Below are 288,358 nucleotides of genomic sequence, written 5' to 3' on the forward strand. Positions count from 1 at the left end.
TTTTTCTGCTTCTTTTTCCTATATCAGTGATCTGAACGTTGATTGATTGAATTATAATGACCTCTTGTTAGGGGGTGAACAATTATTGAAATGTAACACAATAGTTTTGAGAAGAATTGATCCAGAATTGGCTAACTACAAACTGATTTTTGAAATTTTTCTGTTTATTAATTAATTCTTTATAAATATATAAATGTAACGATCCTTTCTTTGTGTATATGTAATGAAATATTTTTTATATAATGATTCACAACACTCTCCAATTCTGCCGTCATTGAAAAATAAGTAAATTTGCAAATATTAATAAATGCAATTTCTTTAAATGTATTTTTTGCAAATATTCCTACATGTATTAAAAAGTTTTTTTCTTTTAATGTTTATATTTTTCCTATTTGCTGTCTATTGTTTCATTTTTCTATGAGATATGTTGCTTTAATACTCTGCAAATGAAAAAAATTTCTTTTAATGTTCCTTTAATTGGTTAGATGGGATTGCACTGATTATATGAATTGGTATTTCATCTTGTATTGTTCAGGTAAAGTCACATTTATTTAACGGTCTAACACTACTTAAGAATAGAGATGTTAAATTATTTCAAAAATGAAAAAACGCTAAAATAAAAATTAAAAAGAAGATGATCATTTTGTGACCTTTTGACATATACATATATATGACCTTAAAACTGTACTTTATAATAATAAAAACAAAAATTAAATAACTACTACTTGAAGCATAAAAAGGTTTTAATGATCCCAACATTCGCAAGTTTCTTGTGATTATTTTGAAAATAGGTTTTAAAAAAATTGCATTTATGGGTAACAAAGTAATTTTGGGGAAGGTGGGAAACCGGAAATAAAAAATTATTTTTTCTAGAGTGCTTTAAAAGAATCTGAAAAGTAAAGGAAAAATTGACTTTTCTCATTCCACCCCATTTTAATGAAAAAAGTTCAAACACAACGAATCAAATGATTACTTAGAACACCAAACAACTAGTAACTAGGCTCGTTTGAAAAGTCCGTGCAAAGTCCGAAAAATGGAACATCTGGGGCGTAACGAGGTTATGTTTAGTTAGTAGCATTTCTCGGAAGAACACAGACAAACTTTCAGCCAAATTAATCTCTATTTATTTTTATTAGCTATTCATTTGAATCGAAAAGTTGAGGGATTTTCAAAAAATAGACGAAAAATAATTTTGTGTGTTGATTAAGCAATACTTTATGAAAGGCAAAACGCCTCACGAGACTAAAAAAAAGCTTGGTAAACATTATGGGACTCTGCACCTTCGATTAGAACAGTTTATAAGTGGTTTTAAAATTTTACAAGTGGTTATATAGGCAAAAGTGACTTTCAGCGTTTTACACGATCTGTTGAGGTTACTACTCCAGAAATTATTGATGAAATCCATGATATGGTGATGGATGACCGAAAAGTGAAGGTGTATGAGATTGGTCGTGCTGTGGGGATTTCGAGTTGGAACCCTAATTCCATTAATTTTGCTACTACATATGCTGAGGTATGAACTGCTGCATTTTCGTGATGGAAAAGAACCTTTTTGTGGGCCAATTGTGGGCGTTTTTTAAGCAGCTCGGTTTTCAAACGGTCCAATAACGATGAATAATATGCACTTTTAATAGTTTTACCCCTTTCTAGATAGTCGATGAGGATTTCCTTGCGAATCCAAAAGATAATCCCCATAATTTTCCTGCCGATTTTTCGATTCAAACAAATTCCGGAAGGAATAGGTTGGTCAGGCTGAAAGTTGATTTGTGTTCTTCCAAAAGATGCTACTAACTAAACATAACCTCGAAAAGGGGCAGTAGTCTTATCTCTCGGACTTTATACGGAACTTTCAAACGACCCTCGTATGTCGTAGATTTAGTAGATTTTTGAGTTCCAATAAGTATTTTTATGAAAATTAATAATTGATAAGTATATATACTGTGGCACATATTAAAGTTCACAGTATATTGTAACTAAATAAATAATCAATCCGTAATTTCAAAAGATCAAAATGTAAGACGTCATGATGAGATGTATAACTTGTTTATACAAAATATAACTTGTACAGAAGATATTATATAATATGTAAAGTTAGGGTTGGAAATTATAATCATTTTTTAGGGTGCGACATTTTTTTTTTTTTTTATGAATAGCTGTAGATCTTGGGAAAAATTTTACAAAAAATTTAATCTTATAAGTTTTTTTTTAAAAAAAAGATTATTTTTTTGGTGAATGGTTGTGGATTTAGAATTTTTTTCAATTTTTTTTTCTTTTCTTCTTCTTCCAGATTGTGTTAAAATTGTTGGGTGCCATCAGGTCTATTTTCAAGGTCTTAAAGGGAATTTATGTATTAACTTTGTGAGCTTAACTTAATTATTAATGATAATTAGGAAATAATTATTAATTGCAATATATTTTTAATAATGGTAAGGAGTAGTGGATCAATGCCATCAAACGTGCGAATATGAATCCCAACAAATACTCAAGAATTTGACAAGTAATATAATCAACTAGTTTTTACTATGTAAGGTATGTGAAAATTAAGTTAATGGGTTGTTTTATAATGATTCACTGGGATCTATATTCTAAATATTCATACTTAAATTATTCGCTTTGAGCTCACTTTGAAGAATCAATATTTCTGTGTAAGTCTCAACGAGGAAGCCATGGCTAACTGGTATTATTTTGTTGACAACTTCCATCCTTCAGTTGCACAAGTAACTCCTTGATGAAGGATTTTCATTCATTTTAACTGGAAAATTTACTCAAGATGCCGTGGAACGTTTATTCAGCCTTATTAGGTACAAGTGCCCAACTCAAACATCATTAGTGGCTCCAAATAATCTTAGAATAATTGTTTTAAGTCCTTTCAAGAAAGAAAAGGGGTCTTCCAATTATCAATATGATGATGGCGAATATCTTATCAATTTCTCAGATCATTTGAAAGAAGGAAGAAATAAATTAGACGAAGCTGATTATGCATTTTTTCTTCAAGATCTAACTCCTCAGCTACTGATACTGTTTTGTCTGAACAACAAATTTTTGTTTTTTATTAAATTGCTGCTATATTTTAAAATAAATAAATACAATTTGTTTTTTCAGACTGTCTTAGATTTTTTTTTTTTTTTTTTTAACACAAGTGATATTGGCCCATATTCAAAATTCCTTGATCTAATAGATTATTGCGGCCAATCTTTATACCGCTGCATAAAGGAAGTCTTCAAAAATATATTAATTACAGCCGTGAATCCGGGCTAATAAAAATGCAAGTATTCATGAAATTGTATAATATATGTTTTGATTATTGGCTACATTTTTATATATAAATATATTTACTTTTTAAGAAATTAAATTTTTAATTGAATTCGTTAATAAAGATAATAAAACAAAATATAAACAACTATTTCATTATTTAATCATTAATCGTGAGGGAATAACAACTATACATCAGTCGGCGCAATAGCTGACTTGATTTGACCTTACTTCTTTCCCTTATATTTTTGTTGTTGTAGACTTTTTGTCTATTTGCTCTTTCCCATGAGCCCTTTAGGTACATCAAATTGAAATTTCTACCAAGCCCGATTACATGATGGCATAACCTTTCTATTAAACATGAGGATTAAACTTATGTTAATTTTCGCCTTCTTCTTTTTTTCTTCATAGCGAAAATACTTACAATTTACAGCCCAATGTATAGATATCATGTATGCAATCATACAAATTCAACAAAACCTCGGATATTGACCTTATTTTGTTCATTATAACATTTGTATCAAGACTTGTATGTACATAATGTGAATTAAATATTTTACCTTGCAACTTTGTTATATTGAAATTTGTAAAAGTTGTTCGAGTAGAAAGGTTTGACTGTATACATATTACATACATTGTGCATTACAAAAGCAGACATTAATTTTATTGGTTATTTTATTTTTTTGGTCCCTTATTCACAAAGTAAGTAAAAGGGACCACGCAGATATACAGGGTGTCCCATTGAAATTGTTATCTTGGTTTTTGTATAGATATTTTTATCTTGTTTTTTTTTTGATATTTTGAAGTCATTAATAACCAAGGGTGTGTCTACGGGGAATTTTTACTTTTTTACTAGAAAATGTAATATTTGAAATTTCATTTCATAGCCAAAAAAATTAATTTTCTGTGAATAATTGAATTTTTTTAAATTTTTTCAAAAAACTTAATGTTAAAAAAATGAATTTTTTCGATTTATTTTTCCAAAAAGTTTAATTATTTGTAAACAGCTGTAGGCTTTAGAAAAAATTTTTACCAAAAATTTAATTTTTTTTTTTGAACAACTGCGGATTTTTGAATTTTTTTCGACCAAATTTAATTTTTTTAAATATTTGCAAATTTTGAAGTTTTTTTCTAAAATAAATATTTCAAATATAATTTTGGAAATTTGAAAATTCAAATATATTTTTGAAATTTATCTCAAAAAATTTAATATTTAAAAACAATATATTTTTTATAATTTTTCTCCAAAAAGATAATTTATTTTTAAACAGTTGTAGACTTTTGAAAAAAATTCCAAAAAATTGAATTTTTTTCACCAATTTTTTTTTTTAAATAGTTGCGAAGTTTTGAAGTTTTTTTCCAAAAAATTAAACATTTGAAATATAAAATTTTATATTTAAAATATCTTTTTAAATGTTTTTCTTTAAAATTTAGTTTCTGTGAATAACTCTGAGTTTTTGAAAAAATTAATATTAATAAAACACAGGATATTAAAAACTATGTTATTTCATGGCTGAAACTGTTGATTAAAGTACAGTTTGCCTTATTCAACCACGGGATGAGGAAGCAAGAGGAACATTAGTAAATAATTAATAAACCATTGGTTCACTCAACAACTCTTTGTCAATTTTGCACAAGGAAATCAGTTTTATCAGCCTATAAAATAATATACATATCGCGCCAAAAAAAAGTTGGAATCTCTTGAAATGGATGATTTGGATGAGATAATCGCTGAAACGGTGGATGGGGCCTAAAATGAACACCAAAACCTACATAAGGATCTTTCTAGAGATCATCTTAACCTGTATCAATAAATTTTTATATAAATAGAGAGTATGTTTGGTAGTTGGACAGTGTTCCATTCCACATCTCCAGAAAAAGTAAAAAATTATCCATAGGCAATTTTATAAAATTATATGCAAAACTTTAACCTCGATTATAATTTGTGGTGGTATAATCGTGTAGAAGATTTTGCAAGTCCTCCATTATCCCAATAATGACGTCTACGAAGCCTCCATTGAGCATGAAGGGGGGTAATAAATTAGGAAGACATTCTTGCGTCTGTCTGATTTAACTCGAGGGGAGTCTCATACTTTAATATATTAGTTACTAAATAAAGTTATCAGATATTTGAATTAAATATCCTAATTAGGTATTTTTACTTTCTTTTTTTTTTATCAAGGGAAAAGGGAAATTTTCAAAGCGTCACCCTGTATATATATATTTTGTTCCCTTCTGATTCCATTCTTTTATTTTCTGTCATTTAGGAAATGAACCTCGTAAAAAGGTCAAAAACACCATTTTATCTTCTGGTTCTATGTTATATTAAGAATTTTCTATTTGATACATTTGTCAAATAACTATATTGTACCACATCACTCAATAACTTCCCGGTCTGACATATATATGACAACATTGTGTTGACACACGTATGTAATTTTCAACAATACTACCCTTAAAACAGAACGTATCAAAATTTCATTGAATTCTGACAATTAGGTTAAAGAAATGTTTCAAGACTATGTATGAAAAGGAGTTTCGTGTGTTGATTAAATGCTGTTTTTTTTTTTTTTTTTGGGTTGGGAAAAAATAAGTCAGAGCCATACAGTGACTTGATAAGCATTATTGGGACTATACACCAGATAAATGAACTATTGTAGATTGATATGCTAGATTTAAATGTGGAAGTACAAGCCTCAATTACGCTAAACGCTCTTGTCCCCCAAAATTGGTAGTTATTTGGAAAACATAAAAAAAATTACCAAGATAGTTTTAAAAGACCGTTAACTAAACTGTAGCTCACACCTTGAAAGTATAAGAAGTTAGTGCTCTTAAAATTTTACATCAAAATTTTGGCATCTCCAAGTTTATTTCAAAATGGGTGCTGCGTTTACTCATATCGGAACAGAAGTACCAAGGGATCGACGATTCAGAGCACTATTTGTAACTTTACTAATGAAGAAAATGACTTCTAGCGTCATTATGTGACAATGTATAAAACATAGATCCACAACACCACGTCTGAATCACGACTATAGTCAGCTGAGTGGACGGCAGTTGGGGAAATTTCCTTATAAAATTGAGGTTACTAAACTGGCAGAATGCATTGCAAATTTGAAACATACTGTTTGAAGGTTAGTACTAACCAAAAATCACGTCGGTATGTCAACAATGATGCGATATATGTGTAACATCAGACTTATTGAGTGATGAATAATGTTCCCACTACATTTTCTTTATACTTTATACAAAATATCTTCCCCTATGTATCTATGGAAGGAGTTTTCCACAATTGTATTAAAATATCCTCGATATTGATGGCAAGAAGAATTTTGCTGGTTGAGTAATTTCGAGTTTCTAACAAAAAACTCGAATAATTATGAGCTATACTCTTTACTCGCTTGAATATTCATTACTCGCCTGAATACTCGTTAATCCTTCTAACACTTTTTGCTCGCTAAAAAACTTTTCCCTCAAAAAAATCATATTTTTTATAGAATTATTGAACAATGGATACATTTTTTTAGATCCTTGATCGGAATCAAAGCCGCCTTTCGATACAGCATTTCTTTTCGAGGTCCAGACAACTTTTTTTTTTTCTGGACATAATTATAGGCTGATATTTCATATCATAGGATCGAAAAGAAAAACAGAGCATCCCAAGTTTTGACCAGTTCCAAGGTTTATATGGGTTACAAGGATTTGACGAGTTCTGAGCTTTTGAATAGTTCCGAGTTACACTCTGCTTTTTATCCCCACGAATCGAGTTTTTTTGTGTCTTTTTTTATTTACTTGATAAAACTCGAGTATCAATTCACGAGTTTTGCCAGTGGCACATCACTAATCCTCGGTATTAAACAAGGGTTATAATTTTTGAATATTTACATAGTTTCATTTAAAGACGCTCTTAAATTTTTTTTTTTTTTACAATTTACATAAAGTTAAAAAACATTTAACTTTTTTTTGTTTTCTACAAGAAAAAAATGAAATGAAGGAACTTTTCCCTTGTTTCAAGTTAGTTTTTCCATCACACATGTCTACATCTGTACTCTTACATACCACCTATATTTGTGGTAATGAAGGAATGAGGTTTCAACTCTTATTGAAAGTACTTTCTATGTTTTGTCTTTATAACTTCCTCATTACGACGACAAATGATTTGATTCATCAGATGGATTCTATTTTTACAGAGTAGTGAGTGATTGATTGGCTTGGATTAGATTGATCCTCTTAGTCCCCTCCTGAGTTCCACTTATCCCTTCTCTTCTACCATCTCCATTTTGATCAATAACATAGATTGAAGATTAATGACTCACATTTATCTAAGTAACTCCTTATCGAACGCAATAACTCTTAATCCTATCACATAAAGACTTGAAGTAGCAATACACCTTATGCATTTGTCTCGGATTTTGAAAATAAGTACATATATATTTCCTATGTAAACATATGAGGAGCTTTTGTAGATTCAAATTTACACTAAGCACAAAAATCACAAGCGCGCTTTTGAACCTACTTTTGCTTTTTTTTAAATAATTTCTACATTTTTCTTAAAATCATAATAAGTGGACCTTGACTGTATCACACAACCTCTCATATATAAAGAAACAAAAAAAGGCCCGAAATCTTTTAATTTTATTCGATACTGTGTTAAAATATTGCACACTAATATTTTATTAAAAACTTAGCAATTTGTAATCGTATATGATAGCCAAAATTTATTCATTTATATTTAATAAGATGACCAGTTTATATATATATATGTATATACATTACCAGGGATCAACAAGAAATTGTCTTCCTCTCCTTTAGGAAATGAAGTATAAGTATAGGATAAGTCTAAAGATGATAATATTGTAGAGAAAAACGCGTGCAAGGATAAGGGGGAAAAAATACATATGGTATCATTGTTTAATATATTGATGGGATTATCATCTGCCTGCTTTATTATGATTTTTGAGGGTATAACGAAAGTATTTATTAGCAAAATGTTTAATGAAGATATACTTCGTATAATTGACTTAGACGTTTTTTATCCGTTACAGTAGATTTGAAAACGTCACACTCCATGAAATTGTAATTCATTATGAAGCTTATTCTCAGAATAATAGCTAATGAAACGACAAAGTAGAGGATTTCGAAATATATTTGAAGTTCCAAGTTTAAAAAAGAAGGCTTTAATTAAATAGAATCTACATACTAAAAAATAAACCATCATTCATTTATGTTAAATATACAAAATTAAAGAATTGGAATCATATAACTAATAACAATAAATTATATATACAGAATATTGAAATAATAGATTGATCTAAATCATATTTTCTTGTTCTGACACCGGAATCCAGTTAAATATGTCATAACTTTAGGTTGCAAAACACAAGCAAGACGTGGAGATTAATAAAAAAAATCACCCCTTTCTTCATGTGGAAGTTCCTATATACAATTGTGCACAGGATAGATATATCCCTACCGATGAGATCTAATTAATTATTAATAATAAAGTAAATGTCTAAATCATAAAATTAGACAATAAATATACTAATAAAAAAATATTAGAAATAAATCCATCTTAAAGATTTAGAGCAAAAGCTAATTATGTAGTAATGTCCGGCGATATATTACTCCTTATTAAGAGCATCAAAAAAATATTTTCACCGTTATTTATGCTTATATAACAACATACTATTATCATGAAGGATATACACAATTGCTAATTATAATGCTACACCCAATGTAACTACACCCGTTGTTGCGACCATTTAAGCAGTTGTTTTTGCTTTTTATCAGTTTTCTGAACACCATTTCTTGGAGCCTATCAACCATAACTAAGCCTTAAGTGATAAAAAATGATAAAAACGTAGATGATTAGCAATGGATAAGGTTATATTACATGCAATAAGCATCTTTGTGAGATCAGAGTTAAAGTCTGACTTGATGTATTTCATCATTAACTTGATTTTTTAGATGAATATCCATGCTCTTGATATGAGATGAGAATAATGAGTCTTTTTTTTTAAATTTATTTTTAGATGAAAGGTTTCGAGATCAAATAAATGTAATCATGTATAATATATTCGAACAAATAATACATGTATGAGATCACGTGCCTAGTCTTAGTTGATATCCAATACTTAATTAGAATTCCATTGGGACTATATAACTGTTCTTCTTGTAATCGATGAGCAATAAGGGAGAAGAAAAATCATCAGGTTCCAATTAATACTCTCATTTGGATTGTTTTATACCTTAGCAATTTTGAATAGAGATAAATAAATGAATTTTATTACTTAAACTCTATTTCTTTTAAACTACATAAATGCATAAATATTTGATGAATTCAAATTGCATTCAGAAACAACCTTGTTTTTGATATCTCAAAAGCTTTTTTTTTTTTTTTGTAAATATTTATGTAAGTTATGAAATAAATGCATTTCGTTGGTCGTAAACAGGATGTAAACTTGTTGTCAAAGCCATACATACTTTTTTATATGAATAACTATTTTTGTTACCTAGTAGAAATGATACCAAAAAAGTACAGGATTTATAAAACCACACAACAGGAAAATAATAAAAAACTATATCTCCTGAGGGGCGTCCACCTATATTTTTTGGTTTCTTGAACTTTTTTCAAAAATTTAAATTTTTGCTCCAGAGAATAATTTGATCGAAAAGAATTCCTAAAAGATTTTTTATACGTTTTTTCATGAGACATTTTTCTACAAAATCAAAAAAATTTTTGCCTTCCTATTCATGATTTTTCATAAATTCCTATATTTGTGGAGCAAAAGCCCCTACACCCCCCTCCCACGGACGCCCCTCCTCGTAGACCTAATTGATGGACAAGAAGTATCATCAACTATCCGGAAAAGAGTCAAACTACTAAAACCGATCTGCAAAACAAAAAAAAAGCCAACAATTAGCCCACAAAAAAGTATTCTTCCATTACAACAATGGAATAGCTCACACCTCAGCAGTTATGGCCGCAAAATTAATGGAAATAGGGATCCAACTCGAAGTACCCACAGTACTAGCAATCTCACACACATCCATCCCCATATTATGTATTTTATCAATGCATTCTGAATTAGTACCTTAGCTGGGGCGTCCAGAACGTTCAGCGTCACTTGTGCCCATATGGCAATTAAGAAAATTTTGAAACAACTTTTAAACTGTTCTAATTGAAGGTGCAGAGTCGATATAATGCTTAATAAGCTTCCTTTTAATCTCCTGAGGCGTTTTTTCCTTTCATAAAGTAATGTTTTATCAAAAGACAAAATTATTTTTCCTCCATTTTTTGAAAATCACTTGACTTGTTCGATTCAAACAAATGCCAAACAGAAACAAATAGAGATTAATTTGGCTAAAAGTTCGTGTGTGTTTATTCAAGGTATTTTACTAACATAACATAACCTCCATCTCTCAGACATTCCACGTACTTTTCAAACGGCCCTCGTATGCATGATATGTTTCTACGTTGTATCTATTTTCTAATAAATAAGGAAATTCGATAAATATAACTTTCTTGTACTTGTATTTATGTATGTTGCTCTCTTGCTCTTTATTTATTTATTTCTTTCTTTCTCACTCTCTCTCTTTAATGGAAAGGCGTTGATGATTTATGGTTTTAAAACCCATTAATAATAAAAAATAATAGTTTTATTCAATAATTTATTTCCTCATAACATGTACTAAGAAGCCCCTTGCTTCTCTTGACGATATTATACAAATACTTTTTTCTATTTAATAACAAATATTGAGTTTTTTTACTTCTGTGTTGCCTCAGATGTGTCTGTTCAAATAAGATAAAGTAGAGACAGATGCATTTTCAAGAAAGACAAAACTATGTATGTACGTAGATATATATACCTTTTTAATTTGTTCATAAGGATATAATAATTGATGATGAATAGTTATAAATTGTAAGCATTTTCGGCACGGCAAAAAAAAAAGAAGGCAACTGAAAACTAACATAGTAATCGTGACTATTTGAATAATGTTTTGGAGAAAAGCATTTTATTTGTCATGACTTTACGTTCAATAATTTGCAAACAGTCCTGAGGAAAGAAAATAAACACAAATTTCATTCCGTATATACGAAGGTAATTGGAAAAGTGCAAAGTCTGGTGGTTGGCACAACTGGCGCGTATCGAGCTTATGTTTAGTTGTTTCATCCTTCGGAAGAACACTCTCAATTTTCAGCCAGATCGGTCTATTTCTTTCTGTTTGATATTCGTTTGAATCGAGGAATCGGAAGGAAAGATTTGGCAATAGTCTTTTTGATTTGCAAGGAATAATCCTCATCGACTATCTGGAAAACGGTATAACTATTAGAGGTGCATATAATTCATCGTTATTGGACCGTTTGAAATCCCGGCTGCAAGAAAAAGATCCACGATTGGCTCAGAAAAAGGTAATTTCCCATCACGAGAATCCATCAGCTCACACCTCAGCAGTTGTGGTTGCAAAATTAATGGAAATACCGAATTTGGAAACCACTTATTAACTATTATATTCCAAGATGTAGAGTCCCCATATTGTTTATCAAGCTTCTTTTTAGTCTCTTGAGGTGTTTTGCCTTTCATAAAGTAATTTCTAGTCAATACACGAAAATAAACAGTAATTAATATACTGATCTACTGAAAGATTTCCTTTGTTCTTCCAATAGATGCTAACTAAACTTAACCTCGATACGGCCCATTTGTCCCATCTCTCCGACCTTACACGGACTTTTCAAACGACCCTCGTAGCAAGGTTATATAGACTGGAATTACTCCGACCTTGATCTTCCATTCATCTCTGAGTTCAAAAGGAACTTAAATTAATAATTCCTCAATAAATCCTCTGTGTTACTTTTTGTCATTCATGTTAACTCTTTATACTTAGATGTTCTCTCCTGAAGAATCTTATTATATTTTATAACAGCTTTAGAAAATAAATTTTAAATCTTCTAGTAAAAAAGAAAAAATCCTATTCTTTTTTTTGTGTTTTCTCCTTCTGCGGACGCTCTTGCTGTTCAATATTTTTAAAGAAAAGTTTTCAATTAACCATCTTTTCAAAATATCTTGCTGAGAACGAGGAGGGGGAGGGGGCGTACACCCCTTCCCTACAAACCACCATTGATAAGTATCGCACTTTAAGAATTGAGGTGACATCATATTTATAGTAATTAATATGTTAATTTAATGGAATTTCAAAAAACGTCGAAGAAGCTCTTCCTAACAAAGATTCTTCAAAATTTGATGTTTTCTATATTTGATACAACTCTAGTTTTTAGTCTTGAAAGGAGGCACAAATGAATGTAATGTGAATTTGAGACGTCTATACAAAATATGCTCCTGTTATAAAATATTGTAGACACTATGGAAAGAAGAGAAAACACATCCCCACTTTCATATATTATACAAGATATTTATATAGAATCATTAAACCCACACGAAAAAAAGTCCTACTGTTTGTATCCCCCTAAAAGTCAATGATCCATGTGGTCTTAGAAGAAAAATAAAAAGGATACGGACTCTGAATTTCAAGTAGGAAAGAAAGACATCATTGGATTGTTCCTTTGAATATATAAATATATATAAGTACCCATACATAGAAGTAGGTATTTAGATAAGAAGAAAACAGACTTTGTTCAATTGTATTGTTCAAAGTATGATTATGAGTGATCAAAAAGCAAACAAGAATTATTATACTCAAAATTGAGTGTGGATTACAATTGTGTTCTTCAACAAATTATCCTCTATTTCTATCATCAAATTATTCTTATTAAACCTTTTAGTGTGCTGCAAATTGCACTTAAAATAATCAATTGATCATCACAATAAAAGAATGCAAAATTGACAGATTTTATTTGAAAGGGAATATCATATTTTGTGGGTAGCGTAACAAATTTGAATACAAAGCCTATAATTGATTCAGATATGTCTATGAAATATTGGTTTGTATGTATATATTCTTTTTATTATGAGGGACTGAGCCTTAGCTCTGGTTTTTGAAAATAAGTATTTTTCTGACAAACTAACTAACTTTGTTTTCATTAATAAAGATAATAGATATTGTACCTAGCTTAAAATTCCAAGACTATCTGGAACACAAATGACTTTATAGGAGAGATTTTTAACTTTCTTGTAGTACTAAGCCCCATCACCTTCATATCTACATAAAGTAAAATCCTCTTTATATAGGAATACACAGCGGAAATGCCTAATCTCAAAAACTTTATATGCGTGTCTTGACGACTGTCGAACCTACTGAACTGACTGATAGGATCCCAAGAGTTTTATCAAATCCTGCTAAGAAATAACAACAATGAAATCCTTAAGGTCGATTCACTAACGGGCGCAAAGAAGTTTGCATCTCTACTCTTTTGGTTGTGTACAGTTTTTCCCTGACTGACTTTTGTGTTTATTTAACGCAACCTTTCATTTTTTATGAATTAAAATTAAGGAGGGAAGAGAACAGGAATAATTAAGATATTTAAGGAAAAAAATGAATTCGTAAATCTCATTTTTTTTTAAAGGGAGCCTTACTTCTTCTTATTTGCGTTTTTTTGGTAATGTTCCGGTAAAATGTGAAGAGTCCATTCGAATCTATTTTAATAAAAATACTGTCATTATATGGTTATAGCAAACAGCTTTAGGCTGTGAGGAAACTAACAAATATTGTTCCAGGGAAAGTTAGAATCCAATGCTACTTTTTTTTGAGAAATTCTGGAATCTTTAGGATAAAGTTTCATAAAAATTGGAAGGTTGTGCTAAATATACACAAAATTAGCTCAGGGGAACACCGAACACAACAAAAAAAGGAGAGACGCAAACTTATTGGCGTCCATCACTAAACTGATTTTTAGACTTATATTTCCATTTAATGATATTTGAATGTCAGTCTATATTGTTCTTTACCTTTCCTCCCAATGGTCAATAGGATCGATAAAGTGACTATTTTAATCAAAATAATTATATAAACTCTAGGATAATTAGCAGTTTCATAATTATGACATAAGGTCCTTAATGTTTAAAAAGTCGTTCGATAAAATAATCTTTGCTAAAGGAAGTCGTCATGAACACAGCTCCCAATGATTGTAATAATAAACTTCAATAATTTCTAAATTAAGGATAGTGACAAACTGTTCTTATCAAGAAAGTTTTAATAAAACAATTTAATAAGGTAAACTGAGGTACTTTACTGTAAAATAAACTTGAAAATGATGCATTCTAAAGAGAACTTTAAAATTTGGGATGTTTTTCAAATACCCATAAAAAGGATGGAAATAATGGGTGAGGACTCAAAAATTAGAAAATTTTAAAAGCCGTTTTCACTTCTAAATTATTTTATTTTGTCCCATTTTATGGCAAATTTTTGAATCAAAAGTTAGTAATTCAACCATTTTCTACAGTTATTATTCAACATGTATCCCTCCATTTTGAATTAGGGCTTCAATACGGGGACAAACAGAAGCACAACTGGCTTTGATAAAATCCAAAGACAAGTTCTATCACTCCTCCGTGATTACAGTCTTCAGGGGATCGACATTAGGGTGATAAGTTGTTATGTATTGTCTTTTATATACTTTTAGCTCATGACGTAGGGATTTGTTTTAAATAGATGGTAATGTACCTATAGTTTTACGAGTTGATATATTTTAATAATTATGTCTATGTACATCCTTTTTAAGTGTAATCCCTAATAGAATATATATTTAGTGTATGATTGTACCCCCAATAAAAAGGTCTTCTTATTGGCTTTACTCCGGTCCGTTACTTCCGTCTGTTGGTAGTGTTCGTAGAACACTACAAGTGGCGACGAAGATGGTGAAACTACTACCGAGGCTCACGCTCGCGGAGCTGAGATGCTAATGTTCCAGGTTGGAACTTGGAAGTGAGGACGAGTTGAGGGGTAAAAAGAAATTGGAACTCGTGGCATTGGTGAGAGAGTACATCGAGGGTTGTGGCTGTGATCCCAAGTCCTTCGATTTCAACGATGGGGATCAAGCCTCTGGAGATGGTGCTTCAGGCACGACGGGACAGCTGGGGGTACGACAGCCCTCTCCATTCGTGATGGATAGTCCACGAAGGGGCCATAGATGGTCGTCATGGTGGGACGAATTCAAAATTTACGTGTCCTTGTTTGGGGAATTGTCCTCGGAACGTAAAAAGTATCTCCTGCTTCACTGTGCTGGGACAGAGATCCAACAATGGTTCAACACCATCCAGATTGTTGCTTTGCCTGAGGAGGACGTCTTCACCTCGACGGTAAGGGCAATTCGGGATGCTTTCTCCCCAACGGAAAGTCTGTTGTTTGAACACTTTCGGCTGTCTGAGATGAAACAGGGAGTCGGGGAGCCTGTGGAAGATAACGTGACTCGGTTGCGTGGCCAGCCAAAGTTTGGTCGGTTTGCGTGTGGGAGCTGCAAAGTTTCGTTCGAAGACGAAATTATTCTCGACGTGGTGTTTAAGAACACGTCGTCCCCACGGCTCCGCCAAACTGTCTTCGAGAGAGGCAGTACAAAATTGACAGACGTGTTGCCATTAGCCAGAGCATTGGAAACTCCATCAGCCAAGCCAAAGAAATGGGATCGAGTGAAACTGTAATGGCATCCGAGTATAAGGGGCCAAAAGGTATCCGTCACTCCAAAGGGACGTGGTCGATGCAAAAGGCTAATCTCCCTTATATCCCAAAGTGGCCAATCCCTGGATCCAGAGTTGATTCGACCGGTTCTGGACTTTCATGTTCCTGCATCTTGTACTGAAATTGAAATCTTTCTTGGACCTTGTACAATACTATGGTCATTTTATACTACATCTATCAGAGGAAGTTTTTCACGAACCCCTCCTGAAAAAGCTGTTGGTGTTGTCGAACTAATGAAGAAGGGAATGTTGTCTTCTCGTGGTCTGAAATTTGAAAAATTTGATTGGTGTCATTTGTCAAGACGGACCCATGTAAAGGATCCGTCATTTTCAAGAGTTTGATTATTACGAAATGTAGAGCATTCCCATCTTTTTCTAGCTCTCCGTGTTCTTCTAGAGAATCGTCCCTCTTGTCCGCGTTACAGGAGGATCAAGATCTGTGCAGCACTGTGGAGGCGGCTAGAACGGGTGTATAGGACAGTGCCACCCTCAGGGCCTACTCCCAAAGGAAGAATTGTTTGTCCCTCAAGAATGGTTTGTTGTTTTGGGGTGTCCGCCTCATCGTCCCTCTTCCCTTGAGAAGAAAGTTTATCCAAGAATTACATTTGACGCATCGAGGCGTTGTAAAGATGAAATCTGTGGCTCGAAGTGATTGGTGGCCCGGCTTCGATAATGATGTTGAGGATTTTGTATCAGCGTGTCGCACATGTCGGGAAAGTGCTCCGGCCCCAGCGTCACAATTGACTCCCTTCTCGCATGCGAATGTATGGGAGAGGGTCCACGTGGATTATGGAAAGATAAAGGGCAAAGATTTTTTAATACTAATGGATGCTGGGTCCAAGTGGATAGAAGCGGCGTACATGACAAATACATCGTCAGAGGCTACGCTTAGGCAACTTTTTGCGTGGTTTTCGCGTTTTGGATTCCCGAAGAAAATACATTCGGACAATGGCTCACAATTCACAAGTGATTTTTTCAAAGCAAATATGTCCGAATGGGGGTTGGGGTAGCCCATTCCTCCTCTCCCCCATATCATCCGCAGTCCAATGGGCAAGCTGAAAGAGGAGTAAGGATTATTAAAAATGGGATAAAGAAAAATATAGGAGCATCACTTGAGGAAATCTTATTTGCCTACAGGGCAACACCGTTAGAGTGTGGGAGCACGCCATCTGAGCTGTTCGGCGCACGCCGTATTTGTACGCAATTGGATGGATACCTTCCGTCTTCTCCTCCTCATTCTCCTTCTCTTTCTTCATCACGAACTGAAAAATTTAAAATCAAAACAGCCCACGTGGGTAGCTGGAGTGATACAAAGGAAGATTGGGGATGTGCTGTGGTCAATTCAGACCCCACAAGGAATGGTTAAAAGACACATTAATCAACTTTGTCCTCGAGTACAAGTTGAATGAGGGGTGGGGTTATGTATTGTCTTTTATATCTTTTTAGCTCATGATGTAGGAATTTGTTTTAAATAGATAGTAATGTACCTTTTGTTTTACGTCTTAATATATTTTAATAGTTATGTCTATGTACATCCTTTTTAACTTTAATCTCTTATAAAATATATATTTAGTGTATGATTGTACCCCCAATAAAAAGGTCTTCTTATTGGCTTTACTCCAGTCCGTTACTTCCGCCTGTTGGTGGTATTCGTAGAACACTACAGAAGTCTTGTTCGTCTTGCCCTCCAAGCCACAACAAACATCGGATTCTATGGGGTTCACGTCAGGTGAGGACGAAGGCCAGAAGGCAGCTATGTTCTCCCTACAGAAATGATGCACCTTCTTGAGCTTGTGTGTCGGGACACTGTCTTGGTTAAACACAGGGTACTCTCTGGAGAACGTCCTCTTTAACCATGACAAGACCTGAGGACCTTGTAATAGACTTTCCCTGTTGACTTTCTCTTTGGTCTTGAAGAAGTAGGGAGGCATCTTGCTGTCGTTGGAAGCCATGACGTGGAGGACCATGATCTAAGCTGGATGTTGGATCCTGAAAGTCGATTTCAGCGTTCAATGTGATGTTCTTCTTGTCGGAGATCGTCGATTAAGCAAAAATATCACTTGACGTCAAGTACAAAATTATCATATTTTTCCTGTTCAGAACAGCGTTCAATGTGATGTTCGATTTTAAGTATCGGAGATCGATTATTGTGATATTGGAGGCATATCGTACACAAATAAGTTTTTTAATCCATTTTCTAATTTTTTTGCTTGTTGCATATTAGGACATTTTGATCGCTAAATCAAAAATTTTAAACAAACATCAAATTGTAGCTTTTTGTAAGTTTTTTCGAATGACGTCAAGTACAAAATTATCATATTTTTGTAACTGAGGCTAGATGATCTCGAAGAGAATTCTAATTTTTGAGTCCTCAACCTGTAGACTGGATAGAACTGTTGTCAAACGATTTTAATGTATCATTTTTCCATTTTAAGGAACTTTTCCTTCACTTTAAATACCCCCAATATCATCTAATTAAAAATACTTTGACCTTCCCATTTACCATCGCCAGCATTCTCTGGAATGCTGGCGATGGACTTGATGCTCCAGGAATTGTTCACACAGTCCACAATAAATATTTTAAATACATACTAACTAATCTGTGCGTACACATGATTCCGTAGCTCAGACATTCTAAAATAACTTTGATGTTTATTGATATAGAATAATAATAAATTAAAGCAAATCATTAAAGCTCTTACGTCAAACAAACACATTTTCGAACGTACTATTGTAAATTAATGTAAGATTATAGAAGTTAATGTTGCTTCAAAAGGTTTTTGAGAATTGATAGATACTGAATGAAATACTTGTTTAAAAGATGTTTTATAATGAAACCCTAGTGAAAGTTTAAAGAGTTGGCCAATATAAAAAAGACGCGAAAATTTTGATTACTTTGTCACAATTTAAAATTAATAATATTGAGTTATGACACCGTTTTTTTAACTTGACTTTTCTTTTAAAAAATGAAGCACAAAAAAAAGGGTAGCCCAACCACTTATTAATGGCCATAAATGTATTTTTAGTATTATATCTTTAATATCATACCTAAAAGCATTGCTAGCTTTCATCATTTGGAAGAGCTGACCCCCAAAAATGATTAATACCGTAATATAATTACATATATAGGTTTATTATATACGAGGGTTGTTTGGAAAGTCGGTACTATGTACAAGAGTTGGCACTACTGGGGCGTATTGGGGTTATGTTTAGTTGATAGCATCTTTTGGAAGAACACACAACAACTTCAACTAGATCGGTCAATGTCTTTCTGTTTGGCATTCGTTTGAATCGAGGAATAGGCCAGAAAGATTATGGTGACTGTCTTTTTGATTTGCAAGGAATAATCCTCATCGACTATCTTAAAAACGGCAAAACTATTACAGGTGTATATTATTCATCGTTATTGCACGGTTTGAAAACCGAACTTCAAGGAAAAAGCACACAATAGGCCAACAAAAAAGTATTTTTCCATCACGACAATTGACTAACTCACACCTCAGCAGTTATGGTCGCAAAATTAATGGAAATAGGATTCCAACTCGAGATATTGACAGCACTAGCAATCTCACGCACCTTCACCCTTCTGTCATCCATCAGCGTATCACGGTTTTTATCAATGATTTCTGGAGTAGTAACCTCAACAGGGTGTCCAGAAAGTTCACCGTCACTTGTGCCCATATGGCCACTCCGGATATTTTGAAACCACCTATAAACTGTTATAATCGATGGAGTAGAGCCCCTAAAATTTTTACCAAGCTTCTTTTTTGTCTCTTGAGGCGTTATATCTTTCATAAAGTAATGTTTAATCAAGAAACGAAATTATTTTTCGTCCGTTTTTTTAAATAAAATCCATTTCCTCGATTCAAACGAATACAAAGCAGAAACAAATAGCTACATCTAGCTGAAAGTTGGTGTGTGTTCTTCCAAGAGATACTCCAAACTAAATATAAGTTCAATATGCACCATTTATCTGACTTTGCACCTATTTTTCAAACGACCCTCGTATATTTGATAAAAATCTTGGAGCGGGGGACTCAAAAAAGAGCTAGCAACGCGGCTTATACCACCTAACTTCCATCAGTCGATCTAATATGAATACAATATTCATTCTCAAATTAAGTTAGAAATTGATACTATAAAAAATATAGATTTTACAAGTTTTATTTTATTTTTTAAATCTATCAAAAAAAAAAATTGTTGGAAAACATAAGTTTTTAAAGTGCTGAAAAAATTTACCCTCTTCCTCATCCCTAAAAAAAGTTTTGATTGATGAGATTTCTCATAAAAAAACTAAAACATGTAATAAGTTTTATACATGTATTCTTTATTCATGAGTAATTTTTACAAAAAAAAAATTGTCAAATAAAATATAATATCTACAGGAATAAGTGATGGGACTACTCCTCTGGCGATTGCATTTCTTTAATACATTTAAAAACACTATTATTTTCTGTGAACATATGAATATGGGTTATGAGTAAATTATAGTAACATCTTGAAAGGAAAAAATTTGGTGTATAGCAAAAATAATTTCACTTCCATTATAAGATCTTCAGTTGTTTCCTAGCATGTAATGTATGCATAAGGTTTTAAATTGTAAGCATTTTTTAGCGTGTGAGTTATGTTGTTGTTGTTGTTGGCAACCTGAATAGTGCTTCGATGTTGAGAAAAGAGCCTCCAAGTATTAAGTCCGGGGCGTCCACAGGTGGTGGGTTGTAGCCCTCATCCAATTAAGGGACTTGTGCGTAATAACTAAATAATTGATTTTTTTTTCAAAAAATTGAATATAATCTTCTGAGATTTTCGAATTTTGGATTAACTGTGGATTTTTGAATTTTTTTCATTTAAAAAAAAAAAAATTTCAAATAAAAATTGTTTGGAAAACAATTTCAAAAATCCAAAGCTATTCACAAAAAATTATATTTTTTTAATTTCAAGTATAAAGTTTTTGAAGAAAAAATTAAAAAATCAAAGAGAGTAAAAATTAAAAAATTAAATTAAATTTTTTGAAAAAAAAATTCAAATATCAAATTTTTTTAGTAAAAGGTGAAACTTCAAGTATCAAACGTACCTACATATGCATTGTGCGTTATCTGGATGTATTTAAAAAAAATAACAATTATATTTTTGAACAGAAACAAACTATTTGACAATATTTTTTTCAAATCTCTGATTGTAGTTATAAAAAAACCCCCAAATTCTTTGGTTTTGTCAATGCCTCTAAAACACATTAAGAGGAGTAACAATCGTAGTACATAGAACACAGTATTAGCCACAAACTCTTTTCTGTGTTATATGCTATAAGCAACTGCTCTAAAACTCCCTAATATATGTACTCTATTCGTGATGCAATTTTTGATTTAATAGTTTTAGGGGTGTGAAGTGATGTATGAGATATGGGGGTTAATTGGAAGAGGATCTACATTTTCCAATTTTTAGAGTGTTGTTAATGTTGCAACAGTAATATAATTTATCCAGCCAAAAGTTTAATTGCATCCGAGAAAGGCCACAAAATTCTCAAAAATGATACTCTTTTTGGGTATTTTATAATCTTTTGCTCTAACAAGGCTACAAAAGCCCCATTTAGGATTACTCTAATCCATTAGGGAAATTAAATGGAAGCCTACAAAATATTATCCTTATTCGTACATAATTAACTTCAATCAATTAACAAAATCATTCTCTCTTACCATCTCAAATAAAATTGGCATAAATATATGGTGAGCTCCACATGGCATCCAGATTTTTTAATAAAAAAACTGTTATTACAGAGAGGGGCATTTAATATATGTGCCCCTACACATCATGGCGACGGGCTTGGTTATATTATAATTTATAAGCCTAAAGTATTGTCATGTAAGACTTCGAGCTCACTTCTGTGTTTAAAAATTACAAATACATATGGTTCTTAATTTCATTCATCTATGTTTTTAATTTTTATGAAGGACTACTAAAGAGTTTACCTACGCATTTGTCCTTGGTTTTTATTAATAGAAGAAGGTGAGCTTCTGAGGTTTTGTTGACTTTTACAATTTTCACACATCCATCTATTTAGTACAGAGTACGTGCAAAGTCCGAAATACACCAACTTTGTGGTAGAATGGTCTATTTTTTTCTGTTTTTCATTCATTTGAATCGAAAAATCGGCAGGAAAAATTATGGGGATTGTCTTTTGGATTTGCAAGGAATAATCCTCATCGACTAACTAGAAAAGGGTCAAACAATTGCCAGTGCATATTATTCATCGCTATTGGACCGTTTGAAAACCGAGCTGCAAGAAAAATGCAGACGATAGGCCCACAAAAATTAATTTTCCATCACGACAATGCACCAGCTCACACCTCAGAAGTTGTGGTCACAAAATTAATGGAAATATTATTCCAACTCGAGATGCCCACAGCACTAGCAATCTTACACACTTTCACTCTTTTGTCATCCATCACCATATAATGGATTTTATCAATGATTTATGGAGTAGGAACCTCAACAGAGTGTGTAGAACGCTCAACGTCAATTTTGCCCATATGAGCACTTCTAAAATTTTGAAACCACTTATAAACTGTTCTAATCGAAGGTACAGAGTCGCCATAATGTTTATCAAGGTTATTTTAGTCTCCTGATGCGTTTTTCCTTCCATTTTTTGAAAATCACTCTACTTCCTCTATTCAAACGAATGGCAAACAGAAAGAAATAGACCGATCTGGCTGAAAGTTGGTGTGTGTTCTTCCATGAGATGCTGCTAACTAAACATAACCTCTATACGTATCAGTATTGTCAACTTAAAACGCTCACTATATATCGAGTGGAATGAAACGGAAGGAATGTTTACAATTAATTATTCATGATCACTTCATTTAATGGAGTTGCACTTTATCGTAATGACCTTTTCTTTAATAACGGGAGTGGCGAAGTAACACGATAACTTCCACACATTCGCCAATGAGTCTCCAGCTAGTCTCTTCTATTTGATGAAGAATGTTTATGAAAATCAATAAATCCCAACAAAGTTAATACAGTCAATACAAATAAGTCATAGTGATTGACTATATATTTTGGTCTTGGATGGAATGAGTGAATTGATGATGACAAGGCTTAAGAGTTAACACAGAATAAGGCTTCCATTTCATTTCCCTCATGGATTAGAGTGAAATTATACAATATTCGTCTTTCCTCGCTGTAGTCCACTATCTAAAAGTGATCCTCTTGAGAAACTGAGACTTCGCTCATATTTTTCACCATGACGAGGAAGATCCTCAATGGATTTGAATGTCTTTAATAGAATGACACTCTTGTAAAATTGTAGAATCAAGAATGTAGATTGTTGAGACAGACCCGGAGGACATATACTTGGGACTTCAATTCTTTGAAATAAAGGATTATTGATAGAGTTGTTTGATGAGAGCATATTCCAGGAGACTAATGTCCTTCACTTTAATAGCAGAAATATGGATTCCTAATGTCTCGAAACACGGAGTAGATGAGGAGAATGGATGACTGAATATAATTAGTAATTAGACATCAACAGCTGACACACACACTATCGTAGATAAATTGAGTGAAGTCAAATTCTGTAGTAAGTCCCCTTTTTTATATGTCCAGAATAGACACTCCAAGACTTTACCAATACTTGAGGTTGGAAGAACGGTACGAATTTAAAAGTTCCGTTTCAAACAATGGAATAGTACTATTGGAAAGATAATGAATCGGAATGATAGGACATATGAAATTCGTATCGATAATGGAAACACATATTGGAGAAAGAGGAAGTTTATACGTTTGTTTTGAGAAGAAGAGAAAAATGGAAGCATTCAGGAAGAATCTGGAAATGTTTGTAGTTAAAATGGAATTGAGAATGCACCCAAAGTAACGGATCATGTTTCGTAAATAGGACATGATCGTTCAAGAAAAAGGGATTTTTGAATATTGATATTATATTTTATCGTGTATTTACATTACATGTATGCCATTCAGGATAATCATGTGAAGTAACAATATAGAGTATATAAAATATATTATTATATATAAAATCGAAGCATAGAGATAAGGAGACTTAATTATTGGTAGAATGAACATATTTCAAAGTCAAAAAGTCAATTTTTTAAATAGTCAAATACTCTTAGCTCAGTTAAAAAGCGAATAACGCCAACCAATCTATAGTACAAATTAAGATTACTATGTATGACCTTCTTTCCATGATCTCTTATTTCCACCATCATCTTATTCACATCATCAGGATTGGTTAAATCAACATTTTGTAGATCGAAGGATGATAATTCACTTTTTTCAATGATTGTATGAGGAAATGCTCCAGATGCAAACATAAATCCGATAAAGGAAGACTTTTTAAAATCCATCTTTATATCCTCGAATGAAAGAGGTACTTTAATATCTGGATCTAATTCAGTCACAAATGCGCATAGACACTCTCTGTAGTATTCGAGATAGTTGTCCAAATTCTTGGTTAAGTCTTCACATGTGACTGAACTAAGTAAAAAATAAACCAAATCCGATCCTATGAGTGACAATATTCAAAAAGTAAATTATTTTAGGTAAATACTGTGAAGGGAAAGTATTTAACTCACCAATATTTCCTGAATAAACCCCTTGCATATCCAAAAGAATGACATCATTAACTTTTTCATCATCATTGTACTTGAACAACATATTATTGAACCAAGCATCTCCGTGACATAAAGTTTTAAATTCTGATCTATGGACAAGCAAAAATAGAAATGAGAAACATAAAGAACCAAAAAATGTAGTTTTTTTAATCAACCTGGATTCGTACAAAGTCTTTTTTATTTTGACTGCAATAGAGACATCTTCTGGTGTATTTTCGAAAAAATCCTTTAATGATTTTTCAAAAGTTTCAACCAACAAATCATTTTCTGACCCATTTAGTAAATCCTCCAATAAATTATAATAGGAATTGACCAATGTTGCACCAAATTCATCAAATTGATCAGATTGTACAGGCTCAGCAAAAAAATTATTTTTTTTCCATTCAGAAAAACCCCCCAGGATATTTTTGGAAAAGAACAAAAGCTGATCCATGAAGCTCTGCTAGCCATTTACAAACATTATACACATGATCATCGTCCACTCCAATCTTTTTATCCACGGGATCTCTATAACCACTAGCTCCAAGATGTTCGAAAACTAAAACCTGCAGATCCGGGTTGTTTACAGAATATATCAGAGGTACGGTTCGTAATATCTCTACAATACATGAAATTAAATTAATCTCACAAACTGCTCACGACAGCGTAGATAATCAATTATATAAAAAATGAATATTTCAATATGAATTAACTCTCACAACTAAGAAAACGTTGTGCACATTTAAAAATACCAATAATTAAATCAATTAATGAGTGAACCTCACTTGGCTTGACATATTTATCCAAATCATTTAGATAGTTGTTGTAGAAGGCAAATTCTCGCTCAAACAAACTAAATTGTTTCATTCCCTTTTCACATTTTCCACGCTTCATTACTTTGAACATCCAATTAAACATTTTTTCCTCATTTGTTTTCACATTTTTTACTTGAATGTCAACTGCAACTAGATCTCCAACATAATTATCCCCTATATCAGATCCAACCCTAGCCTAAAAAAAGATTTTATATTTCATTTCCATCAAATAAAGCATAAGGAAAATATGCAAAAAACATCGTTTTCCAAATCATTGTAATCTATTGAAATGGGCCTTACACTATACGAAAGGAATTGGATGTCATTTCCATATTTTTCTTTGAGTATGTCGTGGATGAAAGATTTGTTGACTATGTCCTCTCGTAATTTTGACGGATGCTCAGCCATAATTATAGGCACTTCAACGATCAAACACCTTGACCTTAGTTGAGAACGACTTTTAGTTATAAAATGATTTGTCGTCACCTCAGTAGGAATTCTCAATTTAGTACTTAGCTTTCCTAAAATTTATATTATCACAGGTAATAAATTTATAAGCTAACATGTCCCACACAATCGCATCAGACCATAGACTAGAGATAAAAAAATGATCAGATCTGTCTATGAGTTCTATATATAAATATATGGAGTGACACCATATATAAATAAATGACGCAACCTCAACCCGGGGTTGACATTGTAAGGAAAAATAAAGTGGCAGATTCTTTGTCAACATAAACAATTTACTTTTAATTTTAAAGCCTCATTGTTTCTCCTATTTTTATAATCCACGTAGCATAATGTGTATCTCCACCAAATAATCAAAATTTTAATATTGAAAAGAAAACATTTCTCAACTAAAATAGCTACTTCAACGGATTGTTCCGACCTATACATGACGTATAATCTTAATAAAGTTCTTTATGTATTTTCTTTTGTACCTGTGCATGGTATTTACGATGGTTTAAGTGTACTTGCATTTAACCTAGCTACTTAAATAATAATTTTATTATAAAATAAAATGGATTTATAACAAAATATTAATTTATAGATGACTATTTCTAATTTATATTTTCCCTGGTTTATTATTAATATTTTTTAATCAACTCCACCCTTGTCAACAATATGAAAGAAAATCGTTTATACTAATTATTTTATTCAATTGAAGCAATGTATCTTAATTTTACTTAATTTTTAGATTGTTGAAAATATAGAATTAAATATATTCAAGTTTACAAATTGCAGTATGCCCGTTTCTTTTACTTTGTAATTATATAATAACATAGTATATACATTGATTAATCCCAATATATAAAAAAGCAATGAACTAAATACAATAAATTATATTTCTGACTTTGCAAACTTTTTTTTTGCTTCTCAAAACTGATTGTAACCAGAGGGTTTGTGGCACAAGTAGCCAGATAACAAACTCTTTATAATATTAACGTAGACATCAAATAAACTATAATGTTTAAGGTGGTAAACTGGAAAAGTTTTTAGTTTGTATACATTTATACTTTTAATAATTTGTGAAGATTGCATTGAAATTTCTTGGAAATGACCCACTTGTTTTTCACAAGTTGAATAAAGATTCTCAAAACAAGTCAATCTTAGAGCAAGATTACTCCACTTTTAAACATTATGGCCGGTAGTTTTATGATTTAAGTGTTGAAAAATCCAATTATTATGATCAGAAGATACTTAGCTTCTCTAATTATGACTTATAATATGTTAATAATGAATCATCCTAAAGGAGTTTCTTTTTTAATCTTTTGGTTAAAATTAACCATTTACTATTTACGCACATAACTGTATATATAGTCAATTAAATATAGAAATATTAGTAATTATTTAGTATATACTAAAGAGACTATAAGGGAAAGAGAGGCATGTATATCTATCAAGAATTTTTTTTTTTATCCTTAATTCAAATTTGTCTAAACGTCTGTATATGCGATCTTGTAATATCTTGCGGAGTTCATTGTTATGTCACGTTTTTTGACTAAGATTTATCAAATATAATTTCATCCAAGTCAACGTTTCGGACAGTGCTATGTATTTTTCTTTAGAATAAACCAAAAACATAAACTATTAATTAAAACCATAGTTGATAGTATTTGAATCATAATTATGCTCTAAAAAATTATAAAAGTTATTTTAAAACAAACATACTAACCCTAATCGAATGGTATTAATATTCTTTATTTTTTGATCGAGGTTACGTGAATTTTGAACAAAATTCATATGCGCATAGTTTTTGTTTACTTTCTATTTCAACCATCTTGTCTCCTCTTTCCTTTTTAGTCTCTTTAGTATGTACTATAAAGGCATAAATATAATTTAAATAATATCATAACAACTGTTATTAATAATTGTTTTATTATTCTATGGTAATTAATATGTAAATGTATGTACTATTCATCAAGTTCAAGATTATTTATAATTTCCGGAAGTTTTTGAAAGTTAAAAATCGCTCACCCTCAATTACAATACATGTAAATTGAAAATATATAAATGTGTTGGGTTATAATAATGAATATAGTGGAGTTCTTTTAATAGCTGGAGTGGAGCAAGGCCCAGTCACTCAACCTCAACACGTGCTGTAATATAATCAAAATCTCTTCCGCGAAAACAACATTTTGAACTGAAATAATAAAGTTTTAAAAAACTTGCTTAGTGTTTCATCCTGGGAGTGCCACTATTCGTCAATTACAAAAAAATTATCAAAAATAAAGTTTAGATCCGACATTTTTGGTAATATATGAACGAACAATAAATATAAATAAGGTAAATATAGATAGATATACTTATACATAATTTTAAAATAGATATGATCGAATGATGATAAATTTATTTATAATATTAATATTATAGTAGACAGTACATTCCACTTGTCATGAATGTGGAAAAGTAAATGAAAATGATACACGGAAAATACTGTCTATTATAATATTAATATTGTTAATAAATTCACCATAATTCAATCATCACTCTTTTTTAATTCTATATTAAAGAGTTACCTAAAATATTCATACAAAAAGTAGACTGTTAATTAATGTTTATTTTCTCATTACAATGAAAAGGTTTAGTGATTATTTTGTGATATTCTGTTTCTCCCGTCCTTTTTACATAAACAAACTACACCAGGCCTTTAGTCATTTCATCATCATCAACAAGCAACAAGCAAAAAGGTAGCGCATCTCAGATCTCCTAAATGCTGGAGTTGATGTGATGAACATTACGGATGTTAAGTGTTTTAGGAGCCTGGAATTTAACTTGGCCAAGATGAAAAAAAAGGAGAATACATCTCCAGGATGTAAGGAAGTGGAGAGCATAATTTAAAGAGGGATAAGAAGTTCTTGCTAGGTTTTGAGAATAATATAGAGGAGGATCCCACTAAGTCTATGAATCGCCTCACCAACGACTTCTCTGTGGTTCCTAGGACTATCAGGATGACTATAAAGCACAATTAGGGATTAGTTTCTTTCTCAAGGACCCCACCCCACCTTCTGACAAAGAATTCGAGAGCTGGAAGAAAATCCTTATATGGAGCAAGGAAAATGTGATAATTTTCTGGAACAAGAAGATTTTCACAGTTGATGAATTCCACAACTGCCGAAAAGACCGATGGCTTGAGGAAACAAAAGAAGAGGTCCAAGGGGCTTACCACACCAAATATTTAACCGAAACAATAGTCCTCGGCGTTGTGTCTCTGATGGAAAGAAGATGTATCTGTTATTTTTCAAGGCTGGGCAGAAATTAGACTAGGAGGCCTACTATAAGGTACTTAGGTAAACCATCTTTACCATGACTGAAGACAAACTCCACGGAGAGTAATTACGTGTGGAATCAGGACGGCTCCCCCTCTCACACGTTCTGCGCAGATAACATGGCTCGATTCTGGTTCAAAAAGATATGATCCCTTTCCTCGCCAGATTTGAACCACTGGACTTTTCTATATAGGGTACTTTGTAGATGGAAACCAACAGGACCTCACATCCAAATGTGGACTCACTGAAGACCTCCATAGTGGCTGCAAGGGTCATTTTCTTAGAGGAGTTTTTCATCAACTCATGCATGGCCTTCAGGCGACGTGTAAGGACTGTGATTGATAATGAAGGTGGCCATATTGACTGAAAAAAGTTTTTCAAAAACCTTGTTTACATGTTTTGTGAACATTATTTTTTTGACTACTATTGAAAATATAAAATTATTAAAGTATTTCTAAATTCATATCTTGAGTCCACGTTTTGATGCCCTACCTTGTACATCTCTTGCTAAGCAGATGATTCCTAACTTTAACGGATAGAATGTGATGATCTAAACTTCATTTTTGGCAAGTGTTTCGTAATTGACTTGAAAAATAATGTTAAAGATAATATATGTAGCACTCTCAGGTTGAAATAATAAGGTTGGTTCACTGAGGTGCTTACGCAGAATTTAACACGCATTTTTTCTTCTCCTACTTATTATTATGTTTGTAACTTTTTTATGTTCGAAAATAATTTATGAAATGAAGTGCACTAATAATAATAAAAAGGGAGAAATTTTGCGTGCTTAATGATTGCGTAAGAACTTTGGTGAATCCAACTTTATTCTAATAAAGCTTTTTTCATCAAATACTTTTTATTTTAGTTCAAATGTTGTCTTTGTGGAAGATATATTTATTGTAGCTTGTGACTGAACATGGATTCTCTGATGCTGATTAAATGACAAGGGAACAATATTGTAAAACTTAATTAGAACTTGCCATTTGATTTTTAACCATAAAAAATACACTTCACCCTAGATGAGGTTTGGTAATCCAGGCTTGTTATACTCCAGATATTAGTAAACCTCATTAAACAACCGCTCTGTTGCATATATATCAAGGCTTGCTTTATTAAATAAACAAAGGTGTAATGTATTTTCCTTTCAGTTGTTTTTATTCATTTCTATAAGTTGATGATGGGGCATTAGCAAACTAAAAAATATATATTATCACAGGGGAACAATCAGTGTGGGGGAATTTTGTACAAACAAATTGAAGACAATAATCGAATTTATTTATGAGCGCAAAATCCAAAATTGATCTCCGTTTTTCTCTCAGTCATCTACATTCTGAAATATCTGGGATTATAGTAATTCGGGACTATTATCGTTCAGGGCCTTTTTTTGTTGTGTATCACCATTGTTTAATTTACTTTTATGAATATGACTTAGGGATTAGTTTTTGCCAGAATCAATCGATGTACCTTTTAATGTAGCAACTTGTATATATATTTTATTATCGTAGTTTTATGTACATCCTTTAAATCCCAAAAAAAATATGATTGTAAAAGTATTATTGTACCAACAATCCAATTGTTTACTTTATTAGCTCTTCCTCAGGTCCGTTACTTCCATACTTAGGTAGTGTCCTTGGAACACTATTATCGTTTACTCTTAAAACAATCCCCAAATCAAAAGTAGAATTATTAAAACTTATGTCAAAGTGTTATTTATTACTTTTAATTGGGTACCCAGTAGAAGTATGGCCGACCGTACTATTTTCTCTTTCTATCTTGAAACCTTCCAATTCAATTATCACAACCTTTCAATAAATAAGAAATACCTTCGGTACGTCAAGCATAGGGAAGGGAAGAATATATTGATAAAGATTTTCGAGTTATTCGGTTAATTAGTACTTCGAAGGGTCACGAAAGAGGATGGAAGGTTTCATTGTGTGAAAGGGTATACTTAAATAAAGAAAAAAAACATTCCCAAATAAATTGAGAGTATTGAGTATACTAATAAATATATATGAACATTTTATTACTAACACATTTAACAAAAAATATAAGAATTACAAAAAATTCAACAATATTCAAAAATACTACAGGAACAAAACATAAACAAATGAATCATATGTAACAAAATAGAGCCATCACAGGAAATTAATAAATTACCATATATAACAAATGAATAAATAACATTAAAATTTACAGAAAACATACATATGTATAGCTGTCCAAATTTCCAATTCGTTTGGATTCGCGATCGTTTTAAAAGAAAATGTTTTGATCCAAAGCTATCGAACAATTTCCAATTTGCTATTCCAATTTGGGAATAATATTTCACATATATTTTTTCTTCTTCTTGGATGAAAGTAATAGGTATCATTGTGGTTAATAAGTGAACTTTAAAAAAATTAATGAAAAATATGAAAGAACCTCATTTTGGATTACATATTCCAAAAATGGTGTAATCCCATGTAAAAAGTTCTTCGAGCAATTGTGATTGATAAAATTATAACACAATTCAGTGATATTTCATTATACTATATATATTAAAACTTCATATAGGTAATAGACAAATAATTAAGTTTGAATAGGAGACATGATTATAGACTGGTAACTAAGCGTCCATATGATAAAATTTGATTTGTTCATATCTTTTTAATTTAATTATTTAGTTATTGCTTATTGGCTATTATTGTATAATTGTTAGGTATAGAAATTACAGTAAAACTCCTATGATTGTATAATCCTACCTGTAAACTTATTCCAGCAATTATGATCGATAAAATCATAACAAAATCACATGATAATTAATGTAATATAATATTAAGACTTGTTATTAGGTACTAAATAATTAAGTTTGTATAAGGACCATGATTAGAGACTGTAAACTAAGGGTAAAAAAAATTCAATTAGGCTTTGTACTTATTCATATCCGAGTTTACTGATGTCCAAGAAGAACAACACCAGAAAAAAAATTTACACTATGACTTCCGTGCAAAGTAATTCTACTGTCATGATTCATTGTAGATATAAGAAAATGTCGTAATGCCTTACATAATTAGATATGATCTCCTCCAGCCTCATCCCTCAGTCAACAGAGGGACTCCGAGAGAACTCACCTTCTCCTCTGAATACTCCTTAAGAACCAAATTCACAGGTTCTTCCACACAATGAGACCTTCCATCTTCTTTTGTATACCCTTTGAAATACTAATTAACCGAATAACTCGAAAATCTTCTTCAATATACTCTTCCCTTCACTTCGCGAGAGTTGTATTGACCTCAAATATTAGACAAGGTATTATTTGGCATAATTGAATCAGAAGGGATTGTCTCCAATTTCGGTAGAAACGAAGTATGTTGTTTTTATAGGTTTCTTTCAAGGCTTTGGGGATTTTTTAAGGGTAAAAAATGACTCTGAACAATAATGTTTTACTATAATTCCAGGATATGTTGATTTGAATTCTGCACCCTAGAAGGTTTGACTGATGTTTCAACATACTTGCTAAAATTTATTGATTGCTTGAGGGCTCTGGCGTTGGAATTATTTTTTGAGGTGTAAAAAAATATCTTTGATTGGTTTGATGTTTCTTCGATTTATTTCTGAGTTAACATCTCCCTCTTTTTCTTTGTAAATTGACTTGAAATGTTGACTTTGATTTAAATATAATTATAATATTTTCCAGAATGTTATTTTAAATAAGAAGGTTCTCCTCTTTACTTTTCAGTTGATATTAACGGTCTTAATTCAGTAAGGAACGCCAGATAAAAAATAATGCAAGTCTTTTCCCATCTTCCTGAACTCATAGAGTTCATTAATATACTTCCAACTGCTCACGTTTAGAGTTTGCTTTCTATTTTTTTCTTCAACTCAGTAAGCTAAATTATGTTGACAGCTTCTTCAAGACATTCTTCAAAAGCAAAAGAAGTGGCTAGTAAATACAGATACATCTCCAAGTTCCTTGCTGCATTGCTATCGAAAATAGTGAAGGATCATGTGGATCCCCTTGTTTACAACCCTTCTCAATAGAAAAAATACCACTCCCCCTCCAGATTAGCATCGATGTAAAGCTATTTTTTATTTATTTTGCTTTTTCTATAGAATCTTGCAATTACCTTGGAATTTCCTCAATCCATCGGTCCTTCATGAAATTTATGCGTATCAACTTATTTTCCCATTTGTAACTGATAATTAGAATATATTATGTATCAGTTTTCTTTTTAGCAAGTGTGAAAAAGTTATAAAGAAGCATTTCTTACTTATAAAGTAATAAAAAAAAAATTGACCAATTTAATTTGCTTAAGTACTTATCTATATTAATAAAGAAAGTTTTGTGTGAATAGATAGATTGATTGATTTTTGGATTCTGTAAAATCATTTTTTAGTGTATGTTAGGACTGATTAGATACGTGATCTAGAAAGTAACAATACAATCGAGTGTGCACGTCATATCACAAAGAAAAGGGGAGTATATTTGTAGAGTTGTATCAAAATGTTATATACAAATATAAATCTTGCAGTTGTTTAAGTCAACTCATAATAAAAAAATAATAAATGTTACGTTAGAAGAGATTTAGCAACGAGCGTGTATAGCTAAAACTCCACCAAGGAGCACTTTAGCCTGGAGAATAAAGTACTCTCTGACTCATCACGTCATATATAAAAAAATCAAGTGATAGTTATTATTATAATTTAGAACACTTCTGTTCACGTTAAGTCTGTGTTCAATTTGTTTCTTCTCAGTTTTCGAGCATTTTTTATCATAAATTATTTTATTACAAAATTAATAAAATGATAAGATTCAAATAACATGGTCGTTTTTTATATCTTGACGGATATATTTAATATATTTTTTTATAACTTAGAAAAGTAATACATAACTAAATACCCGTAAAAATAATAATACATAAGAATCGCAATTATTATAAAATAAGCAATAATCTATGTGGTTGTATATGGTCACAATTCTGAAGTTTTAGTAGAAGTATTTATGGACAAAACAATTCTAAAAAGAATCCAAAACGGAAAGAAAATATTCCAAAAGAAGAGGATTTTATATTCAAGAATACGTTTATAATAGTCTTGAGACTTGGTTAAGCAAGGATTTTTTCCCCGGTTCGGTCTTAAGTGATTTTTTAGACCGATTTGGACCAATTTTTCGTTCTAGAACGTCGACCAATTTTTTCGGTATCACTTTGTGGATCCATTTTTTCGGTCTCAATTTATGGATCCATTTTTTTCGATCTAAACGTATGAACGGATTTTTTGGTTCTCTCAAATATTTTAAGAGACCAAATTCCTTTTTTTTCTAGATCAACCTTCATTAATTTTTTCGAAAAATCTCAAAATACATGATATGTTAAAATTCATTTGAGCTATCTCTGTTTAAACTTCGTATGATGTCATTGTACTTGAAAATACATATGATGTTACGTTATTAATAATTTATCTATAAAATCGGTCTGAACTAATTTTTTTGAGACCAAACTAGACATAATTTTTCGTTTGTACGCTTTTCTAGACCGAACTTTTCTATGAGACCGGTCCAGACCAATCTATGATTTCCAAACCAAAACCCAACACTATTTTATACTTATGAAACTACTTATTCAACTGATGTCAGGAATAACCATTCAGAACTTTCATGTTCTTTTATTCTTGAGATGACATTTTTGTTGTTATTATTTTGTAAGAGAAAGTTTATTATATACCTTTATTATATAATTACCAATATTGAATTATCTTTATTTTTTATTGCAAAAATTAAATATACTTTGCTATTTTGACAAAATATTTTATATTTTATCTAAGTATCAAGAAGATTGCATAATAAAATGAAGGCAAAAAGAAAAAGCTAGGTTCGCGGATGGCAGTACTAAAAATATACACTCTATAAAAGTTTTTTTCCTTACATTTACACATTTTCCAGGGACAAGATATGAATTTTTTCGAAAGATCATAAGCTCACCTCAATTTTTATTTTAAAATAATTGGTCCAATATCATTTGAAAATCCAGATGATATACTTTTTAAACTGTTTTACATATTTTCTTAGACTTTTATAAATAAAAACGTAAAAATAACAAAAAAGTGATATTTTATATTGTCAATTTATTTATTGAAGACATTCTTTTTTAAGCATTCAAATCTTTGTCTATAATATTCTACGACTTGAAGTTGATACTCTCTACTCTAGATCTTTAGCTATTATGGTCGCGTAGTCAGATTTCATTTTTATTTCTCTCTTTGAATTGTCATTAATATTACTCTTGTGTCTTGACGAGGTTGAAGAGACACAAATTATTAAATATAGGAATCCAGGACGACCGGGAGAAATGAGGAGAGAAGAGACGTGGGGCCAACGATGTCATTTAATAGGAACACGTATTTATTCTTATTAATGCATAATCATTACTACTCTGACAAACATACACAATGCAGGGCTATTACTAGGAATAATAATGAGGATTGTACTTAATACATATATTAAATAATAACTATAACTAAAACATGAGAAGATAGGAAAGGAGTCAAGAATACATAACAATTATTTATTTGATTTTTTTGCTTACATGTACTCTTCATTTCTTGACCATGATAATATCTAATTTTGTTCTTTAAGTTATAACTTGAAAATTAGGTTTTCCTCTTCTAAAGCTGTCAGTTTTTTTAGTCGAATATACATTCGAAGCTATATTCTCCTTTTCCTCATCATCTAAAACATTGCTAAATTGAGGAAACGTAACCAACTCCTATATCAAATACCACATATGAGTATGAAGCTTCTTCACAACGACTTCAGCTCATTAATTGTGAATTTGTCTGAAAAATAACATATATTGGTAAAATTGCAAGTCCTCTACATTGGCTTAAAAAACATAACAAGGAATGTGTTCATCCTATTTAGCTTTATCATTGAATCTCTATCATAATTTATTTCCTCTCTGAATAAAACATATTTTGGGGGTATATATTTCTGGCCATCCATCTTGCTATATGAATTGCTTCTGGTTTCTTCCAGTGGAGGATTACCTCTGAGTGAAACTAGAGTGAGTTATTCTATTTTTTGGTAATCAGCTATTACAGATACATCTGCTTTCAAAATTTTATCAATTTACCCTTTTCCTTTCAACCATAATCCTTTAATAGTGATACGGATGTTCTTTATTCAAGTTACCCCATTTGTCCTTGAAGTGTTTGAGCCAGGGATTTTCTGGAGACTGAACTTTACTAAACAACTTTTCCCAAACTGCACCTATAACTACTTCTAGTATATGGTGTCAACATACTAGAAAAAATATTTTTTTTTTTTGTTAAATTTGTTTTTTATTACCTTAGAAGCACCTTTGTAAATTCCACTATTACTGGTGGTGGTGTCAAACACAACAGCAGTAATCCTATCTATGAACTTCTAAGTCTCTAATAAATATATGCATTGGCTTGGCAATGAGCTGTTAAACTTCTTATTACTGACACTCCCAACTGTTTTCCTTTCAAAATATCTATGTAGACCAGATACAAGAACTGCTAAAATTTCAGTGTTGTATCCATGAAAATCTCTCAAGATTTTCCTATCCCAGTGTAGTTCAGCATATGGACGAGGATCTTCAATGAATGTTGACATGTAGGTTTTATTGATATTTAGTCTGGAAATCATCCTGTTTCGACGAGTAGTAGATGGGCATACAATGAGATTATCTAAGTTAGCCCCGTCAGATTTAAAGCGGCACAAACACCGCCTGTTAATATGTTGACAGATAGTCCTAAGCGATCTGCAGTGTTGCATATTATTTTACATTCCATATTTTTGGAGAGGGAAAGTCAATATAATTCAATTTTGATTGCAAGTTTCAAAAGTATCACTCTTTTTGTGATTCTTATCCTTAGTCTCCACTTCTGGTAAATGAGTATTTGAGTCTTCATGGGATGCTGCAAATTGAAAATGGTCAATGGTTATGAGTTAATTAATTATACAAATAATTTTAATCCAACCTTGTTCTTAACTACGTTCATGTTGTTCACTCATTTCACTTTTATCAAAAGATATTTTCAGATAAATGTTGTCGTGCTCCGACACATGAGCATTTTGCATATTTTTCTGAAGCTGATCTTTTGTCTTCTTTAACAATAAATAACCTGTTAGTCTCGATCTTTTTAATAGCATCGGAAGCTCCAATGACAAATAAAGTGTCCCCTTCTCGTCCTTTGTTCCTTACAAGTTCTCTTTGCGTATCATAAAGATTTTCAAGTAGTTGAATTGCATGGTATGATTGCTTCTATGGTTAATTTGGCAGGATCTTTGACAGTAGATTTTCCAATATACTTAGGCTAACTTTGAAGATACAGAAAGTATTGTATTGCTTGTTTATTAGTGGGGGAAGTTGTGAATCACTTTTTGTAGAAGAATGGTATTCAATAGATACAGTGTTAATGACTATAACATAATAAATACTGTTCTTTCTCATTAATTAACAATGTTACTTTTGCAGTGTAAATCAAGAAGTACTTTTTCCCACTCATTTCATTAATAAAAAATATAAGTAGGTAAACTGGTTTGATAATAACTTAATCCAATAACAACTTCTCTAAATTTTAGGTGATAAGTTATAAAAGCCAAATAAAATATATCTTTCTGATTTTGAAATTGGTATCATAAAATTATCTTAAATTAACAAATTAAGTTGAGTTTATCTCTTTTGAAATATTTATATCTTTTCCCTGCAAAATGCGTATAAACAAGATAAAAAAAACATTTCCAAGATATTTAATACTTGAAATTTAATTTTCGAATTTTTTTCAAAAAAATTAATTTTAATTTTTGGGTTCAAGGATTTTTTTTTGAAAAAAAAAAATCTAGAAACGAAGACTTCCCCCAATAAATATATTTATAATTCTGCGGAGACCCCTAAATCAATTACATTAAATGGTTTCTCAAACAGATGTATCAAGTAAAGCTGATCAAAAGTGTAAATAATCTTTAACATTTGACTCTTGCCAGAAGGTGTCACAGAGTATACCGAATGTAAGTGGATCTCTAAACAAAATATCAAATATGTACATTTGAAGGACAATGAAAATTGCGTTGGGATTCGAGACACGTGCCCGTGTCCAGCGCTCAAACGTAAAAACAAGGTGTTCTTAAGATTAAAAAGTGTAAATAGCCACAATAAATAAGCTTCTCACACCCTTTTAATGGATATTGCATAACAAGGGCGTCAGAAAGGGGTGGGCTAGAGGGTCTGTAACCCCCTCGCAAAAAAAAATGTTTTTACTAGTTGTTGTTTTTTTGTCATTCGAGCAAATTAGCAGTAGAGCAAAAAATTTAATATTTGAAAATTTTTTTCTCTAAAAATTGTATATTTTTGTGAATAGCAATGATTTTTTTTTTTTAATTTCCAAAAATTATTTGATATTTTAAATTTTTCCGAAAAAATTTAATATTCTGTTAATTCCTATGAGTTTAGAATTTTTTTGTGAATAGCTATGAATTTCTAATTTTTTTTTCCAAAAAAATTAATATTTTATATTTAATTTTTGAATTTGTTTTCCAAAAAATCTAATTTTCTGTAAACGGCTGTGGATTTTTGATATTTTCTTCAAGAAAAATTATTTTCTTGTGAATAGTTAAGGATCTTTAGATTTAAAAAATTTCCAAGGACCAAGCCCTCCCTAGATATTCTGGATGAGAACTCTTGCTCCAGATGACGGAGTGTCAGAACAAAAATATTGTAGAATAATGAGACATCAATACTTTAAATATTCAGGCCCATGACTACATGGGTTAGATAGAGTATACCCTCCCCCTCCTATAAAAAAAAAAAAACTCTTCGCAAGTTTCTAAAATTTTTGTGTCAAATTTCTAGTCAATTTGTTATGAAACTTTTTTACTTTATTTTTGACAATAGTTATACGTATTTCCATCCTAAACATGATTCCAAATTTCGAAAAATATTGCATAATATATTGCCATCCAGCCTCAGTTTTAAAAGTCTGACAATTTTGTACTTGGCGTCATTCGAAAGAACTGATAAAAAGCTACAAATTTGATGTTTGTTTTCATTTTGTGCGATCAAAAATGTCTGAGAAATAAGCGAAATCGCAGAGGGTGTGCGATCACCTCCGTGCACAAGACAAGAAGATCTTCACAGTGGACGCTGTTTTGAAGATGAGAAATTATCGCGAATCAAGAGCTCAAGAACCTTCAGGACCAAACATCCAGCTCAGGTCATGGTCCTTGGGGTCATGGCGTCCCACGGCAGCAAGATGCCCCCTACTTCTTCAAAGCCAACAAGAAAGTCAACAGGGAAAGTCTATTAGACGGTCCTCAGGTACATATGTCTTGTCATGGCTAAAGTGCACGTTCTCCAGAGAGTACTATGTGTTTAACTAAGACACTGTCCCGACACACAAGTTCAAGAAGGTGCAACATTTCTGGAGGGAGAACATTGCTGCGTTCTGGCCTTCTTCCTCTCCCGACTTAAACCCCCTAGACTCCGCTGTTTGGTGAGTCTTGGAGGGCAAGACGAACAGACTTCTCACCTGAATATCGATCCCCTGAAGGATGTGATCACGGAGGAGTGGAACAACTTGTCCTCGGCTTCATCAAGGCCAGCTGTGCTTCTCTTCCTTCCCGTATTGAAGCCATCATTCAGAATGGAGGAGGATATATTGAATAGAATGTGTAGAAAATTGTTGAAGTATCAACTTTTGATTAAAAAATTTGCCATAGACATGGCACAAAATAAAAATATGGAGAAGTGCAAATGTCTTTGGAAATTTTCGTATTTTTGAGGCCTCAACCTGTAAATATTGCAATGATATTTTGTCCAAAAAACTATGGTTGCTGTCAATCTTAGAGATGGCCATGTAAAATTAGAAGACAATCACAATTCTTTGGTATGATATAAATTATTTTTCCTCAAAAGCAAATAATTATCTGCTCAAAATAAGTGTATAAAATTCAAAAATTACAATGATAAACAACATATGGAGTTGATTCAGTGACATTGATTCGTACATTTGAATATTCCTGTACTATTGCAGTAAATATTAACATCTTTAATCTTGTACTTCCATCTAAAACATGTTTCTCTAGACATCAAGTAAATGTTATTTCCTTTGCATATAAATTATATTTTTAGCCAGAGTAGAACAAACAAAATAGAGTTGGTAGTACTTTTCTAAAACATTGTCCAACGACATTTTAAATATCATTGACATTTTTGTGGTAAGCCAATAAACAATAGAGAATGGTTGTGATAGGTGGAAAATAAGGAATTATGTCATTGTTATGTATTGAGTGTCTTTGTACACATAAGCGAATATGAGAGTGGAATTTTCTAAGGGCATTCAAATTTGGCCCAAATATTACTGACATGCATTTCTTTTTAAAGACGTTTTTGACATTTTTTACTTTTTCTTTTCTTGAATTTGAAAAATAAAATCATGATTTTTTTTTCTTTGATAAGATTTTTTCATTTGACTTTCTTTACAAAAAAAATTGCATAATGACCTTTTTTTAAAAAGAAAAACATTCTTCTTACAAGAAATATAATCTAACATTGTCCAAATATATTATAAATAATTATAGTTTCCTTAGAACTGGGTGGCAGTTGTCAGAGGTATATAAAATATGTCTTAGAAAGCGGAGATTGTCAGTGATGCATAAAGTAGGGATAATTTGAAGACTATTTTGGTGGAGAACAGCTTAGCTGTCATGACATTTTGTTAGATTATCTGCACTGGCCTTAAGAGAAAGGAAATAAACACAAAGGGCACTCTGTATACAGAAAGGGCATTCGCGCTAAAATTACTTCGATGTCAATCCTCAATTCAACTTCGAGTCCAAAAAGGACTTACACTTATAACTCTCAAGGAAACCCTCATTGTTACGCTACGCCTTTCACGAGCGCTCGCATTATTAATTACTTTATACTGAGATATTCCCCTCTCAAGAAAAGAACCAAGTAACAAATATAACAGCTCTTTTGGAGTTAGCGGCCTGAAGAGTAATTTTCTTTTCCTAAGTTGCCATCATTATTATTTTATTTCTGAGGAGTGAACATATCTCTCTCCTACAAGCAAAATATTATTGAAGTAAACGAAACCAAATTAAACATTTGCGTATGCTTATAAAAGAGGAAGAGTAACCCTGAAGATTGGATGTTCCCATTGGACTTGGAGTAGAATTGAGGATCGACATCAGTATCATTCTAGCTCATGACCTTGTTATTTTCCTTCTTCCATCTGAATAGCTGTTTGTAGATGATCCAAAGAAACGTTATGACAACTACACTGCTCCCCTTCGAAGCATTCTTAATATTGTCAGGGTTACAATATTGATTTTCGTTTTTTTTAACATGCCCAAAATTCTACCGATTAGCATCGTTGGTTATGTATTGTTTGTTTTTCCTTCATTAGTATGCAGATAGATGGGAAGGAGATTCTAACTGTTCTTTGTTCCATTGATGTATCTAATGATAATCAACAGACTATGATTATTTTCTGATTTACTTCCTACATATTGTCATGGTATACCCTTGTATAAATACATACATAATCTCATGAATTCAAAATAAGGTAGGACAAGTGTACATAAATATTTTGTAAGCACTAATCAGTATAAGAAATCATATTATATACAGTACACCCATGTGCATTGTATTCAATAAGTGGGTAGAACAGAACAGTACTGCTCAATATTGACACAATGCTTATATTAGCCTGATCCAAAATGATTGAGACAGGTTCATTTTAAGGGAAAAGAGAAGAGTTAGCCTCAAAACGCTACCAGCATCGACTTTCTCATGAATTTGATGGTGGAAAACATTCCATAGTTATTCAGAGACTAAATAGCTAATGTCTAGGTACCACATTTGCAAATGTTTCTCCATTCGCCTCTGAACATAGAGACTCACAATTTTCGCTCGTACTTTTTGATAAGCTACAAACTGGGCAAAACAGTGTCTGAGTTCCACACTGACCTCACTATCGTTTACCTTGATGTCTGCTCTAGTCGTGCAACCATCTTTCGATGGATTGGTAAGATCCGGGATGGCACTTTTAAGCTTGAGAAAGGTGTCACATCAGGACGTCCCCGGAAGAAAATGATACCCTACAACATAGCCCAAGTCACTGACCTGGTAAAGAACAAATCCCAATTGAGCGTTCGAGAGGTTATGATTTTGATAGCCATGAAGACCTTACAGGCGGTGTTCAGCAGGTGATGAAGTTAGTGAACAAAGAGGAGCTCTCCCGGGAGTTGTGGGAGTTGGAGAACCATTGTCACGAAGTTATTCGAGCTGGAGAAGACTATGTCATATGATTGAATACTTTTTTTAAACTTTTGAATGTAATTTCTTGACTTACTGGGGCAATCTCAATCATTTCGGAACAACCTAATAATATGAAATAGACCACCCATATCTCCTATTACATTACATTGAATTCCAGGAACTTTGATCAAATATATTCAAAGGATGTAAAGCAGGTAGAGTCCATGGAAGCACAAAATTCCCAATCATAAAAGAAACGGGTTCCCTCATTAATTTACCGTATTGATGCATCAGTCTAATTATTCAGCATTGTAACATATTTACGATTTGCTACATGCAATAAAAGTTCAAGGCCTCAAAAAAATATTCAGCTAGATTAAATAAAAACACAAAAAACACACGAAATAAAAAAGACGAGACAATAATAAAAACCTTGGGTCTTGGGGGGGGGAAGGGGGGGACTGTCCGTGTTTGAGTTTGACAACATCACGACTGAAACGCTCGATATAAGAGCTATAATCAGAAAGTGTATTTTGTCATTAATGATCCAAACATCATTTACGGAGGACATAGCGCGTTATTCATTCACTATTACACATTTATAAGTTGCAGGTATGTAATACTAATTAATCATAGGTAGAGCAACACATCTCTTGGATTTCTATAAGATTGTGTTTGTATCTATCATACATATTTCATATGTAGTAATATTAATTATGTATTTTTGTACAAAGGTGTATAAAATAGTTCCTAGAAAACGGGACAACCTTTTCTATTTGGCAGTCTAAACAGGGTTTTTTTTTATTTTCAAAGACTGTTGTCATTATTATTTCATTCATTAAGAGAGGACTTCTTAGTATAAAGTAATAATTAGTTGTGTTTCATTAAAGACGGAGAGTAACAATGAGGGTTTTCTCGGGAGTTATAAGGTTATGTCCTTGTTGGGTACGGAGTGGGATATAGAACGGAAAATTGTCAGGATTACCAGCTTCCTTTTTCGTTTTATTTTTATTTTTACGTACCGGTAGGATATATTTTATAATTCACTGCTTATGCAAATAATATGTATACAGATAATGGCGTTCCTTTTTGCTTCCGCATTGTTTTCCATAACGTGTCACCCATATATAAACTTTTTTTTTTTTTTGCAATTTTGCCCTTCCTCTCTCAGTGGGAGTAGCTTATAAAAACTGAAACATATAAAGGTTTTATTTGACTCCTCGCAAACCAGTTTGAGTTTTTGTCAAGAGTAAAACGCACGTGCTTCATTGGATCTTGATAGTTTAATCTCATTCATTACTAATATAATTCATATAAAAACTAGGATGAGAAGCATTCAAAACATTCTCGTAGCCGGGATTTTTTTAATCCTTTTTATCAAGTATGAGAGAGTCTCAGGCCTTTCCTGCTTTTGTGGAGCGGCACCTTGTGAGGTAAAACTCATGAATAGGCATGATATCATTGTTTTCATTTTAAATGTATGTAGACTCCAAAATGTTGTGACAGTGGAAGCTACACAACTGATGCCTGTGGCTGTTGTCCCATTTGTGCAAAAGGAGTGGATGATACATGTGGAGGACCTTTTCGAACTGCTGGTAATTGCGATGTTGGTCTCTCATGTGTTAAAAAATGCTGTAAGTAAGAATTGTAAGGAAAACCCACAACTTATTCAATTTGACCCTATTTTATAGCCTGTAAAACAGAGGATGGTGATGAGTGCATTTTTCCATTTACATTCAATGAGACAACCTATAACAGATGCACTGCTGTAGAGTCTGTTAACAATAAAACATGGTGTGCACTTGAAGTTGATGGTAATGGAGTTGTAATTGATGGAAAATGGGGGGATTGCGATTTCAGCTGTCCTCAAGAAGGTTGAATTAATTTATATACATATAATACGTTTTATATGTTTCTATTTCATGTCTATTAGATTATGAATGTGACTCAACCTATTTCTTTAATTCTCTTGGGCGCTGCCTCAACAAAACAGAGGCGGATGGCCTTATGGGTCGCTCTAGTGGAGGAGTTCAGGTTGAAGATGGGATCAGTGATTCTGATACGGCACCATCATGCAAGGAAATTTCAAATGGTAATTTGGCTCTATAAAAGTTTCCCAAATAAAATTCATTATCAATTATATTTTTTTTTTTTTTTGGGGGGGGGGATTGTTTTTGGATTTTTTTATCAAAATTTTTGAGAAAATAATAATATCAAAAAGTAAATTTCAAATATTAAATTTTATGGAACAAAAATCAAAAATCGGCAGCTATTCACAAAAATTAAACTTTTTGTAAAAAAAATCAAAAATCCGTAGTTATTCTCAAAACCTAAATTTTTTTGAAAAAAAAAAAAAATTTGGATTACAAAAATCCACAGCTTTTTACAATTAAAAAAAAATTGCAAAAAAAAAATTCATAACTATTCTCAATAATTTTCAATTTTTCACTAAAAATTTAAAAATCCATAGCTATTCTCAATAAATTAAATTTTTGGAAAAAAAAAAATTTTAAATTAAATTTTCTAGTAAAAAGCAAATATTGCTTAATTTGAGGGAGGCTACAGCCCTTGCAGCCCACCCCCCGTGGACGCCCCTAATTATGAATATGTACAAGTAAATTAATTCTTCTTTTTAGTCAATCAATGTAGATGCTCCGAGGACCCTCTTAGTCCCTTAACTGGAAGTAAAACAGGAAAGCCATGTGAGCCCTTATCATCAAATTTTGGTTCTGAAGCCAACGGTTGGTGCTTTTTAACTAATATTCAGGATCCTGCTAATCCATCCAAGGACTGCTATGAGGATGTTGAATGGTCTGAGACTCATGGAAAATTTTGGTCTAATATGGCATGTGAATCACAAACCATTCAAGGAAGAGCTGGACTGAATCCTGAAGAAGGCGATGATGATTATGATCAACCAACTTTTGAGGATGGGTTCATTGATTCCAGTGAAGTTATTTATGATGCTTAGTCTTATTCTTAGGCTTTTGCTAATTTATTTATTTGTATTTATGAATTTATAACGAACTTAATAATATTATTATTTTTCTTAATTTACATTTAAATAACGAAGCAGTTACGTAAAAATATTTGCTTTTTAAAAACATTTTAGTTTCAAATTGAAGCTTCTGGCTAAGATTACATCGTAATGTTTATAAAATTTACAAAAAAAAAAATATGTAGAACTGAGAAAATCAATACTTTCAGATGTTAAAAACATACGGCATTTACAGTTAAGCTAAGATTATTAATGAAAATAAAAAAAAACAAGGCTCAAATTTATATTTAATATTGTCTTGAAATATTTTTCAAAGTTTTTAAAGGATTTCTCGAAGTTGAAGGAAGGTACTTAATTTATTATCCACCAAAAGTTTACAAATTATTCCTTATACACGGATGTAACCCATCATTATTTGTTATTAAGGCTTTAGAGTGTTGTAAAGCAAAATCTAAAGCCTTAGTTTTCGATGAGACTCATTTGTTCCATTTGAAAATCCCAACAAAAAGCATACCTTTGGCAACGTTAGTATTAGCATGTTCAAATCATTATAATATTTAGCTCTTCCAAGCACTTTAAAATATCGACAGCAGGAAAATCTACGAAGACATGTGCTTTAATGGACCTTTTGAGCACAGCCAGGAACCTGGGGGTCTTCTTTCTGTTACTCTTGGAACTGTGCTTGGACATACTGGACGTGTTTTTGTATCATTTGATGATGGTGTAGAGTAGAAGACTGTACTTTTTGGGTACATCAAGAGTCTGATGATGTCTAAAGCAGAGTGTCCTACGCAATGGTGTTCAATCACAGCGGACGTTTTTTGATACTTTATTCTCATGAAGTGGCATTTTGTTTTTTTGTTCTTCGAAAGTTATAAATATAAATGAAAAAACACAATACAGTATAATATATATAATGTCACTAAAATGCTAATGACAAAACAGGTAAATTTAAAAAAAAAATGTTATCTGAAGCGGAGGAAGTAAAAGTAAACTCCAATCGGCTTTGAAGTGCATACAAATAAAAATCCTAGTAACAACCCTGTCCCTACCAGAATTCCTTGAATATAGGTTTGGTTGCGGGACTAAATCACTCGAAGGTTTTCCACTCAACAACTCAGAATTTGATTAAACTTATTATAGATCGGGTATCATGCTTTCTTTACATTGAGTTGGTGTTTTTATTTTGCATGGCTTACATTTCTCACTCATAATGTCAATTCCTTTATTTATTCCACACCAAAATACGGATTTTCTGCCTCTTCTTTTTGTTTTAAAGATTCCTTGATGAGTAGAATTAATTTTTAAGTTTTTATTCTATTTTTTATATTAAGTAGAAGAGCTCTTAATTAATTTTAATTTCTTATTGTCCCGGGCAACGCCGGGCAAACGCATTCTAATAACTATTATATTCTAATTTTCTGCCTCTTCTTTTTTGTTTTAAAGACCTTGATGAGTAGAATTAATTTTTAAGTTTTTATTCTATTTTTATAATGCATTTTCATGTCACTTGAAAAGTGGTGTTAATAGTGCCCCATTGGGCCCAAACATCAAGTTTTATAAGAAATAACACACCTTTTTTCATTAACATTAAGGGCAATAGTGATCTACAGCCGTTGATTTAGATGTCAAAATCAGAATGATAAATAATATGGATAAATCATTCACTGTCTATCCAATATCTATTTTCTTTATGGCAGACCCTAATATGCATTAAAAATATCGTATTATATTCTACTGTATAATTATTATTTATTATTTTTTTTCATAGTATTGACAATAAATTAAATATTACTTATTTTCCCGAAAATAATAAATGTTTCTCTGAAGGTCCTAATTTTCTCGTCCCAAATCGATCCAAAACAAAACTCACTATAAAGAATTCCGATGGAAAAAATCCAACGCGCACAAAATTCTGCGAGATAATAGAATAGCCAACTGTACTTTGATATTTTGTCACTCTCATGGTATAAGTACTCAATTATTTTAAGCTCTTGTAGAGTATAAATAAAACAGGCTGAAAATGTGTCAAAGGGAATTAAAATGGGTGACTTCACGCGTTAAAGTTTCAACTAGTACCTATATATAGATTTAATGAAGGACCAAACAATTGATTCTCCCAGCCCACCTCCCCAGTTAAATAATTGATATATTCACTTCTGTAGAAGAAGCTAGCTACTTTTCTTGTATTCCAGTAGTTAAGCGTTTCCAATGGTATAAATTATTACTAAAAATTATACATTTATAACCTTACATTTTTATACTCGACATTAATTAATAATTATTTACTTCCTAACTAACTGTCTCTAAACATGAATCAATAATCATAAGGAACACATTAATATAAAAAAATGATCAAAAATATTTATCTTGATTGGGGGACGTATGACTAAATAGTTCTTACTTGTAACATACATAGAGGTTATAGTACATAGTGTTCACTCATGAAAATGAGGAAATTAAATTTTAGCCCAACTTTTCGTATCCTGGAAAAACAAATTAATTTCCCCTACCCCCAAAATTATTATTTCACCTTTGAATGAATATTTCTTTAATATATTTTCAAAGTAATCAGAAGAAACTATAATAATAATTAAATATAATATAATAGTCTTGTTCGGTATACTGGTACTATCACGTTACCGGGGTACTGATACATTTAAAACGGTAATATACTAAACTGATATTGAAATGGTTCTTTTAGTTCAACTACGGCAGATGTGGGCAAACTACGGGTTTGCATGCAGCCCTCAACTATTTTCTGTACGGTCTGGAAAAGCTAATAGGAAATAATGTTAAAAATTATTAAAACTAATTAAAATGTCACTTATATTGATATAAGTTTGAGTATGAATCAAGGAAACATTGGTATTTGTTTTAGTAATACACATACAACGTAAATTTGAGATTGTTTTGAAAAAGATTATAAAACCTAATAAAGAGGAAATCCCTGCCAAATGTAGTAAAAAAAATTGCAAAATCTACTCATGTTCCAGAATGGAAAACCCCTGATAGAGGAAAGGACACAGTTCATCCAGACCCTGGATCTTCTTTCTACTAAAACTCTTACTATTAATAACTTTATTATTAGAGGTCGTACATTTATTAAATTCAGTTGAGGGGGGTACCGATTTAAAGATTTTTTAGAATGGGAGGGGTATGGAATATAACGGAGTTCACTACGTTGATAACTGATCACTGTTTCACTGGTCAACAAAACCTTTTCAATATGAAGTATATCAGTGGTCTTCATAATAAGCAATATATTTTATTTACAAATGCATACAACTTACATCAATGTAACGCACTTTTATAAGTGGGAAGGCCTGGAGTATGAAATCTATGACAACCGACGGATGGATGATTTGCAGAGTTGCATATCAAAAATATTCTTATAGGGAATATGATGAAGTTGTGAAATAATCTATGGCGTCAACTGTGTATCATAATGTCTTCCAAAATTGAGAATAAATGCTTTGTGGAATTTCCGTTTTTAACGCCATCAAGTTAGGATTTGGGAACTCTTGAGATATCATGTGCAATTTCAGTTCTTATACAAAGTTATGTTAGTAGTAATGTAGTATGTTTAATGTATGTACGACTCCATCCATCTCCATCTTGAGATCATTCCTTCGACGACACAATCAAGAGAGGCGTTGAAAAAGCTCATCCATTGACGCATGAGGATTTTAAATTAATTGAAAAATAGAAAACAAACATTTATGTTGAGATAATCATATAAATTTATAGGCGCTGGGATTAAGTAAGCAAATATCGTGTTCTTAGTTTTAAAATAAGTACATGTCGTCATATTAAATGGAAAATAATCAAGGTAGGAACTCGACGTCACAAACTATCAAATATTTAATTTAAAAAAAGGGCTGATTTTCTGAGAGACGGCTTATTTTTCATGACTACATATGTGCATTAGACCTATTCAAAAATATACTTTTTTGAATTTTGATATGTTTCCGCATTTTTTCTCATATTTTAAGATGTGAGAAGCTCATAAATCCTTTTTTAGGGATCTAAGTATGTTCTAAAACCTGTTCTCATAGGCCTTAAAGTTTTTTTCAAAATGTCTATTTTGATGATTTTACGTTGTTTTCAGATAAAAAGTATGTATAAAACACCCCATTGAAGGTCAAAAAATACATTAAACTCAAATAAAACTATGTTTGAATAGTATTTTTTTTATATTTTATTATCTAAGTATCAAGATTGCCCAGTACAATGAAGGTAAAGAGAAACATTTAGGTGTTCAGACACCAGTACTAAAATTGTATACTCCAATCTATCAATGTTATTTTTTCTTGTAATTAGTCATTTTTTGCGGAAAGTATATTAATATTTTCTAAAGATTATGTACTTACCTCGATTTCTTATTTGAGAGTAATTTTTTTAAATTTGAACCTTTTACATTATATACATATTTCCTTAGACTTCTATAATTTAAAATTACAACAAAAAGTTATTGATTAAAGTTAGTAATAAACTAGTGAAGCAACTTGTATGTTTTTATTAATTAATCAAGACTAATGAAATTAGAGAAAGTAAGAAAAAGGATGACTGACTATGCCAACATAATAACTAAAACTCCCAAACAGAGAGAGTATCTCCTTTAACCCGTGGAACATAATAGGCAAAGATTTGTTTGTTTGAAAAAGAATGTCTTCAATAAATAAATGCATAATAAATATAATCACTTTTTGGTGATTTTTACGGGTTTTTTTCATAGAAGTCTTAGAAAATATATACAATGTATATCATTCTGATTTTCAAATTGGTATTACAAAAAGTATTCTTATATAAGAAATTGAGATAAGTTTATAATCTTTCGAGAATACTTACATCTTTTCCGCATAAAAATGGTAAGATATAATAAAAAATAACATTGATTGATAACAATAAATATAACCGTCTCAGACCGGTCTAGAATTTCCAGACCGAAACCCAACACTAATAAACACGTATACGTGTACACACATGACGGATGTGGTAACGCACCTTTAACAACATTTTACTTATATATTTTTAGTCGAAAAAATACCAATGTACCTATATTGGTACCGGGACCGGTACAAACGTAGTGACGGTATTTTGTCCTCAGTGAGGGAGGGGGGCGGGCAATTATTTCAAGATAGGCGAAACATAATAAATACATTTATACTGCATTAATAAACTTGTTTTTTTCATACATGAAAATTGGAGAAGATCGATAAAAGGGGCGTTTTCTTTCTTATTATACGGTCATAATATTACATTTATATAATATATGTATGAAAGGCCTATTCAAGGCATACAAAATAAGGATTTGGTAGCATAAAAAAGACTCTTAAATTCATATAATCCCACTTATAAATTTTCAACGTTCTTTTTTATATGCGATTTTCCTTTTGACTTTTTGAAAAAGTAAAGGAGAAAAAGAAAGGTCTTATAACTGGTATACTACTCTATTCCCTGCCAGAGAGGGGGAGAGAAGGGGGGGGGGGAGGGAGGGTCTGTTGTCAAAGAAATGCATGGTTGTGAATAATAATAATATTTTATAGTAAAAAAACCTCTTTTTCTATGCGTGGTTGTGTACATTGTAGTAATGGTTACTGTATAATTTTTCGTACATACGTTCCAAATAAATTGTATGTAGTTTAGTATGTGAAAAAATCTTTGAATAGAGGATGTTACTACTCCAATTATTGGTTTTGAAATATAAAATAGGAATAGTTTTACAGATACTATAATATTAAAATGACGAATGCATCCTTTGATTCTCCATTCAATGAAAGTAATTTATAATAAAATCTCACTCAATTACAGTGAATATCTCGAAGTGTTGATGCTGTGAAATAGTATTGGGAGTGTTGTAAAGGGTAAGGTTAGAATTATCTTTAAATCATAATTAGAAGTGTGAAAATTGTCAAATCCTCACGAGCGTAAATTAAAAAAAAAAAATATCTATATCTGCTAATATAGATCACAATATAGTGATAGATATAATGATCCTTGCTTATGAATACGTTTGAATTTTTTGAATAAGAAGGAATAATTCATAAGAGTACTAATATCTGACCACATGTAACTTTTTTTAAATGTATGCTAACAAAGATTTGTCAATTTTCACATCTCTAACTAAAGTAGTAAATATTGATCATTTAAATGTTCATTATAATGGATACTATTAATTATTATTATTTTTTATTTTTTTTTTGGGGGGCTTTTTTTGAATTTTTTTGAAATTAAATCTAAGAAATAAATATTTTTGAAAAAAAAAATCCAAAAATTAAAACTTTTTGGAAAAAAATCTAAAAATTCAATTTGAAATATTAAATTATTTGAAGAAAAAAATTATAGTCAAAAGCAAAAATTTCTGAATTTGGAGGGGTGCTACAGCCCCTCCATCCTACACCCTGTAGACGCCCCAGTTATTAAGAGTAGTTATTTTTTAAACTTTTTGACTAATGTCGCCCTTGTGTTTTCTTTGGGCTCAAAAGAAAAGAAAATTTCTTTCTTCTGTAATTAAGTCCTTGGCTATGAGGAAACCTTCTATTCTGCAAGATGTTGCTTCTGAGATACCACAGAGACAATACTTAATCATTGTTACTCGTGACGTAAGCATTTTTTTTTTTTTCTTCGTAGAATTTACAGATCATAGAGTAATTCATGGCACTCTCAGCATCCATAGCCGAAAAGACAAAAATTTCTTGTAGCCATAGATATTTGGACAAAAATGATAACATTGGTCATTCCTTGATTATTAGATTTTATACCTTTGTTTTTGGAGGATCGTTTGAAAAGTTTGCAAGACGTGTGTAGAGGTTATGTTGAGTTAGTAGTATCTCTTGGAAGAATACACACCAACTTTCATCCAGATCGGTAAATTTATTTTTGTTTTTTCATTGATAAAATCCATGATATGGTGATGAATGACAGTGCTTGGGCATCTCGAGTTGGAACTCTATTTCCATTAATTTTACGACCACAACTGCTGAGGTGTGAGATGGTGCATTGTCGAGATGGAAAATTATTTTTTTGTGGGCCAATCGTGTACGTTTTTTTGCAGCTCGGTTTTCAAGCGGTGGAAGAACGATGAATAATATGCACCTATAATAGTTTGAACCTTTTCCTTTCGAATCCAAAAGAAAGTCGCCATGATCTTTCTGACCCATCCCTCAATTCAAACGAATGCCAAACATAAAGAAATATACCGATCTGGCTAAAATAGGTGTTTATTCTTCCAATAGATGCTACTAACAAAACATACCCTTGATACATCTCGGACTTTGCGTTGACTTTTCAAACGACCTTCGTAAATTATGTTCCCTACTTCACATTTTCGATCCATTAGATACTCACTGTAATTTGTAGCCTTCAATGCAAGTGTTCCGAATTGGCATCGCTCTGGAGGACTTCCCATGATATCAGACTCTGCTTTTTCTCTCATCATACTCATCTACGTGTCCATCCCATTTCTTTGCATGTTCTTTTTATTCTGTTGGAAGACAGCGGAGACTGAAGATGAGAACAAACTTGGTCAATCTAATTGCCCCCTTATGACAGATCAAGAAACAGACTCTCTACAAGTACCAATGATTGATAACTTAGAAGAGCCAGAAGTTATGACGTCCGTTTAAAAACATTCAGACACTTTGAATGCAAGTTCCTGGGTGTTTTTTTTTTCCTTTGTACATTTTTATAAAAAACAATAATAATACACACATTTTGCTTGAAAAGTGACAATCATATACAATATACATATGTACATGAGGCGATCCCAGGGCTTAAAATAAATTATCCAATTTTGCTTTTATATAAAAATATATGTATATATTCAATACTCATGTTCATTTGTAAAAGTATGCTAATGCATTATCTTCTGAAGTTAAATATGTTAGTCCCAACTAAAGCTTTAAACAAAGTAGCAAAACGAGACCGTTATCCTGAGGAGATACAATGGTACAGTGTTTTAATATTTTTTCGCAAGATGTTACTTTTCAAATGACGTAGACTGGGATATATAAGAGGGATTATTGATTAATCACGCCTCACACTCTAAAATTACTGAGGGGAAAGAAGAAATTATGTAATTCACTAATTTTTCTTTTTAGAATATTCCACCAAAGACCAAAGGGAAGAGGAGTTTTCAATTACACATTTATGATTTATATTTTGCTATTATAATAATTAATAGCAAATGTATAATTTAAGATTATTTAATTATAAAATATATATTTTTACATTAATGGTATATGAAAAATAATGCAGAATAAGCATCCTCATCTTTGAACTCGAAGAAACAAATTTGTGGGGTAACAAAACTCCATATTATACAAATCTTCTTAGCTAAGTTATGTCCGTCTTCCGAACCTCGAATGAGCATCTTCTAAAAAGTAAAATATATTTGATATATAACACGTCGTTGCATTTATTGTATCACACAACCTTTCCTCCAAAAAGAAGGAGAAAAAAGGCCCGAAATCATCTGGTAGTTAGCCAAATATCATTAAAATCTACATTGTATTTTATTCGATACTGTAATATAATATTGCTTTGTAATATTTTATTAAAAGTGTAGTTATACATTTGTATTTGTGTATGACAGCCAAAATTTCTTCATATAAATAATAAAATGGCCAATATATATATCATATAAAGGACGAGGGATCAACAAGAAATTGTATTCCTGGCCTTTTGGAAACGGAGCATATGTATAGAATTATTACTCTGTTTATTTGTCAAAAAGAGTACATTATGAAATAGCCATGACGTATCAAGAGAGAAGAGGCAATCGATAGCTGACAACAAAAACATGTGGTATTTTTGTGATAGTCAAGTAACGCCGTGATAATAACTCCCAATTATATCTGCAAATAATAACTAAAACATTACCTCTAGCGAACAAAAAAATAAATTATGCACCAAGATATTTTTCCGCTTTTTTTTGCTACTTGGTTTAAAGCTTTAGACCAAATTATATATTTTACAAATTGAAGCCTCACATTTTGTCATCAATTGAAAGTATTTAATATATTTTTAAGTACCCAATTATATATTTATGCTAAACTGCGAAATTATCAAAATCCTACCTTGTTGGTAAATTAAGTATATTCCCTCCTTTCATCATTGCTCAATAATTAATTATGATAGATCCATGAGCAATTAATTACGCTCATTTCATATAAATTAATAATTTATAATTACAATATTATGCATAAAAGTCTTTAAAAATATATTATTCTTCTTATTATCACTATGTCATATTTATCCAACATTTTTTCCAAAAAGTAATGATACAAAAAGCCAGAAATTGTATCATGGTTTTATTCTAATTGCGTCACAAAATCCCCAAAACCAAAAATTTTACATTTCATTATAGATATTTAGGATGCCTTTGGATTGGACGCTAAGGCATGTGGCATCTTCTCCAATTTTTATTAGAAGAATAAATGCTCTATGAGACCTAAATACAGAATAATGGCAAATTATATTCGTGCAGGAAAAATACTTAAAGTTTTAGTTTAAAATTTAGTTCATCAAATCAATGTTCACAGTAAGCAAATGGACAACTAACAAAAAAGTGAGTATAGTTTCATTATGTAATGTCATGGTGTATCGCCCTGTAAGAGTCTTTATTCCACAAATATTACACGTGATTTTCATTAACAAAAATGTCACTTAATAGGTACGTTATAAAATGCCAATATACGGAGAGGAAAAATCTTGCAGGAAGTATGCGCAGAGCTCTAGAAGTGTTTTGGGGATCCCCGTAGAAATTACTTAAATCGGAAATCAATTTGATGTCAAATATATTTAATGTAGATAAATAATTCATCTTGCACCCTTTTTAATTTTTTTTCCCAATCCGTCGCTTTGTTTAATTGCACCATTCGCTGTAAAATCATTCATACCAAGATAATCTTTAAAATTATCAATAAAAGATACTGGAATAAACAAATATTAAAATGGACTTTGCAACATTTATTCATCTAAAATTTTGTACAAATTAAAAAAAAATTGTTAAAGCGACGTACATTTATTTTAAACCGACATTACCACATTCAATCTTTATTACTGCACAATATGAAAGAACACTTTGTCTTAATTTTTAACCTCTCCTTTTTGTCAATAACTATCATTAATTTCTGGAGAGGGTGAAAATATATTCATATACTCAAATTTCATATAATACAATTCAATCATAGGTATTTAAAAATATCATTTTTTATACAATACTTAGTACATAAACTTATGATTTCATAATATAATATTGAATAAGAAAACACTGGTCCGGATCTAATCTTGTAGATATAACACCAATCCGTTTGGTTTTGCTTAACGCGAAAGAGTTATTATTTTTTTTAATGAATAAGCTTTCTTCACTAAACTAAAACAGGAGATAATAGAAATTTCATTAACATATTGTAAAATGTTTGCATGGATTAATAATGAAACGATTTTTCCAAGAATCTACCTTGATTGAAGTGCTGTGTTTTTTTTTTTTTACTTCTTATTCATATTGTTAATGTCCGAATTGGCTACAACATTTGGGGCCAAAAATGACCCTAATAATTAATAGGTAATTTTTTTTTAAACCTAAGGAAGCTTGAACATTTTTATATTCATTAGTGAAAAAAAATTAAAAATTGAATGAGGTTATCAGTTTTTATGAGATAAGGTAGTTTGTAGGGACTAATGAATAGAGGATGTAATGAGCTGCAGATTTGCATGGTAGTTTAGAGCAAAAATTCAAAATTTGTTGTCGCAATTGATTTAACACATCGGTCAATAAGTCCCGGGTCTAGATAGGAAAATAACATTTTTTTGACAAAATTTATTTTTATTCATCAATATAATCTCCTTTTAGAACGATTTTATCATTCCAAAGTGTCTCTAGCTTTTCCATACCACGGGTGTAGAACGATTTATCGAGACCTTCAAAATATGCTTCAGTTTCAACAATCACATCCTCATCTGAGCCAAATATTTTTCCACGAAGAATCTTTTTGAGTTCTGTGAAGAGCCAGTCGTTGCTGGGGGCCAGATCTGGAGAATACATCTTGTGCAGTAGCAATTCGAAACCCAATTTCAGCTATATCTTGCAACTTTAATTTGTGATTGCCCATGATGATTTTCAGGGTTTTTTGAATGTTTTCCGGAATAAGCGCCTCATCTGGCCGACTAGGGCGTTCAGCATCATCGGTGCCTGTACGACTACGTTTGAAATCGGCAAACCATCGTTTGATGGTTGTTTTGGATAGGGCATAGTCTGGATAACATTTTTCAAGCCTAGCTTGGCCTGGAACGGTGTTTTTCCCATCAAAAAGCAATGATAAATCAACACACGAAATTGCTTTAAATCCGTCGTTTTTTAAGAGTCACAAAAGTAGCGTCACTTAAACCACTCTAACTCGATAAATCATAAACCCAACGTCATGAAATTTTGACAGTAACCTTTTGAATGTTTGTACTTCCGAAAAATATTTAGTTATTTTGTAAGTGGCGCCATCTTGTAGTTAGACTCGGGACTTATTGACCTATGTAGTATATAATTGAGGTATTTATAGGAAGATACACTCCATACACAGGGTAAGAACCCCTTTTCAAATTTATATTTTCACTTTTTCCAGACTAATAATTGAATTTATTGAAGGTGAAGGAAATTAATTATTACTATAAACAGGGAAACCTTCTACACATAAAATAGTATTAGTTCTTGGTTAAAATATTATAATTCAGTTTAGATTCAAATAGATTTATTTTATTATGCTTTTTTAAAACAATTTACAAAGCTAGGATATAATGCTTACTTCAGAGGGAAAAGTGAACACCACGATGACCTATAATAGAATGAACAAAAAATAAGGAAGATTACACGTAACAACTGTTATTCCTTTTCTAATTTCTAAACTTAGTTTTTTCATCACAAAAACGGCATACGTAAAAATGTTCTACGAGGTTGTTCCAAGAAATACCCGACCCACCAAAGAAAATATATTATAAAAAGTTTCAGGTTAATACACAAAAAGTTTCATAAATTATGTCGTTTTTTTTAGCCAAGTGTCAGAGCAACAAATAGAAACTTCTTCACGGCAATGTTTTTGCTAAATTGTGAGTAAACACGGCAACCATTTTGCAGACAGTTTTTTTGTGTCCAAAATTTCAGATAATAGGAACGTACTGGACTTTTTGAAATGCCTACAATCTCTGCTAACCTTACAGATTCAGTCGACAATCTACCTGTGTTACTTTGTGGATTTTTTTGAACGCCTACCGCCATCACTTAGTCAGGCCAGGTACTTCTGGGACTGCCATGGTAATCAAGACTTTATAATATAGGAATATGGAATTAGTTGGAAAAAATTTATAAATATTTAGCTACTCACAAAAAGTTAAATTTTTTCAAAAAAATTCAAAATTAAATTTCAAATATGAAATTTAAAAAAAATTATAAATCCATATTTATTCACAAAAAATTAACATTTGAAAAATTAATTTTCTAATATTAAATCAAAAAAAAAAATCCACAGCTTTTCACTAAAATTTAATTTTAAATATAAATTTTTTTGAAAAAAAATAAAAAAATCCATAGCTATTCGCAAAAAATTTAATTTTTGGGAAAAAAATTTCAAATATTAATTTTTTTTTCTAATTTTCATAATTTACCGGAATGAGGGAAAAAATACACTAAATACCAAAAATTTACTCATTAGGGAGGGTTACAGCCCCTCCAGCCAACCCTTGGTGAACACCCCTGGGTTTGAATGGAAATTTTTGACAAACTCTGAGTAAAAAAGTTTCGTCCCCACTTAAAACATCGATTTTGATCTGTTATACACAAAAACTAATGAAAAATAAAAAAATTATTTTAATATATGTCTTTTTTTTAGGAAAAGGATCTCAAATTATCATTATTTGCCTTGGTCCACGGTCCCAGACCGCAGTTTGGACAGATATTTCGATCCAGACCGGTCTTAAAAAACTTATTTAAAACTGAACCCGAAAAAAACGATCTTAGTTCGAGTTTCAACACTAAAAAGTTAAGCATTTTATTGATTAAAAATATTATTTGAACGTCATGTTTTCTCAATTATAAATATATAATTGTTATACACTTTGGTATAAATATTCCTATGAGTTTACTTTTCTGGAAGAATGATATATTTTTTTCAAGTTTCCAATTGTCTACGAACAATCTTCAAAGACTTGCAGCTAGAAAACCAATACCTAAATTATATCAATCTAGATATTTCAAAATATAGTCAAATCCACTAACTCTATACACATTTTCTTCCTTTTCATTATCTATATATACGAATGATTTATTCTACGTAGTTTTGAGGTATGTGTTTGTAAATGGAGAATATTTTTATTGCAGTGTATTGTAGCTAACAGATCAAAAGGATTTACGCTAAGGTTATCAACCCTCTAACACAATTTTTAAATAGATGAATATCCTCCTCCCTTCCACCCAGGAGTCCCCTTCCCTAAAAAAAGATGTGTTAAATGTATTACAACTGATAATAAATTCTAAAGAGATTCCTGTACGTCAATTTGGGGTTAATCAATAGACACACACAAAAATAAAGACCCCAACAATTATTGTGTTGTCAAAATGATAAATATTCTTTTATTATTTATTATTTGGGTATGTCTACATCGTCAAGTAATAGAAACTTCAAGGACATTGGACAACGACAAGAGCACAACGCAAACAGTCTCTTCTATAACAATAAAATTAATGAAAAAAATCCTTAATAAATCAGGTGTTGTTGACCTCTAAAAATTATAAAAACGAAAATAGAAGACAGGAGATACAATCAAGTTCCCTTATAGAGAGAAATACATATACATATAAAAAATAATTGAAAAATTAGGGTCTTAAATGTCTCACATAAACTCTATATAATACATATACATGGTCTAAGAGATCAATCTGGTCAAAGTTTGACTTCATCAATATGAATAACGAAGGCATTGCAGTCGAGTTAACGGCCATATATGAGTGGTTGAAGGCATTAGTAAACAATTTTGAACCGGTTTTGGAAGCGACACGAAGAGCAACTATTGCTGAATTAGCTCAAGCAGGAAAGGGAATATCCGATTACGATGTTCTTAAGTTCCTAAAGGAGTGCAACAATATCCCGAGAAGGCCCTAAAAGCCCCGAATTGATAAGAGGAGAACTATGATATTCCTAGACGGCCTCAAGAGGTCAATTGAGGTGAATCCAAAAAACCAGGGGCGTCCACAGAATTTTACTTTTTTTTAGAGGGGTTGGATTTTTTTTTTTTTTAATCCAAAAATTAAATTTTTTTTGGCAAAAAAATTTCAAAAATTAAATTATTACAAAAATTCATAGCTATTCTCAAAAAATTCAAAATCCACAGTTGTTCTCAAAAAATTAAGCTTTTTGGGAAAAAATTTTAATATTGAATTTTCTAGTAAAAAGGAAAATTCCTTATTTTGGGGGGAGCTACCTCCCCTTCAGCCCACTCCCTACGGATGCCCCTGGAACCACATGTAGAAGCTGGCCATATAGACTGTGGGTGGTGAACAGGGAGTTCAAGTGCCTGGAGAGCTGCACCTAGATCTTAATGCGGTTGAAGATTGGCTAAATTCCTTTGAAATTTTTCTTAGACGAAAAACTATTCACTGTCGGTGCCCACAGCATCAGAAGGAAAGACGGGTATATCCCCAAGAGTAATACCGAGGTCATTTTTGAGTAAAAGAGTAAGCACCACGCGTCCATCATGTTCCTCAGTGACGTCGTTTGTATATGGATGCTCCGATTTATTGGCAACTAATCAGTATTTGGCAAATACTGCTAATTAAGATATATTTTTTTATTTCTTAGCTATTAATTTAGGTACCCAGTCCATAAAGTCAAAAATATTTGTTTTTTAAATAACCATTAAATCCTTCTTAACTAAGGTTTTTCTTAATGTATGTAGTAACCATGTCATTGAAGGTTACTTGTTTGAACTGTTGAGATTTTTTGCTTTATTCAATAGTAATTTTTTCAATATGTGAAAAAACTTTTCTGTAAGACTCCATTCATATTGCCCACAATATAGCAATATTTACACCTTTACCATATGTAACAAGTACTTTCTGTTGTTCAATAATTAATCTGAAGATATAGTATTGCAATTTTAAATTGCAAGGATAAGGAGTGCTGCCAATGAGAAGGGGCGCCTGCAGAGGTTGGGTTGAAGGTGGTTGTACCTCTTTCCTCACAAATTAAGGAATTTTGGCTTGTTACTAGAAAAATGTATTATTTAAAAAAAAACTTTTAAAATTTTAATTTCTTTTCTTTAATTTAACGGATTTTGTAAATTTAAAAAAAAATAATATTTCTTTTTAGATATTAATTCAATATAAACAAATAATATTTAAAAATTATTTTTTTTCCGAAAAATTTCATTTTAAGTGAATTTTCTATTTTTTTTTTTTCAAAAAAAGAAAAAAATTTCTTTTTTTAGCTTAGGATTTTTGATTTTTTTCTTGAAAAAATTTAATATTTGGAATGTCATTTTTGATTTCTTTTTCCAAAAAAAGTAATTTTATGTACACAGCACAAGATTTTAGAAAAATTTTCGAAAAAAAATAATATATTCATTTTTTTGAAAAAACCAAATAAATGAAATTCAAAATTTTTTTTTTTTTTTTTTTTTTTCCAAAAACCAAGTTCCCCAATCCCCCCCAAGAAAAAAAAAAATATATATATTCCTGCGAAAGCCTCTGATGAAATTTTAGTATATTATTTGTATGACTGTCATTTACTCGTCTTGTTTCCACTGTATTTATTATTTATTAGAAAATCAATAAATAATTGCCCAAATTGTTTATTCTTAATTATATATATGCTATCATATTAATAATTAAATAGACTAATTTTACAATTATTTCTTATGGGGAAACTGTCCTTTCAAAGAGTACAACTTCAATATTCTACAGTGAAAGTAAAAAATATGTAGAGTCATAAAGTATATGTACTATGTGTCCATTAAAAATGAATATTATTTCGTGAATACCTACTCATTTAGATATAATACATTATTTATATATACCTATGTTTCACTCATGAGTCGAATATAATTTGTACACACAAGTCAAAAGGTTTTACATATTCAATGCCATGTTTCATGCAATTAACATACAATTAAAATGCCTAATGATGCATAAATATACGATTAATAATAGTTATAGATAGAAGAGATATTTAAATTTGGCATGAGCTTTGTTTACTTATATTAGTTTATTTACAAAACAGTCGAGAGTGGCGCCGTCTAGCGGTAAAATAATGCAACTTCCTGAATTAATTATTCAATATAAAATACAGGTGTCGGTATGTTACTCACATAGAGGTCACTGTTGTGAAAATTCTTGTACGCAAGTCCTATTTTTTTAAACAATTAGATTATACAACAATCTACAGACCCCACGTTCAAGATGATATATATATTTATTTATTTTTGCTCATATCTTATTAATATAAAACTTGAAATACATACAGAATTCGGCTATTCTAATGTCATGTTGGCTAATTTGAAATATACTCAATTGAGCGACCCCCGAAATTATTGAGCGAGAGTGGAAGTTCGCTCATTGTTTTAAACAAGGAGAGGGAGCGCGCTCATTATTATAGAAGAACGATAAAATTGCTCGAATTTTCGCACATTTATATAAGTTTGTATTACTTTTTTTCGATTTCTACCTAATATCAAAAAAATTAAAAAGAGATACCGAAGTCTTCATTTTTTGTAAACGAATTCTCTAAACTGAAATACTATTTTCTTATATTTGTAAATATTAAATTGACATAATTTAATCTCAAAATCTCACAGAAGCATAAGTTCAAAACTTGAGAAATATTTTTTAAAACTCAAGCTAATTATCAGCCTTAACTGGGTGATAGTGAACGAAACTTTGTCAATACATGTCCCTAAGACAGTAGCTCCCAAACTTTTGATGCCAAAGGCACACCAAAAGACAAATAAAAATTTATTGATACACCTATTATTTGGATTATTACAAGCTATTGCAAATAATGTATGGTTGTCACACACTTGAACTTGCAATATGTTGAATTTAACTGCAATTAAAAGGAGTTGGAAAATTTCTAGTACTACTATACGAGTGAAAAAATGAGCGCCCTTATTGCTTTAAAAAAACTAGCAGGAGTGCGCTCACAAAAAATACGGGGATTTGAGTCATTAATTATGGTTTGAGAAGTACTTTGTTATTCAGATGAGTACATATTTCTAGGGGGGGATTATTCTTTTTTTCATTTATGAAGTATGGATTTAGTCCTGAATTGAAGTAGGAGATATTGATGAATACGGATTAATCATGTGTACATATTCCTATGGGGGGAGGAAGAGATCTAGGAAATATATACATATATATAGAAAGCATAATTTGACGAAAAATCTATTGATTTCATTGTCTGCAAAACATTTCTGTTTTTTGTTTTTCTCTCTCTCTTTTATTAGATGGACTTTGAACTTTGAAGGTTACAACCCAGGATAATCAGATTGTTGTAAGTATTTCATCCTCTTGTCTTATTGATACTATATGCATGGGAAGCGGCAACACCAACTGAATGACCATACCTCGAATGAATAGTGTCTTCTTTTTTTGGAGAAGGTGGGAGGGGCAGTCTATTTTCCCTGTCCCTATTACCTATAAATTGAAGCCATGGAGCGAAAAAAAAGTAAAATTTCAAGAATTATCTTATACTTCAATTATTCCTCAACGTTTCATTTTCATTTAAAGCATTGAATAGGAAACTCCAGTATGGTCATTAAATGTATCCTTTATTATTTAGTTGCCACAATACTTGTGATTCAAATAGCTCCCTCTTTCGGAGATAAAGGAGAATGCTATTGCACTTGTTCAGATAATTCAAAATGTATAAGGATTTCAAAGTTTCTTAGAGTTCTACCCATTTGTGGATGCCTTCACGGAACGTGTCCCCCTGAGAGAGTGTATAGAGGTACGTATTTTACTTTCAACAAATTTAGTATTCCTATTCCTTGTAATTGTTCAGGGGAGTCAATCCTGTGGCAGCAGTCATTACATTCCCCTCTTTTTTACGCCCATTCTTTGTTCCAACGTCTCCAACCTCTTCAATATCACAATTTATGAAGAAAATACGATTCGAATTATTTAGTGGAGATGTCAATGATCGATAATGGATTCGAACCAAGAAGAGCTAATAAGTCAATAGATTGTGGAAACAATTATAATTATTATATAAATTTTCTGTGAAAAAGTATTTATGTTAGTTAATTAATTGTATTAATAAATTGTTATTTCTTTAGAGACACTGATTCTTTTTAGATCGGGGGTAAGGGGACGGGAATTTTAGGACTTTATAGTGAAAAATTTAATCACATTGTATATATTAAAAAAAATACAGATAAAATGATGCTACCAAAACCAGTGATTATAAAAATGTATTCCTAACAATATTCATAACACAGATGGGATTTTTATACTGGAGAGGGGGGGAAATACATGAGTATAAGGTTGCATCCGTGATTCATAATGGGACCAATTTTAAATTAGGTTTTGGAATTGGGACTTTTTCTGAAAGTTTCCGAATCAAAAATAGATAAATTCAGGTCTAAATTGTTATACGTTCCATCATTCTTGTGGGATACATAAGTACTCATAGAAAAAGGGAAATTATCTGTCAATAGTGATAGATATATTTTGGCAAACACCTGGGCAAAATAGAGTACCGCCAATAAATAAAGATCTGAATATATTTTGGCATACACCTGGGCAAAATAGCGTACCCGCCAAATAAATAAAGATCTGAATATATTTTCTTAAATTTTGCCCACCGATGAGTAATGATCCGCAGGATACCCGTTTTTGCTGGTAATGTACGGGTATTGTTTCCTAGTACAAGCATCGTTAGCCTTTTTTTGAAAGGGTTAAGTCCCTTCCAAGTTATAAAATAGCAACGCCTCTAGTTAGGGATATTGTCCAGACTTTTCCAAAGGGGCATCAATCTATACCAAGTAATGAATAAATGAATCAACAGAGGCGTCGTAAGCTGAGTTGTTTTCCAAAAAAAAAAAAAATTTTGTGAATAGCTATGGATTTTTGAAATTTGTTTCCAAGAAATGTAATATTGGAAATGTAATATTTTGTGAATAGTTGTGGATTTTTGAAATTTTTTCAACAAATCTAATATTTGAAATTTTTTTACAAAAAATTAATTTTATATGAATAGCTATGGATTTTTGAATTTTTTTTTCCAAACAATTTTAATTTTTTTTTTTTTTTCAAAAAAGTCCAAAACCAGGACGAAAATCCCCCACAAAAATAATATATATATAATCTGTGGACGCCCTTGATGAAAGGAGAGACCCCTTGCTTTAAGTTGATTTGTTTTCGAAATTCAATTTGTAAAGCAGACCATGGTTCAACAATGACTTTGATGAAATGTATATTTCACATTCTAAAGCAGCTTTAATTGCACCAAACCGACAATTAGGATGTGTATAGGTATATGTATAGATGGATAAACGTTCAATAACCTCAAGTGGCCCCGTAGGGAAATGTGACAAGAGAGCGTTAACTCTTTTTCTTATTTTATGAGTTTTTTGTATCTCAATTTAAGAAATTTTTGATTTTTTCAAGGCCAATGTATATAGATTAATACTTAAATTACTTGATCTTATATGACCTTGACTGCAATGCTGTTTGAGTCAATTACTTTTGTTCTAAGGACAATGATGTGTTAATACAATTAGCTACCTTTACGCTAAAAGAAATTAGAGATCTATGATTTGAGTAGTGATAGGATGATAAATTGGGAATCGGGTGATTTTTATGGGATCGGCAAAGGGAAAAGTAATGTTCAATTTGCGATTACGATTCTTATTTATTATTGGTATTTATAAGATTATTGCTTGTCTAAGTTATGCAGAAACACCCCCAAATTAACGAATTTTCACTTTTTACTAGAAAAATTTCATATTTACAATTTAATTTAATTAACCAATTTTTTTTCAAAAAATTTTATTTTCTGTGAATAACTATGTATTTTTGAAATTTTTCTCCTAAAAATTTAATATTTCAATTTTATTGCAATGGGTTTTACATTAGATATTTCATTTTTGAAATTTTTATTTTTAGAGAGAAGTGGGGAATTTTCTAATTTTTTTCCAAAAAGATATAATTTTTGTATCCCTGTTAAAACTGATATTCTTCATACAAAATGACTGTAGATCATGTATTGTCAAATTAAAAAAAAAATCAAGATAACTTGTTATTTAATATTGTTTGCTAATATTATTTATGACAAATATCTAAACATATTTGTTTGTCTAATCCTCGAAGGGAGTACCTTGAAGTGTGAGTAATATTATTGCAAAAAAAATTCCCTACATTTTTTTAAATTCAATCCAATCTTCTAAGAAATGGATCAAGAGTATTGGTAAGGAGTTGAGAATAAATAACAAGAGCTTCTTAAAAGATGGCTGAATACTTTCCACCCTCAGATTGGCCTGGGAGTAGTTGTGGGGTTCCAACCCCCTTCTCCTCCTCCTATATTACTCCTAATTCTCACTTAAACTTGCAAACAAACGTCTTACTGAGCCCAAAAGTTCGAGCAATTGGTATGTTGTCGCTCACACTTGAAGATACTCCCTTGAGGGATGGAACAATCAAATATGTTTAGCTATTTGTCATAAATAATATTAAGGAGAAAATATAATGTGTTATTATTCATCATGAAGTTTGAACAAAATACAGGTAATTTCCCTGACTGGCAATTTTCCTAAATGACAATTTTCTCCAGGCCAATCTTCTACGGTCAATTTTTTCCGGAACAGTTTTCAGCGCACGGAAAATCACCATTAAAACTTTCAATCTCTACAGGATTGACCTATAAATCCTCTTTAAAAAAATTGAGCTTTTAGCGTATAGCTACGATTCAGTGCCATATTTTAGCTTGAAAGATCTAAATAGATGAAAATCAAAGTAAATAAAAAATTAATGCAAACTTTCATCATTTGAAAAATTAATTATTTATTAATTTATCTTGATTATAATTAATAAAAAATGTATAGAACCATTAAAAATCGAGTAAAATAAAGTACTTTGCTTAGAAGCGAATATCTTTATTATTTTCTCTTGAAGTGATTTATATACTACATAGCTGAAGTTATAGAATACACCTTACATTTTACTTTTTAAAAATGCGTCTAAAGAAGGTTGTTTTTGATTGATTTTTTGTCCATTTTGTTTTCATATTTATTAACGAATTTTTATAAAATAAGCTGGTTAGGTTGCATTAAATATCGATTACGATAATATTCCGTGAAAAACCAAATAAAACTCTTTATGCGTTTTCAACAATAATATATACTAATATGATTAAAAATTTAGATGTAAGGGGATTTAAACAAGTTTATAGATGATTCATATTGAAAATCATCGATTAATTTATAGAAATATTACCGATTTAATTTTCCCGTCTGGAATAATATAGTAATATACTGTCACGCAACCTAAATAGCTTATTTTATAAAAATTCCTTAATACAAATTTAAATAAAAATAGACCAAAAATAAATCAGAATCGACCTTCTTTGGATGCATTTTTTTCGACGGTTTCTGAAATCTTTTTTTATAAAATTCAAAAATTAGATTTAAAATATTCAATATTTCGGAAAAAAATCAAAAATTATATTTAAAATGTTCAATTTTCGGAAAAAAAATTTCAAAATTCATAGCTATTCTCAAAAAATTTCAAAAATCCACAAATGTTCAGAAAAAAAATTCAAAACTCTACTACTGTTCACTAAAAAAATTCAAAAATCCCCTACTGTTCACAAAAAATTGAATTTTTTCAAAGAAAATTCAAATTATTCAATTTTTGGAGAAAAATTTCAAAACCAATCGCTACTAACAGAAAATTTCATTTAAAAAAAAAAAATAAATAAAAAAATTATAATAAATTATCTCGTTAAAATCAAAAAAATAATAATTGGGGGCTAAAGCCCCTGCAGACGCCCCTGGGGCTTAACTTTTATTAGGTTTTACAGATTAAAGATGTTATGAACTAACAATTTCTGCAGGTCAGCATAACAGATAATAATATTGATCAAGGCTGTTTTTTAGCTCATAGACTGTAGGAGAACAATATTTAGTCATTCTCAAGTTTTATTGGTTAAACTGCAACATTTTGCGTTTTAAATACTTGTTTAACATTATATATGATACTCTGAATGCATAATCTAAAAAAGTAGTAGAATAAAAGGAATCATATTGTATAAAATATAGAAAATAAGTTACATATTTATAGATTAATAAATTATTATCAAACGCAATCAGATGCAGTTAAGATTTTTTGTAGATAGGCTATCGGAAGAATGATTTATTTTTATTTTTTGAAGCTGTTTCTTTCATTCTTGAGGAAAGAAAATCCAGGTATAGTGCATATGAGGATTTATAATTGGAAGTCCTCCGGGCCGACCGTTAAATTTTTTCTTTGTAGGTTAAAATCCTTTAAAATTGCTGGAACTTTTTTGATAACATTATTTTGTTAGGAAAGAATAAAATACCTAAGAAGTTTGATACTTTTCCTGTTAATTAAATTTTTTGGGTCTGGTCTACAAAATAGTGCAAATATTAATTACTTAAGTGAAATTTTCTCATTGCTATTCCATTTTCCCTGGCTGACATTCACTCATACACTTGAAACGACAGCCCAGTAAGTCATTAATAAACTCAACCGAGTAATCCTTGCTGATGTCCTTGGTAGATATGGAGGGGGATAATAAAGTACCATCCCACTTCAATAGGATATAGGAAGGATATGATAAGTTAAGAATTCACACAGAAAATAGTGAAGAATATGATACTTACAAGATATTACAAGGATATTTCAGTCTCCAGAGTAATTAAACAGATCAGAAAAGTAACATAAAGTTTAATGAGATCCTTTCATGAGCATACAAAGTATTTATTTTCTTTCATTTAAAACATTTATTGCTACACATCATATAAAAAGATACAATCGGAACATGTAAAACCAACTTTAACTTGTGGCGCCCTCACAATAGTTTCAAGGTTAGGTCTCCTACTCCAGTTCGTCCTAAACGTATCCTAGGGATGGTGCATTGTTGCACCAGCCCCTGACAACAGAATTCATTAGCAAACTGGAGAGGCTGGAGACAGAATATCCTTGAAAAGTTCGAAAATTGTCTAAAAGCTTTGTTCGCTCAATTATAAATTTAGGCCAATCTTAAACCACACTCACGACACAGTGGGCTAACTTCATGGTGCATAAAGTGATCGTGTTGGCCTAAGAGACAATGCCCACTTGTAAAATGAGCCAAATGAGTTCAGTTTTCCTTTCAAAAAAACCAAGAGATGCTTCCTTCTCCCATGTCTAACTAGTGGGAGTATCGCACGGGTTTGACGGTAATAGTCAAGCTTACTGCATTACTGTGACCTCTTACTCAGCAGAGGAAGAGAAGGACCTCGTATCTCGGACAAGGGAAATCTTTGTCTACATCGATCGCAAAACTCCAATTACTGCTTTAGAGTTTGACGAGATGCAGAATCCAGTAGGGACCCTTTTCTTAAGATTGTATTTAATCCTAGAACCAGCCTCTTTAATAGCCAACATCTCGGCTTGGAAAACAAATTTTGATGAGTGTGGGTATAAAAAGAATTATCTGTTCTAACAGTATTATGCACTTTTGCATTTGAATTTTATTACATAATATGCTTCACATGAAGATGTTTGCTTAAAGTACTTTTTTTACGTAATAGATAATATTAAATTTTAAGTTTTATATTTTATGATATATGTTTCTCATAAACATATTATTATATAAATACTTTTTTTTATACCAAATATCTTTTAAAAAAATTTATTAAGGGAATGAAATATTAGTGAAAGCATTGTGATTTTTTTTACATATATTATCCCACGTTTTGATAAATAATTACGAATGAACCGATTGTTATAATGAAAATAACATTTTTTATTAATATTGTGAAATTAATCAGAAATAATCTTTTGTAATAATTTAATAATTTTTTAATCGTCCCATCATTAATAACAATACTTGCTTGAGTATAAAAAATAAAGAGAAAAAATGAAATAAATTTAAAACTAATCTGAATAACATTAGTTTACGGTACAAATAAGATATCATTTGTTATTATTATAGTCAAAACATAAAATATTCTGTTTTAACAAACTTTAGGTACAAAAAAATGAACTAATTATTAACGAATCATTTTAAGAAATTGTATTTTTACAACAGCAAGAGTTGTTTTTATTCTTGATATGACAGAAGCATACTTAAAATCTCTGGCGATTAAAATTATTTCAAACAGATTTGTATAAATTCTATAAATTTTGGGTAGAGAAAATCCAAGTTCACTTACAAAAGGCTACTAATATCGAGGATAACTCCCCAGGAAATCCTCATGAACACAATCACAGATAGTTACTGAATACTTTGATGTTCTCTGTTCAAGAATGAAAGTAAAAGAATAACCACTTGATTTTTTTTAATGATGTGATGATACTAAAGTTTCTGGAGACTAAAATATTCTATACATGTAGCAGGTATGTTACAAAGTCAAAATTTGAATTTCAAAATGGGCTCTCACGTAGTATATGAAGTGTGTCTTCCCATAAATACCTCAATTATTAAAATCCATTGGCTATTCACTGAGAAATGTGGAGATTCGTGGTCAAAAAAAAATAAATAGAAAAATGTTCCAGCTTCCTTTAAGTTAAAAAAAATTTATGTATTAATTCGAAGGGTTATTTTTGGCCCAAAACGTCAAAATCATTTTGGAGGTCATTTTAAGTTATTAATTGTATATTACGATTTTTCTTGAATTTTTCCAATGCCAATATAGTTTAAACCCTCTAGAACATTATTAAGGTAATTTTTTTGTAATGCCTTTAAAAAAAAGTCATCAAATTTATGATTTAAAAGATGTATATATATATACATCACAAAACTTCTTATCGATCGGCTGTTCGAGACACTTAATTAATTAGTGGGGGAGAAAAAAGATTAGAGCACACCCTCTTTTGTAACATACCAACATATAGACTTCCTTTTCCCTTGTTCTTTTAATATGACGCGTACGCTTGATTGCATTGTTATTTCTTAGAACATGTATCTACGCAGAACTAAGATACACTCAAAAATATATATACCGTGATCAAACAAATACGAGGTGGGGTGTTAAAAAAAAATACATATTTAGTCATCAAATTTTATGTTGTCCCCCTCAAAGTAATTCTCCTCCGATACAATTCACTTGTGCCAACGCTTTTTTCAATCCTCGAAGCACTTCTCATAAGCACTTTTCGGTATAGCCTTGAGCTCTTCTGACGATGCATTCTTTATCTCCAGAATCGTTGCAAATATCCATCCTTTCATAGGTCTTTTCAGTTTTGGAAACAAGAAAAAGTAATATGGGGCCAAATTGGGTAAATATGGTGGCTGAGGCATGATTGGTGTGTTAATTGGCCAAAAAAAATCGCACGAGCAGGGGCATTATCGTGATACTAAAGCCATGAATTATTTTTCTATAATTCTGGAAGTTTTCTTCGTATTGCTTCTCACAAGGCATAACTTCACGATAATACTCATTATTGATCGTACGGGCATATTGTAAGAACTCCAGATGCTCTATGCTACGGTAGTAAAAGAAAATAGCATCCAGAGCGAGGTTTGTCATTGGGAGCATCCTGACCATCTTGGAAGAGTTTGTACCACATGTAAATTTTTTTTTTTTTTTTTAGTCAGAACAGTTTCACCATATGTCATTGTCAACATTTCAAGTCTTTCGGCCCACTTTATTTCATTGTTACATAACTTGAAGCAAATTCTTTCATCCCTGTTTTTTAATAGCAACAAATCGCCGAACATGCAAAAAACTTCTGAAAATTATATCTCTCACAAACATACTCAACACATTATTCGGCCGAAACAGTAAATGTATGTTTGTGGCGAGTGTACTAACATAAAAAATCAAAGAATCGAGCGTACCAAATATACGTTGCCTGCAAAATTTGAAAAGTCACCTTAATTTTTGAGCACACCTCGAACAATCGGATAGGCTTTGCTTTATTTATATGGATTATCCATAAATTAATTCAGTTATTGTACAACTTTCTGTTATTCATTTCATTGTTTTTTTTAACTAGTTATACGCCCTGGTACTTTGGTCAAATTTTATGATAAAACTATCTATCCTAATTTGTTTTTACCTACATTCCTGACGTCCGATACAGATTTTTTTTTTTTGTCCCAAGTGGCAAAGCGTCATTTGGGCATCTATAAATTCAGTTTCTATACAATTTTATGGTATTTTCTTGGCAATTCTATAAAATATTGTCCTTGCGGGGAAAGAAAATTTGTAACTTATAATGTATTGGCTATCAACAGAACGAATTTTATCTTATGATAATAATAATTTTGGATTGGTAAACCCTTTATATTACACTATTTTGATAAGAATCCCTATTAACAAAGCTAACTCAATAAATTTAATAATTACTTATCAAGGCATAGATAACGCAATTTTCAAGCAAGACACGTCAAAGTTAAGGCTATAGTCAATCGTTACATGTACAAGTTTTTGTATCAAATAATTTTACAAAATAAAGTGGATAAAAAATTATATTTACAGACACCCTAATGCTTGGAACACACATAAAGTAGTGCATGTCCCGCGTAGTGTTCCAAAGGGGGTACATGCCAAAAATCAGCTCAATCTATACAGTTCATACGTTTAAGACAGACAAATAGATTGAATTCTACAATTATTTATTATAATAATATATTTTCAACCCTATTTCTAGATTTTTTTTCAATTTCACAAAATGGTATTAAACATGCAGTTAAAGTAAAAAAACACCACAAATACGAATAAGTGTAATTAAAATTACCCAAAATCCTAATAAATATACATAAAAATACTAAAAGCAAATCTGAAACACTAGTTTTGTTTTGTATTTAATTTTGTTTTGATAAGATAACATTTTGTCAAAGTGTGTAATAAATAATTATATTACTAATCTTTCTTCTTTTTTTGTGGAAAGATTATGTCTCATGTAATCTATACGTTTTTGATAGTCTATTGATTAGATTAATAATGATTTATCATTTTTAATAAGAAACCAATAATTAATTAATGAGAATTACATTGCATTACGAAATTGTAAATAAATTCTCATTTAGTAATTGAATGATATGACAATAAATTTATTGATTTTCCCATTCAGTAATCATTATTATTCAACATCTATTGAATTGCATATCAACAACATTAAGAGCACTTAAGAGGGGTTAAATTTACAGTGTATAAGGTTGTGTGAGTCAATATTATGTCAAAGTTCCGTCGTTATCTATATTTTTTTAAAGTAAACGTTTAACAAGTTAATTATATATTATTTAGAATGAAGTGATTATTTAGGCGTATGGTATTAATTACTCATTTCCTTCTAAACGTCACAATAATTGTCATCCGGATAAGCTTTGTACTATACAGCCCACTTGAGAGGATTATTACATTATACTATTACATTAATTATTTGATAAATATGTATTATAAAAATTTTGCTTCCTCCCAATATTTTATTCCTAGCTTTATTTCTCTATTTTCTATTCAGTTTTTATATCCAACTGGTTTAGTTATTTTTTGTTCACATTGAGCTATTTCAGGACTTTACTTCCGAGAAGTTATTGCATTCTTGCTTTTTTACACAAATTATACTTTATGTATATCTTTAAAAATATTTATTGAGTTGAATAGGAGCGCTGTGTATGCACCAGAAAGCAAAAAAAAAATCTTTGAATCAGGGTTGTCAGCAGGGGATAAGCTGTAGCCCCCCCACCTTCACCTTAATGAAGGAATTTTTGCTTTTTACTAGATTTTTTTTTACAAAAATTTAATTTTTTGTAAAGAGCTGTGGATTTTTGATTCTTTTTTCCAAAAATTTAACTTTCTGCGAATACATATAGGTTTTTGAAATTTTTTTCCCAAAAAATTAAATTTTCTGTGAATAGTTATGGATTTTTGCGATTTTTTTCCAAAAAATTTAATATTTGAAATTTCATTTTTGAATTTTTTTACCAAAAAATAAAATATCCCAGGGTAAAAGCTAATACCAAAAGGGGAAACGACGAACACATCATCAATTTCTGTCTAAATTTAATTTCTTACAAGAATATTTTTTTGTTTGCTGGGGCGCTAAGGGTATCAATAATTACATAAGTAACGATGCAACCTCCAGAAATTCAACAGGTTATGGTATCTCAAAATGGGCATCTTCCGCGGAAAAAAGTATTTCGAATGTAACTAAATTTGGAAAAAATTATAGAACGAAAATGTTTCAGAAATGAATGAATGAACGAAAAATGACCTAATACTAATGTATATTCATGGAAGAGATATTGATTGTAGCACGTGAATTCACATATGTAGATTTTCTGATGCTGATGAATTACAAAGTGGTCCATTAAAATCTGAACAATGAATTTAAAACTTCAACAATTAATAATATTCTCATTAATAATATAATTTCAACAAAATTAACAGTACAAATCAGGGGTCGGCAACCTATGGCACGCGTGCCATAGGTTGCACGCGGAAGCATATTCACTGGCACGCGCAAATTAGAACATATTCCCGAAGTTTGTGTGTTTTTTACCAATATTGTTGATAGTGGCACACTCATTGATTATAAATCTTGAAGTTGGCACTCCATGTCTCAAAGTTTTCCGAACCCTGCCATAAATAGATGTGTGTCTAGGTTCTCTTAATCATTAATGCAGCCGCCCTTAGCGACAATGATGGCTTCCAGGCTGCGGCGGAAGGCCTGGCGCCCATTGTGACATCTGCCATGGCGTCAACCCAAAAGGTGTAGTCAAGGGGGTTGGGATCAGGGCTGTAGGAGCCCAAAAGTGTCCAAAAAGAGTTCTTTTATTTTTGGTGTCAAAAGTGAATACCCTCATAACGCTTTTTCCATCTACTTTTTTATAGCTTTCTAAACAGTCTGGTGTGAAACCCCGAGACCTCTTGCATGGGCCCTAATGGACTTTAGGGGATTTGCCTGGGCTATTTTCTTTAACTCCTACGGGTCCAGTTGGGCCTTTTTAACTGATCAATTCTTCCTCTCCAACGTTTCGGACTTACTTATAGGGTAGATTGGTATCAACGCCCTCATATATCATCTTCCTCACATATGCGTATGCCTCCTTGTTATCTGATTTATATTTCATATGTTAGAAGAAAAAGCTCATCAAATGTTGATTCAATTTTTTACCATTTTTCTAGAAATACTGCATATTATAAGGAACCCCACAACTATCATATCTCCCTATGTATATCCTACCTTTTTTGTCCAGGAGCTCAAGGTTTATAAAAATACAAGGTTATACCATAACGTGTTTACGACTGATGTTTGACTTTCAACACGCTTTTTCATATTGAAGTCATAGTGTATGAGTTGTGGCGTGTTTTGTCAAAATCTGTCTTTCTCGCCCAGCAGTCGAATTGCAATTGTAGCAATAGTGACGTCATAGACTAGGATTGGTTGCATATTTTCTTTCAGAATCCCTCTGTCTTACCCATCAGTCGCTACGATACATGAAATAAAAAATTCTAGCAAGCCCGATTACATAATGATCTAGCCTTGTATTTCTATTAAACTTGAATTAGCTCAGATTTAGTATCAGAATAAAATTTGAGTGCATCAATGGTGGACTCATGATAAACGGAGTCAGCGAGTTTGACATAGGTCATAGGTCGTGGAAAGATTTAACATCACGATAGGAAAGCTTGTGAGCCAGCTTTACAATAAGAGTTTATTCTTTGTGATGTATTTGCCTTATATGAGTGAAGTTGGAGCACAGAGATTGCGATCTTGGGAGGTATATTTTGGGACAAACAAGGTCATCCTTACTCTGGGAACATTAATATATATTTTTAAAGTTGTCCACTACATCGATCACGAGGAAAACACTTTTCGTGTTGTCTTGTGGATGAACAATTGTCAGTTCTAGAGCTTCTGTCAACAGAGATATTCCCATTTGGGCAAAATTTTAGGATCCTTCAGTGGAAATTGATGAACACTCACATCAGTGTCCTTTTCAATGTTGTTGTAGCCTTACTTGCAGCCAGGGACACAGCGCTTGAAGCACATAATTATTAGTTATAGTTCAATCCAAGTCTCATGAGCACGACTATCAAGATCACGTTTTCAAATTATACTAAGCCATCCTTTGGTGAAAAAGAGCCCCGATCTATTCTTACATTCATTTCCAAATAACTGTAGTTAGCATAGGAATGTTACAAAAGAGGGAGTGCTCTAATCTTTTTTCTCTCTCGCGTATTAAGTTGTTCGAACAACTGATCTGTACATCTTTTAAATTATAAATTTGATTACTTTTTCTTAAAGACATAAAAAAAATTACCATAATAATGTTCTAGAACAGTGGTTCTTAACCTTATTGACGGTAGTGAATCCCGCAAGCTTCATCAGTGCTTTCACCGATCCCCTTCGTGATTGGAAAAATAAACTATGATTTATTTAGAACATAGGTGTATATGTTATTAGTGCACCAAATGAACCATGCATCAGATGCAACGAAAAGCCACTGTGATCAAAGAACAAAACCAACAAAACATGTATTTCACACAAATATATAACTCAATGAATACTTTCTTAAAATCCATATGTATTTTGCTGTTCCCTTTCAGACACAATTTCAGAAATGGGTGGCATCACCTTGGCAAGTACCACTCTCATAAAGGTTTCTCAATAGAATTTGTTTCTTTTCTTCGTTTTTATCTCGACAATCCTCAAAAAGGACTTCTCCCAAAGTCAGCAGTTTTTCCCAGCATGACATTCGCCATCTTCCACGCATCTGGTTTTGCAAGTGTTTCACCAATGGTGTGTGCCTTGCCCTGCTTTTAATGATGTAAGCTACTTTGTACGATGCTCTGAGGATTGATTTGTCGATGGGTACAAAGCCGAGAACAGGTAGAGTAGCCATTTCATCAAATTGAGCTCTCTTCACCTTGAATTTAGCAAGTGTTGTGTTCTTGTATTTCCCATCTCGGTGCAACTGAAGGAAGTGTTCCTTCAGTTTGCCGGTGCTAGACAAGAATTGATCAAATTCGTAGTGCAAATTATGCACTGAGGAAACTGATTTCCATCACGTTTCTTTATACACGTCAATCTATATTGTAAGTATTCGTCAGACCACTCTCTTTTTTTGCTCGACATTGTTAGTAAGAAAGTATTGAAAGATTAAAAGAAAATTACAAATGACGTACAATCACTACAGTCACAAGTTCACTAATGAGCAAGTTCTCTGCAGCACAGATATCAAAGCTTAGTAATGTGGCTTGATCACATGTAGGCAATGATCGACAAGCGGAGCGTAACGTCAAAAATAACCCCGAATGGCCTGTATTTATTTTGTGTAACACATTTTTACTGAGTAACTAAATATTTGTAATCTAACACGGAGAAGAGATTTTTTTAAATTTCACAGCAGATAATTTTTTTAAACGAAAGGAAGCTTGAACATTTGTCTATTTATTAGTAAAGAAAATATAAAAATTGATGGAGTCTCACTTTTTATGAGAATTTGAAATTTGTATGCCTTTATAAATTATGAGAGGAGTATCATGTTTGTGTTATGCTCATTCTTTTCCGGTGACTGAACCTCGTACAATTCACACCTAGAAAAGTGTAGGTTTCGTGATTAAAAATACGACAGTCCTAAATGTAGAAGGACATCATTTGAGTGAGATAATAATAACAAACTCCGAGCGTCATATTTAATACGCCAGTCTTAAGAAACCTGTTCTTAGTACGTGAAATTCAAGGAGAAGACGGATTAAATTTTCCACAACGAATCTCTGGATTTCTCAGTGAATAGCCAATGGTTTAATAATTGAGGTATTTATGGGAAGCGTCACTCCTTAAACAACGTAAGAGCCCCTTTTCAAATTCATATTTAGACTTTTTTCAGACTTTGTAACATACCTAGTAAGTGTTGTATTAGTCCTTATTTAGGCCCGTGGTCCAGTCCAGTCCCACTTGTTGGTCCTTCAAAGCAGGTAAAATCGATCCTTCGTGACGTCAATGAGAGTGCTTTTCATTTTTTCAATCATTTCATAATATAATTAATTGAATAAATTATATAACTAAATAACAATTTAATATGTTCGTATTACATGGTATTATAATGAAAATATATATTTTTTGCAAGATATATGCATAATCTTAATACATATTTCATATATCTTATTTGGCTTAATAAACCGTCGAAATTTTATGAAAAATTCTAGGTTAAAGACTGTACTAGACCGAATAAATAAGGACCGACTCAACACTAACTCTAGTATTCTATGACTGAGCTAGATACAAGGTGGTCACCTAGGCTAGATTCATTCTAAATAGTAGTGATGGGAATCCCGGCTCTTTCGGCTTTCCAAATGGCTCTTCAGATTTTTTTTTGTTAGGCGTCCGCAGGATCATATTTTGTTGGGTGGGCTTGCTTTTTAGAATTAAAAAAAAAAGAATGTTCTGCTGCATAATTTTCCCGAATGACCTTTTTTTAGATTGAGAAAAGAAATCCTTTCAAAAAAAAAACATTCCTCCTCCTATATAAAGCAAATAATAATTCAGTCATTTGTGGTGATCGCGAACGACACACCACTAATAAATAATGTATAAAAATACGTACATAATATATAGTAATATAGAGCTTGTCACCTATGTTGATTTATTCATTTTGAAAACTCTACCTACGTCATTTAATGATTTTTACTAAAAATGACTTCTAGCTATAGATTATATTTTTCCATGGAAAATTCCATTACTATAGATCAACAGGTTAAATAAATTAACCTTATTTTTAATTAGAAAATTTGATATGAATTTAGTTAAAAAGATACTAAGGAGGAAGTAAGATTTAAAATTATGACAAATTTGATTTTGCTAGTTATATCTCATTGAAATCTTATATAATCTAAGTAAGTGTCTTGGTTTTTTTCATGAGAGATAACCATTTGGAATACGGATAATCTTCAATATATATATTTTCTACGAGAATCATGGTGGCAGTCAACATGACCAATAACAGTAGTTTAAGTGCCGTAATTCGAGAAATGATTACTATTACATGAGATTCAAGTATTAAAATTCCTGGAGGTACCATTTTTGTCACGTAATGATACTAAATCTATTAAGAATACTCCTAATCTGTATAAAAGACAATTCATGACCTGTCTTCAGAGAACTTGTAGTCAGTGTAATTAGGGACCGAATAGTTATTTACCAGATATGCAACTTACCAGCTAGGTATATCAAAGAAGTTGTTATGATGCAGTCATACTCATTAGCAATAAAACACTCGCAATTAATACATTATTATCTATATTTATGAGACCTTATATTCAGTTTATATATATTTTGACCCACAATCTAGGTCCAACAACTCTCAAAACTCACAGGTTAGAAGGCAACGATCAACTATCAATGACAAGGGACACACGCAGATCTACCTACGTATTTTTATGAAAATATCAAGAAAAAACAAATAAAAATAAAGAAAGACAAGAATATTTACATATATAATTAATTTAAAGTAATAATATATCTTTATATATCATGATACAAACAGAATGAATTTTACATTGTAGTAAGCACAGTATACAGCATTTAATAAACTAATTTAGTGATATGGTCAGGTTTATCACCAGATTCATATTTATCCCACATTAGTCTAAACGCTTTTTCCAGATTAGAAGTGTATATCTTAACATTAAAGATCGAACTCTCCATACGAGCTTTCCAAACCTTCGCTCTCATACCACGTAAACTGTGAACAAATATACAAAAATAAGAAATCAATTGAACCAGATAAGAAAATACTTACAATTCTTTATCTGTTCCAAGTTTAGTTGCAATGCTTTCATATTCCATTCTGTCCTTGGCAATTAATTCAGGACATCCTAGAGCCATCAATTGTGAGGAAGCCACTCTAGAGGCTAGGGTCTCCCCTGGGAGAGTCACCATGGGAGTACCAGCCCAAAGAACATCCATGCCGGTTGTATGTCCATTACAAAGAGGAGTATCTAGGCAAACATCTGCAAGTTGACCTCGTCTAACGTGCTCTTCTTTAGCAGCAACGTTGGAGAAAATAATAGCTCCTTGTCGTAAGCCCATTTGTTGAGCAGCTACCTGGAGGTTGGTTTCACCAACTTGAGGGAACCTTAGAAGCCATAAAACAGAATTTGGAACCGCATTTAGAATAGCAACCCACATCTTCAGAGTGGGAGGATCAATCTTGTAAAGTTGATTAAAATTACAATAGATGATAGCATCTTCAGGCAGACCATATTGTTGACGGGTAGTAATTAGAATATTTTCGGGGACTTCCTCTCCAGTTCCTGTCTTTGCAGAAACGAGATTGGTTGTTACGCCATTTTGAATAGTAAGACCATTAACAGATGTTTGCACTTGACCGTTTTGAATCATACTATCAATAGCCATGGCAGTTGGAAGCTCAGCAACCGCAACTTTGATTTCAACTGGAATGTCTTTATTTTCACCCGCAATTCCAGACATTTTTGTCTGTTTGATGTTTGTTTTTTCAATCAAATCAGTCTTATTTAGTGTATTAATAATTGCAACTGTATCTGGTACATCGTCTTCGATTTTACCCTTTCCTGCCATTATAATTCTTTCTGTTAAATGAGGGAACATTTGCATGTGGTCCCCAATAAAAAAAGTGTCGGGCATATACACTAACTTCTCAGAATACTGGGAACTTAATTCCATGGGAGAAGTTTGTTTGTCTGTTAGTAAGTAATCCATAAAAGGTGCACCACTTGTGCCAGGATAGCCAAGCCACATAACTTGAATAGGAGCTGGCCTAAGAGCAAATATTTCATTTCGTGCACCCTTTGTATATCCATTCATGTTGATCAAAACATGAACTCCATCATTATAGATGCGATCAGCTGCCTTGCCGTTGCAAGGTACTTGAGACAAATCAATGAAATGATCAGCTCCTTCGCTAATTCTTTGTCTGAATTTGGTGTTGTCATCAGCAGCCAAGCTAAAATACAAAAAAATAATTCTCATTATTTAAGCCAAAGTTACTTAAAATTAAAAAAAATTAAGTTAAATTTCAGGTCTTCTTAGAGGTTGATAAGCAGCATTGATAATATGCATCATTAAGTTTCATCATTAAGAATTAAATACTAAATTATTAGAACAATTCTTACCTATAGCAAAATATCTCAACGTTTTCTCTACAATGAAGACCAGGAATTGATTGCATAAGATGACTGGTCGGGTGATTTCCAAAATCTGAGGAAACATAGCCTATCTTCAACCTTTTAGGTGTTTCCATACTGAATTTATATGGTTGCTTGTGGAGAACGGCAATTTTTTCTAAACAGAGTTGAGCATGTCTACTTGCAATAGCTTTTCTATAAGAATGATTCAATGGATATAACATTGAGTGATGAGGATGAACAGATGGGAGACGATTCTTTTCTAATTGTTCAGCAACGATTGCGACAAGATTTTTTTGGCGGGCGGCATAATCTGTCCAGTCACATACAATCTAAAAGGTGAAAATGAATAAGTATCTACGAAAAATAAGATTCCTTCAATATAAATTAAAGAAAAAGTTCAGGTCTTCTTAGAGGTTAATCTATAGCTTCACAGAGGTAAGCAGAGTATATTTTCATCATATTATAATCAAACCAAGTAAAGCAAATTAAGTTACCTGTAGACAGTGAGCTAAGTTGCAATACGCATCAGGGAAGTTGGGCTTAAGTTTGAGAGCAGTTCTGTATGACTGAATCGCTTCTGGAATATTTCCAGAATCCTAAAGAGAAAAACTTTATTGAGCACTGTTTTATTTTAAATGGCTAATATAATCATGCTTACTTTATGAACTGATGCTAAATTAGAATGAGCGTCAGCAAAGGCAGGATTAATCTGAATGGCTCGGGTGTAACATTGCAATGCCCCTTGAACATCATGCATTTCTTTTAATGTATTTCCCATATTGGAATACGCATCTGCAAAAGCAGGTTGAATTCTTATAGCCTCCTTATAATGCATTAGAGCTTCGTTCAATTTCCCTTGTTGTTGTAAAATAGATGCCAAATTAGAATGAGCCGCAGCAAATTCAGGAAACACCTCAAGTGCTTTTAAGTATAATCTAGTAGCTTCCTCAATATAACCTTGTTCTCTCTTAATATTTGCCAAATTGTTGAGAGAATCAGCATGAGTAGGACTAAGACGTAAGGCAGTGTTGTAACACTCTTCAGCCTCAAATACTTGACCCTTCTCTTTAAGGGCGTTTGCCAAGTTGCAATAGGCATCTGGAAAATTAGGTTGAAGTTCGATTGCTCGTCGGTATGTGTCAATTGCAAGGTCGATGAGGCTAAAATAACACCAACGAATAATGAAAATACTACAATTTCATCTGATTCACTTACCCTTGCTCATAATATACGCATGCAAGGTTACCATGGACAACCGCATGATTGGGACTGAGGTTCAAAGCCCTTAAATAAGCTGCAACAGCCCTATAAAATCAAAAAAGAAAGAAAATGAATTATATGATTGAAGAATAAGAGGCTAAATAGTAAATATATAAATAATCATAGTTCCTAACTAACAATAAACTAATGCATTTTCGTTATACTATTCGAAGAAATATATAAAACAAGTGTTTCCATAAGTTATGACATCTAACTCAACATGAGTAAATATTTAAGGTACGTACCTATCAAAGATTCGAGCTTCTTTTAGAACATTCCCTAGATTAATATATGCATCCAAGAAATTAGGGTCCAACGCCACAGCCTTTTCAAAATGATGAATAGCCAGCCAAATTTCACCTTGAGCGTTGAAAACGCAGCCCAAATTACTCCATGCGACAGCAAAGTCTGGCCTTGTTTCTATGGACTTCAAATAGCACGCCTATAATTTGTTTGGGAAGAGATGGCAGAAAAATATATTAGTGGATATGTTCAGAAAAAGAACTAAGTGCAATCAATAAATAGTATTGCTTAAACGGCAGCATCTCAAACCATATAATACAACTACGTCCAGTGAACACACCAAAACAAGAGGCGGAATTTATCAATGGAACAAAGCATAGAATCATGGACAATAACTTTATAAAAAAAATGACTGCCGATGACATTGTATGCTTAAAGGAGTAATAACTCAAAAAACGTATTTAAATTACGATTAGGAAGACGTAGTTATATTAGAATGGAGGGTTAACGCGAGCGCAAATTACTGGTTGGCAAAAAGGCAGATCGCAGGGAACATAATGCTATATAATCCGTCAGCTTATAGTCGCAGGTTGAGGGAATTTGGGAAATTATCCATTAATTTCCTTACAAAATACCTGAAGGAACCCCTATCAATGACACTCTAGTCTTCATTCTTTTTTATTTGAGTTTCGACTGTGGAGTATTCTCGGGCACCCCAGGTAAGATGAAGCTAAAAATTGAGCTTCGAGAAATGAAACTCATTACCTGAACTTCATGTTACATCGCCGTTGAGAATCTGTTACGTAGAAATTGGAATTTTCCGAAGTGTCTGTTGTAGAGGTTAACATCTATATTATTAAAATCAAAGGGAAGAAAAATAAATAAAGTAATTAGTTATTTTTTTAAACAATTTAAGTGAAATTAAAGTCAAGTAAGTACGGTATAGGGGAAAAAAGATTGGTTTTCAAGTTATTAAAATAATATTTTTAGTTCATGGCCTTAGTCCAGATAAGATATTTTGTTTTAATTGAAATTGCGATCCCGGATCAATTTAAAAATTCTAAATTTCTGAAGAATAATTGCTTTTATTTAGTCTGATGAAAAAAAAAAATTGTTTTGTGAAATAACCTGATAAAGGAATAAAAATTGCATTGTATTAAGACAATGTAAGTATCAATTTAAACGAGAGAAGATCAAAGCAGCGGAGAAAGTTTTAAACAGGACAAAAACTCTACAATATTCAACAGGAGTACCCCCAGGCAGGTACTACAAAAAATCGCCGGAAGCCAAACAATCGAATAATTGCTAGGTTTAAAGTAAACAAGACGTCTTCATCCACACTAAAAAAAGACTGAAGAATCCGAACAATCCCTAATGAAATGCGCTTAAGTCAGACTTAACTATGAGGAAAAAAAACAAAAAAAAACTTCGCATGCGAACGTGGATGTTCCAAATGAGGTCAAACTCAATGTTCAGACGAATTTTTTTATCCATCAGAACTTAAGAGACCAAACCTGATTCATCCTGGGGGGATAACCTCGAGAGTATAACTGATTTGCCTACATGTAAAAAAAAATCTCGAATAATAAGTTATCCAATATCACTATCACGATGAAATGCAAAAGAAAAGAGCGAGTAAGAGCTCGCCATTTTCTTTTTTCGATCGTGGCTCAAATTTGAGCTACCAAAAATTCAAACTGATCGCGCGCGCGTAACATCTCCTTAACTACTTCGACCTCTCAGAAGAAACCTTAACTTAGATTAAACGTAATTTAACAAATATGTTGGAAAGACCCCCAGCGTATCGAAATAATAATTAAATATAATATTATCATATTACACTCTACATATTGCCTATTTAAAAAAGAGCAGCTAAGACATCAACATGAAATAAGCTTTAATCCCGCTCGTTTAATAAAATATCTTGCTAGTATAAAAGAGAAACTCAACGTGATACAATTTCCACTGGTGATCTTTTGATATTAAAAGGGAACATGGATGATAAGGTTTCTTCTGGTCGTCAAATTAATGCTTACAATGAGAACCCTTCGTCTTCTAATCATAATTAAAGTTTTTTTTACTGATTTTCTTGAATCCCAAAAATGTCCCCTTACTAAAGTCATGTTAACTGAAGTGTACAACATAATTAACTCAAAAATCAAAAAACTAAGGGAGCAAAAGAATATTGTTATCTTTTGAGTGCAAGAAGAATAAAGGTAAATCTTTTTTTAGAATTTCTTTGCATCCGTCGAAACCCCCTTTTATGGACACAAAGTGTCAAAAAAAGCCTTACATACCTTAGCCTCGTCCAAGCGCCCAAGAGCTTTTAACAAGTTCCCTAAATCGCTTCTAACACAATAAAGGTCCTGGAGAAGAAGAAGAGAGAGAGATGAGTATTAGTTTGGAGAGAGAGAGAGGAGAGTGCTTACAGGATTATACTGAAGAGCAGAGACGTATGCCTGGACGGCACCCTCCATATCTGAAGCAGCAACAAGTGCAGCGGCGAGATTAATGTAACCGTCAATGAAGTCTGGTTTGAGTCGGACGGCGTGTCGATAATTTTCAAGGGCTTCTTGGAGCTGTGAGCGTTCTTTGTAAACGTTTCCCAGATTGGAGTAGGCTTCTGCAAGGAGTGGATTTTGTTTGATGGCTAAGGAGCTGAAATGGGCGGATTTGTCATAGGCCCGACATTGGAAATGTATGGAGGAGAGGAGGAGTAGAACTCCTGTGTTGGTGGGGTCTTGGCGCCAGAGCTGCATGCAATGTTTCTCTGCGTTCTCATAGTCTCCACCCTGATACTCTGAATGTGCCAATTCCGCTAGACCTACAACCATTTCTTAATATGAGGCTTAGAATAAAAGACTCCCTGGTAAATATATTATCACTTACTTGAGACGGAAATGCCCATAGCATTACTTCCGTTGCTTGCGTTCACTCCGTTTTGAGGCATCCTTTTTTACAATCACTTTCTTTTCTTTATTCTCTTATACGAATAATAGGACGTGAGTCCCACTAATTTCTTCTTTCACGGACCTTCCAAGGTTCGCCTCAACACACGATTCGATAATAACTGAGCAGCAAATCTTATCAAACAACTATTTAAAAAAAAAAGAAACAGAAACAAGGAAAGAAACAGAAAGAAAGAAAGAAAAGAGAAAGAAAGAAGCAGAAAGAAGAAAAAAAAAAGTATAAAAGAGGGGAAAAAAAGAAAAAGAAAAGTTGGCAAATGAAGGGGTGATCCTCCTGAAATCCCATTGGCTACTTTTATAAAGTTTGCCTGGCGTCCCCTATAGTCAGATGAGAGTTAGTACGTAGGGATAGTGATAGACCTAGCCTTTAGTTCTTCTTTTTTTTCCTCTCTTTCCTTTTTTCTCAACACACAAGTTTGATTCGAACCTCGACCTAACGCCAACATTCTTACCAATGGGGCGGTACTTTCTTTCTTTTTAATTGGCGTGGATGAGCCCTTTTATTCTCACATCGGGCGTAGCGTAGAAAGCCTGGGAGGATCCACGTACACACGTGCAAAGTAAACCTGGGGCTGATATAGGGGCACTTTATTTACTGCGAAATGAGAAGAAAGAATAGCGTGTCACGTTAAAATGGCAATGTGCCTCCTTGGCGATGGGCCAGTTCTAACTTCTTCCCCTCCCCCTTGTCTTACCATGCTCACATATCCTGGACGCTTCTTTTTTCTTGTGTACATATACTCAAGCTGTAGATATGGCTTGTTAGGCAGGGTTCCTGGATTATGTAAAACATGACAAAGATTCTATTTTATCTGTGCTGTGCTGGATATTGGGGGTGGGGGGGAATCAAGCTCCTTTGAGATGCTTACTCTCCAGTATGTCTAGCGACGGTAGTTCTTAGGAGGAACATTAATATTAATAATCGCCAACATATAAAGTGCATAATATTTGTACATTAGAGAAGGACTCCCTACGGATATCCAAATAGGATCACTCATCAGAGATATTCATTAGTGTAATCGACTGTTCTATCGCTCTTGTTCTTCCATTTTAATTGATATATATCCCACACCTCTAAAGTAATTGAAAATCCTCAAAGATAACTACTCAGTTTTGAAATAAATAAATTTTGACTCCTCCAAATTCCATCTCACTATACTAAAGTATGTATGATTTCGTATTGTTCAGATATATGGCTACAAATAATATACTCATTAATATAATAAAAATCTACATATATTCCATTCTAAACAGGTAACTATATCATAAAAATAGAATTACGTTCCAGATTGAGATAAGAGCAATAGAATTATATCTAGCTAGTCATTTGAAACATTTACAAAAACTTAATTGATAACATAAAATCGTTCCTTTCCCTAAGTGAGGCTTTAGCTGACGCAGATGTTTACAAAGCAGTTGTATAGTGCGTATTATTGAGGCAATAATAGCTACATTTGATTATTTTGTGGGCGCGAAAAAGAAGAGAAGCATTCTGAAGCGGATTACTAAGCTTGAATCATGATTCATGAATATGATATGATATGATATATTATTTGAAAATTTTATAAAATGAGAACTGAATGCTGAGCAGTTCAAACGTTTTTACTTGATCATGAGCTGATGTGAAGTATAAATTGTGCAGCATTCATGTATATTTCTAGTAAATATTCTAGTTTGTCTAGGCGAACTTGTTCAGATTTCTTTGTTATTTACAATATGTACGCGTCTTTACACGATTCTCAATCCATTAGATTTCAAATATCGAATGAATTTACATCCTAGATCTTGTTTATAATTTATAGGAGAACAGAACAAAAGTTATTGTCTTGTAGCTTTGACGTTTGTACTGAGACATCATATATAAATGGACACTCCCTTACATAATCACGTATCAACACTACATTATTAGAATAGATTTGAATGTCGTACTCGAAATATTGTACTTATATTTCAGTGCACTATTCAATATATGACCACTTTTGTCATGTACAGAATGCTAGAAACAAATCATTATAATAAATTTACTCGAAAATGAAAACGAAATCTTGAAATCTTTATTATTAATTACTTTATAAGACTAGAGCGCATCTACGCTTCAAATAAATAAGGCACAATTTATTTTCTCATCAAAAGTCATCAATGAGGAAATTTAAGAGTTATTTAATCATTTTAAATATGATTTAGTTCAATTTTATAGGGTTTTTGTTTCTTCTTTAAATTACATTACTTCAATTAGTTAAAGGATTTTTTTTAGCGAGGTTGTGAGACGATCAAATATTACTAGCCAACATCTACTTCTTTGTACGTATGTATTAACAGTTTTTATTCTTGCTACTTCAAATCTTCCCTCTATTATAAAAATAGGAAAGCATTGATTGTTCGTTGAGCTGAGAGGAGGGGGCATCGTCAACCATGTCGAACGAGGAAGTGTCATCTTTCTCTAATTCGATGGTAGGTAATGGTTAGAGGACAAAACAAGTCCTATTAGCAATTATGGGTATTATTTTCCACCCTAGTGTAATCTTTAGTTCTTTCATTGATTATAATTAAATACTACTACTATGATATTATCTATTTCTATTAGTGAAAAGTTTTTAACAAGATAACATGGGAATTGATAATGATTTGGCTCAAACTTTTGGTGCTAATTTGTTTACAAGGATGGAGTCTGTCCGACATTACAAAAAATCTTCGTCATTTCGAAATTTTGAGTGCTTCAGATCTTTCTCATAGCATCGTAAAAAGAGGCCTTGCAGATTCGAACCATCAATACAATAAGATCAAAGAAGTAGGATTCAAGGCATTGGGTAATGGTTTAACAAAATTAATCGTTAATATATTTAATTGTATTAGTTAAAGTGTTTTAAATATTATGAATCCTTAATATTTTCCTTTTAATTTCATGCAGGTCGAGAATTCCGACTCCTTTTATCCCCTAAAACTGGCCTGTTACATAAGAGTTTTAAAGCTGTCGAGGAAAATGAAGATGGAAGTTTCTCCAATGTCTACATTGACCCAGAATCATTTTACCAGGGGCGTGTTTTCGGTGAACTTTCCTCCAATGCAGTTGTTCATTTTTCGGAGGAGGGAATACTTACTGCTAAAATCCAGACTTCTGAAGACACTTATCACGTAGAGCCTGCATGGAGATTTTTGTCAGATTCAGAATATGATCTAGGAAGTAAAATGATTGCCTATAAAGAGTCAGATGCTTTATTGAGTTGGAATGTTCCCCATCCTCTCACTCAAAAACTGCCAGAAAAAGTATGTGATTTTATAAAGGAAGGGAATGATTCCCAAATAATCCATAGTGATGATGATGAAGAAGATTTTGTTCTTCTGTCGAGATCTAAGAGGCATAATGAATACATGAGCTTGCGTCAAACTAGATGCCCCTTGCTTCTAGTTGCTGATTACAGATTTTATAAAGAAATGGGAGGCTCAAGTTCGAAAACAACTGTAAATTATTTGATAAGGTATGCAATAGTCTTTATAGAGACAAGAAACACGTAGTATAGTAGGGTTTTAATGTTTTAAATAAATCATTTCAGCCTTATCGATCGTGTTCATAAAATCTATGAAGACACCATTTGGAAGGATACAAGTGGAAGCTCTGGATTTTCAGGAATGGGATTTATAATAAAAAAGATACTAGTACATCGGAAGCCTACGCTTGTTCAAGATGGGCAAGTGCATTACAATATGGAGAAGTCATCATGGGATGTTCGAAACCTCTTGGAAGTATTTAGTAGAGATGACTCTCACAAACATTTTTGCCTTGCTCATCTCTTTACGGATATTAAATTTGAGGGTGGGATCTTAGGCTTAGCTTATGTGGGATCTCCTAGGCGGAATTCTGTTGGTGGCATATGTACACCTGAATATTTCAAAAATAGTCATACATTGTACCTGAATTCTGGACTTAGTTCAAGTCGCAATCATTATGGTCAAAGAGTTATTACTCGGGAAGCTGATCTAGTGACTGCTCACGAATTTGGTCATAACTGGGGATCAGAACATGACCCTGATTCATCAGAATGTTCTCCTTCAGCCAGTCAGGGAGGATCATATCTGATGTACACCTATTCTGTTTCTGGCTATGATATAAATAATAAGAAGTTCTCACCCTGTAGCCTACGATTCATTAGAAAGGTATGTATACATATATTGAGTGTCCTCGAATTTTAATTACATACCATCCTTTGTTAGGTTTTATTAGCTAAGTCAAGTCGATGTTTTTCTGAGCCTGAAGAATCATTTTGTGGTAATCTTCGTGTTGAAGGAGATGAAGAGTGTGATGCAGGTCTACTAGGATCAGAAGATACAGATGCTTGTTGTGATGAAAACTGTAAACTTCGTCCTATGGCTAAATGTTCGGATAAAAACTCCCCTTGTTGTGAAAGTAATACCAATGATTTTATCACAATTGAAATAAAAGTATATTACACTTTTTTTAATTAGGTTGCAATTTTGTTTTGAGGGGAGCCAAATGTAGAGCTGCTAATTTGGGAACATGTGAACAAGAGTCTCATTGTACTGGAGATAAAGCATCATGTCCAACTAGTCGTGCAATGAGAGACGGAACCCAATGTTTAGAAAAAGGAGAATGCCGAAAAGGTGAATGTGTACCCTATTGTGAAATTCAAGGCAAGCAATCATGTATGTGTGACACCGAAAAAAAATGCTTGCAAAAGGTAAAATATATAATTGTTTTGTAATATTTACTCTTAAGAGCATCAAGTAGTAAAGAATCAATTCTATTGAGCCTTATTGGTGTATTAATTTTTTGGTAGATAGTAAATCTAGATTATTTTTAGATGCTGCAGGGAAAGAACAAATAGTTCATGCTATCCGGCCCTGGATCAACGTGGAATGGAGGATCAGTTGCCTGATGGAACACCTTGTTATCAAGGCTTTTGCAATAAAGTAATAGTTTTCTATGCATCTACTTTTTTTTTTCTTATAATGAATGTCTTTGTTCTTAGGGGATTTGTGAAAGAACCATGCAAGATGTTGTTGAAAGAATATGGGACTTCATAGAAGATTTTAATATTAATTCTGTGTTAAAGTTTCTGAAAGATAACGTTGTGGGAGTAGTAGTTTTTATTTCATTATTGTTTTGGATTCCATGTTCGTGCTTGATTTCCTATGTTGATCGTAAACGAGCCGAGAAGGATGAAGAGGAATGGAAATGGATGACACATAATCAACTGATTCATCCGAGGGATAATCGACGAATTGTTGAAATATCTGTTCCTCGGAGTCATACTCCATGTAATGGAAGGAGAGATTTAAATCGAGATCATTACCACCCATCCAGAAATCGTCTTTCAGCCTTATGATATTTCAAGTTTAGTTTGACATTGGTTAATTTTGTAAGTATCAGTTAGTCCTAATATACCAATTATAAAAAAGGTAAGAGTACCTTTTTTCCCCCACAATCACTCCCTTCATGCTGTTAAATATTCACCAACTGCCATATCAATGCTCAAAATCAACATGGGTTGTGATGATGCTGTACAAGATTATTTATATTTAGGATTTATTATTGTATCACTTTTTATATGTACTCGATGAATTAAATTACACTCACAAAATTTTAATATTATTTTTGTATTTATTCAGTGCGATTAATCTGTTCTATAATTTATGTTCTCTGAATGTACTTTAACACCCACTTTTAACTCAAAAACTATGAGGTAAAACAAAAAGTGAATTACACCTTAGGTATGAAATATGTACAAAAAACTGGGTATATCAATAGTAAGGGTAACATTATGTTTGTTATTGTATTGGTAATTAACATTGATTATCTACATAGGTATTACATATATTAGGGTATGCCATAATAATCAAATATTATTCTGTCTTGGTTGTAACATGGTTTGTATGAAAGACTTAGTATAATCATAAAATTAATACCAAGAATGTCTTATATGATACATAAATATTGTTTGTAAAATATCAAAGGTCGAGAGTAATTGACTGAAAAATACTAGTGATCTAGTTTTTAAGTATGAAAAATCAAGAAAAATATTAAAAAGTCCTAACTATAAAGATCGTATACATATTCAATAGGAAAAGGTCTAAAAAATTAAAACTAGAAGACACTTGTTCCATAGATTGACTTGCGACAGTTTTATTATGATTTGTGGGTTTTGGTTGACTGGATCGAATTGTGTACATAATTATATACTTGTTTTAATTGAATTGTTCATACCAGGCTAAAAGTATCTATCTTTGCCTAACTTTTGGATTCAAGCTACACCGGAATGAAATATATGTAATTTCTTCAAAATATTACTAATGACACTATTTGGTATAATAATTTTTCTATTCGTAATTAGTAGTTTGTTTTGTAATGAAATATTCTTTTAAATTGACTTGAATTGAAGTTTTTCGAGTTGAGGATGAAACTTGATCAAATAAACTTGTAAATTTTCTTTTCAGTTAGATCTTGCTTGGAGGCTGCAGTAATATTCTTTTTTACTGAAATCTGCTTAATTTTGATTTTATAAGGTATAGTGCATTCTAAAAATCTTATTAATCGTGGTATCTACTCGGATGAATCTACCTTCCAAACAAGCTTATCATCGGTTTCGACATAGAAATTAGCACCTTTTAAATAATGTGAACATTTTTCCATGCTCCTAGCAATAGTTAAATATTCAAGTTTCATTACTAAATATCGTTCTTCGGCGTGAGTTGATTTTCGAGAACCACATTGAATTAAATATCACATTCGCTACTTTTATCCTGTTGAATGAGAGCAAATCCAATAGCATTAATTTTACTTGAGTCAGTAACCAACTTCGTAATTTTGCTAATGTTGAAATAATGTTGATGGTGAGCTCATAATCCTTTTTGACTAATCGAAAGCTTTTTTTTGTTGTCATTCCTTTTCAACATTCTCTTCAATAGTTCTCTTAATGGTGCTGTAACTTTTGTGTAGTCTGGATGAAATTGGGATAATTGATCGGTTAGGCCAATAAATGATCATAATTCAGTAAGAGTTTTTGGTTCTGGGAGCTTCACAATTCCATCAATTTTTCGGGATTTGGTTCGATGCCTTCACCAAAAATGAGTATACCTGCAAATTTCACTTGTTCCATATCGAATTTTGTCTTTCATACAGTAATATTATTTTTCTCACAATGTTTGAGTACTTTTTCCACCTTTTTTAATACTTCATCTTCATTTTCGCTAGATATAAAAAGTTGATCCACAATCTTCCTTACTTTTTTTGATTCTACAGTAAACAGCATCTGTCCTTGGTACAAAATTCATAGTTTGAACTACAAAGACCTATCGGAGCTCGACAATTCGACGAATTTTCTTAGGGGTGTGTTGAATATTGTTAAAGTTACTTCGTCCAAAGGGATCTGAAAATAACCCATTTTACAATCTAATGTACAGAACACTACTTTAATTAGGAACAGATTGAGCAATATCTATAACCTGAAAAAGAGTGAATTAGACGCCTGACATATAGGTTTTAACGTCTAAAATGAGTTACGAGTCTCATTTATCTAACATTCGGTTTTGGAACCCTAATTGAAGGGAAAACCATTCCGAAACACCTAGTCCTGGGTCAATAATACCTAGGTTTTGTATTTTAGTTAATACTTCTTCTGATCGATCTTCTTCATGAAGAGGGAAATGTTTTGCAGTAGTGATCTTCAACGCTGTATAATCTTCAGCATTCGGATCGAGTACAATTTTCATCGGAGGACCAGTCATGGGCTTTAATTTCTTAAAATTAAAAACTCCGTTATATTTTTTGATTCAATGGTTGAGTTTAGATTTTGATTCAATTTTGATGGTTTTTACATGATAACATCGGGAAATCTTTCGAAATTATTCCAAGCCGTTCTCAAGTTTTCCGACTGAGGGTCAATTCATCTCTTCTCTCTGGACTTATAAGGATTTTAACTTTAATGTTGTTGGACAAATTTCATTAAATTTTCACTTGTGTTGCGAATTTTGGGATAAGATTCATTCAATCGAATACTATATTTATTAACAATATTCTTAGAAATAATGGTGATTGGTGATCCAATATCCGGTAAAGTTTTATATTGAATTTTTTTTGTTGTGACTATGATTCACAATTACATTGGTTTTTGGAGTACCTTCGTCGTATGCACTCAACAAATTCACAATAAAAGTTTAACCAATTATTTTTTCCATTCCAGTTGTACGACGCACTTTCATAATATGCCCTTTTTGTTGCAAATCGAACAATGTACATTGAAACTTTAATAACAATTCTCAATCCTGTGGTCCAAGACTCCACAACAAGTACAAACTTTTGACATAGACGTGCTACTTGTATTGTTTCGGCTGTCAATCTCTTTTTAAATAACCAAATCTATTAATAATTCTCTTATTTTCAAATTTTCTTCCTCTTCGAACATCATTATTAGAGTCTTGAACACCATGGGATTTCAATTCCCTTTTATTAATTCCTCTTGCTTCATATAAATTTAGTAATTTTCTTCAAAGTGTATTTTGTGAAATCTCCACCCGCCTTGAGATATTCTTGTCTCAATTCGTCGTTATTCGTGGGAACAATACGTCCAGAAATATATAACTGTTGAATATACATATTTTTTACGTCACTTTCATCTTCTAAAATATTTAATCTTCTTTCAAAATCATACATATCGTCGTGATCTTTGAGTTGCCCTGGAGTCTTTTAATCATCTTGAAAATAATGGATAAATTTCCAGAAATTCTTTCAATATTAACTGCTCACAACATTGTTATCTTCCCCAAATTTAGGCTTACATGACAAAATTTTCGTGGCAATAGCTTTTTCCAAATCAATAGACCAACAACTACAGTAGTAGCCTTGTTGATCTAGGATCAGAATAACTTTCATGTTACTGGTGGAATAGACTATTCAACCAGTAACATGCAACATATTCCGAATAGTAAGACTTAAATCTACTTAACCAATTCTTCATTCGCTCTACAGTGTCACATTTTGAGAGAACCGGTTGGTCTGCAAATCTTGGACCTATCAACGCCTGGAGTAGACAGAGAAGCAGACTGAGAAGAATTGGAATGAATAGCTTCCATAGCTTTAATCAGAACCACTCTTCCCTAACCAACAACTTTATAATACCTTTGAAATTGTTCCTCCAGATCCGATTTAATAATTTCAGCGTTGTTTTCTCTTTCATTGCCATCCATCCAGACATTAGCACCATCTTCAACACATTTATATACATATATAATCGCAGTGTTCAATATCATCCTGTAATTCTTGGATGCTGAATGAATTATTACTTGTAATAGCTCTTGTGTTAACACATTTCATTCCCGAATAGCTTTTTTTGGTTTTGGTTGCCATCTTTAATTAATTATAAATGACTAATAACAACAGTGAACCTGAACTATGTACCATTAAGATATACGAGTACATTACAATAATTACTTCTTTCCATTAATATATTATCTACTTTTCCATGGAACTTTTCCAAATATACGCAACCTCTCAACATCCACGTCCAATATGCATTTTCTCAATTTTATCGATCTTTTCAGGCTTGTGAACGGAACGCAAAATTGAACGGCGTTCCATGAAAGTGTGTTTAATGAACGGAAATATTTTTTTAATACTCAACGTTAAATGCTAAAAATCCGATTTTACCGATCCGTTCCAATAGTACTTACAAAAAATTCAAGAAAACAAAGTTTATATATTTTTAAAAATATGATTTAAAGGACTGATAAAGGAAGACGAACGCTTGGGAGACCTATTTAGTAGCAGTGACACAGGAGGGGAGACTCTAAAAATAATAAATTGTGTTTTGTGAGGACTGCAGTATAGTCCTGCTGGAACACATAGTTTCCCTCTAGGTAATTGTACGCCACCCAGGGCAAAACCACCTCCTTGAGGACGTCCTGGTACTCCTTGGCCCCGATGTTCAGGCCTTTCGAGAACCAATACAGGGGCATCTTCTTCCCGTGTGATTCCACAATTCCCAGCATCATTACAGAGGCTCGGAACTTAGTCAGATCGACCAACAGAACGTTATCGACAACGTAGGCGAGGTTTTAGTTGTTCCTGGAGTTTCTCGACTAGTATACGGTCCAATTTTTCTTTTCTTGTTGCTGTATTGTGTGTGAATCAAATCGGCTTTCTTTGAACCTCCATCTCGACAATGAATGAACAGATTTTAATCAGTTGTAGCTCATTGGAACGCTAATACGCACTGGATAATTGTGTAAAAATCATGAAACCTAGTTCTCAAATGAGGTCTCCCTCCTGACACTATCAAAGTAGAAGACGCGATTGACTATAGCCGTGTATATGATACTTCCTTATGATTAAAACATGGAACGGGACAGAAATAATGGCTGAACGATGAAAGCTGAACAAAGATTTTTTTTTTGAACAGAACGCTGTAAGGAAAGCCGAAATAGTGGAAATCTTACAAGACTGGATTTTTTAAATTAGTTGTTGTCTAGATATTACAGGCTTGATCAACTTTGACTGATTTCCTTACAATTTTCTTCAACACCACGTTGTTAAAAGCCAGATATTTAGAAGTGTTTGGGATAAATAATTACAATATCACTCACTTATTTAATGAATCATGTCTTGAAATTGTTTGCAGAATCTTAAATGACGACTGCGCCACGGTTGATGCTTATACCTACAAATCTGAAGGCACTAAATAATCTTTAAAGATTATATATCATGTTTCTTCAATAGTACCTATGTATAGGAATAAGTTTGTATTCATTTACTAGTTTGTAAACATAGTACACACTTGGTACTCATAGATAATAATAATAAGAGCTATCACACATCAATTACTAACGGAGAAGTGATTAGCAATTATTCTATTCGAATCATTACAGTGTTTTTTTGTTTGTTTTCTTATTATACTAATTTTATAACCTACTTTGTCTCTGGTTTGAATTCATGACATAGGGATATTTTGTTGGTGTATGTATTGAAATTTTGGGATATGATTCCATCATGTTTCCAACAGAAAACAATCATTTAATGTGTTTTAGATATATTAATACACATTACATATTTTGATTTAAAAATTCCTATAATAGTGTCATTTGTAAAGAATCCGCTAAGCTTATATAAAACAAATTAGACAAAAAGTAATTTTATCTAGCAAGTAGACAGAATATACTGAAGTTAGTTGTAGGTGAAGTTTTGGTAAGGTTGTTTTGTAAAGGTCAGTGTCCAGAAAATCCCTGGTTCAAACACTTTAAGGACAAATGGAATAATTTTGATAAAGAACATCCAAAAATCCACACTATTAAAGCATTATGGCTGAAAGGAGGGTAAATTGTTTAAAGAAGATGGATACATTTTTGAAATTAGACACATCTATAAGAGCAGATTATCAAGAAATGGCACAGCTCACTATAGTTCCGCTCCTCCTTGAGGTATTCACTGGAAGAAACCAGGAGTAATTCATCAAGCAAGATGGATGGCCAGAAATATATACTTCCAAAAGATGTTTTTATTCTTTTCGGAAATTAAATATAATAAACGTACAATGAAAATGCTGTGATATGATGAACAAATTTCTAACTTTGTTTTATACGCTAATGTGGATTACTTCAGGATTTGCAGCGGATGATCCTGTCAATGACTTGAAATTTTACGAGGACATATTTTTGTTCAGATGAATCTAGAATGATTTAGTACAGATTGTCATGAAGAAGCTTCATAATCCCATGTGACATCTGACACAGGGATTGGTTACGTTCCCTCTATTCAGTAATGTTTTAGATGATACTCAAAAGAGGAATATAGCCCTGAAGTTATATTCTACTAAAAAAACCTGACAGCTTTAGATAAGGGAAACCTATATTTCCGATTACAACTTAAAAACTAAAGAAGATAATATTATTTGTCCAGAATGGCGTCTTTTTTTAGCTTTACATAATATAGGGTCAGATTGGCTTCAAGAGCCTGTTGCATCACGGTCAGGAAATGAAGACTACATGAAAGCAAAATAATAATAATAATTACATAATATTCAGATATTGCAGAAAGAGGAATGAAAATGATGACTGACTATGCAGTATCATTCATAATAACTAAAAATCACGAGCGGAGAGAGTATTTCCTTCAAGCCGTGGAATATAATAGGCAACGATTTAAAAATTTGAAAAAGAATGTCTTCAATAAACAAATTGATAATATAAATTATCACTTTTTTGTGATTTTTACGTTTTTATTTACAGAAGTCTAAGAAAATATATAAAACAGTTTAAAAAGTATATCATTCTGATTTTCAAATTGGTATTAGAAAAATTATACTTAAATAAGAAATTGAGGTAAGTGTATAATCTATCGAAGATATTATAATCTTTTTCCATAAAAATTGGTAAAAATAATATTGATAAATGGTAGTATACATTTATAGTACTGCCATCCGCCCACGTAGATGTTTCTCTATATCTTCATTGTTCTGGGTAATCTTGATACTTAGATAATAGAATATGTAATCAGTATTATTCAAAAATAATCATATTTTAGTTTAATTTCTTTATTGGCATTCAATCGTGTATTTTGTCCATACTTTTTGTCCAAAAAATACCCAAACTCATCAAAAATGGTATTTTAGTAAAACTCTAAGGGTGATGAGGCAGGATATAAGATATATCTAGATCCCTAAAAATTGATTTTCGAGCATTTCATATCATAAAGCATGGGGGGAAATGCGGATACACAACAAAATTCAAAGAAGTATATATTTGAATAGGTTTACTATTGAGTGTCAAAATGGAATCAACAAATACAAGGACTTAAACCTTATTGTCTATCAAAATTTTAATACTCCATTGTCTAGTTAATTTATATATCTGACCAGATTTTATATATTAAGAATATGGTTTTCGATCGTTATACAATCCAAGGTAACTTGAAATTGATACAATCTTATTTCCATATTGTAAAAAAATAAAAAAAAGTTTCATGTCTCAAATTTTCCTACTTTTCTCGTGCCTAATAGATAAAAAAAGAACAAATCTAGCCATTTATAGGAATGGGTAAATTGTAGTATATATTACTTAAATTAAATTCAAATATCAGTGTTCATCATTTGCATAAAAAGTATTCAATGTAGATGTTATGTTTTTTTTTTTAAATTCTTAAAGCCATTTGATGGAATTTAATCAAGATTTAATGTAAATTTTTGCATTTTACGTAGTAGAAATATCAACTTAAATTGTTCCCTTCAATTATGATGAAATTTATGATGTCAGTGAAAACGCTCAATTAATGTCATACGCTTTTATCAAGGTTAATATAAATATTTATTTTAAAATAGTATTTCTATTAACCTTAGCTTTTCTTAAAATACAAAATTAATACAGTAGACTAATTTAATGTCTACTATTTGTACTTTTGTTCTATTTTAGGCTTTTTAGAAACCGACATCAAAACTTTACAATGTGTATTTGGTCATCTTGAATTTTCCAACCACTATAACATTCCTTACTTCCGTTTCCTCCTCCTTATTCTGTTTATACTTGATAGCCGTAAATCCAACTTGGTAAAAGGGATGGCGGGAGATACTATTGACGAATGTTTAGCTACGGTTGTAATACAATATGACGTTAATACAGTATACTTAGTCTACTATTCTACGTTATAGTTGTATGTTATAGTGTAGCTATACAGGTATGGTTTTTAAAATTGTCCCTTATTTTAAAGACTTTTGTAGCATAAAATAACTGTCTGAGAGGTTTTTTTGTTAAATATCATATTTTCCGAAAATCAATGAAAACAAAATAAATTTTTTTCATAATTACCATGGAACATATAATTTTTGCAAGAAATGGGAAAAACCCACAGGGAACAGATTATAACTCTATTAAAAGCTGGGCCCACTTCCAAGTCAATCCAGAATATTGTCAAGATAAATCGAAAAATTGTTTACAGGTACAAAAAGGGATTGAAGGATGAGTCTGATAGATAGTCAGTGAGTGGAACAACCGAAACTGTGAGAACTCCAAGGTTGGCCAAGGCTCTCCATGAAAAAATTCGGTGAAATCCACAAAGATCCGTAAGCTGGCCCAGAATCACAATGTAAGCAGATCTACTATGACCAATATTGTTAAAGATGACATTTGCGTCAAACCTTACAAAATTCAGTATCGTCATCTTTTGTCAAAGGGTGCCATTACAAAGAGCCAAAATCAGGCGTGTTTTTTAGCTGGCCCATTGATTTGTAATTGGTAATATAAAAAAGGAATTTTCTTTTCCTAAGCAGTTGTTATTATTCTTTAATTCCTGAATAGTGAACATCCTTTCCTAATATTTAAAACCTGTTTGAACGTTGGTGTGTGCTCATAAAAGACGGAGAGTAACCCTGAAGATTTGTTGCTGAGTTAAAATTGTAAGTACTTGTTGGACTTAGAGTAGAATTGGGGATTAAAATCGGAGTAATTCTAGCAAATGTCCTATTTTATATTCTTTTTCCTTCCTCTCTTGTCACAGCGGAATTTTAGCTGATCTAATGAAACGTTATGAACATTATTCTTTCTCCCCTCCAAAATATTCTTCAAATGGTTAGGGATACCATGATGATTCTCGTTTTTTTCTGTTTTTATTAACATGCCCATTCCACAATGGATTTTCATCATTGATCATAAATATATTTGAATCTAAGAAATAAGAATATATTATTATTAATGAAAAACTAGTAGCATCGAATATTTAGCCCGTTTTTATTGTTATTGCTCTCTCATATACCGGGTCGTGCGAAATGGATGCACAGCTAATTAACATTTCTGACCCTGTAGATCCTAACAATCTTGACAATTTCAGGTGTGCTGTAGCAAGCGCAAATTAAAGCAGCAATCGGATTTCTTTTTGCTTCCACTTTTGCTTACAGAAATGATAGAGGTGATTGCAATAGCTCATTTGAAAGCTTAAAAAGTCAGCTGTAGCATAAAAAACATTGAAAATTTTAAAATTACAATCCCTATACCTCGAAAAATTAATCTACAGTAGTGGCATATCCATTTCCTACGGCTCGGTATATACCATCTATATTAATAAAGCAAAGTTTGTCTGTCTGTCTTAAAGTATAACAACAAGTCACCGGGTGCACTGTATATACTTCTCCATGAAATATATCATAAACATATTTTTGATCTAAGAAATAACAATGGAGTCGTATTAATGAAATATTGTAGGCGTTTGCATATAGCATCAAACGTGTATACAGGGGCACTGCATATAGTGATCCCTGATGCATATCATATAAATATTTACGATATTATATTATAATATAAGAATGTAGTATTCATGTTCTGATAATATCTAATATTTTATTTTATTTATGTCACAGCCAGTCCTTTATTTTATTAAATTATAATTGTAGTGTGTGGAAGCGGATGTATGACTTGACATTAACCAATTCAGCATATAAATATTATCACTTAGTCACAAATGTAACTTTTATCATTTTTTTAATCATCTTTTTACCTACAATTTTCTTTTTTTTTAATGAAAAAGGCATGATTTTCAAAGAACCCATTGTTAAATTGTTATTTATATAACTTAAAAAAGTATTCTTTAATGACTATTTACTAATCACTAGCGTCATATATAATAATTTTATTTTTTAAACAAGTCCTTAACTCAATCATTTTTTGCACTATTAGGTGGAATTGATCTTTCATATATGATAATGATATCTAAGATATCTTAAAAATAATAACCAATTACAAATTCGAAAACAGAATAACTAATAATACTTTGTTATTTAATTTACTATTTTTTTTCTCCACGGGAAGATATTTAAATATAAGCTTTTATATCCTAATATTTTAAATATTGCAAGTACAGGTCATTTAAAATCACAATCACAGTCTTTTTTTTTTTAAATAAAAGGTGGATAATTTTTCTATATTATGAGCTATGATATTCCTTATCACTATAAATGATAAATAAGTTATAATGGTCTCAAGAAGAGTGTCGTTTTTCATAATTTTTTACCCTAAAAATGGATATATGTCGAGTTCAGAAGAGGATACAGAATCAATAAAAACACTTTTATAATCATAAAATACCTTTTTACATCAGTTTTATTTATCATACTTCAATTTGGTGATTGTCTATATGATGGAAAATGTCTCTGAACGATAATAGTCTCGAATTACTGTAATATCAAATATTTCTGAAACCTGACGACCCAGAGAAGAAATGAGATCAGTTTTGGATTTTCCCCTCAAAGATAAATTAAATACTTGGTACCATTTCATTGGTGACAATTTTGACCCTCTAATTGTTCCCCTGTGTAACATTTCTTTTACGAACAGACAAATAGACGTAAAGAAAAAATGCAAGTAATGGGCAGTGTTGCTCTTTTTGACCAATTAGAACCAAACGTTAGCAATTTAAAAAAAAAAAATTTCGATTGTAAATTTATTTAACTAAATTTCTTGTCATATAAAGTTTGTTTTAAAACCACATGTTTTTTTGATTATTTCGTAAAATTTCAAAACCTTGGACCTGTTAAACTACCTCTAAATATTTTTTAAACCGATAAATAAATTTTATATGATGTCTTTCGCCTAAAAAGAAAAATATGCGACCCTCTCAACTTAACATTTCTCAAATTAAAAAAATAAGCTCCACCTTACTGTCGAAAGTTTTACAGACAAAATGCCCCCTTATAAAGGGTAATAAAAAAATATATTTCTGAGAAGACATGTTTCTGATGTTATTTTCCATGTAGATAAAAAATAAAAAAAGGATATTGCTATTGCTTTTTCTATAAATGTGTTTACGGAGATATACGAGGTGTGTTCAAAAAGTAAGATGGCAAGCCTCGCTCTGGACGCATAGTCACGTCAACAACAGATGAAAACGTTAAAGCAGGGAATATATATATATATATTTTTGAAAACTGTCAAATTACTATCAGAGAGGTTGATGAAGATATTGGCGTATCAGTTGCCTTATGTTGTTACTTATGTAAGTAATATACTTGACTTTTCTTATAAGAAATCTATTTTAAATAGTCTGTATGTGGGTAAAAAATCTCTATAAGAGAATATTAGGTATACTTATTATTAATAAAAGCTTAATTAAGTTATATAAAGAGATTTAAAGTTGCAAAAGCAATAAATATTCTTGGAGAAACTTATTTTATTATATGTAAGGTAGACTACAATTGCAAAAACAGTTTTTTTTCTCGAACATTTAATAAGCTACAACCACAAAATTTAGATCATAATTGTATTTTATGATGCGAATTATTGAGGGGAGTAATCAACTATTTTTGTCAACTTTTCTATGACATATTTTCTATGGATAAAAACTGATTTAGATTTAACTAAAAGTAATATTTTGAAGGAGCAATATTTTTTGTAGTAGTTAGTGATGGGATAATCGGAATCGGAAAATCGATTTTTTTTCTGGAATTGGAATTGGCATCGGGGAAATAACGTTTAATTTGCAATTCAGGTTCTTACTTATTACTGATGTTTAACTATTTATTACTTTTCTAAGTTATGAAAAAAATAGCCCCCCTTCCCCCAAATAAAGTAATTATTGCTTTTTACTAGAAAATTAAATATTTGAATTTAAATTAAATTTTCTAATTTTTTATACATCAAATTTGATTTTTCTAATTTTATTCCAAAAAATTGTTTATATATATATTTTTTTCAAAAAATTTCAAACTAGAAACTTAATTTTTCAATTTTTTTTGAGGACTACTCTGAATTTTTCAAATTTTTTGAGGACTGCTCTGAATTTTTGAAATTTTTTTGATAACTGCTTTAGATTTTTGAAATTTGTATACAAAATATGTAATATTTGATATTTATTCCCAATAAAATATCTTTTGTGAGCAGCTGTGAATTTTAAGAAATTTTCTTCAAAAATTTTAATTTTTTGTGAATAACAGTAGATTTTTGAAATTTTCATCAAGAAAAAAATTAGATTTTGTTAACTGTTGTGGATAATTAGAAAATAAAATTTAAATATTAAACAATATATTTAAATTTTTTTTTTCAAAACAATTAATTTTTCAAATTTTTATCAAAAAAAATTTAATTTTGGATTTAAAAAAAAAAAAATTATAAAAACCAATCCCTCCCCCCCTAAATATAATCCTATGGGCGCCCCTGATAGCAAATGGTATTTTTTAACTATTAATTAAAATGTTAAAGAATTGGAATTGGCATTGGGAATTGTTACTAGAATCTCATCAGAATCAGCATCGGGATTTTTTTTGGAATCGTCCCATCACTAGTAATTATGCATTCAGTTTTTAATTATTTTTGCTGTAACTTAATTCTTTTGAATTATTGATTCTTTTGCTATCAGTTGATATAATCTTATCAAAAAAAACTCGCTCATTAACGAGAAATACGCTACTTTAAAAACGTTAAAAATATGGGGTTAGTTGCAATAAGTGTTGCACTTTCCTGATATTGTTTTTCTTCTACAATTTTAGTGAATGTCTTTTATTTATTTATTCATCCTCTTTAATCAAGGTTGCAATAATCCTTCATTAGTACCGGATATTAAAATTTAGAAGTATTAATACCTTCTTTATCAGGTCTCCGTGACACATTTATAAGAGGTCTACGATTCATCATTTGTGAAACGCTAGTACTACAATATAATATTTACGCATATCGCATCCCTATTAAAATGAAGAAAGCAGCCACTGGACTAGATATTATGAATAAACTATTTAAACTCAACAAAATTTTATATCGAAGAATCAAAAGAAAGTCACAAAAGATGTCAGGGAAACAGTTGAAAGTAAAAGATCCATATAGAACTATTTATTTTTGAACTGTTTGGCCTTGCTGTTACTGGAATCAAGGGTAGTCTAACAAGGGAATCCTGGCCTGAATATTTTAATAGTTCAATATTACTTTCATGATGTTACGTCTAAAATTTACACAGTAAACCAACTCAATGCGATCCCACACAGAAAAATAATTTTAACGGTTAAGTCCAGTATATTCAAGTTATTGTAAGTATTATTTTCTACGGTTCAGTTGTTACCAATATTTATCATCTATAAAAAAAATAGAAATAAATTTAAAAAAAAAATGTTTGGTCCGTTTTAGATCAAAATTTGTCGTGCAAAACAAAGTTTTATATCCACAACATCTTTGTTTTGTTTTCAATCCATAGCTTTTACATATGGAGAAATCAAACTTACAAAATACAACTCAAAGATAAAAAAATTTTAAAAGCCGTTTTCACTTCTAGATATTTTTATTTCGTGCCATTTTTATGGCCAACTTTTGAATCAGAAGTTAGCAATTCAATAATTTTCTAAACTTTTTATCAATATGTCCCCCTCCATTCTGAATGATTATTTTTAATACGGAGACGAACAGAACCATCCCTGTCTTGATGAGTTACGAGGACAAGTGTTCTACTTCTCCTTGATCACAGCCTTCAGGGCATCGATATTCGGGTGAGAAGCATTGTTCGTTTTGCTCTTCGAGACGCAGCGAAGTCCAATGGGGGTCAGGTCGGGTTAGGACGAAGGCCATAAGTCTGCCAGCTAGAAGGCAGCCAGGTTCTCCCTTCAGAAATGCTGCACCTTCTTGGACCCTAGGGTGCCGGGTTGTCATGACCTGAACTGGATGTTTGGTCCTGAAGGATCCCTCGACCTGAGCTCTTGATTCAGCTAACAAGCCATCATTTATCCTATTCAGAATAGCGTCCACCGTGAAGATCTTCTTATTGGAGATCGACTTGTGCCTGAAAAGATTGGACACTCTCAGCCGTTTTGCTTCTAACTCAGACATTTTTGATTGCACAGAAACAAAACAAACATCAAATTCTAGCTTGTTGTCAGTTCTTTCGTATTTCACTTGTACAACCTGAAAGATTTTGGGATTTTTGGAGTTTTCCTTGATGCTCAGGGAGGCAGCTGAGAGTTTGCAAGTTCGGCTTCTGACTCAGGATAAAATAACTAGTTCCTCATCGGGTGGAAGAAGAGTGCCTATATACACGATGTCTATATATTAGTATAATCATACTCATAAAACCAACATGAGTTTAATTCTTAAAATTTTACGATCTTTATTTTTTGTTTTATATTAAGTAGAAGAGTTCTTAATGAATATTAATTCCTTAATGTCCCGGGCAACGCTGGGCAAACTTACTCTAGTAATACATTGAAATGTAATTATTCAACATTATGAAATATTATTTACCTCATTTATTTTTTAATTTTCAAGTGTAACTCAATATTTTTAAACTGTTACAACCGTCCCTAACTACAACTGACTAATCGAATTCAAATTTAATTCGTATACAAAGTATTTACTTGTATAACTTTAAATAGATTTATATGATGACATATATGTTTGGGTATGTTTTGTTAATATTTAGCGAGTCTAAGTCAGTAATACTCGGTGTTATTAAGGCAGCAATAAAAGTCTTGCAACCTTCCTCAGTCTCCCCCTACTCAATATACTCAATAATGGACGCTCGATAATCTGTTTTACTGCATTAAAACCTTAATTTTTTGAAATATATATATTTTTTTAATAAAAATCCTTTGCATAATCGGAATATTAAATTTATGATTATAATCTAATGATATCATATAAAGCTTAAATTATTTGTACAATAATTTTGGGTTTTGTTTCTTGTAGTTTTGTGTGAACAGTTAATGTTTTTTTATGTAATAGACACTTTTTTTTCTCTTCTTAAGAATTTAGTAATTTTTTAGAATTATATTTGAATTGATTTAACCAATAGAATTAGTTCAATAGAAATAGTAACTGACGCATTAAAGTATTTGAAAGTAACTTTCTCTCTCGATAGATAGAGTAATTATTGACACTTCTTGAAAATAACAAATAGTTTATGAAAGCAAGTGTCATTAACACCTTCAAATATAGATTTTTCACGTGAACTTGGACTTATGCAGACATCTCTACGTAGTTATTTTTATGTATATAAATAAATATGTCATATACAATTTGAAATTTTATTCAAGTAGAATTTTTATACAAATTGAATCTTGAGGCAGCAAACAAAAATAAATAAATAAATAGACAAAAAGATATAAGCAAAATAATTTCGGAGAGAAGGAAGATTTGTGGATTGAAATTCAATTGAATATTTAACAATTAATAAGGTTTAATTATAAAGAAAGAAATACATAGGAGTGACAAAATTTGCAAATGTTTGAGAAAAGATATCAGCAGATAAAATGGGCATATGACGTCGGATTTGTTTTGTTTTTTACATTGACAGGTTAAAAGCTTCATTGACAAAATAATCGGCAATTCCAAATAGAAAAACATTATTCAACTGTTACTAACTCTGATGGTCTATTAAAAAGTTAACCGATCAAAATTATAAGAGATCTTTATTCCAATTGGCATTGCTGATATTAATTGCAGTAAACAGAAGACTTTAGAATGGTTAAAGACGGGTAATCTACAAACGCATGGACTGTGTCATTGAATATCTTACCACAGTCCTTACATGGCCTCGAGAAAAAAAATTAGGGGAAATCTGTAATTGGAATGTTATTTTTTTCCCGTCATGAATTCCTTTCAACGATGACTTGATTCTGCTTTTCCAGTTTTCAGGGAGACTCAATCGTCTCCTATGTAGATCACATAGCATATACGTCTCACTACTACTTTCAAAATTAGGCAATGCAATTTTCAAATACCAAGGGGAAGGCATAATATAGAGACCTGAAGTCAACTCAAGAGGAAACTTGAATCTTCCATCATTGAATCGATCTGAGGAGTGAATATACTTCCTCGCAAAAATGCAGTTGCTAATAGCATGCTCTTGCAAAATAGATGGATCCTTTAATTTTCTAAAGAAAAACTTCTTACTCAGATTTTTCCGAACAATATCTACTGTTGAGTCGTCATTAAAGACAGGATCATTAGTCCAAGTAACTTGTTGAGCCGCACTCCACACTTAAAACAGTGCCATGGTTACATCGTTGGTAAGATTGGTTCCCATCATTATATATATTTTGGTTTCAGTAATTGTCCTTCTCCATTCCAGCAAGGGATTTCCCGTCATGACTACGAAATTTTTACAGTATATTCGCGTAAGAATAATTAATAACTTTCTCTATAGGGCTAACTCAACTTTTCTTATTAAAATTAGAAAATTGAAGAGTCCACTCATAAATAATTAATAGGTAAGTAATCAAACAAAATGAAATGGTTTTATGAACTTATAGTTGGCATTCAAGACAAATAGAGTAAAAATAATTTATTAATTGAGTAAGCCATTCCTTGAAAATTGCTGACTTGCAGAGAAGTAAAAAATATTTGCATGTGAGGTCAAATATGATGAAATATGTGTTGAACATCGTAGTAACTCAAAGTATTATGCTATGTTATATTCGAAAAGAAGGAGATGGCTTAAAAATACAACAGCCTACTTTAGTTCAAAATGACTCATTATGCAAATTTACCCTCGTTTTCAAATACGTACCGCATAAGGATAGTCTAATAAAATTACGGCTTTCCATTGTCAAGGATTTAAATTGAATGAAATTTGCCTAAAAGTTTTTGGTATTTTTCATTTATTCATTTCCACATCTTAAGCTAACAATATAATATACATAATACAACTAAAAGTGAATTTAAATATATTTTAAGACAAAAAAATAAAACAATTAATTTAAATATTATGAAGCTTTCACATTTTCTCACAGGGATGACTTCGCCATTTTATTGCGTTCACTTTCTCAGAATACATTCATAGTTTCTTTTGAGAAAGCGTTAACTTTTTATAAGCAGACCCAGTTACCATTAAGTGTAATCATTGCCAGACTGAAATGTAAATACAAATGTATATGTAAAAATTAAATTACTAAAACTGCAGAATGATTATCACATTCTGAATTATTCCATTTAAAAATCGTTTAGTCTTAAATATCTCCGCAGATCTGTGACTACAAAGGGGTCTAATATAATTAATGTTGAATAAATTATCTCTCCTAAAAAAAAAAAAAATCACACTTGGGCTTTTATAAAAAAAATGGAATTAAAAAATCACATGTCAAGCTTGTCAACTTGCCAAAAAAAAAAAATCAGTTAAGGTCCTAGCCCACACTTGAATATGGCTACAGGACCGAGTTTAGTTCCAAATGGAATTGAAATACTCCATACTTTTCAATTTTTAGTCGTTCTTATTTGCTACCAGTGGCTTCTGTATATTAAGTAGGAATTTCTAATCAATACACGCTTGATTTTGTTTTTCACTGGATCTCCCCCAAAAATTATATTTTTTTCCTCTTAATTTTAACATTTCCATTATTTTGAACTCCAGTATTATACAATTTTTTGTTTTATAACCTTCAAATATGTTTATACATCTGCTTATTAATTTTATCAGTTACCACAGGCAAAGGTATACAATTTCTGCCCCATCTACTTTCCATTGAAATAGTTGCAGGAACATTTTCCACTATTTATATATAATCTGCTTAAAAGTTATTTATTTATCTAATTATTACTTAAATTTTTTTATATCAATTTCCTTCATAACAAATAGGATTTGCAATTATATTTGAGTACTAAATTTCTTCTCAAATCATGTTCCAATTATTGAAAGGTTTTATTACAGAGATATTTTTTTATTAAATATTGATTCATATGATTTTCGAGTTAGTCTATTTTGGACAATTTATCGATAAATCCCCATATTTTATGAAAAAAAAAAACACTTTAAGAGTAGATTTCAAATAGTCATCTCTTCTGAACTTGTATTTCTGAATGGCTAAAGTGTATGAAAGAAAGTTTCATTCTGAACTTATTTGTATATTAGCTTTTTTCGGGGTCATGATCATAATTTTGACCTTAAATTTGATCTTGTAAATTAAATTTTGAATATGAGTTAAAAATGCAATGTAGTTTATTACATAAATATGAAATGGACTACTTTTTTAAATATGATGAAGTAAATGTTCTAATGAATAATAACACGTTAATTGTAAATGACATTCAGAGCTAAAAATATTTGTATACAAAAATCCAATTTATATTCCTTTCAGCTGTTCTCATGAGTTGACTCTTGTATAATTAAACCCAGCTAACTCTACTTATTATAAACTCAAAAGGGTATTACAATTCCAGATTCATGTCCTCTGGAGGGCAAGTGTTTTTTTTTTTGCTAATAAATTGATTTTTTCCATAAAATAAGATCCATGCCTGGTGTTTCTAAGTTTTTTTTTATGTACAGGCTGTTGATTCGAAATTGCACCAAAAAAAATAAAAATCCAAACAATGAATTATTGCACAAACAGAAAAAGGGAGAATGTATATTGAATACGAATTAAAAAAAGGTAATTAGGAAGAGGATTAGCGAGTTAGTCTTAGAATCTAACTTCATTATGGTTGAAGGAGGAACATATTTATAATTATTATTCTGGCTATTGATAAGTTTTACTAAATTCTGGAGTTATTTAAAGCATCAATAAAATAATTCGAAATATAATTTTTTTAAATACAGGTACGTGTTAGTATTGTATAATATAATATTACAAAGAAAAAAGGATTAATTATTGCTATAGAAGGTTTTCAGATGACGTCAGCATCGTTAATATCGGCCATTTTGGAGCCTAAACAAGAGTTAAAGAACCAAGTTGTATATCAATCAAAACCTTATTAGATGAATATTAAGGAAAATAGGGAACTATTCGTATCAAAATGGGACCAACAAATAATAGACCTTAAACTGTACTATCTATCAAATATAAATATCTCTATTGCCTTGTTTTATTACATATCTGACCTTGAAATGTATTAAAAATATGTTATTACATTGTTATACAATCTTATTTACATAGTGTAGATAAAAATTAGCTATTACAATGGAAAGAACAAGACATTTTTCTACGATTATCCTACTTTTTTCGTTCCTTATCAATATCAAAATATTTGTACAAATCCAACCATTTTGAAGGATTTTTAGTACATATCATTTTGATTTAATTGAAATATCGTGTTGTTTTTTTAAAACTTTTTCTGACTTTTTTGTACGAACGAAGGAAATCCCCCTTCACCACTTCTTCTTCGTTAAAGCTTTAAACCAAGTAGCCAAACGCAACCGTTATCCTAAGGAGATACGATGGTGCAACGTTTTAACACTATTTCGCATGATGTTGCTTTTTATATGACGTTACTCTGTCATTTTTCTTATTACTGTCGTAATCTGGGATGTAATAAAGAGTGATTGATGAAGCACGCCTAGATCACACTCTAAAATTGCTCTGGGGAGAGAATAAATTATTTTTTTTTTTGATTTTTCCTTTTCAGAATTTCCCACTGAATAAAAGAGGCCGGAGTTTTCAATGATATATTTAAGATTGATTGATCGTTATTATAATAAAAATGTATAATTTAAGATACAATGGTCAATTATTGTCAGAGGTGGTAAATTGGACTTCAGACTTGACTTGGACTCCATAGTTTCATGTACAAAATATATTTTTACATTAATTACACAATGCAACAGTATTTATGCCCGCAGGCTAAAACCCACATTTAATAATGTTATTTAAGCGTAGAACACGAATATGACCAAGAAAAAACTTTCAATTCATGAAGGTTTGGCCTTTAAAGGTTTTTTTTTAACATCAAGATTTTAGGGTATAACTAAGATTTAGTGCCATATTTCAGCATGAAAAACGATATATATGAAAATCAAAATAAATAATAAATTGATAAAAACATTTCAGTATTTAAAAATGAATTATTGAATACGTTATCTTAATTGTAATTAATAAAATGTGTATAAACACAACCAAAAAATCGAGTAAAATGAAGGACCATTACTTAGATGCTAACATCTTTTTTATTTTTTCTTCAAATGCTTTATATCATAGCTGAATTTATAGAATAGACCTTATATTTCAATTTAAAAAAAATTACCTATAAAAAAGGTCGGTTTTGATTGATTTATGGTCAATTAAGTTTATAATATTTATTAAGGAAAAAAGGAACAGCAACCTCCGCGCTAGGTAATTGCTCATAGTGAAGATAATCCTTACTAGGAAGACCTAATGTACATTTAACATTATACATATAAAATAGCTATTAACACTATATAATGTTAAAAATTAAATAATAAAAAATCAATAATCCCGACCACAAGGTTCTCGTACCATTTAAGGAATTAAAAGTACAGCTTTATTTGCGTTAATTTAAAATCTTCAAGAGCCACTTCCGATATTATTGATGAAGGGCAGACACATCTGAAACGCGGTGCAGAGATAAAAGTCTGAGCTTGCAAATTACCTTCTAGATCACCAGCTCCTCCAAAACCATATTAGAGTTCGTAGTCCTACCCAATTTGGACTCCACACCTTGGCTAATTTCTTGTATTATATACTTCAGAGAGTTGCACTTTCTAAAATTGTGCCATATTGTTTTTTTTAATAATATTCTTTTGCAGATTGCCCGGTGGTTCTTAAAGAGCCCTTCTGTAAAAAAGACCCAAGGCGAGATACAATATTTCAAGTACATTTGTTTTGGTGAGGTGTTTACATCAAGAAGTATTCAATACAGATTGCTAGAATCTGAGTCTTTTGCATATCTGCCATATAACCACCTGTTGGCAACCCTGATTATATGCAACTGTTTTTACCTCCAAAAAGAAAGGTGGTTTTTTTCTTCTTTTTTATTATATTAATTATTCGAAATATAGAACTCATTGATAGAACTCTATACCATTACCCGTGTGTTATTATTGACCAGTGTTTTATTATGGAGTAAGTAATAAAGTCCATTAATTTCCCTATCCTTGGTTATTGAGAGAGGCCTAAATCCTCACACAGATTTTAAATTTGTGATGGAGTTTCATCAAGATTTACTGTCAATTGTACCTACCATTTATGTAGTAAAAATATTAACTTTGAGCGTTTCCTTCAATTATGATGCAATTTATGACATATATGTTAAAAAATTAGCTAACAAACTATAAATTATAATAGTTGTGTTTATGATGAATGTATGATGATATTTTTGTTTTGAATTTTTTTATTGGATATCATATTTGGGAATAAATGTTGTATTTTGTGGATATACATAAATGATTCATAAATCAAATGGACATAAAGTTTTCTTATATTGAAATACAATCAACCTCCAAGATTTTCCTCCTATTTATTCAACCTTCATGCTTTAACAAAAAAAACTACATACATATATACATAATAGTTTAACTTTTATATGGTTCATACCTACATAATTATGAAACCCAAAGGCGAAGAAAAAAGGTCTTGATAAACAGATGGACCTACCTAGGGGCCTCAGAAAGGAATAGGATGAAAGGACTGTAGCCGCCCTATAAAAAAACGAAATTTTTGCTTTCTTCCAAAAGAATTAAATTTTCTGGGAATAGCAATGAATTTTTTAAAAATTTTTTTCAATAAAATTAAATTTTTTGTGAACATCTGTGAATGTATTAATTTTTTTAGGAATAGCTATGGATTTTTAAAATTAAAAAAAAATATATATCATTTAAAATTTGCCTTCCCAAAAATTTAATTTTTTGAAAACATCTCTGAATTTTAAAATCTTTTTTTCTAAACATTTAATTTTTTGTGAACAAATGTAAAAATTTTTGAAATTTTTCCCAATATTATTTTTTGTGCACAGCTTTTAATTTTAGAAATTTCTTTCGAAAAAATTTACTATTTGAAATTGATTCCCATAAATTTAATATTTTGTATACAGGCCTGAATTTTTGAGAAAAAATTTCGAAAAAATTAATTTTTGTAAGAAAAACTATGGATTTTTTTAATTAAGTTTTTACGAATAACTGTGAATCTTTTAAATTTTTGCCAAAAAATTTAATATTTTGTTAACTACTGTGGATATTTTTTTTTTTTTTTGAAAAAGTTTAATATATAAAATTTTTTATGGAAAGCTGTAAGAATAACTATTGTTTTTGAATAATTTAAAAAAAAAACTTAATTTTTTAAGAATACTGGCGGATCTTTCAATTTTTTTCCAAAAAACCAAGCCCCTTCCTAATAAAAAAAATATATTCCTGCGGACGCCTCAGCTACTTAGAGCCAATATTGAAAGTATTAATGTATAGTTAATGATTATTTAACTGAGAAATACCTCGTTTATTTACTATAGAAAAGTAAAATTGTACATCGACTTAATTATATGAACCTACAATAAACCTTTTTATATGCCTACTTCTTCTATATCAAAAATAAATATGGGAATTTGCTATAAGTATTAACATATTAATGCCTTAAAATACATATATAAGGCTAAGAAAGTAAACGAGGGTTTGGATCAATGTAATATATTTGAGTGGGCTTTTTTATTCCAAACTTTTGAGTCCATATGGTAGAAATACATCGTATTTACATTAAATTAGGGTATTATCTGTTCTTAATATGAGACTTAAAATCGGTTCTGTCTATTCCGTGGGCCGTGTAACTTTTTTTAGCGTTACCCCAAAATAATTCGAATTAAAATTAATTTACCACAAACCAGTAACATGATGTTTATTTCTTCATTTAATTCAACACTAGGAAGTAAAATTCATTTGTTATGGCATGGAAATAACACAGAAGAATTTTTTTGTAAATTACACATTTACAAACAGAAATAAAACAGTTATTCTTGGTATCTTTACTTGACTCACAAAAAAAAATAGTTTACTTCATATAGTTCAAAATTCTACAAAAAAAAAAAAAGTTATAAGAAAATGTTATTGGATCCACTTTTATGGGGTAAAATGTTAATCTCTTCTGGCATTAGAATGGTACACAAGGAACTCTAATGAAATTGGTTTTGAAAACTTGAATATTTTATATATATCAGCTCTTTGGCTTTGAAAAATGATACTGTTTCATCTTTGATACAACAATCAAATCAGCCATCTCATATTTGAATGGATTTACAATCCAACTGACTGTATATGAATGAAACTCAGGAAAGTAATCACAGAACCTTTCCGTAAGTTGGGTCAGTCGTGTTATGATATACCCAAAACACAAAAACGTTTTTGCAGCTCAAGGAGACTGAATAAGGGGTTGAGTTATTTATCAATAAGTGATTGCCGTTTCAAAAAACTACCATACGAATAACATCGTTTTCTAAATTTATTCTAAATCAAAAAAGTTATGGGCAAAAAAAGAAATCTGTGAAAATTGGATTTTAGTTTTTCTATAGTGCAAAAAATAAACTTCCAATGAAATATTAGATTAGTACAAAAAATAAAGTTTGTAAAAAATATGTCTGGAGATCCGTTTGCATATGAATTTGGCTCATAAAAATTGATGTTTAAATGAAATATCTGTCATTTTCGGAATATTTTTCTTTTTCATTTTTTCATCAATCGTCAACTTTCAATTTTTTAATAAGAAATGCCACAAAACGTTACATTTTGTAGATAAAATTTTGTACTACAACTATAAAATAACGTATTTTCAATTTTCAACACATTTTATTACATAATTTTGGCAATATTTATAAAAAATCTAAATTATTGTGGGTTGTTTTTTGACGGGATTATTCTTCATAACTTTTTTGTTTTTCTAAGTATGAAAAAAATATTGGTAGGTTTGAGTTCCTCGCTACAATTCCAATAAATACTATTTACAACTAGCACAAAAAAGTTTTTTGCAATTTTCTTTCCAATTTTTTTGAAGTAAATTAAAGATGGACTTCTCATCTAGATAATTTTTTGATGATTGTATGTTGGTATGTTATTTGAAGTATATTACACAATATGTTTTATATATTAAAAAGAGTCAATAATAAAAGTGTTATTTTTTTGGGGATGGAGTTGCTATGATGAGACTTTGTGGATTACCATACTCAACCAAATTGAAATAGTGTGAAGAATCCAACAGAATTTGAATTATCAGGAATTTTTTTCGACTACAACGAAACATTCATATTATAATTATTAGTATATAGAAGTATTTTCTGGAATTTTCTTAATTAATTTTTTTCAAAGTGAATAGAACGAAACATTCATATATATTATAATTATTAGTATATAGAAGTATTTTCTGAATATGCCGACTTCAGGTGGTTGACGGACACGGATTGTTTTTTTTTAATTAATTTGACCATTTTCAAAGTGATTTCCCTTTCTGTCCTTACTCTGAACAAGTGAGCCTATTAATCATAATTCATTGATTTTGAACCCTAATTCTTTCAAAAAGCTAAAGAGATTCCACAACAAAGCTATAGACTTTGGATTTCCAAATAAATTAGAGTAAGCATAAACAAGTATTCCCATGAAGGGGCATGAGATGATATAATTAGGTCTATTTTTTAACAATACTACTTGGAGACAAATTATATTGTCTGAGTACAGAATAGACGTCTTTAAAAATCGATTTCTCTTTTTTTCAAGGGATCATGGCTTCATTTTTAAGAGAGATGTTTAAGAATCTTCACCTTGTTTTCATTGTAGTTTTCTCAAAGATTGCTGATGGACTATATAGGATATGCGTGAACAGAGTTGTAGACAAAGACAAAATGCTGGAGCCATTGGGGGCTGTCAATATAATTTTTCTTTGGGAGGTAGACTTGCTCCGAAACATTTCTATATCGAGCTAACAATTTTTGTTTTGTTTTAGTAAAAAATTTAACACGTGTAGGCAATATAATGAACATTTGACATTTTTCAGAAACAATTTTTTAAGGTGACTTTCTTTCTATAAATGCTTTGGAGGATGCCGACCTATATCTGGCTCTGAGTGCAAAGACTAGGGCAGAGGTCGGGAAACTTTTTTTTTTAGAGTTACTCCAAAAGAACTTGTAGTAAAATTGATATACCCCAAACTAGTGTAGGGGCGTTTGCAGGATCATATTTTGAGGGGGGAGGGGCATTGTTTTTGGAATTTGGAAACCTTGGTAGGAATACATTAAAATTTATTCTTTATTCTTAAAATATATAATAAAAAAAACACACTTTTTTCATTCAAAAAAATCATTTGAATACGGTTTTGGTACATTCTAAATATTACTATGACTTATTTCGGAATTAAAAGCTACTAAAATACGCATATAAATATAAATTACCTTCCCTAAAAATACTAATTAATTACTTGTCGTTTGAAAAGGGCGTGCAAAGTCCGAGAGGTAGCACTACTTGGGCGTATCGATGTTTTGTTTAGTTAGTAGTATTTCTTGAAAGAACAGACACCGACTTTCAGCCAGATCCGGGCGTTTCTTCGTCTTTGGCATTCGTTTGAATCGAGGAAGTGAAGTGATTTACAAAACTTGGGCGAAAAAGAATTTCATATGTTAATTAAGCATTACTTTATGAAAGGCAAAAGCCTCAAGAGACTAAAAAGAAGCATAATAAACAATATGGGGACTCTATACCATCTATTAAAACAGTTTATAAATGGTTTCAAAATTTTCGGAGTGGCCATACGGGCACAAGTGACGCTGAACGTTCTGGAGTTCAGGTTACTACTCCAGAAATCATTGATAAAATCCATGATATGGCGATGGATGACAGAAGAGTTAAGGTGTGTGAGATGCTAGTGCAATGGCCATCTCGGATACTAGGTAATTTTGTCCTTAACATTTTCGCCTACTACAATTTTTCCGTTGGTAATTTTTCCTCGAGGACATTTTGTCGCATGACAACTTCTTCGCCTTTTTCTATTTTTCTATTATCGGTTCGAACTTTACAATTGTACTTCAATCAGATTAATTATATAACTAAGGGAGAAGAAAAAAAAAATAGTGATGAAATAATTAATAAAAAGTAATATGTAATCTTGTACTGTTTATGCTTTATTATTTATAAGGAGAAGGAGTAAGGAATCACGGATCGGGGATGATGAGTCTATTTCGAAAGGATTCATTGACTTGTGGCACGTTAATGCTTGTGATAGAGCTTTTTAATGCCCTATTTTTGAGGGATTACGTAAATAATATTTATGGGAGATTATGTGTATTTCTACAAAAGTTAAGTAGAATACAACCAACTTTTCCCATTAGATTATGGAACGTTTATGAACGAACGAGAAGTCGAAAGAACAAAACTAACAATGGCATTGAAGGGTTTCACAATGCATTACAAAGCTCAATCACAAGCATGCACCCAAATTTATGGAAAGTAATAAATTGTTTAAAAAAAGAAGAGGTAATTGCCAAAAAGACATAACTGAAAGTCTCCAACGAAAAGTATTAAATTACAATCCAATCGAAAAATTAAAATTTATGAGAAACATTACCTGGAAACTCCATACATTTTAGAATTTTACCATCAGTTATGATTATGTATTTATGTGTCTTCTTATTTTAATAACTAAAACAATCTATATAATCGTTATTATAGAAAATGAAGGATATAAAATCATCTTATTAAAATATTTAATTTATATGAATTATAACTAATCACTTGAGTATACATATATATAAATAGACATAAAACAAACTATCGGCTTCTCCAGAGCTGATCTATAAATAGATGGCATAAAAAAATGCAAAATCACGTTAAATAAAAAGTAATAAATTAAGTATTAAGAGATAAAAAGTCGTACTCCACAACGTAAGAGTAATTAAAATATGGTATCCTCCAGGGCTGATTTTTTGTTTCAAATGAACAATGATCCAAAAAAGGTTGACAAGATAACCCTCTTGATTGAGCATGTTCGAGAGAGACAGAGTTCAAAGAGGGGAAAATTGGCTTCTGAAGAATGATAGAGTAAATTCAGGAAATATAAAAAGGAGATCATTGATTAAGAGATAGTCTAGTATGATGATTTTACCGACCATCTGGGATAGAGATATTTTAAAGTAGTTTGTCCTGATAAGATTCTTTGGTGATTTCCAGCTTGAGAAGGAATTCAAGGCGGAGTTTACGAAGAATGAAAGAATCAGTAATAATATTGCAATAACTAATATTAATAAAATATATATTACAATATGGGATAATATTAAGGCCATGTGAGAGATGCACCTTCATGAGCTATTTAATCTCCATTAATAGTAAAAGTAGATACGATAGAGAAATAAGAGGCCATCTTGGGAAAGAGCTATGATTCATAAAATAAATATTCCTTTGTTTCTATCGATAGAGCTTCTTCCATTTCTTCGACCCTCAACCAAGGCCACTACTATGATTCTTTAACATGTAGTTAGGATATCCCATTCCTATCCATCATCATATATATCATTGTTACTCGGTGTGTGAAGTGAAAAATGATCTACATTGTAAACAGTAGTAGAGGATATAAAATAATATGGTCAAATAAAAAAATATAATAATAATTTAAGTATTTAAGTTCTTAGTATTCTGAAATACACATAATAACTACATTTTTTTTTGTATGCAACGTGATTATTATTCTCTAATTGAATAGGTCTGTAAAATTTAATAGTTTTTGAATAATAGTAAACACATAATTCTTAGACAAATTCTGAAATGAAGGAAAAAATTATTATTTAGTAGATACTTTATCGAACATACCTTCAGTTCATCATCCCTCAGTACGCTCTAAGGTCAAGAACTAATTCATGAATTGATTTAAGTCTATATTATATTTATTCATGTCACTTGAAAGATCACTATACAAAACGATATGAGCAGTACCATTTCTTTGTGAGTCAGTCCTTGGTCACTAAAAAGCATACTCCGAGGGTTGAACTTCTTTCCGACCATGATCTAAAATATTAAATGATGATGAGAGCCAGTCGAACCTTATTTAGGAGTCCTTAATGAATAAAGAGGCAAGGAGACGAATATATGGATTCCTCTTGGGAAACGAACATTGTTCATGAATACATGAGATAGATTCACAAATAAAAAGTCGTTTATTCGAATAATTAATTAGATTATTACCTATAATATTTGATCAAATCAAACAGTTTTCTTTGCTTTGTAGATATACTAAAGATGATTTCTTATGTCAACATATGCATTTTCTGAGAAGCCGTGCACTCTCCATGTATATAGCGCTCCCTGGATACGACTAAGGCCAAGTGAGAGGAATCCAAGAAAAGAGATGCACCTTTGTGAGCAATTTAATCTCATTGATAGTAAAAGTAGACACGTTAGAGAAATAAGAGGCTACCCACCATGTTAGGACAAGAGCTATGATTATGATTAATCAATAAATATTCCTTTCTTTCTAATGATGGGAGTTTTTTTTCATTTCTTCAATCCTCAACTAAAGCCACGAATATGATTCATTAACGTGCCAAAAGTCAATGAGTCCTTTCGAAAAAGACTCAGCATCCCAGATCCTTGATTCCTTACTCATTCTCCTTATAATATAAATAGTACAAGATTACAGATTCTTACTTCTTTAGCATTATTCTTTTTTTCTTCATTCCTAGCTATATAGTAAAGTTGGAACCGATAATAGAAAAACAAAAACAAGTGACGAGGATGTCCTGCAACAAAATCTCCTCGAGGAAAAATTACCAGCGGGAAAAATGTAGGAGGCGAACATATTAGCGGAAAAAATACCGGTCACCGGGATCTCAAATTGGAACCCTATATCCATTTATTTTTGCGACCACAGCTGATGGTCGTGATGGATAATTACTTTTTTTGTATGCCCATTGTGGGCGTTTTTCTTACAGCTCGGTGTGCAACAGTCCAATAACAATTAATAATCAGCACCTCTAATAGTTTAACCCTTTTCTGGATAGTTGATGAGAATTATTCTTTGCGAATCCAAAAGACAGTCCAAATAATCTTTCCAGTTGATTCTTCGATTCTCAATTCAAAGTAATGCCAAACAGAAAGAAATGAAACGATCTGGCTGAGAGTTGCCGTGTGTTCTATATGCTACTAACTTAACATAACCTCAATCCACGACATAGATAAGTGGACGCCATTGATGGTAGCATATCACCCTTTGTGATTTTGCAGTCCCATACTTGTTTTATCATCTCATCCACTCTGTTAATTCATTATCGCAGGGACAGAGAAAGGAAGGAGAGGTGCTCAGAATTTTTTGATCTCACGGCCACAAAAAGTACAATATTTATTTTCCACTTGTTTATGTAGAATGAGGAAATGACATGTAATATTGGAAACACTTTGGTCCATAAGAAGTAAATGTGTTCCTCATTACTGTAGCTCTTTTTAACAATCGATACACCACTGTCTCATCTTTGAGCTTTTAACCTCTTAAACGGATCCCGAATTGATTTTGAGTTGAATGGAGTCATTAGGCAGATGAATTGAATGATATTTACATCTCAAATGATACTCCTCCCATTACTATCTACACTGAAATTAAATAATTCATCTCACGATTTGAGGCAGAGATTAAAAATCCATAAAGTATCTCATTTGAAATGCACTCCCAACCTCTTATCTGAACCGTCTTCCAAGCAGGACAGGACACTGCGCTCACGCGTTTCCAATATGGGTCTTTGCTTATTCTATATCATAGATGGAATGTCTCTGTTAAAGGGTTTTCCTATTTCCTACAAAATAAAGAGTTTTAAAAAGTATTTTGCTAGGGAAAATCATCAAAATAATAAAAAATGAGCCTATATATTTCTAATAGAAGTGGTACTTTTATTAGTATATATAAACATTAAAAACATACAAAAAAGAAAAGGCACTATCAAAAAGTACAAAGTTGGCCCAAGTCTACAAGTCAGAAGATTTTGTTTGAAATTTCGCTTTTTTTCTATTAGCTTCTGAATTCTTAGCTGCCATTCTCTTTTTTGCTAAAATTCGGACGTCATATTTCAGTTTAGCACTTAAATTTTTACCCATGACATTAAACAAAGCGAAGGAAATTCTTTGAAGAAAAGCTGACTAGGAGTGTCCTTCCTCGCACTTTACTCCCACAACGATGATAATTGTAGAGCTTAAGCTGTCCTGCATCCTGTCAATGAATTTGGCAACAAATGAAGCTCTAGGATTTGGTGTGCCAAGTAAACTGTCTTTCTCTTCAGGAGTAGCTGTGATGTAAGATAACATGGAGTAAGCATAAAGACAGGAGAGGTAGAGAAGGTCGGATGAAGTCGAGAACCCCCTCTGCTCATTATATAGATTTTAACTCTTTCAGGTCTACATGCTGATTGGTTGGGATATATAAGGTTGATGAGTCTGGAGGTGTGTCTCTGATGACCATTAACTCTTGGCATGATGTAAAGCTGATCTTATTCTTCAAAGAAAAACCAATATACCCGGCAACAAAGTAGAGAGCATTACTCTCTCCCTTGGAAACTAGTTCCTGGAGGTCATCTGGTTGCCAGTTAGTCAAAATGAGCTCAGCTTTTAAGAGGTCTTCATCCAGCAGAGCTTTAATTTCTCAAGTAGGCATACCTGAATATTTAAAAAAGAAAAATATTGTAATGATATTATTATATTATAAAAATAAATAATACATAAATAAAGAAACTTACTATTAACAAATACTTTATTTACCTGAGAATTTGACAAGACTCAGAAAACGAATCTTTTTCTCGGCTTCCAGGATCTGTCTCACGCTGATGTAGTAGATACCTCTACTTAGTTGTCTGTACCAGCAGAACCTTCATTCAATGGGATCAGACTGGAACATGCCGAGGAATACAAAGGAGAAGTCTTCATCTAGGAGAAGATACTCTCCCAGATCTGATGCAGCAAGGCACGCCCGCTTTGTTGCTATGAAGATTTCTGAGGCCAGGTGCTTTACTGTTTTGCTACTCGATGAGAAATTCGACAAAATCTCTCAAGAAAGAGATGCCAAGTTTGTTCTTCTCAGAGATTGGTTCCCAAAGCTTACCTCTCTTTCCGTAACCAACTCCAGGTGTCTTGATGTTTAGGATATTCCACATAGTTCCGACTAACTCTGAAAATTCGGCTGTGTCTTTCAACACCTGTCTGTTGCTTCTTTGGAGTACTACTTAAGTGCTCCAATTGATGATTCGTGTAACGCAGCATGCTGTTGTAGTTCATAGAACTGTTGAGCCCTACGTGACGTGGTCGTAGCTTGAGTTGGCCTTGATGAAGCTTTAGGAGTTGTGAGATAGTTGGGACAGTTTGGCCATAGGGATGGTACTACATGTAGTTTGAGGTACATGTAAAAGAAGGACAGTTATTAGCATACTCATCAAAAGTGAGCAGCTGTCTTACCCTTTCTTTAGAGTCTTGGCAAGGGCTGACTTCTTGTAGACTCACAGATGAAATCAGAGTTGTTGAAATGCAGGGAACACAGCTTTGTACTTTTGGATGGCCCCTAATCTATCTTCTTCAGGTCTATTTATATTGGAATGGCTCTCAGCCAGGTGGTATCAAGTCCGGGGTTTCTCTCTTAGTTTGACCACAGATAGATCGTAACACCAGACTGTTGTGGCTCGTTGCCATAGCCTGTTCTATACCCTGGAGGACAATACTTAGTGGGCATGATTGGAATTACAAAACACAATAAAGATGGCGTCCACAAAGTAACTAATAGTTATTACTTATTATCTTACCTAACACGTTGCATTGTTTTTGGTTTTTTTTTTTTCAATAGACCCATGTTGCACGCGTATTTGAATTCATGTTTGCGCGTGTCCGGTCCTGCTTACAGGAGTCCTTGACCAGGGGTATCTCCAGAGGATATTTTGGAGGGGCTGTAGTCCCCAAAATTAATACATTTTTTCTTGAAAGTGTAATATTTGAATTTTTTGAAATTAAATTTTTTAAATTTAATTTCCAAAAGCTTTAATTTTCTTTCAATGGCTATGGATTTTGAAATTTTTCTCCAAAAAATTTAATACTGGAAATTTCATTTTTCAAATTTTTTTCACAAAGAATTTAATTTTCTTTGAATAACAATGGTTTTCAAAAAATTTCTCCGAAAAATTTAATTTAATTATTCAAATTTGTTACAAAAAATTTTATATTTGAAATTTAATTTTTTAAATATTTTTTCAAAAATTAAATATTTTGTGAATATCTATGGATTTTTGATAATTTTTTACAAAAAAATTATTTTATTTCTGAAAAATTTAATTTTTAAATTTATTTTCAAAAAGTTCCAAAAACCAAGAAACCCCCTTCGTAAATATTATCTTGCAGTAGATACCACTGTGTCCGCACCAATTCTTGACTTTTGGAGACATTTTAAATTAAGAGTCTTCCATGCTGCTTCTATATCGACAGAAATCACTTTTTTATTGGACCAACAATCTATCTTTCAATATACTGGACCTCTTTGCATAAAAAATTATTAGATCAATTTCATTGTATTTACGGTATTCCAGAATACCGCTCGACGACAATTTCCCAGGAAATTATCAATCAAAGAAAATTTAAAAAGAAATGTGTTACTTTTTTTAATTCCATACTACTATAGATCAACATTATATATTTTTTTCATTATCAGCCGCTTGTTTTCCTTCTCTTCTCTAAAGTACTGAAGAAAAGGATATACTAATATGTAATAGTATTCTATATATCTATGTGTACAGTATACATATAGCAAATATAAGAATTCCTCGTTTCTTCGTGCGTCCACATTTTATTTGTAATTTTGAGTTTGCTCTCTCTCTCAGTTCCATGTCATAAGAGTGAGGCTTGACAAGGGTGAGAATTGTTACATGAAGAGATATATGGCTACATAAATAGTTGTATACATTTATTAGTCTTAATTAAATTCAAATCACCACCTTTAGGTTCCGCATCTATTAGTTCTATGGTAAGTACAATTTTATTTGTAAACTTAATAAAGAAAAACATGATATTTCAAATTTTTGACTTCAGTTTTGAATAATTTTTGCATAATATTCCAATTAATCACCCATTGACGGATATTTTGTAATGTATTACAGAGGGAAACACTCATTTTGTACAAATGAATTCAAGCCTAAAAAGGAATTTATCTTTGGGCGCAGAATCTGAAACAGATCTTAGTTTTTCTCTCAGTCATCTAATTCTGAAATATCTGGAATTATAAGAAAAAGATCTATTTAAAAAATATGTATCTTCAATCTTCCATTTTGTATTTTTTATGTGATCCCATTTTGAAATATTAAAATTATCTGCTCATCGTCAATGGATCTCTTTATTGTTTCTATACGGTTATTGCATTCTCAAGGAATGAGTCAACTCCCTTATTAAGTCTGGTAGTTTTCTTCGGATGAATTCTCTTCCGTCGTCCCTATTGGAATTCAGAATCTGAATTTGAACATCTCTTGAGATGGATGATCAGGTTAGAAGTATCTTCTTTTGGTTGCTTTGATCTTCCTTTTAGTAGGCATAGAGACATGGAATTGGCATTTAAATCGGAAAAAATATGATGATAATGTGGATTATTTGCTAGAACACCCCCATAAGAAATGGGGTCACAACAAAATGGAACAAAAATCTTTGAAAATGCATATTTTTTAAATATATATATATTTTTAAAATTATACATTGAATATTTTTCTATAATATAAGCTATGAGATTCTTCATCATTATGTATTATGAATAAGTTTTGAAGGTCTAAAGAAGAGTCATTTATCATAATTTTTCAGCCTAAAATGGAAATATATCGAGTTCAGAACAAGATACAGACTCAATAAAAACACTTTTATATAAGTTTTAATAATCCTACTTTAATTTGGGGATTGTTTTAAGCGTAAAAAATAACTGTGGACAATAATAGTCCCAAATTACTATAATCCCAGATATTTCAGAACTCAGATGACTGAGAGAAAAACCGAGATCAGTTGTGGATTCTGCGCTCATAGATAAATTTGATTATTGTCTTCAATTCATTTGTATAACCCCCCTAATTGTTCCCTTGTGTTATTCTTCGAGTTGCAAATTCTATCCACAATTACCTCAAGGAAGATCATAATCAATCATTATGCTATTCTCCTTTTTAAGAAGACTCTCTTTTTGAAATATTTCAAGTGTTCATTATTCATCAAAATATATGTATTTAATTTGGCAAATGACATGGTTTGCTATTTATTAATTTTAGTCTATGTCAATATTGATTGAATTTTAATTTTTAAAAGGATTGACTTATAATTGATATCTAGAGTGGTGGCTCGAGATTATAATTTATGGGGGAGATGTTACTACCTTCATATAATATATGTGTTGTGTCAACGTAGAAACAGTCTTATACAATAATCAAGAAAATGGGCTATTCACAATTTATTTATTTTACTTCATATAGACATTATACAACCCAATATTTTATGAACTTATTTATGTCAATGATGGGGTTTGCTTTCAAATTTATGGGATAAGTTGAGATATTAACCAAGAGTATTAACTATACTTTAATTCCTTCATTTGATTTATGGTTATTAATTTGGTTCCAATATGGCCTTTTAAAGTATATCTCTTTTTTTCTCTCTCTCTTTCCTTTCTTCTAGCTAGGGTATATAAATATATGGACTTTTTTTATGAGATCAATTCAAAATTGAGTTTTATCCATGAAATATTTTCGTGCCCTTATCTCAAATTGACAATCATATAGAGCGTTTTTGGTGTGGCTCTTTTTTTAAAACTAAAGTTTAGACTTTCAACTATCAAATGCGATACTTTTAAACTTTTTGAATATATTTGTCTTGAAGCTATGAGCCTCTGAATAAAAAGCACATATTTTCAACTTTAAACAATGATAACTCGAGTTATAAGCATGATACATGCGTTTAAAAAGTATTTTTAGAATTTGTCAACATTTGGATTGAAAATATATATTCATATAATGAATCCCTATCTTCTACATCAAGCCCTTACAAATGCTTTGAACCTGAAAAATAGCCCAAAAAAGTGTACAGTCTTTTTTTGAAGGTCATAAGGCTTGTAGAGAAAAAATAAGGGCATATTTGGAATCAAGAGATCAAATTCTATTAAATTGATCAAATACTGTTTTCTACCATTTTCGATGTTGACCAGTGTATTAAAGGATTTTTAGCTTATCTTTCAGTGAGAGTGTTTTTCAGGGACACTCATGATAGGTATCCACATTGATTGAAAAACAATATGACATTAATTTAAAAAGAAACATAGAAACGTTGTCTCCTTTCTGCGTAAGGGTCAAAAATATCAAGCTCCCTTTCTATGACTTTTTCTAAATGTATTGGAATCAGAACCTGATTGCATTTGGCAGAGTAATCTATTTCTTTAATTTTGCTGAGAATCGCTACTACTTTGAAAGCATTCGGAGAATTTAAACCGGTTCCTTTGACAGAGTCAACTATTGTTACTCTGGCTTAGAAGCTTCCTTTTATATTCAAACTACAGAATTTTCTTCCTCGTGTTACTATAGGACAGTCAATGTGCGAAATTTGGGAAGAAAATGTGGATTTTACGCGGATTATTTATTTCATATTTTTTTTAAATGAAGTATCTTATGTGATATTAGGAATTAAGTACTAAATCTTCAAGTTTTCAGACGATATTTGCGGAGCAAATAAAAAAACTTGCTGGATTTCCCTGAAACATTTGTGAAAAAGCCCCCCCAAAAAAATATAATGAATCCATTTATTGACTGCAGTAAAAATGATTCGGTTTTATTTCTAAACCATTATATTAACACCTGTGACTAACTAATAAAAAAATGTTTAGTAGTTGTAGAAAATACTATTAAATTTTGTAGAGTGTAAATGATCGATTAAGTATTTTGAAATAAATAAATTTTTATCGAACAGGACATTTTTTATAAAAATAAAACATTTCACTTTTTCATATTCATCTTTGGAGTAAATAAATAATAAGAAAAAAAAAAGAAATATTCTTTAAAACTTCAATACTTAGCTCCAGAATTTATGAATAACTCAGAAAAACAATAAAGTACCATCCCAAAAAGTTGGATACAGAAAGTATATGACATATTAAGATTTTTATTAGAAAGCTGAGCAACAAGTAAAAGGATATTTCTGTCTCTGGGGTTAAAATTAAAATTTGGATTATTTTTCTTGAAAATCTATAGCTGTTCACAAAAATTCGAAAAATTACATTTTTTTAAAAAAAACTTCAGAAAAGTTTTTTTTTTTTGAAAAATTAAATTTGAAATATTAATTTTTTGGGAAAAAGTTCAAAATCCCTATATCTATTCACAGAAAATTGTTTTTGTTTATGGAAAAAAATTTCAAATATTAATTTTTGGAATAAAATTTCAAAAATCCATAGCTTTTAAAAAAAAAATTGAAAAATTAAATTTGTTGGAAAAAAAATCAAACTCCATAGTTTTTTATAGAAAGTTAAATTTTTTGGAAAAAAAATTTCAAAAATGAAATTTTAAATATTAATTTTTAAAAAACATTTCAAAAATCCACAGCTATTTGCTAAAAATGAATTTTTTCGAAAAAAAATTTCAAAAATCCATAGCTTTTCACAAAAAATTTCAAAAATTAATTTTTACGAATAAAATTTCAAATATTGAATTTTTTCCTCTACTGCATGATTTGCCCGAAGGACAAAACAAAATTCTAATAAAAAGCAAAAAATCGTTTTTTTTTTTTTTGGGGGGGGGCGTGGGCTCCACCCCTTCCAACTCACCGCCTATGGACGCCTCTGCAAGCTGGTTTTAAACAATCTTTAGTGTGATTAGTAGTAAAGGGTCATTTTTAATTTTTTTTTGTTATCCCCTAATTTTACTCCCATATGATGTAAGACAAAAAATTCATAAATATAAAATTACTGGATGAAACACTGATTTAAAAAATAAAGTAGTCGCAGCAATACATGTTCTATACAAGAAATGTATTAGGTGCAGAATTGCATTAATTCAATACCCTCTTTTATTTCATCTCATGCCTAATCCTAAAAGTTATCTCTTACAAGTTTGATGCTGTAAAATAATGTTGACTTACCAATAGTCTCAAAAATAAATCCATATACTAATGTACAAATGTATGTATGTCTATGTGAGATTTGATTGAAGAGGTATGATTAACTAGGTAAATATTGAGGTAAAAGTAAAATTACTCTTGAGGGTATGTCTTTTCCATTCCTCAAACGAGTGTTTCAACATTATATTCATATTTTTGATATCTGTCAATTAGAGAAACTTTAAATGTATATCTATAGTAAGAAGGACTGATAATATAACCTTTCATATTCTTTTTAAATTATAAAAACATTTAATGATATTTTTGTAGATAGGAGAGAGCGGGACATGTTGGAGCTCTTTATCACTTTTTTCCATATTTTTTTTAATAATTTTATTATTTATAGTCGTTTTTTAAAAGCTTAAATTATACACATACTTTTGAAAATATTTATAAACCGTTGGTGCTACTGAAATGATTAGACTATTAAGTTTTAAATGGAAATACCATATGTATTTTTGGAGTACGGATGTCGATGCAAACATAAAGAATAGTTGATTTGATTGTAGCACCAAACCCATTAACCCTTCGTTAGTGAACTGGTACTCTCTCCACCCCAATTTTGCTATAATCACTTTAAATCTGTTTAAAATAGATATAAATGCTGGAAACAGCATTCATATGCCCATGAAACATTTTTCAGAATAATTGCAACTTTTAGTTGTTGGAAAAATTTATTTTCTTAGAACTTTTTAGAAATTTTGCTATTTTTAATCAATGTTTGATAATTTTTTTCACTTTTAAGTCATTCTTTTTTTTTTTTTTATTCCCGACATTGTCAAGTAAAAATCAGGACCGTACAGTGGATCAAAAAAACAGTTTTGGAGATTGAAGTGTCCTACAAAAAACTACTAAATAGTTTAGAGACATCACTAAATATTCCCTTCAAAGTGCGAATTAAATGTCTGGAATGAGGGAATTAATTTACTAGGAATGAAATGATCGGGAATGAATTTAGTTGGAATGAAATCACCTAGTACCGATTTGTTGCCATATCCTACTTAAAAAATTGAATTAGAACAAAATCGTCTTGAAGACCTTTGTGTTTTGGATGACCGTTCGTAAAGTTCTAATGGACGGATATATTAGCTATTGAGTTATACTGCCAAATACCAAAATATTTTTTCTATTCTTTTATAAAAACGTATGGTTTGCCTTAAATATCTCAAACATCATATACTCTGATTTTGATAAAAAATTCACAATACAAGATCAAATTAATATCTCACTTAAAAGAACAATATTAGAGTGATAAGTTTATGGACTTTGGAGATATCAGAAGTTCAGTTTGTTCATATACATATTAGAATATAATTAGAAAATTTTTAAGGCCATTTTCACTTCTCCATATTTAATTTTTGTGTCTTTTTTTTTGGCAAACTTTTGACCCAAAAGTTAGTAATTTAACAATTTTCTACACTTTTTATTTTGTATGTCCCCCTCCATTCTGAATAATGGCTTCAATACGGGGACGAACAGAAATACAGCTGACCTTGATGTTCGAATATAAGTTGTTTCACTCCTCCGTGATCACTGCCTTCAGGGGATCGACATTCGAATGATAATTCTTGTTGGTATTGCCCTCTAAGATGCATCAAACAGCGAAGTCCAGCTGGTTCACACCGGGTGAAGACGAAGTTCAGAAGTCTACCGGTCTAAAGGCAGCCATATTCTCCCTGCAGATATGCTGCACCTTCTTGCACGTGTGTGCCAAGGACCCTGACTTGAGGTGGATGTTTGGTTCTAAAGGTTTCCTTCACTTTAGCTCTTGATTCAGCCAAGAAGTGATTATTTCTTATGTTCAGATCAGCGTCCACTTTAATGATCTTCTTGTCGGGGATCGACCTGTTCGCGGAAGAGATCGCACACCCTCTCCCGTTTTGCTTCTTGGTTGGACATCGCACAAAAACAAAACAAACATCAAATAGTAGATTTTTGTAAGCTCTTTCGAATGGCACCAAGTACAAAATTGTCAGACTTTTAGACAGCCCCGAACAAGATTCTAATTTTTGATTTTTCACCGTACAAATAAAATTGTATAATAAAACTTCACATTTAATGCTTTCTATTCTTATAATGCCTATAAATTTATGCGAATTTTCCCACTGTTCAGTGTAAGTTGTCTAATTATTAAGAGGTGTTATAATTTCATTGGTTTTATTGATAGAACCAATTTTTTAAAAGTCACTTTTGAGAAAAGTGTTAGCAAAAGAAATTGTTTAATTTCCTACGACTTATTATTTTTTTAATATGATATAATGTATTAATTATCTAGTCTTTCATAAAAATATATAAGAATACCAAACCTTTTCAAGTTTATCATTTGTCGTCATAAATGGTTTAAATCGAATTTATAACTTACCAGAACTATTAGTTGTATTAACATAAATCAATGAAGTCATTTCTCATAGTTGTATAAAGTTATAGACCTGATATTTCATTTTGAGTTTTTTTAATAAAAGTTGAATTTTATCTAAATAATATGAAAAAATTTCGAAATTAGTAACATATTTAATGCTAAGTTTCCTGTAAAAGAGTTTTAATTTTGGCAATTTTTTATCCAACTTGGTCATAAATTTCTTTAAGTATTTTTGCGAATATATATTGGAGTATTTTGTGTTACTTTTTCCCTTAACAAATAACATATTTTACAAAAAAAAAAGCTTTTCCTTGAGAGGTATACATTGGATAGCCTTTTTATCAAATACATTTGATTAATTTTTTTTAAACAACCTTTGCCTTGTTAAAAAATATCACAAATTTTGCTTACATTACATCAAATGTTCTGACTGGCAATTTGTATTCTCCTATAATATTTTGAAATAAATAGGACGTACCCGTATTATAAATTTTATTTTGAATTGTTTTATTAATGCTTTAAATAACTCCAGAATTTAGTAAAACTTGTCAATAGACAACATTTGAAGTTCTTCCATCCCTTTGGCAATTATAATTAGAATAATTAGGAATATGTTCCTCCTTCAACCATAATGAAAATACTTACTAAGACTTACTCGCTAATTCTCTTCTTCCTTCATTATACGTTCTCCCTTTTTCTGTATGTTCAATAGTTCGTTTTTAGATTTTTTAGATTTTTTTTGGTGCATTTTTTATGGACAACTCATATCTTAAAAAAAAAACTTTGAAACACGGGGAATCGATCTTGTTTTATGAAAAAAATAAGTTTATCAGAGAAAAAACAAACTTGGTCTCCAGAGCCAAGAAATTTGGTCTGATCAGAATAAATCATAGCTTGAGGTACGTAAATCAAAATTCTGAACTACTTTTATATTTTGTCTAAAATCTGTATCTGTCTCCATTTTTTGAAATAAATACCTATGCATTTTTATCAAGGGACATACAGCTATAATATTATATTATAGTAGATAATGAAAGATTAGCATTTTCTAAAAATTAAATTCAGAAGACTAAAGATTGTACATATTTGTGCTCTTGGTTTAATAAAGAAAGCAAGATTTCACATCTCTTCCATATTAAAGGTGACCTTTTTTTTTTAATAGGACAAAACTGATATTAGGATGAGCAAATACATAGATGTGGCTAATATTAGTTTTCTCGAAAAAATATATTAACAAATACACACAAAGGTATTTACATATGATTACATAATATATAACTACCTTGAAGCAGAATATGAATAGAAAAAAATGTTTATTGTAACAACGTCCTACATAATAAGGATAATGTTTTCTTGTCTCTTGCTTGATTGATGAAATATATGTATGTACATATGTAATCACAATTTGGGACTCAGTTACATTAAACTACAAAAAAATAAACAAATATATATGTAAATATTATTTGCTATTTCAAATAATAAATTGTTCAAAAATTCCTTATCCATAAATTTGTGAAAAATCCAATGCAATAAATGTTGTTTCTATATTACAAAAACTGGTAGAAATAATCATTTTTAGTGTAGATTTTAATACTTACCCACATACTCGAATATAAATACATTACTGCCAGCCAGGATCATTAGTGAGCGAGAGATATTCTAAACGACTATCCAATAAATGTTTTTGAATTAGTCTGATTTCTTCAAGTGCTGTATAATAACATGAAAATATTATAAATAACCATTACTTCAATAATTTTATATGAATCTAATGGTTTTTAGGTTTGAGTTTATACTTGTATACTTGGTTTTTTATGACCCTCCTCAAGGACCCACATAAAAGACCTTGTTAAATTTGAAGTTGTGTGTGTTGTAATATGTAATTGTGGACATCCGAAAAAACGTGTCTAATAGTATTGAATAATTTACCACAGTCTTTACATGGAGTGCTAAAAAACAAAATTCCTGTGACTATTTGAAATTTAGCCTTGAATTTTGTTCCGTCAGCTATTCACGAATAATTTTTAATTTCCAGTCAACCAGTTGAGTTTCGTCATCAAGGAACAAACTTAACTAGGCCTAGACTGAACTGGACGGGACTGCAGTCTTTAGTCTTTGATAAGTACTGACACGACAGTTGTTTCTAAAACATTGGCCGCAATATTTTGTTGCCATTTTTTACCAATTATGTAGGTACAATAGCTCATATACATACATACACATATTATAAATAGGTCCTCATTTTTGAAAGAGTGAAATTATCATAAATTATTATTTAACCATACGCATTTGTTAAATAATATAATTACAGTTTTCAACAAAATGATAATAGCACATAATTGAAATATATTTATAGAAATACCTTTTACTTTTCAGATAAGGCCTAATCCTTTTGAAAGACATAAGTATTTTCATACACTTTTAATTTGATTAATGAAGAGGGTAATTGATATATTTAATAATAAATGTATTATATGTGGTATTAATACTTTTTCTTATTAATCATTAAAAATCTTCATTTTTTTCAGATGATAAATTATTTATTGTGAAGTTTATTTATCTTTATCTAAGGTAGTCTATGTCATATATAATATAACTAATATATGATTATTAAATTTCTTATAAATGTTTTTCCGTAATAAAGGGCTTTCCAATAAGAGGTGATATTTTGATATTCAAAGAAAAATTGGCATTTTTTAAAATAAATGATCGGATGTTTATTTCAATGTAAAGTGAAAGTAAAGTGCCTTTTATAATGGAAAACAATATCATCAAAATGGCCGCCATAGCTACGTTTACAGTTTTTATTAATTTTTCCCGCGATTTACACGCGTTTATTAAAGGAACTAAATTTAAACAAAGTTGTTTATAGTATATTAACAAAAGGTTGAGTAATAGGTGGTTATTAGTTAGCCAATTATTCCCAGCTATATATTAATTATTCAATGATTATTGGGCTTGGGATTGTTGTTCAATAATACGATGTAAGATTTTATGTAAGTGAGATAAGGATGTGATAAGCCACGTGAAGGAATGATGACTTCCTAGTTAATTTTTGTACACATTTAATTGCCCGCAATAATACTTTTTTGAGACCAAAGGAATGAATTAAGCCTTTTAATTGGACCGACAAGCGTCGTCTTGCAGGGGAAAAAATTCTCTTTTTAGCCATGGAAATCTCTTGTAGATAACAGGGAGGTTTTTTCACTTTGTTCTATAGATTTGGATAAAAATCAATGTACTTATAATTTATTATGTGAATTCTTTTTTAGCTGGCCAGTTAATTTGTAATCTGTAATATAAAGAAGGATTTGTCTTTTACTTAGAAGTTGTCATTATATGTGAACACTAATCATAAATTAGGAAGATATTTTCCTTCAGTCACTCTTGATTTTTTATGCGAGAAGTTGGTTTAGAAAGACAAAATAAAAATGAATCAAATTCAACGTGAGATTAAACCATGAACAGTGATGAAAATAAGATGTATTTTTTTGCTGGCCCGTTCTTTGTCTGGAATCCGTCATCTAAAGAATGAGTTTTATTTTCCTTAGCATTTGTCATTATTATTTAATTCTGTAGCAGTGAACATTCTTTCTTAAATATATTCTATTATATTCAAAACCTAATTGAACATTCGTGTGTGCTCATAAAAGACGGAGTGTAACCCAGAGGCTTTATTGCGGTGTTATAATTGTAAGTCCTTATTGGAATCAGAGGGTGTACGATCTTCTCCGCGCACAAGAAAGAAGATCTTCACAGTGGACGCTGTTCTGAACAGGTGAAATGATCGCTTCTTGGCTGAATCAAGAGCTCAGGTCGAAGAAACCTTCAGGACTAAACATCCTTCCCAGGTTATAGTCCTCGGCGTTGTGGCGTCCGATGGCAGTAAGATCCCTCCTTACTTCTTCTAAGGCAACGAGAAAGTTAACATGGACGTCTACTACAAGGTCCTCATGTACCATTTCTTGTCATGGTTGAAGAGCACGTTCCCCAGGGAAAACTATGTATTTACCCAAGACAGTGCCCCTGCAAACACGTCCAAGAATGTGCAGCATATCTGTAGGAAGAATATGGGTGCATTCTGGCCGGCATACTTCTTGCCTTCGTCCTCACCTGATGTGGCCCCCCTTTACTTCGCTGTTTGTTGCGTCTTGGAGGGCAAGACAAACAAGGCTTCTCGCCGGAATGTTGCTATCAAAAGGCGGTGATCATGGAGAAGTGGAAGAACTTATCCTTGGTTCCTTTTGATTCAAAAGTTTGCCATAAAAATGGGACAAAATTAAAATATGTAGAAGTGAAAACAGGTTTTAAAATTGTCTAATTTTTGAGTTCTCACCCCGTTAAAATGTCAATTTGTGTGAGAAAGAAGAACAACCATTAACAAAGAAAAAACAAACAAAGCAAATACTTAAAATATCTCCAGATGTCACCTTTAATTAAATTAAACAAAACTTTAACTTTAGTTATTATATAAACAAATTGAATGCATTTATATTTGCAATTAAAGCATATCATATTAATAGCAGAATATGCATGAATAAAAAATGAAGGTTTTAAACGTTTATTCAAATTTCAAACAATCTTTATCAAATACGTTTCTCCAAATCATTCATTACAAAAATAGAAGATATAATCAAGATTAAAAAATCATCTTGAGTTTCTTCTATAAATTTTTTTTTGAAATATTTAATTTTTGGAATTTTATTCCCAAAATTCGTAGTTATTTACAAGAAATAAAATTTTTTAAAAGGTAAAATTCCAAAATCTATAGCTGTTCACAAAAAAAATCAAAAATGAAATTTTAAATATTAAATTTTTTCGAAAAAAATTTTAAAAATCAACATTTATACACAAAAATCAAAAAAATTCCAAAAAAAGTTTCAAATATTAATTTTTTTCTCTATTTTAGAGTTTTTTTTTTTATCTAGGACAAAAAAATTCTATTAAAAAGCAAAAATTCCTTAACTTGGGTGGTGGCCTCCAGCCCCTCCAGTCTTCACCTGTGGACGCCCTGTATGTTCACTTCTTAAAAAGATATCACTCAAGTTCAGCAGGTAAACGAAAGGACAATAATAGGCAAATCGACGTCTCACACAAAAATACAGAGTTAATGTTGATTGTTCATATTAGTAAGGTAACTCCGAGTTCATGCACGATTAGCTTTTCAAAATAAAGAAAGATCCTATGTATTTTACTTTCCGTTGTTATTATGAGATACATCTTGTATGAGGGAAAGCAGTTGAATTGAGATATTATTGAATCAAAAAGGGTATTATGTACAGAGGATTTGAATATTTATCCAAACGTATAAATTTACATAAATCAAGGACTTCAATTCAATATATTAGCCTGTTCCAAAATGATTGAGATAGATTATTTTGAAGGGAAAGGAGAAGAGTTAGGTACAAAATTCTACCAGCGTCAATTTTCTCATGAATATTATGGTGGACAATCATTCCATAACTATTCAGAGACTAAATTGCTAATGCCTACATACCTACATTCGTCGCTGAACATGGAGACTACCAATTTTCCTTCGTACTTTTTTGATAGACTACAAACTTGGCAAAACAGTCTCTGAGATCCACACTGATCTCATCATCGTTTACCCTATGGTACCCTAGTCCATCTTTCGTTTGGCTGGTGAGATCCAGGATGGTACTTTTAAGTTCGATTAAGGTGTCGAACGTAAAAACAAACGCCGATTGAGCGTTCGGGAGGTCTAAGCGGATTTTTAGCCTAATGAAGAGAAAAACTCACATGAAGGAACTTCTGCTCATGTGGGACAACTTGTGTCTTCAGATGGTTAACGACACCAAGCAGATCTTAATGCTGAGAAAGGTGAAAACGATCAAACTGAGTCCCTACAGCTCAGATCTCAATCTTCGTGGCCGATATCTCTTTCCTAAGCTGAAGTGCCTACTCAGAGATTACAATTTTGATAATAATTGATTTTACTGATGAAAGACAGAAACTAACAATGAAGGTTTGATCGGGAGTTATAGCTGTACATGTTGGACTCGTAGTAAATTGAGGATTGACATCGGAGTAATTCTTGTCAAAGTTGTGTCCTTATTGGTCTAGCGGTGCTAGAAGTTCCGATTCTTGAACCGCAAGAACTGGAACCGACAAAGTCGAATCAAGACGGTAACTGATACTGTAGTATATTCCTTATCGGTCTCAGTTCTTGTGCTTATTTTCTTTGTTGAATTTTTTGGTAAATTTATAACCTTTTAATATTCCATCTACATATTTTTACGTTAATAATACACGTTGTGACCTTTATTGTATCACGAAACCTTTCCTTAAAAAAAAAGCCCAAAATCATCTGATAGTTGACCAAATATTAGACTATTATTGTCATATTATATCTTCCCAATTTTTAAAATGAATTCAGAATTACTCCTATATATATTCATAATATTAAAATGACCCCCTACCCACTAACCTCCCCTTACGGCCCCCACTTTGAAAACAATTGTCTTAAGTAAACTTAGTTTTTGGAGCCCCTGCTGGAACTTGGGGGCACTACGCACTCTGCGTATTAGGTAGCTGCGGCCCTGTTTTTATCTAATATCATTTCTTGGGCTCAAATTTTCTAGCGATGCCCCTTGTTTTAAGTGCCTGTTACCAAACTGAGCCTGTATAAAAAATAACCATTGAAATGAAAGAACCAAGACCTTTCTCCGGGGATAACCTTGATTCTTGTTTATTTGTCCTTGCTATATCACGAGTAGGATTTGTCCTTATTTCCTTCTTCCCACAGCTGCTTGCAACTGATCTAATAAAATGTCATAATAGGTAAGCTGATTTCCTCCCAAACATTCTTCAAAATGTCAGGATTACCAAGGTCATTTCCGGTTTTTTATTGACATACCAGGAGGACATGTGTCATGCATCATTGTTTCTCTCTTATATTAGTGTTTTGTCCAAAACTTTTGGGAGTTAATTACCAGTTAATTTCGAGAATTTGTTCTTTTTCTATTTGTAGAAAAGGTTGATAGATACAATAAAAGTCGCTATCTTTATATGAGTTCTTGGACATTTACTTCCGGAGTGAAAAAATCCCACTCTAGAAGATCTTAAAAATGATTTATGCATAATTCTGAAAGAGTGAAGAAATATCTATGTCGAGCAAGCTATTTTTTGTGCAGTCTAATTTTTTTAATTTCTCATTGGCCAATGTTTGGGGATTTCGTTTATCATATTTTTTATCTTGATACTATAGTTATATGATAAATGATGAATAGCTATCCGCAGCTGGTCATAAAACAATTAATTTTTAGAAAAAAATTTGAACTCTTCAAATCCAGCCCACCCCCCCACGGACGCCCCTGTATAAAGTCAAAAAATACAAATCTAAAGAAGATTTTTTTTTTTTTAAATAATTTTAAAATCTTACATATTTTATACAATTTTTACATTAAGGTATTATCAAAAAGAAACCGTTATTTCAAATTCCAAATTCAATTCTCATCCGTTTCTCAAATTAATTTTTCTATTATGTTGTTACACATTTCCACAACTTTTGCATTGTATGTGTTTCTTTTGGTTTGCTCTGAGATTTTATACCATTGAAATAAATGAAAAAATTAAATCAATTCAACATAAATTCTAAAAATAATTTTTGAAAGTTTAGTATATTGTAAAAAATAAAATTTTTAGAAGAATGAATTTAAATTTAAAAAAAAATCAAATATACCACTATTCACAAAAAGTTACTATTTTCAAAAACAAATTTCAAAATTACACAGTTATTCACAAAATGTAAAATTTTTTGGATTTGAAATATCAAAATTAAATTTCTAATATAAAATGTTTTGCCAAAAAAAAAATCAAGTAAATAATTATTTAGAGAAAATTTAATTTAAAAAAAAAAAATTTCTAAATTAAAATAAATTTACATGTAAAAAAAGAAAAATTCCTTAATTGGGGGTGGGGTGGGGTCGTAAATTAAACATTATTTATCGGATGCTGATGACGATTCGGATTCATAAAAACATCCAATTCTCTGATTCCGATGAATCATCCCATCACTAGTAAAAAGTGCGAAAACATATGAATATTATCAAAATTAAAGTTACATATGTACAATGTATAATAACAGATTGTATATAATGCTTTTAATATCTGTCTAAGAATTGATAAAATCACCACAATGCATATCTAAATACTTATGTATGCATGAATGTATTATTTGAAAGCATTACAGAAAATATTGAGTTTAATGCAATTTAACATATGTATAAATATTATTGGAGATAGATAGAAGCTTTTGCCTTTGTCCTTGTTTGATACGGAATGGGATTTCCTTCCTTTAATGGTTGTTTGAAAGGGGGGTGATTGGTTTTTATTCTTTTTTTCAAAAAAATTCAGAAAAAAATTTCAAAAATTAAATTCCAAATATTTAATTTCTTGGAATAAAATTTCAAAAATTCATAACTATTCTGAAAGATTAAATTTTTTGGAACAAAATTTAAAAAATCCACAGTATTTTGGAAAAATTTTAATTTTTTAAAATTTCAAATATTATATTTTTTGGAAAAAAAATATAAATATTAAATTCTGTGAAAAAAATGGCAAAAATCCAAATCTTTTCTATAAAAAATTTAAAGTATTATTTTGTTTTTGAGAAAATTTTCAAAAATCAATTGTTATTCACTAAAAATTAAATTTTTTGAAAAAAAATTTTTTTTGAAAAATTATACCGTTTAGGAAAAAAATAAATTTCAAATATTAAATTTTTTTGTAAAAAACAAAAATGCCTTAATTTGGGGGATCCAACCCATCAGTACGCCCTAACATTTTTATTACTCATTTTTGAGTGTGCGCTTAATATCTAAGCACTAAGTATCCACTTAATCTAATAAATATCAATGTAGCAACTATTGTGGTTATCTCAGCGTGTCATATTATAAAAGAACATGTCTTTGTTTATAAACTTCTCTCCTTCTTCCCTAATCACAGCTGATTATAATTCAAATTGTCAGGGTTACCATGTTGATATGTCCTTTCCTTGAGCCCCGAGGAAACCTCATAATATCCCAAACACACCCGGCTCTCAGGATGTACAGGTGAAGTACTGGGCCTTAAGGCAGCTTAATCTGCATCGCCGCCACATTTCTAAGCACCAAAAAACCCTTCCAATAGCCTAAACACAACCCCACCTAGGGGTTGTATGTATGAGCTGCTGTTCCCGGAGGTAGGTTAAATTTTTCTACCGTCGCTTCCCAGGGCATAAAAGAACTCTTTTAATATCCAAAATACACCTCGGCCCTCAGGGTGTACTGCTAAAGTGTTAAAAAATGCTATTTTAAGGCCTCCATGGCCTTAAAGACGATTGTTTTTCCCAAAAAATTTCTGGAAGTTTTTAGAGCCTACGTGAAAAATTTCAGGGAAATCCACCTTTTGGTTGGTTTGGCCGTGATTGAAGAACACAAACACCGAAAGACATTCACATTTAATAAATAAATTTTGTTTGACAAACTTTAATGTGAAATATCAAAATATATTTATTAAATAAGAGCAATTATAAATTAGTATTTACCATTGCTAAGCTATGTATTTATTTTTACCTAATTTTATTTAATCTAGGAATAATTGAAAGATAAAAATTTAAAATAATACATTAATAGATAAAAAAAATATGGAACTTTATGAATTTATATTTCCAATCAGGTGACGCTCACTAGACGGTATATAAACACTTATATTAAATAAGGATAACAATTTCCTCTAATCAATTATCACCTGAAAAACAAACAAGCTATATTATTATGACATTTGTACATAAACAAGGGTTTCTGCAAGATCATATATTTTCTGGATATGGGCATTGTTTTTGGATTTTTTTTTTAAACAATCTAAAATTATATTTTAGGAAAAAAAAGTTCAAAAACTCACAGCTCTTGACATCAAATTAATTTTTTTTTAAATAATTTCAAATATTAAATTTTTAGAAGATCATTTCAAAAACTAAAAATTTTCACAAAAAATTAAATTTTTTGGAAACATATTTTAATTAAATTTAAAATATTCATGTTTAAGGAAAAACAAAGTTTTAAAACCCATAGCTATTCACAAAATAATGTAATTTTTTGAAAAAAAAATTCAAAAATCCACAGTTGTTCACAAAAAAATTCAAAAAAAAAATTCAAATATTAAATTTTTTAGTAAAAATTAAAAAAATCTTAATTCGGCCCCTCCAGGCCACCCCTGCGGACGCTTCTGATAAATGTCATTGATTTAAAATTCTTTAACAAAATTTGTCAGGAAGCAAACAATACATTATCTAAAGTTCTCCATATCTTTGATAAGTACCACCTTTTTTTTATAAATATAGCTCGCCTAGCTTTAGCTACACACACTCGTTACTGGATTGTTATTTCTTAGAACGAGTAGTCACGCAGACAGATAGACAGACTAAAGGACTCTAGGCAAATAGTGTACACTCAAGGCAAGGAAGGTAGGATTTAGTAGTTCTCAATTCTGATTGGCTTAAAATTAGAAGCTGCTCCATGTTCCTCCAGGCATGCAACTAGTTTGAACAGGCCGTCTCCCCCTAGTGAAAAGGGAATAATAAGGGCGACTACGTTAGAATATGTTCCTAACATAGTCTTCCTTGTCTTTTGATTGAATTGTTTATTTTTCCTTTTACCGCTACTTCAATAGAGTCCTTTAAGACAAACCAACTTCGTTTTATTAATATAGATTACAAATTTCATCATTTTAATTATAACGAATTATTAATTGATTTTATCATTTTATTTTCATCATTTAAATGATTTTTATGTCTTTAAGAGTAACATAACTGTGGGAATTTGAATTTTATAATCTCACATTAAATACTTATCGTTGAGTAATTTTCATGAAAATAGCTTTTAAAAATATACTATGAATATTTAAACTATCTATAGAATATAAAATTATTGCATTATCCACATCATCGCACTTTCAATTATTCATCTCATTTCTAAGTTTGTCACTTGTACAAAACCGTAAATTATACATTACATATACAAGGGTCGTTTGAAAAGTAACTACAAAGTCTGAGAGATGATACTACTGGTGCGTATCGAAGTTATATTTAGTTAGTAACATCTTATGAAAGAACACAGACCAACTTTCAGACAGATCGGTCTATTTCCTAATGTTTGGCATTCGTTTGAATCGTGGACGTGGAATGATTTTCAAAACATGGGCGAAAAAGAATTTCATATGTTAATTAAGTATTACTTTATGAAAGGTAAAAGCCTCCAGAGACTAAAAAGAAGCATAATAAGACATTATGGGAACTCTTCACCATCTATTAGAACAGTTTATAAATGGTTTCAAAATTTTGGAGTGGCCATATGGACACAAGTGACGCTGAACGTTCTGGACAGCCTGTTGAGGTTACTACTGCAGAAATCATTGATAAAATCCATGATATGATGATGGATGATAGAAGGGTGAAGGTGCGTGAGATTGCTAGTACTGAGGGCATCTTAAGTTCGAAACCTATTTCCATTCATTTTACTACCACATCTCTGGAGGTGTGAGCTGGTGCATTGTCGTGGGGGAAAAGACTTATTGAGAACCAATCGTAACGCGTTTTTCTTATAATATAATTGCAAATGGTCCAATAGCGATGAATAATATACACCAGTAATAGTTTTGCCCTTTTCCAGATAGTCGGTCCGATTCCTTGATTCAAAAGAATGTCCAACAGAAAGAAATATACCGATATGCCTGAATGTAGGTGTGTGTTCTTCCAAGAGATGCTACTAACTTAACATAACCTCGATACGTACCAGTAGTGCCAACTCTCGGACTTTGCACGGACTTTATAAACGACCCTCGTATAGTATATAAATACGTTACGAAATGTAAAGTTGATTTTTTCCTATAAATAAAAAATTGACATAAATATTACTTATTCAAAAAATTATAAAAAAGAAGAAAAGTGGAGCACGAGAGATGGGACAATGGAATGGAATCAAAAGTGTCATTCAATAATTCAATAAAGTTATTCCCCCTTCCTTTTTTGACATTGTCTTCATCAATTCATCTATGATGGTAAATGACACTCCTTTAAAAGTTTTGAACCATTTAACAGTATAGTGAAATAATTGAATTTCATTTTTGTTAGAAAATTAATAAAAAAAAGAAAACCAATAGGTTTTTCATTTTCTAGAATTCATGATAAGGGCATTTTTATCAAATCAATGACAAAATATTTAACATATTAAACTACTCAAACTCGAAACATATAAGTCGAACGCATCACCTGTACAGACATATATCAGTGTCTCCACATACTGTAATCTACCATACAAATAGTAACAAAGAATTGATAAAGATTGACAACTGAATAGGAAATGGGACATGTCATATTTTTTTGTTTTTTGTTTTTTGAGTAGATGGAAGTTAATGAAATTTGATTTACCCACAACAACATAATATATGATGTATGTCTGTTGAAGCTTCTCTCTAACTTAATGGATACAGTATAGAGTTATAAACCACTCACTCCTCATTAATCAACATATGTAATACTCATTTGGGAGTGAAATACACTGTAAATGTGTAATAATAATTTTTAAATACCCATTGGGAAAGTTTAATAAGTTTTATTCATAGTTCAATAGTCAAGAGTGTCTCATTTTTTAGGTAACTTTTTTTACTGCACAATGTTTTTTTTCCGGCTAAAGTGCATTGCTAATTGAATCATTTTTGGCCTAGTAAAAGCACTTTAAATAGGAAAAAAAATATGTTTTTGGGATCAAAATGGAAAATTGTCAGACGTTTCATAGTACTCCAATTTAAAAACTATGTGTTAAATATTGAGATTTTATTAATGTACATGTTTTGATAAAACAAATTTTAAAAAAATATAGGGAGATTGTTTCCAAAATCTAAGATTTCTGAGAAGCATATAAAATATAATGGCAAGAGTACCAAACAAATTTTATAATTAATATACTTATTTTAATTAATATACTTATTTTATACAAGTATTTTGAAAGATATGACAAAAGTCATAATCTGTTTCATTAATTTTGTAGTTTCTTTCATTTTTCCTTTTACAGGGAAGTCCAAAAAACTAAAACCCAAAAATTCAGACAAACTTAAGAGCATTTTGCAACAATTACAAGTAATGTATTAACCCCCCCTCGTTTATACCTTTTAAAACGATTTTCTTTGGTTTTAAAATATATACTTAACTAAAAGGAGTATATTGTACGTATACACATAGCTTATACTTTATTCTCCGTCTTTAAATAAGAATATATATATACATACAATATAAAAGACGTTTGTAAAAAGACGCAACAATCTTCAAAAATTTCTTCACTCTGTCAAGATGAAATAACACATAATGAATACTAAATTTGACTAAAAAACTCATCTTATACTGCATACGAAATAAAAAAAGCACTGCATTAACTTACAAATACATGTTGTCTGACAAATAAAAAACGATAATTTTATTATTATTATTGTGCTAAAAACTCATCTTATACTGCATACGAAATAAAAAAAGCACTGCATTAACTTACAAATACATGTTGTATGATAATTTTATTATTATTATTGTGCTGGATATGTTGTTAAGTCATAAAACCCATGAGTTGTACGGATATTTACAAGTGATTATTAAGTGGTTTTAAGTGCACTCAGTTCGGTTGACCTCAAGCCGATATAAACAAAGGAGACAAAGGAAAACCTACTACATTAGAAAAGTATTTCCGACGGAATAATAATATAATTACATTAATTAATATTTTAAATATACATTTTGAGCTTCGTTTATAAAGGTAGTAGTGGGGATTCTTTAAATTTTCTTTTAAGCGAAATTTGTTGACTAAAACCACCTAATAAAGACAAATGACTAAAGAATCGACCATAAAGGAAGGTATGTATGATTAATAGAGTTGTATTAAATATGACCGGCCATATATAAAAATAATAGAAACCGAAAAAAGATATCGTAACCCAGACAATTTGAAGAATGTTTGGAAGAATAGTGGGGCTATGAGTACAAGGAAATACACCTTGACACCACTTCGAAACTCACAATGATAGGTAGGAATTACGAGAGGGTCCGTAGGAGGGGGGAGGTTTGTTTTTCCCACAACGAATGATTTTTTTTTCTTAGAAAATAAATCCTAACCCATAGAAGTGAATTTTTTAAATTTCTCTATTTGGGGGAGTGGGGGATGCCCCTGAATTACTCAGATTTCGAGCGTTTGAGTACAACAAGGACTTACACTTAATACTTCCATACCAATCCTAAGTTTATTAATTCATAATGTGCAAAGCATAGAAAGTAAAAATATGTATGCAACGTTTAATTTTATGAATAATTATATATAATTAAATAAACCTTATATTAAGAAATAATTAATTTTCCCCAGATTTTAAACTCTTATAAATCCCGAAAAATAGAATTTCCAGAGATACATATTAATAGCTACCATAATTGTTTTTTGTCTTGCTTTCTAAGGCATAAAGTCATACCATAATGGAAAAGGAAATAAATAATTATAAAAGCCATCAAAATCAGGAAATTTATATTATATATCAAGAAGGCAAATATAAGTTTAGAAGTGAAAACAACATAATTTAATACAAAAATAGCCCCTCGACAATAATACTGATTCTTCTATTTTTTGGGAGAGAGCAGAAAGGTAAAATTAACAATTAACTTTTCCACATTATTTCAAACATAGACATTTTATTCGCTAGTTTTTAACCATACATACATAATGTAACAGATTATATGTTTGATATTTTTTTATTAATATAACTATTGGTAGTATATGACATTACCAGTAGTTATTAGGCATAAAGGAACAGATAAACTTTGCTTTTATAGTATGGAAGATGTCTCCCGGTAGAAATCATCAGGGTCAATCTCCGTTTTTCATGAGTACACTCACACGTAGTTACTCCATTGTTAGATGCTCTCTACTCAAAAATAAATTTGTAATAGTAACAACTTGAAAAAACAGTCAATATGACCTAACTTTAGTCTGTAGAGCACTACATAAGCTCTAAGTAACACCCACACACGTTGCTAAATCTAATCTCAATTCACATTTATTATATTTAATTTAATTGTTGTTTGATGAAAATAAGCTTTTGCTACACACAATCCTTGTCAACTAAAATTTTATATTATTTTACATAGTTGCATAAAATATGAGTCGACTTAAAGGCCCGCGAAACTTCATTATGGTTACATTATGCTCTTATACAACTCTATACATAAGTACATATTGTATACTTTACTTTTCTTTTTTATTATGATGCGCACGCTCGATGCTACATGCAAAATGCCTGTAAAATTATGAATGTGCAGACCGACAAGCAAATCTTGCTTTATTAATATAGCTTACACAGGAGAACAATTAAGAGGGGGGGGGAGGTGATCTGAATTTTGACATATTTGGGATAATAATAATTAAGACTATTATCGTTCAGAGTCATTTTTTACCCTTAAAACAATCCCCAAATTAAAAGTAGGGATAATATAACTGATGTAAAAATGTTTTTATGATTAAAAAGTGCTTTTTTGGTTCCGTATCTTATTCTGAATTCGATATATTTCCATTTTTAGGATTAAAAATGATGAAAAACGACACTTTTCTTTAGACCCTTATAACTTATTCATAATACAAAGTAATGAGGAATATCATAGATTATATTATAGAAAAATATTAAATGCATAATTTAAAAAAAGATCTATTTATTCTATGCATCTCCAAGGATTTTTGTTTTTTTATGGGAGTGTAGTAACAAATAGTCAACATTATCATCATATTTTTTTCCAATTTCAATCCCGATTCAGCGTCATCCCCTGAAAAAGGAAGATTAAGACACTCGAAGGAAGATACTTCTAACTTGATCATCCATTGCAAGATATGTTCGAATTAGATTCTGAATTCCAAGATGGACGACGGGAGGAGAATTATTCCGAGGAAAACTACCAGACCTCATAAGGGTGTAGAGTGGACTCCTTCCTTGGGAATAAGATACTAAAATCAAAACAATAAAGTAACCCATTCAGGATGAGTAGATAATTTTAATATTTCAAAATGGGATAACTTAAAAAATACCAAATGGAACAAAAATTCTTGGGGATGCATATTTTTTAAATTGATCTTTTTTGTAAATTATAGATAGAATATTTTTCTATATTATAAGCCATGAAATTCTATATCACCATGTAAGTTCTAAGGGTCTAAAGAAGAGCGTCGTTTTTATCATTTTTCAGCCTAAAAATGGAAATAAATCGAGTTTTGAACAAGATATAGAATCAATAAAAACACTTTTACATAAATATTATTTATCCTCCTTTTAATTAAGGATTGTTTTAAGAGTATATAATGACCTTGAACGATAATAGTCCCGAATTACTATAATCCCAGATATTTCAGAATCCAGATAAGTGAGAGAAAAACAGCGATCCGTTTTGGATTCTTCTCTCAAAGATACATTCATTTGCTGCATTGAATTCATTTGTACAGAAAGGGTATCCCTTCATTGTTCATTTTTGTATTTTCTGTTACCTACATAAACAAAAAGTTTACAAAATTGAAAGCAAAATGTTTCTACTAATTCTATTGATTTTGCGCCTTCTTTGTTCTAGTAGCTCTAAAAGAAAATAAAAATCCATTATAGAGGGATTATCAAGAGAAATGAAGTTAATTATCATAATACTGTTTCTTTAAGAAATGAATAACATAATGGGAAGAGCGGTTAAAATCATAAACACAAATACATTAATGAAATTAGGACACAATTAAAACATACGGATCCTGCAGTACCATTAATTAATATTAGTATAATTATCACTCTGTTATATTTAATCTTAATGTGTGTTATGTAAATATGCACACAATATGTATGTAAATGTTGGATTTAAGGCAGAGAATGAGTAGCAATTTGACGTAGATAACTGATGCTCATGTAAGTAGGTAGTTTCGATCTACAACTTCTATTTGTTTAAACATTTAGAGAAATCCAAGGACCTTACAAGGTTAATAGGAATACAAGGTTAGACCTTCATGTAATCCAGCTTGCTAAAATTTTCAATCTGATGTATTGCACACCTTGCTGGGCAAACAAAACACATTTTGACAAAAAAACATGAAACCACTCACTCATCTGCTATAACGTCAATATCCAAAGGGTGGTGGAAGTCAAACATCAGACATACACGCGTTATGGTATTATCTTGTATTTCTATTAAACTTGGGACCTCACGAACACAATATCTCAACAAAATCAAAAAATTTGAAAGATTTACTTGATTGAAAGAAAATTTCAATGATTAAACTTTTTCATTTTTTTTTTTAATTCACAAAAAATTAACTTTATTGCAAAATATTTCAAAAATTATATTTAAAACTAAAAAAATTTAATTTTTTTTAATTTTAAATATATAAATTTTTCATTGGTGAAAAATTTCAAAAATCTATAGCTATACACAAAAAAAATGTGAATAGAAAATTGAAAAATTAAATTTTTTGTTAAAAAAATTGTAAAAATTAAATATAAAAAAAAATATACATATAATGTTATATTTTCTAGTAAAATATAACATTTCTTAAAATTGGAGGTTGGATATAACCCCCGTTCTTCCCCTTGCGGATGCCACTGCTTATTTACAGGGAAAAATCTGGCATAAAAATTAAGAAAACATTGAACACAGGGAAAATTTGCTGCGTAATCGACTAAAAAAAAGTTCCTTACGAAGAAAATGACTCACTTTAAATTAGGAAAATTAGTATAGTGATTAACTAAATTTAGGATATTGATGAAAACTGAGGAATATTTCAGGAATCAAAATCAAAACAGTTTTTGTTTTTTTAGTTTTTAGGTGTAGAAAGATACTATCTACGTCACAAGATGTACAAACTCACTTTTATTTATTAATAATGAATATCCATTTTATTTATTAGCAATTCTCCAATACTATTGTATCCTTTTCCGCAATTAATATTTGGGGCGTCCGAAGGAAAATTGCGAAATTTTTAATGTAACATTATAGAATTATTGTTGTATCTAAAAATATTTAAATATGAAAATGTTCCCAAAAAGTTTTATCTAAATTTTTTATTCTAATCAAAAGGGTTATCATGGAACAACGTAGTACAGTGCCAATCTTCTCGAGATAAATTATTCTCTTAATTTCAATGTACGTAAGTTCGATTCACAGTCACTCCTAGAGAAGGATATATGGATTATAAATATAGTCTCCAAAGACAATTCTTAGTTCAAATTGAGTAATTTTTATAAAATAATGTTTACTTATACTAATTTAGTGCAACTTTATATTACTAATTAAAGGAATATTTAAAAAATCAATATTATTCGTTCAAAATTAGTCTCTTGCAATAAATTCATAATAACTTTAAAATTTAAAAAAAAAAGTTTTTTTCCTCTTTTATAAAAACCTGCAGATTATAGCTAATTTAAAATATGCATATTTTGTTTGTGACATAAAGGAACGAGAGAATACTTATCAATTAATATACGAAAAATTCAATTATCTCAAAAGTAAATTATTATATATTTAATGTTCTTCATACAATTTGTTGATTGTTGTAATTTATATTAATAGCTTGTATAAAATAACAACTTATAAACATAATATAGATAAATATAATATGTGTACATTGTACAAGTTGAAACTCCTGATTAGTTGTAGCGTGTATAAGAAAATTATACAAGTTGCTACCAAAAATAAAATGAAAAATTTACAGAACACGTGATAAGATAGTTCATAAATTGACCATTTTCTAAATGGTCAATATGTTAATAGTGTAATCATAGTCGTGTGGAGGATTACAGAGTGAGGACTCAAAAATTTGAATTCCCTTCGAGGCTGTCTAGCCTCAGTTCTAAAAGTCTGACAATTTTGTACTTGGCGTCATTCAAAAAAGCTGACAAAAAGCTACAATTTGATGTTTTTTTGTTTGCAATCAAAAATGTTCGAGTAAAAAGCAAAACGGCAGATACTTATCCCCCAAATGGCGATGTCCTGAAGGCCGTCATCTTGAGGGAGTGGAAATATTTGTCCTCGGTGTCATACAGGCATGCAGTGCTTGTGTTTGTTCCCGTATTGAAGCCATCGTTCAGAATGGAGGGGGGACATATTGAATAAAAAGTGTAGGAAATTATTGAACTACCAACTTTTGCTTGAAAAGTTTCCAATATAAATGGCACAAAAAGAAAATATGGAGAAGTGAAATCGGCACTTAAAATTATCTAATTTTTGAGTACTTACCCTGTATATATATATTTTTTGTTTTGTTTTGGGGGGCCCCAAAGGGTAGATTGGTTTTAATTTTTTTTTTTTTTTTTTTTTTGAAAAAAGCTATAATATCAATTAAATGTTGAGAACTTATCGTGTCAATGAGGCCCGTTTAGATAATAGCGATAGTTTATTAATAATACTAGAAAAGAATAGTGTTTATCGATTACTAAGTTTTGGGAAAAGCACAATTTCTTATAGTCTTTCAAGGAATTACAATCTATACCCATAAATTACAACTTGGGAATTTATGGAAGAAGAGAGACCGGCACAAAAAAGTTTCTTGATTCTTTTTTCTATTATCGGCCCACTTTGGTGGTTAACACAAATAAAGTACATACGTTATGTTGGTATATATATATGTAACATTTGGCAAGAGTGAACCTTTCCATTTGCAGATGGCTGCTCACTGAATTATTATCTAAGAAAATTCATTTTAAGTGTGTTGTTGCTACGATAAATGGAAAAAAAAAACCCCTACGAATTTGGATTTATCACTTGTACTTTATTACCTACCTAGTTCTACCGGACGTACCATGGAAATTATGTGACTTTTCAATGAATATTTCTGTAGTGAGTTGCTAGAACTATAGTTTAATCTTTTCTATTTTATTCACAGACTCCTTGAGAACAATTAGTTCTCAATGCAGTGCACGTGACGGCGATGATGACCTTCAGGGGGTGTCTTAAGGCTGTACACACCTTGGAGATAGTTTCCTCATTAATAGAAGGAGACCTTCAGTGCGGCAATATACGGGTGGCGGATAATGAAAGCACTTGAATGTATGTGCAAGGGCATTCCAAGTCAAGTGTACACACTTTTTTGAAATTTTTGACATGGTCACGACCGATTTTGATAAATTTTGTAAAGCTGTAATTTTCGGAAAAGTCTCCAATTACAACAATTTCACTTTCCATAACTTTAGATTTTTTAAATTCAAAAAATTACTTTGTAACTTTTGTACTCTGACCTTTTTGTGACCTTTTGACATTTTTATTACCTTAAATACGTACTTTTGGGGTAGGGAGGGGGCTTTTGGTCGGAATTTCTTTTTTCCAGAGTGCTTAAAAGATCATTTTCATCCGAAAAGTTGGGCTAAAATTTAATTTCTCATTTTTGAATTAAAAAAACACGCATTCCTCCCCTATTTTGAACCTTTCCATTTTCCATAATTCAGTTAAAACACTCCAAACTATAGTGTTGGGAATTCTGCCTCTTTTCTTTTCTTTTTTTTTTAAATTTGCTCTGCTTTTCTTAGAAAAGAAATCATCCCCCCCAAAAAAAAAAGAATCTCCTATTTTCGATTTAAAATTAATTAAATAAACAATCCATCATTCGGTGGTGGGAGCCGGCTCCCGTCGTTCACTTCAAAGAGCCATCACTGCCAAACAATACCTAAGAAAGCTGTGAATAAATTTCAAATTTGAATATAAAGATATTTTTTATACATACAAAAATACTAATTTCTTTCATTAACCCCCATACTTTGAAATGAGTTCAAAGGACAGTTCCATTCTTTTATATAACGTCCATACCTACATATGTATGTACATAAATTAGATCATATGATGTAACTTTAGACCTTCATTACTTAACATGTTAAGTAATGTATGCTTTCCATCAACTTCTTTCCACAAACTTTCTTGTTTAAAAAAGTATTGCATATGTATTTACAGAGGAATGAATGTACTTTAAAGCTATTAGCAAAACGAAATAAATAGATACAATTTTCGTTATTTTTTATTGAATCCAATATGCATTTAAAAGCCACATTGTCAATGCATTTAAAGTATTTGATTGTATTGCACATACATTTGAATATGTAAATTGAATTCCATTACATAGAGGAAATAACTCAAGATTTTGAAGATGAAACAACACATGGGTAGATCAAAGTGAGTCCACACGGATTATTTTCCTGTTCTGATAATATCTAATATTTTACTCTATTAAATTTACTCATGCCACATCCAGTCTCTTATTATAATCAGTTAGAATGGTAGTGTCTAGAAGGGGGTGTATCACTTGACATATACCAGTGAAACATCCCTGTAAAATCTATGATTGATCAATTCCATCTAACAATTCAAAAAAATATTGCTTAATAAATAAAATTATCTTTAACCCAATGCAGACTTATAATTAATGAAATTCTTGGATATGCTACTTATTAATGAATAATCGTTAAAGAGTATTCGTGCAAGTTATATTGATAACAATTCAACCATAGGGTCAGTGAAAATCAGGCATCTTTCCCTTTTAAAAAAAAGGAAGAAGATTAATTAACATATTGTTATTATAGTTGGCAAAGAGGATTTACAAAATGATAAAAGTTACAAGTAAAATAGTAAAATGCCTAGAAGGCTAAAACTTTTCAAGGTGGATCTTTTGAACCTAGTGAGGCTAAGACGGGAGAGCAGATTTTTTTTTAGCTATAAATCAAAAAGTGACTACGTCTCAAATATAGACTATACGAATTATATGAAATGGATTTCCAATGAAATGTTGGATTCGTAAAATAAAATTAAGTTTGTAGAAATTGGTCTGAAGATTCCCTTGAATATAAATTTGACACATATAACTTGATATTTAACGGAAATGCCACATAACTGGTCAAGTTCACATGTTCGAGTTCAAGTTGAGTACTAAAAACTTTTATGTTCGATAACAGCCTTCAAAAAGTGCCCCTCAGCTGCCCCCCCCGCCCTGTACAAGTGCCACAAAATAGGTCTCCAAAGTGTTCGTCTTTCCTTTTTAACCCTTTAAATCATATTTTAAAAAGTTAAAAAAAATATATAGACTTTTATTTATTTTTGTAAGTACTTTTGGAATCTCATTTTTGGCGTTCAAAAAAACTCACAAGTCTGATTATAAGAATAAAAATCAAAAGTGCGTGAATGACAAAAAATAACTAATAAAAAAGTATTCATTATGGAGATATAAGTGTAAATCGTTGTTCGACTCAGAGTAGGATTGAAGATCGACATCGAAGTAATTTCTGCTTATATCATTGCTAGATACGGAATGGGGTTTTGGTTTACTTCCTTAACTTCTTAGCTGCTTAACTTAATGAAATGTCATACCAACAAAGCTGATCTCCTCGAAAAACATTTTTCAAATTGTCTGGGTGACCATGTTGATTTTGGGTTTCTTTTTTGTAACATAATGGCATTTAATATCATTTGAATCTCTTGATATAGAGTAATATAAGAACGGCATATAAAAATGAATGAAATCTCCCAAGCGCTTAGGTCAACAACTCCTATTTTATGCAACTGTATATGATAAATTATGAGGTTAATAGTCATTTTTAACAACGGGTGAGTATAGCTAAGGCTCAGTCAGGTAGAGCTCTAGAGACTAAAGTCCTCCCTGGCTCATAAAGTCATATTAAATAAAAATATCAAGCTGGTAGTAGTATTATCATTGTAATCTTGAGTATTCTATACTATAAAATATGAGTTGAAAAGGAGCGTGTGTAGCTAAATCTCATATTTAAAACATAAATTTATATTAAATGAAATAGAAAATAGTTAATGTGACTTTAGATGAAGTTTAACAACGAGTGTGTGTTGCTTTAGAGCACTCTACAGTCTAAAGTAATGCCATTAGTTTTTGAATTGCATTCCTATTAGTCCGGTCCTAATAAAATTTGTAAGACCTACTCCTGGTCCTTATCGGTCTTTCATAGAAACTACAACAGCTAAAATTACGTAGTTACAACGTAATTACGTCATTTGAGTCGTTGAAGTTTCATCATAATTCATAACGTCTTTCAAAGAGACAGGATATCTGTGGGAGATGTGTGACTAGAACATATTATTATACGTTCTAGCTATCATTAGGACTGTTGAATGGTATAAAAGATCGGACTATTAGAAAAAAAAAGAATGTAAGGGGCGGAAAAAAAAGAAGAATGATTAGGGGATCAGGCCAAGGGCGGATCCAGCACTAAATGTAGCATTAACTTTTTTCTCAAGTTGTAATTATTATTATTTTATTCTTGAGAAGAGAACATCTTAGAATTGATAAACAACGTGTGAGGGTGCTCATGAAAAACATAAAGTAACAATTGCATCATGATCTATGGAGTTATTTCCGTTCTTGGGTATGCAGCCGGCACGGACGCACAAAATGCTGACCGCTTGGGGCTCGTATTTGGAGAGTATCTCAAGAATTTAGTATTTTTTCTCATACAGTTTTGTCAGTTTAATCTGATGAGCACACTTTCATAAAGAAAGATCTCAGGGTGCCAAGATATTGAAGACTAAGCTTGATTTCTGGATTTAGAATCTCCACCTTGAATATTAGGATGATGCAATTGCCCCTGAAATTAGAAATCCTCGTTAGAATCAGCGGAACCTAATTTATTTAGAATAGTAGAATACAAATGTTGAACAAATTTGGTTCATGTTTACCTCTTGTACAATTGCAATTTCGAACACTTTTGAATCAAAACTTTTTTTGTGTTCGTTATTTTAAGAATTTGTTTTACAATAAAATATTTCCTTGAACAAAAAAAATATTTAATGTTTTTTTTTTAGTGATTTAATTTCCCTGATTGTAGAGAGCAATAAGTAATCGCGCCTAGAGCGTTTATTAAATAAAATAGACATTATTCAACTTCAGCACAGAAAATAAAAACAGAACAACCTTTCTTCCTTTTTTCTTGTTAATTCGCCCTTTATTATAAAATAAATTTATACTTTGAATGTAAATATTGTATTTATATTCTAACAAATCTAAACTTTTCTACACTACCCGATATCAAAAATTTTTAAAATCTGAAAAACAAACCGGCCTATTGTATAATTGAATGAAAATAGACTCTTGAGAATAACATAAACGTCTTTTATAACTTTTTTTCCCCCTACTTAATTACACATGTAATACTATTGGGTATATAATTATGGATATATAAGTGGATATTATCTACATCTGATTGAACACACTACTTACATCAATTGGCTAATTTCATCATGAAAAATGGATCGTGAAACAATTTATTCCCCTGAGTGGCTTCGGGTTGCATCGTCTAGGAATTCGTGAGGTTAGCAATAGTGTTGTAGAAAATATAATTTGCTTTATGCTAAAAAAAGAAAAATGATGTGGTAACCCTGACAATTTGAAAAATGTTAGGGAGAAGAGCAGCTCAGCGGTCATGACGTTTTGCTCAATTAGCTTCGAGAGCCTATAAGAGGACGGAGAGATACAAAAATCCCACTCCGTATCTAGCAAGGACATAAAATGTGGGTAGGAATTACCCCGTTATTGATCCTTAATTCTACTCTGCGTTCAACACTTATAACTCTCCAACAAATCCTCCGTATATCTTGAGCACAGCCCCTCGTGCTTACTGTATATTAAGATGTTATCTCTCAGTTCCTTATAATCAAGAATAAAATAATAATGATAACAGCTCTAAAAATACATATTTTTATCTGTAAATTTTAGCTTTCATTTTCTTAACATGCTGCCAGCTCATATTTTCTACAATGATAGTTATCAAGAAATTTATTTAAGATTAAAGTAATTAAAAATCCATTTTCTGAAAAAGAGGTTACTATAAAAAATCCTAGACCCAAAAATATGATATGAAGTGACGGAGTTTAACTTGAGGTTTACTGCTATTGCATGATTTCATATCACATGTATCTGGGTGAATGTATGCTTTTTCTTTGTTGTTTTTTTTACTTTTGTAATATTTTCAATTTAATATATGTAGATAATAGAATTCCTCCAGTAGCAGCTGATATGAAATCATGTGATAACAGCACCCTCACGCAGTCTATATTTATCTATGGTGAAACGCTTTATGTACCTTAGTAAATATATTATTTAATGTAATTGAATATACTTGAGTTCAATTAAGTCGTGGATATTCTTCAATGTAGCTTTCTGATATAGTCACTGTAGATTACAGTGACCAATAGCTACGGTCCAAGAGATACGGCGACAACAGGCTCGGGAGAAATTATTCTCCTGAACTTAATGTACGTAGATTCGAGCCCAAGTGATTCCTAGATAAATAAATATACATATTTATATGGACTTCACACAAGATTCCTTGATTAGTTAGTGTAATTCTAATACTACAATGTTTACTTATACTTAATCAGTGCAACTCCATCTAACAAATTAAAGGAACATTAAAAAAAAACAAAAAAAAACTAAAGCCCAAATTGACAATTTACAGCATATTATCTAATATGTAGAAACGTGCACTTTATATCATTAAATTATTTTTTGCAAGTCATGAGATCCTTTATAATACAAGGAAATAACTTTATATTACGATTTTTTACTAATACACTTAAAGAGATATTTAAGAGTCCTTCAAGAGGCTTATATAACACTCATAAAACCTCTTACAGGCATTATCTTTCAATATAAATACTCTATCTTTTCAATGTACAAAAATAAATTAATTAGCACAAATTCGTGGATTTTTTTAGACATATAGTCATTCGATAATCCAATAAGTAATTTCCAAATAACCATCAATATAATTAAAAAGATTTGATTTTTGACAAAAAAATATATTTTCAATTTATTAAATGGAGTGTATTTGACTAATTGAGTTGTTTTCATGATGATATCATTAATAACATTAATTTTTTCACGTGAAAATTGATACAATTCTTCAGTGTTACAATTTATAAAGTTGTAAAAAATTAATATTTTTAAGACATGTTTACAGCTTATTCATCAAGGACCTATTTTCAATAATATAGATTGAAATTTTGTTGAATTTGTCATAAATACATAATTTCCCAACCATTTACATTTTAATTAATAAATATTAATTATCTAAATGATATATTTTGTAAACGTCATCAGGGGTCGCAAAATCACTAGCCCGGCGTCCCAGGGCTACAAAAAATTACGCTCCTTTGCCAAGGGACTACCTTAATATATAGCTGTGATGCTTAGCATCCAATTTTGGACATGTTAAAACAAAAACGAAACAAAAAATAAGGATTATAAGCTTGATAATTTGAAAACTTTTATGGAGGAGATCAGCTAAGCTGTCAAGATGTTTAATTAGATCAGCTACAATCAGCTTTAACGAGGTGAAGTAAAAAAGGAGAAAGGCAAACATTACTACGCTGTCGATTAGGGTTCATCAGATCCCCAAGTAAAAAACATTGCCTTGCCGGTATAAGGAAAATTAGAGAACAACTTCAGGAATGGCAAAATAATAGAGAAAGCGGTGGGAGTTCTGGCGGAGGATATTCTCCAAAATATTAAGAGAGTACTAACACAGCACAAACTACTATACGGATTCTTGCCAGTCAGTCATAATGTGGTTTTGAGGATAGATTCCAAAGCAGTGGCAAACTTTCAGACAATGGTGGCGAAAAAGTGGCCCTGGTCGCAGTGGTTGAATTTAGTTTTAAAAAAGTCCTTAGCCGGGGAAAGTGTGTTTATTAGTCACATTGCTTATTTATACTTTATACAAATATTTTTTTACTAAGTAATTTATCGGAACGTTTCTAGAAATCGGCAAAACCTCGAATCCATGAATTGTCTTTTTCAAATATTATATTTTTCCTAGTGTGGTTTTTTATTTGTTTTAACAAGATTTAATTATTTTATGTGTGTACTTTATTGATTGTATATGTTGTATACAATAATTATTTACCAGTGATATGGGTTTGAGGGAGATATATATAAATGTTCTACCTATATATTAGTTAGTAAGAAATACATTGTTACTAATCTAGAAATATGGCTTTAATGGCTTAAGAGAGCCAAGTGAATGAAATTGCATCACTTCATTGGGATTCAAAAATTATGTGTACTTTGACAAATAAGAATGTTATTAGAGAGCAAGTTAATATAGCTATTGGTGAAGTGAATGTAATTAACTCCCCTTGGGGTTCCATCTTACAAAACTAGGACTGAACGACGCTCAGGAGAAATGATGACTGGCAAGAGAATGGAAATGCTGAAACTATGGAAATGTCAAAAATCAGTTGTATCGATGGTTTTTGACACAACTGCCTCTAAACAGAGGTCATTTTAATGCTGCTTATATTTATATTGAACGGGCATTAGTATGGCCTTTACTTTGGGCAGCATTTCGTCATCACATTGGTGAGGTGATGTTGACACATATATTCAAAGATCCGAAAATAGAAGCGTCGATATCATAAAGAGTATCCGTCTTCAAAAACTATTCGAAACTTTTTAGATAGTGTGTACTTCCTCAGTAAAGAACAGCTGACACTCTTTGATCCAATTTCAAGAATACAAGAATGGAGAAATGAAGCACTTCAGTTTGCTAAAATCTACACAACGTGATGATTACAAGGAATTCTCTAAACTCTGCGCCTTGTATTATGAGCACACGCAAATGTTCATTACGTTTTCGTATATATCTATGATAGAAAATGAAATTCAATCATGAAGAATTAAAGTAAAATGATAACAGCTTAGGAAAATTCAAATCTTCAAGTTGCCAACTCCAAAAAACGGGCGAGCTATAAGATACAACTGATTAGCATCACTTATATATACCCGATATCTTAGGTGGCTGAAGATGATGCGTGTCCAGCCAGGAACCTGCAACTATTCTTATTCTGTGTTATGAAAAGTTCAAAAAAGTTAATTTTGGTAAACGTGTTTTTCACCTGCATTAAAACATTAAAAACAAAAAATGGCAGGTTCATTTTTTGTGGGCCTCTGGTTATAAGCAAATTGATCTTTTGTACAAGTTGCGAATTTTAAATTAATAAGACAATTAAAAATTGAAAAGTATTAATAAGTATCGGCAATTGGAGATACTCGGACAACTAGTGGTCCGTATATTTGGGTATTATTTTAATATATGGATTCTATATAATATTCAATATTATGTATATACCTTGTAGTATATGAATATCTAAATCAGTGTTTCTTAAATTAATTGATTTTATTTATTGGTTACAAAACTGAAGTGTGTTAAAATGTATGGTTAGGATTATATTTATTAGCTACTCTTCATCACTTTCCCATCAAATTCTAACGTCAAAAATATTCATGTATTTTTAACAGCCCAAAACCAATGTATCAATGATCACCAATCATTTTTTTAACTTTGAATCAGATCTGTTTTCAAAGTATTAAGAAGAAACTCGCAAATGTCGTGATCATTAAAACCTTTTTATGCTTAAAGAAAAAGTTTTTTAACATTTCAAGTTTATAAAGTACATTTTCAAGGTCATATAAAAGGTTAAAGGTCACAAAAAAGGTCAAATTCGACTAAATTTTATATTTTAGCATGTGTACTAGGGTGTCTATTTTTAAGGGTAACCTTATAATTCAATCTTCTGTTTTATTCTAATGAAAAAGTTCGTAAAGTTTCAGTCTTCAAAGGGCATTTTGTTACCTATTTAGTCATTTGAAAAATACTTTTTTAAAGATATTCTCTATTTCTTAAGTGACTCGGAAGTTTCTTATTATTACTTTGGAAATAGATAAAAAATACGCATTCATGGGTGAGAAAGTAATTTTCGTGGTAGAGGGTTGGGGGGTTGTTGGCTGGATTTTTTTCTTTTTTCTACAGGCCTTAAAAGATACTCTTGCATCCGAAAAGTTGGGTTAAAATTTAATTTTCTCATTTTATCAATTCTATTAATCCTTAAAAATTTTAGAATATTCGAAAATAAATCTGGAATTTTGGTTTAAGGAGGAGAAAAAGCACGTTTTTTAAAAAAGTTTTACAAAGTCCCCAAGAAAAGTAGCGAAGGGTTAATCAGATGGAAGTTACATACAAATATTGGGCTAACAACAAAATAAAATTGAAATAATCAAAATTATATTTAATATGTTTCTTTGACTGATTGTAAGTAATGATTGTGACATCATCAAATATTTCTTTATAAATAGAAACTCTAATTAAAAGTCTAAAAAATGTACCTGAACGGATAGTAGAGCTGTTTTTTATTGATATAAAATGCACAACCAAACTCTAATAGAAAATCCTTGAGTTCCAAAATGAAGAAGAGTCGAAAGCATATTTTCTGTCTCACATTGACAGGTGATGTGAGCAATATATGAGAGACGCTTTCCAATTTACATAATAATTTCTTCATACATATACAAAATATAATGAATATTAGATCATTTTATGTAGTATTATATTTTATTATCTATGTAAGAAACTACAGGATGAGGACTCAAAAATTATAAAATTTTATAAGCCGTTTTTACTTCTACATATTTTTATTGTGAGCCATTTTTATGGCAAACTTGTAAAGCAAAAGTTTCTTCAATTCCACAATTTTCTACACTTTTTAGTCAATATGTCCCTTTCCATTCTGAGTGATGACTTCAATACAGGGACGAACATAAGCACAGCTGGCCTTGAAAAAGTGAGAGGACGACATGTTCCACTCATCCTTGATCACGGTCTTCAGAGTATCAACATTTGGGGGATAAGACTTCTCCAAGACGTACCAAACAGTAAAGTCCAGGGGGTGTACGTCGGGTGAGGACGAAGGCCAAAATTCTGCTGGCCAGAAGGCAGCCATCTTCTCCTTGCAGAAATGTTGCACCTTCTTGGACTTGTGTACCGGGGCGCTGTCTTGGGCAAACACAAAGTTGTCCCTGGAGAACGTGCTCTTCAACCATGACAAAACATGGCACCTGATGACCTTGTAGTAGACGTCTGTGTTGAATTTCTTGTTGGCTTTGAAGAAGTAGGGAGGCATCTTGCTACTGTCAGACGCCGCGTCGCCGAGGGCGATGACCTGAGCTGGATGTTTGTTCTTGAAGGTTCCCTCGACCCAAGATTTTGATTCAGCCAAGAAGTAATCATTTCTCCTGTTCAGAACAGCCTTCACAGTGAAGATCTTCTTGTTGGAGATCGACTAGTGGGCGGAGGAGATCCCACCATGCCATGTTGCTAGACATTTTGGATCGCACAAAAACAAATCAAATTGTAACTTTTTAGCAGCTTTTTCGAATGTTCCTAATTACAAAATTGTCAGTCTTTTAAAGGATTTTAGAGGAATTGTAATTTTGAGTCCTCACCCTGTACATATATTAATTATTTTACATTTATTGATGAGAAAAAGACAAGGTGACCCTTAGAAAAGGATGAAGAGAAAGAAAGAAAAGTCGATATTGAGTTACCTAATAATGAATGTAGGTTCATTAAATGAACATCAATAATATATATTCGATACTAAATATGTATGTATTACGTCTTCTGTCTTCCTTCTTCACCCTTTTAGTCGATCCCCCTTTTCATCCTCTCTCATAACTCCCTTTTAGTAAGACACTCTTACAGACACGATATACGAAAATAGACTGTCTTTAGTTTGACAGTTTCAATGATGAACGTTTCTCAAGCAGAAAAAATTAAGTCATGTTGTGTTGGATATTATTTAGTATGTACAAACGGGGGTTTCTCTTAGGGGCCCCGTGGGTCTCGGTACTTCTCTAATTTTACACCTAAGAGTAATTCCCAATTAATATTTATTTTTCCGGGAAATGCTGAATTAAATTATTTTATAAAATAATTTCATTGAATTATATATAATCAGCCCAAAATTAGCTTGTTCATCACATACAATATAAGTTTTTTTAGTTGTGGGATGGATGGTGCAACAAAATTCTCAAAAACTGGCATTTGGGCACTAAAAAACAGTATGTGCACTATAAGTGATATTGCTTAAATGAAGAAAAAGATAATTGAAGATATATGGGTATTACTAGAATATAAAAATAATGTCATAAATTTAACAGTATTTATTATCTACTAACTTTTTACTAATATTTCCTGGGATCTAGTAATTTTAAAACAAATGTTTTCCAGTAAAAGGGTAAACTTGGTATAGTTATTTATAGAATAGGAAATTATGTATAATATATTTAACTCAATCATTGCTATGTATTTTTGGTATTTCTAAAAACAAATTACTTATCTGAAAAAAAAAACCCCTTTCAGCTATGAATAGTTACAAAGTACTGCGTACATGTAAAAAACTATTTGAAGAAATTATGTTTTAATGAAAAAAAAGAGAAGATATTACTTTTAAGATATGAATCATAAATTAAAAGTCTAATCAGGATGACTTTTGATAATACTTTTTCCAAATCACGTATCTACATAAATATACAGAGTGCGACAAGGCAGTTTTCTGTGTCATTAAAATTATTTTTTTTCCGCCAATTAAGGTTTCAGGTGACATCTCAGTACATGTGTTGCTTTTCTTGCATATTGTTTTGATTTGATCAATCAAATGTTGATGCAAAAAGGATTTCAGACATTGTTGGCGTGACCGTGAGGACAGTTCAGAGCATCAGGGTGGCCAAGCCCAAGGGTAATGGAGTCAAAAGGAAGGTAGGAAGTAAAGAATGAAGCGCGATTAAACATTTCTCAAGTCCCTGGAGGCCATCTCCTCACCAACAGGATGAAGGACTTAAGGGTTGAGAGATGCAAAACAGTCCTTAATTACTTGAAGATTTTCTCACAATAGAAAACGACAGATTTATTGCCAATTTCACCTGAGGAAGTCCAGGGCAACTTCAAGACAAAACATTCGCCCTAAAAAATGTGCTTGGGAGTCACAGCCTTTGATGGAAAGAAAATTGATCTCTTCTTCTTCAAGTCCAATAACAAAATTGGGATTGAGGCCTACAATAAGGTCCTGAGGTGGAAAATCTTGCCGTGGTGAAGGTTAACTATCCTGAGAGTGACTATGAGTGTATCCAAGACCCCACCCATATGCCTTGAATACACAGAACTTCTACAAGTAGCACTTTGCTAACTTCTAGGACAAGACCTTTTGGCCCTCTTCCAGCCCTGATCTCAGTCCCCTTGACTTCAGTGTGTGGAGTGTCTTAGAGAGCAAGGTTGGTAAGACATCACACAGAAATGTGGAAGAGCTCAAGGCCAGCATCAATAAGCGGTCAATATGACAGCCGATTATATTGTGGTAAACTGCGCCACGTTCTGATCTAGTGTGGGGACTGGGATAGAGGTTGGAGGCAGCCATAATGAATAACTCTTGCCAAGATTGATTGCTTAAAGTTTTTTCAATAACATTTATCATTTTACTTATCCAAGAAAACGTTATTAAGGATTTGGTTTTGCTTCTTGATCACAAAAAAATTCTCTGTGGCACACTGTATACAATGTATTCTATGAAATATAAGTATCCACATAACTAAATAAATATGAAGCATTTTCACGTGAAGTCACCATTGTTGATGTCTGCCATTTTGTGGGCCTAAATAACCCAGTTTTGTAGCAATGAAATCTCTTTTTTGATTAATATTATGGAAAATAGTGAACTAATGGATTATGTCAATAAAGACAATCGAATAAAAGAACTTAAAACTTAATCTCTTTAAAAACTATATAACCTTGTTCCATCATCCTAACCGAGTTTTATAATATTTTTTATTGAAAAATGTATTAAAAATATTTAACTATTACATTGAAAAGAAAAGGATACTTTTCTTGTCTCAAATTAATCAAAAATTAAAAAAATAGTACAAATTACCATATTTTGAGGGATTTTAAGTACATATCACTTTTATTCCATCAAATATTAGCGTTTATAATTGACATCAAATAGTATTGAATGCAGATATTATGTTTTATACTTAAAAACATGAATAAAATTTATGTAGTAAAAATATCAACTTTTAACTACAACATGGTGTCTCCTTGTATTATGATGCAATTAATGAGGACAAGAAAAAATCTCTAAACGGTGATACACTGATATACAATCTGGATTTTGAGCAAAAATTTGCATTACAAAACGAGTTTTCAATGAGATATCAACAACATTTTGAAAAGAAGGATCAAAGTAACCTTCTGGAACGTAGTAAGATATTGTTAAATGCTTTCACTACAGAGCTCGGTCAATGAATGAATTAAATTCGTCTGTACATATTTTTTTATTAGAAGGATTAAAATAAAAGACATAAACAGAATATATAGGGGTGTCCGCAGTTTTAAAAAAATAGAAAAATTAAATTTTTTTGATACAAATTTCAAATATTAATTTTTTTCAAAAAAAATCCTAAAATTTAATCTCAAATATAATATATTGGGAAAAACATGGAGAAATTTTTTTAAAAAACCATAGTTATTCACAAACAATTGAATTTTCTGATCATTAAAAAAAAAATTCTAAAATGAAATTTCAAAATTAAAATTTTTCGGGAAAAAATTTCAAATATTAAATTTTTTTGGAAAAAAAAATTCAAAAATTAATAGTTATTCATAGATAATTAAATTTATTTGAAAAAAATTTGAAAAATTAAATTTCAAATATTAAATTTTCTAGTAAGAATCAAAAATTCTTTAATGGGGGGCTACAGCCGCTTCAGCCCTCCCTTGCAGACACCCTTGATATAGTTTGTAGATAGGTACATGTATTCAGATTCAAAAAATATTTATCTTAATTTAATGACTCAGCACATTTTATTTGAAATAAAGGACATAATAGGGATTCATAACTATCCATACAAAATCCCATTTTAGTCATTTCCGGGAATATAAGAATTTAATAACCTTGTTACTATAAAAAGTTTATTAAATTCTTATATTGTGTAATTATTATGATTATCAAAAATAGCGTGCTAATGAAAAAAAATTACATTCGTAAAAAATTATTTTTCCAAACTTTAAGGGATTTTTTTCTTGAAACTTCAGTAAAACTACCTATATGAAGAATCATATGGGGTCATTCCATGTCAAATCGACCAAAAAAATACAAAATTTAACCCGAATCAAATCACAATTAACTTTTTTAAAGAAAATTCTTTCTATCGGCCGAAGTAGTTTTGGACTCCATCTTCACATGACCTTAATTCACTTGATACGTTTTCAGGCCAAGGACAGTGCTAAACATGCACCAAATTTGAGTAGTTTAAATGAACGAATAATCGATTAAAAACTTAAGGCATGCTTTATTACTAAGGCCTGTTTGTCACTTTGAGGCTGTAAAAGTGCGTTGTTGAAACCAAAGAGATATAAATTAAATATAGTTTAAGGTAACTTTAAAAAAATATACTGAGTGTAAATTTATTAATAACACACTTTAGCTTAATAAAACATAAATTACTTGATGCTTCTTTCTTGGATATGTCAAAATATCAAGCATCAAGTAATTTATGTTTTATTAAGCTAAAGTGTGTTATTAATAAATTTACACTCAGTATATTTTTTTAAAGTTACCTTAAACTTTCTAAACAAGACGTTGTTGAAGAGCTCCCCAATCCGACCGTAGAGTCCAGGTATAAAGGTGTGTGGACAAAACATGGTCCGTCAAAACGTCAACAGACAAAACGTCGAATGGACAAAATATCGAATTGACTAAACGTCGAATAGACAAAACGTCGACCGACAGAACATCGACCATAGAATAGAAAAAAAGGGCTTCCTCCAAAGAGTGTGAAGATATATCCAATTTAAACATTTCACACCTTAAACATACCCCTAACACCACTGCTCCTTTATAAACTACCATTAAGGGCCCCTCCCAAATCCCCTTATACAAACCGAATGTTGGGCTGTTTTCGGATACCGCCGTGTCCCAAAATGGGATGAAACACCACCGCCACTATTCGAGAAACCACTAAGACCCCTTCACAGCCCCTGTTTACCCCCTAAATGGTGGGGTAAATATCTAAGGCGGGAAATGTGTAGATTGAAATGTTGTAGAAACTGTTTTTCATATTTTGAAATGTAATATTTTTCGGTAGACGTTCTGTCAGTCGACTTTTTGTCCGTTCGACGTATTGTCAATTCCACATTTTGTTGTTGACGTTTTGAACTACTTCTAGGCATGAAAAGCATTTACAGACTTCTCCTGAGATAATTTTATTCCTATAATTTCTAAATCCACAATTATTTATTGTTTTGTGAAAGGAATGAATTTTCCAGTATATACTATATTAGAAGTTAATAGAAATAAAAGGTTAGACCATCATGTAATCGGCATTATAGAATTATCAATCTGATGTATTTTACCGACTGCTAGGCAAGACAGGCAGATTTTGACAAAACAAACAACCACTCATAATCTATGACGTCATTATTACAAGAATTTTCAATTTAATGTATCGTACCGACTGCTAGCAAGAAAAACAGATTTTGACAAAAAACACAAACACTCATCTACTATGACGTCAATATTAAAAGCGTGGTGGAAGTCAACCATCAGTCATACACGAGTAATATTTAGCATTTAAATATACATACTTATATTTATACATGATAAATCGATGTTAAGAAGTATCGTCCTTCCTTTATACTCGACAAAATATCTAACTCGTCAACATAAAAAGAAGCTTAAACAATTTTTCTAAAACATAAACTTGGATAATATTTGTATTTGATAACTAACTAGGATCTATTTTTATTGATAAATTGTTCTGATTCATCCTTCAACAGCTCTGATAATAGCCCTTAAATGTTGCAAAAATTCCTGGTCGCAATTTTAATAAAAATATTATGATATTTGAAAGGCCATATCGGACCCACATAAAGTTTGATAAATCGAATCAAGTTCTAAGCTATATCTATTATACTTAGATATATCAACTTATTCCAAAAAAATGAATATGAGGCCCAGAAATGAGTGAAATGTGTCAAAAAAATATTAAGATAATGGTATTTATAAAGTAAATATCTAAATTTGGAATTTTTCTTTTTCTTAATTTTATGTAATTTTTTTTGTGTTGACGCATTTTATTTTTTATTCAAACTTCTTGAATCAAAATCTTTTAGTATTGAAGACAAAGTAGAAAGTCAACATATATTTGGTATTTTTTAATAAAAATTAACTATTAGCGGTAGTATCCGGCATTGCCCAGAGTATATAGGCTTCTACTAACAGACAAACTTTGCTTTTATAATAAAGAAGTTAATTCCCCATGAAATCATTATTGCTAATCTCCGTTTTTCATGAGCACACGTAGCGACTCATTACTTAGATGTTATCTCCTCAAGAATGAAAGAATAATTAAAACAGCAAGAGAGAAAGAATTCAAATTACGCGATGAGCCAGGATGTACTTTAGTCTCTAGAGAGCTACATAGCTTAACTTTAGCTACACACAATCGTTGTTAAACTTCATTTAAAGTCACAGACAATATTTTTATTTTCTGGCTTGTAAGTGTTCCGCTATTTTGGTGTTCTGCTCAAAGAAAAAAAGAAAAAAAATCTTCGTTCAGCATTCAACCATTATTTTTTTCTGTTCCGCTTTCCAATCATAAAGTAGTATTCTATACACTACACTGTAGGACAGCAAATCACGACTTTCACTTTGATAGTGTCAGGGAGGCTGCAGTTGAGAACTAGATTTCAAGATTTTTTAACTCAATAATCCAGTGAATATTAGCGTTCAAATTAGCTACAACTGAGAAAAAAAAACGGGGTCATGGAGTACCAGAACGCTGTTAGGGAGGTGGTCTTGCCCTGGATGATGTCCAACTACCCAGAGGGAAATTATGTGTTCCAACAAGACTATGCTGCGGCCCTTTCAACAAAAAGAGCGTAATTTATTTACTATTTTTAGTGGGCAATTTGCTTACATTCACGGCCAAAAAATGAGCCTCTGTCCAATGATTTAGAATTAATGAACTGGTCAAGTTCATATGTTTGGGATAAAGTTGAGTACTAGAAACTTTCATGTTCAATAAGATCCTTCAAAAAGTGTCCTCACCCCGCCACTTCCACAAAATAGGTCTTCCAATCACTCGTCTTAGATTTATCAGCCCTTTACATTATATTTAAAAAAATATATAAACTTTGATTACTTAAATTGTTTGTAAGTAAACACATTGCTAAAATTTCATTTTTAGCGTTGGAAATATGGTTATTGAAATAGATATACATATCTGCTTAATAAATATATAAAGTCTGTAAGGATAAATTGGGGATTACATAAAATCTGAGGGGACATACCCCTCCCTAGTCTAGTTTATTCACTCTTAAACCCAAATAAATAGTAGATATCGTCATAATAGCAAACTAAATAATTCAATTGTGTATTCTATACTTCTTAAAAATAAGCGTAGGATATCCGATTGAGTCTTAGGGATGAATGCCATTATATAAAGAATGCATCAATCACACAAAAGGCCTGATAGCTCAGATTTATATATGATTTAAGAAAGAGTCAGAATATGGATAAAGAAAAGGACCAAGGATTTCACTTCATTCATAAAATATACTTCAAATCTTTGTAGTCCTCGATTTTAAGAAATGTTTCTGAGAAGAATGTGGCAGATATCACTGGTCTAACCCATTTGGCTTTTCAGGTTATTCATATTTACATCCATAACATATTTCCAAATGATGTTATTTGCTATAATTTTGACGAAAATTGTACTGCATTTCATATCCAATCCAGGAATATTTATATTTATATTGATGCCTTTTCTTAAAAAGAACAAACTACATATAGTTTTGAATAAAATTGTAAATTAATCGCTCCAAAGAACTAGAAGCTTGCAGAGTTGAGAAGCAATCTGATAAGGGCCTTAGTTGTTCCTGTTTCATTTGTTCCATTTGATTTTAAACACTGTTCTGGTGAATGATGACTTTTAATATTGAAGTCATTAAATGTGTACTGTTTAATACATATGTATATGAAAAGGTCACTGAAATAAACGACGCTGAAGAAAAGCTCGCCCAAATAGATAATTGCTCAATGAATGTTGGTAAGATGACCCTCGCTGAAAGTAACGTTGATCAAATAAACGGAGACGATAAATTATATATCAATGCATCAAGAGGTAAAAGACTGAATAAGATATTTTTATTTAATCATGGAACTATGAAAATGAAGATATTTGATAAAAAAAATATTTTGGGTGATTAGAAAGTTTTTCAATATAAACAAGCCTATAAAAGGTCCAAACATGTAACAAATAAAATAAAAAAATAATAAGTAAAGAACAAAATTAAAGAAATCCTGATATTTTCATCATCTATAACCCATTGACCTTGTTTTTATGCAATAAAATGCTTCAAGAATAAAATACTTGAGTGAATTGTCTATATAATAGTTATAGCACTAAAAAAATTAAATAGATTTTTTAAAGTTCACTCTCATCTAAGTAGATATTAAAAAAAAATGAGTCAGTGCTTTTTTATGTGCGGTATATTTGTGCATAAAAATACAAGAGACGAGTTTTATTTTTTTTTAGTACTTCATATTATTTGAGTACTTGTGTGTAGTATCAATCTATAAATAAAAATACTATAAAATATTTTCATTCTTGTGTCATCGTGGCTTGATATGAAACAATACTACTTACTTCTGTGCATTACCTATATGGTCATACTTTTTATTTAAAAAAATCCATATAAAGAAATTTTTACTTTTTAATAGAAAATGTAAGATCTAACATTTTTTTTTTAAACTTAATTTTCTGAAAATATTTCATTTTTCAAAGTTATTTTAAAACAAATTAATTTTTTTGTGAATAGCTATGAATTTTTGAAATTTTTTATGAACAGCTGAGGATTTTTGAAATAATTTTCCAAAAAGTTTAATATTCTATTTTTTTTTTTAATTTAATTTTTTGAGAATAGCTATGGATTTTTGAATTAAAAAATTTTAAATTTTTTAATATTTTGTAAATAACTCTGTATTTTTGGGATTTTTTTCCGAAAAAAATAATTTTTTGAGAATAGTTATGGTTTTTTGGGGGAAAAAATGAATTATTTTTATTTTTTGTTAATAGATGTGGATTGTTGTAGACCAATTGAAAAGATTTAATATTCGAAATTTTTTTTCCAAAAATTTCCCATCCTAAAATATATTCCTGCGGACACTCGTGGTACGGGTTGTTGAATGGAAATTAGGGCACTTTTCAATATTCATTTCAATGACATATATTTCTTTAACATATAATAATACCAGAGATGCATAAAATATGTCCTGTCGCTATATAAAAATAATTGAAACCGAATATTAAAGTGATAATCCTGACAATTTGAAGAATGGTTGGGAATAAAGCTGTCTCTCATGACGTTTTATTATATTTGAGAAGAAGGGAATTAGGACAAGTTCCACTCCGTATATAGCAAGGCATATAGGCTAAAAGTTCTTGTATGTCGATCCGCAATTTTACTCCGAGTTCAACAAGAGAGCATGATGGAGTACCAAAACAGGAAGTCAGTTTTCCAGCCTAAAGAAGAACAAGCCTCCCTGAAGGAACTTCTACTCATCTGGGACAACACACGTCCCCACATAGCAAATGACACCAGGCAACTCTTTACACGGAGAAATATGGAAACGATCAAACAGAGTCTCTACAGACCGGATCCCAATCTCTGTGACCAATTTCTCTTCCGAAATTTGGCACCTGCTCTAAAAGTACGATTTTGATATCCATGAAGACCTAACACGTAGTGTTTAGCGGGAGATGAAGTTAGTGAACAAAAAGGAGCTCTCCAGGTAGTTGTGGGAGATGGAGAACCATTGTCACGACGTTATCCGAGCCGGAGGAGACTATGTTATATGATTGAGTACTTTTTTTAAAACTTTTAAATGTAATTTTTGTCTTACTAGGGCAGTCTCAATCATTTTGGAACAAATTTTTATAGTTTTATTATTTTCGACTGTGTCTAAATATTTGACATTTGGTCATTTGGCAATGTGTAACTGTAAGTACTTGTTGGAGTAGAATTAAGGCTTCGACGTCGGAGTAATTCTTGCCTACGTACTTGTTTATTTCCTTCTTCCCTCCCCCCTTGTCACAGCTTCTGCCTCAATTGCGGGTTCTTTTATTTTTAAATACCTACGGGACATGTTTTATGCATCTCTGTTTATCACGTGATTTGACAGGATAGGATATACAGGGTGAAAGAAAATAAATTTATATCATATAGAAAGTCATGAAAATCCGGTGTATTTTTAGATGGTCTGTTCTTTTGGAATTGGTAATATAAAGAAGGAATTTTTTTCCTTAGCCGTTGCCATTATTATTCACATCATTTCCTAAATAGATTCAATTATATTCAAAACCTGATTGAATATTCGTGTATGCTCATAAAAGACTTGAGGATTTGTTGCAGAGTTATAATTGTAAGTCCTCTTTGGAATCAGAGTAGAATTGAGGATCGACATTTGACTAATTCTATGCTGACTTCCGGTTCTTTTTTTCTTTTAACATGCCCATTCTACACTGGATTTTTATAATTATACATGTGTGCGTGTCTAAAACTGAACACTCTGAAATTTTTAAAAATAGTTAAATAGTTCTGTAATTTTTAAAGTGGTCGACGAATTAATTTATTTAGCATGAAAGATGAGAGTCTTAGACACATGTCTATTCTATATGGCCGCCCATGTTCTCCACTACCAACTCCAGCCTGGACCGGAACTTGCTGCATGACTTGGCGATGAAGCTCTGGTCGAGGTTGGCTCAGGCATTCTTGAGGGCAGACTTCAGCTAGTCCTTGGAATTACATTGGACTCCCGCCAGCATCCCCTTTAAACGCCCTAACACTACAAAGTCAAACGGCGAACAATCAGGCGAGTGAGGCCTTTTTCTTAAGCTTGTTGAAAAGAATCTTCGACCTTGCGAGGCGTTTGTGTACAGGCTTGAGGACTTGACAAGGGGTTCTCTTGTAGACCTTAAGGCCAAGATCTTTCTTAACTAGCTGGTCCATGGTCCTTCTGCTGATGTTGAACTCCCTGGAGAAGCCGCTGACGGTGACTTTGCCTCTCTTATCCACAACAGACTTTTTCACGGTATCAACCATTTCGTCCGACCTTCGAGGCCTTGACTTAGATTTTGTGGTCGCCTCTGGAGTCCCTTTGGCTACAACGCTGTAAACGGTGGTTTTAAAGACTATTTTATTCCAGGAGTCTGACGTTTTTTGTAATAAATGATAAGTATTGTTGTACAATGATAAATAGCATGGCATAAATTATTAAGAAGGTGTAGAAATGAGGGAAACTACAAGTTTATATACAATATACATATATAAATATTGTACATTATAAATAAATATATGTATGTAAGTATGTATTTCCCGATCCACTTCCTTTCTCCTACGCTCATTTTTCATGCATCTCCTTCAAAAACTGTTCTACGAAAAACAAAGGATATTCCTTTATTTTATTTTTGTAAATGTAGACGTATTTATACCTGAGTTCAGTGGTAAAAAAAGAAAACAGAGTAAGAGCTTTGATTTAAGGTCAAGATCAGGTGAGATTATTTTTAATTAAAACAGTGAAAAAGTGCCAGAATGAATTAAACAAGGTATCAAAAAGTAACAATAAGGAATTTTTGCATTTTACTAGATTTTTTATTGGTCTCAATGAAAACATTCTAAACGAATATAGGAGTGAAATTTTTTTAAAAGATTTATTTTCATAGAAAAGGTCATTTGGGCAAAAAGCTTACCATATAATATCTGAAATTTTTGTGAATAGCAATTGATTTTTGAATTTTTTTCCAAATTTTTTATTTAAAAAAACAAAATATTTTTCTGTTACTACATATGGATTTTTGAATCTAATTTTCAAAAAATTTAATATGAAGTTAAATTTTGAAATTTTTTTATGTTTTTTTTTTTTTAAGTATTTGTGGATTTTTAAATTTTTTTTTTTTGAATTTGCTATGGATTTTTGAATTTTATTTTTCAAAAAATTTAATTTTTTCATAATAGCCTTAAATTTTTGGATTTTTTTTCGAAAAAATTTAATAGTTGAAATTTTTACAAAAAAAATATAAAACCATGTCTGCCCCTCAAAATCTAATCCTACAGACGCCCCTGAGTTACTATTACTTTTTTAGAAATAAAAACAATAGTATTCATCAATGACTACTCTATAGATCTGAACCTTCACTTTTTTACTTATTTTCCCACTTTAGTAGGTCAAAATAAGGTCTTTTTTTTGTAGAGAAGTATACATAGTTAATTTATGAAAGAGAGAATGAATTAAAACAATCGTTTAATATATGTCTTTAGGAAATAAAAAAAGATTTTTGAGTTGATATATATATATTTTTTTTCTTCATCAGAATAATAGTTAATAAATTAAGTTATCTTAATCCCTGAAGTTATTCATTACAAGTAGACGTCCTAACAGAAATTGACAAGAGGATATATCTGTGGGAAAAGGACCATTGCCATCTCCGTACCAAATCATTAATACATACTATAGTTGCTCATAAATTAACTGGGGAATATGAAACACGATTAAAAAGTTTTGAGATCTAATATCATATGTAAACTCAATATTTGTTTATTATTTTTTTATTAAATATGTAATTGACAATTTTGCAAGTCTTTGAAACGAATATCAAAAAACAGGGGACTCTTCAAGATTAATTTTGGGAGGGGTTTGGTTATTCGATTTTTTTTTAATTTCAAAAATCCTCAGCTATTCACAAAAATTAAATTTTTTGGAAAAAAAAAAAAAATCCACAGCTGTTCTAAAAAGTTAAATTTGATTGTAAAAAAATTCCAAAAATCCACAAAAAATATGACTTTTTCGAAAAAAACTTCAAAAGTTAAATTTGATTGGATAAAAATTTCAAAAATCCATTGCTATTCACAGGAAATTAAATATTTTGAAAATAATGAAAGAAATTAAATTTTTTGTAATTTGTTTCAAAATAATCAAGTTAAGTTACAATTTTTTTAATTTTCTAGTAATAAACAAAAAAATTATACTTTTTTTTTAGGGGGGGGGAGCTACAGCCCCTTTACACCCTTCGGCTTTTTATTCATTGAATCTTTGATTTAACAAATGAATCATTAATGCACTTTTTTTTTCTCCTTATAGCTAAAATATTCATAAAAATTGAGCATCCATCCAACTCACCCTTCTCCATGGATCAGCAAATGGGATATCAACCACTAGACTGTGGGAGTACGAAAAGGCTCTGGCTCCTAGAATAGTGATGCTGCCATGATGGATCATCATGATGAACCCTCTTATCCTAGCTCCAAATCCTCTGCTCTTGATGAACTCAACTTTACGCATCGCTCTCATTGGCAACTAGCACCCTGGCTGACAGGGCTAGTTCTGTCCCTCGTGGTATTCGTCATACTCATTCCTGCCATTTGCTCTGCTTGTTACCATTGGTACTCCTACAAAAGAGAATCCGAGGAGGAGAACGAAGAGGATGAAGAGAATGAGTCGGATCTGGATGATGAGGACTACTCTGATGAAGAAGAGGATGAAGAAAATGGTTTGCTCAATCCACTCAATAAAGAGGACGAAGAAAATTCTTCTGAGGGATCAAAAAAAGAACATTGGAGTACAAGGTAAGGAGGCAAGTAGGTCAGTAGGATTGGTTTTTAGATTTTGTTTTCCATAATAAGGACTAAAAAAAAAAAATTTTTTTGAAAAAAAAACTTCAACTATAAAAATTTTTGAATTTTTTTTTGAAAAATCCATAGATATTCACAGAATTTTTTTTGTAAATTTTTAGCACCAATCCATAGCTTATCACAAAATATTATTATTTTTGTTTTAAATTTCAAAAATCCACAGTTGTACATGAAAAATTATATTTAAAAAAAAAGTTGAAAAATTAAATGTTTTGGAAAAAAAATTTCAAATATTAAATTTTTTGCTCGCAATGTAATTTTCCTGAACGACTTTTTTTAAGAAAACAAATCTTTGATAAAAAAAAATTACCCCTATTTTCGCTTAAATTTTTTCATCCTGGTTATATAAAAATTAGTACTCATTACTCACCTGAATACTCTATACTCGTCTGAATACTTGTTACTTACCTAACATTCGGTACTCATCCAAACACTTTTAGCTAACCTAAAAAGCATCAAAAAATCCTTAATCCCCCAAGGTGATATAGGCCCTCCCCTGTGGACGCCCCTGGCCATCTTGTAACACGATTTAATATCTTTCATTATATTATTTAACATTCCCTATCTTAATGATCTCTTCGATATGTGATCAATCTCAATATATCCCTCATAAGCACAGTAATTTTATTAATTATAATTTAATCAAAACTTTTAATATCTAATCAAGATCAATCTATCCGCAAAAATGAAATAGTTAATGCTTCTCTACCCTTTTCTTACTCCAGGCAGTAAAAATTGCAATTTGCGTTTTCTCAGTAGATATAACTATATACATACATGCAAATCCAGTGTGTATTTTTAGCTGACCCGTTCATTTGTAATTGTTAGTATAAAGAAGGAATTTTATTTTCCTTAGCAGTTGTCATTATTATGTGATTCCTGAGTAGTGAACATTCTTTCTAAATAGATTCAACTACAGTCAAAACCTGATAGAATATTCATGTGTGCTCATAAAAGACGGAGTGTAACCCTGAGGATTTGTTACGGAGTTATAATTGTAAGTCTTTGTTGGACTCAGAGTAGAATTGGGGATGGGCATTGGAGTAATTCAAGCAAATTTTTCTTGTTTATATCCTTTTCTCTTCCTCCCTTGTCACATCAGATTGTAACTGATTTAATGAAACATCATGATCATTATTCTTTCTCTTCTTCAAAACATTCTTTTAATTGTTAGAGTTGCCGTGTTGATTTTGGATTTCTTTTCTGGCATACCCATTCCACACTGGATTTTCCCCTTTGCCTATATACAAGATTCATTTATATAATGATTCTTTACATGTTTTGACGAGGGAAACAACTTCAATTAGTATTCGTCCCATTCCGTAAAGAAAACAAAATATTAGAATAATTTTTAATTATAAAAGTTTTTTTTAAGGACAAGAGTAAAACCATTATTCAAAAACTTTCCTTGGAAAGAAAACGGAAAATTCTTAGACACTATTTAGAAAATAAATTTTTAACATTTTTCAAAAGAAAAAAATATGCTCGTATGTATGGACCCACAAAAAATAATTATAGGAATATATATAGACCTCAAAAAGAAGACATATTGAGCAATGATTATTCTTTCATGTATTAGTTACCTATGGTTGAGTATGGAGCCCATCATTTTATCTTCTCTCATTATCTCCCCCCTCTTTCTAAATTTTTTGCTTTACCACAATTCCGACAGCTAATCAATGATTAATTATTAAAAAAGATACACAAAATATATGGTTTTCCAATACTGTATGAACAACCTAATATATATATATTAATAATGGGATAATTCCTTAAAATATCCTGATGCAATTCTTGTAAAAATTCCCGATGCCAATTCCGATTCTTTAATATTTTAAATAATAGTTAAAAACTACCATTTTATATATTAAGGGCCTCCATAGGATTTATATATATATGTATTTCAGGGGTAAAGAATTTTAATTTTAATTATAAAAAGTTTTGAAAAAATTTTAAAAATTAAATTTCAAATATAAAATTTTTGAAATTTTTTTTTTTTAATTTACAATTTGATATTCAGAAATTTTCAATAATCTACAACTGTTAACAAAAAATAATTTTTTTAGAAAAAAATGCTATTAATCCCCAGCTATGCTCAAAAAAATTAAATTTACAAAATAAAATTTTTTGAAAAAAAATTTCAAATATTAAATTTTTTGGAGAAAAATTTCAAAAATAACTAGTTATTCCAAGAAAATTCATTTTTTTTTTTTTTTTTTAAATATTGAAAAATTAAATTAAATTTTTAATTGTCTAGTAATATACAAGAATTCCTTAATTTGGAGAGGGGGAATTTTGTTTCATAACTTAGAAAAGTAATAAATAGTTCAATACCAGTAATAAATAAGAATCAAAATCACAAATTAAACATTATTTTCCCGATTCCAAAAAAACATGCAATTCCCGATTAATTGTCCCATCACTAACATATATATATTATCCGCAATGTGATGTGACAGCTGGAGGAGCAACTTAAATCAATTAAAAAGGTTACTCATTCTTGATTTCTAATTAAATTAATATTTACCGCGCCCTCTATATGAGTAGCATGCCTATATTTTAAATTAAATAACATATTGTAGTTTAGAGAGTTGTATTATTTTACCACAAGATGTTGCCACTCTATGTTGCTTTATTTACACCGCGATATAAGTAAACAAACCTCATGCCTCCTTGGAGCATCTTTTATTTTCTTTGGTCTGATGAAAGAAAACATAATATATAGAAAATAATCCTCTTTAGACCCTTATAACTTATTTATATTATATAAATTATGAGGAATATCATAGAAAAATACTCAATGCATAATTTAATAAAATACCTATTTAAAAAATATGCAACTCCAAGGAATTTTAATTCCTTTTGGTGTGATCCGAACCTTTTTTTTTTTTTTGTGGTGTACTAGTAAATACTCAACATCGAAGGGAGATACATCTAACTTGATCATCCATCTCAAATGATGTTCAAATTTGGATTCCGAATTCTACAATTGACGACGGGAAGAGAATTCAACAGATGAAAACTACCAGACCTCATACATAAAGGAGTATAGTGGACTCCTTCCTTGGGAATGAGATACCAGGATAAAAACATTGAAGCAATCCATTCACGATGAGTAAAGCAAATGAATATTTCAAAATAGGATCGCTTAAAAATTACCATATGGAACACAAAAACATGGAGATGCATAATTTGTAAATAGATTTTTTTAAATTCAAACCTAAATATGTTTCTATAATATAATCATGATATTCCTCATCATTATGTATGTTGAATAAGTTCTAAGGGTCTTAAGAAGAATCTCGTTTTTCATCATTTTTCAGCCTAAAATTGGAAATATATCGAGTTCAGAACAAGATACAGAATCAATAAAAACACTTTTACATAAGTTTTATTAATCCTACATTTGATTTGGGATCTTTTTAAGTGTAAAGAATCCCTCTGAACAATAATAGTTCCGAATTTCTATAATCCCAGATATTTCAGAATTCAGGTGACTGAGATGAGTTTTGGATTCTGTGCTCAAAGATAATTTAAAGATTATTATCTTAAAATCACCTGTTCAAAATGAGTGTTCCCCTGTGCAATGAAAGCCACTTTGAAATATTAGTGTGAGTTTTCGATTCCAAGTCAAGTCTCTTGTGCTATATACTTCAGTTTATAAGTCAGAATTATGTAATCAAAAGTCTTCAATCAAGTCAAATTCCTAAGATTTTCCTCTAGATACCTCTATACAAAATAATCGCAGGGATTGGCATCTGTACTTGAAGGTGGCCACAATGATTCGTCCCAAAATTGAATGTGCAGTTCCAAACATTCTTGGGGTCAGCGTCCGGTCTGTATGGAATCCTCATCTTGCTAGAACACAAACAAGGGGTTACTTCCAAACTATGAAAGTGCCACAGGTTCTAAAATGCTTGAGATGTAATCATCCTGCTACGTGCAGTCCTGGGGCGACCGGATCTCGGCTAATTATTGACACTTCCGGTCTCGCGGAGCTTCTTAACTGTCATTTTATCGAACTTTAGCTTATTTTGTCCGGATATGAGTTGATAATTTGAATTGACGTTTTACCATGGCTAAGAAGAACTTCCAGTTCATTCTGTAAGTGTTGCATGACGACTGAAGGAGTGTAAATTTTTTAACCCAATTGATACCTTTTGCTGAGGATTGAATCTCTTTTCAATGTCAGTCAATCAGATTCATGATTGATTGATTTGGCACCTAAATAATTACAATTAACATGAGAAGTTTCAGATTTTTGAACAACCGTGTATAAGTAAATATTATAATAATAAAGTTACACCCTATGACATAGGAATGACAATTCCTATGTCATAGGGTGTAATTGAAGTGTTAAATTGGCGTTGCTCAAAAATTATAAATATTTGTTTTATTGCCTATATGTCATATTAGAAGTATCATATTTAATCATAATATTGACAAACAGAGAATTTCTCATATCCACTTAATAGTCAAAAATTGGAAAACACCATTTATCATTATGAAAAAAGGTAGTTTTCATGCTTACTTCTGTAAATAAAATATTTGAGTCACGACAATTTGGCTCTCACCCCACGGTATACATCCAGGGGTGTCTGCAGGGTGTGGCTGGAGGGGCTGTATGCCCCCCCCCAAATTAAGGAATTTTTGTAGTTACTACAAAATTTAATATTTGATTTTTTTTCAAAAAATTAAAACTTGAAAATTAAATTAATTTTTCAAATTTTTTTCCAAAAAATTATAAGTTCTCTGAATAACTATTTATACTTAAATTTTTCTCCAAAAAATTTAAAATTCGACAAAAAAATTATTTTTGGAAAAAAGGGGTTCTTAGAATTTTTTTTTAATAGCTGTGGATGTTTGAAATTTTTTTCTATATATATGATGCAAATATCCCTAACATCATGTTTATTTCCTACTCTATGAGTGACCAAGTATTAATCTAAGCCTAAAGAGTTCAAGAGAATAATTTCCTCCATGTATGTTGTCCATTAAACTACATCGCTCCACAATCATCGCTATAACTTGTTTATTTTTTAATTATTAGTATTTTTAATTAATATTTTTTACCACACGAAATTGAAATTGAAGTACAAAAAAAAAAAATTAAATAGGAAAATGGAATTGAAATACAAGAAAAATGTTGATTGGACAATTCCAAAAAAACAATATCGATGCCGATACCGATTCTTTAATATTTTAAATAATACTTAAAAAATACCCTTTTGCTATTAATTAATATATTATTTTGCTATCCACAGCATTATATGTATATATTTTTATTTTTTTTGTAGGGGTGTCTTGGTTTTTGTAATTTTTCTAAAATAGCTCCAAAAATTTAAAAAAATTAGAAAAAAAAATTCAAATTTATAATTCACAAAAATTTTAATTTTTGGGAAAATAGACTCAAAAATCCCCAGCTGTTCTCAAAAAATATGAATTTCTGGAAAAAATGTCAAAGTTAAATTTTTAATATAAAATTTTCATTTTTTAATTTCAAACATCACATTTTTTGGAAAAAAAAAATTCAAAAATACATAGTTATTCAAAGAAAATTAAATTTTTTGCAAAAAAAATTCAAAATTAAGTATCTAATATAACAGTTTTGAATTTTTTTATTAAAATACATACTTACTCAAAGAAATTGAATTTAAAAAAAAAAAATTTAAAAATTAAATTTCAAGTATTAAATTTTCTTGTAAAAGCAAAAATTCCATAATTTTAATTTTATTTTTTCATAACATAACCAGTAATAAATAATTTTAAATAAGGATCGAAATCGCAAATTAAACATTATTTTCCCAATTCCGATTCCAGAAAAAAGAACCGATTCTCTGATTTCAATTAATCTTCCCATCACTTTTAATTGATGTATTTATTAAATATAGTCATATTAATATTATTTGATCTATGGTTTATTAATTTAAATCTTTACTAACAAATGCATACTTACACGTAAAGTGAATAATCTTCAGTCACTATGAATCATTTTTTCAGCAAGCTTGTCGTAGACATGGCTCAAATCTAAGCATGGTTTGGTTATAAATATGTATATTCTCTACACGAGTTTAAAATTGATTAAGTCGTTATATCAAAAGTTTGACGTGAAATATTTTTTGTTTTTTTGTAAATCGACCTTTTTTATCTAGGGAAATTTTGAAGACCGATGTGCTGGTTTTTTTTCCTTTCACAGTTTTATAGACTCAATCTTTATCATTCCTTTAATTAAATATAATTAATAAGTTTTAAACAGTAAATCAAACAAATCAAAGCTCAAAATATTTAAAAAATATTATATTTTCTGACATTTTTTATTATGGTAAAAATGAAATAATATCATTACAAAAAAAAGAAAATTAGTTATATTTTGTATATTCCTTTCATTTGCAGTTCGACATGATTACTCTCAGACCCCTTCTATTTCCTCATCATTGGCTCATTCTGCAAGTGGTGTTCCTCCGGCACCTCCTCCTCCAGTTCAAGCATCTGCTGCACTCGTACATCAAGTATCCATTTCAGATAGGTGAGTCCATTCATTGATCCTATTTTTTATTATTTGTATTTTGATTTCGGACCCTTTGTTCAGGATCAAATTACCTTCATTATAAAAAAACCCAACTAATTACACTTATAATTAAGTATAACATGTGCATGCTAATTAATGTCTTAATGAGTTAAATTAAAACTCATTGATTGTTCTTCTTGATTATAAGCCAAAACGTTACTTCATTATTGATATATCACGTATAATTCACTTGGAGTAGTATGTAAATATATTGTTGATTGTATAATTATAGAATGACGGATAATGGGTCCATGACTTTTTGATAAAAACTCTTGTTATTTATCAAAATAATTCCTCCATAGTTACGAAACGCCGCAAAAACTATTGAGGTTATATATACGCCAAATATTCCTTCAAAGTTTTTCACGCGATTGCGTTTGTGGTTGATTGCGAACAAACGTAGTACCTATCTTGGGGATAGCTGTTCATAATTAAGTGGTCTTTCAAAATAGAAACCACTCGGCCATGTGATATCCCTAAGGCTTCTACAGTCTTCATTACTCTAAATCTCCAATAGACCAACACCATATCCCGTAGCAGCTCCAACTAGGCGTTCTGAATATTCGGCATTTCTCGTGCTTAAACGACCGCAATGAAATTCAGTAAATCCCTTTTTTTACTTTTGAAATTGATGGTGCAGAATCCCTTTAGTATTTATCAAGCATAGGCTTGGTTTCAGTAGCGGTGGTATTTTTCTGCAAAAATCCTGCTTGATGTACACACAAAATTCACTTTGTGCCATTTTCACCACAATTCACGCAATGCTCAGTTATCAATGGCTGGCAAAGACAAACTAAATGACGCAGCTTGTTCAAAATTTGTCTGGAGTCAACTGACAGAGACTTGTCAACAGGAACAGTGTTGTCATTCTAGTTATCAGTTGGGAAATTCAAAAGTAACGGACTTATTGACCCACCCTTGTACATTCTTATTTTATGTAAGAAGAGTTGCGATTCTTATTTCACTGGAAATTGTCTTTGAGCTGGATCCCGTTAATAAATGAGTCTTAACCATAAATAATCAATGGTCATTTTCTTCATTTTTATCATTATCTTAAATAGTGCACGGGTTTTTAATAGAATCCGAGGGTTTATATGAATTCCGTAACCTGATCCTACCATTGGATCAGGAACCTAAATAGTAATTGATGAAAGAGCCTGCTTTTGCTGAAGCTCGGTGGTGTACAATTGTTAAGTACTCAACCCAACCCCGGGATAAAATCCAACACACTATACCTATATAATTACAATAATTAAAATTATATTAAGAAATAATTAAATGCGGAATTTACTGATGATGTAAAACCCACAGAAATCCTGGGAGATAACCCCTGATGTAAAGTCAATGAAATGTCCATTAAACAAGAACCATTTTTTAAATTTTTTAACTCTATATTAGATTCTGATCTACAAGAGTGTATGTGTATATTGTAGGCGTAGATATATTTGTATGCAAATATGTAGAATGTAAGTATTGTATTCAAATATATTCGTTTTACAAGGCTCGTTTTAGAGAAATGAACAGTAAAAAAGTTATATGACGTATTTTGGATTTTGATTGCACTTCACTTGCCTTTTATGACCAATTTAGAAACATTTATGGCCAGTAGGAATATAACACACATTCTACTCATTTTAGGCTACTTTTAATACCACTCACTATTACAGAGTAGTAAAAAAATATGCAAAAGAACCCACTGCATTATTTCTAGAGCCCCATTTCATTAACACCCGTTTGTGACTAATTCGTCATACTATGTATAAAAAAAAATCCATATATCAAGAATAAATAAAAAAGTAGAGCTTAGAAACAGAACGAGGCCGGTTTTGTTTACGTTTAAAGTTAGATTTGCATCAAAGAAGTAATGTACGTATGTACCTATGTATATAAGAGTTGTTAAAAGTTTTAAGTGGTTTTCAGTAGAAAGCCATATATAATGAAAAATCAAATATTTTATATTTCCTATTCTCAATGGAGTAAATTCATGAACTACCTACATACTTTGAACGAGTTTTCTTTCTACAACTCATTAAGAGCTTTGTAAATTAGTCTTTTAATTTTTCTTTCTTTAGTGCAACAATTTATGTTCATATTGGGTTTGGAATCGAAAACAGTGTTAATTTATAGGGGCAAATCTATAAAACAACGTGGCCAAACGCGCCTATTTTCCATGAATACTTTATCGCTCAAGAAAGAATTACATAGAAAACGGTGTTAAATTCGTCGGCAATTATTCAATTCGTCTCACATTTAGTTTCGTCTTTATTTCATCAAAAAGAGGAATACTTTGTTTTAATAAGACGAAACATATTGAGTAATTTTTTTCTCGTCATGCAAAAATATTCGTTGGCGAATACACTTATTCTAGTCTTGGACGAATAAATTATCATCGTTAGGAAATGAATATATCTTTAATAAAATTCACTTATTTTATGTTTTTTTTTTAACTAGGTAATAATCCTTTTATTGTCCTTCATCGATCCGGATCAAATTTGATCGTAAAAATCCAAACATTTTATAGGAATTTTGTGTAACTTTTAATTTGATTTAATATCCAATAGTTTTTCTTTGTTGTCAAGTAGAATTGATAAAGGTTTTATGGCTTTTTTTTATTTATTGATAAACCCCCACAGGGCATCTGCAGGATTATAATTGGGGGGTCAGGGTTTTAGGATTAAAAAAAAATACACCCAATATTAATTAAATGAAGCATGTACATTTATGCCAATAGGAAATATTAAAATTTACGCATTTATTAATATATGGCATTTAATTTAAGATATATAAATGGTATTTATATAGGTTATTTAAAAGGAAGTACCCGGTTCAAGTTCAGCGTCTCTATCAGTCCCAGTCCCGATTCTTTCATTTCAACTGTTTCGGTCTTGGTTTTTGTCTCTGGTCTTAGTTATTTTTTATACATGGACATGGGGGGGTGAGGGGGTTGTAGGAAGATGTAGAATTGAGGATTGCTTTCAGTTTACACATACATAGTACAAATGTTTTGTATAAAGGGGATTCAGCTAAAAATCTATAAGTGTAAGAGGCCTTATCATAGTAATGTTTGGGAAACCCTGGCTTAAAAATATTATATTTATCATATTATAGGGCACCGACAAGCTTGGTAGCGTACCTGGACTTTTTCTGAATCTTTTTTGTTGGAAAGATTGCATGATACAACAAAAGTAATCACGTGTTTAATTTACATAAAATTATGTGGTTGGAATATTAGAAGGCTATAAATATACCAAAATATACAACAAATGAAAATGAGTGCAAGAACAGAGACCGATAAGCAATATATTGCAGCCTCAGTTCCGGTGTGGATTCGACTTTGTCAGTTCTGTCAGTTTCTATCAATCTGTAGCTACAGACTTACAAAAGTATTTTTAATAAAAATAGCCCTTCTAAACTACGGAAAAGTAGTCGAAAATTGGGTTCAACGATTGGACTTCGTAAAACATGCACGTGGTGGTCATTCAAACGACATCGAATTTCATTCATAAATTAACTTGAATGTATTTTAACGGCAAATAAAGAAATCGTCGATATCTCAAACCGTTTTCGTTTTATTTTAAAAAAATGTGAGCGCTGTTAATGGAAAATGGAAAACCCTTTATATGTTAATTTTGGAAATGTGGTTTTTTTTTTTTGTCTTGTTTTTATCATAAATATAATGTTTACTTTCACTTAATTGACTGATTTCTTTTTAAGAATAAAAAAACTTCAAACAAACCTTTCGAGACCGACGGCACATGAGAGTCCCAATCCCTTAAATTATATCTAGTACTCGATAATTCTTGTGGGTTAAATTCATAAGTCTTTGTTGGTTCCAAAAAGAAGGAAAAATATCTTTTTCTACGTGTTTTTTTTTTTTTTTTTTTTTTTTTTTTATATATTCTTTCAGTTAACACTGTTTTCATTGCCGCAGTAATCAGCATTTTTAAGTCAAAATTTAGTTTGTAAGGATAATTACGCTTAAAATAAGTAAATAGTGTATAATTTCTTTCTGAATTTGTTTAACATTAATATAATTTTCATATTTATTAAAATATGCTTAATCATAATTTATTTTTTTTCGAGAAAATATTAATAGTTCATTTAGGACTAATGGATCCCGTCAGGCAATTTAATAATTATTTAATTTAATAGTTTATGCTTATATACAATATAAGTAAGTGTTTTAGGTATGTAACATGTTGTGGTTTATCTTACCGATGATTTATTTGATCACAAAGTTTACTTTGATAATTACTTTTCATCAATACCTCTATTTGAATATCTCTTAAAAGACCAAGTGTTTTTGGTGTACAACAATTCGTCAAAACAGAAAGTATTTACACAATAACTGAAAGAACAATAAAGAATTGACAAGGGGCTTACAAATGGATGTATAGTAAAGGAGTTCATTTGCTTTCAAACTTTGATGGGACTTATTGGCAGTGTTAACTTCGTCAGCTATTTTCAGTTTCGTCTTGTCTTCGTTAGTCATTATTCTTCGTCATCATTTCTTCAGTTTTCGTCTTCGTGAGATTTTCGTACTTATCAGAATTTCGTCTTCGTCTCGTCTTTGTCATTATTTTTGTCAGATTTTCGTCTTCGTCTCGTTTTGTCATTATTTTTGTCAGATTTTCGTCTTCGTCATGAAAAAAAGCTTCGTTGACTAATGATGTCGTCTCGTCAGGCTTGACGAAGTTAACACTGATCAGCATCAGTAATAACATTGATATTTTTTGTCTTCGTAATCTTAAGTCATTAGTTTTCGTCAGACTTTCGTCAGTGTCATAATATTATCTTTGTAAGGCATCGACATTGTTTCGTGGTTATCTTTTATTTCGTCTTCGTCTCATCTTTGTCTTGTCTCGTCAGAGTTTCGTCTTTGTCATAATTACGTCTTCGTCAGATTTTTATATTAGTCAGTTTCGTCAGATTTTCGCCTTCATCAGAATTTCGTCTTTGTCTCGTCTTCGTCATGAAAAAAAAAACTTCGTTGACGAAATTATTTTCTCTCGCCGGCTTGACGAAGTTAACATTGCTGATAAGGAAACAATCACCAGAGAACAGGGAGCCGTATACAAAAAAACTTTTGATTGTCCGAAAGTTGTTTCTGACTATAACTAATAGGTGGGAGGCGTGGACAAAGAAGATTTTTATTGAGTCATCTATGGACTGGACCGAAAAAATATACAATGGTGGTACAGATTTTTGTTGGGAATCATTGATAGGGTATTGAAAAAGACTTATACTACGTTTAAAAAATGAAATATCAATGAATAAATGCACTTAAAGTTCTATCGGGATATAAGAGTCCCAGCCTTATTTAAACGTCACTTTATTGGTAGATGATAAATTATTAAATATATGTATTAAATAATCATTAAAACTATAAACAATTTTACAAAAATTATTAAATATCCATTTTTTTCTAGTAGTTTAGACGAAAGGGTTAAAGGGTCTTCAAAAAGAAATATAATCTATATTTGTTTCGTTTTTTAAGCTGTCCCTGAATTTGGCACCCGCACTTATTGAACCCTGGGGTGTTCCAACTACTGAACCACTGCATATGACAACGGAATTCACCTTAAGTTTCAATACTAATGATGTGTATTTTTCAATCATTTTAAACTTGCATGAAAAAGTTCCAATGTTTCTAATCACAAAGGGCAAATCATTTTAGTTATTACATGGTGGAAATCAAATCTCTTGCGATTGACTTTAATATAATGAATTCTAATAACAAAATTTGAGCTCCATGAGAACGTCCATGGATTCGATGGATAGAAAGAGAGTAATTATTATCTAATGAGATCTGATTTCCTTTGAATTTGAATATGATGAGGTATTTTCTATGCTTAGTTTTACCTTTATTTAATATTCCTCATTTTCAGTATGTATAGATATGAATTGTTGACCATGCAGTCAAACATTAACGTCAGGTTATAATTACATATAAGAGTTTTCTCCCATACTTAATATTACGGCCCCGTCCATAGGATTATATATATATATATATATTTTTTTTTTTTTTTTTTTTTTGGGGGGCTAGTTTTTTCAAAAGTTCATAGCTATTTATGGAAAGTTTAATTTTAATTTTTTGGGAAAAAACTGTAAAAAAGAAATTTCAAATATTAAATTTTTTCGTTTTTCAAAAAAAAAAATTCAAAAACAAAATTTCTAATATTAAAATTTATTAAAAATAATTTTTCCAAAAAAAATTTTTGGAATTTTTTTCAAAAATCGATAGTTATTCAAAACAAATTCAAATATTTAAAATTTATTTTGTGAGGGGGTTGATTTTAGGATTTTTTTTAAAACAATCCAAAAACTGAAAATTTTTACAAAATTTCTAAAATCCACATCTGTTAACAAAAAATGTAATTTGTTGAAAATAAATTTTAGAAGCCCACAGCTCTTCACAAAAAATTTCAAGAAGGAAATTTCAATTGTTAAATTTTTGGAAACAAAATTTCAAATTATAAATCTTTTCGAAAATACTTTCAAAAATACACAGCTATTCACCAAAAAAAGAACTTTTTTGGAATAAAATTTTAAAAGTCTATGAACAAAAAATGTATTTTTTGGAAAAATATTTAAAAAATCTACACCTGCTAACAGAAAATATAGTTTTTTGTTAAAAAATTTCAAAAATTAAATTATAAGTATCTAATTTTTATACTTAATTTTTTTGGGAAAAAAAAATCAAAAATCCATAATTATTCTCAGAAAGTTTTTTTTTTTTTAAAAGGTCAAAAATCCCTAAGCTATTCTCAGTTTATTTAATTTTTCGGAAAAAACATTTGAATAATAATATTTTTTGGATATTTGAAGGGAGGGGTACTACAGCCCCTCAATCTCACCCCTGCAGACGCATCCGATTACTACAACAGCTTGAGAGTTCAAAAATAAAATACTATTTTTTCCAATCCAAGGGGTTCATGATAAAAAAAAGTCAATTGAAAAAAGAAGAAGATAGAAAGGCCCTCAAATGAGAAAGTCTCAAATATTTTTTGGGTAAAGACTCCCCTCTTCTTTTCAGTCTCATTAACATAAGAATTGACTCTAATTATGAATAATATATTCATTCAAAACTTTATTGCATCCATTGTTACCTCTAATTATGATGAAAAGAGATTAACGGCTATTCATCAATAGTGGGAACCTTTTCAGTGAAGGCTCACTGAATGAATATATGAAAATTTCTGAACACATACATACTACATAATATATCAATGTGTACATATTTTTTTTCCTAAAATGGATTAATAACTTTTTAATTAATGAGCGTGTGCACCTTTCCATGAAATTATTTACTGCGATACTTTATAAGTTGTTTAAAATAAAGGGATATTCACAAATCACGTGATTTTTTGTTTCACATAACTTTTACTCAGAAGCACAGCTGGCATTGATGAAGTCGGAGGAAAAGATGTTCTATTCCTCCGTGATCAAGGCCTTCAGGGCATCGATATTCAGGTGAGAAGTCTGGTTCAAGTTGCCCTCTTAGACGCACCAAACAGCAAAGTTCAGGGGGTTCACGTCAGTTTAAGATATTGGTCAGAAGTTTGCCGGCCAGAAGGCAACCATGTTCTCCTTGCAGAAATGATGCACCTTTTTTGGACGTGTGCGCCGGGACCTTCTTGGGTAAACACATAGTTTTCCCTAGAGAATGTTTCTTCAACCATGGCAAGATATGTTAGCTGTGGACATTGTAGAATACGTCCACGTTGACTTTTTTGTTGCCCTTGAAAAAGTAGGGAGGCATCTTGCTACCGTCGAACGCCCGACGCCAAAGACAATTACCTGAGCTTGATATTATGTCCTAAAAGCTCCCTCTATCTTGTCGGAGATCCACTACTGATGTGAGATCGCACACCCTCTACCGTTTTTCTTGTAGCTCGAACATTTTTGATCGCAAAAAAACAAAAGAAATATCAAAATGTAGCTTTTTGTCAGTTCCTTCGAATGGCGTCAAGTACAAAAGTGTGATACTCTTAAAACTAAGGCTAGACGGCCTCTAAGAGGATTCTAATTTTTGTGTCCTCATCCTGTAATAACTGTAGAATCTCAACTTTAGTGAGGTAACGCCTTGTCTCTAGAAAATAAATGTTGATATAAAATATACACAGATTACATTTATAATACGATTAATCGGGTGTTTTTTTCTGGAATCGGAATCCGGATCAGCATGGGGAAAATAATGTTTAATTTGCAATTCCGATCCTTATTTAATATTATTTATTTCTGGTATTTAACTATTTATTACTTTTCTAAGTTATGAAAAAAAATAGCCCCCCCTCCCACACACACAAACAAATTAAGGAGCTTTTGTTTCGAACTAGAAAATTTAATATTTGAAATCTAATTTAATTTTTCAAATTTTTTGTTAACAACAGTAGATTTTGGAAGTCTTTCTTCAAAAAATTTAATTTTTTGTTAATATCTGTAGATTATTCAATTTTTTTTCTCAAAAAGTTTAAAATTTGAGAATAGCCATAAGTTTTGAAATTTTTTTCTAAAATATTCATTTTTTTGTGACCAGTTGTGGATTTTTAAATTTATGAAATTGTTTAATTTTATAATTCCAATAACCAAGCCCCCCAAAAAATATAATCCTATGGACGCCCCTGATAGAAAAATTGTATTGTTTAACTATTATTAAAATATTAAAGTATCGGAATCAGGAATTTGTACAAGAATCGCATCGGGATTTCCTTTGAAATTTTTCCATCACTAAAATTATTATTCATTAATTTACAATTTGGCTTGTGTGCTAAAAGATGCATTTGTTTACATTTTCCGAATAAACAAGACCAATTAACATTCACAATATCACCAGCTGTCAAAAAAAAAAAAAAACTTGCATTTATACAGATGTATCTGTAGTTGCTTGATATTGTGAGTCTAACTTGGAAATATTGGGAAATTTATATAAATTATACTTCCACCATACCAGTGAGTTTTTTGTCAAATGGTTGCATTTTATCATTTTGTATGTTATTACATCTTTTTCTAGCTGGTAATTTTTTTTTTTTTATTTATTTTGACTCAGATTCGTAGGTATCACCGAATATTTTGGCAATTAAAAGTTTTTTTAGTGTGCAACGATCTATCATTTATTTCACCCAGAGGATGGAGTACTGTCGAATCGACTTCTTTAAGTTTAGATTTTTTTTTTAAACCAAAATTTTATATATATCAAAATATTTAATTTGTGATTATATATATCAAAATATTTAATTTGTGATTATATATATACATACCGTACCGAGTGTAACAACGTATAGAATAGAACCATGGTACAACCCCGTAAATACACCAGCCCTAGAAACAAGAATATCACGTGATTTTGCTATAGAAATGATAATCTTGTATATTTCAAATAACACAAGAACAGTTAATAGTAAAAGTTGTCGAAATTTTCAAATGCAGAAATACTTGAATTAAACTGGGGGGAAACTCATAAAATAAAATAAAAAACTTTCATATATATGTATATTATAGATTTATTAGCCTTGACATCTCTTACATTTCTTCCCTTTAAGTCGCTTATATGATATGTTATGCAATGAGTAATCAAAAACTAATGGCTAACACTTTATCCGTAGCAGTAAATTACTAGTAAATTGATAAGCTTAAGTGTTATAACGTATATTTGGGATATTAAGTTAAAAGTTTATGGGTAAAATAAAACTAAAAAAAAAACAATTAACTATTACAAAAAATATTAATTAAAAATTGTAATATAAGTTATAGATAGAAAATCAAACAAATTAATGATGACAAAAGATACGCCCTATAAGTTACTAAAATTACAAATGGATTCAACAAATTATTAGCGACAAATATAAATTATATATATACAAAATATAATGAGATATTTTTACAAAAAATAAATATACCAATTAATAATAGAAATAAAATCTGTGATCATCCTATTATACTTCAAATACACTAAAAAGACTTATTATTATCTTAAATAAATTTCACATCTACATGTTCGGATCCATGGAATATACCCAACTAATTACCCGAAAAAAACGGATGTTAGACAAACACCTTGTTCACTATTTGAAGCTAAGACCCCCCTTGATACCATACAGACAGTTGTTCTTCGTTATTCGTAGATCCAGATACAACTTAACTTACAAAATCAGGTTATATTAATTATAAATTTTAATGTAAGTTGTAAGCAGAGAATCATACAAATTTAAAATGATACGATATATAAACTATTAATAAAAAATAAAACAAATAGATTCAACAAATTATTAGTGACACTATATATGTATAGTGTATGTATATGTACAGAATTAAAAAAACTTATTAGCAGAATAGAATATGCATTGGTAATGCAGACAAAACTATCGAGAAAAGAGAGGGACAATATCTTTAGGAGTCTAGAATTATCTTCTGCTGATTTTCCAATGACAAAAGAGGCACACTTGTAATAAAGAAATCAAGGGTCCAGGTTATATAGCTAATTATCCATATAGATTATATATCACAAACACCACCTTATAAATGGAATTGTGATTGAGATAAGTTATATCTACGTTATATACATCAAGGAATCTGAAGTATCCCTATAAATTAAATATTTTTCTTAGAGTATGAGACGAAGCAGAGTTGACTTAAGAACAAAAGAACTTCAGAATTTTAATGGACGATGACAACTCTTTCTGTTCCTCACTTGGGCTTTCAGTGGATTATTATGTCTTTTTATGTAACTCATTGGTTCTTATAGCAGTATCCGATTATTCCGCAGAAGATTTGAAGAAGTTTATGTATTTTTGAGCATAGAGACAATGATTCACGAGGTCAGAAGTCATTATCACAGACCTTAAAAGGGAAGGCGCATCTGCACAATGAACGATCCTTCCATTTAAGAAGATGAGATCCATCGAGTGAGGCACACCAAGACGAAATCCCTTGAACAGAAAATGAAGAGAGGATCAGAAGGCGTGTTGCTAGGATATCCAAATGGGAAAATATCAACTCCGAGGGAAAATGGATAGATGGAGATCCAATTAAATGCAATCCAGTCGGAGGGGTTTTTTTTAAGGTATTTAACTAATAAAACGAATTATATTCTATTCAATATTGCACTAAGGTAGGCGGCAAACTATAGTCTTTATTAGATGGAGATATTGTACAAGAATTATAAATATATAATGAAGAAAAAAAGAGGAAAAAGGAAACACAAGAAAAGGTTTTCCATTTTATAAATTACAATTAAAAACGTTGATTGCAAAATTCAAATTCGCTCTTGCTAATTAATTCTCAACTATGAAATTATTGAACTATTCCATAAAATTAACATTTTTACAAGATCTTGTTCTTTAAATAATATCAGTGATATTTTTCGAATAATTAATTGGGAGCCCTGCTATTAAGTATTATATTTGAACACTAATAATAAAGTATTAAGCTATTTTCCTTCAGTCACTCTTGATATTTTATGCGAGAAGTTGGTATGGAAAGAGAAAATAAAAATTGAATCAGATTCAAAGTGGGAGTAGACCTTGAGCAGTGATGAAAATCTGGTGGTTTTTTTACTGGCCTATTTTTTTGGAATCAGTATCTTTCAGAATGAATTTTCTTTTCCTTAGCAGTTGTCATTATTGTTTAAATACTGAGTAGAGACCATCCTTTCTTAATTATATTCAAAACCTGATTCAACATTCGTTTGTACTCATAAAAGACGGAGCGTAATCCGGAGGATTTGTTGCGGAGTTATAATTGTAAGTCCTTGTTGGACTTAAAGTAGAATTGGGGATCCACATTGGAGTAATTCTAGCAAATGTCCTTTTTATATCTTTTTCTCATTCCTCTCTTGTAACAGCTGATTGTAGCTGATTTAATGAAACATCATGATCATTATTCTTTCTCTTCTTCAAAACATTCTTCAAACTGTCAGGGTTCCATGTTGATTTTCGGTTGCTTCTTTTATCATGTCCATTCTACACTGGATTTTCATCATTGCGTATCACAAAATAAAGGCAGAAAGAAAAGATCAATGGAGATTCACTTGTTTAAATTGAGTGACCGAATTCAATTTTTCCTCAATTATTTAATGTGATGATGACTTAAACATCAAATTACGAGGCTTTATATTAATAAAACTCATAGAAAATAAACATTATCAAAAACTTTACACTTTTAACTAGATTATTAATTTACTAGAATAAAAGTTATATAAATACTACTAAAATGTAGTTTTTTTAACTATAAAAATTATTATAGTAATTTCTTATTAAGTAAAAAGGAATTTTTTTTTAATTTGGGTTGAGGGCTGCAGCCTATCCAGCCAACCTTCTGGGGACACCCCTGTTCCGGGTTACTGAACAATAATAATAAGGGGAATGATTAGTATAAAAATCGTCAGTTGACAAAAAGAGTACATTTTGTAAATTCGTATATTAGTGGACGTGGAACATTCCAAAAATGAAGATCCATCCTACATAATATTATATATTTATTTAAAATTCTTCTTGAATCCTTTGCTTATTCAAAATTTGAAAAAAAACAAAAACACTATAAAATATTTATGGAATAAAGGAAGACCTGTATATAATACATTTTAATCTTTCAAATGAAAATGAAAAATTATCAAATATTAAAAATAGAAATTGTTGTTGCTGTTGTCTGAAGTAGTATATCGAACATTTTATTACATATTTCTATCTTCATAATGTATTGATGAAAAGGGAGGAAAAATATCTACGATGTAGATAGAATTTATTCAAGACATCATCCTGTTTTCATTATATTTATTATTACTTCAGGAAGATAAAAATAATATGTAAATATGGTTAATCTAATTTTTTTATATGTACGAGGTGTGTTCAAAAAGTAAAGAGACTTTGTCTTTTTAGGAGAAAATATTTGTGTATTGATTAATATTTATGTTGTGTCCTTCAAAGTAATCCCCCAGATACAGATACAGTTGTGCGAACGCTGTTTCCGTATAACCTTGAGCTATTCCAGCGATCCAGTCTTTATCTCCTCAACGATTACAAATCTCTGTCCTTGCATAGGTCTTTTAATTTTTGTGACCCATAAAAAGTCACATGGGGCCACAAATACGTTCAATATCGTGGCTGAGGCATGATTATAGTGTTCTTTTTGCCCCAAAAAATCACTCACAAGCAAAGGGCATTATCGCAATACTAAAACATAAATGGTTTTTCCCCAATTCCGGACGTTTTCTTCGTGTTGCTTCTCGTAAGCGGCGCATAATTTTAAGATATTGCTCTGATATTGACCGAACGACCATATGGTACGAACTCCTGATGCATATCCCCACTGTAGTCGAAAAAAAAGCAATGATCAAAGTTTTAACATTTGAAGGTCGAAATTGGCATCTTCCCGCTCATCTTGGATGAGTTTGTAAACATTATTTTTATTTTTTTACTCAGAACAGTTTCATCGTATGCTACCGTCAACATTGCAAGTGTTTTGGAGCACTTAATTTTTTTTTTTTTTACACAAAGTTTGATACAAATTCTTTGATCCATGTTTTTAAATAGCAAAAATCGTCAAACACGCAACATACTTCTAACCATTATGCCTCTCACTAACAAATAAATCATTATATAGCTTAACAGTCAATATATGTTTGTGATGAGTGTACTACCATTAAAAAAAAAAATGAGCATACCAAATGTACGTTGTCCACAAAATTTGAAAAGTCACCTAACTTTTTGAACGCACCTTGCATGTGGATATGATATAAGTGAGTGCATACTACTTAGATATTTGTGGACATGTTTTTATATACAAAAATTGTTTAAAAGTTTGGGAAAAGAAGATTAAAAAAGGTATATTCTTTTTTGCCTTAAAAATATAGCCAAATAATGAAGTAGAAATATTATCCATCTATGTTTTTCCATAAAAGCCTTCAAATATGGAGGAAATTGAGGATTGGCAGGGCTCTTCAATTATCATATTATTTTTATTTATATTTTATGCTAAGTCAATAAACCCATATTACCTACTCCCTCAAAGTACTAATTTAAAACTTGTATTTGATCCCCACTCCCTCATGAGAGGCTGTAGCCTTGCTATAATACTTCAGTGTATAGATTGTAGAGCATGGTTTGATTTAAAATCTCAATATTATCATTAAAAAATAAATTGTGTAAATTGTAATTGTCTACACTTACAATTATTGTAGGTTATGTCAAAACTATAAGCTTTGATTTATAATATTAGAAATAGTAGAAGTATATCTCCCTGAAAATATTTATTTCATTTGATTCTGTATGTTCTGAGGAGAATCTTGTACTTTTAAAATAACATTAGCCCAGGTAAAATATTACAAAATAACATTTAAATTCAGATATATTTATTTAGTTAAGCATTTTTTAAACAATTTACACCAAATATAGGCGAGAATGCTTACTTCAGAGGGAGAAGTTAACCCCACAAGGATCTATTAATCAATGGAAAAAAAAAGTAAGAATACACGGAACAACCGTTTTTCCTTTTCTATTTTGTAAAGGAAGTTTTCTTTATTAGAAACGTCTCAACTCTAATTATAACTAATTGATTAAAAATAATATAATTTTAAATAAATTTATTTCTGGAAGAGTGTTTGAGAGGTATATATATATATATTATTGAATATAATAATAGTCAAACAGTTATTTTGATTGTTAGTTATTGAATTTTATCATTCAAGGTCAATCATATTGCAACACTTACATTTGTTTTACAAAAAACCTCGATCAAGAAGAGCTAGAACTTTGAATTATTGATAGTAACCCCTAGAATATTCGAGAAAAATAAGATATAACGATGAATAAGGAATTATAGTAAGAACAAAAAAAAACAGACAATAAACAAGAAAATAAACACTTTTTTTTTTATTAGGACTTTCAAAGACCCCAAGAATGTAATGAAGGGTTAAAAAATAACACAAGATTATATATTATTTGAGAAAATATATGTTTTTAAAGGGTGTGACCTCTATTTACCAGGCAACTATATTTTTTTTAAATGGATTTCCTCTTAAACTTATCATCTGATTTTAATTAAAATCAATGTCAAATGAAAGCTGAATAAAACAAAAATTATTATTATTCAATAAAACTGATTTCGAAACTTCTCCTGGATACTAAACATCAACTTGGATTTTGTGTTGCAGGAAGATCTGTTGTTGTGTTACAGATCTGCACACAGGTCCAGTGAGCTTGGAAGCCAAACACTGGGTCCAACAAAAAAATGTCAACCAGGTATACTTTTTTTTTTTTTTGCAGTGTGGTACGGATGTTGATTCATAATCAGCTACATACTCTTCCAATTAATTACTGCCTCTCCAGACTAACGACTTGTCCGGGTTTAAGAAGCTTACAATCTTAACATTATCTCGTAACAAGGACATTCTGCCTTTGATACAATTGTTGAACAAATACTTCGTTTATCGATACCATTTTTTTAGCTGACGCCAAACCTTCTAACTAGCCGTTAAAAATAAAAAACAACGTCCTAACTGTACATGTTGGAGGCGCTCAAAGTTCGTTGTTAAACAATGGATACAGTCTTTTTACAAAATACTACAAAACATTGTCTATGAATCGGAGTAGCTCAACAGAGAACACGCTCGTGAGAAATTAGTCTGTAATACTCAATATGCGAAGGTTTGCGTCATAAAAAGTGTAATCCTTGTTACGCGAAACTTAAATGAATTTTTTGGGTTTTTTTTCGCCCCTGGGACAAATCATGCAACTTCATTGCTCCGGAAATTGCTGAAATAATTCAACTTAGTCCAGAAATGCTAATCACTCTCAAACAAGACTAGGGATCTTTTAAAACCCCTATAACATTATTTTAACTCTTTACTTCAACTCTGTTACAGCTTAAAATACATTTTCGTTTTGGGTAGATCCTCCTTTTTTTGCTCTCTGTCATTAAATAATACTCTCACTCGTCAATAAGATATTGGGGTAGATCAACTTCTTTACTCTAGCTTCATAATAGGCTAAACTTTTTCTATGTACTTTAAATAGCTTTATGATATTCAAATTTAATTATTTATTTCTACATTTTAGAAAAATGCAAAAACAGTTTATATATATATATATTTCCTCATGACATCAAGTTCTAAAAGAACTTGAGAGGATTTTATGTTGACTTTCCCTCCTCAACGGCCATCGTTTGCTCGCAAACAATGGCCAATTCCAAGATCTGGTATTAGAGAAAGAAATGTACATTGTGTATATGGACTTCAAAGAAAATTCCTGAGTTAGATGGATTAGTGGTAATACTAAAATATTTAATGATACTTAATCAGTGCAACTCCATCTGAAAAATGAAATGGATATTTAAAAAAAACTTGCAAGGCAATTAAGTCAAGAACTAGAATGGGTTTTTGGTAGAGCACAAACATCCTCCGACAATCATTTGTCATAAAAATTAACTATTATTTAAGCTGTATATCATTATTCAAAGTTGCCAATGTGAAGCATTTTTAGAACTTAAATTTGACCTTGGCACTAGACCTTATTTATTACAAAAGATATTTAATACAATTATTATACTTACAAAATGATACAAATTTGAGTTATTTTGTTTCAAAGATATGGTCAATTATATATTTTTAACGGTGGCCTTTATCTCTCTAAATTTAATGAACTCTTAGTATAAACTGATATAATCATCCTACAATTTTTAATTATAATAAGTTGTAACTTGTTCAAAAATCTTTCTTACAAATAAACCAATAACCAAACCGAAGTGAAAACATAACTTCCTTGGCGGATGGAATAATTGTTAATACGTTTTTATTAGAAAGTCAAAATGTGTAGTTGTAGGTATAAATGTTAATAGTATTTAAAAGCCAAAGGAGGGATTATTTATTGATAGAAACGTTCCAAACATTAAATTTATGTTTAAGCCCATCACTCATAATTCTCTTTAAGAAAGCATTTTATTCCGCTCCAAATTACACTCAATTAATTATGTGTTTTTAGGAGTGGCGTGCCCTCACATATACATTATACATAAATAATGGTGATTGATGACATATAGTTATAGGACATATTTTCCTGAATTATCATTTATTAGTGGAAGAAAAAAATATGTGTACCCCTCTGATATCAATCTTCCTAGCATCTCTTAATTGTCCCTCCACAAATGAGGAAAAAATGTCTATAATTATCTGGTAGTTACTAGTGATGTAACAATTCCAATCCCGATCCGATTCGAGTCAAAATGTCTGATGCCCATTCTTTAATATTTTAAATTATAGTTAAAAAATATCATTTGCTATTATGGGCATTCACAAGATTATATTTTGAGAGAGGCTTGGTTTTTGAATTTTCCGAAAAAAAAAATCCACATATTAAATTTTTTTTGAAAAATTAAATTTCAATTATATAATTTGATATTTTAAAAAATCTCAAAAATTTACTACTGTTCACAAAAAGTTAAATTTTTCGGATTTTTTTTCAAAAATCCACACCGATTCACAAAACGTTAAATTATTAGAAGAAAAGTTTCCAAAATTCACAGCTGTTCACAAAAAATAAAAACTTTTTGGAAATTTTATTTACATAGTTATTCGCAGGAAATTAAATTATTCGAAAAAAGATTTGAAAAATTCAATTTGAAATATTTAACTTTTTATATTTGAATTTCAAATATTAAATTTTTTGAAGAAGAATTGCAAAAATTAAAATACCAATAATAAATAAGAATCGGAATCCCAAATTAAACATTATTTTCACGATACCGATCCCTAGCCCAATTCCAGAAAAAAAATACCCGATTCTCCGATTCAAATTAATCGTCCCATCACTAATAGTTACCCAATTATATCTACGAGTCTTTGTTGTTAACTGTTTTTAAAATTTTATAGGTAGGATATTCAAAACTTAACCAGATATTCCTAATTTGAACTCAACAAATAAACGATCAAAACACGAAAAAGGGAATGAATATTCATAGGGAACAATAGGAGCCCCTCGTCACTCAAATAGATCTACATTATTTTACTCAAATTGCAAAAGTGTGTTTGTTTTTATTTATGAAACATTCATAAATGTATAAATATTTTTATGAAGTCAACGAAATTTTTTATGTATAAATGAATTCATTTTTAAAAACTTGTTTTTTGTTTAAAAAGCCCCATGAGTTGTTTTTAGACTAATTTATTATACCCACAGCCCCATAATTAACAAAAAATATTCATGTAGCCATCATAAATTGATCACGTGATCTTTGTTTCGCCATTTTGTTTAAACATTGGTATGGGAGTAAAAATGGCTTTAAAGAACAAAAAATAAGTTGAGAAGAAATGAACAGCTATATGAAAGCTCTATAAAGATTTTTTATTGAGTTCGGAAACTTAAAAATGAAGGAAAAATATAAACAGACCTAATTTTTCAAGCCTGGTATATATATATATATTCCCCTATGAATAATTTTTGGTGGTTATTATCGTGCCCTGGGAGGCTTTGATGACGTCTATCATATTCTGATCGATCCCTGGACAATGAAATGCATTTTTATTAGTAATGTTTGTTCACTGTTCCGTCTTTAATTTATAAACGCTATAATCCTTTATCTTTTATAACTATTAATAACATAAACATTACTAACTATGTATACCAATAATCTGACCATTTTGTTTTATTATTTGCAATCCTGATAAAATAAAAAACAAAAAACTACATAATACATATATATTACTAAAAATTCATCATTTGGAATTAAATACTATAGAAAGTTATGTACTCACTCATTTCTTTCAAATTGTACATCAATAGTAATTGTTGTAGGCATCATTTAATTTCTTTTTTTATTTTTAAGAATCTAATTTTAAGATTTAATATTAACGTCGCAGCATTAGCTTGCTAACACAAAAATGCATAATACTAACTATGTGATGTTTTGATTGTCAACTGTCGATTCCCTCATCTAACTGGATACGTCATAGCTATTTCATAATTTATTCTTTTAGATAAATAAACCAAGTAATAGGTGATGCACTGAAGTGTCTATAACATATAGACTATCATCGATTGACAAGAAACCAAAAGCTCTGACTAGAAGTTTTATTGACTATGAATGGTCTATTGTAAATAATAAGCTAGTTATAGATATTTCGGCATTTCAATGCTTATGCTATTTTAAATATATGTTTGTCGATTATTTGTAATGTATGTTTGGTTGCTTGTTTTAGAAGATAATAGTGTTGCTTTTACTTTTATATGTTTACTTTGAGGATAATAAACCGCCCGAACTTTCGGCCAAGTTAAGAAAAAAAAAAATAATAAATTATACTACACTTATGTTCCGTTTCCAAAAGGACAGGAATACAATTTATTGTAGATCCCTCGTCGTATTCAAATTTATATTGGCCATTTTATTATTTATGTGAATAAATTTTGGCTATCGTATACAAATGTATAGCTATACTTTTGTTATAAAATATTACTAAGCAATTTTATAATTACTGTATCGAATAATGTAGGATTTAAATATAAAGATATGTATATGTAATTAATTTTGAAAAGTGTGGAGAAATAATATACTAATGATAGTCTATTAGTATGTGATGGGATTCTCTTATTTGGCTAACTACCAAATGATTTGTCACGTATGTCTAAAGCAAATCAACTCAATTGGTTGTACTCACTACAATGAAACTCTCATAACAGTAATTTAATATAACTTTATAAAACAAATGAATAATTAGAGTTATAAAAAATAAAACCAAAAATGAGTAGGATGGATTATTTTTTGTAAGGAAATTGGTTATTTGATTTTTTTCTTTTTTATCCAAAAATATATTTTTTTGTAGTCATTTAGTTCATTGAATTCTTCAATTTCAATTTGTTTAATCGCTCACTTTTAATTGTTCATTGCTCAATTTTTAAACCACTATTTTTTTCATCTTAACCAATTTCAGAAAAATAAAACGCAATCATAGAAAATCAACAAATTTCCAACACTTTTTAATACAGGAATCGTGAGACGACGGAACACATCCAGCCTGACATCCCCTTTTGATCAGCCTTTTGTTCCCTACTAAATAAACCAGCCCTTGGGAGATGATGGATTTCTTTAATTATTTTGTATTGAAAGAGTGTGTGGAGCTGATTTATTTCATCTCATAAACTATACCTCTATTTGTATTTGCAGAGAGTTAATATTGAGATAAATTATAGTTATTATAAATTCCATGTAATTTTGAGTTAATATCTTCTCATCAAAATGCAGTGTAAATCTTGTTAGTTGGGTAATGACGTGATATATAACTCTATATAGAGAGATGATAATAATTAAAACATAAGGTACGCACTACAAACATAATACGGGACTAGAAAGACGAGAAGGGAAAGGAACGTAGGCAGTGTTAGTAGTTGAATTTCCCTGTATAAAAAGTTATGTATGATAAAACTTTATTTCGTTTATTCACAGTTTTTGAGAAAATGAAACCTACAAAAAGTTGACATATTATTTTTTCATTTCTTTGATCAAATAATTAAGATCCTCTCTAGGCAAAGGATTTGTTCCCTCGGCTCTGTTTATGTTATAAGAATAATATATATGTTTTTTTAATTGAAGCTAACTAAGTATTTATTGCATTTCAAATATTTTCATAATACTCGTCACACAAAAGCAAGATAGAATGATTTTTCTCAAAATTGAGTGTGGATAATATTTGTCTTCTGCAACGAATTACACAATGCAGCAGCATTGTGATCCGCAGGCTGAACCCCAAAATAATTATTGTTATTTAAGCTATAAAACACGAAAATAATCATTAAAACTTTAATACTTTAAAGCCTTTTTTTTAATCAAGTTTTTAGGGTATAACTAAGATTCATTGAATCGCTTATGAGTTTAATATCTATCAATTATTTTGAATATGAAGCATTTTAAAAATTGTTTTAATCTTCTAATATTTAAATTATTAATAATTTGGTATTTATTATTACTTAAATAATACTAAACAATTTATTTTTTCCCATGAATATTACTGAATTCTAACCAGCTTATTTTATCAAAATTCCTTAATAAATATTAAAGTCCAAATTGACAAAAATAAATCAAAAGCGACCTTTTTTAAATATAATTTTTTTAAATGATATTTAAGGTCTGCTTTAAATAAAATATAAAGGACTTGAAGAAAAAATAAATAAGATATTAGCTTCTAGGTAAGGTCATTCATTTTATACAATTTCTTTGTGGTTACATAATTTTTAAGAATTATAATCAAGATAAAGTAATGAATAATTCATTTTTCAAATGCTGAAAGGTTTGTATCATCTTATTATTTACTTTGATTTTCATCTATATAGCTCTTTGATGTCGAAATATGCCCCTGAATTGTAGTTATAGCCTAAAAAATAGTTATAAAAAAATGGCTTTAAATCCCAAACATTTAAAGGTAAAACTCTTAATGATCATTTTTGTGTTCTACTGCTTAAATAACAATAATAAATGTCGCTGCAGGCGCTCCAAGGCCTTCATTTTTTATTCTCAATAACAATCTTGAGGCGCCACTAATTGCAGTTAAAGTAGTCCAAATAATAATCACAATAAAATCATGATAAATTAATATATTTTATCTGAAAAGCCAATATAAGTTTAAAACAAAAAAGATTATATACTATAGAGCAGTATGGGGTCGAATAATTGTATTTTTGCGTTTGGAGGGTTCCCCCAAGAAATTTGGATTAACTTTGCAAATGTTTAATATTTCTATGTCAGCATTACTTGTTTTAGCTATCAATTTCAGACATTCTTGTGCATAACTAAAAGAAATGATACCCTTTAGGGGAAAAGGAGATATAATTTATCTTCATCTAAAGACTCTTACGTACATTTTGATGCTAAAGGTAATTATGGCAAAACTTACTGTTCTAATTAGAAGTATAATTAAAAAAAAGAAATTTGATTGGTTTTTTGGATTTTTTTTCAAGAAATTATGAAAAATAATATTTTTGGAAAAAAAAATAATTTCAAATATTAAATTTTTTGTAAAAAAAAAGTCAAAAGTCCACAATTGTTCACAAAAAATTGATTTTTTGAAAAAAAAAATACGAAAGTTAAATTTTGATATTAAATTTTTCTAAAAAAAACCGAAAATACACAGCTGTTTTTTTATAAAATTACATGTCAAATCTTAAATATTTTTGACAAAAATTTCGGGCAAAAATTCCTTGATTGGAAAGGGGGGTCTATAGCCCCTCCAGCCCACCCCATTTTGAACGTTCCTGGACATACAGAAGAAGAACAATGAGGTTATATAACTAAAGGAGGATCTGTGTAAATTTAAAAAACTAAGTACAGCGATTAAAAAAGGAAAAACGGTTTATGCGTTCATTATTTATTAAGTCGGGGGTTTGTTAGCATCTTCTTCTCTAAAAGAAGAATTCTTGCCAATCTTTGGTGTAAATTAATTTAAAAATGCATAATAAAATAAATAAATATTAATTAAAATATAATTTTGATATTTTCCCGGCAATAATGTTGTTTAAATGTAGAAGATTCTAATCTTTATAGCAGTAATTCATTTTCTCCCCCCACCCCTTAAAAAATTATATAACAGACAGCTTATATTAACAACTATCTTAATTCAGTAATAATTAATGTCTCGCTCCTGCCTTCTCCTCGTGCTCTTTCACAAATCCCATCTCTAGTTATAACTCATGAATAATGATTTAAATCCGATGTGTTTTTTTTAGCTGGCCTTTATTTTGGAATTGGTAGTCTGAAGAATGAATTTTCTTTTCCTTAGCAGCTGTCATTATTATTTAATTTCTAAGAAGTGAATATCCTTTCCTAAATAGATTAAATTATATTCCAAAGCTGATTGAACATTCGTGCATGCTCATAAAAGACAAAGTGTAATCCTGAGGATTTGTTGTGGAGTTATAAATGTAAATCCTTGTTAGACAGTGTATAATTGGATATTAACATCGGAGTAATTCTATCAAATGCCCTTGTTTATATTCTTTTCTCCTTCCTCTCTTGTCACAGCTGAGTGTAGCTGATCTAATGAAACATCATGGGGATTATTCCTTCTCTCCTCTAAATCATTCTTCCAACTTTTAGGGTTACCATATTGATTTTCGGCTTTTTTTTTTTTCTTTTAACATGCCCATTCTACACTTGATTTTCATAATTACTCTTAAATCAGTATCAAAATTAATTATGTATTTATGGATGAGTTTGTATCTATATCACAATTTTAATTAATTTTGAGTAAAATAGAATATAAACAGTTTTGACAATTATTTAATATATATATAATTATAAAATTTAATGTAGATTTTATATAGTAAATTAATGAAAGTACATAATTGATCGAACAAGGTATATTTATTGTGAAGTTATTCTGACATATTTGTCCAATTATTCTTAAGAAAAAATGAACTTCTTCTTGTTATTTCACTTGTGTAACGACTACAAATAGTGAAGCTTTCATTACCTTTGTTGTTAATAATATACATAGGTATGCTATTGAACAATGTATTATATATATTTTGAAAAGAAGTCTGTCGATGTAAAGTTACAATCGTTAGTGAATTTAAAAAAAAAAAAAAAAAAAACTTTTTTCTTTCTAGATAAAAAGTTGATTTCCTTTCATCGACTATAAAAACTTTAATACCTTCACTTTTATGCATAGACTAGTACCTACATTGATAAATGCCTAGATATTGGATAAGAAGGATGGAATATTTATATATTGCAAAATACCTACATATATGGACATTTTCATATATGTGGTCGTCACAACTCTTTGTAGCTGATCTAATAAAACGTGATCCCAGCTTATTTCCTCTCCTCCAAAACATTGTCAAGGTGACCATTTTGATTTTTGGTTTCTTTTTTATTTAAAATACACAAAATACTACAAATTACCTCATTATTCTATAACTAGTTTTTCCTATCATTTTCTAGTATATTCCAGGAGTTATTCTTGATTTTCCATTTTTTTTGCCTCTTTTTAATTCATGTTTTGTGGGGAAAGTTACGTATTTCATGACAATTTTATCTTGAAATTTTAAATAAAACATCGTAATAATAAAGACGTATATCTCAAACAAGGAATGTAATGACCACTAAAGCTCTTTACAAATTTGGAATATATTCTTTAATATAAAAATTCTTCAAATTTTGCTTTGGCTTCCAGGAACCAAAAACAATTCATAAGTAGTAGAGTGTTAGTTTTATAAAAATGGCATTACATATTTATGACACAAGGGACAAACAATCTTTTATAGGTATTTTATTTATAAAAAAAAACATCTCAGGTTCCATTGCGGCGCCATTACTTTTACCATCTTATATTTCAAATTAATATAATTTCACTTATCTAATTCAACTGCGACCTCTGACTCATTTCGAACTCAAAATAAAAAGCTTTGATTATAATCTTAAAGAATTATTCGTGAACAGTTTTCTGGATGGGACACTCATCATAGATTTATTAGGATAGTAATGACAGCCATGTACAATATTTTTGTTCTCATAAAATCAAAGAAGATTATCCAAATATGTACCAAGGCAGGGGTGCTGAATCAGTTATAAGTGAGATTAGATATTTGAGAAAATTTATGGGTGACCCTATAATAACACAACTTTTCATTGCTATTGTTTTTCAAAAAGAGTTTCGTCGTCTCTATGGTACCTAGAAGTACTTAGTCCAAGATTTTTTTTTGGATCGCTCTTAAGTGATTTTTTCCAGGCCGATCTGGAACGAGTTATTGGGCAGCATGAAACCGTGGACCGAAATTTAAAGTCGTATCTGAAATTATTTCTTATATGAAAACCCTGTATGGGACTTAAGACGAAACCAGACGAGACTAAAATTGGACCGAATTAATTAAAATTATAACAGTCATAGACTTCTCTATTATTTTCTGAACGAATCTCAACACTTAACTATGTTCTATCTATATCAGCATGTTCCGAAATAATTGAGACACTCATGAACTAACCATGTTCTATGTATATTAACATGTTCCGAAATTATTGAGACAGTTTCGTTTGAAGGGAAAGGAGAAGAGTTTGCCTCAAAATTCTTCCGACATCGATTTTCTTATGAGTTTTATCGTGGAAAAACATTCCATAGTTATTCAATGCCTACATACCACATTTGCACATGTTTCTCCATTCGTCACTGAACATGGAGACTCAAGATTTTAACTCATAGTTTTTGATAAGCTACAAACTATCAAAAACAGTGTATGAGATCCCCATCGCCCTTCTTATCGTTTACCCTGATGCCTACCCTAATAATGAAACTATCTTTCGGTGGGCTATGAGATCCGGGATGGCACTTTTAAGCTCGAGAAAGGTGTCTCATCAGGATGTACCTAAGAGAGAAGGACACCCAACAACATGGCCCAAGTTAAGGACCTGGTAAAGAATAAACCCCGATCGAGAGTTTGAGAGATCTCAACGGAACTTTCCCTACCACCACCAGAGGTTTTTAGAATCCTGACTGATGATTTCCACTTCAAAAACTTCCTCAGCGTGCGGTTATCCCATTCTCTCTTCCACGCCAACAAGGATGAGCGATTGAGTGTTGTGGGGCCCTGGTTAAGCTCTTCCATGACCATGGGAAGCATTTTTTTTTTTAGTACCATCTGTTCTTACAGGACGAGTCCTGGTTCTTCTGAGACAGGAGTGAGCGGAGGGATGTCTGTGTGAACCCAAAGGGCAAGCAACCCTCGACTACTCGTCCAAAATAGACAACGAGAAAGACGATGATCCTGATGGGCTTTACCTGACCCTTTACCTTTACCTAAATTAATCAAATAAAAGGATGGAACTCCAAATCTCAAAAGATATACACATTGTGTGATCGATTCAATACATTATCCATTTAAAATATAAAAAGGATGTAACCCATATTTTTAATACTTACGGTAGTATCAGGCATTTTATTTATATTTAGTCTGTTTATGTTAAAGTCATAAACGAAAACGATCTACTATAAACTATAAATATATAATAGGTAAATTTCTATTGTACAACCTTTTTGTATACAACATTTTTTGTTAATTTCTATCCTTTTTATGTAAATATAATAAAACCTGCACCCCCCTTTTGGCACTCTTGAAAAAGGCAATATATTTAAAATACTGATTTTGGTATATATAAAACAATTTTTTCAAAGTTCAAAACTTGCCCGTGTTCCTTCTTCAACCATAATGTAGATTGAAGATACATACATCGCTAATCCTCTTTTTCCTTCATTTACTTAATTATAACTTAGTAAGAAGTACAAAACTCAGAATTCTTCACAACTTTTATTTTAAGTCTAAAGTCTGAATCTCTCTCCATTATTTAAGTTTTTATCATTGTTTTTCTATGTGGGACGAACGGAAATCAAACATATGAACGCTCATTATTTGAATGCTATGTTCTTCATTCTTCTTTTAATAAAATGAGCTTGCTGTCCAAAATGAGCCTTCATCCGACACACAAAGTTACAAACATACTTTTTCCTCTTAAAGAAGACGGATTGACTCAAACAACTCAATAAAACATAGATGTTTAGAGGATCAGTAACGTTGAATCGATTTCGTCTCCATTGAAATAATAATGTAACAATATTTTAAATTTCAAAGTTTTTAGGAAAAAATAGAAACATTAAACTTAAATTAAACTTTTTATGTCATCTCGAATTGAAGTGGCTTCCAGACATTTATCAACATAACTACCTCATGTGATACCTTATCCCATCTTTTAATCTTCTTTTGGTTTGGCCAACATATTCCTTTGAGCATTTCGTTCAACCGATCATATAAACCAAATATGTAGAATTGCATGTAATTCCATTAGACAGTTTTCGTGTAACACCCCATGCGACGATTTGATAACCTGTTTGAACATATGAACAGGTTCTACATCCTTTTTCTAAACACTTTTTCAAACCCACTTCATTGACATTACGTGATTACCTATTTGGAGTCTCTGGAAAAACTTTAGCACAACAAAGTAGATCCTTGAGATTTTCTTTTTGTTTATAGGCAATCATTTTTGGTTTTGGAAACATTCTTTCCATTCTTGGATCCAGCGTTAATGCTCTCCAATGATGGTGAAGTACGGTTAATTTGCTTGAGGCGCAGCTCATAAGTTATGACAAACACTTGGAGATCATTAAACTTGGATTCGGCTTTCTTGAGTACTTCATTCCTTCCCATTAGCTTTCCTTTCTCAATCGAAGCATCAATAGCTCTTTGTCGATAATCAGGTTCTATCAGCATTTCTTTAAATATTTGAAAACGATTTTCTCGTTCATTTCCATTGCTGCAAATTCTCTAAATTACTAAAGGAATATTAATAATAACTAAGGAATATTCCAACATACGTGGGATGGATGTGATGAAGAGAGGAAAATATACTGAATTCGATCAGGTTTTTTTTTGGGACAAATCCGCAAGGATTTCCCATCTCTTATGTAAAACGTGGTTTACTTTCCTTTATTAATATTTGCAGATGATATTCTTATAAATATTATATATTTTTTATTTTAAAATCTACATACAATACATACATAGATATTGTATTAATGATATGATAAATAAAACAATCAAATGCACTACTGAAATGATGGAAGCTCAAATTGCTTATTGATAATCGATTAAGCACATTATTGAATTGTTTAATAATTATACAGATTTTTTTTTAAATTTTGAAGCAAATCTAGCAAGATTTCCAATATTTATTTGAATAAATAATTATTTAGAATAGTCAATAGACTAGATAACAGGTATGTACTTAAACATCTTTATGTATAAAGTCAGGGCCATCTACAGGGGGTAGAGCTGTAGCCTCCGCCCGCCCCCGCCCAATAATGTAATTTTTACTTTTTACAATAAAAAAATATTTTATATTTCAAATTTTTTGTAAACAGCTGGGGATTTTAGAAAAAAAATTCCAAAAAATTTAATTTCTTGAGGATAGCAATTGGATTTTTGAAATTTTTTTCGAATAAATATATTATATTTGAAATTTCTTATATTTTTAATTCTTTCCTTAAAAAAAATATTTTTTTGTGAATAGCTTTGATGTTATAATTTTTTTTCCAAAAAGTTGACTTTTTTGTTAACAATTGATTTTTTAATTTTTTTTAGCCAAAAAAAATAATTTTCTATGAATAGCCTTGGAGTTTTCAAATTATTTTCCAAAAAACTTAATATTTGAAATAAATAATTTCAAAAAAAAATTCAAAAACTAAACTCCCCCAAAAAAAAAAAAAAAAAAAAAAATACATATATATATTTATAATTATATTTGTAGTTAGATTTATACTGACAGAGTATGGTACTTGATCAGAAATACAGAATTTATAGCAATAAGGGCTTCATAATAGTGAATCATAGATGACTTACCATTTTTTGAAAAATAATAACGAAGAAACTTAATTTAAATACTCTCAATTTTTCTTTAAATGTTCCAAACACGAACCGAGACACATAATTTGCAATTATCGGGAATATTTTGTAATAAGTTTGCCAAATTAGCTATGGTCGGTTTTGTGGAAAGGCCAACCACGCTATTTTACGTAAATAGGTATATTACAAATATTTGTAATATAATCAAAAAGCTTTTTCTCAAAAACCTGAATTATTTTTTATTTTGAAGACTTGATATGTTTTCTGAAAGAAAAGGAACTAAAAAATGATTTCCAATCAATGAAGGGTCAGATTAAAACTTATCAGGGCAGGGTTTGCCAAAATCACATCATCTGGCTAATATATTATCAGAGAAAGTTAGTATGTAAATAATATCGGATGGTTTGAAGAACGAGGATGTATGTGTCATTAGACCTATTCAAAATATGCATTTTTCATCAGACTGTAGTAAATTGATCAATTTCCCATTTTTAAACCATAAACTAACTAAAGATACTATTTACTTTGATTTTAAACTTTGACTATGTCTACCTCAAGAACAATGTAGCTTTAATGTTGACGGTTTAATTTTTAATGCTCCAAAACTCAGGATACGCATATTTGTGCATTAAAATTATGTATAACTTTCAGAAGTATTTATATGTTCACTAACATATTCAAGAAAATTTATGAGTTTGCATTTGGTAACACGCAAAATATCTCTGGAAAGCTGCAACGAAAACAAGATATAATATCTCAAAAAAATTAACTGATTGTGGGAAAATTTGGCAACAAAATCGTCTCAAATCTAGTAAAGTATGGAGTCTTAGCATTCAAGTACATGTAAAATCGTATATCAAAACTCAAAAGTTCCCGTTTCGATATTTTTTTAAAGATTAAGCGATTGCTCTCAAATCCTAAGTCTAGTCACAAGTCACTTATAATTACATAAAATGTGTTTAAAAATTCGATTTGTTCACGAAATTTACACGAAAATACAAAAAACATTCAAATGTTATTCATTTTTGCATGCACTTTAAAGACAATTTAACATAATATGTACAAAGAAATGGATGGAAAGGATTGATAAGGAGGTGGGTGGGAACAAATAGCTTAGGGCCTCTTAATGTATGGTTGAGTACCCTCTGCCCTCTTATTGGCCAGGAGGTAGTGTGGGAATGCTAAAAACCACCACTAAATGCATCCAATACATCGAAAGAACCACAAGTATAGATTGAACTAAATTAGACTATAAGATTTTTTTTTTTTTAAATCACCAATTTGAGTCATGCACATTGTTGATTCTGTCCATGATAATTGGTTTTTAAACTACTAAGACTTCTACGCCCAACACGAGGGTTTGAAACTATATTTTAATATTAGAGGGGTTTCTTGGATGTATGTAATGCTTTGAAGGGGGGGGCTTAACTATCAGACATTACTCTGGAATCCCCGTCAACTCGAGGACTTCAAACTAGTTTGAGGTAAATACAGGAGTTCCTTGAATGAATTGTCGGTGATTTTTAACAATGTCACACTTTCCCCGAGACACTGTCCAATCTGAGAGCAGAGAGTATCCATCCATATTTTGAGAGGCCCTAAGCTATTTATCCCTTTCATGGGCACACATATTGGTTATTACTTAATACTTACATATTTCCCTTCTCAAGAATTAAATAATAATGATAACAGATTTGGAAAATAAAAAAACTTGTTCAGATTGCAACTACTAAAAGCAGTTCCCGATTTCTAGGACATCTCTGATTTCTCTGACAATGTCAATCAACCTATAATTTATTTTGATACGAGGTGGGCAACCTCCAACTCACGGGCCAAATCTTACCTAATTTTGAATTATATTTCAATAAATAAAGTGTGGAGGTTGGATAAAAAATACTTCAAAAAATATATTTAAAATTAAGCGTATATAACTCATAAAGGCTTAGAGATATCATTGTAAAAAAATCGTGACGAATCATTGACCAATTGACTAGTTTACTTAAGATATTATTTGGCGATCTTTCCATTACAAGGGATGAGAAAGTCAACAGATGCAAGAAATTCCTACATTTGTTGAAGCTTGGTACGCCTCTCAACATTGTTTTTAGTTATCCTAAAGTTGTTTTTTTCTGCTGAGGCCATATTTAATTTAAAAAGTGATCAGAGTTTGGTCAAAAAAGAATCTGATTCGCTATCGGAAGCAAAGACCAGAGTAAATTATGGTATAGGGTTCCACCATCTGGTCCAATAAGGCACTCTTTGTGTATTTTACTCCATCAAATACAGATTTGGATACGATGGATTTTGGAATCTAGGTCATTTTGGAGGAGAAGGTCTGCAAGAAGTCACATGTAAATTGGAATGTACTGAAAGCCTCCCTAATTAGGGAATCTAGCAATATTCTCAATTAACAGATTCAAGGCTGTAATTTCTGCAATAGGCGACCATCTTGAATTTTTTTGTCAACTATTGATAGGATGTCCAGTAATATTTATGCAAAATTTTAAGTTTCCAATAATTTAAAAAAAATATATATACTATTATTCATTTTACAGTATTTAGGGACTACTTTGTATACAAGAGCATTTCTTTTAGAAGGGGTTTGAATATTTTTTTCAATTGTTCTACTGACTGATGGTAACTTTTTTTTAAATGAGTTGGAGCCTTTTCAATTATTCCTAAAAATAATGAAGGGACCTTTTGATAAATAATTTGTTTCATTTTCAATCGAATGACTTTTTTTTTATATAGAAAAAGTAACGTTTATTTTACCTTTTTAGAAACACTTTTTACAGACCGTTTTGATATTTATATTTCTCAAATTCTTTTTTGTGGATGTATATATTATTTTTTCAAAAGGACTTTTTTCTGTGTTTTTAGAGCCATTATAAAAATAATCAAAAATTCGAATTGGTATCTATTTTTTTCGAATGACTCCCCCATCACAACAGCTATAGTATTATCTGGTTCACAGTAGCATGACATGGCTGCCCTCTCCTGCTTTAGTAGAATTACCTAAAGTACATATTATTTGATCAAACTTCTCAACAGTTAATTAAAAGAAATATACGAATTTGGCATTTATGTATAATGATCAAACTCCATGATTTCAAACACATGGTTAAATATATTTAATTGGATACTTTACATACTCAATTATTTAAATTGAGCATACATATTATGTAACGCTATCAAGTGACAGGGAGAGTGTAAATGAATCAATCCCTTGAGGATCCCTAATAGAGAGTATTGTACAATCGATTGTGAAGCATCATATTTCAGTTTATTTAATCTGTTGATAAACTTGTCACATCGAGTTTTTTTATCCACTCGTAACTTAGACTGTCAAAAGGAACAGGAAAAATGTGAAAAAAAGATCTATTTCTCTGATAAATTGAAAATAGTGCGATCATAACCACTTAGAAAATGTTGAATTATCCTTCGTTTTTGCCATCTTGAAATCTCCAAACCAAATCGTCTTATTCTTGTATTGATTTAAACCCATCTTCTTCTCCTCTTTATTTACAGCTGTTGCCCCGTTGCTGTTTTTCGTAAACACCTTGCCTATGAGACAGCTCGGATTGTAACGCGCGTAACCGGACTCAGTAACTGTAATAATATTACCCTAATATATTTAGTAACGCGTTATATTACTCAGTTACTGCCTAATGTAACGCATTACAGTAACGCGTTACGCTCAACACTGATTATAACTATGTCCTGAACTCATGGTATTACATTTATAACACATCATTGAAAGTCCCGTTTAAAATATGAATTAATAGGTATATATTTTTAGCTCATTCATTCTTTAAAAAAGTACCAAATACACTTTAATTCCCTCCAAAAATATTTCAATAACAAAAACTTACTATATACGAAAAGAATTTATAATATACTGTGGGTCCAGAGCGAAAATGTAACAAGTCATTTTTTGTTTGAAATTTGTAGCTCTGTTATCATTATTCATATTTAACAAATATGAGGAGATTAGGGGTAGTTGGTATACTTCAATGCTTAGGAAAATATTTATGAGTTCTTTTTTCAGCACTTTCGTAGAAAAATCACTTATTACTTGTCTCTTTATTTATTTGTAGGCATCGACCAAGAGAATATACACAAACAACAACCATAGGAGAAATGGAAGATCCTAGTGAATGGCTTCTTCTTCAAAACCAACCACCGATCGGCTAGTGTTAAGTGATGCGATTAAATATTCATATAATATTTTGTCGAAAAATCAATATTTCATTTATGTACATGCAATATTGTTTCAATTTATAATTAAATTTAAAAAGATACCATCCTACAAAAAAGCCAAATACTTTTTTTTAAAAGATTCAAAAGTAGGTTGTTTCAAGCTCTAACTCTGTAACTCAACATTTCTTTTAATGATTAATCGCATCACTTTATACCTTCACAACAACTCTTCACCAAAGTCCATGCAGAGTCTCAACTACGACCGCAATCAGTCCTTCATCATCGTTATTACAATCATATTCGTCCACCATCATCAACGACAGCAGAGTCATCTTCTTCGACAACTTTAGCTTGTGAAACTAGCCTAAATCACTTATTAGATTACATAAGGACCTCTCGTGATCAAGCCGTTTTCAAAACATTTCCAAGGGCCTCTTCTCTTCTTGAAAATAGAGACTTCATTGTAGAGATTCATCCTCGAAATAAGTGGACTCAACGTGAGTTCATTCAGAGACAATTTATAAATACTCAAAGTGAAAGGACCTTAACGAACGGAAAAGGAGAGAAGAGCGGATCGCATTTAGAAACGGAGGTGTAATAGTCAGTTTATCGTTTTCAAATTTTTATCATTTTACTTTAATTGAAAAAAAAAAAATTATCAATATTTTTACTCAAATTATTCTCTTTATCAACATTAGTATTAATGTGACTTGCTACCAAATACATAAATACATTTTTAACAAGAAAAATCTAAATTTATATGGATGACCTATATAACATCAGAGATCATGGGCGTCCGCAAAGGGTAGACTGGAGGCCCCCTCCCCACAAAAAAAAATTAAAAATTTAATTTTTTTGAGAAGAATTATAAAATTTTGAAATTTTGTTCCAGCAATTTATACTTATGAAATTAAATTTTGTAATTTTTTTTCAAAAAAATTAAAAATCGAAAATTAATTTTTTAGTCTTTTTCTTTGGATTTTTTAAATATTTGAAAAAACTAAATCATTTCAAATTGTTTTTTCCGAAAAATTTATTATTTTCAAATTATTTTCCCAAATATTAAATTTTTCAAATTATATTACAAAAAAACAAGACCCTCCACCTCGAATTCCCCAATATAATCCTGTGGATACCCGAGAGAAGTTATGTTATTAATGTGTCTGTGTTGTATACGGAACTACAATTATGTATACTGCCCCTTTCTGAAAAAATACTTCCTTATTTGATTTCTCATAAAATATGTTCTCATCAAATAATCTTTAGTATATGAAAAATTTTGATACCTAAGAACTTGTAAAATTTCGGATAATTTGTTAAATAACTTTATTGACAATTATTATTGCTTCTATTGTTTATTTGAAAAGTTTAGTATGTATTAATAAACATTTTAATAAAAGAATAAACGAAATGTAATTAATGCTCAGGCAATCCCATGTTTATTTTCGTATTTCATCATCTTCGATTAAATCATTTGAATTGGATATAGGGATGCAGATGTTTTTAGAATTTTTTCGAAGAAAGAACCAAAAATCCACAATTATTTACAAAAATTTAATATTTTGGGAAAAATTCAAAAATTAAATAATAAAAAATGAAATTTATTGGAAAAAAAATCTAAAGCAGTTCACAATTTTTTATTTTTTTTTGGAAAACAAATAAAACAATAAATATTAAATTTTTTGGAAAAAAATTTCATAAATCTAAAGCTATTCACTAAAATTAAATTTTTTAGTCAAAAGTTTGAAAATTAAATTAATAGCCCAGACCTTTCTCACATCCTAGATATGATGAGGCGTTCCATCTATGTCGACGCTATACTCCGAATAAATCATCGTCACCTTTCTTTTCCTATACTGGGTCCAGCAGCGAGCTCTGGGGGCTTAACCCGGACATACTCCCCCAGGGAGTAGTCGCCTTGTGGGATTACATTGCATGCCCCTCCTACACTTAGCTCCAGATGAGGCTTGCACCACTTATTTTTGAACAGTCTTTCGGTTGGTGGGACTCCACTTCCACCAGATGGACTCATATTATACCAAAACAGACACTCTTCGATGTTTTTTTCTGGTCTAGCAGCCATCGTCCTTATGGAATTTCCTGAAGGTCGATAGGTATAGCAGAATAAGATTCGAGTCTTCCACTCTGCGCATATAAATTTAAATTTGGAGGATCTAAACGTCCTTCCGTAATCCAAAAGCACTTCATCGTGGGGGGCAAGCTCAGCTTGTTGAACCGTTTTAAAAACTTCTTTCTCGCTTTCTCTCTCCAAATCCCTCCAAGCTACGAACCTACATGGTCCGCAATCAATCACCCAGAGGTATTCCTTATCTTTCCAGTGAGTGATATTGTTTGAACGCAACTCCAGTCCCTTTGAATGCTTAAGTTACCACAAACCGTGGAGATAGAGTTATAAACTATACTTTTTGCATTGTTGACATCCCTTCGCGATGTCCTCAGCTTCTTGTTTTGTTATGTACAGATTGACTTTCCTCGCAAAGTATAGAGTTATATCTGTCCTGCTTTGATGCTTCTCGTAAATAGCCTTTGCAATTTTAGTATATGCTCCACGATCTTTGTTTAATCAAGTCCTTCGGTACCCCTGTAAGTTAGTCAGTTCAATTCTTGTTTGTAGGTAAATACTCCACCTCCCATTCTACTTCGTACGTTTCCAAGGTCTTACAGTCGTCCTTCTTTCGTAGCCACGCCCGTCCTCTATGGCACTACCGTCCTTCGTTATAACTACTCCATACGCTATAGAACTTGCATCACACCATAGTTGGAACTCTCCATTCTGTGATACATTCCATCTACCTTTCAATGGATCGTCTTTTTTAATTCATGCATGGACTTCTCTGAGCATCCCCATTGACACAGCTCCTGACGAATCTCTCCATGTTTCCTCCTGACAACACCTCTTTATAAACTAGTTGCAGTCCTCAACCATCCTACGACAGGATAGTGCCCTACTAGTCGAATACATATTTAAAACAACTCACACTTCCTCAGTTCGTTGCTACCGATGGCGATGTCTTCTCTCTTGGCTCCTCTCCACATGAGTCCGTTCCTGTCCTTTTCGACTTAGAGTCTGAGAACTTTTTTATTCTCTAAAGGTATGACCCCTTTACACTTAAAGCACTATTTTTCAAGCCGTCACCTTTCCACGTCCACAATTATTTCATCAAAAAAGATATCTGTGGCCTCTTCTTTCTCCTTTTTACTCCTCAGAACTTCCTTTACGACTGCCTTCATGATCTCTGGGGCATAATTCAGCCCAAAAGCCAACCTTCTGAGTTTATATGGTCACCCACACTATCAAATACTTCTCACACGTCTCATCCACAGCTATTTCCATGTACGCATCCTTAAGCTCAGCATCACACAGTTAGGGGACCATTTTCGCCAGCGTCTGATCTTATTGTCACATACATCTACATCACGCCACTAGACTCGACAAAGTCGTTCACTTCTCTAAAATCGAGAACAGGTCAAACTTTGTCTTTGCTTTTTATATGGTCGATCCTTCGGTATTGCCTGCATATGGACGCTAATGTCCGCTGGAAGTACAAAAATGAAGGCCACCCGTAATGTGTACTCTGGTCCTCTCGAAGAGATATTAATAGAAATATTAGTCACAAAGTCGTTTATATTTCTCATGAACATATCGGAGCTCTTTCCAACCTTCTACCGCTTAAAATGGAGTTCCGCGAAGGCCTCGAAACCCGTCCTCGAAAATGCACTAAGCAGCGCTTTTTTATTTCATCCTCATCTCATTTACTCTGATCGTCGAGTTGGTCATAATCTGCGAGGGTCTTCCCTTCCAGGAACAATGGGAGGATCCTTGACATCTCCTCTACTTCCTTTAATTATTTAAGAAGGTTAGCCTGCGTCCCCCTCTTTGTTGAATTTCAGGATCATGTCTCTTATCTTCATTTTGTCTACAGCTAAAGAAGAACCTATTAGCTTGTATTGTAGTCTTTCTTCTTAAGGGTCTAGCCCACACTGTCTGTTCTCAGCCATAAGGGCCTTTGACGGCTTCCCAGTTTCTTTGGTCCGGCTTATTCCTTACGAAGTCATTTATACCCTTACATGTTTGTGTGACATCAAGTAAATCAAAGAATCTCTTTTGGAGGTGAGGGCGGCCTTCAAGTCCTTGTCTATCTTTGCTGTTAGTGTCAAAGCTCCTCTTCTGCTGTCTACTGGATGTTCCTAATCATGGACTGTATCCTTTTCTTTGATTCAATAACATACCATACTTCATCAAGCATGTCTTGGCCTCTACATTCATACCATAGCTACGATCAGGTTCCGGGTTTAAACTCAGAGAATATGACTAGAACAGCATCGGGATTTAGATGTTTTTGGCCTTTGGTCATGTCCTTGGAAAGAACATTTCTTGTTTTTAAAATGTAATGTTGAAAACGTAAGATAAATAACAGAGTTACGTCATTGAAAAAGCGACATCTTGCTAACCAGAATTTAAAAATGTTAACCATAAGCTTCGTATTGCGCTACTTGGTTTAATGCTTTAGGCTTATCTATCTACTATAATATAGTAATTATATTTTTACCAAGTCTCGCCAATCCCTCTTCATAATTTCCTTCTTTAATTGGTATTCAATATACGTTCTCACTGGTCTGTATAATTCCTTGGGTCTGGAGGGCAAGTTTGTTTTATAGATAATAAGTTGATTTTTTTCATGTAAACAAGATCGATTACCTCTGTCTCAAAGTTATTTTTGGGTTGTCTACTGAAAAATGCACTAAAAAAATTAAAAATCCACACGAATTATTGTACAAATGGGAAAAAGGAGACTGTATATTGAATACGAATTAAAAAAGGGAATTAGGTAAATGAAAGAAAAAGAGGATTAGTGAGTTAGTCTTACTATGTATCTTCATTATGGTAGAAGGAGGAACATATATCTAATCATTCTAATTATATTAGCCAAAATGATGAAAGAACTTTAAATGTTGTATATCGACAAGTTTTACAAAATTTTGGAGTTATTTAAAGAATTTATAAAATAATTAAAAACTAAATATATAATACGGGTACTTCCTAGTATATTATAATATTACCAGTGATGAAAATCCAGTGTAGAATGGGCATGTTAAAAAAAAGAAACCGATAATCAACATGATAACCTTAGCAATTTGAAAAATGTTCTGGAGGAGATAAATAATAAACCTCATGATGTTTCATTAGATCAGCCAAAATCAGCTGTGACTAGGGAGGAAGGTAAAAAGCATACAAACAAAGACATTTGCTATAATTACTACTATGTGGATGCCCAATTCTACTCTGATTCCAAAGAGGAATTAAAATTATAACTCCACAACAAATCTTCATATTTATGAGAACACACGAATGTTCAATCAGTTTTTGAATATAGTTAAATCTATCTAGGAAAGGATGTTCACTCTACTCAGGAATTTAATAATAATGTCAACTTCTAAAGAAAAGAAAATATATTCTTCAGACTTCCAATTCCAAAAAAAAATACGGGCCAGTTAAAAAATACATTGTATTTTCATTATTAAATATTATACTTGAACAATGTATGAAGGTCCCCTAATGAAAACGCATGGGTATTTATTCCAAAAATGGAGACAAATACAGACTTTAGACACGAAATAAAAGTTGTTTAGAATACTGAGTTACGTATTTAAGGCTATGTTTCATTATGATCAGACCATATTCCTGGGCTCTGGATGGCATTTTATTTTTTCGCTAATAAGTTGATTTTTTTTTTCATAAAATAAGATCGATTCCCCGTGTCTCAAAGTATTTTTTAAAGTAATTTGAAAGTGCATCAAAAAAAATTAAAAATCCAAAAAACGAATTATTGTTTAATGGAAAAAGGGAAAACGTATACTGAGTATACAAATTTTACTAAATTCTGCAGTTATTTGAAGTATTAATAAAATAATTAAAAATAAAATATGTATTACGGGTAAGGCCTAGTTATGTATATTATTAATATGCCTGTACTGATAATTTTCTTTTGTTTTTTTCTGAAAAATGCTTAATTTTCACAAACCCTGTCGTTTAATTGTTAGCTATATAACTTGCAAAAATATGGAAATATGAAAGTTCTTCATAATTACAAAACTCTTAAGTAAGGATTATTGATTAATCAATAGTAAAAAATTGAGAATTTTATTTTTTGAACAAGTCTGAATTGGGTTCAACATAATATTATATTTCTTATTTTATAAAAATACTCATATAAATCCTTGAAACAATATTTTTATGCAAGGTGAAATTGATTAAACATATGATGAAAAGAATATCTTGGATATATTATAAGCAATACCAAATTGCAATTTCGGAAATAGTAACTAATTAGGCTTTTTATTAATAGGTACTATTTTTTCGCATAGGAAGAACTATAAGAATATTTTTTTGCTAGTTTAAATATTGTAAGTTTAGATCATTTAAAATTACAAACCAGACTAGAAATATCTAACCGTTTAATTATTTGTTGATTAAATCTTCTTATATCCATAAACAGTTACAATTATTCAAGTTTTAGACATAATGAAAAATTGAAATACTCAAAAAATGAAGATTGGATTATTTAAAATAAAATGCCCCCCAAATATTCACATTTCCAATAGAACTTATCACCGATATTGGTTTAATACTGTAGCCACAATTACTAATGGACATATGGCTAATAAGAAGTTCAAAGGTTGAGTGCCGATAAATTAGAAACGTTGCGTGAGACAACGTGTAGTTTAGTTAAATAATGAGTGGAGGATAGTTTTATCTCTTATATACATTATGGACTTTTCGATATTGTTGAGTTATTTTATATTTATTTTTTAGCAAAATAAATATTGATCATATATCTCAAAAAATATTTTTATTCTATTTTCAAAGAGTTGCTTGCTGGACAATTTATCATTAATCCATTCTCTCCCAATTCAAAATAAATTTAATGTTTGATTATTATATATATATTCAAGAATATTTACAACACTTTACATACAAGAAAGCAGTTTATTTGTCTAGATTTCGAAGGTTAGCCAATATCAGCAAATTTTAATCATGTAAAGATAAATGAAAGAGAACTAGGATGTAAAACACGATATGCTTATAAGTTGAGTCCCAAAGTATTGAATCACGAGACGATTGAGAAAACGAGTGTTAAACTTGCATATAGCTTTTTTAATTATTCTACTTTTAATGGGTTATTAAATATCATGAGGAAGGGTGGGTATCCACAGCAAATTTTCTATCAATTATACAAAAACCTTCAGGTAGTCTAAACTGCACCATAATTAATAAAAATTTCTAAATTGACTTCTAGATAATTAATAGACCATTTTTTTCTAAGTTTCAATATTATTATAAAATCCAATGTTAGATTAATGAATAAAAATGATTTTTTTAAATTAATTTTGTTTAATTTATTATTTATATATATCAATAATCGATAGACATAATAAAATAAGTTCTTCAAAATAATAACTAAATAGAGGAAGAAAATTGCAAAAGACTAAGGTATGAAATATATTCTCCTTTAATTGGTTATTTGTTTGGTTCAAAAGTTAACTTTATTCATTTAATATGCCTCTTCGGAAATTCAATTTGTCGCTCCAAGGCTCGAGACTCTCTGGCGAGGAATACTTTTGAGAATATGATTCTAGAATTTGAGAAGAGGGCAAAATTTACAGAGGACCTCTGGAAAATCTAGAAATTCTTATGATTGTAAAAACTATCGATATCAGTCATCATATTATTTAATTGTAATATCAATTTTGTGGTCTTTTGGATTTTCAAGAACTCCTGTACTCTACACTTTTTAAAAATCACAAGTCAGTAATTTCTCTAGAATTGTTACATTGAGATAATATGACAAATGTTTACTAAGAATATGCTTCATTAATTAATTTAAACATAGAAAAAAAAGCTCATCACTTATTGAGAGTGATTATGCGTGACCAACATCTTGAAATCAAAGAACACGTTTAATTTTATTCAGTTTTTCAATCATTTGTCTATTTACATGTGAGGGGCTTATAGTGTAGTTGAAAGCAATTTTCATTGTAAATTTATTACAAAAACAATGACGGACAGAAAATTGATGTACATTCTATGGTAATCATTATGCAATAAAATATAATTACAAATTTAGAACTTTTAAAAAAACAACAATTTATCCGATAGAACATTCTACGTAATACAGGTGTACGACTATAAAAAAAAAATACTTGAAAACTATATTATATGTGTATGGTTAAACGTATAGGTATCAATGTAAAACTACTTTTTTGAGAGATATGTTAATTCAATACCGGAGGTATCTGGATTTTCAATTACTTTTTTACTTTGGATCAGTTTCAATTCTTTTTTTCGCAGGATTTGACAAATTATCAGGACCAGCTTCAAGAAATGTTTTTTGGAGGATTGATTGCATAGTAGCGATTGCTTTTTTCAAAGACTTTCCAAGGTCTTCAGTCTTGAGCCAAGCTGTACATAATGCAGTAAATAAATCCCCAGAGCCAACAAATGTAGTGGGAATCATAGGAGTTGTTACCTTAAAAATACGATTTTCTTTATAAGACGAGGCATACACTGTTAGAGATTTTGTTCCTTTGAACTCAAGACTAGATAAAATGACTGTTTTTACACCAATATCATGGACCATTTGAAGAGCCTTAACGACATCTTCCTCCGTTTGTATTGTAATCCCAGTAATTAATTGTAATTCGAATTGATTGGGCAAACAAATATCCGCCAGAGGAAGAACTGATGATTTGTAAACATCCAAAAGTTCCTCAGGTACATAAAATCCAGTCTCAATATCTCCCATCACAGGATCACAAACAAATTCGATGTTTGGACATTTTTTCCTGAGAAGCTTTACCACTTCTACTATTTTCTCCAGAAAAGATTTATCACGAACATATCCAGTGATAATAGTTCCGTAAGAAGATAATAAATTATTATCGTCTAAACCTTGAATGAGTTCCCAAAGTTGCGTCGAATCAAGGGTTTGGCCTTTAATTCCGTTGGGATACCCAGTATGATTAGATAATTGCACAGAATTGATGTTGTCTACCTCAAAACCAAGAAGTTGAAGCGGAAACACAGAGCTTTTGTTTCCAACATATCCACTAACAACATGACTTTGGATGGACAGAATTCTTTTGTTATCCATGAGGCAAGAATGAAGTTATCTCTACAAAAACAAAAACAGAATAAGTAAAAAAGATCATAAAAAATCGAATTAAATATGAGAGTCAAATGATTTTACGTGAACATAAGTAATATAGGGCAAGCTTGAATTTCCTAAATATGTAATTAAATTATTCCAACAACAAGTTTGTCATATTTATTACAAAATTAAGTAGTGTAGATATATTTAGAAAAAGAAACATATTTTAGATTTGATCAAATTTGGATCATAATAAAAATCAAGTACTTAGAGAGTTGAATTGTTAAGTGTTTACGCTTAGTTATAAATTATAATTTAAGAGGGCTTATTTCACTTGTTTTATGTAGGCACACAATATGTGATCCGTTAATTTTCTTTTCAATATTATGTTAAAATAATATTGAAACGCATTTATGGACATGAAAAGATATACATAGAGTACACTTCTATACAATGAATTTGATAGCTCAATAAATAGAGTAAGAATCTTTGAATACTCACTCCTAAGAAGTTATAACATTAATTGATGAAAACAACGTAGAAATGTTATCTTTACTCTCTCGGCAAAAGTATATATAGTGGAAGATGTAAGTGATACGTTATCAAGATTATTTAATTTTTGAAAATTTAGTGTCATGCTTATGCGTAATGAAAAGCCAAAGGACTTTTCAGCTCTACTTTTTTATTAGAAATCGAAATGTGCAAATGTATAGCTACGTTTTAATCAAATATTACATTAATTTGAATACAGTAGACTTACCTAATGTCTACTATTTACGTACTTGACTAGTATTTAAGTAATAATTGGAACACGATTTAATTAAGCAATATTATTTTTTAAGAACACATTGATATGAAATGAATAAAACACTATATCATCTCAGACATATACATTTAATTTATTTTGTATTAGTATCTGATTTCGAGGAAGTAACACTACTCAAGTCATTACAAACCTGGAGAAGTAAAAAAATAAATGGAATACCCAACTCCTACTATTAATATCTAGAGCAGATATGAGAAATCTTGGGTGATTTTAGGTCTATTTAATATTGATCATGGATCACATGATCATATTGTAAGCTACAAATGCGGAGCTGCTGCATGAGAAAATACAATAATCGGAGAGAGGAAGTATTTCTTGAGGGGGTTGTTATTGACTCGAGATGATGTCAGCTGTTGTAGGGGTATTTATGCTGTTTATGCTTGTTTCCAACATATCCACTAACAACATGACTTTGGATGGACATAATTCTTTTGTTATCCATGAGGCAAGAAGGAAGTTATCTCTACAAAAACAAAAACAGAATAAGTAAAAAAGATAATATGTAACTCTTTCTTTCTTTTATTGATTTTCAAAGAATTTAAAAGTACATATAATTAAGACGTTGGTATAAATTATAATAATAAGAGTGGCATCAACAGTTGAAAGGATCTTACGCGACAGCAGCGCTCTCGAGCAATCTTATAGTTACAAGTATATATAAATATATGACAAATGAAAAATGGTGAAATGAGTGGCTCCCTCTAAAGGTAATTTTTCAAAACACAAGGGCATGTCTCTGGCAATTTACTCCTAGTTATTAGTTAATAAAACTCAGGACGATCAAAGGATGATAAATAACAAGATCCGAATAAAAGTTCCGACGGAGCTTCAAAGGCGTGCAACAAAGCTCCTCAATTCTAATAAATACAGGGAGGAACTCCATCTCAAGACTCTTCCTCTTCTCATCAAGTGCCCGTATCATCCGCACCACCTGAATCAAATCTATTCATCTGGAATGCCATTGAGTTCTTCCACATGGAGCGGGAGAAAAAGTATTGGAAGGAAATTTGAGTTTATGGCAGTGAATTCTGGTAAACCTCGCTCAGAAAATGACTTCTCTAGTCTGGGCTTGGATCCATCTATCCTATCCACGCTTAAAGCTCACAACTTCAAAGTCCCAACCAATATCCAAGCCTTATCCATACCTCAAATATTAGAAAATGACTCTGATATATTGATTGCATCTGAAACTGGAAATGGAAAGACCTTATCCTTTCTCCTACCCATAGTACAAAAGATTATCAATTCTACTTCTCATAAGAATAAACCCTACAACTCTCCAAGAGTCATAATTGCTGTTCCGAGTAGAGAACTGGCTCTGCAAATCTATAAAGTGAGCAAAATATTCCAAGGAGTATTAGGCATACGATCACATTGCACTTTGGGTGGTGGGATAAAGAGTACTGCCGTTGTTGGAGAAAGATTTGATTTCGATATTTTAGTAAGCACTTTGGGAGCTCTAAATAAACATTTAAGCAATGGATATATTAAGCCTCATGAAGTTCGCCATTTAGTGTTTGATGAGGCAGATACGCTCTTGGATGATACCTTTTCCAAAGTGTCTTCTAATATTATTTCTATTATACAAAAGACACGGAGAGGCTCATGTCAAATTATATTTTCAGGAGCGACAATGCCTCGTAATTTAAATGACGCCATTGGGTCCGTCTTAGATATTGAAGGAATGAAAAAAATAACTACTAATTCACTTCATCGCGTCCCTATACACATAAAGCAAAAGTTCATACGGACTTCCATGATAGGAAAATTTCCAGTGTTATTAAGAGAAATTGAAAAAGACGTTCTCAAGAAAAAGAAAATTTTAATTTTTTCAAATAAGGCTGCAACTTCTATTTGGTTGGAACACGCTCTTGCCAAGGAGAATATACCAGCAATTTCATTTAGTCAACACTCATCCTACAAGTCCAGACATGAACGAGTTGAAAAGTTTTTAGATCCTCTTAATGATATAAATATACTCACAGCCACAGATTTGGGTTCGCGAGGACTGGATTTTGATGCTTCTCTTAGCCATGTTGTAAACTTTGACTTTCCTTTTAGCATGTCGGATTATATTCATCGAATTGGTCGTGTTGGTAGAGTAAGCTCAGAAGCTTTCGTGGGCCGCGTCACAAATCTTGTATGCACCTCTTTACAAATAGACCTTGTACAAAAAATTGAAAAAGCTCTTCGTCTTAATACTAATCTTCCTAACGTTAATAGTAACATCATAAGAATTTTACAAAGACAGCAACACGAAAAGATAAAAAATCGAGCTATTAGTGATGCAATTATGGAAGAAATGGATAGAAGAGTGAGCAGACATAGCGAGGAGTAGTATTTCATTCAAAATGTTGAGTATTTATTGGCGTTTTAACAAAAATAAAATAATATATATTATTTTAAAAAATATTCCATTTGTTCGAAAATGAAGTTAAATGTCAACTGTATACTGTTGTGTTTCATTCCTCCTGAACAATCAGTTAAATTATCTTAGCTCTTTCAATGTGTCGATTATTATTCTGTTGTTGTTTTAATCATGAAAAAGGAGTTATGGACGTTGGTATATTTGGAGTATTAACGGGCCTCATCAACTTTGGTTATCAAATATACAGTTTCGACGTATTCGGAACTTTTGCATCAATGGTCCATATGGCAGTGTATATTTTACTACTTATTGGAGTCATGTATAGAAATTCTAACTTTCTCATACCATGCATAATTGTTCAACCAATAGAGCTAATATTAGGTTAGTTTTAGACAAGATCATATAAAAACATGCATACTTCTCAAAATAAAGTCAAATTTATTTGTTTTTAATTAGGATCTGGGGCAGCCACCTACCATTTGTTTACCGACATAGAGTCAGTTCTTCATAGGATATTAGGAATATCTCTGGGGTTCACTGCTGCAGGTAGTGTCTATGAATTGTCTGAATAAATCTTAGTAGTAGTTTGTTTTTTGGCTCTTTTCTATAGAAGTTATGATATATCTCTGGATTGCAGTAATATTTTTGTACCGTGAGTACAAAGAAGTATCTGTGGTTTTCCTTCCTATCGATAATACGGGCTTGAATGAGAAATACTTGGATTCCTCCATACTATAACAGTGTAAATGAGTATAACCTTTTTTTTAACTGAGGACAATGACTAGCATGCGTTATTTATTAGAATGATAATCAAAAAAAAAAAATATATATATAAAAATATAAATCTTGTAACATAATCACTTAAGGGATAAAATTAAAGAGAAACTCATAACTGAAATGAAAGGTGAAAAACAACATTAAAGATCCTTTTTAGAAAGAACTGACTGTGTCACTGATTAGTAGATAACATAAGTTTACACGTTTTTCATCTCTATGTGGAATAAGGATTTAACGATACACTTCCTTCGACATTATTCGAAACTAATCTCAATTTTACGAGTTAAGTCCATGGTAAAAAATTCGAAAACATAACGGTTCCAAGAACAGTGTAGGACATAAAATAAACTCGAAGCCATCGATCAGTTGAATCCACAGGTCTCTCATCAAATATAACACTTTTATATGCACTTTCCAGATTAGATTTCTTCTCTATTATATGGACAAATTCTTCCATTCTTGTAGATTCAATAAGTGGAGTATGCCGTCTGTTACGATGAGTAGTAAGTGCAGCAGCATACCAATAAATAACAGGGCATGATGAACATAAAAGTCTTGTAGATACTTGGATGTGAATAAATAAGATACAAAATGTGGCTAAAACTAGGGAGTGAACTACATAAACTAAACATTCTTTGGGTAGATTCTTAGAGGATATAAGCTTGACATAGTCATTTGGCTCAACATATGGATTGAGGCCCAATCTTTTGGAAAACACCTTATGTTTTTTAATAAATTCATATCCTCTCCAGAAAACCAAATAAAGAATAGGAATAGCAATGATGAAATTAGGGACTTGTTTTATTTGGTAGGACCTTAAAAATCCGACGTTCCAATAATGATCCTGAACATACGAGTAAGGTATGGGTAATCTATCATAGCACCAAGGAGACGGTTCATCACTAGGTAATTTTAAAGAGGGATGAAATTTTGCATATTCGATAATGGCTAGACTCATGTTACGATCAGACTTAGTTAATCGACAAAAGTTCATAAAAGCATACCACTGTGTGAAAATGAATGGAAAAATTCCTATTATTAACGATAAAATTGAAGGTACGAGAGCATCTCCTAGTATATTAGCAATGGTTGTAGATGTTTCAGCATATTTTCCAAGACGTTTGTGGGCAAAAACTTCTTTAGCAATTATTTTCACACCTTTGTAAAGTGAAAATCCAATATTGATTACTCCATTTGCTCTAGTAGCAGATGGAAGACTTAATAAAATTGAAACTTGGAGTTTAAATGACTTTTCGATCTTAAGCATAGCATAAAAGCTAAATAAACTGAACAACGTTTCCGAATAAGCAGCAGAGAAGAAAATACTAGCAGGATTGATGCAAAAGAAGAGAGCGGCTTTGTAGGCAAGGTATTCATCTTTTAAAACTTTCCTTGAGAGGTCAAAGAGAACAAGAGCTGCTAAGATAAATCCAAAGAAGTTTATCAAGGTTGCAGATAATATTAGGCAGATATTAAAACTGATGATATCATAGTCGATTTGACACCAATGAAGGAAGTGTGCGACGATACCGACAACCTATAATGAAATATATACTATAGATTATAATTTTCTCTTACTGATGGATGATGTCTAATACCTTAGGGAAGAAAGGAAAAAACGCAATGGAGTTTTCATATGTATATCCATTATTGGCAATGTGTAGGAAATGTTGACCGTCCCATCTTGTCAAGCCTTCAAGAAAAAAGGTGAAAATCCAATCAAGTGGCTTTGGCTTGGCGTCGTCACTATTTAACGGTACTTTGATCCATTGAAAAACATCGTATGCATCATGATCTGGGATCAAATGATTCGAAACGATTGAGAGAACAAACACAAAAGCCCTTGAGGAAACTGCCGAAATGGCAATTTTAGTTCGTAAAGGATCCATCATGCTTGTTTTTCTCAGGAATACATTGCTAAAACGAAAAAAAAGGATGGAAAAACAATAAATGCTTCGTATAATCTTTTTTAAGTTTAATATAGATTCAACTGAATATTTAAGTTATATTTTCTAAATTTAGACAACAGCAGTAGTAGTAGTAGTAGTAGTAGTAGACGTAGTAGTAATAGTCAATTTTCACAAAACAAAAAGTATTTATATGTGTGGGTTTGTGTATATAGAGAAATGAGGAATGATCCAATAAATAATTGTTTATTAAATACATTTAATAAGAAGGACCTCTATGAATGAGTTGTGTTCCATCAGTGTTCAATTTTCGACCGAGACTCTCCTCCCCATTCAGGATCATTAGGATCATCGCCGTTCCAATCTGGATCGTCTTCCATCACATAATCACCGTCTTCATCTGATGATGCATCACCAGAACTGTTGTTGTTAGGCAAACAACATTCAGATGAAATGGACTGACTTTGACTAGGCTTTTTACTTTCACTGGAAGAAGTATCTTGAGTCTCCTCTTCCTCCTCTTTTGGTGACTGTGATTCAGGCTGAGAATAACTCACAGATACTTTTGGAATGGGCATATCCGCAGCCATTTTCTCAAATTCAGTTTCACTAATAGGAAAAGTGCGTGCTTCAAAAGGTGGTTTGTTTGGAACTGTGTCAACAACTGGTACTTGGTCAATACTATTGGGGGTTGTAGACCTTGGAGATTGACCCAACACAATATGATCGTCAATTCGATCTTTCAATTTCGTTGAACTAGTAGTTCTTCGACGTTCCCGGATAGATTGAGGGGTTTCATCAGACACAGACAAGGGTGTTGAAGGCCTAGTAGACACTTCCAGAGTATCAACCATTCCAGGACTAAGTGGATCTGGTGTATTACAACCAGAACCCAGTTCTGTCTTGGAATCTTGACGCCGCGAACGAACTCGCTGTCCTCCAGTTTGTTTCCAAGGAAGAGATTTCCATCGACGCTGTTCATCAAGTTCCGCTTTTCGGTGTCGAACTTCGTAAGTAGATTGACTTATATCCTCATCATCAATCCTTTCATCATTAGTATCGAGACTATTTTCACACCTTAAACCAGTTTTAGATCTCGACAAAAAGTCCTTCACCTCAAATTCTTCTTCTTCTCTTACTATTCTCCAAGTAGGTGTTATTATTTCTTTGTATTTAATCCGCTCCACACGAGTTGAAGCAGCAATGCTATACGGTATAACTATATTATCAATATCATATGCTGATTCTCTACGACGTTTAACGTGCTCTATCCATGTTCTATTGTTAGGATCACCCGAAATAGAAGGACTAGGCAATGGTGAAGAGTCTAAATCGTCCATATCGTCAGTTCCATAATCGTGAAAAGAAGCGTCATAGCCTAGAGTCAAGGATCTTCGTCTACTTTTATCACTCTTCTTTTTCTTTTTAACGGATTTATTATTTAGCAGTAAAGATCCATCTAACAATGGATCAGTACATTCGAGATCACCAGAAGCCTTTTTCTTCTTTTTCATTGGCTTTTTAAGTCTCTCTTCATTTGACGTTTCTTTTTTAATACTCAATGTAGCGGGTACTATTTGAGAGGCATCTTTTGCCGTGAGCCAACTTCTATTCTTTATTTTTGTCATCATATGAAGATCGAGACTTACATCCTGAGACTTGGAAGAGATGACATGATGGTAAGAATGGTCCAGCAAAGCGATCGACTGAGGTGAATCACGACCTTCCCGTAGTGGAACACGAGCTGTATTTCGTTTTCCATAGCAGATGGCACACCACCTTTCTGGTAGTAAACAACTACAACGCACGGAACATTCCTTTGCAGCCTGAGTAGAACTTTTATATAGATTTTTAGTGGAAAGGATTTTCCGCCTCAAAAATGGTTTTACAGGACGTGTCCTAGAAGCACCCATGGCCTCTTCTTCTTCTATTTCAGGAGGACATAAAGGTTCTTTTATCACAATTTTTCTACCTAGATTATGCAAAGTTCGTATTTCTCTCTCAGACTTTGCTTGAGGTAAATGCGGCTTTTCTAATAGGATGGGTGCTTTTGCTGCTCGAATCTGTCTGTAAAGTTCAGTTTGTTGCCGGATCTTAAATTCAAGGTCCGATATTTGAGCTGTAAGCCATGTCCACTTAGAAGCCAAAGAGGCTCTATTCTTGAGCCAAGTCCACTTGGCTCGTTTCTGAATGGGAAGATACTGAACATTTTGAGAGGGAAAGGAGTCAAACTCATCACAAGACTCTCCGCCGGAAGAAGATTCCGTGGCCTCCGAATCCAGGCCCTCTTGAGATGAAAGTAAAAACTTTAAATGTCCTTCTAGGCTACTGAGTGTAAGACGCGTTTCATCCGGGTTCGGAGTTTTTTTACCCATTTTACGAAGTGTATTGAGTTGTTGAGCAACATGCGATCCATATTTGAAAGTTCTTAAAGCCTGAATCCTTCGATTCAGAGATGCAAATCGATCCTCAAGTTGTGATTGCCGAATTTTTAAACGCAAAAACTGTTTTTCACTTTCTTCCTTTTGAGTAGAACTCATTTCCTTTTCAGAGTCCCCTCTTTTCAACACCTCCTTCCGACACTCTTCTTCCACGCCCTCCACTTGGAGCTCTCCCAAGACCTTCATCATGTCTGCTTCCTCCTCCTCCTCCTCTTCTTCGTCGGCCTCCTCTTCCATCCTCTTGGGGCCCCTCGCCCCTTCCACCTCCGAGACGGGCAGACTCTCCTCTTCGCACTGTGCCACAGAGGCCGAGGAGGGACTCTCACTTCCACTCATGCCACTCCTCACCAGACTGCCTAGAATCTGGTCCATAGTCGGATGCATTCTCAACGCGGTCTCCTCATCCTCGCCGCATCACTTCACTTGACTCCAGTTACAGCTCTGGGCGGGCACTCTGCCAAGGGGACACTTCTTTTCTTCACAAACTGGAGAGCAGGCCAAAGAAGCGAAAGGAAGTGAGAACACATACAACAACTAGGGCACTCAATCCTCTTGATTCCAATGGGCAATGCCAATACAAACAAATCCACCCCACTCCAATAAATGCAACTCAACACATCTCAGCTCTTTTCTTTCTCTTTCTTCTTCCTCTTCTTCTTCTTTTGCTGCTTCTCATCTAGCTACCCTCCAGCAGAAATGCGCCAAAATCTTGTCCTGCCTCAAGTATGCTCTCTTGTCTGCTGCTTTGGACCTCTAGATATTTGGGATGAGTTTACCGCGACATCTATACTCTAAAGCATTACACACTCTCTCTCTCTTCCTCTCTTTCTCCTTCCTTCCTCAGGCCAAGCAAGGGGAGTCTGGCACGCCCTCTGCTGGCACATTTCCTCAACTAAACTTCTCTTCCCTTCTTGTAGGTGGCGCAGTTCATCTACGAATATTCAATATCATTTCATTATTCTTTCACTTTCAGCACTTAGCCTAAGCAACGAAAAAAGTAAAAACTAACAAAAGAATTCTTTTAGAAAGCCGTCATTACTCATAATTTATATGGTGAGTCAGTGTTTTGGATTTTTTATAAAAAACATAATTTTCCTTTTGCTCTTAGATATATAATCAATCATATATTAATATTATACTGATCATTGTCATTGTTGTAATTTGAAATTAATTCCGTGACGTATTGCTTGGGCAGCACAGTGAGCTGAGTATAGGCAATGGCGGGCAGTTGGTGTGGCCTTAGTGTCTGCTGTGCTCCAAGTCAGCTTTTTTGAAGTGACGTCATGTCATAATAACAAATAATTATTAAAGGCCCGGGAAATAATTGGGATGATTCGAGCGGATCTCATCTACCGATGCGAGCCCCAAAAGATTTCCAAATCCCGCTATCATTGGGTGACTGTGGAGAGAGTCCGATCCTTGGGGCCTGGTGATGAACGTGAAGTGGCCCTGGAGTGCACTGTGGTGGAGGCGCCTCAACCTCTGGTACGCTGTAACAACATTTCGCCCATGAATTATCGCCTTCGCCTCATCTGTTCTCACCCAAAAGGAAACTCTATCTTCTCCGTCACTTTTTTGGGGCTCTATGCCATCAACATTGCTGCACTGGAGCCTTGCAAGGGAGAGGTCCTGATTCTGACGCAGCCTAGGGTATTTTCCAAGAGACCTCCGAGAAAGAAAAGTGATTCCAAATATGAAGTATTTATTGGAACTCTAGACAATGACATCTCCATGGACAAAAAGCCTTCCCATGTTATCATCAAGACTCCAGAAGGAAGGAGAATGCCCAAGGATAAAAGAGGAACCACGGATGACATCATGTTTAACCCAAGTGCCTGTAGCAAGGAGTACACTCTCCTTGCTCATATCAACAAAGAGGACCTAAACACTTCTTACAATGTTTGGGCAGTTGTCACCAAGGTGAAAAGAGATCCTTCACCTACTAACAGTAAATTCATGATGGCCACAGTCTATATTATAGACGAGCATTATCAGGGATCATTTAACTTCTACGATTTTCAATTCTCCATTCTTAGTAAAGACCTCGACGACTATCCGCCCATTCGATCCGGATGCATTATTCGTATTCATAATATGCGTCTCCGTGAATGGGCTGGAGAATTAACAGGATGTGTCTATGACGCCAAACTCGTAACTGTTGTCAGATTCGATGAACAAGACAATCCCAAACCGTATTGTAAATCATTAAACTTTGTTTGGACTGAAGAAAACAAAAAGAGAGCCATAGAACTACGTCGATGGTGGAATGAAGAATTAAATCATCAGCAGAGGGAAACGATTGTCTCTGATGTGTTGCAGATTAAAGAAGTCAAGGGTTATTGTCGCTTTGATTTGTATTGTATAGTTATGAACAAATTCGTCATTGATGATGATGCCTTTGTACTTACTGTGAGGGATAATACGTTAAGTCCCATTGAGTCTGTATCCTTCACCATTGAAGACAACTCTTTTTCATTTAAACCACGTGAAGGAAAATACGAGATTGATATATTTTTTACTGGACAGCAAGGTTTTTATCACTCATTATCTGTAAATGATAATATTTTATTGACTCGAATATTATGTTTGAACGTGGATAGTGACAGCAATCGAGTCTATAAATTTGTAGTGACCAGGGACTCAAATACTAGTTGTACTAAAATTGATTCAAATCATCCTTTATTTATTAACATCCGAAACGAAGTAGAAAAGACTGGCTCTAAAAAAATTGTAATAGATGAGAATGAGTCAGAGTTTTTTTCTCAAAAAAGTGCCAAATCTGGTCATCGACTTGATCAGCTTAACATATGTAGTCAGAAGTCCTATGTTGAATCTCGAAGTTCAGTTTCTACTCGTCTAACTGAAAGACCCATTCGTCAACAGAATAAAGAGATCAATGAAAGTGAGGAATTACATTCATCAACCTCCACAAATAAAGAAGATAATGATCATTTCAATAGTATGGACTCAATATTTAAATATTTTAGTAAGGATTCTGTGGAATCGAAGAAAGTTATTGAGATATCTGATATACCACTTGTAGCAGTAAAACCTTTCGGTCGATTTGTTACAAGTGGTATTATAAAAGCAATTCATCCAAATAATCCTATGGAAATGGTAATTACTATTTGTGTTAACTGCAAGGATCCTAAGCCAATTGAAGGCCTAGATGTTGATGTTCTATGTCGTAATTGTGGACGTAAAAGACATGTCTGCTTTAACTTTTTAATCGTTATTCAAAATAAATATAATTATATCGATGTTTTCGTCACTGGGTATTATGCCGAACTCTTTCTTGGAACTAATGCCGAACATTTTCTTGTTGATAGAAGAGTACAAGGTGAAATAGTTCATAAGCTCAGACATTTAGTTTTAAATCAATTTGTGGAGCTTACCATTGCATATCTAAACATTGAAGATGATGATATAGAATATTATTCTGTGGAGAGGCCTCATTTTTTAGATTAAGTTTGACAACAGTTTATTGAGTATAAAAATTATATTATGTTAGTAACAAGAAAATATACGGATGAATAAAACATAAGAAACAAATTATGTTATGTGGTTATTTTTACAATAGAGCATAATCTATGCTCAGTTACAAAAAAGAGAACTACTTTATATATATTTTCTTAAATATGTGTTCTAGTTAAATTCAAATTAAACTTTCCTTGGTAAATTGCCGAAGAGACTAGTAGGAGATTTACCTTCGCGAGCTACACGCAAGGCCATCAGCACCGATACTTTGTCTATTTCTTGTTGAGAAGCTAATTCAGTATCCAGAGTAATCTCAGGACATCTTTTACCGAATGACTCCAATACTTTTAAACGATAATCCACTACACTGGTTACGGAATTTCCTTGTAAATTTATAAATTCTAAACAAGGTAGAGATGATATACACAAGATAGCCTCTAGTTCGCGTAGTTTGTTATCGCATATAGATAGACGCATGAGGGAGAATAACCTTGAAAATCCATCTAAATCTGTGATTTGATTTCCAGATAAATTGATTTCTCTTGTTTGTCCTAGTTTAGCATGAAGATCCGTCACAGATTTGATATTATTAAAAGAAAGGTCTAGAATATCTAAATGAGGAAGGCATGTCAGGTTCTCAACGGTGGATAAATGGTTATGACCCAGGTTTAGCGTAGTTATACCAGGAGCAGTCATAAGAGATAAATCGATCTCTGAAATGGCATTGTATCGCAGATCAAGTTTTTTTAAATTTTTCCATTTGAGGTGCTCCCTTCTCAGTATGTCTTCATTTCTTTCCTCAACGAAATCATCACATAATAAAATTTTCCCAATGGAACTGAGAGAAGGGCAGTGATTAACAGCGAGTTCCACAAGAGTATCTTTAATTGTACCCAGAGATTCTAAGCATTTGACATCAATTTTCTCCAAACGTAGATAGACAAGAGACTTAAAGGCAACAAAGTCAATGATGAGGGTATTAGGAATGATATTGGAGGCTCCATGAGGATCATTGCTACCTTTGACGTGTAAATTTGACAAGTGACGGGTGTAATCCACTAAATGAGCAAAATCATACTTTGTGGAACCTAGATCAATGGAAGGACGAGGAGTCTTAAGTCGGTGACTTATAGCATGGAGCTGTAGAGGATTCCATCTCTCAATGAAATCCGGCTGAATTTCAAAAAACGCCTTTGAAGCAGCAAGGTCAGTAAGGATATAATCGACATCATAAAGAGAAAGTTCAAGGAAATCAACAAGGCATTGAGGCAAAGATGCCTTGGCTTCCTTCTCTAAAAGGGATCTATAAGAATAAATGACATAATACATTAGCTTCTAATATTATTTTGCTTATATGAACATGGAAACCTTTTAGATATTTCATGTTATATAACTAAGATTAAGTAGTGATTTAACAGATAAACAATATACTGTTTATAGTATATACAAATATATTGAATTGATAGAACTAAGTACTAACAATAAGAAAAAGAAGAGATTGCATTGAGTCAGTCAGGTATGAAATGAATCTCAGACGACGAACCTAATGTAACTTTCCAGATCCCTTCTTCTTTTCAAAATAAATGCAGGGTCCTTGGAGCCAAGGAACTTTTTGGGAGGTAAAGTCTCCTTCTCAGTAAAGTCCAATCCTACTAAAGTCTCATGAACCTCGAAAAAGTCCTTATAACGACGGCGAAATGACCAACTGACCTTCCCTGATGTCATGGAAATGCAATAAAAGGTGACTCCATCCTCATTAATGGCTTGGGGTATGTTGATACAGATCCGCTTCATCCTTTCTTTCCCTTCTTCGCCTTCCTCACTACTCCTACAGTTACTCAACGTCGCCATTCTCAACAGAATATTTCAACAATCCACAGTGAGGCATCCTTTCATGAGGTCTTGAAGCAATGCCTGCCACACTACTAATCACTAATAGTATTAATCATCAATATAAATTCTATAATCTCAAGGTACTACTGTCATGAGTAGAAATGGGTAAACTAATACTTATACTTAATATAATAAATATTTATTTGTATTAAATAACACCAATCTACTCTAAAAAAAAAAAGAAGTAAGAAAGTATGACGTCACTCAGGTACAACTGCAGAGATAAGAACTTTTACAGACTTCTAAATCCATTTCACACTCAACTCCTTCGTAAAAAGGTGAAATGGAATATTATTATTAGTGATGGGAGGATTACTTGCAATGTTTTTTTCTGGAATCGGCATTCGCAAAATAAAGCGTAATTTTCGATATTCCAGTCTTATTATATATTACTGGTATTTAACTATTCATGACTTTTCTAAGTATTGTAATATTTCCCTCGGGATACAAGAAACCGTCATGGGAATTTATGAGATTAGTTTTATAATTTAAAAAAATATCGTAATAAAATAATTATGATAAACAAAATCCTTGAAAGCTGAGAAGAAAAAAATTGAACACGAACTGAACGTAAAAAAAATAATCGTTTGCAAGAGCATATTCTAAGCAATCTAGAAAATATAATTTTGAATTTGCAGCCAATCTGTACATTAAAGGAATACCCCTAAGCCCGCTAGTAGTGCTATATTATCGGCCTACCTACAAGTGTATTTTTTTACGCTCTAACGCTGATTCTTTTAGCTAAAAATGTAAAATAGTCTAAAGATAATTAACAGTGTTATATATAATGTGGGAGTTGGATGTAAAATCGGAATCGAGAAATTTTGTGGACTCGTTGCATCCTTAGTATATTCCTAATTTAATGAGCAATGAATCCTTTGCCTTAAAGCATAATATAACAACATATTATTTATTAATCATTATATTCTCGTGGTTGAGAAAGAGAACCTAGGTTGGAAGTGAGTCCTTTCATGATGTGTCCAGTTTAGTGCTCATGTTGAATAAACAAGAGGAGTATGAAGTCAATAATCTCTTGAATTTATACTACTGCTAGTTGCTACATCATCAGTTATTTTATTTATCCACACTCATCATCACTATCAGTCATCAGTCATCACCAATGTCAATGAACAAGTATCTCGCATAGAAAAGTAAAAGAAGTCGCAGGAATGGCACAATCCCGTTTAGAAAAAATTGGAACAATCTACTCCAGAACGAGCAGCCTGTTAAACTCGGGGGCAGTAAAGCATAAGCCAATTTGGTATGACGTCTATGAAGCCTTTCCACCCAAGTATGAACCACGTTGGGATCGAAGCCCCCCTTTAAGCAAGGATAACTCCAAGCGCAAAGTCTTATATGAGGAAGATATTATACGAGCTCGATTCTATGATCATTTTCAGGAGAACATTCATGAAACTATCAATTTACATGATCCAGAGAGCAAATGTATTTCACAGCTATTCATTGAAGCCTACAATGCAACGTGCGTGGATATAGACGACAAGTCCCGTTTTCTAGCTGCAGTTGATACTCTAGAATTAGAAAAAAACATTAATCTGAGAGAAACTGCTTCCGTCTCGTATGATAGGGGGACTGAAGCCCCGTCTGAAAAACCTCATATATCCATGAAAGACCTATTTTTGCAAAATAAGGGTCTTGATAAAGAGACTTAGTTATTTCATAATTGTGCGAATGAAGTAGATCGCATCATCGATGTTTTTACATTGGGGGTTTCCCTTCATTGATATACGAATTATAATTATGGCTATGGGATTATTATTTTTTTTTCTGGATTATATTAGATTTAATGATACAAGTCTTTCTCATATTAAATTAAGAATCCGTGTCAGCGATATCAAAATTAGCCCTATGCTGTAAAATAAATAACCTTCTTTTTTTTTTTCATTTATAGATTCATCATTAAGAACTGAGCTAAATTGCATCATTAAAAAGAAAATAACTTGAAAGCAAATAGTGAAAGGAACAAAATCCATCAGTGCTGATATATAAATCTTTTCATAAAAATAAATCATTTTTTTGTCAATACAACTCATTTATAAACCTATTTATACTTGGATTACGACAAGCTTACTCTCTTTAGAAGGACAATGATGTTAGGTGATAATTTTGAAGATGATTCGGCTATCAATAAACAAGGAAAAATTCAGAGTTTCTTCAAAAGGATCTCCAATACATATCAAATATATTTAGACCGTTTTACTCCAAAAATTATTTCAAGATGGGTCTTCTCTGTTATTTTAATCATATCTTATTTTGTTAGAATATTTATAAAACAGGGTTGGTTCTTAATAACATACGCTCTGGCTATTTATTACCTTAGTTTACTACTGGCATTTCTAACACCTAAAATTAATCCTATCCTCGAAGAAGAAGATGATGACGAAGGAAAGTTACCGACGAAGCAAAATGAAGAATTTCGTCCTTTCATTCGAAAACTACCTGAATTCAAAGTGTGGTACTACGCTACCAAAGGAACGATCGTTGCATTCTTTTGCACCTTTTTCAATACTTTAAATATCCCTGTTTTTTGGCCGATTCTTTTTGTGTATTTCCTTGTACTTTTTTTCACAACTATGAAAAATCAAATTATACACATGATTCATTATAAGTACATACCTTTCACATATGGTAAACCACGGTTCTCCTAATACGTTATTTGCTCCATGTATCAATTCTTGCTTATTTTAATAGCACTAAATAAAAATTTATTAGAACAATATATTTTTTATGCAACTTTAGTATAATTTTATAACTGCACTTGATTTTTTATTGAACCTAAAAATATATTTTTTTTAAGTTCACCAGAGTGGTTGTTAGATTATTCCTTGCAGCATCAAACAAATAAATCATTTTTTATAGATATCGATGATATAGTATAAAATTATATGAACATCTCCAACAACATTATATAAATCTTTTGGTTTTGATATCTGAATGTCGTAAGGCAGAGAGGATAATCATTTTAACTCACATTTATAAATCATATAATACTAGCGCGGTGTCATAACTACAGAGATATATTAGGGCCACTCCCACCAAAACGATTTATTTACCCCTCCAGCTGAAAATTAAACATATTTCAACTAAAACTACAGAATTTTTTCTACATTCCATCTGTGCTTAACAATCGTTTTTTTTTTTTTTAAATATGCACTTTAGACCAGGGATGTAATACTAAAATAAATGTTTAAATTGTCAAATTGTGTCTTTTATAAATGTAATCTCATGAAAAATCCTATCCACAGTCATTGCCCATTCTAAAATTTAAGAGTAACTATGATTGGATTTATATATAGAGTAAAGAGACTTAATACTAGTAAAGACAAGGAAAAGTATATACAGAAATGCTCTGTTTATTCCGGATTCCACTAGATTATGGTTCTTTATATCATGGTCCTTTTAATAATATCCTATCAATCATTTACATGCAAAGATAATAAACTGTTCATTTGTAGCACTAACAGTCTAAAATAGTCTGGTATATCGGCAGAACCCATTGCCCAAGATGTTCGGGGTTTTGTTGTATATTTAATCTTGTAAGTGCAGAAGAATGTTGGAATTAAGAATAAATATAATGGTTACTCATTTGAATTTCGCTTTTGTTAGTAAAATCTAAAAAATTCCTTTCCATAATATATTCAACTCCAGTTAATTGGTGGCTAAATATGTAGAATACATGTATATTCAGGGGCGTCCGAAGGATTATTTTTAGGTATAGATATATTTTTTTTCTTCACGGCATAATTTGGTTGAATAACCACTTCCAGTGTGATAATTTTTCATAGTCAAAAAGAAAATTATTTCATAAAAGCCCCCCTGCTGACGTCCCTAATATTATGAATTTTTTTAATATGAATTCGTTTTAATGAGGCTAAGTTGTGAGTGACATGAGACAGGTAATCAATTGAACGGTTAAATTGGATCAAAACGAATTTATACCTGTGTTAAAATGAGAGCAATTTAATAACAGCAATGAGTGGAAAGGCTAAATGACTCATTAAGCAAGTTCATATGGTTCTGAGTCCGTGAAAAAATGTCAGAATACACACTATCAATGATACGTCATCAACAAGAACAGCAAATATCTAGTCAATAACTGTTTAACAAACAAGAAGAACTAATTGGGATAAAAGAGTTAAGCTGTCCACTAATTTCTTGTGAATAACTGTGGATTTTGAACTTTTTCTGCAAAAATTTTAATATTTGAAATTTTTCTCCACTGAATATAATTTTTTGTAGGATTTTTATATTTTTTTCCAAAAATTTAATTTCTTACTAACAGCTTTGAATTTTTAAAATTATTTTCCAAAATATTTAATTTTAGAAATTTTTTTGTGAACAATTGTGGATTTTTGAAATTTTTTCCAAAAAATGTAATTTTTTGTGAAAAGCTATGGCTTTTTGTATTCCTTTTCGAATATAATATTTGAAATTGGATTTTTGAAATCTCATTCTAAAAAATGTAATTTTTCAAATTTCTTTCCAAAAAATTCCAAAAACCAAGCCCCCCTCCAAAAAAAAAAAAAAAAAATAATAATAATATATATATATAAAATCCTGTGGAGGCCCTATAATTTCTTAAGATATCTGATGCATTTGAATTGATACCTCCATTTTATAATATGATTGTTGACGAATGTAAGAATTTATTTTTTGAATTAAATTAAATCTTTATTTAAATTGTACTATCATCATAAAATACATTTAAGTGCTCAAACTTTTACCAAACAAATCATCCAATTCTTTTATTCTGTAAGGAAATGGTTGAAACTTGAATAATATTTATAATATTGCAATTTCCTATTAATAACCTTGAGATACTTCATCAAGTTCACTCACTATTGTCCTTGTACATAATATTTGGATAATAAGTATATTTTGTACACTTTTTTTTATTGTTGATGTCATTCTACTTACTTAATTATTTATTAAGAACTTTAAAAAATATTTTTATGGTTGCTTTTATTATTAGAAATATGGCGGCAAGACAATACTTGATAATTACTTTTGACGTAATGTTATTATCATTATTGAAAAACACATCAACTTAAAATATAACTTTATTTTCCCTTCAAAAACATATATTTATATAATAATAAGATTTTAATTGTAATTTGATTGTTATAATTAAGGCTAATTAAACCATATAGAATATTTATATCATTTATTAATATTTAATATATATACTTTTCTTTTTCATATACATATTCCAGGTTAATAATAAGAGTAGATAATATATTAAAGTGTTAATAGATTTCCGTATTACCTTATAATATCAGGCCATGATATATGTGTAATCATATTGTAATTAAATCAATAGATTTAACAAGCATGAAAAGTAATAAATTTATACTTATTTTATTTCATCGTTATAAAGTCTTATTTCTATATTGTAGATAAAAATTAGCTATTAGAATGTAAGTTTATATTATATTCCCGTGAAATAATCTTTATTTTCTTGTACATAATTGATTAAAAAAAATTAGAAATCCAGCCATTTTTAGTACATATTACTTAGATTTAATTCAAACTAGAGTAGGTTTACACAAGCGTTGCCGAGAACATTAAGAAATTAAAATGAATTAAGAACTCTTCTGCTTAATATAAAATAAAAAATTGAGATCGTAAAATTTTAAGAATTATTCTTATATTGGCTTTATGAGTACGGATATACTAAATATGCATTATTTAGGCACTCTCCTTTCACGCAATGAGGAAGTAGTTACTTTAATCTGGATCAGACGCCAAAATCGCAGTCGCGCAGCCGCTTCCCTGAGCCCAATGGAAGCCTCCTAATATGGCAAAAAACTGCTGTTATGTTGTACAGGTGAAGTACTGGGCTAAAATACAGTTTAAACTCTACCGCTCCCGCGTTTCTAGGCACCAAGGAACCCTTATAATATGCTATAATTCACCCCAGCCCACGGATTCTGTAGGTGAACGACTGGGCCTAAATAAAGTTAAATTACTCTGTCGCCCCTTCCCTGAGCACCGAGGAACTTCCTATCTCAAATTACACCCCGGCTCTCAGGTTGTACAAGTGAATTCCTTGACCTCAAGGGAGTTTAAACTGCACCACTTTCGCATTTCTAAGACCAAGAACCTCTTATAATATGCTAGAATACAACCCCGCCCACGGGTTGTGTATATGAGCTGCTGGTCCATCAGGCAGGTTAAATTCTTCCCCCGCTGCTTACCTGAGCGTCAAAAAAACCCTTCTGATATCCAAAATACACCCTGGCCCTAAGGTTGTACAGGTGAAGTGCTAAAAATCCTGTTTTAACGCCGTCATGGCCTTGAAGGCTGAAAAACTGTTACCAAACCCGTTACTGGAGCTTTGAGAACCTACATGAAAAATTTCAAGAAAATCCATGCATTGATTTAGCCTTAATTGAAGGACAAACACACACACATACATTCACATTTAATATACAGATATCACTGACAATCATTTGCATCAAGTATTATTTCATGGAGATGTTAATCTTTTATTTATTCTTAAAACCATTTGATGAAGTTTCATGAAGATTTATTGGAAATTTGTCCATATTATGTAGTAAAATTTTCAACTTTGAGCCCTAAAATGGTGTCTCCTTCAATTATGATACAATTTATGACGTCAGTGGAAATGATATGTATCAAGGAAATAATTAAATACATATACCTACACTTTGATCATCATTTTAACCGAAGAAGTCACATAATTATATAGTTTTTGAGTGAGGAAATGTTGAAGAATGTTCTATTCGTTTCACGTCATTTAGTGACTGATTCTGTTTTATTGCTTAGAGATCATGGCCCCACATATGTATTAAAGTACTTCGGAGTAAGTATAATATATATTTAATCAGTTATATATTCTTTTATATTGATGATTTCTTTTTTGATGCTTAATTAGTATGCTATAAATAGACCTTATCAAACTTTCAATTAATTAAATATTCCATGCAATGACGAGTCTCGAGAATATTATCAATATTTGTACGATGTATTTAATACATCATACTTATTTTTTCCTAAATAGATGGGGACAACACAGAGATAAATAACAGTTTTTAGAATATATGTATCTATATTTTTAATTTTACAATATTTTCCTGTAATAATGCTATTTTAAATATTGAAGGTTTTGCTATATACTTTTTCCCTATATAATCATATAACAAACAGCGGATGTTAACAAGGGTCTTAGTTTAGTAGTACCATAACATATGGGATGTTTTTTTGTAAGAGCGCAAGGGGAAGGCGTGAGGGAGACTTATAATCAGCTACCTGTTTTATGATTTTGGAAGGAGAAAATAAGTTACTGCTATGAAGAGGTCAACCTTCAACATTTAAAATATCATTAGTGGAGGGAATGTATTATAATTATATTTAAATTAATTATCAATTTAAACCAAAGATAGATGATCATTCTACTTTTAGAGGGAGATGTGAACACCTCAACGACATATTAAATAATGACAAAAAAAGAAGAATGAGCACATGCATCAACCGTTTTTCCTTTTCTAATCGGTATACTAAAGGGTCATTCATTTATGACGTCCAGGTTAGGGGGGTTACTGATTTAAAGATTGAATTTTTAGGATGAGGAGGGAGGGGGAGGTGGTATGGGATTTTTAGAGTCAATTACATTGAGAATTGATCACTGGGGAGGGCTTGAGGCTCTATAATCCCTCCCCCCATCCCCAACGAAGGATTTTTCTTTTATGCAATAATTTTTTTGGGTTGGTCAAAAAAATTTAAAGACAAAATAGGGGTTACAATTTTTTTTATAAAGATTTATTTTGTTAAAAAAAGGCCAATCGACCAAATTATACTGTGGAGCAAAATTTTTATATTTTGAAATTTTTTCAAAAAATTCAAAAAATCAAAACACCCATAAAATATAATCATGCGGACGCCCTTGATCAGTGGTCTTTAAGATAAGTGATTACCAGTATAGTTTATTTACTAATACATACAGGTGGCGTGAGTATCATCTTTTGGACGAACACAGACAGGGTGAGTGTGTAAAACATTGTACTTTTTTCGGAGGTCATAAATGTATGAGCCCTTAGGTTTGTTTATGACCATAATTTATCATTCTTGCTCTCCTCGCATTCTCCAAAATAACCACATATGTAGGTAGGTTTGTGAATCCTAAGCATTTTTTTGAGTGTGAGTTTTTGTTGTTGCCAACTTTAACAGTGTTTTTTTTTTTTTAATTTTCTAAAGCTGTAATCATTATTTATTAATTCTTGTGGAGATAACATTAAAGTATAAATTGTAACCACGAGTCTGTATGCTCATGAATGACGGAGAAAAACGTTGAAGAGTTTTATATGTGTAAGTCCTTGTTGGACTCAAAGTAGAATTGAGGATCGAAAATAGAGTCCTTGCTTAAGACGGAGTGGAACTTGTGTTTATTTCCTTCATATCGTAGCTTTAGGCAGCTAATTTAACGAAACGTTAAAACATCTCTCCTCTCAAGCAACTTTCAAATTTTCATCGTTCTATATATATATATACCAAAAATGAATACGATTGACAACCATAGCTATAGTCGATATGTATACTGGAAAAAAATTCGCGGCAAGTTTTTTTTTTTTTGTATTTGTAACTCTAAATAGTGATATTACTTTCTAAAACTGTTATCATTATTGTTCATTCTTGAGGAGGAAACATATAAGTATAAAGTATATAACGAGTGTGTTTGCTCGTGAATGAGTAAGTAGAGCATGGCAAAAAATAGAGAAAAATAACTATTTTAGATTATAAAAGTTGGAAATAGTCTAGTAGTACTAAAGAGATAAATAAAAGTTGGTATGACTGACTTATATGGCTAACTACCAAACTATTTTGGGCCTTTTCTCTGTTTCTTTTTGAAAAAAAGGTTGAGTGATACAATACAGAAAACAACGTGTTACACTTAGTCTAAACAGTAGAATGGACAATTTTTTTTATTGTTCCAGCACCACTAGTTTAGAGCAAAATTAGCAAGTCTAAGTCGAATCCAATTGTCCTTGAATATTTTCATTCAGTTTTTAAAAATTATTTCCAACTCATTTCAAATACATAACTATAATATTGCATCCATAGTGTTGATTCTTCTTGAGTTCATTATAAATTAGCCTTTGAATCAAAGTGACGTCGCAAGTCTTTGATTGTGAGCACAGCCAATTTTAAAGGCACTTACCCCCGATCTTGACTAGGGCCACGCTGGCTAGTTTTCTAAAAACTTAATATATAAGGACCAATAAATTTTTAAAGAAAGGCTTAATAATATTTTTTTCTTCTAAAAAAATAGATCATTTAGAAAAACGAAAGTGGTCGCATTTTACTTTCTAAAAAGTACCTAAAATAACATTTGAGAAAATATAATAACTTTATATAAAAAAGGCCCCCGGATATTGATCGATTCCATAGACCTGACTCATGTTAAAATCCTAATTACAATGTTGAGCAGAATTGGCCAACTACTAACTGATTTTGTGTAATCATTTCTGTTTCTTTTTAGAAGAAAAGTTCTGAAATTTACAATAAAGGTAACCAGTCGATCATTTTACTCACTCTATGATTCATTTCGTATTAATACTTTTTTCAAAGAGTTCGACTATCATATACAAATATGTATATACAATGATAAGCCGATAAGTAATAATAGTGACTCTTTCATTATTATTGGAGAAAAAAGAAATAATTTAATGATTAATTATTGTTCATAATACTTTTATCAATTGAAAATGATTCAATCACAATGATACATTCCAATGGAGATAAGTGTTGTTTACTTATATTGTAAACAAAGTGAAAGAAACTGACTCCGTCTTGCGGCAAAATAATACAAGTCCTTGAATGATAATAATAGGCGTAGTAAAAAGTTCTTGAGCGTTTTTCCCCTCTTTTTTGACCGTAAAATGATCATAGTTAGGATTATCCGATTTAGATGGTTCCAAACCTTTTTCTGGCTAATCTTCAGTTCTTGGGCAATGGAATAAGGTCTCACATGCTTTCCATTTCGTATTGACACTTTCGACGCCCACATTATCAGAACGAAATCGTTGGAAACACCGCTTTGCTGTTGGGTTCGATACTGCATTGGATCCATAAACTAAAAAAAAATCACGCCTTCTCCATCTTTTCACCCTGGTCTTATTGATACTGAAGAATGTATGTAATTTTCTATCTTTTTTACTTCCATTTTGGAATGTTGTAACCCACAACTGGCTTCACCAAACTCAAAACTGTAAATTAACATTTTTTAAATGCTTGACCTCAAGCATACTGTATGCTTTTTTCATGCAATGTATTAATCGTGAGATACAGCTTACTAAAGAAATCTAGCTCAGAACTTTTTAGTTAACCTAATGTTATCTCAATATATATAATACAGTTTGTGTGTGCGTGAGTGTTTTATGGATGTCCATTTCGTTGGGCCTAGGAGAAAGTTTTTGAACATGGTCAAGTTAAGACGGGGTTCCAATTTTTGGGGAGGGGATCATATAAAGGGTCTTATTCTATATCCAAAACACGAAAATAGTTTTTTGGAGCTCAAGGAAACTAAATTGGGGGTTGAGTTATAAATCAAAAAGTTATATGTAAATTTATTTAAAATCAAAAAAGTTATGGCCAAAATAATAAATCAAAAAAAATTTTACTTTTGTATTGTAGAAATTTGTCTAGGTATTTATTGTATATAAATTTGACAAATAAAAATTGATTTTTAACTAAAATATCTGTCATTTTTAGAATAATTTTTCGTCATTTTTCATCAAACGTCAATTTTCAATTTTGAAGAAGAAATGCTACAAAACGATGCATTTTGGACTGTAAATGATAAAAACTAAACATTACTACAATCTAGTATTTTCAATTTATGGAACATTTTATTAGATAATTTTTGCAATATTTGCAAAAATGAAATAATTATCCAGGGTTATTTTTTTGACAACATTACTCTCCATAACTTTTTTGGTTTCAGCAAACACGAAAAATATTGGTAGGATTGCGTTCCTCTTTACAATACCAATAAATAATATTAAATACTTTATTTTTGGTTGCAAAATTAGTGCAATACAGTTTTTTTACAATTTTCTTCGCAAATTATGATTTGCAATTTTTTGACAGGAAATAATATACGTACTTCCCATCTAGACAAATTTTTTTATGCATCAATGTTAGTATGTTATTTGTAGTTAATAATTTTTTTTTAAATTCATACATTTCATATAATTTATAGACACTATATTAAAATCCCAGTAAGAATACCCTAACGCTCGTCCGAGTAACGCCGGGTAACCCTTTGCTAGTTTACTATAAAATATAGGTATGTTACTCACACAGAGGACGTTGTGAAAATTCTTCTCAGTATGCGTCATTTTTTTTTTTTTTAATAACTAGTTTAAACAACTAGCCACAAACCTTGCATATAATATATTTTTTAGTTCTCTTTTGCCCTAGTACCTAGGTATAAACAATGATGTAAGCCGGTGTGTTTTTTAGCTGGCTCATAAATTTGTAAAGAAGGAATTTTCTTTTCCTTATCAGTTGTCATTATTATTTAATTCCTGAGTAATAAACATTGTCTCCTAAATAAATTTAATTATACTTAAAGCCTGTTTGAACGTTCGTGTGTGCTCATAAAAGACCTGAAAACCCTTAAAATTTGTTGTAGGGTTATAATTGTAAGTCCTTGTTGGACTCAGAATATAATTGGGGATCGATATCGGAGTATTTCTAGCAAATTTTCAAAACATTCTTCAAATTGTCAGGGTTACCATGTTATTTTTTTTGTTTTTTAACGTGCCCATTCTACTCTGGATTTTCATCTTTGGTTATATACCTAGTAAGATATACATTGATTAGAAAGCACCAAATATGTATGGCTCTTTCCGCTTCTTAAATGTTGCAGTCAAGTCTGTGGTCACAGGTGTGAGGGAGTTGTTTAATATACCTAGAGTTATAAATCTTTACCATTTAGAAAATGTTATCAATGTCTCTCACCGAGAAAACCGACACTGGCTATAGTCACAGTTCTAAGGGATCATCTTTGTACTTAAATTACCTGATAAAATGTATTTATTTATTAATATAAAAGTAATTAATTAATGATCTTCCTTGTAATTGATTATAAGGTAGAGTGTAACGGTTAAATTACACTTAATTGATTACTCTATCCCACGATTAGAGTTTTTAAGAAAAGAGCGCGAGGAGAAAGTTGGAGCAAGACCTATGTTACATAATTATGGGGGGATATAATGGATTTCAACTTTTACATTTAAAATAGAAAAGTTAAATAAAAAAGAGCACACGCAACAAGAATTTTTCCTTTTTTTAAATTTTAAAGGTACTTTTTTTCATTACAAACATGTCAACATTACCCCAAGATTAATAGAAATACAAGGTTGGACCATTATGTAATCGGGCTTGCTATAATTTTCAATTTGATGTATCGTACCGACTGCTGGGGAGGAGAGGGTGATTTTGACGTCATAGAGAATAGAAAGGGTACCAAATACAAATTCACAAAAGGCCGAAATTAAGAACTGGGACTACAATGTGGGCCAAGAGAGAGAGGCTTGATATTCTTGGAGTATGATATTATATCTTATTTACATTTTACAATATATATATTATTACTAATTGGTTATTATTGTTACGATAATAATACCTACTCGCCATTCCGAAAAAGTATAATGTATTCGTGCAATGAAACTGTCAGTTGTGCAGTTGCCATTTGTGATTCTCCTAACAACATAATTCATCATCATTTTCCCTCAAGGGAAAAAAAATGGGAAAGTGCTTGTCATCGGAAGGACCCCTTAGGAAAATACCCTAGAATTTGTGAGAATCCTTTTGAGGAGAATGCTTATAAAAGGGATTTAGAAGGTGAATTGCTGGGACTACTTCTAATAACCTTGGATTACCCATGATAGTTTTTCTGTTGATCCACTCTTTTATATCAAGGTTATAATTCAATTAAAATATCAAATAATGTGTATTTTATAAATGCATACCCAACATTAATCTATGCTATAAAATGTACAATAAACCCTTTTACTACTGAGTATTTTGAATTTAAATCAATCACACAATAAACTGACCATCACAGCTATAAACTTATTTTTTATTAATATTTATTTTTATGCTTCTTGATAATATTTGCAAATATTTGTATAATACATTGACAAGATTAGTTTACGCGTATTAATTTACTCAAAGAATACAAATGATATACTTACTTAGTTCAATCATCTTTATATGGGCGTAGTATGCCTTTTTTATGTAGGCTTTATTTATATTTTTATCGGAATTAAAATGTATCGTTGCTACGAGGATCAAATGTGATATTGAGGATTCATACACGATTGAATAAGGAATTATATAAAGAAGCTTATAAATCTCACTTACTTACACGAGATTTTTTATGAGAAAATTTACTCCTATGGTTTCTTTAATGTTTATCTCTCAAAAAAATGTTCATCATTTCTTCTCGTTTTTGTCAGCCGAAGAGAAAAAAATCGAACAATTAACGGGAAAAATCTTTATATAGTGTTTACTTTTCCTTCCTTTTTTAATTTTTCTTCAAAGACATATTTTATCTCAAGGCCAAAGCTACAACCAAGTGGCAAAACGACTTCCATTTTATCAACTTTGCCTAAATTTGGTTGTCTACGGGAGCGCTATTATTTTTTCTAGAGATACTGAGGGTCTCATGAATTACTATGTAACTAACTACGCAACTTACGTGAATTCACCCAAGTTCAATTCTGCAAAGGGAAGAAAAAATAAGGTACGTCAAATGATTAAAGGACATCATTTGAGGGACCTCAAAATAGTGTTGAAACTTGGTCCACCACAGATTTTTTTTTTTTTGGTTCGGTCTTAATTGATTTTTTCTTCACCAATTTGGACCGATTTTACGGTCCAGACCGTGGTCTCAAACTGTGGACCAATTTTTTGAGTCTTACCCTATGCGCCGATTTTTTTCGGTCTCATATATTATGAGAGACAATTCTTTTTTCTAGATCAACGGTCATTGATTTTTTCAATGAAATCTCAAAAGTACACAATATTTCCTAGAAGAAATACTGTATCCATAAAATATCTATTTATTCATTCGATTATTCAAGCAAATCAGTTGAGTTATAAGTAATAAAAATCAGTTCCCTCGCAAATTATTTAGTTAATTTATGGACTTCTATGTTAGAGGGAATCGAAGGAAGATACTTCTAACTTGATCATCCATCTCAAGAAATGCTCGAATTCAGAATTCAATATAACACGAGAGACGACAATATTAAAATTCTTCCAAGCTGTCTCTGTTTAAACTTCGTATGACGTCATTGTAGTTAAAAATACATATGTTAAAAATAATTTATTTATAAAATAGGTCTAGACTAATTTGTTTTTCGCACCAAACTAAACCGAATTTTTCCTTTGGACCTATCTAGACCAAATTTTTCTATGACATCACCCCAGACCGAGCTTTTTTGTTGGACCCAACTAATTCGCTCCAACAAAAAGTATAACGGTCTCAAGCCCGTCTAGCATTTCCAGACCGAAACTCAACACTACTTCAAAAGCATAGTGATAAAAAACTGTAAGCGGACGTTTCGACGAAGGACCATTTAAGACATTTCCCCGAAAAAGGATATAAAATTTATCGCTATATATTATGACATATTTTAATTCAATTGAAAATGATATTATGATTAATATATATTGATCATATGTTATATTATAATATATTATTAATATTCGTTAACGAACATTATTTATGCACAATATAGTAGTGGCTCACTGTAAAAATGACATCCTCAGCCCGCTAAACTAACGGGTTGCGTGCTTCATACAACATATCTTTGCTAATTGCTAGATCTGCTAAGGTTTACACGATTGGGCAGTAAGAAAGATTATGCACAGTTCTACATAAGTCACCAGACCAAATTAGGAAGTTTATACCTCGCACTAGTAACTCAGTTCAAGAAAGATTAGATTAAATGGCTGAAAACATAGAAGATAAATGGTACAGAATTCTTGCTGCAACATAATTTAGCTATCTGTTAGATTAGTCCATTTTAGTAGGAAATGAATATATGCTTATCGCTTTCCTTAGTTTTTGTCAAAGATTAAAAGTTTGTTGGAGAAATGATGTTTGTAAGAAATAACCACTAAAGAAGAGTCAGTATTTGCTATCATTGATAATTTTTTCCAAGACCTCACCTGTTAAGATTCTTGCGGAACAATAGAAGTTGCATCATCCATGATAGGTCGTCATCGTTCCTTCATCAGTTTCTTAAAAAGACGTACCTGGTGTATGTTACTTGCAGTGCAATCGACAGGTAACATCTGTTAGCATAAAAATCTTAGTGGTCGACTTCACGAATCAATTAATACTGTTATCACAGCAGTTAATAAGATCCAGTCACATTTCTTCAATTCCAGACTGTTTCGACAGATTGGCATTGATAATGATGACCAATTTTAACGTTTCTTCCTACACACATAAGTTACAAGTCTACCAAGGGAAAATTCCTGAAACTTCTTTTTTTACGACTTTAAAACGGGCCTTTTATGATGACCTAAAAACATCGAGGATGACATTGCTTATTGTAAGATATTTTTTCAAAATTCAATGAAAATAATTTGCAGTTGCAAGGAAATTAGAATTTGTATTCTCTACATTTCTATCTAAGTGCAAGTTATTGAACGACATTTAGCTTGCTTTGAACTTTATTAGTTTCCAAGCCGCTGTGAAGTGGATAAAGAAGATAGAATATATCTTCAAGTGTATTGTCATGAAAATGCTCGGAGTCGAAGTAAGGAGGTCGAAAACTTAAAGGAAGACTTTATCTTTCTATCTTGAAATTGGAGAAAACAACAATGGGTAGTTGAAATTCAATTATTGCAACCTTTTAATAATAAAGAAATAACTTCCTAATGCGAAGAATATATTATTGGATAAGGAGAAGAGGGATCTCGACTTTTTCAAGATTCTCGGATAGTTAGCACTTTGGGGGATTATGAAAGTAAATGAAAGGTTGCATTATGTGGAGGAGATTATCCGTAGACTGAGGGTTGAGGTCGCAATAATTGTTTTAAGAATATCCCCAGTCACTGTCTCCAATTTCGAGAAATAGAAAGAGAAAGTGTGACGTGTGGGAGATTTTTGGCTACAAAAAAAAAAAAGTATCTGACCTCTATCAAGTGTTATGAAATAAGGTGAAAAAATATTTTTTTTTGCTTTTCTATCATCATATTTTGTAAAACGGTCAAATACACCCATCCTATTATTCTCAAGAAAACGAAAATCAGCATGGCAATTTGAAGAATATTTTCGAAGAGAGAAAGAATAATGCTCATGACGTTTCATTAGATCAGCTACAATTAGCTGTAACAAGGCAGGAAAGGGAAAAGGAAATAAACAAGGACATTTTCAAAAATTACTCCGATGCGGATCCCCAATTCTGCTCTGAGTCCGAAAAGGACTTACAATTATAACTCCGGTAATCCTCAGGGTTACGCTCCGTCTCTATTTATGAGTACACATGAACGTTCAAATAGGTTTTGAAAATTATTGAATCTATGTAGAAAGAATGTTTACTGCTCAGGAAAAGAAAATTACCAATTCCAAACAAACGGCCCAGCTAAAAAATACATATTATTTAGAGTACATATTCAATTCCATTTTGTAGTTTGCTCGTTATTTTGGAGTTCTCAACCATGAAGAGTGAATTTTCTTTTCCTAAGCTGCTATCATTATTATTTAATTCCCGAGTAGTGAAATTATTTTTATACTACATGCGGCTTATCTTTGATCAATACTAAACCAGATTAAACATTTACGCGTGCTCATAAAAGTAATCCTGAGGATTTACTGCAGAGTTATAATTGTAAGTCCTTGTTCGATTCAGAGTAAAATTGAGGATTGACATTGGATAAATTCTTGCGGTTCCCCTCTTTTATTTCCTTCTCCTCCGAAGGGGGACTTCGTCACAGCTACTTATAGCTGATATAATGAAACGGCTAACCTGCTATTCTCCAAAACATTCTTCAATTTGTGAGGGTTTTCATGTTCATGTTCATTTTTGATTTCTTTTTTTAATATCCCCAATATTCTACCAACTTTCATCACTGTTGAGTGTACGTATTATCAAATAGGCTATGTCCATAGTTATATCCTGATTTGTCTATAAAGGGGTATATATTTTTTTTATTGAATCTTTTTCAATTAATGTATTTTTCCATTTGTTTCCGTTTGATATTAGGTATAATATCCATTTCCCTCAATTTCTAAATTATTAGTGATGGGACGATTCCAAAAAAAAAAAAAAAAATCCTGATGCCAATACAATTCTAATAAAAATTTCCCCATGCCGTTTCTCTAATATCTTAAATAATAGTTAATTAATACCATTTCGCTATAAGGTCATCCACAGAATTATATAGGAGGGGGAGTCTTCGTTTTTGAATTTCTAAGATAAAAAAAACTAAAAATTAAATTTTTGTAGAAAAAAAATTCAAAAATTAAATTTTATAAAAAAATTTTTTACAACTATTCACCAAAAATTAAATGTCAAATATACCATTTTATTAACTTTTTTTTTTACAACTATTCACAAAAAAATTCCAAAAAACCACAGATGCTCAAAAAAATTTCAAATATTTAATTTTTTGAAAAGAATTTCAAAAATCTCCAGCTTTTCTAAAAAAAAAATTGGAAAAAATTTCAAATATTAAATGTTGTGTAAAAAATTCAAAATACTTAATTTTTTGTAAAAAATTTCAAATATATAATTTTATAAAAAAAAAATTTCAAAAATCCACAGCTATTGAAAAAAATTTCAAAAGTTAAATTAGATTTTAAATATTAAATTTTCTAGTCAAAAGCAAAAATTCCTTTATTTGGGGGGGACTATTTTTTTTCATAAGAATCTTAATTGCAAATTAAACATTATTTTTCTGATGCTGATTCCGATTCCAGAAAAAACACCCAATTAATCGTCCCATCATTAAAATTTTTACACACAAAAATATTATTTGAACTTAGTGTACTTATTCAAAGTTTCAGCACATTATTCAAAAAATAACAATATCATAGGATATCCTAATTAATGATTTCATTATAAATTACTTTAAACATGGACTGGAGATTATAACAATTTATTAGAAAATCCTTCATACCTAGAGGAATATCTTATTCTAATATCTTCATGGTCCTTATCTTAAAATCCATAAAATAACCCATTACAATCAAATTTTATTCTGATATTGAGATATGAGTAAAGTTAATTAAATATTCTCTCAAATACAACGAAGGAAAATTTAACAGGTAATAAATCAACTATTTATGTATGTTATGTAATAATGAAGGGGGGAAATGCAATTTGAAAATAAATAAATCATCATAGATGTTTTTCACACTATAACAACATATCAGCTGTTGAAATAATGTGGCGGAAATTTGATAGGGAATATTCAAAGATTCTTAAGAAAATTTCATTTTTTGTCAAAAAATAGTAATGTCCAGATGTGTATAAAATTTGTCCTAGAATGTGGGAACAGCTTTTTCAAGTTGCAATCTGAACATACTTGTATTTTCTGAAGCTGTTATCATCATTTTTTAATTCTTGAAGACAGAAAATCTAAGCATAACAAAAAATCAAAAAAATCATTTAATAACTATTATTTGATTTTAGCTGAAAAATGCAATGAAGGCAAAATTACCTTTTCTGCTTGGATAGAGACGGAGTAATTGCAATTTTTTTAGAAAAAAATTAAAACATTTTATAACCCGCAATCGTCACATTCTTCATGACTATTGGTTTGTTTAGTCTATTTGAACACTAGATGGGTTTTTAAATTTGAAAACATCTTCATAACAAACATAACAACGCATACTTATTAATACAAAATAATTTATCTTGGAGTTGACATTATGACTATTGCAAGTTCAGTATACCATCATAAAATTTGGCCAGTTAGTAAAAGACTATGGTTTACATCAAATCTATTCAAATATTCCTCAGATGCACCAGAGAGACTCGGAAGTCAAAAAATATAAAACATATCGGGACAAGAATTTGAAAACGGAACATTAATGACGAAATAATATAGTTATAACTTATACGTAACTCACTAATTTGCTGTATAGCGATGTAGCTGAGATTTTTAAGAATACGTTAAATATATTATACTTTAACTCTAAATCTATCGAAACTTTATGAAAATTGAATTAATTAATAGTATTCAAATCAATGATTTATGTGTTAAATAAAAAAAATTCGCTGAATAACTAGTTTGAAAAATAATCATATGGTAGAACTGTTTAATCCTATTGTGAAAATGTTTGAAACATTGCGCCATCTACGTTTTTAACATAACTATGTAAAGTAATAACCAATTGCATATTTTATATGATGCCATCAGAAAAAATGGGGAAATGTGGAAAAAAGTGTTTTTTTGTAGCCTGGCAAAGTACTTACATTTAAATGAATGGATTTTTTATTTATTTACTTCTTAAAAAGAGTGTGTACAAAATTTCCCACCCTGGTCATTAAAAAAGGCAAACATCTAAGATAAAATTGATTCATTAATCATTATCAAGGCTTGCCAAGTTTGTCTTCCTTATGATTATTTTTCAATAGTCATTTTGCTAACATCAAGTTGATATTTAGAGTACTTTAACTTAAAATAATTTTGATACAAGTAATCTTATGAGTATGCCTTTTCAATCAAGTAATGTATTAACCAACTAGGTTTAGAAAACAAAATAAACTAGAATGGGTACTCGATATAGAGCAAAACCTCTGCCTAAAATCAAATTGAGCTATGTATCTCAATTTGTTCAAAAGCTATAATCGATTTTGCATTTTTTTTACGGTTAATGTTACCTGGACCTATCAAAATTTTATAGCTTCTACCTCTGACAATATGTAATCACTGTGCTACATTCGATGAAAATTAATCTGTAAAATTTTGGCATAATCCTTGGTGACTAACAAACAAAGGTAAACACAAAAACTCGGTTGAAACCTGAAATGTGTTTATTTTTATTTACAAAGTATCATTATTCTTGAAGAGAGAACATCTAATTACAAAGTAGTCACAAGTGTATGAAGGACGAAGAGTAACACTGTTCAAGGGTGTCCACAGGATTATAATTTTTTGGTTTTTGGAATTTAAAAAAAAAAAAATTAAATTTTTCGGAGCAAAATTTTAAAAATCCACGGCTATTCAATAAGAAATTTTTAAATTCTGAACTCTTCTCAAAAAATTGAATTTTATCAAAAAAATTTTAAAATAAATTAAAAATATATAATACTTTAAAAAAGATTTCAAATATCCAGAAAAAAATTTGTACAATTAAATTTAAAATATTTAATTTTTAGGAAAAAAATTTCAAAAATTAAATTTCAAAACATCAAATTTATCAAAAAAAATGAATTAAAAAATCCAGAAAAATTTTTCCAAAATTAAATTTTCGAAGAAAAATTTCAAAAATATATAGGTATTCTCAAAAAATTAAATGTTTGGAAAAAAATTTCAAAAATCCAGAGCTGTTTCAAAAAAATGAAAAATTTGAAAAAATTAAATTTCAAATATAAAATATATTTTAAATATTAAATTTTCTATTAAGAATAAAAAATTATTAAATTTTTTTTTTTTTTTTTTTGGGGGCTAAAGGCCCTCCATTGTTACGTCTGTTAACGCACCTACTGTTGTGAAGTTATAAGTGTTAGACCTAAGTAGAATTGAGGATCGAAATCGGAGTAATTCCTGTCTATATCCTTGCTAGATATTGAGTGGGATTTTTCTTTATTTATTTCCTCTCACAGTTGATTGCAGTTAGTCTAATAAAACGATATAACAGCTCAACAGCTCTCCGACCAAACATTCTTCAAATTTTCACAGTCACCATTTTTTGTTCTTTTATTTATTTTAAATACCAGAAGGACTTGTTTTTTAACATGTTCTTAAATCATCACAACTCCAAAATAACTCAAAAACTATTCATGCGTTATCAAACTCGTGATATGAAAATTTCCTAATCATAACAATGCTATCTGATGATTCATAATAGGTCTACTCAGCCAGAGATATCTTGTCCCTGAAAAGTTGGATTTGAATGTGTTGGCAAACGAAACAAACCAACTGTGACAAGATAAAGTAAATGCTCTCAGGGATATGGGTACAATATTTAATCATTTGGAAAATATTGGATTGGATCGTGAAACATTTTTATATCATCCCATGTTTACGAAGGTCGTTTAAAAAGACCGTGCAAAGTCCTAGAGATGGCACTACTGGCACGTATTGAGGTTATGTTTAGTTAGTAGCATCTCTTGGAAGAACACCCACCAACTTTCAGACAGATCGGTCCGTTTATTTTTGTTTGATATTCATTGGAATCGAGGAATCGGGCAGAAAGATTATGGAGACTGTCTTTTGGATTCGCAAGGAATAATCCTCATTAAGTATCTGGAAAAGGGTAAAACTATTACTGATACATATTATTCTTCGTTATTGGACCGTTTGAAAACCGAGCTGAAAGAAAAACGCCCTCGATTGCCCCACAAAAAAGTCCTTTTCCATCACGACAATGCACCAGCTCAAACCTCAGTGGTTGTGGTCGCAAAATTAATGGAAATATAGCTCCAACTTGAAATGCCCACAGCCCAATCAATTTCACGAACATTCATTCTTCTATCATCCATCGCCATATCAAGAATTTTATCTTTGATTTCTGGAAGAGTAACCTCAACAGGGCGTGTAGAACGTTCAGTATCACTTGTGCCCATATGGCCACTCGGAAACTTTTGAAGCCACTTATAAACTGTTCTAATCGAAGGTGCAGAGTCTCAATATGTTTATCAAGCTTCTTTTTAGTCCCTGAGGCGTTTTGCCTTTCATAAAGTAATGTTTTATCAACACACGAAATTATTTTTCGTTCATTTTTTGAAAATCACTCCACTTCCTCGATTCAAATGAATGCCCAACAGAAAGAATTTGACTGATCTGGCTAAAAATTGATATCTCTTCTTCTAAGAGATGCTACTTACCTAACATAATTCGTTACGCGCCGCCAGTAGTACCATTTCTCAGACTTTGCACAGACATTTCAAACGATCCTCGTAGTAACTATACGTACTGTAAAAAGCTTGAAAATGCACTGATCTCCTACAAAGAAGTGAACATAGCTCAGGTAAAATGAGTTCATCGTTAATAGTATGCTCTTAAAATAAGTATGTATTCCAATTGCCATTTAATAAAACAGAAGACGTTCTTTATCACCGTTTTCAATTAAATTCAAATGCTTATTATACATAAATATTTTTTGTTAGCAAAAAATAAGTAGAAGGATTTAATGGACTTAAAAAATGTTAAAAGGTATTGTGGAATGAAGAAAAATATATGATTATAATATGTATGTATAATTAATTATATATATATGTGTATTATTCTATCTATTTGTTCCTATGAATACGAATAGATTTGTAAACTAACGTGGTAACCCTGACAATTTGAAGAATGATTGTAAGGAGAGAATTTTTGCTATCATGAAGTTTTAGTAGATTAATTGCAAGTAGCAATGATGGGAGGGGGGAAGAAAATAAACAAAGACATTTCACGTCGTTAACTTTATTACATCACGCAACCTGTCATCCAAAAGAAATGACAAAAAAGCCCAGAAATCATCTGGTAGTGTACCAAATAAGACAATCATACCAAATGCTACTTATCTCTTATGTACTCCACACTATTACTGTCATATCATTTCCTCACAATTTTTAAAATGAATTACATATATATATTTCGTAATATTAAACTCCTACATAGTATTTTATTCCATACTGAATAACAATCCTCTTGAATAATCAATATATTTGAAGATGATTACATGCTTAAAGAGATTTACAATTACACATTACTCGCCATTAATTAAATAATCAATTCAATTACTAATAATAGTTTGTCTGTGTGTGTCCTTTATAGGTGCCCACACTGTTGAACCTAGGAGGCTGTAATTTTGGATGGGCGCCTCATTTGAACCTGCTCAGGCTAAAACAGGAGTGGATATTTTTTTTTGGAGGGGGGAGGGGGCATAAAGGGGGTTCTTATTCTATACTCGAAGCACAAAAAATGTTTTTTGAAGCTAAAGGAGCCTAGATAGGGGGTTGAGTTATCAATCAAAAAGTCACCGGCGTCTCAAAAACAACTATACAAATAAGTATGTTTTCTAAATGTATAACCTTTTGCTAGTCTGATCTAGGAGCCTTAGACTTTGCATGGGTGTCTCTTTTGTATTAGTTTTTTTTTTTTTTTTTTGAGGAGGAGCTCATAAAAGAGGGATTATTCCATACCCAAAACACAAAAAAATGTTTTTGGAGCTCAAGAAGACTTGATAGGGTGTTGAATTATAAATAAAAAAAGGACTGGTGTTTCTTTCATATTGATGATTATTTTTAGTTGTACGTAAAAACAGGTCTTAGACTGGCATGAACAAAGAAATTAGGACCGACACAACGCTAAAACTAAGAGATTTAGGAAATAAAAAGGTTCAGGCTGCATCAACAAAAACTGTCGCACTCGTTGGAGTCATATTTTCTTTAACTCTACTAAAATCTTTTAAAAAATGGCAAAGGGACCTGTTTGTTGGGGAGATCAATGGTCGTAGTGATATTCTTGTTCCCACGCAAGACGTCGCTGATTATGACACCACATTTGACATAATTTTATCATTTTTGTCATTTTCCCTTCACAAAAATAAAAAGTTGTAAAACGCTCATCAGCCTGAATTTACTAGTCTGTGCATATTATATATAGTACAGTTTGTGTGTGTGTCCTTTATGGGCCCCCATACCGTTGGACCTAGGAGGGTGAAACTTTGCATTTGATTTTCTGGGGAGGTGGCCATATAAGATATAAAATTGATCTTTTTTGGAGTACAAAGAGACTAAATAGGGTTTGAGTTACAAATCAAAAATTGACTGGCGTCTCAAAGAACAACTATACGAATAAAAAGGTTTTCTAAATTTGTTCAAAATCAAAAAAGTTATGGACAAAAAAATATATCGCTGAAAATTGGACTTTTCTTTTTTCCAGGAGCCAAAAATGGACTTCCAATGGAATATTGGATTAGAAGATCGAATAAAGTTTGTAAAAATTTGTTTTGAGATTCGTTTGCATATAAATATGACACTTAAAAATTAATCTATGACTGAAATATCTGTCATATTCTGAATATTTTTTCTCTTTTTTTCATCCAATGTCAATTTTCAATTTTTTTGATGAAATGCCACATGCATTTTGCACATTAAATTATAAACTTTACTAGAGACAGTATAATTATCAATTTCCAGAACATTTTATTTACTAATTTTTGTAATATTTGCAAAAATGTTTTTTTTCTCCATTTTCTTCCTTTCAATTTCGTTGCGGAGGTAAATTGATTGGGCATTCGGTTGAGTTCAAAACTCCACCTTTAGTCATTTTTCCTTAATATGATTGTTCTACATAAGAAATATCTTTATCAAACCTATATAGGGAGACTAATATCTGCTCTGTACCGGAATATGTTCCAAAGTTATGGCCGATAATGTATTTTTAGCGTTTTGTGTTACTTTGATCTCTCAAAATTTAATGGTCTCTTACTGTAAACATGTATAATTTTCGTACCAAGTTAAATCAACGTTGAAATGTAACTTTTTCAAAGCCAAAACATAACATCCGTCAGAGGCGTCAGCAGGGGGTAGGCTGGTGGGACTGTAGCCCTTCCTAAATTAAGGAATTTTAGCTTTTTACAAGCAAATTTGATATTTGAAATTTAATTATAATTTCAAAAAGTTGAATATTTGAATTTTTCTTTCAAAAAATGTATTATGTATATGAAATTTAATTTATTGATTTAAGGTAATTTAAAATAAATAAAAAATAAAATTGTTCTTTTTTAGACCAAATTACAATTTAAATATTAAGAAAAGGGCTCCCCCCCCCCACATTTATATTTACATCAGGTCCGCCCACGGTACCCCTCCCCCCCAGACTATATATGTATTAAAAAACGTCAGAATATTTATTAATTGGTGAAAAAGTTGAGTTAACGAGTTTGGAATATTATGTTTATGATAGATAGGTCTTGTTTTTATAGGTTGCGCAACTTCAAATAAATAAACACTTTATCAGTAAAGAAAAATAGCTGCAAAGGTTTCTAATTTTTTTCTAATAATGGTCAAAAAAAGGAAGAAAAAAAAACAATGTTTGGATTTTGGAACAATGAAGTGATTAAATAAATAACAATAAAAAATAGATTTATTTTCCATCAGATGCGTCAACAAAGAAAAAAACAATTCCCAAATGATTTTTTATAATAATTTATGTTTAGCCTATAGCTTACACAAAATTAATTACTCAATTATCAGAAACGTCCGCAGGGGGAGCGCTGGAGGGGTTGTAGCCCTCCCATTAAGGAATGTTTCCTTTTTACTAGAAAATTTAATATTGGATTTTTTTTTTCAATATTTTTTAATATTTAAAATTAAAAATTTAGTTTGTCAAGTTTTTATTCAAAAAAATAATTTCTCAATTTTTTTTTTCAAAAATTTAATATTAGAAATTTTTTTCCAAAAAATTTAATTTTCTATCTAATCATAGATTTTTGAAATTTTTTTCCAAAAATTAATTTTTTTCTGAAAAAGATTTTTATAGTATAGTATTTTTTTTTAACTAGGCCCCCCAAAACCTTTAATACGGCAGACCCCCTTGATTATATCTATTTTTTCAGATATACTCAAAACTACAGGTATAATATGGAAGTCCTTATTTGGAATAGTTGAAACGGAAAAGTAAACTCTACACGTCGTTACTAGTATTTATACAATGAACCATTCCTCAGGTATGACATAGAAATAAGGCCTAGAATCAGTTAGTAGTTAGCCAATTCGTCCGAAGTATTATAATTCAACCAATAAAAACGTCAGAATATTGATTTGGGGAAAATAGAATAAAAAATACACATTTGAAAATAAAATTCCGAGTACATTTTTGTTTTAGTGCAGGGCTTACACAAAAATACTCCATTTATAGTAAAGTAGATCCCATATATTTATATATTTTTTTAAATAAAAATGTAGAATGAAAAATTCATGGATTTAGGAATAGTGGTGTTCGTTTATGTAGTATTTTTTCTATATCTATATCAATAAAGGAAAGTTCGTCTGTCTGTCTGTGACGTCATCTGTAGTATCATAAAGGCTACATCTTACGTGAGCAAAAATATACAAATAAATCAGGAAATCTACTCCATATAGTAGCAGTGTTTTGCCAGCCGCAGGAGTAGCCTGGAAGCCCCCCCAAAAAAAAAAAAACAAAAAAACAAGGAATTTTAATTTTTACAAATTTTTTTGTATAAAAAAGGGTATTTTCGCAAATTATGCAGCAGAGCAAAAATTGAATATTTGAATTTTTTTTCAAAAAATTCATTTCTTTTTAAATAGCTTTAAATTTCTTTCCAAATATTTTATTTTTTGTGAATAGCTGTGGATTAAAAAAATTTAATTTTCTGTTAATAACTATGGATTTTTGATTTTTTTCTCAAAAAAATTTAATATTCAAATTTGAGTTTTTAAATTTTTTTCCAAAAAAGTTAATTTTTTGTTCAAAAATTTTCAAAAACAAGCCCCCACTCAAAAAAAAACCCTGCGGACGCCCCTGACTTTTTTTTATTGCTTTAGTTTATATAACTTTTAGTTTGAAGTAACAATTCAAACAAAAGGATTTATGGAGTGTCCATTTTTCAAATGAGCAAAGGACAAAATGAAGAGAAAAACATTGGTATGAAGTAAATGTGCCTATACAAATGGTAGATGAAAGATAAAAGTACTCAGTATTCAACTCCTGGCCATCTTTTATACAAATCACATTATCATTGATTAGCTGTACATACATTTAAAATCCTTGTATCTCATAATAAACGAAGAAGTCATTTTTGATGGATGATTCATTCAAATCAAAGATATTTTCATCCTTTGAATTCTTTTGGAATTCATTTTTTATATAAATATAAAGACTCTTAATGTTATATTCATATATCCCATTTACATTTTATTGTTATATTGAGGCCCATAGCATATGGGCCTAAACATACCAATGTATGTAAATTGTAAATACTTTGTAGGTACATAATATGTTACAGTAGGTTATGTGTGGAGCAGATGAATAATTAAAGTATTTTAAAAATTTGTTAAAAGTGATTATTACATATCTGAGAAAATAACCATTTATTACTATTTTATTGACTAACTCAACCCTTCATGCAAAAAGAAACAAAAAAAAGGACCTGAAATAATCTGGTAGTTGGTCAAATAAGTCAAACATGCCAACTACTTATATTATCTTTTATGTTGTCCCAGAATATCATGGATACATAGTATTTTTCCATAATTTTTATAATCAATAATATTATATTCATAATATTAAAATTCTATATACGTATAGTATTTTATTCGATACTGTATTATAATATTATAAGAAAAAAGTATATGATAGCCAAAATGTCTTCATAGAAATAATAAAATCGCCAATATATATACGACAAGGGATGAAGAAGAAACTGTAGGAATGGTTTTTGGAATTATATTGAAAATAAATCTAAAAATTAAAATTTTTTGAAACAAAATTTCCAAAATCCATGGCTGTCCACACAAATTTTAAAAACTAAATTTGTTTGAAAAAAATTTAAAAAATTATTTGTGTGAAAAAAATTTAAAAAATTAAATTTTTATACAAAAAAATTTTAAAAATTAAATTTGTGTGAAAAAAATTTTAAAAATTAAATTTCAAATATTAAATTAAATAAAAAAAAATTCTAATATTAAATTTTTTGGAATTTTTTTTTAAAATCCACAGCTATTCACAAACAATTAATTTTTTTGGAAAAAAGATATAGAAATACAAAGAAAAAAATTCGTACAAAATTAAATTTTTTGTATAAAAATTTAAAAAATTAAATTTTCTAGTAAAAATCCTAAATTCTTTAATTGCCTCTCTAGCCCACCCCCTGTGAACATCCTGTTTCAAGTACATAGTATGTTACAGTAGGTTATAGGTGCAGCAGATCAATGATTAAAGTACTAAAGTTAATTTGTTAAAAGGTATTATATAAATAAGATAAAATAACCATTTATTACTATTATTATGTTGCCTCTATTTAATAATATAGAAGATTTAATTATAATTGTTCTAAATTGTTTGCCTTTAAAGTAAGAAGAAAGAAGACTCGCATTCACATATAACTTCGACATAAAAGATTATTAGTAGGGTAGGAAAGGCAAGTCTATGAGATTCCTGAAATTCATTCAACAGTTAAATATATTTCATATTATGCTATAACAGATGTGAAATGTGAGAAGGGTTTGCTTCTTTACAACCTATAAAACATATCCCTATAAAATATTATCATTAATGACCTTGGAGGACATTGAAATTCTTGTTGCAATATTGAAAGAAGGAGAGAGAGAGATTTCGTTGACTATTATACAATATACATCAAATACAATGATGAAAATCCAGTAATCCAGGTTCTGTTAAAAAAGAAACTGAAAGTCTACATGGTAACCCTAATAATTTGAAGAATGTTTTGGAGGAGAGAAAGCATAAAGCTCATGACGTTTCTAGATCAGCTACAATCAGCTGTGACAAGGGAAGAAGAAGAAAAGGATATAAACAACGACATTCGCTAAAATTACTCCGATGCGGATCCCCAATTCTTCTCTAAGTCCAACAAGGACTTACAATCATAACTCCGCAACAAATCCTCGAGGTTACGCTCCGTCTTTTATGAGTACAAACGAATGTTCAATCAGGTTTTGAATATAATTCAATCTATTTAGAAAGAATGTTCACTACTCAGAAATTAAATAATAATGACAACTGGTATGGAAAATAAAATTCCTTCTATACATTACCAATTAAAAATGTATGGGCCAGCTAAAAAACACACCAGATTTACATCATTGATCATATATTATAATATGTACATACAGGGTCTAACAGATAAATACGGACAAAGTTTGAATTCATTCAAGATCAAACAGGAAAGAAACATGGTCAAGGTCTATGTCTTTATTCAACAATATAAATATAGAAATAACATTTTATTCGATTCAGCCATACGTCAGCCGTCAACCTGCGCTCGATACCGTACCTGAATCTGGTACAGGTATTTCTGACGTGTAAAGGAACCTGCTTCTTGGCCTCAGATACGATTGCCTTCAATACTTGGCAATAGCCTCGCCCTTGAACTCTTTCTAGTAAAAGAAGTAAATGAAAATCATGTTGGAGTAGCTGTGGGGCAGGTCTGGACTCCCAAGAAAGCTGGGACATTGGCTTGTAGTCAATCTTGGGGCCGTGCGCTTGTGTGGAGTCTTGTAGGAACAAAATCGGCGTTTGGCTGCGAACTTGATCATTTCGGAGGCCAGTGTTCCTGAAGATAACCCGGTACCTGGACCATAGAACAGTTCTGTGGTCAATTGACCATTTTTCTAAGCTTGTATGCCTGGTTAGTCTTTTCTTTGTCTGGAAGAAGAAAGGTGACATGAAGTCACCCTCACTCCAGACGACGCCAAGTACCATGATGGAGGTAGTGTAACTTATCTCCTTCTTCGGGAAGTCCTCAACCTTGCAGTAGGTGATCCATCTGTTCTTCTTCCTGTTGTTATTCTACTGTGAAAACTTTTTTGTCTGAATAAAATCTCAGAGGAAGAATTTGGTTAGTTTTCAACTTTACGGCCATTTTTAATCGCAATCGTGCTCATGGAGCGGTCCTTGCCCGTCTTCTACAAGTACTTCGTTAGATTTGCCTCAATTGACCTCTTAAGGCCAGCCAGGAATGTCAGGGTCCCCTTCTTGTCGCTTCGGAGCTTTTGGGGGCCCTGGCGATGTCTCCTAACTCGATCAGATGATTTAGAACATCGTCTTCGATATTCTTGGAGTACCCAGTGAAGAACTTTACGCTGTTTCCTCCTTGACCTTTTTCAGTAATTGACATTGCATCGCTTCCATGATTGATGTTGATGTTTTTGCTACAAAATCGGAACCAAATGACTTCCAAGACTCTAAACCTTAACTCGGCTGCAAAGTCCTCGTTATTCATCTTGGTGAAGTGAAACTTTATCTGGATTTATCTGTTAGACCTTGTCTTTATCGTAGGTATGTTAAACTTTTTTTTATAAAATGGCTTTACTTCTTGCATGTTTTGATATGATATGACAAAACAAGGCTTTGCCGAGGGCCTCATAAAAGAAAAACAATAATATTTACAAACTTTACTTACAAATATTTGCTTTAACATTTCTATAGGTATACACTATGTATATACATATATTAAATAGGTACAAATTTTATGCCTATATACGCAGTAATCACAAATCTCTCTGCATCTACAAAAAAGAAAAAAAAACTTTGAGATTTAAAACTCCTCGAACAAACAGTTCAATCTCATTGGCCATGTAAAATCAAACGAGTAGCTAAACTTTTTAACCCTTTACCAAATAGTAATCATGGAAATGAAAGATGTAGCTCTTAAGAAAAAAAAAAATCTTTGTAAATTTGTCAAAGGAGTGGTTAACCTTTGATTTTACTGTTTATAACCAAGGCTGTGCCCTTATCGGGTTAATGATTCTGGTTTTTGAACCGGTAGAACCGAAACCAACAAAGTTGAACCAAGACCGTAATATATTCATTATTGGTCTCAGTTCTTGTGCCTATTGTTATTTTTGTTATATTTTTTGGACTATTTATAACCTTTTAATATTCAATCTACATAATTTTATGTAAATGAAACACGTCGTTACCTTTATTGTATAACGCAACATATTCTCCAAAAAGAAAAGAGGCCCCAAATCAGCCAAATTAGTCAATCACACCAACTCCTATTTTTCTCTTAATTTCAACGAGACTATTATTGTCATATATTATTTCTACACAATTTTTAAAATAAATTCATAATTCCACATATATTCATAATTTCAAATCACTTCCCCCTTGTTTCCTTTACGGTCTCCACTTTGAAAACCAAAGCAGTTTTACTTTTTGGGGTCCTTGCTGGAACTTGGCGCCCTAAGCAATCTGCATATAAGGTATCTGTAGCCCTATTAGTACATAATATCCTTTCCTGTTAACAAATTATCTAGCAACGTCCCTTGTTACCAAACTGAGCCTGTATAAAAAAGAACCGAGACAGATAAAGCAGAACCGATACCGAAACCGCTTAAATCAAAGAACCAAGACTGGTACCAATCAAATTGCTAACCTTCAACCGGGCACAACCTTTCTTATAACTTTGATTGAGCTGATTTGGGCTTCAAGCATGATAATGAGATATAGTACAAGGTAGGACAGTGAAACGTAGACTGCTAATTAATGCTTATTTTCTCATTACTATAAAAAGGTTTAGTGATTATTTTATGATATTCTGTTTCCTGAGGTCCTTTTTAATTAAGCAAACTATACTAATCATTTCATAATCATGAGCGAGCGACAAGTAAGAAGGCAGCGCATATCAGATCTCCTAGATGCTGGAGTTGATGTGATAATGATTACAGACATTGTTAAGTGTTCTAGGAGCCTGGTTTTTAAGTTGGCCAAGAGGGAAAAAAATGGAAAATACCTCTCTTGGTTGTCATAGTGGAGGCCATAATTTAAAGAGGGATACAAAGTTCCTATTAAGTTTGGAGAAGAATATAAAGGAGAACCCCCAAAGTTGATAAATGTCCTCGCCAAAGACTTTTTGCATATGCAAGTTGATGAATCCACGCAAACAAAATTGGAACGTCAAATATGCAGGAAATGAAAAGAAATATATACTTTTAGTTACATTGTCTTATGTGTCAAATAAACACATTTTTGGTGACATTCTCTTCAATTAGTCTTATTTTACATTTTTTTAAATATTTAACACAAAATAATATCATTGAGGTAGGTAGAAACAAGTTTTGAGACTCGGTCTAAGATATAAAAAAAAATTGGTTCTGTCTTAAATGATTTCTGATGGACCGATTTCTACCGATATTTTACAAAGTCTCAACACTGGTAGGAACTGAATAAACTAGGCTTCTCTTCGATGTTGACTTCAAGATTTTTCAACGTAAAATATATTATCCTCAACCACCCCCCCTTTTGGTATCTCACTTTTATTAGTGCAGGGGCTTCGGTAGGGGGTTTGGTTGGAGGAGGAGAAAATTAAATATTTGATTTTTTTTTTTTCAAAAAATTAAATATTTGAAATTTTATTTAATTTTTTTGGCTAAAAATTAAATATTTGAAATTTTTTGTGAACAGCTATTGACTTTCAAAAAAAATAATCAATATTTTATGAATTGCTGTGGATTTTTGAATTTTTTTTCAAAAAAAATTTTATATTTGAAATTTTTTTCCAAAAAATTTTAATTTATGGATTATTTTTCAAAAAAAAAAAAACCCCAAAATATACAATCTAGATATCTATATATATACAATCGTGCGGATACCCTTGGTATATCTAACCGTCAGAACAGTTATGGGTTGGTAATATAACTTTAGGGATGACTCAAATTGTAAGCTCCTTAAGTTAATTTTAAATGTAAATTTTGTATAGAATAATATATTAAAAGTCTTGAAAAACAATGGCAATTTTGCTTTTTCGATATTTTCACACTCTTCAAGTATTTGTTAGAGACAAGAAGAATTTATTCTTTTTGAGGTATTTTTTATAGTCGAAAACAATGTCCAACAAAATAAAATAATAATGGTCAAAAAATATGTTAATATAATATATGTTTGGATATTTAAAATACATCAATGAAATGGAGCGACAGTTATTATTAAGTTACATAATAATGTTTTTTTAGATATTGTCACAGCTGTTATATTTTTTATTAGTGCGTCATTACAAAACATTAATAGTTTTTTAATATAGCCAATGAGGCAATTTACTGATAGAGTATTTTTGAGTATTTGATAGGTACGTATGCAATTTAAATTGAAGGCCACCGGCGCTCCACAAACAAAAAGTTAAAGCGATATAGATTTTTTCACTTTTCTTGCATTGAATATATTTATCTAAAGCAAGGGTGACATCAGCCCATATCTATGCAAAAAAGAAGAAGTGTGATAACACTAAAAATTAATTATTAAACCACCTTCTATACTTTATAAAAAAAATTGTATTTCTTGTAAAATGTACATACATGTGGCATTTCCAAGATCTATTTTGTTTGTTGTTTTAAGATATTGAATAGGCGTTACATTAAATATCTGATAACGTTACGGTTTGTTAATTAGAAATGGAAGGTAGATAGGAGATATATAAATGCAATGGTTCCACGAGTATTATATACCACAGGGGTTGGCCAAATTATCTGGGTAATATTTTCAACTATGTTTAAATAATAGTAGATGGTAATTTAAGACAAAATTTATTACACATGGAATTAAATATTGAACAATTAGCTGCTGTATCATTCAGTATGATCATCCTCGGCATTGATTACAAACTTTAAAAGGGGCATGCAGGCGGCTGACCTGGTCCTTATTACATCTTTCTTCTTGAAGCGGGACATATTCTTATTCACAGAGAATTTCAGGAATCTCAAGGAGCTATGGAAATGTTCGTTTACCTTTCTTCTCAGCTCTGATCACAACTAGAAATCATGAAATTTAAGGTCAGAGCTAATGTAAAGCCACTCATCAGCTTTGATAACGACGTGGAACTGGTTGTGGAGGTAATGGATGACAGTTTTAGTAACATTACAATGTGCTTAGCCTTGAATCCAGATTAACCTTGTATCTGGAGTGTATGTGGCTTTCAGCCGTGGCATTACAACAATATTTAGCAAGTCCAACTACACTGAGAAGGTAAACTTGAGACCGCTGTCATAAATGTGGTCCGGCTTGACATTCCCGTCATTGGTGATCAAGCAAAACACTATTATCTTGTACGGGAATTGGATCTTCATCAGAGGAGGAACATTACCATATTGCTCTTGCCATATTTTGTGACTTTTATTATTGATTTAGCATCGTTGCCGACCTCAAACATTTCTGCAATGACTTTACGTTTGTCCTCTGGCTGCTTCATAGGGAAACTGGGCAGATTAAGTATCAAAACAAAAGTTTTTATTTATGGGGAGTACTTGCAGGTGAAGCTAGAGCTTAATAGGATAAACACACTAGATTTAAGAAAACAAACCATTATTTCCGCATACTTCTGCCCACCCCTATATGTACGAGTATAGTGAATATTTTCTATGCTCACACTTTGAAAAAAATATAATAAATGCAACGTCAGCTCTTAAATTGTTAATTAAGTTGCAAAAATATGCTTACTTATCAAACATCAAGGACTGCCTAAATATGAAGAGTACAATATTTGAAGTATCATAATTCAAATTATGCATGTACTATGCCTAGATTTAAATAAGTTCCTATACGTAAGTACATATATACTTTCTCTCAAGCTATTGCAATATCAATTCCATCCATTACGAAACAAAGTTTTATTAAAAGATCTAAAGAGTAGGTACAACTAATGATTGCGTCAAAAATTCAATATTTTTTTCCCTCAACGTACATATAAATTTGTAAAAAAACATTTATTTTCATATGTTAGTTAATTTATTATATAAATACGGTTGTAAATCCTAAGCATTTTTTAGCGTGTGAGTTCATGCTTGATATGGAGTTAAACTTGTGTTTAATTTCTTCATTTCAGTACTGCTGGCAACTTATTCAATACAACGTAATGCCAACTAAGCTACTCTCAAACATTCTTCAAACTGTCAGGGTTGCATTGTTGTTTTTGGCTTTGTTTTTTTACATACCGAAAATGCTTACAATTTACAAATCTATATATAAATAAATATAATTAGATAACAGACGGGAACACTCATTTTGTGCAAATGAATTGAAGCCATAAAAAGAATTATCTTTGAGTGTAGAATCCAAAACTGATCTCAGTTTTTCTCTCCCTCATCTGAATTCTGAAATATCTGTGAATATAGCAATTTGGGAATATTATCGTTCAGAATCCTTTTTTACCCTTAAAACAATCCCCAAATTAAAAGTAGGATTAATAAAACTGATGTAAAAGTGTTTTTTATGATTATAAACTGTTTTTATTGCTTCTGTATATTGTTCTGAACTCAATATATTTCCATTTTTAAGCTGAAAATGATGAAAAACGGCAATCCTCTTTAGAACCATATAACTTCTTTATAATACATAGTGATGAGGAATATCATAGCTTATGATATAGTGAAATATTCAATGTATAATTTAAACAAAGATTTATTTAAAAATATGCATCTCCAAGGATTTTTGTTACATTTTGTATTTTTTATATGATCCCATTTTGAAATATTAAAATTCTCTACTCATCGTATATAGATCACTTTATTGTCTTGATCCTGGGATCTCACTCTTAAGAAAGGAGTCAACTCTACTCCATTATGAAGTCTGGTAGTTTTTAGCTCAGATAAATTCTCCTCCCGTCGTTCCTCGTGGAATTCGAAATCCGAATTCGAACATCTCTTAAGATAAATGATCAAGTTAGGAGTATCTTCCTTTAATTGTCTCGATCTTCCTTTTAAGAGGTATGACGTCATGAAACAGGCTTTGAAATCGGAAAAAATATGAAGATAATGTTGACTATTTTCTAGTACACCCACATGGATTCTGCACTCATAGATAAATTCGATTATTGCCTTCAATAAATTTGTACAAAATTCCTGCCCCCCTCATGGTTCCTCTGTGTAATATATCGAGGATACAAAATAATCAAAATATTGATTTTTCATGGTGAATCAAAGATTTTGCAACTTTTCTCAAGTTCTTTAATTATTTCTTTGTTTTGTCCATGGAGAAAAAAAAAAGTATGCTTGAAAAAATTAATAGGATTCCAATTGATTATTAATTTGATGGCTTTTTGATACGTCAAATACACAATACATAATATTTAACTTCCTATTTCTTTTTTAGAAGCGGCTTGAATCATGTTTGTTATTGTATATGTTCGTATCCACATAGGTCCAACCTAGATATGTATGTACATTAGGGTAATGTCTTGTTTACAATTATACTCTAAATAATAATTGAAGAAAAATACGTCAGGCATAAAATGTTCTCAAATATAGGTTTGAATATACAAATGAGATTATATTTATAATTATTTAAAAAAAAATTAAGAATCTCATATATATATAGATAGAATAAACCCCAAATCCTTCAAGAATCCAAATTAGTAGTAATGAGTGATGAGCTATCTTTTTCAAGACAGGATCAGTACAAATTTAGCTCATTGAAATATTCGTAACTGGGCCGGATAATTGGATGTTATATTTATATTTTTGATTGGCTCTCTATGACCTGCATATAAGACATCTGCCACTCACCTATTGAGAAACATTTCTACAACACAATCCTGAGCATAGTTATATAACATTTAGATACATGCAAAGTTAATAGGAATACAAGGTTCTAAACGCATGTAATTTGGGTTTGCCAGAATTTTAAATTTGATATACCATTCATATGCACAACAAAAATAATATTAAAGCGGCAACTAATTACCCTAATGAATATATTTTGCAATCATTAATGTAATTTTTGCATACGTGTATTTAATGACTTACATATGTACATACATATTAATAAGATTTTTGTGACACCTTAAAGATTAGTTATGGGATGACTATTCAGAATCGGATGTTTTTCTAGAATCGGGACCGACATTGGCAAAATAATGTTTAATTTGCGATTCTAATTCTTATTTCTTGCTGGTATTGAAATATTTTTTACTTTTCTAAGATATGAAAAAAAAAAATAGAATTTTTGCTTTTTACTAGAAAATTAAATTTTTAAAAATTTTGTCAAAAAAATAACATTTGAAATTTAATTTAACTTTTCTTTTTTTTGCAATCGTCACATCACTAGTACATACATATTACTAAGATTTTTATGACACCTTAAAGACATTCCGTTCTAATTAAGGAAAAAATTCCAAATAGTTATATGACAAGTAAAGTAAATGAACCGTTGCTTAAAAATAAATACTCAACTAATTCCAAGTATTTTGTTGTATTGTATATCATAATGGATTCATCAAAGAGCTCTATATACGTAGAACTAACCCTACTTCAAACTTCCTTGTTTAGATGTTATTCAATTATTGTTGGACTAAAAATGGTCAAAATACTTATTTTGATTAACACTTCCATAAATAGTAGAAATTGACTATTTCCAGAGAGAGTTGGGAAAAAAGTACTTATTGTGCAAGTTCAACCCGAATCTCAAGTCTTTGTTCTCAAGTCGAAGTCCTTTGATATTATTATAAAGTCCAAATCGAGTCCCCAAATGTATTTCAAGTTCATTTCAAGTAGCCCCCAGTTATACTATTAGTATGCAGGATTATATTTTGAAGGGCGTGGTTTTTAGATTTTTTGATTTTTTTTAAATTTTTTTGTGAAAAAAATTTCTAAAAACTTTAACTATCCACAAAATATTAAATTTTTGGAAAAAAATTAAAAATCGATAGCTATTCTCAAAAAATTAAATTTTTTGGAAAAAAAGTTCAAAATCCTCAGCTGTTTTTTGCTAATTTAAAAAAAAAAAAAAGTTGGAATAATTAAATTTCAATTATAATATTATTTTTTTGGAGAAAAATATCAAAATGCACTGTTATTCACGGAAATTAAATTTTTTGGAAACTATTTTTGAAAAATTTAATTAAATCCTTAATTGGGGGGGGGGAGCTACAGCCCAAACTACCACCCCCTGCGGACACCCTTGCATAGTGTTATTATATTTCTGAGTTCAATATAAACTCGCTATCGAGTGCAAGTCAAGTTGAGAGGTTTTGTCTTTGAGATCATGTTGAGTGCCCCAGATCTTTAAAATATAGACTCAAGTCCATGTCGATTCACAAGCCTCAAGTCCCCCACATTTCTGGCAATTTCTTAATACACAGGATCGATATTGCAATAAAGATATAATTAGCGACAGATTAATTATAGAACTAAAATAGTACTTTTTTAATTTGATCACCTTAAGCAAGAAATAATTCACTCCATATGAAGTAAAAAGGTAAATAGTAATTTCCACATCCGCTGGAAATATGGCAGTCACTGCTTCTGCTCCCAAAGGCACTCAGGGTTATGATGAAGACTAAAAAAAATTTGTACATGTACAAACCTAGCAATATTTCCGAACATCTTTTCACGATCCAGTTCATCTCATCTCTGAAAAAATAATTCTTCTTTTATTGAGCTAAATTTGTTGAACAACCATTTGTGACTCTAATTAACTTTTATAGTTTTTTGGTTTTTTTTTTAAAAAGGAAGTGGCGTTTCTTAATGGATTTGAAGATATTTGAATGACTCAAATTGTTTATCTTTTGGCAGAGCACTGATAGGAATCCAGGATTTGAACTTATGGATTGTTTAAGGTCAGCAGCAAAGATGGGATACTAATCTTGTCCCACATTGGCTTGTGGACTTTCCTAATATCATTTTCATCATCTCTAACGATTGTAGGTATTCTAAACTGTGCTCTTGGTTCTTGATTGCACTAAGAGACTGACCATTGTATATTACTTCTACCTTTAAACTGGTTGTTGATTTGATGTGAGAGAAGAAATATGTTTTCAAAGAGCCTAATCTCACATTTCTAAAAAAAACAATATCTTGCTACTTGCTATAGATTAAGTTTTTGATAAGGTTTAAAATTGTCCAGATTGATCTAATCGACCCTGTGCAATAACTATGTATGTGCATATATAATCCTTTTCTTGTTATATAAGGGCCAATTTAGTACGTTAAATAGTGAATAATTCTCAAAAAATTATTACCTGTATTTATAATAATTTCTTATGCGGTTGATTTATCACAAAAATTCTAATTGGAGACATATTGAATGAAAGACAGAATAAAATTGTCGTCAGTAACTACCAGCTCGTGAAAGGTTCTCATCTGGTCCTTCTACAAAATACATATATAATAATAGTTATGATTCGCTAATTCTTTATCCCTCATTAAATCTTCAAAATAAAGCATTTTTTTTATTTTTGTGACAAGGCGGTTTGAGTTCAACAAAATGTATTTGTATAATACATACTTATAAACATAAACCTCCACGAGGAACTAAATATATCATTTGGCCCTCTAATTCTGAAAGATTATACAACTCAAAGTTTTACTGTAAATGGTTCTTCTAATTATTAAATACAATGTTTGTTCTTGATTAATCATGAACTTTGATTTCTTGAACTCGAATTCATACTAAGAAGCAGACTTATCCTTAATCCTAAATTGAAAAATGTTTCAACAGAATGAAGTAATTGGGTAATTATCATGGTTGTGTCCGGTTCAGGTTCAGCAATTCTTTCAGCCACTTTTCTTTCATTTCAATGGCTAAGGTCTCGGTTCTTCTTTATACAGGTTTAGTTTGGTGGTCAAAGGGACTTGAAACAAGCGTGGCTATTATATACAAACAGGGCCGCAGCTACCTTATGCGCAGAGACCGTAGTGCCCTAAGTTACAACAGGGGCCCAGAAAAATAAGGTTGCTTAGGACAATGGTTTTCAAAGTGGGAGCAGAAGAGGAGGTAAGGGGAGGGGTGATTTTAATATTATGAAGGTCGTATATGTGTAATTCTGAATTCATTGAAAAATTGCGTAGATACAATATGGCAATAATAGTCCCATAATATTCAAGAGAAAAATAGCAGTTGGTATAGCTGACTTATTTAGCAAACTACAAGATGATTTCGGTCCTTTTTTGTTGTGTATTTTTAGATGAAAGGTTGCGTGATGCAATAAAGGCAACAGCATGTTCAATCTACATAAAATTGTGTAGATTGAACATTAAAAGGTTATAAATATGCCGAAAAATTTAAAAAACGAAAATAAATACCAGAAATGAGACCAATAGGCAACATATTGCAGTCATGGTTCGACTTTGTCGAACTGATTCAAGTGCTTTAAGAACGGGAACTTCTAGACCGATACAGGCACAACCTTGGTAATTATCAGTTAACTTCTGACCTTTTTGTTTACCTCTTGTGAAAAAAGGTTAATAGATACAACAAAGATTATTGCTATGTGGCCTACAATATGGAGGATTGTGTATTGAAAGTCAATTTGTACTTGTTCGATCCGTTTCAAATTTGATCATAATTATGTCCAATTCATTTTTGAATCTGTTTGAAAAGTGTAATTAGTTTAAAGGATAATTGTTGATTTTTAATATTTTTCTACTAAATTACTATATTTATAGTGAGATGAATTCATTACTTATTCATAGGAAATGTAGATATTTAAAGTGTAACTTTTCAATCTCAGAAGCTTTTGGTGTTAAAAGAAAAACCATTGACATTTTTAGACATATGTTATGTATGTAGGAATACTTATTTCTATATTTGAGTATGTGTCAATCCAAAGGAAGACTGGTTTTTCTAATATGTTTGATCATATGCTATATCCATATTATATTTAGCCATGAATTCCCAGGTAGATACTTTGTTCAATAACAAGCAAAAAATTTGATTATTCAGTCATTTTTAAAATGACTAATACCTACCTTGTCGCAGTAGGAAGAGGTCTAGATTGATTGACCTGAAAATTAACTGGGCTTGGGTAATTATCTCACCTGAATGAACATTTAACTGTGGAATACAAAAAGTTGTAATTATTTGAGTGACTAAATTATATGGAGTATGTACCTACTTATATTACTATGCTATTATCAAATGCAACATTGCCTTTGTTAAACGTTTTCTTTGTTCCCAAAGTCTTTTAGATTGCTTCTTTTTCCTCCTGTGATTCCCGCTAAAGAATGGGGCAATGCCATTATGGATTCAATTAAAATTTGCAAACATTGACCCATCATATTTTAATAAAACATCTTTATGACGATCTTTATTAGAATAATTAGGCAATCATCAAAAGGAACTTCAAAAAAGATTCTACATATCTACTCAAATATTACACAAAATATGAGCCTGCTCGCATCCTATTGGGTATATAGTTGTCTCTACCTTAATTTCGAACCGAGGGTCAGGGCTGTCGACAAAAGAAGGCGTGGGGATGTGTCTCATTATAACTGTCATTCAGGAGAAATAGTACATCCAGGGGTGTCTATACCCCCCCCAGCCAAAATGAAGGAATTTTTGTTTTTTACTAGAAATTTTGTTCGTCATGATGGCAAAGTGTAGGTAAAAAAAATTTTTTTTAAGGATTTCTTTTCTAAAGAAATAGGTCATTTGAAAATTTAAAAAAAAATAGAAATTTTTTCGAAAAAATAATACAAAATTGTCCCATACATTTTGGAAAAGTGGGAAGAGATGTTTGCTAAAAATTAAATAATTGATAAAAGAGACGTAGTGAGCTCCAAGGGGATTATGCAAATATTCTGCGTCCCATAAACTCCAGAAGCGTGACAGGGGTTGCGCTGGAGGGGCTGTAGCCCCCGCCCCACAAAACAAAATTTAAAGAATTTTTGCTTTTTACTAGAAAATTTAATATATTTGAAAATATTTGAACAACTTTGGATTTTCATAATTTTATTCCAAAAAATGTAATATCCGAAACTTAATTTCTATTTTTTTACAAAAATTTAATTTTCCGTAAATAACTACGGTTTTTATTATATTTATAAAAAAATTGAATATTTGAAATTTTTTTTCCAAAAATTAAATTTTTAGTAAATAATAGTGGATTTTTGAAGGTTTTTCCGAATTACAATTTTTTTTTCAAAATTACAAATTAAAAAATTTGTAAGCATTTTTGAAAAAAAAATAAATTTTTAAATTGCATTTCCAAAAAATTAAATGTTTATATGTGGCCTATCTTTCCCACTTTTGGTTACCGGGAGAACGACACTCATCTTTAAGGTACCGAAACCGAACAATATGGGTGACTTACACCCAAGTACAGTAACGCCTCACTTCAATTCGGTCTTATACAAAATCATTGCCAAAAGGCTCAAGGTTATTAAAATAAATACCTACCAGAATGGTTTTTGAGAGGTCAACGGCTGAAACAAAAATAGTTGTTTTCTTCAAGGAATGCTAAATTTAGCATTCCTTGACATCACAAAAGTCTTCGATTCCATATCACACGAGTCGATCTTCCTTGGAATTAAGAGGTTGGGTGCCCCCTGTCGCATTATTAAGTATATAAAAATGTCTACAGAGCGGCGGGCACTTCCATTGAGGGGAGGAGTGACGTCGTGAAAGTTAAGTCTGACATCTTTCAGGGGTGACCCCACAGCTTGTTAGTTTTTTTAATTTCGAGATGGACTGGGTACTCCTAATATGGAAGAATGACCATCAGATAACCCAGGATTGAAAATAAAATACTCAAATGTATTTTATATTTAAAAAATAAATATAATTCTAATTATATAAAATTTGATGTATGTAAGTAAAATTAGCAATACTTTTCTGAAGAAGACATCAAAAAAATTTTAATGTTTAATAACCAGGAAAAAATGAAATGTCTCTTCTAAAAAGACTACAAAAAGATATATTTTCTATAATAAATAATTGGCATTCAAAGAAGCACGGTCATTTAATCAAAAAAGGTTATACAAAAATACTTATAATTTATTCATTTAATGGTCCTTGATCTTCATGAATTATTTTCCTTCATCTTCGACAAACTAATATACTAAAGAAAAAAAAACATCATTGTTACTTAACTAAATATCAATAATTAGTGCTATATTGTTCATTGGCTTGGGAATATATATGTACACGATAAAACAGAAGCATAAACATATCAATAGATAAGTTTTAACCTATAAAAAGTTCCTTAAATCCGATATGTATTTTTCTGCTCCAAAAAGTAGATAAATAAATTTAAAAAATGTGATTTTATTGTTCCTTTATCTATTTTTAAAATTAAAAAATAAAAAAATCATTGAATTGTCTACAAAAGATATCGTATATGCTGTAGTAGATTGTTGGGCCTATTAAATCCTTTTGAAAAATTGATATTTTTGGAAAGATTTGATTTTACAGATTACATCATTCGATTAACCTTGAAAAAATTAGATTAACAACTCTGAATCATCATCAATTAAAATGCATAAAATTTGTTTCCACTTAACGTCTTGCATTTACTCTGTGGGTTCCAGGTCACTAATAAATTACACTTAGGAAAAAGTATATTTGTGGATTAATCAATCTAAAAAAGATTGAGCATTGTTAATACATGGATGTTTTTTTTTAATTTGGCCCATATTCAAAGACGTATATTCCATAAAACATTAAATTTTCATAATTGCACTGGAACATATAATTAATGCAAAAAATGGAAAAATCCCAAAGGGAACAGTTTATAAGTCTATTAAAAGCCGAGCAAACTTTCAAGTCAGTCCATAAGATTGCCAAGATAAATCGAAAAATTGTTTACAGGTGCAAAAAGCGATTGGAGCATGAAATTGAGTTTATCTGGAGGTCAGGAAATGGAACAATCAAAACTGTAAGTACTCCAAGGTTGGTCAAGGCTGTCTGTGAAAAAATTCGGCGAAATCAACGAAAATCCGTACAAAAGCTGGCCCAGAATCACAATGTAGCAGAACCAGTATGACCAAGATTGTTAAAGACGACATTGGGATCAAACCGTACAAAATTTAGTATCGTCATCTTTTGTCAAAGGGTGTCATTACAAAGAGAAAGGATAGAAGCAAAGTTTTGCTGAATTGGCATGCAGTACATAAGAATGCCATCATGATTTATTGTGACGACAAGTTATTTACTGTAAGTCGGAAATTCAACCAGCCAAATGAAAGAGTCTTGGGAAAAACATATGACAGCATTAATTTCACCCAAAAATGTATCTACAAATTGCAAAAACACGAGTCATTCAATTTTAATTGTTTAAAAAAAAATTCCAGCATTTTTGGGACAAGTCTACATATGTGGCCTCCCTCTTCAGATGATTTAAATCATAAGGGAGGTCAATACTTATCCTTCAAAAAATAAGGATGCTCTCATGACAGCCCTTGAGAAGGAATGGAAACTAATTTCAGATGATGCAGTAGGGGCCCGTTGTACAGCGGTTTGAAAGAGATTAGTTGCTGTACAAAAAGGCCAATGGTGGGGAAATTGAATAAATTCATTATTAAAATATTTGTAATAGTTAAATTAAATGTTTCAAACGATTTGAATAATATTGAACTATTTTTTTATTTAGAGCCAATTATTTATGGGACAATTTTTAAAAGCAAGCCTGTAAGGAATTAATGGTTGTCCACATATTTATGTAATATAAGGGACTGGATCGAAAAATTAAGGAGGTACTCCATTTCATACTCTGCTTATTGTTGAGTACAAAGCAGGAAAGGCTTTCTAATTGAGGAAACAACAAATAAGAGGGGCGTTGGCAAAGGGTGACTGCTGGGGCTGTTGCTCCCTCCTCCATCCTCTCCTTTAACTTTAAGGAATTTTTGATTTAACTATAACTTTTTTGGTCAGAGTAAAAAAAATTTACGTTAAATAAGAGTATATATATATTTTTTTTAAAGTCATTCGGTGAAATTATGCAGTAGATGAAAAATTTTAACATTTGAAATTTTTCCTCAAATAATTTAATTTTTTGTAAATACTCATTGATTTTAGAAATTTTTTTGCAAAAAATTTAATATTTTAGATTTTATTTTGGAAAAAAATTTTCAAGAAAATTTCAATTTTTTGATATAAAAATAAAATAAATCGAAAACCAGACCCTCATCACCCATCCCCTCTAAAAAAATATATACATATTTAAACAAGATTTCTTAAAAGTTTGTAATCTTTCATTTAACATCGTAATTATTTTGGTGCCAAATCAATCAAGTGAGATTCTATCCTCATCAAAAGTTATAAAATGGGTCAAACAAATGTTCACTCCATCAGTCGTTATGCACAACTTACGAAAAACAGTCAAAGTTTTTCTTAACCATGGAAAACACCAATTCAAATTTATCTACTTCTATCCGCCAAAATAAGCTTAAGTTATATTAAATGTACTATTAATTAGTTCTGGGATACCGGAGGTGTCAATGATAGGCCAAAATCCGGTCTCACCAGGACTGCACAAAACCGGAAGAACATCAAAATACTTCGACTAAAGATTTATCGGAATCCGTAAAGATCGATGTTCGTGATGAAATAGGAATTTAAATGTAGGCATCTCGTAGAATTGTCTGTGAGTATTTGAAGATGATGAAATACAAAATTACGTATGGTAAAAGTATCAATGGCATTACCAGAGCAAAGAGAGTAGAAGTCTGTTGAGAATTGTTGCAAGTTTGTACGCCGTGGACACACACAAGATTTTCCACCCATACACACTGCAGGCCAAACTCAAAAATGGTTGGAACAGCACATTCAATTTTGGGACAAATCAATTTGGTCACCTTCAAGTCCAGATGCCCATCCCTGCGATTATTTTGTGTATGCAACTCATTTCAACGTCGATTATCATCAATAGTTTCGAATGATGGGTGATATAGGTATAGGTACAATAAGTCAATAATAAAAATTATTGGTATAAATATACTTATAGACTTTTATTAAAACTAAATTTAGATATTTTTAGAGATCAATTAACTATTGCTTTAGTTATGAGGCTTAAAACTTTTGAACATCCCGTATATAATCCTGCGGACGCCCCTGAATATTTAAAGCACATTTACTATCAGTGAGTGCATCTCGTCATAAATATCACTCTTAGGGCATTGATTGAATCTATTCCCAGCAGAAAAGGAAGAAACCCAATAGATAGCTACTTATATAATACATAATAATATATCAATTCTAGATTATTTATAAGTAACACAACATTGGAATCGTTCATCAATCAAGCCTTAATTGCCTCATTTTACATGAGTCTTCCTTCAATATCCTTATAAAATTATAATTTATAAAACTTTTATACTGTGTAGGACATACTGATTTAACTTTCTTCTTCATTTGATTAATTATATGTATCATTAGTAGCTTCCAGGGTCGTAGAGATAAGAGATTTAAAATACAAAGTAGATTCTTTTCTAAATGATCTACTCGTAATAGATTGTCTCTCTTTATATTACAGATACATTAAAAAAGAAAGAGGCTCTATTATGCAATTTCTTATGTGGATAAATGAATTTTCATCTATTAGTGTGTATATATATACTATGTAGTAACTTATAATTGTTATTGGTTCATTTTTAATTTTATCATTTAGTCCTAATTTAGGCATCTCTCTTGTCTGATGACCTCTTTACACGTCATTTAAATGGTTCATTAATGTGAATGATAGCATGGGATGACATACATTGAAATACCGAAGTAATACATACATAATAATACAGTATGTTTTTATTCTTATTTAATATAATTCACACCCTCGACAATGTTTTATACGAGTATATTTCGCATACTATAACGGCAGGGGGGAATTTTTTAAGAAAAAAAAATTAAAAATTTCAATTTTTCAGAAAAAAATTTGAAAAAGTAAATTTATCTGAAAAAAATGGAAGAATTAAATTAATTTAGAAAAAATTTCAAAAATCGATAGCTATTCATAAAAAATTACAATTTTTGGAAAAAAATTGTAAGAAAATTTATCAATTTTTTTATAATCCACACATATTCACAAAAATTAAATTTCTTGGAAAAAAATTCAGAAGTTAAATTTCGAATATTAAATTTTTTGGGAAAAATTTCAAAAATTTATAGTTACTCACAGAAAATTAAACTTTTTGGCAAAAAAATTTCAAAAATCCAATTATGCAACTCTACTATAATCAACAAGTGCTTATTGGGGAGGGGGGCACAGGCCCTTCAGGCCACCCCTTGCGTAAGCCCCTGTATACTAATCCCCGGAAAAGGATTATAATAGACATAAGTGTTCTTTAAATAAAAACAATACTCTAATTACGTTTTGTTTGATCGACTTCGTTCTAACTCCAGCCTATATCATTTTTAGATACGGAGAGGGATTTATGTGTTTATTTCCTTCCTCTCAGGGCTACTAGCAGATGATCTAATAAAACGTTATGACAGCTAATCTGATCTCCTTTCAAACATTCTTCAAACTATCAGGATTACGACATTAGTTTTCAGTTTCTTTGGTTTTTTTTAAACATACTAGTATGTTATAGTTTGTAGAACCATACAAATACTTGTACCTACTTTACAATTGAATATGTACTGCAAATAATTAGTGTTGTGTCGGTTCATTCAAACATTAGAACAGGCTCTTATGTTTGTCCTAGTTACCGGTCCGTAACTGTCGGTCCTTGAATTTTTCTAAAAAAAAAATCGATGGCTTATTAAGCCAAAGAATATATATCAGATATGTATTAAGAGCACTTGTGCTACAAAAAAGATATATGTTTTCATTAAAATGCAATATAAAATGAACATTATATTTTGTAGTGATGTGCCCTGATTTTGCTGCATGAGTATTTTCGAGTTTCTAAAATAACACTCAAGGAATTACGCACTATATTTGTTTCTCCCTTTGAATACTCGTTACTCACCCTAACACTTTTTTTATTGAAACATGTCATTTAAAAATTTTTTTTGTAATTAATTTGAGTTAAAGCATGATATAATTGGCATAAGAGAGACAGGGTTGACAATTTCACAATCTTCAGGCTCAACTAGAGATTCGAAGAGGTATACAGGACTGTTAGAGTCACATAGCTATGAAACTTCACTATTACTTTCCTCATGATAAATATTCTTAATGGCCAATTTTTCATTATTCACGAGCTCAACACAAGAAATTAATTCTTCGTCTTCAGAAAAGTTATTTATGGAATACGAATACATATTAAAATTTTAACCATTAAATTCACTTCAAGATGTTACTACTATTTAAACAAATAATATAAGGATAGTTACTAAATTAATAATCTAGTACTGAAATGTTTAAATGTATCTTTAATAGTAGCCCTTCCCGAAAAAATATTAAGAAATATTCTTTAATTTGTATTAATGTAGCCAAGTTTGTCGTATGTTTATTGGTCTGAGGAGGACCTTTGAGTCTGTGCTTAATAAACTGCGTAATTTCAAGCCATGTCGATTAAATCAAACAAAGATTAATTTTCAAACGTACTTGGATGAAGAGGACATATTGCACAAAAGTCAACAGGTTTCTACATAGGGTTGTTGCCTGTGGGAAAACATAAATTATAAATTTCACAGAGAAAAGAAGTCAGTTTTGGAAGATTTACATGTTATAATGGGCTCGAAAAAGAAAAACAAAGAATCCAAAGTGCTGACAAGTTCCGGGGTTTTGAAGGGTTATGAGCTTTTGTAGAGTTCCGAGTAAGACTCGGCTTTTTATGCCTACGAGCCGAGTAATTCCTAAAACTCGAGTAGCGATTTACGAGTTTTGCTCAGGGGACATTACTAATATTTCTACTTACTTATTTTCATAATTTTTTTTTTTTTATATAACAGAATAATTTTCAAAAAAGGAAAAGAAACCTCAATGACATCACGAAGGATCGATTTTACCTTCTTGGACGGCACCACGGCCCTAAGTTCTAAATAAGGACAGACACAACACTACAAATAATATATTAAATACCAATTCCAGAAAGATCATCTTGCTATAACTTAAAAAATTGACAATCCAACATGTTTACAATAATTTACAACACCCATTCAATTATGGTGTATTAGTGGTATTAAAATTGCATAGTAGTTCTGCGTGCATTGCGACTTACCACGATATTACGTCATGTCGTAATAATAATTTTTAATGAAGTTATAAATTATTTATATGCACCTACCGTTATTTCTTTGCTTTGTATAAACCTGATACAGTATTTATGTTGAGACTTAGTCAAATATTGAATTCAACATCCATGCGACAGGAAATATTTATGAGGAATACATTCTTAATTTGATGAAAAAAAACAATTAAATTCGTTCTAATCGCTTAGAATCTCTGGGGCGTCCGCAAGATTTAATATATATTTGTTTTTGCTTTTTTTTTTGGGGGGGGGCTAGTTTTAAGAATTTTTTTGAAAAAATCTATAAAGTAATATATTTTATTGAAAAAAACCAAAAATTATTAGTTTTTTTGAAAAAAATATCAAAAACCCATAGCTATTCAAAAATTTATTTCAAACATTAAATTTTTTGAAAAAAAAACAAAATTAAAAATTCAATTTCCGATATTAAATCCTTTAAAAATAAAATATTAAATTTTTTGGAAAAAAAATTATAAAATCTACAACTGTTCACAAAAAATTAATTTTTTTGTTAAAAAAAAATTCAGATATTAAATTTTTTGGAAAAAAATTTAAAAAATCCACAGGTGTTTCTTAAAAGTTAATTTTTTTTTTTAAATTTAATAATGAAATTATGAATTTGAAATTTTTTAGAAAAAAATTTAGTCATACACAAAAAAAATAATTTCTTAGAAAAAAATTAAAAAAAAAAAAATCCAAAATTTATTTTCAAATAATAATTTTTTTGAAATACAAAGAAATGTACAAATTATTTCAAGTTTCCCAATTATCCAGGATAAAAAACTGTTCCTTGAGGTAATACATTTATTCAAGCTTATAGTAGTATCATTTCAATTCAGTATAGCATTTTTGCCATCCACCGAGTATTCTGAAGAGCTCAAGGTCTTTGAATTTTATAGGTGTTTCACCAAGATAAACAAGTATGAGCTTAATTAATTCTTTATGGTCCCCTATTGAATAGTAAAACTCTAAACTTTCTTCTAGAGTGAAACTATCATATTTTTTTGTGTGTCCGCTTTTCTTCTTATTCTGCTGAGCATTGACAAACAATCTGTTTTTTCGTGGTTGAATATTTTTTTTAAATCTTCAAATAATAATGAAACTTCAGACCTTTTGATACTTTAATTTTCAATGCATCACCAGAATGTGTAAGCAATCTTTCTCCAATATGATGTCTACAAGCAAGCCATAGCAACTCTCTCTTTAACAATTGTTGAATAGGCATGCAAGCCGCAGCTACTTTCCAAGTGTTTGATGCTGTCGTATCAAAAACCATTTCCCAACATTTTGTATAGATTTCCAATCACTCAATAAATTATAGTATTTGCAACTCTCTGGCTGAATAAATCAATTGGTTTTGTGTTGTAATTCAGAAAGGCCAAGTAATTTTACTACACTCATACTAAAAACAAGTTAATCTTTCTTACAAGCAATTAGGATTTTCAAGAGTATGAATGAGTTTTCCATCCAAGTCCAGTATATGAAGGTTTCCAGGAACTTATCATTTGTTTTCTAGTACTGCTAACAGTTTGAATACAATATTTGTAGGCTCGATCATAACTAAAATTAATCTTGTTTACGTTATTGTTGCTAGCTTTGATCAATGCTGACGTTTTTTCTATCAAGGCTGTGAGTGAAACATCATTCCTGACGACAGACTCAACAACATATGGATTTTTAAGAACATAATGTGGCCAGAAATCTGTTTTTGACAATTCGACGATTTTTTCGACAAAGAGAAAACAAAGTATAAATTATTTTTTTGCGAAATAGTACTGATCGAAAATAGAAATGTGTCAACGCTAAATATTTGCCAATTTTACTGAAATTATGGATTTAGCCTCAGTACAAACAACCTCAAGAATATGTAAATGGCCAGCAAGATCGAAAGAGGTTGGGGCAGAGTGATCACCCTATTCCCTACTATTGATAAATAAAACAAAAAATCATTCTAATCCTGATGTGTATGTATGTTACTTTAATCATATATCAAGTCTTCTCAAGGTTTTTTTTTATTGTATGTAGTATTCTCGGACATTCACTTGGCTCCGACGATGAATTAAACATTCCTTGGCAAAGTTAAACAAAAAAATTCTTGTATCATAATGTTCCTAACCAATCATCCGAGATACAAGGAGCATCGAATATCTTTAAAGGAGGTTAAACAAACCCACACACAATATTAAAATCTATTTAAACCCATGATAAACAATAATGAATGTATATTATTTATTAATAATTATTTGTTAAAGAAATTATCTCGGTCTTCCTTGACCAGGGGCGTTTGCCACATTATATACCTATATATATTTTTCAACATCGAAGATTACTACTTTTTATTTCACATTTAAGTTCAATCTTATTCCAATTTTTTCAATTATCCTAGGTTGAGGATATCAACCCGAGCGTATTTTTGCAAATAAAATATTATTAATATACTACATTTCTCTCGCTAGGCGTACACTAATGATAATTTTAGCCTTTCTATTGAAACTGCCAATTTTCTCGCTACACCTGTGACTTCCCCTAGCTCACATCGAAGCTCCTTTGATGGGCTCAATAATTCTGCCTTGGTTAATGGAATTATTCTGAAAAAAAAAAACCCATCCAAAAATAATGATGTTTTGGAAAACTATTCACAAAAATTTAAACTTTATGAAAAAAAAATCAAAAATCCATTACTAATCTCAAAAAATTTCAAAAATCCATAACTAATCTCAAAAAATTTCAGAAATCTTTAGCTGTTTACAAAAAAATTAAAATTGTTTGAAAAAATATTTGAATATTACCTTTTCTAGTAAAAAAAAAAAAAGCATACATTTCCTAATTCGAGGGGTAGCCACAGTCCTAACCCCCTGCAAATGTCCCTTTTGACGCTGCCCAGCCCTTTCTTCAATTGGGGATATTGACTATGTCAGTATTTGTATTTTTCTTGGTGCAGTATGTAGTATTTAGTTAACTAGGTATGATTATGAAATGATATCACCACCACTATCATGAAGCTTAAATATAAACTTGCTTAGCACGTAGTACATATCGATATGCTTGATAATAATAAGTCTACATAATCTTTGAGAATCAAAGTGCATTTTGCGTCGTCGAACTACACGTATGTAGATTGAACAAACCTAGAAAAAAATTAAGAAATGAGTGCAAAGAATTAGTTATGGGACGATTAAAAAAAAAAAAATCCTTATACCGATTTCGATACTTAAAAATATTTGAAATGACAGTTAAAAAGTACTATTTTGCTATCAGAGGTGTACACAGGATTATGTTTTAAGGGACTTGGTTTTGAAATTTTTTATGAAAAATATCCGAAAATTTCACATATTAAATTTTTTGGAAAAAAATAAAATCTTACAAAATTCAAATAAACAATTGAATATTTTTCTAAAATTCAAATATACAATTGAATATTTTTCAAAAATCCAAAATTGTTCACGACATAACGTGATAAAATAAAGGAGACAAACTCAGGGGTGTCCAAAAGGAATGTGCTGGATTTGAGGGGTTGTAGCCTCCCTTCTTTTTTTCAAATAGAAAAGTAGATATCTGAAATTTAAAAAATCTTATTTTAGAAATTTATTTTAATTTTTCAAAACTTTTAAAATAAATTTTTATATTTAAAATTTAATTTCTTGAAAATAGCTCTAGATTTTTGAAAAATTATGAGAAAAGTAATGGATTTTCTCAAAAAAAAATTTAATTTTACTA

General features: G+C 31.0%; 12 protein-coding genes and 6 long non-coding RNA genes across 23 annotated transcripts; 9 read left to right on the forward strand and 9 right to left on the reverse strand.

The window, feature by feature from the left end:
• Nucleotides 1-20,187: 20,187 nt before the first annotated feature.
• LOC121117898 (uncharacterized) lies at nucleotides 20,188-23,420 on the reverse strand. Of its 2 annotated transcripts, none has more exons than XR_011779989.1 (2): nucleotides 21,848-23,420; nucleotides 20,188-20,636 (listed from the first exon to the last, which is right to left on the reverse strand). It is a non-coding gene; the product is annotated as an uncharacterized lncRNA (long non-coding RNA). The 2 variants fall into 2 exon arrangements; XR_005864269.2 differs by having other exon boundaries at nucleotides 21,852-22,629.
• A 377-nt stretch (nucleotides 23,421-23,797) lies between these two features.
• LOC121117899 (uncharacterized) lies at nucleotides 23,798-25,915 on the reverse strand. Its single transcript, XM_040712420.2, has 5 exons — nucleotides 25,600-25,915; nucleotides 25,270-25,495; nucleotides 24,661-25,103; nucleotides 24,467-24,594; nucleotides 23,798-24,396 (listed from the first exon to the last, which is right to left on the reverse strand). The coding sequence occupies exons 3-5, from the start codon at nucleotides 24,936-24,938 to the stop codon at nucleotides 23,975-23,977; spliced, it is 828 nt and encodes a 275-aa protein (XP_040568354.1). The 5' UTR covers nucleotides 24,939-25,103; nucleotides 25,270-25,495; nucleotides 25,600-25,915; the 3' UTR covers nucleotides 23,798-23,974.
• Nucleotides 25,916-27,499: 1,584 nt separating this feature from the next.
• LOC121118504 (uncharacterized) lies at nucleotides 27,500-29,702 on the reverse strand. The gene is made up of 2 exons (XR_005864481.2): nucleotides 29,562-29,702; nucleotides 27,500-29,492 (listed from the first exon to the last, which is right to left on the reverse strand). It is a non-coding gene; the product is annotated as an uncharacterized lncRNA (long non-coding RNA).
• Nucleotides 29,557-30,210, forward strand: LOC121118503 (uncharacterized). Its single transcript, XR_005864480.2, has 2 exons — nucleotides 29,557-29,696; nucleotides 29,935-30,210. It is a non-coding gene; the product is annotated as an uncharacterized lncRNA (long non-coding RNA).
• Nucleotides 30,211-42,813: 12,603 nt separating this feature from the next.
• On the forward strand, nucleotides 42,814-45,494 carry LOC121118316 (uncharacterized). Its single transcript, XM_040712892.2, has 6 exons — nucleotides 42,814-42,946; nucleotides 43,659-43,767; nucleotides 43,821-43,968; nucleotides 44,026-44,208; nucleotides 44,268-44,426; nucleotides 44,971-45,494. The coding sequence occupies exons 2-6, from the start codon at nucleotides 43,660-43,662 to the stop codon at nucleotides 45,303-45,305; spliced, it is 933 nt and encodes a 310-aa protein (XP_040568826.1). The 5' UTR covers nucleotides 42,814-42,946; nucleotide 43,659; the 3' UTR covers nucleotides 45,306-45,494.
• A 5,422-nt stretch (nucleotides 45,495-50,916) lies between these two features.
• Nucleotides 50,917-54,576, forward strand: LOC121118881 (uncharacterized). The gene is made up of 2 exons (XR_011779990.1): nucleotides 50,917-51,114; nucleotides 52,695-54,576. It is a non-coding gene; the product is annotated as an uncharacterized lncRNA (long non-coding RNA).
• Nucleotides 54,577-77,183: 22,607 nt separating this feature from the next.
• On the forward strand, nucleotides 77,184-79,406 carry LOC139905329 (uncharacterized). Its single transcript, XR_011779991.1, has 3 exons — nucleotides 77,184-77,339; nucleotides 77,414-77,468; nucleotides 78,842-79,406. It is a non-coding gene; the product is annotated as an uncharacterized lncRNA (long non-coding RNA).
• sxc (O-linked N-acetylglucosamine (GlcNAc) transferase sxc) lies at nucleotides 78,773-85,194 on the reverse strand. Of its 2 annotated transcripts, none has more exons than XM_040712248.2 (10): nucleotides 85,053-85,194; nucleotides 84,593-84,999; nucleotides 84,461-84,529; nucleotides 82,166-82,362; nucleotides 81,876-81,965; nucleotides 81,319-81,820; nucleotides 81,155-81,256; nucleotides 80,646-80,989; nucleotides 79,292-80,476; nucleotides 78,773-79,234 (listed from the first exon to the last, which is right to left on the reverse strand). In XM_040712248.2, exons 1-10 carry the CDS (start codon nucleotides 85,111-85,113, stop codon nucleotides 79,075-79,077), a joined length of 3,117 nt encoding a protein of 1,038 aa, XP_040568182.1. In that variant the 5' UTR covers nucleotides 85,114-85,194; the 3' UTR covers nucleotides 78,773-79,074. The 2 variants fall into 2 exon arrangements, with proteins under 2 accessions (XP_040568182.1, XP_040568183.1); XM_040712249.2 differs by having other exon boundaries at nucleotides 84,593-84,987; nucleotides 85,053-85,193.
• A 1,098-nt stretch (nucleotides 85,195-86,292) lies between these two features.
• LOC121117760 (ADAM 17-like protease) lies at nucleotides 86,293-90,735 on the forward strand. Its single transcript, XM_071888231.1, is given in 11 exon segments — nucleotides 86,293-86,386; nucleotides 87,387-87,437; nucleotides 87,497-87,583; nucleotides 87,717-87,939; nucleotides 88,041-88,608; nucleotides 88,684-89,284; nucleotides 89,342-89,534; nucleotides 89,594-89,805; nucleotides 89,807-89,826; nucleotides 89,950-90,058; nucleotides 90,118-90,735. Coding segments are annotated over 8 exon segments (2,247 nt in total). The 5' UTR covers nucleotides 86,293-86,386; nucleotides 87,387-87,437; nucleotides 87,497-87,583; nucleotides 87,717-87,752; the 3' UTR covers nucleotides 90,475-90,735.
• A 12,977-nt stretch (nucleotides 90,736-103,712) lies between these two features.
• Nucleotides 103,713-214,426, forward strand: LOC121118847 (uncharacterized). Of its 4 annotated transcripts, XM_071888232.1 has the most exons (6): nucleotides 123,602-123,635; nucleotides 123,725-123,747; nucleotides 173,321-173,805; nucleotides 180,265-180,397; nucleotides 212,904-212,995; nucleotides 213,246-214,426. In XM_071888232.1, the coding sequence occupies exons 3-6, from the start codon at nucleotides 173,664-173,666 to the stop codon at nucleotides 213,602-213,604; spliced, it is 726 nt and encodes a 241-aa protein (XP_071744333.1). In that variant the 5' UTR covers nucleotides 123,602-123,635; nucleotides 123,725-123,747; nucleotides 173,321-173,663; the 3' UTR covers nucleotides 213,605-214,426. The 4 variants fall into 4 exon arrangements, 1 of the variants encoding a protein (XP_071744333.1); XR_011779994.1 differs by lacking the exons at nucleotides 123,602-123,635; nucleotides 123,725-123,747 and adding an exon at nucleotides 103,713-104,130 and having other exon boundaries at nucleotides 212,904-213,001; XR_011779993.1 differs by having other exon boundaries at nucleotides 123,602-123,747; nucleotides 212,904-213,001.
• Nucleotides 103,947-112,298, reverse strand: LOC139905330 (uncharacterized). The gene is made up of 3 exons (XR_011779995.1): nucleotides 110,018-112,298; nucleotides 107,224-107,938; nucleotides 103,947-105,117 (listed from the first exon to the last, which is right to left on the reverse strand). It is a non-coding gene; the product is annotated as an uncharacterized lncRNA (long non-coding RNA).
• Nucleotides 214,427-220,973: 6,547 nt separating the features above from the next.
• Nucleotides 220,974-223,504, reverse strand: Pdxk (pyridoxal kinase). The gene is given in 3 exon segments (XM_040713362.2): nucleotides 220,974-221,374; nucleotides 221,376-222,200; nucleotides 223,133-223,504. Coding segments are annotated over 2 exon segments (897 nt in total). The 5' UTR covers nucleotides 222,180-222,200; nucleotides 223,133-223,504; the 3' UTR covers nucleotides 220,974-221,281.
• A 209-nt stretch (nucleotides 223,505-223,713) lies between these two features.
• LOC121118772 (GPI mannosyltransferase 2) lies at nucleotides 223,714-228,040 on the reverse strand. The gene is made up of 2 exons (XM_040713359.2): nucleotides 227,746-228,040; nucleotides 223,714-227,684 (listed from the first exon to the last, which is right to left on the reverse strand). Exons 1-2 carry the CDS (start codon nucleotides 228,037-228,039, stop codon nucleotides 226,431-226,433), a joined length of 1,548 nt encoding a protein of 515 aa, XP_040569293.1. The 5' UTR covers nucleotide 228,040; the 3' UTR covers nucleotides 223,714-226,430.
• On the forward strand, nucleotides 223,790-225,340 carry Dbp21E2 (putative ATP-dependent RNA helicase Dbp21E2). The gene has a single exon (XM_040713358.2). It carries the CDS (start codon nucleotides 223,790-223,792, stop codon nucleotides 225,338-225,340), a length of 1,551 nt encoding a protein of 516 aa, XP_040569292.1.
• A 24-nt stretch (nucleotides 228,041-228,064) lies between the features above and the next one.
• Nucleotides 228,065-231,245, reverse strand: nsl1 (non-specific lethal 1). The gene has a single exon (XM_040711367.2). It carries the CDS (start codon nucleotides 230,877-230,879, stop codon nucleotides 228,351-228,353), a length of 2,529 nt encoding a protein of 842 aa, XP_040567301.2. The 5' UTR covers nucleotides 230,880-231,245; the 3' UTR covers nucleotides 228,065-228,350.
• Nucleotides 231,246-233,950: 2,705 nt separating this feature from the next.
• On the reverse strand, nucleotides 233,951-236,059 carry LOC121118773 (nischarin). Its single transcript, XM_040713360.2, has 2 exons — nucleotides 235,516-236,059; nucleotides 233,951-235,275 (listed from the first exon to the last, which is right to left on the reverse strand). Exons 1-2 carry the CDS (start codon nucleotides 235,821-235,823, stop codon nucleotides 234,156-234,158), a joined length of 1,428 nt encoding a protein of 475 aa, XP_040569294.1. The 5' UTR covers nucleotides 235,824-236,059; the 3' UTR covers nucleotides 233,951-234,155.
• An 866-nt stretch (nucleotides 236,060-236,925) lies between these two features.
• On the forward strand, nucleotides 236,926-237,776 carry mRpS23 (mitochondrial ribosomal protein S23). Its single transcript, XM_040713364.2, has one exon. It carries the CDS (start codon nucleotides 237,035-237,037, stop codon nucleotides 237,536-237,538), a length of 504 nt encoding a protein of 167 aa, XP_040569298.1. The 5' UTR covers nucleotides 236,926-237,034; the 3' UTR covers nucleotides 237,539-237,776.
• Nucleotide 237,777: 1 nt separating this feature from the next.
• On the forward strand, nucleotides 237,778-238,605 carry LOC121118775 (protein RER1). Its single transcript, XM_040713363.1, has one exon. The coding sequence runs from the start codon at nucleotides 237,974-237,976 to the stop codon at nucleotides 238,532-238,534; it is 561 nt and encodes a 186-aa protein (XP_040569297.1). The 5' UTR covers nucleotides 237,778-237,973; the 3' UTR covers nucleotides 238,535-238,605.
• Nucleotides 238,606-288,358: the final 49,753 nt, after the last annotated feature.

This window comes from Lepeophtheirus salmonis, chromosome 5, assembly GCF_016086655.4.
Source record: "Lepeophtheirus salmonis chromosome 5, UVic_Lsal_1.4, whole genome shotgun sequence".
NCBI lineage: Eukaryota > Metazoa > Arthropoda > Copepoda > Siphonostomatoida > Caligidae > Lepeophtheirus > Lepeophtheirus salmonis.

Coding starts and splice junctions, on each gene's coding strand:
- LOC121118316 (XM_040712892.2), top strand. CDS start 43,660: ATGAGAAGCATTCAAAACATTCTCGTAGCCGGGATTTTTTTAATCCTT. Junction 43,768..43,820: donor GTGGAGCGGCACCTTGTGAG/GTAAAACTCATG, acceptor AAATGTATGTAG/ACTCCAAAATGTTGTGACAG. Junction 43,969..44,025: donor CTCATGTGTTAAAAAATGCT/GTAAGTAAGAAT, acceptor CCTATTTTATAG/CCTGTAAAACAGAGGATGGT.
- LOC121118775 (XM_040713363.1), top strand. CDS start 237,974: ATGATGTTAGGTGATAATTTTGAAGATGATTCGGCTATCAATAAACAA.
- LOC121118773 (XM_040713360.2), bottom strand. CDS start 235,823: ATGGCGACGTTGAGTAACTGTAGGAGTAGTGAGGAAGGCGAAGAAGGG. Junction 235,276..235,515: donor GATCTGGAAAGTTACATTAG/GTTCGTCGTCTG, acceptor TTATTCTTATAG/ATCCCTTTTAGAGAAGGAAG.
- Dbp21E2 (XM_040713358.2), top strand. CDS start 223,790: ATGATAAATAACAAGATCCGAATAAAAGTTCCGACGGAGCTTCAAAGG.
- LOC121118772 (XM_040713359.2), bottom strand. CDS start 228,039: ATGATGGATCCTTTACGAACTAAAATTGCCATTTCGGCAGTTTCCTCA. Junction 227,685..227,745: donor TTTTTCCTTTCTTCCCTAAG/GTATTAGACATC, acceptor ATTTCATTATAG/GTTGTCGGTATCGTCGCACA.
- LOC121118847 (XM_071888232.1), top strand. CDS start 173,664: ATGAAGAGAATGAGTCGGATCTGGATGATGAGGACTACTCTGATGAAG. Junction 180,398..212,903: donor CAAGTATCCATTTCAGATAG/GTGAGTCCATTC, acceptor ATTTATTTGTAG/GCATCGACCAAGAGAATATA. Junction 212,996..213,245: donor TCAAAACCAACCACCGATCG/GCTAGTGTTAAG, acceptor TCTTCACCAAAG/TCCATGCAGAGTCTCAACTA.
- sxc (XM_040712248.2), bottom strand. CDS start 85,113: ATGCCTCAAAACGGAGTGAACGCAAGCAACGGAAGTAATGCTATGGGC. Junction 80,990..81,154: donor ACTTAGCTCACTGTCTACAG/GTAACTTAATTT, acceptor TTCACCTTTTAG/ATTGTATGTGACTGGACAGA. Junction 80,477..80,645: donor GTTGAGATATTTTGCTATAG/GTAAGAATTGTT, acceptor TTTGTATTTTAG/CTTGGCTGCTGATGACAACA.
- LOC121117899 (XM_040712420.2), bottom strand. CDS start 24,938: ATGGATCAGCTTTTGTTCTTTTCCAAAAATATCCTGGGGGGTTTTTCT. Junction 24,595..24,660: donor AAGACTTTGTACGAATCCAG/GTTGATTAAAAA, acceptor GCTTGTCCATAG/ATCAGAATTTAAAACTTTAT. Junction 24,397..24,466: donor GGTTTATTCAGGAAATATTG/GTGAGTTAAATA, acceptor TGTCACTCATAG/GATCGGATTTGGTTTATTTT.
- nsl1 (XM_040711367.2), bottom strand. CDS start 230,879: ATGCATCCGACTATGGACCAGATTCTAGGCAGTCTGGTGAGGAGTGGC.
- mRpS23 (XM_040713364.2), top strand. CDS start 237,035: ATGGCACAATCCCGTTTAGAAAAAATTGGAACAATCTACTCCAGAACG.